The 259776-nt window shown below is 33.0% G+C and overlaps 6 protein-coding genes and 3 long non-coding RNA genes across 22 annotated transcripts; 5 read left to right on the forward strand and 4 right to left on the reverse strand.

Moving 5' to 3' along the window:
* The first annotated feature begins 7744 nt into the window (after positions 1 to 7744).
* LOC139518619 (putative nuclease HARBI1) lies at positions 7745 to 8302 on the forward strand. The gene has a single exon (XM_071310094.1). The coding sequence runs from the start codon at positions 7745 to 7747 to the stop codon at positions 8300 to 8302; it is 558 nt and encodes a 185-aa protein (XP_071166195.1).
* Positions 8303 to 18317: 10015 nt separating this feature from the next.
* Positions 18318 to 20010, forward strand: LOC139518711 (putative nuclease HARBI1). Its single transcript, XM_071310185.1, has 2 exons — positions 18318 to 18685; positions 19414 to 20010. Exons 1-2 carry the CDS (start codon positions 18443 to 18445, stop codon positions 19615 to 19617), a joined length of 447 nt encoding a protein of 148 aa, XP_071166286.1. The 5' UTR covers positions 18318 to 18442; the 3' UTR covers positions 19618 to 20010.
* Positions 20011 to 20310: 300 nt separating this feature from the next.
* LOC139518620 (uncharacterized) lies at positions 20311 to 23341 on the reverse strand. Its single transcript, XM_071310095.1, has 3 exons — positions 22939 to 23341; positions 21345 to 21604; positions 20311 to 20783 (listed from the first exon to the last, which is right to left on the reverse strand). The coding sequence occupies exons 1-3, from the start codon at positions 23339 to 23341 to the stop codon at positions 20646 to 20648; spliced, it is 801 nt and encodes a 266-aa protein (XP_071166196.1). The 3' UTR covers positions 20311 to 20645.
* Positions 23342 to 23751: 410 nt separating this feature from the next.
* LOC139518717 (solute carrier family 23 member 1-like) lies at positions 23752 to 59184 on the reverse strand. Of its 3 annotated transcripts, XR_011663438.1 has the most exons (12): positions 59019 to 59184; positions 56200 to 56380; positions 46331 to 46488; positions 43766 to 43863; positions 42321 to 42412; positions 36807 to 36988; positions 35675 to 35795; positions 33888 to 34280; positions 28167 to 28443; positions 26598 to 26693; positions 24979 to 25611; positions 23752 to 24847 (listed from the first exon to the last, which is right to left on the reverse strand). XR_011663438.1 is itself a non-coding variant. In XM_071310203.1 (11 exons), the coding sequence occupies exons 1-11, from the start codon at positions 59117 to 59119 to the stop codon at positions 25373 to 25375; spliced, it is 1938 nt and encodes a 645-aa protein (XP_071166304.1). In that variant the 5' UTR covers positions 59120 to 59184; the 3' UTR covers positions 24167 to 25372. The 3 variants fall into 3 exon arrangements, 2 of the variants coding, with proteins under 2 accessions (XP_071166304.1, XP_071166303.1); XM_071310203.1 differs by having other exon boundaries at positions 24167 to 25611; XM_071310202.1 differs by lacking the exon at positions 59019 to 59184 and adding an exon at positions 56749 to 56958 and having other exon boundaries at positions 24167 to 25611.
* LOC139518730 (uncharacterized) lies at positions 38425 to 40230 on the forward strand. The gene is made up of 3 exons (XR_011663441.1): positions 38425 to 38530; positions 39279 to 39347; positions 40110 to 40230. It is a non-coding gene; the product is annotated as an uncharacterized lncRNA (long non-coding RNA).
* A 7940-nt stretch (positions 59185 to 67124) lies between the features above and the next one.
* On the reverse strand, positions 67125 to 136363 carry LOC139518718 (solute carrier family 23 member 2-like). 7 transcript variants are annotated; one of them, XM_071310208.1, is made up of 12 exons: positions 136308 to 136363; positions 111929 to 111966; positions 91339 to 91519; positions 86416 to 86573; positions 80776 to 80873; positions 79734 to 79825; positions 76895 to 77076; positions 75927 to 76047; positions 73912 to 74304; positions 70829 to 71105; positions 68876 to 68971; positions 67125 to 68013 (listed from the first exon to the last, which is right to left on the reverse strand). In XM_071310208.1, exons 2-12 carry the CDS (start codon positions 111946 to 111948, stop codon positions 67775 to 67777), a joined length of 1857 nt encoding a protein of 618 aa, XP_071166309.1. In that variant the 5' UTR covers positions 111949 to 111966; positions 136308 to 136363; the 3' UTR covers positions 67125 to 67774. The 7 variants fall into 7 exon arrangements, with proteins under 7 accessions (XP_071166309.1, XP_071166305.1, XP_071166308.1 ...); XM_071310204.1 differs by lacking the exon at positions 136308 to 136363 and adding an exon at positions 123932 to 123979; XM_071310207.1 differs by lacking the exon at positions 136308 to 136363 and adding an exon at positions 119882 to 120165.
* LOC139518715 (N-alpha-acetyltransferase 35, NatC auxiliary subunit-like) lies at positions 105458 to 234893 on the forward strand. 5 transcript variants are annotated; one of them, XM_071310199.1, is made up of 19 exons: positions 105458 to 105540; positions 171121 to 171243; positions 171956 to 172070; positions 172555 to 172629; positions 173568 to 173735; positions 176037 to 176147; positions 179919 to 180053; positions 182120 to 182237; positions 183575 to 183753; positions 187794 to 187853; positions 189615 to 189721; positions 197583 to 197748; positions 200614 to 200792; positions 207511 to 207596; positions 221196 to 221314; positions 222510 to 222650; positions 226933 to 227055; positions 232170 to 232250; positions 234772 to 234893. In XM_071310199.1, exons 2-19 carry the CDS (start codon positions 171134 to 171136, stop codon positions 234829 to 234831), a joined length of 2133 nt encoding a protein of 710 aa, XP_071166300.1. In that variant the 5' UTR covers positions 105458 to 105540; positions 171121 to 171133; the 3' UTR covers positions 234832 to 234893. The 5 variants fall into 5 exon arrangements, with proteins under 5 accessions (XP_071166300.1, XP_071166296.1, XP_071166295.1 ...); XM_071310195.1 differs by lacking the exon at positions 105458 to 105540 and adding an exon at positions 141837 to 141951; XM_071310194.1 differs by lacking the exon at positions 105458 to 105540 and adding an exon at positions 167626 to 167759.
* Positions 146558 to 151920, reverse strand: LOC139518681 (uncharacterized). Of its 2 annotated transcripts, XR_011663427.1 has the most exons (3): positions 151712 to 151920; positions 147913 to 148000; positions 146558 to 147041 (listed from the first exon to the last, which is right to left on the reverse strand). It is a non-coding gene; the product is annotated as an uncharacterized lncRNA (long non-coding RNA). The 2 variants fall into 2 exon arrangements; XR_011663426.1 differs by lacking the exon at positions 151712 to 151920 and having other exon boundaries at positions 147913 to 149101.
* On the forward strand, positions 157904 to 161793 carry LOC139518682 (uncharacterized). Its single transcript, XR_011663428.1, has 3 exons — positions 157904 to 158016; positions 160002 to 160200; positions 161630 to 161793. It is a non-coding gene; the product is annotated as an uncharacterized lncRNA (long non-coding RNA).
* Positions 234894 to 259776: the final 24883 nt, after the last annotated feature.

The following is a 259776-nucleotide window of genomic DNA, read 5'->3' on the forward strand; positions in this document are numbered from 1 at the left end:
AAATTTGTTGTTCATGTTGTTATTGTATTGCAATATAGCTGTCCATTGTATTATACATTGAATCCTGACATAAAAAAATATGGCTGATTTACTATGCTGGCATATAGATTTACAAATTAGAGTGCACATATGGTCAGTTTTGGTCTTGGTCAATGGGGTCAAATTATTTCATTGTACAAGTCAGCATGAGGTATCAAAACTATTGAAATTTTGTTACGTATCAATATTTTGAATATAAGGAGGACATGCTGGCACCCTAAAATTATGCGAAACAAAAATTTGTTGTTATCAGCTGGTTATTGTATTTCAATATTGCAATCCATTGTATTATACATTGAATCCTGACATAAAAAATATGGCTGAATTACTATGCGGGTACAGATTTACAAATTTAACCCTAAGTGCACATATGGTCAGTTTTGGTGGAAGCGCTCAAAATATTTTGTTGTACAAGTCAGCATAAGGTATCAAAACACTGTAATTTTGATACGTATCAATATTTTGAATAAAAGGAGGACATTCTAGCACCCTAAATGTATGCGAACACAATTTTGTTGTTATTGTATTGAAATATTGCTGTCCATTGTATTGTACATTGAATCCTAACACAAAAAATATGGCTGATTTACTATACAGGTATATAACTTTACAAATTAAAGTGTACATATGGTCAGTTTTAGTTGATGCGGTCAAATAATTTTGTTGTACAAGTCAGCATGGTCAGCATGAGGTATCAAAACTACTGAAATTTTGTTACGTATCAATATTTTGATTTAAAGGAGGACATGCTGGCACCCTAAATTTATGCGAACAAAAATTTGTTGTTCATGTTGTTATTGTATTGCAATATAGCTGTCCATTGTATTATACATTGAATCCTGACATAAAAAAATATGGCTAATTTACTATGCTGGCATATAGATTTACAAATTAGAGTGCACATATGGTCAGTTTTGGTCTTGGTCAATGCGGTCAAATTATTTCATTGTACAAGTCAGCATGAGGTATCAAAACTATTGAAATTTTGTTACGTATCAATATTTTGAATATAAGGAGGACATGCTTGCACCCTAAATTTATGTTGTTATCAGCTGGTTATTGTATTGCAATATTGCAATCCATTATATTATACATTGAATCCTGACATACAAAATATGGATGAATTACTTTGCGGGTATATATGGTATATAGATTTACAAATTTAAGTGCACATATGGTCAGTTTTGGTGGAAACGCTCAAAATATTTTGTTGTACAAGGCAGCATGAGGTATCAAAACTACTGAAATTTTGTTACGTATCAATATTTTGAATTAAAGGAGGACATGCTGGCACCCTAAATTTATGCGAACACAAATTTTTTGTTATTGTATTGCAATATTGCTGTCCATTGTATTATACATTGAATCCTGACATAAAAAATATGGCTGAATAACTATGCTGGTATATAGATTTAGAAATTAAAGTGCACAAATTGTCAGTTTTAGTTGATGCAGTAAAATAATTTTGTTGTACATGTCAGCATGAGGTATAAAACTACTAAAATTTTGTTACGTATCAAAATTTTGAATAAAAGGAGGAAATGAAGGCACCCTAAATTTATGCGAACAAAAATTTGAAAAAATTTGCTAATTTAGTATGCTGGTATATAGATTTATGAATAAAAGTGCTCACAGGGTCAGTTTTGGTCAACACGGTCAAATAATTTTGTTGCACAAGTCAGCAAGTGGTATCAAAACTACTGAAATTTTGTTACGTATCAATATTTTGAATAAAAGGAGGACATATGCTGTCACCCTAAATTTATGCAAACAAAAAATTGTTGTTATTGTATAGCAATATTGCTGTCCATTGTAATATACATTGAATCCTGACATTACAAATATGGCTGATTTACTATGCTGGTATATAGATTTACAAATTAAAGTGCACATATGGTCAGTTTTAGTTGATGCAGTCAAATAATTTTGTTGTACAAGTCAGTATGAGGTATCAAAACTACTGAAATTTTGTTACGTATCAAAATTTTGAATAAAAGGCGGATATGCTGGAACCCTAAATTTATGCGAACAAAAATTTGAAAAAATATGGCTGATTTACTATGCAGGTATATAGATTTATAAAAAAAAAGTGCACACATGGTCAGTTTTGGTCAACACGGTCAAATAATTTTGTTGCACAAGTCAGCAAGAGGTATCAAAACTACTGAAATTTTGTTACGTATCAATATTTTGAATAAAAGGAGGACATATACTGGCACCCTAAATTGATGCAAACAAAAAATTGTTGTTATTGTATAGCAATATTGCTGTCCATTGTAATATACATTGAATCCTGACATAAAAAATATGGCTGAATAACTATGCTGGTATATAGATTTAGAAATTAAAGTGCACAAATTGTCAGTTTTAGTTGATGCAGTAAAATAATTTTGTTGTACATGTCAGCATGAGGTATAAAACTACTAAAATTTTGTTACGTATCAAAATTTTGAATAAAAGGAGGAAATGAAGGCACCCTAAATTTATGCGAACAAAAATTTGAAAAAATTTGCTAATTTAGTATGCTGGTATATAGATTTATGAATAAAAGTGCTCACAGGGTCAGTTTTGGTCAACACGGTCAAATAATTTTGTTGCACAAGTCAGCAAGTGGTATCAAAACTACTGAAATTTTGTTACGTATCAATATTTTGGATAAAAGGAGGACATATGCTGGCACTCTAAATTTATGCAAACAAAAAATTGTTGTTATTGTATAGCAATATTGTTGTCCATTGTAATATACAATGTACATTGAATCCTGACATAACAAATATGGCTGATTTACTATGATGGTATATAGATTTACAAATCAAAGTGCACATATGGTCAGTTTTAGTTGATGCAGTCAAATAATTTTGTTGTACAAGTCAATATGAGGTATCAAAACTACTGAAATTTTGTTACGTATCAAAATTTTGAATAAAAGGAGGACATGCTGGCACCCTAAATTTATGCGAACAAAAATTTGAAAAAATATGGCTGATTAACTATGCAGGTATATAGATTTATAAAAAAAAGTGCACACATGGTCAGTTTTGGTCAACACGGTCAAATAATTTTGTTGCACAAGTCAGCAAGAGGTATCAAAACTACTGAAATTTTGTTACGTATCAATATTTTGAATAAAAGGAGGACATATGCTGTCACCCTAAATTTATGCAAACAAAAAATTGTTGTTATTGTATAGCAATATTGCTGTCCATTGTAATATACATTGAATCCTGACATTACAAATATGGCTGATTTACTATGCTGGTATATAGATTTACAAATTAAAGTGCACATATGGTCAGTTTTAGTTGATGCAGTCAAATAATTTTGTTGTACAAGTCAGTATGAGGTATCAAAACTACTGAAATTTTGTTACGTATCAAAATTTTGAATAAAAGGCGGATATGCTGGAACCCTAAATTTATGCGAACAAAAATTTGAAAAAATATGGCTGATTTACTATGCAGGTATATAGATTTATAAAAAAAAAGTGCACACATGGTCAGTTTTGGTCAACACGGTCAAATAATTTTGTTGCACAAGTCAGCAAGAGGTATCAAAACTACTGAAATGTTGTTACGTATCAATATTTTGAATAAAAGGAGGACATATGCTGGCACCCTAAATTGATGCAAACAAAAAATTGTTGTTATTGTATAGCAATATTGCTGTCCATTGTAATATACATTGAATCCTGACATAACAAATATGGCTGATTTACTATGCTGATATATAAATTTACAAATTAAAGTGCACATATGGTCAGTTTTAGTTGATGCAGTCAAATAATTTTGTTGTTCAAGTCAGTATGAGGTATCAAAACTACTGAAATTTTGTTACGTATCAATACGTGGCACACTAAATTTATGCGAACAAAAATTTGTAGTCATGTGTTAAAATGATGCTTTCCTCTAAAATACGTCCTTTCATAGATATACATATAAATAAAGTGCAAATATGGTTGAATTTGATAGGTATTGGAATATATATTCAGTGCCCGTTATCATTGTAACCAAGATCGTTTTTTATTTATAGATTGGCAGATTACAGATAAATTTGTGTTTCAAGCAACGTTTTATGCGAACTTTATTTTCAAATATTTGTATTAAATCCTGTTTATATAACGGAAGTATTAGTTTTAATTTATTTTCGATGTTTATACTACGAAACAAAGATATTAAAAAATATTTTTAAAAAATCGATGTAGAGCAGTCCTGGTTACAAGTTAACTTAGTGTTGAGCAGACCAGTCAAAAGTTAACTTGGGAACAGGTCTGGTTTCGATCGGATTTGTCAAAGCAAAAGTTAACTTTGTGGCAGGACTGGTCTCGAAGTTAACTTATGTTAACTTTATGGCAGGACTGGTTTCGAAGTTAACTTATGTTAACTTTACGGCAGGACTGTTCGAAGTTAACTTATATCAATAGCGGACCTGTTTCGAAGTTAACTTTTTGGCAGACATAAAAACAGTCCTAGGACCAAGTCCGCTTTTCAAGTTAACTAGATTTTGGTCCTAGGACTGGTCAGAGCAGTCCTAAATTTGGTCACAGGTTAACTTTGACCAGTCCAAATGACTGGTTATCAAGTTAACTTGCTGTACAGGTTAGGACTGCACTCATCTGTACGTTTCATTTTCATTAATTATTTTATAAATGACAAAATCTAAAATGCATATTTAATTTCATATCTCAAACACAATAAATTTGTAAAATTTGTAAAAACTAACATAATTGACATATATATATAACTATGACTTACAAATATAGAGTACTAATAATAAGACATGATTTATAATTCTACAAAACGGAGTACCAATATTAAATATGATCTATTAATCTACAAAAATGGAGCAATGAATCGGATTAAAGCCTCGTGTCAAAAAAGACTAACACTGCACCGTTTTAAGAAGGAAGATCATTAAGATGATTTAAATTGCTTTCATCAACATTGAAAAAAGTCTAGTTAGTAGAAAATGGTGTATAATGTTGTAGATAGATTAATAGGTTATTATGAATAAAAAAGTATGTTTTAGGTCAATGAAACATCCTGTACGAAGTGTGACGCCCGTATATGACACGGAAACCAGAGGTTAAAATCATACTTTATCCTGGCGTCATTGCAGTGTTTACAAAATGCATGTCCAGGCGTCAACCAGGCGTAAACTGGGCGTAAATCAGGCGTAACTGAGGCGTAAACCAGGCGTAAAGTTAGGCGTAATATTTAAATGAGTACGCCTGGTTCACAAAAAACTTAGGCGTAATATGCAAATGAGTACGCCTGGTCAATAAATAGACCAGGCGTAATATCCTTACATAATACTACACTTATTTTATATCAGTGTATTACCCTAGCTGTGTACTTTTGTGTAATTGAAACAAACTTCTGTACTGTTGCTTTTATTTCTTACTGTTGGACAAAAAACTTGAAATATTAACCATTGAAGAAGCTAATATAGAAATGAATACATTTTAGACAGACACTGGCTCAAATAAGTTTAAGTTTAAATAAGAATTGTGACAATTAAATATTTTTTGAAATAAAAGTAGCATTTTAACTAAGTTGTTTTTGAAAATTATTGTCTTTTGAACTAAAATTAAAAGATTTTAATGGTATTATCCATGGATAAAGGTTTTGGGATTTCAAAATTTCTGATAGAACATAATACTTAATAACTTAGTTATACTCACATTATTATTATTTACCATGTATTACTACTTTCCTTTTATTTTACAATTTTCATTATTTATTTGATTCAGTATTTCCAATTTCAAATTCTTCCCAAAATCACAAAACAAGCTAATCATCCCTGAATATATGAAGCTGCCATAAGTCCAACTCTTGCAAACTAAAACCAAAGAGCCAAATTTTAAAAAAATCCCATGATCCTTTAAACAAAGCATTATGGATATTTCTATTTACGCCATATCAATAGTTTAGAAAATTTACGCCTTGCTTATTTTAATTTTCGCCAGGTTGACTGCTTTTTTCTACGCCCGTAAGGACTACAAATTTACATTTCCTGCTCCCTTACGCCTGAATCTAGACACGTAACTACCACTTACGCCTGGTTTACGCCTATTTCCCGGCGTATTACGACTTATAATTTCGTACGGGAGCAGCCATATCAAATTAACCAAAAAATAATTCTTCAGTGACAGATGCCTTTACAATATGACAGGCTCTAAATTGTCAAAGAAAATTGTGAATAAATTCAACAGGAACAATCCAATATCTACCATAAAATATTTGTAGTTGTTTGCTTAATGTCAGGAGGCAAATAGTGTATGCACATTCAGGACTAGATCAAATTAAAAATGAATCTGTTGGATAATTTTTGAAAGATAAGTGGACAAGGATGAATGAACCATAACCATCAGCTGCAATGACCCATTATTTTAGCATGTGTTTTGCTGTTGGATGGAAGAAGTTCAGTATATGTCTTTACTCCAAAACAATCATTGGGCACATGCATTTAGGTTACTGCATAAAATGTTGTATAAAATGAATGTAAATTTGTAAACGACCAATGTTTAATAATTATAATGTTTTGTCTATGCTCATAAATATCTCACATATCATAACTATACATATTTAACTTATCAATGCATTTGGATTTGTAGAATAACAAACTGTTTTGTATGATATTTGCTTCTAATTATGTCCAACCATTGAAGTATTAACGTCAATATAATACTTCCAAGGTCCAACATATTTTGAATAATGTTATATCCTGTACGAAATGCGACGCCTGTATCACACGGAAACACTGGGTCATAACTAAACCAGGCTTCGTTATTATCTACCAGGTGTAAAACAATCGTAAATGAGACAGACACCATAACCAAACCAGGCTTCGTTGTTATCTACCGGGTGTAAAACAAGCGTAAAGGAGACAGACACCATAACCAAACCAGGTTTTGTTGTTATCTACCAGGTGTAAAACAAGCGTAAATAAGACAGACACCATAACCAAACCAGGCTTCGTTGTTATCTACCAGGTGTAAAACAAGCGTAAAGGAGACAGACACCATAACCAAACCAGGTTTCGTTGTTATCTACCAGGTGTAAAACAAGCGTAAAGGAGACAGACACCATAACCAAACCAGGCTTCGTTGTTATCTACCAGTTGTTAAACAAGCGTAAATGAGACAGACACCATAACCAAATCAGGTTTCGTTGTTATCTACCAGGTGTAAAACAATCGTAAATGAGACAGACACCATAACCAAACCAGGCTTCGTTGTTATCTACCAGGTGTAAAACAAGCGTAAATAAGACAGACACCATAACCAAACCAGGCTTCGTTGTTATCTACCAGGTGTAAAACAATCGTAAATGAGACAGACACCATAACCAAACCAGGTTTCGTTGTTATCTACCAGGTGTAAAACAATCGTAAATGAGACAGACACCATAACCAAACCAGGCTTCGTTGTTATCTACCAGGTGTAAAACAAGCGTAAATAAGACAGACACCATAACCAAACCAGGCTTCGTTGTTATCTACCAGGGGCCGGTTGTTCAACTTGTCGTTAAGTCTAACGCTGTCGTTAAAATATGCTAACGCTTCGTTAAAATTTAACGTATGGTTAATCCTGTTGTTCAACTCTACGTTAGATTTAACGCAACGTTAAACTGTCGATAACTTCTATAAAATCTAACGCTGCTATAGACCTTCGTTAAATACTTAACGAAGCATTTTAATTGATAAAATGGCTGCTCTGTTAATGGTACCTAGGCAAAGAAAAGAGAGAATCTTCAGAGGAATGGTTTCACATCTAAACAATTTGACTGACAATGAAATGAGGATAAGATATAGGTTTGGAAGAGACTCTATAGCCTACATATGTAATATTGTGGGAGATAAATTGAGAAGATCTACAGCAAAGGAAACTGCTCTAACAGTGGAGCAACAAGTATGCATAGCCTTGAGGTTTTATGCCTCTGGGTCATTTTTACAAGTAATTGGAGATACAATGGGCTACGACAAAGCAACTGTATCTAGAGCAGTGAATGATGTTACCAATGCTTTACTTGATGTGAAAGACAACTTCATCCAGTGGCCAAAAGACATCAATTCTAAAAACAGGATGAAGTGTGGTTTCCACAGACAAATGAACTTCCCAAATGTTTTGGGATGCATTGATTGCACACACATCAAGATACAAGGGCCATCAGAGGACGAGGCAGCTTTTGTCAACAGAAAGGGGTTCCATAGTGTGAACGTGCAGGCTGTGTGTGATTACGAAGGTACTTATTTAATTTGTTAATCTTATGTGTCTGATCTCCTCTTCGTCTGTTTATTTGTTTACCTTTGTTATTATCTCCCTTAACGAGTTCTGTGCCATAGGGCCAATTTATTGGCCTCGGTAATATCTGAAAAATGCCACAAGGCCAATATTTTGGCCCTTAATTGGTAAAAATATCTATCATTATTTTTTAACAAATACGACGTTTTGTCTTTAAAAAATGTAAAAAATACGTTGATTTAATAATTACAGTTAAATTTAAATAATTTAACGGTTTTATTTCGTATACTGTGAACAGTAGTTTGACGTTGACGTTTATTACGTCACTTTCACAACAACAACAACAACAGGTACCCGCGCTGAAACAAACAAAACGTTAGAACTTAGAGTACTGTCACATCTTGACAATTGTAGTCATATGAAACTTCAAATTTAAAAGAAAAGTTGATAACAGACTTAAATACTATAGGTTTTATTGTAAAACAAGTGTAAGAAAAATTAATCCGTAATACTATCATAATCTTCGTACGTGTACTGCTATCAAATAATTATCTATATGTTATAAAATCATGAAACGAAAAGTAGGGATTATCGGGCAAAAATTGAAAAATGAAGAGTAACGAATTACTACTTGTTAGGACTGCGCACATTGCAAGTGCAAGGGAGAATCCGTGACGAACGAATGTAAACAAACGTATACATACGTAAATAATAAAAAGATTTTGAAGGAACAAATTAAATACACCAAATCATTTAGCAATATGTTAAAAGGAAAAAAGTTTGATAGAAAATGTTTTAAAAAAATATGGCTTTATCAATTCATTTATTTTTCATATGCTCCACGTGGTATGTGTTGATTGTTTATCAATGCCATAAACCAGTAAACTTCGGCAACACACCCGAAAGTAACTTGCAATCAACAAGCAATGAATGAAATATTATTTGTCGACAATACGCTATAGATTTGTAATGAATGTCGTTCATACTTGAATTATTTCTTTATATACATGTAGCATTCATTAGTTCAATAATTTTAATAACCTGTTATTGCAATACACTCGTTTCATGTAAAATTCAACATCAAGTCTAAAAAATACACTGATACGATTTATAGCATTATTTTTTTTTTCAATTGGAATGTTTATTGCATACTTATAAAAATGTCTGACCAGCATTTACAATTGCAAGTAATTCTATTAGCATTTTCTGTGCATTTGCAAAATTGACATTTTCCCAAATACCATTAACATTGTGAAATAGGAAAACTACGGAAAAATGCACGAATATGAAAGTCGACCAAGAATTTATGACGTCAAATGGAGAGTTGCGTAATACTGCAAATATGGCAAATATGGCAACTCATTGGTTCCGTTTTTTTTTCCGCCGGAAGAAATTCAAAGTGCTGAAGACCCCGAATTTACTGTCGAAAGTGGTGTAAAGAATATGCCTGCAATAGCATATTTTATGCTCATGTTTACAACTTATCTTATGAAGAAGGTAGTTCTTGAAACAAACAAGTAAAAATATTCGCTCTTTTTGCAGTTCTGTTTTCATGAAACTGATACAATGTTATTGATAGAGTGTATCTATTTTGTCATACTAAAAAAATGGAGGTAATTGAGTTGGCTCATGGCTTTGATTATCCTATATATATATATGTAGATATCAGTATAAATTGAATAGAAACAGTTTAGTAAAGCTTCCGTCTGCATGTGAATTTCCTAAAATCTTATCTAATGATTCTTTCACCTCAACTTCACAAATTCCAACCAAAAAAATAATAAAGAAATATAAGCTCAATTTCCCGATGATCAAAAGAACTAATGTAGTCAATGTACAACCTTTAGAAGAAGTGGAGTGAAAAGTCTAGAGGAACTATCATAGTAAATACAACCAAAGGCATTATTGAAAAATGTTTCAGTATGTCAATATGATAAGTTAATGAAGTGAGGTTTACTTTTTTTTTTTTTATCATGAACGTTAACTGTAAGTGTATGATAAAGATCGTGTGTTTCTACTCTTTGTTTGCGACTGAACACAATTAAGGATCGTTGAAGTCCAATTCTTATCTTGCTGCCGAAAATGATGTTATACTATAAACATCTCAGAAATTCAATATTTCTTTTTGAATAAACAAAAGCCATTTATTTGAATGCAACAACATATTCCCGTTTTTTTTTCATTTCTTAATTGGATTAGTGAGAAACTCCTTTATATTTTAAAACATTAAGTATGAATTATTTATAGATACCTACGAATCCCGCTCCAAGTAGAATAAAACAACACAAAAACACCAAACACATATTTACCAAAAAATCATCAAAATCTTGGCAAAATGTTTTTAATTTCATGAACATAACATTAACGGACCGGAATGTTAACAGACAATTGCAAATTATGATGCGGTTAGCAGAATTATTACCTCTGAATATCTAACTTCGGATATTTTTTTTCTCGCGGTATTACAAAACGTACCACTTATGACCCATCGGTAAAGTTTAAGCCGATTCTTGATTCGTTTAACATGCGATCTAAATATCTGTATACACCTGAAAGAAACCTAACGATTGATTGACCAGTCTTTGGTTGGAACACGTGCACGCTCAGTAATGACACAATATATACCATCAAAAAGCCTCAAATTTGGCATTAAATTTTGGATGCTGGTTGAATATATTTCCGGTTATCTCATTTATAGTACTGTTTACAGAGGCCGTAACTTTGATCATGTGCCTGATGGGGAACTTCAAAGAAGTTAAAAGTCTTCTGATTGCTAGTTGTTTATTTAATAAAAGATACCAAGTGCTTTGCGATAGTTTTTTTTTCTTCTAGTCTATCACTAGCATTAAAACTGCTTGTAAGAAGGACATTTATGACTGGAACTTTGAGAAGTAACATGCTCCAAAGAATTAAAAAAAAAACATGAATAACGTCCGGATGACTCTGTATTTATGAGAAGACGAGAAACATTGCTTTCAATGTACATACAGACAAAACGAACGGAAACAAGTTTGCTTAGTGTCCAAATTTGCAAACCAGGAGTTTCACCACATGGCAAACCAACCGCTATAGAAAGTTTTAGCAAAACTATGGGAGAATTCGATCGGAATGATATGTTCACAGCCTTCTACAAAGATGAAAAGATGTGGAAGAAATTTATTGTTAACCTAGTAATCTTTTTCTAAGATTTATGATAAATTTGTACATGTTTTATAAAAAAAAAATCAATTAACCCTCGTCCACTATGACGCCTCCAGTTTGTTCATGAGCTAGTTAAATGTGTTATTAGTTGTCGAGAAACTGGCCCCCTAAAAAATGCAATTAACTTTATCAAATAACACTTTTTTTAAATTTAATGTAAGATTTCCCGCGGAAGGTCGGTGGTTCTATAAATTAGGCACTCTGACTTTCCTCCAACCAAAAAAAAATAAATTGCAAGACGAAGAATGAATAGAACGAAACTATGCAATGTCTTATAATCGGGGAACGAAATTCTAATTTACGGCGAATTCAAAGCATTATATTAATTTTACATCTATATAAGTGCGTTTTATCAGCTGTTGCATAATGTAATTATATCACGAGTGAAAATGAAGACCACAGTTAAGAAAAAAGTACAAAACAAGAAATTAAAAATAAACTAAAGAAGACAAGATAGTTCATAGTTCATAATTATCTCATTCTAGTAGAATTTTACATTTCTTTGAATTTCAACCGGATTTTTCATAAATTTACTACGTGTATATCCTTTTTTTCTTGTGTTTTTTATTAGCTTACAATCATGTAAAAAAAAAAACACGTAAGCATTGATATATAAACCAACTAATAAAAAATAAAACGAGATGTGGTAAACATGTCAAAGATGAATAAAAGTAGATGTGGTAAATACGTCAATGATAAATAAAAGGAGATGTGGTAAATACGTCAGTGATGAATAGAAGGAGATGTGGTAAATACGTCAATGATGAATAAAAGGAGATGTGGTAAATACTTCAATGTTGAATAAAAGCAGATGTGGTAAACACGTCAAAGATGAATAAAAGGAGATGTGGTAAATGCGTTAATGATGAGTAAAAGGGGATGTGGTAAACACGTCAAAGATGACATAAAGGAGATGTGGTAAATACGTAAATGGTGAATAGAAGGAGATGTGGTAAATACGTCAATGAATAAAAGGAGATGTGGTAAATAAGTTAAATTGAATGATGAATAAAAGGAGATCTAGTAAATTTATACTCCAATGATGAATAAAAGGAGATTTGGTTAATACGTCAATGATGAATAGAAGGAGATGTGGTAAATACGTCAATGATAAATAAAAGGAGATGTGGTAAATACGTCAGTGATAAATAAAAGGAGATGTGGTAAATACGTCAGTGATGACTAGACGGAGATGTGGAAAATAAGTCAATGATGAATAAAAGAAGATGTGGTAAATAAGTCAATGATAAATAAAATGAGATGTGGTAAATACGTCAATGATGAAGAAAAGGAGATGTGGTAAATACGTCAATGATGAATAAAAGAAGATGTGGTAAATTTATACGTCAATGATGAATAAAAGTAGATGTTGTAAATACGTCCATGAAAGGACAATCAAATGGTTAGACACCTTGCCCATTATTCTGTCATATTTTTTTTTGAAACTATCAACTTTTCTAACTTGCATTGTTTTGTTAGTTTACTGTTGTTTTTTGCAATATTTTCTTTTTCTTTTTATGCTCCAATATTCAACTAATTTCTATATTACTAATGATTATTGCTCCTCCCTCTAAAGATACGCAACGATCCACAATCGCCACAGCGTGCAATGAATAAATAGTATGTGTCCTATTTAGCAAAGGTGCGCATCCAACATGACCAACAATCAATGAATAAGATGCAAGACATTGAAGCAGAAATTCAAAATGTTAATAAAAATTTGGAAAAAAAAGTTAACATGTTACAAGGAAAAACACAAAGCATCAGTGATAAAATAAAACTGTATGAAGTGGAAACAATTAAATTACAAAAAAGCTTTATGCCGGAGGAAAATCTAGGTAACCAATGTACCCCAATGTTAGATGAAGATCAAACAATTCCAAAAACAATCTGTGAAACAATATTACAAGAACATTCACATGAAATAGAACAGTCAATAAATGCTGATATAAATGAAGAACCACAAAATCCTGTTTATGATACCCAACCAAAACTGCCATTATCAGGAAGTAGGGTTTTAATTGCCGGAAGTTCAGTCCTAAAAGGAATTGACCCATCTAAATTAAAAGATTATATAGATGTCCATGTTCACAGAGGAGCAAATGTACTAGATTTATACGAAGACATAAGAAATATGGATCTGAGTACATACAATACAATTATAATTCATGTAGGTGGCAATGATGCAAGTAGCAAAATGAATGTACAACAATTTGTGGACATTTTTCAAGAAATCATTAACTTTGTAAGATGTCAAAACTGTCGAGCAATTGTATCTGGAATATTACCAAGGATACAATGTGATGTCACTGAGTATAACACAATCCTAAAACAAATGTGCCATTATAATGATGTCAAATTCATATCAAATTATGAATCTTTTGTCTACAAAGATGATCATATAGCTAAATCATTTTACACCACAGATGGCATTCATCTAAATAGATATGGAACAATAAAGTTGTTGGCAAATGTTAATAAAGTAATTAAAGTATTCAAGGGAAAACAAATACAGCATCATTTGAACCAACAAAACAGAAATAGATATCAAAGTTCCAGTCACCAATATTACGCAAACAACTTCAGAAGGAGCCCTACAAAACAAAGATATCAACCTAGGAGCAACATGATTACAACAGACAGAAGAAATTTCAACCATTCAGGAATCAACCCCAGAAACGTAAAGGACAGGAATGATCTCAATATGAACTCTCGTGACTCGTGGGAAAACAATAATGAGCTAAATAGACAAAATGTAGACAGAGCACCATTTTTTAACTATCATTCACCAAACTCTGTACGTAAGTCAGATTATGTTCATAGGTAGCATTTAGCTTGTTCTAGTTTTTCAAACAGATATAATATTTTAAATCTGTTATGTGATAAATGTAGTAGTATACAATGTTCATGTAATATAAAAGACATTAATAATACAAACAACAGTAATAATAATAATTGGAGAAAATCTCAAAAGAGACATAGAAAGAGTCAAAATAAAACACCTAGTTCTGTAAATAAAAGTAGAAATAATGAAGCAAGTTGGTTGTTTAAAAAAGGGTTTAAACTAGGTTGTTTAAATATTCAACATTTACAACCAAAAATTGAAGAAATAAAATTTCTATTAAAATATGAACAATTATTTGATATATTTGGTATGGTAGAAACATTTTTAAATGATGAAATTGGTACCGAAACATTACAAATTGAAGGTTACAAAATAGAAAGAAAAGATAGAAACGCTATTAATTATGGCGGATGTGTGATTGCGTACATACGAAATAGTGTATGTCATCAGAGAAGAATCGATTTAGAAATAAGTAGTATTGAATCTTTATGGATTGAAATTAAATTTCCAAACACAAACTCTATTTTAATAGGCATTTTTTATCGTCCACCGAGTTCATTTCAATCTTGGATTGATTCAGCTGAAAAAGAAATAGATAAAGCGTCTGCAGAAAATAAAGAAATTATACTCTTAGGAGATTTTAATATAAACTTTTCACATATAAATCATACAGTTGTCGGAAATCAAAAATGGAAGGACTGTATTAATTTGTATGGTTTACAACAAATTGTACATAAACCGACACGAGTAACAGATAAATGTGCAACTACCATAGACCATATATATACGACCGATGTAGACCATATTATAGAAGTAAAGGTGCCTAGTTATGCTGTCAGTGATCATTATCCTGTTTGCGTAACAAGAAAACTTAACCCCAAAATAACAAAAATGGAGCATTTGTCCATAGAATATAGATCATTCAAACAATTTGATAAAAATAAATTTATTGAAAATTTAACAAATACTCCTTTTTATCTCATTGAATCGATTGGAGATGTTGATGAAGCAGCTAATTATTGGTATAATGTATTTCTGAGCACCCTAGACAAACATGCTCCTAAGAAAATTAAAAGGGTGAAAAATACCCAACAACCAGAGTGGTGGACTTCTGATATAAATAGCGCTAGACACCAAAGAGATTATTTTCAAAGAATTGGTGATATATATAATTATAAAATTTGGCGTAATAAGGTTACATTTTTAATAGAACAGGCAAAGAAAAAATATTTCCAAAATGCTATTTCAAATTGTAAAGATAGTAAAACTATTTGGAAGTATGTCAAAAGTCTAAATCCTAAAAAAGTACATAATAATATCACGCATTTAGAATATAAAAATAGTGTAATTCAAAATGATGTTGATATAGCAAATACATTTAATGTGCATTTCACAAATATTGCTGAAAGTATAGTTGATGACAAGTTATGTAATAATGATGATGGTGCCAGATTTGATGCACTCAATAAATTTGTAAAATCAAAGTTACAAACGGGTAGTGAAAAATTCATTATACCAGAAATGAGTATTTTAGATGTAAACATGTATTTAAAAAAACTTGACAAGTCTAAAGCAACTGGTTTAGATGATGTCGGACCAAATATTTTAAGTATGTGCAGCGATGTCATTGCACCAGCCTTGACATATATATTTAATCTAAGCATCAAAAGTGGTAAATTTCCAAGTATTTTTAAAACTGCAAGAGTTTGCCCAATTTTTAAAAGTGGCGATGCCTGTAATCCTGATAATTATAGACCAATAGCAGTTTTGCCTTGTCTCTCAAAAATCATAGAACGACATATAGCTAATAGTTTGTATATATTTTTAAATAGTAATGACCTTCTTAATACTACACAGTCAGGTTTCAGACCTAAACATTCGTGTACTACTGCACTTACTAAATTAGTAGATGAATGGTTGGCAAATATAGATAATGGAGAGATAAACGGAGTTATATTTTTAGATTTAAAGAAAGCTTTTGATCTGGTTAATCATATAATTTTATTGAAAAAACTTGAATATTATAATGTTTCAAATTGTACACTAGACTGGTTTAAGTCATACTTGTTTGAACGAAGCCAACAAGTTAAGGTCAATAACGTCATGTCTAATACTAAATGCATAAAAACTGGGGTACCACAAGGTTCTATCCTGGGCCCTTTGTTATTTATTTTATATATCAATGATTTACCACTTAATATAGAACATTCATTAATAGATTTATATGCAGATGATTCTACATTACATTGTAAAGGTAATAATTTACCTCAGTTAACTTCTAACCTTCAAAATGATATTCATGTAATTGAAAACTGGTGTGCGCAAAATTGTATGAAATTAAATGCCAAAAAGTGTAAATCAATGATTGTTGGTTCAAAACAAAGACTTTGTTCAACTGGAAACAGTTTAGATATCAATATTTCAAATGAACAAATAGAAAATGTAGATTGTGAAAAACTTCTTGGTTTATATATTGACAAAAACCTAAATTGGAATCAGCAGATAGATAAAATGTCATGTACTATATCAAACAGAATCAATTTATTACAAAAGATAAGAAAATATTTACCTATGAATATACGTATTATCTATTTTAATGCTTATATTCTGCCATTATTTGATTATTGTTGCAATATATGGGGAAGCTGTTGTGAAAGTGGAATAAATAAACTTAATAAGTTATTAAAGAAATCTGCTAGGGTTATAGTAGAAGCTGACATAATGACATCATCCAGTTTATTGTTTAATAGTTTACGCTGGTTAAATGTGGAAAAACGCATTCAATACCAAAAGGCAATACTTGTATTTAAATCATTAAATGGTATGGTTCCTAACTATTTACAAGAAAATTTTCATTTTACTGATAATCAAAATTATAACTTACGTTCAGCTGATGAAAAAGTATTAAATCTTCCAAAACCAAAAACAAATTTTTTAAAGAAAACATTTACATATTCAGGTTCTCAAATATGGAACAGTTTACCAAATGAAATAAAAATGAGTAATACACTTGTATCTTTTAAAACAAAATGTTACAAATTTTTCATCAATTGTGCAAATTAATATGCTTTTTCATTATTATTTAAATACAATTGTATATTGTGTATAATATAACTTTATAATACTCTATGTACTTATAAATATGTTATTATTATTTTGAGGACTCTCAGGAAGATTAGTTTTAACTAATGGGATCATCCTCTTGAAATAAAGATTATTTATTTATTTATTTATTTATTTATGCATTGAAAAAGAGTAGCAATAGGAACGTCAACGTTGGAAATCGGAAACTATCGATGACGTCGTAATATTGTTACGTTTGTAACGTCTTGGCAATTTTGAATTTAGGTCTTGGCAGTAAGCCAACAATTCGGCCCTCGATCTTATACGACCCAAATATTACAAGTGATTGATCGACGATCGGGTCATTGTGTGCTATCTTTTCCAATAAGACCGCGCACCTGTGACTCCATACAGTGTGGTTATACGTGCCATTTATTTATATGTGCTATTTCTAATCTTTACAATGTGGATGAAGGAAAGCATAAATATTACTGTTGTATTTTTCTGTACGGGATCGGGTGTTTTTAAGCTCGAGATTTCAGGAATGACACCCTTTCGGGATTTCGGGAATGACCCTTTCAGGATCCGGGAATTCCTTTTTCGAATTTCTGGATCTCGGGATTTTGTGTTTTTAAGCCCAGGATTTCTGGATCCGGACCCCCCCCCCTTATACTGAAGGAAACACATATTTTTTTCACTGAAAACGATTTTGAACATTCATAAATAATAAAATTATTGATATATACTAATAGTTTCAATCATCTGTATGCATTTTTTAGGGCCTCAATGAGCCTCAATGAAAATAAGACTAGTTCTAATTGAGTTACACTTTTTAATTGAAAAAAAAAATATGATTATTAACTGGAGTCCCGATAAAGTTCCTATGCCCCCTCTTATTTGTCACAAGCACCAATAGACTGAGTGACCTTTATTCAACAGTTCAAGCTGCAGTTAACTGTAACATTATTTAGTACTCTTCATAGAATTAAATTAGTTTAATATTTTTTCAGGGAAATTTACCAATATATCTGCTAACTGGCCAGGGTCAACCCATGATTCCCACATCTTCAACACATCAAACCTATGTCACTACCTGGAGACAAACAACAGGACTTGCAGACGGTTTGATACTAGGAGACAGCGGGTATGCATGTCGCCCTTTTCTCATGACACCCTATCTAAATCCCAGAGAAAGACACCAGCAAAGATTTAATAGAGCACACTCCAGTACAAGATCTATTATTGAAAGGGCTTTTGGAATCTTAAAGAGAAGATTTCATGTTTTACACTCTGAGGTAAAAATAATTATAGAATACTTTAAAATATGATAACAAAAAAGTAGTGTGATTGCCAATGAGAATACTCCAAACTAGAGACCAAATTTCTTGGAAGTTAACATCGATAGGTAACTGTACAGCCTTCAACAATGAGATAATCCTATATAGTGATGCATAGCTTAAATGGTTAATTAACCTCAGCAGTTTCATACAAAAAATGACAAAAAAACTTCCGCCATGAAGAAAAAAATATATTGAGTAAAAAGGGACACAAAAAAAGAAACTAATTATTAAAAGGATACTAATTAGGGAGCTATCATTTATTGTTTGAGGGGGGGGGGGGTGGCTAGTATGAAAAATACCTTTTTATTTTTCACACTTTCATACATAAATTGTCATCCTGCCTCTTTTTTACTCAAACTCTTGTCCTGACTTTTTAAATTTCATACAAGCGACACTATCCCCATAAAAATTAAATGGAAGCTCTGAAAAACTAGAGACAATTGTTACAGAAAGAGCCGCAGTTAATAGGGATTATAGTGAACCTGTTATTTAAGTAGCTATCGGTATTGGTTTTTTTAGAATGCCGTGCAAATAATCATTAACATGGTATTTTTTGTTAAAGTGGATATCTGCATGGGTAATTTTCCAGGAGACAATATTGTAGATAGGTATACACTTCTGAAACAGTTTTTTTTTAAATTGAAAGATATTTTCCTGACCATAATTATGAAATTAAATTTCAGGTCAGAATGAAACCAGAAAAAGTCTGTCGAGTGTTTGGTGCTTGTGCTGTTCTACATAACATAGCTTTAACAAGGAATGAACCTTTGGAAGATGTTTGTGGTGTACATGTTCAGCAAGACCAGCCAGTGCAAGTTCCGAATTTTGAAGGAGAACAGGATGGTAGACACATTAGAGAGCATATCGCAAGAGTTTTCTTCAACTGAAATACATGTTTAATACACAAGAGTCTTTATTTTTTCATCCAATATAAAATTGTGATAAATAATACAGGTTATTTTTTCTCAAAACACATGCATTCGACATGTCAGTGAATTGAAGGCTTAGCAAATAATGAGTTCATAAATACATGCACTTGCGGTAATATGAGTTATTGGCACTACGAAGTGTCGGTTGTCACGCTATTTTAAACATCATCTCATTGTTAATTGTACACTGAATGACATTTTACCCCAAGTCTTGATTAAGGTATACATTTAAGGTCATCCTTTGGAATTTGTTCGTCCAATCAGTGAAACCCTTGTCGCAAAGTGGGTCTTCCATATACTGTTGGGTGTGTAAATACGCCGGCACATCCGGTTGGAAAGGGGATGTATAATCTGATTGCGTTGTATGGACAAGTGTAACGCCATGCATATTACAAAATCGTGTGAGGGGTCTGATCATACATATTGTACTCTTTGTTAATTTGTTCTCATCATGAACATGCATGAAATATTTGCCACTGGATGTAAAGCAAACGATATGAACGAATATAAACATACCAAATAAATGCATAGCCAGAATTAAAACAAGAGTACACACGCTAAAATATCTAGCCTTCTTTATTAATCATTGATGTTATGTGGATAGTCCTTAATATAGAAAAGAAAAGAATAGAATATTTTTATTTCCAAAATTACAGGGCCCATAAAGGGCATAAAATCAGATACGATTGATTTACATAATAAAGCTATATTACAACTGTCACATAAACTTAACATTAACCAAGAAGACTAAACATCGACCAATGAACCATGAAAATGAGGACAAAGTCAAATGACACCTGCCAGTTGTACATGAACACCTTACAGTCCTTCCATACACCCAATATACTAGACCTATTGCTGATAGTATCTGAGATATGGACTTGACCACCAAAACTTAACCTTGTTCACTGATCCATTAAATGAGGTCGAGGTCAAGTGAAAACTATCTGGCAAAGAATTGTTAATTGATAAGAAAAATAAATATTTTAATTCATTAAAAGTTGAGAAAATGTTAGTGGAGTATTCTCTTTGTCTTGTTTCATTAATTCTAGCAAGTCTATCTGAAGGTCTAATTTCTTCATCTCTTTTGTCTGCTTTTCCATTTCACCCTTCAAATACAGTACCTGAAATAAAAATGATACATGTAGATCCATATGATTATTTTAACATATATCTTTATATGTGTCTGTTTACCTTACAACTCTTGTGGAATTTACAGAAATATTGCATGAAACTGAGATTTCCAGATAAAGTGTATGACCTGTTGGACCTATGCTTTGGCCAGCAGCTGGAAGACCATAAATTTTAAATATTTATATTAGAAGATTTTCATAAAGATGTTGATTTTGTGTAATTTAAGATCGATACACGGTCTCACATCATTGCCTATACCAGTGGTAGATCCAGAACTTTTTGTAAGCGGGTACTGACTGACCACAAAGGGGAGGGCATCGACCGGGCCCCTAGCCCCCTGGATCTGTATCTGTATGATACAAACTAATCGATGGGGACCCAAAAAGTCAACTTTTCTTAGTGTTGATAATTGAATTTTACCTTTTTATTTTCCTGAGTATAATGACAGTCTTGAAACTAACACCGAGCCATTCATTATAAGACAATAATATGTTAATCGATTTTTATTATTTTGGATTATTTCTAAAATAAATGCAAATGTGAAATTTTACCTGAAGCCCATAAACATCATCAGCAGTTGCTTTCCTTTTCTTTGGATTTTCTGCTTTCTGTGCTGTTAGAGTCCCCAGCTCAACTACTGCAGCTACTGGGCGTGGCACTTGGATATTTACAGCCGGTAGAAGCGATATTAGTGGTAATGGCTGAAGAATGGATTCAGATCCAGATTGGGAAAGTGGTTGGCTTGGAGGGGTATCAAACAGGTCCTGGGAATTACTTGCACTCTCCTCTGGCAATGCTGCTGAGTTGTCATCTAGAAAATATAATAAGGAGCTTGTTATTTTTATAATTATCATGATGATGAATAGACGTGTGTCTATTGTTAAATTTTCTTACTTAAAGAGAGTTTTTTTTGTCAGACATTCTTTCTTTGCTTTCATTGACCTAGCCTGACAAACCATATGCATCAATGACAACCAAAACGAGACGGTCAGTAACAAAACTATATATCATAAGACAACTTCTGTTCAATTGGAAGGCAGTATTGCACAATTTTAAATAATTTTCTAGCAAATCTATTGGTTTTGATGACTGATAATGAACATTGGTGTTTAACGCTGCTTTCAGCACAATCGTGCTATTTTGTTGAAGTCAGTTTTTATTGATAAGCTGGAGTAAACACCCGACATTAGGTAGGGTATCCAATCCTTAGTCAATTATCATCAAGGATTAGAGGGCACCTGCCCATGCTTTATTTAAACTCGCAATCTCACACGCTGTCAAAAAAAATAATCTTTACATTGCTTATTGTTAAATGAAAATTGCTGGCCCATCTACATTTTACAGTGTTGATATTGCGTCCCCTTCGGTATATTTGACAAAATAAAAAGGACCTATTCCAGTGGCACTTCTGTGCATACATTTCTAACTGTATAGCCCTCCCCCTTTTTATCCACATTTTTTTCACTCATATCCCACAAAGTTTAACACCATCTATATATATTTATTTTTCAAATCTTGAACGATCAACAAAAGATGATTATTAAAATTGTTAAAATCTTGGCCTTTACGAGCGTATGCCACGATCGAATTTAAGGTACGGGTTAGCCAGGGTACGAGAAACATCGTCCTGTCGGCTACAAATCAAAGGGAAATAACAGCAAGGAGGTTCTTTCGTGGATAAACAAAAAAATTGAACTGAACATGTATTGTTCCAAACTATCACTACAATATTGTCAAAAGACAATATTTGAAATCATCCATCGCTAGAAAAATGTGTGTCATGAGGTTATAAGGCTCAAAAACAAATATGTTCATTAGCATGCTGAGCGTCTTTCAAGGTTAATATTTAGGACGTAAATACTAGAATGCAGACGACATAAATATTTAATGACCAAATGAATTGAAATACTTATATTCACTGAGTAAAACTGAATATAGCCGAATGCCATTTAAATACTAAGCTTACACATTATTAAACATTAATAAATCAGCTAAATACCTGTCAAATTTTTATGACATGGTATAAATAATCGGCGATTTTTTTAACACAAAGTTGCATGAAATCGAGAGAATAATTAATAGCATTTAAAGATTTATTATTTTTACATATTCACAAAAGAGTATAAATTAGTTACTGATACATACCAAGTACACTTTCAACTCCTTCAAGACCTTTGAAAGAAGCTGAGTCTTTACAAAGGTCTATTGTTCTTTCAATGGCCAGACTCAGTTTTTTTGGCTGTGGACCACCACCAGTAGCCCTCTGCTCCTTGTTACGGTTGTTAAAAACCTTCTTAGCCACCTTCTTGGTGTTAGCCCACTTGTCTTTACAGTCTTTGGGAGACCTGTTGGCAACACCCAGAGCACTGACCAAGATGGAAATCCTGCTCCAGGCAGCAATCTTTCTGGAATTGGTTATACCATCCCCAAACTTTTCATTAATCACTTTGTTATTCTTTTGCACTTGATCTTGAATTACATTTACTTCTTCTTGTGTAAAGCTAGGTTTTCTGTCCCTTTGTGTTTTAGCAGAAGACTTGTCAGCCATGTTGAAGTAAATATTAACAAACCAAGGCATTGTGGGTAAAGAGAATAATCTCTAAACTTTAGTTAAATATTTAACGAGTGGTTAAATTATTTAACGTCATCGTTAACTAACGACGGCGTTAAACCAAGTTGAACAACACCATTTTAACCATGGGTTAAGTAACGATACGTTAGAGTATTTAACGACACGTTAAATTTAACGCTTACGTTAAGTTAACGACAAGTTGAACAACTGGGCCCTGGCGTAAAACAATCGTAAATGAGACAGACACCATAACCAAACCAGGTTTCGTTGTTATCTACCAGGTGTAAAACAAGCGTAAAGGAGACAGACACCATAACCAAACCAGGCTTCGTTGTTATCTACCAGGTGTAAAACAAGCGTAAAGGAGACAGACACCATAACCAAACCAGGTTTCGTTGTTATCTACCAGGTGTAAAACAAGCGTAAAGGAGACAGACACCAGGATTTATACTTAAATAATGTCATCAATGACACCAGGATAAAAATTGTATACACCGATCGTGGGTTTCATCTACAAAGTCTCAATTATGACGCTCGAATCAAACGAGTTAAAAGGCCAAAAAAATATTAAGTTGGTTAGGCTTAAGAACCCAAAAGACGTAAAATGTATGCCAAATATACCCAAGACAATCCATTACTTGGGTAGAAAATCCTTAGTATTTAAAAAAATAGTTGAGTACATCGGTCAACAGAAACCGACAGAGTAATACATGAATGCTGCTTACAATTTTGACTTGTCTGACATAAACATTGCAATAAATACCATTAGACAAACTACAATAGATATAATTTAGCCAGACACAGTGGTTTATATCAGTTAAAAGTTTAAATGAAAATTGATAATAACTTGTTGAGTAACATTTGTTATTTAGTTGTCCTTTGGACTGAAAAATCACCGATTTAACACTGCACTGTTATTTATCTTGAATACAAGGTTGGACTTAAATAATTATTACAGTAAGTTAAAATGACAAGCATTTCTAAAATTAAACTGTTAAAAACAGTAGGACATAATGACTGTGTTATTTCTAACAAAACAATGTCCACGTTATTTTACCTTTAATCTAAGATTTAAATTTATTGATCAATATACTTTTCTTAGTCCAATTTCAAATAATTCCAATGAACACAAAATATATACAGCACATGAATAAGAGACAAATTTTAAAAAGACATCCAATGATCCATGAAACACTATTTTCAACGCCTTTGCTGATATGAATTAACGTTTCCTCTCCTGTATGACTGTACCTTGACATGTAAATACCACTAACGCCTGAGTTATCTGGTGTTTGACGCATCAAAACTTCATACAGGATAGTTGTAAAAGATACCAATTTAACTTAAATAATTGTGCTTTTATATATTTTATGTTTTATTTTAATTTTGCTTAAGGAAAAATATATTACAAGAAAATACAGCACCTAATACAATGTTAAAAAGGTGATATAGATTAAAAGCACTTAAATTGTTAGTCAAAAACTCATCATAGATACCAGGATTAAAACTTAATATTTACGCCCGACGGGCGTTTCGTCTACAAAAGACTCATCAGTGACGCTCGAAAAAAAATATTTAAAAGGCTAAATAAAGTACAAAGTTGAAGAGCATACCAGCTGCTATTTGGGGTATATTTTAGTAGGAGTATATTTTAGTAGGATTCTAGTTGTGGTTCCAAGGGTAGAGGTGCGTAGAGAATGTTCACAAAATATCATTTTTTGGCATAAAATAGACGAAACAATTTCTACTCCCTCAATAACACTTATTATGACCATTATTATAAATTATAGCATTTTTTGAAAATACCGGAATTGCTTATGACTACTTTAACCTAATTTCATCAAGTATATTTACAACCTGACATGCATTGATATATGTTAAAATTTACACAAACAAATATTAAAATAGTACAAACAAACTCCATGAAAAACACTCGTACATCCGCACATCCTCAACATTCACAGCACTTTCATTATATGAAGAGTCTCAACAATGACAACTAGTTCATCAAACTCGGGTGTTTTCCTCATAATTAACGCTTGAAACAGTTTCCAGAGCTGGCTTCTTCTTAGGATCTGGTAAAAATGGAATGTACTTTAAAATTTTGCTGTTTCTCCATTTCTGTGGGAAAAGTGGTTCATATACCTCTATTCCTTCCTTAAAATCTTCTGTCACAAGACTTTCTGACTCTTGTGTTTTTGATGGAATGTTCTGCCATGAGGTGATACCTCGTTCATCGAGAGTGCCTACAAAACACAAAACAAGGAAAAAACTAAGGTTGGGGTATTCATAAACCTCCTTCACAGTAACTTTAATATACTCGGAGTAAGACCGGTTTTCATATAATAGTTGGTTGGGGTTTTGATAAACCTATACAGAATTCTAATGCCCCAAGTTGAACAGGTCATTGTAATTCTATTGATTAAGGGTATGGATTAACCTATACAGAATTCTAATGCCCCAGGTTGGACAGGTCATTGTAATTCTATTGATTAAGGGTATGTATTAACACAGGTCATTGCTATTCTATTGATTAAAGGTATGGATTAACCTTTTAAACAACAATCTAATGCTCTAAGTTGGACCCGTAATAATTAATCAATCATTTAAGGGTATTTATAAATCTTTTAAACAGCATTTTATGCTCTAAATTGGACAGGTCTCCAGCTTGTTGAAGTTATTATAAACCCCCTAAACACCAACGCAATGTTCTAAGATGGTCCCGTCATTGTTCAACAGTTGGTTAAGGGTATTTATAGACCTCCTAAACACCAACTTATTGCTCTAATTTGGACAGACCTTTGTTCATCAATTAGTGTGGGGCATTTATTAACCTATCACACAACAAAGTAATGCTCTCAGTTGGATCCGTCATTGTTCTTCAATTGGTTGGAGGGTATGTATAAACCTATTACACAACAAGTCAATGCTCTAAGTGGACCCCTTCAAAGTTCTTCATTCGTTTGACGTTATTTATAATCCTCCTACACATGAACCTTAAGCTCTAAATCAGACAGGTCACTGTCCTTTGTTTATGAATCGTTATATCAATCATACCACATGCTTTTATCTTTTCAGTTTACTATTGGGTTTATGTAAATGATGTATTTTCAATCAATAAAATAATACTTACAAGTATATACAATTAATTACTTGTAATTTTTTGTAAAATTATTTATGAAAACTTGATAGTTTTTTTCTGGTATGATGGTTTCCTATTAATAATACCTACCTGGAATGGTGTTGTCAAGGAAACAGGCTAGTAAAGCACCAGATAGATTTGCATTGCCCAAAAGTGTCTTTAAAATATTATCTACACGGAAATTTCCTAAAACATAAATATATACAGGTTTAAAAAATGAAGAAATACAGCACATATAAAAACAAGCATTTTTTGTGAAATTGCATGGCAATACATAAACTTGTACTTTGTACTAGAACAAACTGCTAACTAAATCTATGACTTGTATTGTTGCAAACTATGTAACAAGTATCAAGGCACTATCTTCAAGGACCATAACTCTGAATAAAATCTGCACTATAGAACAAAACTCGTACTTGATCTGTAGCTTGTCACAATAAAAATATATACCAACAGGAATGTGTCCATAGTACACGGATGCCCCAATCGTACTATCATTTTTTATGTTCAGTGCCCCATGCAATTGGGTACAAAACTCGAATTTGGCATTAAAATTAGAAAGATCTTATCATAGGAAACATGTGTACTAAGTTTCAAGTTGATTGGACTTCAACTTCATCAAAATCTACCTCGACTAAAAATGTTAACCTAAAGCGAAACAGACGGACGGACATACAAACGAACGAACGGACAAACGGACGTACGGAATAACGTACAGACAGACACTGGTGAAACTAAATCCCCCTCCGCAACGGAGGAGGTATAAAAAGAATAGTGCATTGAAAAACAAAAATCAAAATTTATGTTGGTCCAAAAATGTTTTGACAATGCATTGCAGGGTTAATTTCCTATCAATGTCATATTCAAGGCATTATTTTTTTCGACACTTTTTCAATCAATACTGGATGTGACGTACACTTATTTGGTGGTATTACACGAAGGTGTATCATGTGACACATAGATGCCATATGTGTTTAGAAGTATCACGAGACACAAGATAGGTGCCATTATAATGTAGATGTATCCTTAAAAAAGTGTAGATGTATCACTGGACATCTGTTATGTGCTATACATGTTTAGATGTATCACGTTACACATGACAGGTGCTATATCTGTGAATATACATGTATATATCATAAGACACATTGTAGGTGTCAGGTGAAAAATATATTATAATACACATGATAAGTGCCATACGTCTTAAGATTTATCCTGAGATACATGAATATTGCGACATATTTGCACATGTATCAAACGAAACATCATATCACATGTGTATTGCTGTATCTTGGGACATAAGCTTTAGATTGGTGGCACATGTGTATTGCTGTATCTTGGGACATAAGCTTTAGATTGGTGGCATATGTGTGTTTAGATGCATCATGATTGACTTTTCAGTTGATTTCTTGTGTTTTTTTTATATTGAGTTAAGTTTCGATAACATCTATTGGGGTTTTAGTAATAATCTGCGTTTTGTTGTCCATGTTTATGTATAAAGCTTTGTATAATGTTATAGAAAGTATAGTAATAGTAAAATAATTATCACACAATTTAAAAAATCATCAACAGTTTTGTATGTTTGTTTCATTTGTCTACTATATGTTTACTTTTTATTTTAAGATGTACTTTATTTATAAAAAGAATATATAATTTTCTCACCCGTTAAAACCAGATCTTTTCCTTGAAGTTCCGTCCAATAAGGAACCATGAGACCAATGAGGATGGAGGTACCAATAATTGCTATGTTCCTTGTGGATGATAGACACACATACCGCAGATTAGACAGGACAACTCCAATGAACATACCAAACATGGTAATTAGAGCACCACCAAGTACTGGATGAGGTATAGTTATAAAAACGGCGCAAAACTTTCCTATCAGTCCAAACGCTATATAGATTATAGCTAAAACTAAAAATACTAGTCGACTGCCAACCTATAATATAAATTATCATATAAATCTCAGCTTACACAAAAAATAATAGTCGACTACCCGTCTATAAAATAAACTGTATTATATATCACAGCTAACAATAATAAACTGTCTCGCCGAGTGAAGCTGGATACGACTGCAGAGGTTTAAACCTGAGCAGTTGGGGCAAAAATGATCACAATATTCTAGCTTGACACAAGTCTGACTTTGGATTATAAATAAAATATTTGACACATCACAGATTTATTACACAGAATAAATGTAGTCAAAGAACTTAAAATTGGTAATGTGATTTGAATTTATATTCAATTGACCCCTCTTTCTCCCCGAGAATATAAAATTATCTCACCGAAAACATTTTTTTTATCCCCCACCCTTCATTCTTTTAACTTCCCTCCTTTTTCCACAAAAAAAAAGTATTTGAAGAAAACTTTAATAGAACACAAATTATTGTCTGAAAACTAGAAACATGCTTAGTGTGAATGGGGCTTCATTTCTTATGGACACATTCTTCTTGTAGGACAGATATCTTAAGACATCTTGGTTTCAGTGATAATACTATTTGATTTTGCCTCCTTTCTCATCTGAGTTATCGTCATCATTAGGTGTTGGTTTTGTTGACTTGCATCATTGTAAACTTCTACAAAAAACTTCTCCACATCAATTCACTAGACCAATTTGAACTTTGATTGAATGATCTTTAAGGTAAAGCAGTAAAACCATTATCAGCTTATAGATAAGTCATATAAATCTTATCTTGAACTTCATCTAAATTCTGTCTTAATTTTGAGAACTCGTTTTAGAAATTTAAATGTGACGTGACTTTGAGCGTAAAACTGGTTATTGCTAATCATGCTGTGCATTTTTGTTATAATCGGTTTTAGCGTCGCTGGTTAGTCTTGTGAGGACGTGGCGCACGTCTGGCATATTAAATTTCTAACAAAGTACCCTTTGTTGGCTATTAATCGTTTGTTTCTTTGTCCTTTATTTTCTCCCATTTATTTGTATTGTAGTCCTGTCATGAAATGTTGTCATTTTAATGTTATAATTAACATTGACATTAAAGCGGGAGGTTTTGCATTCCACAAAACCAGGTTCAACCCACCATTTTCATCTTAAAATGCCCTGTAACAAGTCGGGGAAATGGCCATTGTTATATTATATTTCGTTTCTGTGTGTGTTATATTTTAATGTTGTGTTTCTGTTGTGTCGTATTTCTCTAATATGTGATGCCTTTCCCTCAGTTTTAGTTTATAACTCGGATTTATTTTTTCTCTATCGATTTAGGAATTTCAAACAACGGTATACTACTGTTGCCTTTATTTATACCTTTTGTGGCCCCTTATTCCTGAACGGTTTTGTCAAATACTCCAAAAAAGTGAAGATCGCGCTCACATACACTACAAACCATTAAAGTCTAAAATGGCCTATATCTGTACTCGACTGGACTGATTTTTACTAGACCACTCTGAATTGGTCTGACATTACTCGACGCCAGTCTGAACCATACTCGACTGTACTGAATCGTACTTGACCCTAATCTTTGCCGTTAAAAATAGTCTGAACTATTATTCGACCAGTCTGAAACAGTCTTAACCCATTCTTGACCTGTACTCGACCTACTTTTCCAGTCTAAACAATACTTAACCAAAGGTCTGAACAATACTCGACCAGTCTGAACCATACTAGACCAAATAACCTCTACTTTTTAACTGTCAAAATAAATTTCTTTTTCACTGACATATATAACAATTAAAAATATAACTATTATTATATTTAGGATAAAAAATATTATAGATAGTTTATATCAAAATGGGATAAAATTGATAAAATAAATAAAATTGTTTTTTCTGATTAGTGGTGAAAAATAAAGTATTACTTCTGCTTGGGGCAAACTCATAACTAAGATCACACCTGGTCAGAGGTATTAAATTCTAAATAACATTTATTAAAAATTGCAACATCCTGTTTAACTTTAATAACAAGGCCTTCCGAATATACTAGATAAGTAATACACGAATTTAAGAAAATAGGGATTTCTTTTTACCTGTAAAACACACATGTTCTGAGGTATTAAACCATATAATTGCTTTAAGTATGCCATGTCTTTAATTTAACAAAAAATATTTGAAATAATTGAAATAGATTTTTACTGTTACTTTAGAACACATTTCCTTTTCTGAAAAGGTTATCAAGAATTGCTATGGAAATTCTATTATCATGATTATATCAAATTCTTGGTTTAATTAAAAACAAAACAATTGAGGTCTCATTTTTTAAAATTTATTCAGTTGTTTTATATACTATTTTATATATATATATATGTATATATATTAATATAAAAAAAAACATTCACTGCATTATCAATTAAACTCAACTAAATTTCAAGTTGTTGTTTAAATTTCATTTTCATTAAAAAAATGTTTCTAAGTTGATTAAATTCAGTTGATAGAAACAAAGAATAGGTTTAGGTTGGTTAAAACTTGTTCAAGTATTGTTCAGACTAGGTCGAGTACGGTTTAGACTAGGTCGAGTATGGTTCAGACTCGTATAAAATGGTACAAAAGTACAAATCCAGACTGTTAAGTATGGTTCAGACTACAAACGAGTATTATCAAGTAAATTTCAGACCAATTCAGACTGGTCAAGTACAGAGCAGTACAGTCGAGTACAAATATAGGCCATTTAAGACTTTTGCTGGTTTGTAGTGATACCCCACACCCCCAAATAATTCTAAGAAAGAAAAAAATGAATCATAATTTCCTGTAGATATTCACATCTACATAGTGTGTCCTTGTTATCTACAAAGTTTCATGAAATTCTGTTGTGTAGTTTCAGAGGAGTTGCGATGACAAGAACAGGACTGACTGACTGACAGACTAACAGACTAACAAACTAACAGACTCACAAACTAACAGACTGACAAACTAACAGACTAACAGACTGACGAACAGACGGACAAATGGACGTGTCAAAAACAGTATACCCTTGTTGAGTGGGGTATAATAAGTCCAAACCGTCGACTTGTGATATTGAACCTTGTGGTACAACATCACAGCAATCAAAATACTAATACACAAGTTAATGTCCTGAAACTAGATAAATTAAGAGATAACTGTATTGTATTTGAAGCTTTAAGGACGTCCATCGGTAGTTTTACTGTCGCAAATTTAGTTTACCTGGCGACGCGGAGCGGAGACAGGTAAACGGGTATTTGCGACAGTAAAACTACCGATGGACGTCCGCAAAGCTTCAAATACAATACAGTTATCTCTATTCTAATGCAAAACAAGTTCATAATTAAATTTCACTCATAATTTCAGTGTAAAATCTTCATTAAAAAAAATTCCGCGAAAAAATGTTATCGTCTTTGGTCCCTACACTACGTGACGTCATAGGTATGCTTCCGGCGTAAAACATAAACAACGGGCGTTTTCTGGCTTCTGTGCCGCTTCAGAATGTAACAAAATTTGATAAAAAGAAGATTTTTAGGCGCAAGAAGTGAGTTTATTGTTTATTATTGTAGAAATAACATGTCAGTACATTCCGAAATTCAAAATGTCGGCTTCCTTAGTTACAGACAAGGAGATAGAGAATTTTACGCTTGCTGTCATCCAATCAGAACAATTGTTACAAAATAATTGCATTAGAATGCTTGTTTTGTGTTTCTTTTTGTCTTTAATTCCAAAACGGTTGGGACCATCACCCCAAAACAATCTTAACATTCCTTTGATGGTATTGAACCTTTTTCCAAGAGATCCATAGACTTAAACTTAGTTATTGTCCAGAAACCAAATTTCTTCGTACGCCGATTCAGACTTCGTCGACATAATAGCAATATACGATCCGCAAATTTGTTTTGCGTTGTATAAAAATACAAGTGGGTTTCAAAATAAAAGAATCATTTTTTTTCAATGTCAGTTGTTGTCTTATTGTTGAAACACAGCAGCTATAATCTTTTTTTTTATCAGTGTAAATGTTCACACATTAGTCATTTGTCTTTATGGATAGTAGTGTCATAGCCAGTCACATTTTATGATACAATAAAGTTTTTGTCAAAGAAAGTTAAAAGGGTTCAATAAAATGTGCAAATCAACATTTTTAAACGTAATTCACATGTTCGTTCCACATAAAATGTCATCAACCTTCCATTCCTGATATTAATATCATAGCAGTACCGGACATATATATAATATAGTTAATTGCTATTAATTAGTATTGCAATGTGCATTGTGTTTAAATGTAGTATCAGTATTTAGTTCTATTATAATCTTAAATCAATCCTATTTCTATCCTATTTTTTAAATATAATTTTTCAAATATGACGTCATTTTTGTGCTGTTTCAGAAATTCAAATGTCTGCGTGACGTAATATTGTGCCTTTTCACCACTTAGTATGTGACGTCATTGTTATGACTTTTTTACTGATTCGGGTGTGTCTATTTTTTGTGTTGGTCTTCAATGTATTATGTATTCGGGTTCTGTTTTCTGTAATTAGTTAAGACGTCAGTTTTATCATGTAAATCTTTTATATTCATTTGATAAAATTTATTGTTTGCAATAGCATAAACTGTTCTATATAATAAGGATGTTCTCATCACAAGCAGAAAACTCTAGCCGTATTTGGCACAACCTTCTTCAGCTTTTGATCCTCAGAGCTGTACAACTTTGTACCCCCTTTTTTTGACTTTCAAACTTTTATATCTGGGCGTCACTGGTAAGTCTTGTGTGGAAGAGGTGTGTTTTTGACGTATTGAATTTTAAACCTGATGCCTTTTGTTATCTATTATTCATGTTTTTCTTTGCCTAATACGTTCTCTTTGTATTTGTATTGTAGTCCTGCACTATTATGTTGTCATTTTAATGTTATATTTAACAATGCCATCAAAGTGCGAGGTTTTGCATGCCACAAAACCAGGTTTAATCCACCATTTTTTTCTTTAAAAATGTCCTGTACCAAGTCAGGAAAATGGCCATTGTTATATCATAGTTCGTTTCTGTGTGTGCAACATTTTTTACGTTGTGTTTCCGTTGTGTCGTTTGTTTTTTCCTATTTTTGAGTGTGAATTCACATTACTATATGACGTGTCACGGTACTTTTCTATCCCAAATTCATGTATTTGGTTTTGATGTTATATTGGTTATTCTCATCGGATGCTGTCTAATGCGTAGTCCGTTGATGTGTGTGTTACATTTCAATGTTGTGTCGTTGTTCTCCTCTAATATTTAATGCGTTTACCTCAGTTTTAGTTTGTTACCCCGAATTTGTTTTTGTCCATAGATTTATGAGTTTTGAACAGCGGTATACTACTGTTGCCTTTATTTTTAACCTACAATGGTTTACTTTTATTAGTGGTGACTTGGATGGTGAGTTGTCTCATTGGCACTCATACCACATCTTCTTATATCTATGTCATTGTTTGTCTTCTTTTAGTTTAAAATGTTACCTTTGTTATACCGATAGATCCAATATTTCCACCATATGTCGATGTTGCATGTCCTGCCCCCATTATACCAGAAACAGTTGTACATAACCCTTCAATTGCAATACCTCTATTGACTGCATGCGATGGTGGTGGAGGCACATGACAGGTTTTAGCACAGGCATAGTAATCTCCTATAGAGTCCAACACAGAGATAATTGTAGCAATAAAAAATCCCACAAAAATGCTAAAATCAAAACTAGGTGGACCAAACTGAGTTGGGTGTGGAACATAGAACCAACTGGCATTGTTTACAATATCTATTCCAACATCAGTCCTGGCTTTTTCGTGGGATAAAACTCCTGCAGCTGTACATATACCACTTACTCCCCAACCCACCATAATAGCTATTAATATCTAAAACAAAATATAATCAGATTAGCCAATCATTGGATATATACTACTTTCTCCCCAACCCACTATAATAGCTATTAATATCTAAACAAAATATAATCACATTAGCCTATTATTTGATAAATATTAGTAAATCCCAACCCAGCATTACAGGTGTTAATATCTAAAAAATAAAATCGCAATACAATATATCATTGTAAATATACTATTTACTTCACAACTGTAAATATGCCACTTTTATACTCCTCAGTCAACCATCCATTTTCTAACAAAATGGCTACAACGCAACATTATGGCTCATTTCGCAGATAAAATGATGAGTGAAATAAAGTGTCAGATTTTAATGTAGAACTTTTGTAAAAAAATCACTTCTTCAAAAACGGCCAAACAAAATTGTATGCTCAACTACATAATCATGGCAAACAATCCTACAAAGTATAAAAACTGTTTGTCAAGTTTTGTCAGATAAGTTTGCTTTACAAAGTGTGATACAAAAGTAATAAAAACCTCAATAATTCACATTTATACTTCTCTATATTGGTCAAATTAATATCAAGATAGAAAATAATCAATTTCTTAAGGTGGCAAAGAATAAAGGAAACAGTATAACATCTCTGTTCAAAAGTCGTAACACGATTGAGAGGAAACAAATCTGAGTTACAAACTAAATCCGTGGGAAACACATCAACTTTAAGAGTCCTGCAACGCTTTTAATGTATAATCAACTAGATAAGATTGCAATTACAAGGTTTCATTTTTGTACTGTACCAAGTCAGGAATATAACGGTTGTTATTCATTCGTGTGATGTGTTTGAGCTTTTGATATTTTATTTTTATTATGGACGTTCTGTTTTGAATTTTTCTTGGAGTTCAGTATTTCTTTGATTTTACTTGTTTGTACTCTTTTTAAACAAATGAAAAATATGTCAACGGGACACAGATGCCACTGCTTGTAAATATATGACAAATTCTGCTATTTTTTCAATTCACAAAAAGACATAACTCAAAAAAGAAAACGCCATCAAAGTTCACACTATATTTGAATTGGTAATAATAAACATTGTGTATAATTTTCATAATTATTTTATTCTAAGCAATTTTACTTAGTGGGCCGACACTTATTTTTAGACTTGCGGACATACAAACAGACGCATGTACGTGCAGAAAGGGGTAAAACGTAATGCCCACAATGGACAAAAAGAATGCCAGAATAAGGAACAGAATTAAATAGTCTCTGAATCTACTTTAGCCGTTTGACACGCAGGTAAAATTCTTTTATTTCCTCTGTAACACCACTTTCAATACTGATAGGTCTGGGTTGCTATCAGAGCAGTTATTACCTTCCTATATTCATATATTTATTATATATAACTAGAGTTAATGTACATTTTACTTACAGAAAATACTTGATGTAATGGATATCTTATAGTATGACAACCACGTTTTCTTGTCCACACTGGAATTGGCAGAAGATATTTTCCCAGGTACAAAGATAAAATAATAGAAATTGCTGCAGTCCTGAAAAATCAACAACTTAAATTATAACTGATTAAATTATAACGTGATGTCACCAAATACATAGGTCCATTGGTTAAGGAAATAAAAAAAGACTGGAATGGGTATAACAAAGATAAGTTAATTATAACGTGATGTCATCAAATACATAGGTCCATGGGTTAAGGAAATAAAAAAGACTGGAATGGGTATAACAAAGATAAGTTAATTATAACATGATGTCATCAAATACATAGGTCCAGGGGTTAAGGAAATAAAAAAGACTGGAATGGGTATAACAAAGATAAGATCATTTACCTGCAAGATAGGATGATTATTAAGCATCTTTCCAACAACAAATGCAAGAGTATGCAGGAATTAGAAAAAGAGAAAATAAAATGCATTCAAAACAAATCAGCTTAACTATCAAAAAATTTAAATTCATCTGGGAAAACCTCTCCAGTAATTTGAATAGTCTATTTGAATATTGTCCACAATGGACAAGAAGATCTCCAATACTTGATCTATATTGACTTAATCGACTTATTATATGAGTTATTATTATTATCACTACCATTCCTTGAATAGCTTCCGTAAGCCTATGGTCAAGACTTACATACTTAAGAGACAGTACCAAACAAAACAAGCAAGAACATCTAAGTTAAATTAAGATAAGAGATATGAATGCACTATATGTAAAATGTGTCATTGTCTGGTACTAAGTGGATAATTGACAGCTTTTTAGCATATATTTCTTTAATTCAACATTGCGAAACTAATTTGAAATTCAGACTGATGGGCAGGCGAAAATAAAGCCATTGATTCTTTAAGCAAACTTATTCTTTAATGGTATCTGTTTCTCTTTTATTGTTCAGGAGTTATGGTCCTTGGTGGATTGGGAAATAATACTTTAGATAATTTCCATGCAATTACCTATGTTAAACGCCACATTATAAAGGTACCTGTCCTAAGTTTTTTCTTGTAAAATTTTCATGTGGGACTATCAAGATTATCGTAGACAAAGTGGTTACTTACATAAGACCTATACCCCAATGATATGATATAAATTTGACAGCCGTCCTTGTCATGTACAGTCCTATCAGTAATATAGTTGGCACAATGGTTACGGGTCCTATGAATCTCAACAATACTCCAACTAATCCTGTTGCTCCAATCAGGAAATGTAAGAAACCTGCTAACATTAAGCTGCCTTCTAACTGAAATATAATCGAAACATTCACTGATTAAAAATCTAAAGGACAGTGTGGAGTACTTTTATGATGGTTGGTTTTTCAGAATCATAATATTTCTGGTTAAGATACCAAACGTATTATTTGGAACAGCCACGGCTTTGTATTCCGCTAAAACATGATTGTAATGAAGAACAAAAGCGACTTTCAGAGAATAGGGGCAAGCAATAGGAGATTCGTATAGACTTGTTTATCCTTCCAACCCCACAATTGTTCAAATATTTTTTTATACTTGTGAATATTTTAGTGTGCTCAGGCATCTTATTGAAAAGAAGTTAATAAGAAGTCAACATTATTTACAGATTATTTTTTTTTAATTACAGAGGTGACTTATCAGACATCGAGCTAAATTATGTGGTATTCTTAAAAAGGTAAATGCAAAAGTCGTTATTGTTGTTGACGGTCAGCTTGGAGGATCTTCAATCACATAAATAAAGTGACCAGAACTAGAGGAACATTGTTAAAATACTTCTTCCTTTGAGAGAAATTGCAAGAACAAATCATTTCAGGAAAAAGTAAAATCACAAAAATACTGAACTCAGAGGAAAATCAATTCGGAAAGTCTATAATCACATGGCAAAATCAAATAACAAAACGCATCAAAAACGAATAGACAAGAACTGTCATATTCCTGACTAAAACAGTGTAGACACTAGATCAGTAATTGCTGTAGATACATTAATGAGAACTGCTACAAAACGAAGTCGTAGTAAAATAAGGACTGGCAGGAACGTTCACTGATATTTCATAGAGAAGTTTTAGTGTTCACTGAAAATTAACGGGAATATCGCTAACAACCATTTTTATGCATGCATATGAGGGATTAATTAGTACCAGATTGTACAGAAAGCACATTGTTAAAACATATAGCTTTATTATTCAAGTTATGAATATCGGTGAAAATTTTAAGGTAGCGACTGATAATGTTGAAATGTGTGTCACATTGACGAGAAAATATAAAGACTTCACGGCATAGTTGGGTCAGGATCCCTAATAGACCTTGAGGTGAGGAACTCAGATGACGTAATTAAAAAAAAATATTAGTCCGCCATACAATTGTGGATGCTGTGATTTTAAAAATGGTTATAAATGAACAATAAGAACTGTTTTATAGAGCTGATGTGATGAGAAAAGAAAGATGTAGATTTGACCTGAAATAAATTATTAGAAAGGACAATTTTTTTATTGAATTTTATGATCAGAATTTTGGGATTATTTCATGAGGAGAGTGACATTTTTCACCATCTTCCGGGGTCCAGCAATTTGCGAAAAAAGTAATCTCACTTGCCACCCCGAAAATTTAACCAGACATGTATAAATGTATCAGCTTCGATATGAGCCATCATACATGTTCAAGTAAACGATATGGACTGAGCAACGGAGGAAAACGTTACCATTACGGTCTATGGAGAATTAATTGTAAATGTATACCCAAATTAGAAGCTTAATTCCAGAAGTTTTCAGGCTGATTTATGGATGATTTCACCTTGTACACCACCGAAAATGATGGTTAGTAGTTTTTTATTTATACCTAGTTATCATAAATGGTTTAAGATAAATATTATTGATAAAGATCAGCAAAAACTCAATGAAATTTTCGCTTTTAAAATGCATTACTGGCACGGGGCTGAAAACTTTTTTTAGGCACAATCATAACTTTGTTTACTTCTGAGATATCCGAAAGGAATTTGTTTACTATATTGAAAAAGGCAAGAAATAACTTTTAAATATTATTAAATTGTAAGTAAACATGACACAATATAGTCTTTGTTATGTAATTATCACTTCGGTCTACAGGAATACCTGATAATCATGGGAGATAACACACTTCATACGAGTAAAGTGAGATCCATCATCGCATGTGCTTTTATCCAATGATTTGACCCCTGGTCAGTAGATATCATATGCAAAAAAAACAGAAAACACATGTACATGTTTTAAGAAAATCATGAATTATTATTTTTAATGCACTTGAGCAAAACAAAAGATATTGTCATTTCTCAGTGAAAAAGGGGGAGGGTCAAACCTTTTTGAAAACAATATTTCTGCACCGATTCAACTATTAAGCTAGTTAGCTACTACCCATTGCTTCTAATATAAAAGGTTTAAATGAAGGTTACTAAGCCACAAGGGAGAAGCATTTGTCTTTCTTTGTAATTAAACTTTCAAGAAATAGATTTTTCTCTCTCAATAATACTTATGTATTTAAATTAAATGATAACACAGCCTGAGTAATTTTTTTTGTGTCTTATTTCAGTTCCAGACATATCATTACTTTTTAACCTGAGATGGCAAACTAGAGGTTTTAAAAAGTCCTGAATAACTGGTAAGCATTTTGTTTTGTTAGGCAAGCTCTAAATTGTTTATTTATGGTATTTATGCAATTGAAATTACAGTCGGTATGTTAAAAATATGCAAATATGAAAACTGTTGCTATGGTCTTGATATTGAATGGAAAGGCTTAGTTACAGATCGTTTCGACTCAATATTTCGAGTTAAATCTTGCGGCAACTGTTTCTCACGTAACACTGCAAACTATATTTTGCACTATTTTGATCTGTCGTTATTCAATGACGCCATAATACATGTGATGTCACAATGTTTCCTTTAAAACCTCATGTGGATTTCTCACTGATAAAAGGTTTTCACTGAAGTACATGTTAAAAACATTTTTTCTCAAATAGAATTATGTGAAAGGACAAGTTTTGAAAATTTGCACTATATTGCACTCTAATTATATGATAAGGATGACTTTCCCAGTAGTTTAGAGTGCTTTCCACAGTTTTAAATACCAGATTTCCACTAGTAAGAATAATTATTTTGGTGTTGGTTTTTTTATAAAATCTTCATTTTTGCATAATTTCTCTGCCAAAATGCACTTTAAGACACAAGAAAATTTTATAGAATGCTTTAACAGGGTCTGTGTATTGTAATTAAAGGTTATAATCAGAAGTTTTGTCCTTGTTTTGACTAGTGAATGTATTCTGGAAGAAATTAATTATACATACACATTGTATTCAAAATAAATGAATATAGCGACGAAAGTGTCATTGCCTTATAGTGCTAAAACAACTTTATTTTTTTTCAGAAATGGACAGAAATACACAGATTTATTCAGAATGTTATACCGATGAAGATCACATAAAAATATTTGGAAAAATCAGAAGTATTGATTTCAATATGGGTCAGGATCCCTAATAGACCTTGAGGTGAGGAACTCAGATGACGTAATTAAAAAAAAATATTAGTCCGCCATACAATTGTGGATGCTGTGATTTTAAAAATGGTTATAAATGAACAATAAGAACTGTTTTATAGAGCTGATGTGATGAGAAAAGAAAGATGTAGATTTGACCTGAAATAAATTATTAGAAAGGACAATTTTTTTATTGAATTTTATGATCAGAATTTTGGGATTATTTCATGAGGAGAGTGACATTTTTCACCATCTTCCGGGGTCCAGCAATTTGCGAAAAAAGTGATCTCACCTCCCACCCCGAAAATTTAACCAGACATGTATAAATGTATCAGCTTCGATATGAGCCATCATACATGTTCAAGTAAACGATATGGACTGAGCAACGGAGGAAAACGTTACCATTACGGTCTATGGAGAATTAATTGTAAATGTATACCCAGTTATCTCACTATAAGGACAATATGTTAATTGATGAACAAACTATTATTAACATATTTAAAGATGAGATTGATCAATTTTATCAGGTGTTTAAACAATACGAATAGTTATTTGCAAATCCTAACGAAAAGACTGGACAAACAATATTGTGAGGCATTCTATAACATTGCATGATGAAACACCTATTAAAGTAGAGAATCACTGATCAGCAGGCATGTTTTGGAATGAGAAATAAAAATTTTAAAGAAAAAAATGTATCATTGTCTTAGTAAATAAAAAGTCATATCATGGCGGCTAAGTGTTGATTACTGGAAAATGAATGAACAGACTATCTAAGATGCATAGCCGATCCCGTTGATTAAAGAAAACTTGAATGCTTTGTGTGGATCACGTCAATTCTCTTAACTGGACTTGGATATGCTTGAAATTGTCATATACTCAGCCTAAAGCCACAGAAAGCTAAATCACCAAACAGCAATGTCACTCGAATTATGTCATGAGGCATCACATTTCAGAAAATAATTGAAGAAGTAGTTAGCGGACGTCACTTGCATTTAGCAGTGTTATAGCTGAACAATACTTTTTTATTGTAAATCGTGTGATGGCCATCTTGTATGCGTTTAAGAAGAAACTTTAATTGTCATCGCAATCAGTTACATTTTAAATACTAATGTCATGAGCTGTACGAGGGAATTGATGCATTTCATTACAGTCCTCATGACTGTTACGATACCGCCTGGTGTCTATTGAGAGAACCGTACATTTTGTCCACTTTTCGGAACCACAATGGCACTGACCATGCAGGACCTCCACGGTAAGTCAAAGTCATTAAAACCACCCTCGTCGTTGAGATAAATGTATGTTAAGTTTAGTTTGTGTCAATAAGGAGATGTATTTAATTTCAAACTTAATTACATAATCAAAACACAAGCATGGAACATGTGGAATAGCCACTAGCCAAACTCTATATTACAATGGTCTTTGTTTTATTGTATGAATATAACGTAACATCATTTAATGAATTTACTATTGTTTTGAATTGTTTTAAAATATTCCAACGTTTATGTGTAGGTTTTTTTAAAGAATTATCTTTAATATAATACGTTCCGAAACATGGAATTCATGCTTCATGTTGATGATTCTTAAAAAATAAGAATATTTTTTGGGGTGTATGCTAGATTTTAGTCATATACTTCATAATTCAAGAAAACAATAGATTCTGACATGAGATGAACTTCCTTTATATTAAGAAGCTGACTATAACCTTATACTAATGAAAATTCACTTAAAGTTTATATATTTTCTCTACGTATTCCTCTAAATTGCAATCTTAAACTATAATAATGTGTATCACACTAAAATAATAGCCAGCAGATATATGCAGCATACAAAGGTACAATTAAATAATTAAATATTTGTGTTTAATAATTTGCATATTAAGTTGCTTTTTTCTACGGCTTGGGAATGAAATTATTAAAAGTCGATTATTTATTACAGGGTCAATTGCGGAAATTGAAAATTGATATCCAACGAAAATAATGAATCCATTGATTTTTCTCCACAAATCCACGAACAAAATTGTACCCCACAGCCATATATCTTTTCTATATTTCTTTTTCTTTTTAAATTTGACTAGGAGTTCAGTATACAATGAGTACTTACCTTTTGAACTTGTCCATATAAAATATCATCTGCACTTGTTGTTCTATTAACTAATATTGATATGTTTAACGTTGAATTGTAAAAAGAGCTTTCTGCAATGAAATAAGAAGTTCTGTTTAATGTTCACACAATTCTTAACTTCAAATTAGTCCTAGTAGTGAATTGAGGTAATTCAATGTAAAGCATTGTTAAAGTAAATCATTCACCCACCTAATCACACAAACTAATACATTGTTGACGCCGACGTAGCCGTTGACGCCGGAAACAGCATACCTATGTGTCGCTTTATGCCTCCGTCAAGCGAGACAAAAAAGGATATTTTATTTTAAGTCAGCATATATACATAGTAACAGCTAGAAATGTCATCAAAGTGAGAGGGTTAGCGATGTAAAACCAGGTTTAATCCATCATTTTCTACATTTGAAAATGCCTATATCAAGTCAGGAATATGAAAGTTCTTGTCCATTCGTTTTTGATGTGTTTTGTCTTTCAATTTTGCCTTGTGATTATGGACTTTCCGATTAGATTTACCTCTGAGTTCAGTATTTTTGTGATTTTACTTTTTTTTCTAGAACATGAGATCTTTAAAAGGCTGTGTGCCACTTTTTTATATTGTGCCTCTCATTTCATAATTCGTAAAGCCAAAAAATCCCTATTGTGTCTATTGGCTTTGTTCACACAACGTAGTCGATATAATGGAAATGTATACGACTGTCATACAAGTAAAATGTTTGGCTAGCTAGGTTTAATCTACCATTATCTTCATACGAAAATACCTGTACCAATTCATGAACCATTTGATTCGGGACTTTCGTTTTGAATTTTTCTTGGTATTTTTGTGATTTTACTTCCCACAATACTAAAAAGGGAATGAAGACAAAACGTAAACAATGTACATGCACTGACAACAAATATGTACAGCATGTTAATATGTGTAAAAGAGGAGATACAACTTCATTGGTCACATAACTTCTGATTGTTCTTCCATTGTTACATTACCGACTTTCAAATGTTAAGGTTTAGGAAAGTAAATTTAGAAAAGGACTTCATACACACAACATTTGTCTATTTGTCATTTATCAAGTGATTGTGTTATAATGTGATTCAGTATCTACTGGCAATATGTATGGATGTAATGTGAAGTTGTAATCATTAGCATTGCAGGAAGGACATACTCCTATTAGAGTTCTTTAAAACTGCCATTGTAGAAATACAATTAAAATGGGTCGATGGGATTCGGCTTGACAAATGTTTTTCTAAAGACCTTGATATGCTACTAAACTGGAGATTCAGACACACAGACATCCAGACTTGGTGTACATACTTGCAGAAATTGATTATTATGGAACATCTTAATGTACAAAGTAATTTTTAAAAAAAACTTCACAATGCCAATTGAATATTGAGATAGAATTCGTTATGTGTTACTGGCACGGTAAACATACCCGTTATTATTTGTGGGTCGCATCGTTCAGGATCAAGTGTCTGAAGTGCAAGTAACGGCACTGTGTACTCAAAAGCTGCACCTTGGAATAATGGTAACCTGTTAAGGGAAGAAGAAACATATTATTAACAGATACATTGCAGATTGAAAAATTGCTTATATACGACCGCAGAAGTCCAACACTGAACAGTTGGGGCAAAAATGAACACAATATTCGCGCTTGATACAGGTCTAGATCTGAATTTGGATTGTAATTAGATATTTGACACATAATAGGTTTCTGATACAGAATAACTGTAGTCAAGGAACTTAGAATTGGTTATATGATTGAATTTATATTCAATTGTTTTGCTTTTGTGCATTACACTTTGCTGTTTCGAATAGATCCCCCCTTTTTTGCAATAAGAATAATATTTGAAGAAATTGTCTTTTTAATTTCTGTAATGTTGAGAAGAAAAACATTGCCCCCCCCCCTTTTCCACACAAAAAAAATTCTTTCCCTCAAGACAAGGTCATAATCTCAGTTTAATTTTCCAATGGAGTGTGAAACCATAACTACCCATTCAAATACAGGCATTTTCTAAAGTAGAAAATTGGCTATAAAAAAAGAATCAAAACAATAGGATAATTTAATATATATCTTCATCAAATTTTCTCAATATTGGGGCAGTCAAATTTGGCAGATATTTAGGGCCAAATTCATACTTTTGACCGAACTAACTCCTTTATTTGAGAGTTTAACATCGTTGATTAACACCAAGTAAACTCTTAGACTGACCTTAAGCCTTGTCAACTATGTTTAACCATACTTCAGTATTCTCATTTTAGAAAGACTCAATCATATGTTCTAAGTAGATATAAATACTAAATTACATTTAATTTATATTTTCTTAAACCTTATTTTTTCCAACATTTTTTCTTTCTTGTCAAATGAACAAACATTTTAAAGTAAACAAAAGGCTAATATATGAATGCTTACAACATAATGAACAAATATGTAATTTCATACTATATTTGTAAAAATATAAATTCATTCAAATGTATTCAGCCTTTTAAACAATTTTTCAAATGGATGGATTTCAATATCAATAAAACATCCCAAATTTACAATTTTCGGTGACTAAATTGTTAATATTTTTGATAAAAATCCATTAAAATATTTGTAAAATAACCAACAGACAAATAAAAATTCAAGGTATTCATAATACAAATGCACAATTAACCTACAGTATGAAATGTAGGGTGTTTAATTTAGATGTCTTTTGTGACACGTAATCAGAATTTACATCATTTGTAAATGTTTTGCTAGTAAAAGAGATATTGGTCTTTTTTACTTGTCAAGACGGGGATACTTAATGCTTATATAATGTGTATAATAAAACCTCTAGTCTCACAACATAATGATATTTATGTGTTCTTTTCTTTCATCAATCAGTTCACAAATATGAAACTACTCTGTTTCATATAACTCAGTAAAAACACAACTTTCATTGATATAATCATATAACATTATTGTTCAATACACAGTAAACTAACAATGTTAAAACTGTTACTAACTTCGTCCTTTATTTGGCGTTTTGCTTTTACATTTTCTTATTCCAGCGTCACCGACGAGTCTTTTGAAGACAAAACGCGCGTCTGGTACAAATACAAAATTTCAATTCTGGTACCTATGATAAATTTATCAGATATTTCACAAAAAATGGTAAAATTTACCTATCAATTATAATAACTACGAAAGGAGTCAACTTGCGATAGGTTAGCGTTTCAGCCTTGTTCACGTATATAATATTGCCCTGGTCGTCATTTTGCTGTTAAAAAGTATTTCTCTTTCTACTATAGTTCCCATAAACATCACGAAAAATTATTAATATTGATCTTTTAAGATGTATATCTCCCATTAGGAGTTGACTGACAACTTATAACATTTGACCTGTTTGTGGAAACTGTTTTCTGCTGAACTTTTAAAAACAATTAACTCAGAATCATGGATACACTTGCAAATGAGTGGATTATAGACCGATGTTAGTGTGTTGTCTTTTTATATTGGCAATGCGTTCAATTTAAAAAGAGAAAATCCTTAAGAATCGATTGATGATGTCTTTATATATAATTTTATTTTAAAAATGGAATAGAAATTTATTTCAATTCGGGAAACATGAGCATATTTGTTCTCTCTTTGTTCGGGGTTCAAAAGTCAAAAATCGATTAAGAGAAAACAAATCCAGATTACAAATTAAAAGAGGGAAACATAACAACTATAAGACAAATGTAAGATGAAACCAACGAAACAACAGACTAATTCATTCCAATATTTACTGTTCAGTTAAGTTTAAGGTATCATATGACTTTAAAGATAAAACCTGTGAGGAGTTTTCGGACACTTTCCATCATAATGAGTAACTATCACAGTACGTAGCTTTGATACCTTCACCTCCTTTGCCTGATTTTATCAGCATCCAGTAATTATATTTATCTTAATATCCTTGCCTGATTGTCTTAATTTTTTATGTGTGATACTTTCTACTCAACTCAATGGTAGTCTTTCGTCTTTTTTTATTCTTACCTCACTCCAAACAAAATCATCATCAGTGTGGTAATACCATCCATAAATAGAGTGGTACTGAGCAGCCTCGTTTTAAACATGCCATTTGTTTCTCCACACACAGCTTCCGCTACCATTATAGACAATGCTAGTTGATTTGCCAGAGAGAGGAGTGCTTGCTGAAAGTAAAATATTAACTTATTCAGGGGTTTGTTAGGATAATAGACAATGCCACTAGGCTTGCCAGATGTATAACTGTGACAATAAAGTAAACTTAGTTAGGGGTTTGTTGGAATTCAAGACAATGCCAACTGGTGCAAACTAAAACCGAGGGAAACACATCAACTAAGACGTATATAAGACTAGCGTTTTGTCTTCAAAAGTCTTATCAGTAACGCTTGTATAAAGTAGTTAAACATGTCAAATAGTTATCAAAGGATCCAGGGTAATAGTTTAGTACGCCAGACGCGCGTTTCGTATAAATAAGACTCACCAGTGACGCTCTTATAAAACTAGAGGCTCTTAAGAGCCTGTGTCGCTCACCTTGGTCTATGTGCATATTAAACAAAGGACACAGATGGATTCATGACAAAATTGTGTTTCGGTGATGGTGATGTGTTTGTAGATCTTACTTTACTGAAATTCTTGCTACTTGCAATTTTCTCCATCTACAATGAACTTGACCCTTTAATTGCAGAGGAAAATATATTGAAAAAATTTACAAAAATTTACCAATTTAAAGAAAATTGTTAAAAATTAACTATAAAGGGCAATAACTCCTTAAGGGGTCAACTGACCATTTTGGTCATGTTGACTTATTTGTAGATCTTTCTTTGCCGTTTACAGTTAATCTCTATCTATAATAATATTCAAAATAATAACCCAAAACAGCAAAATTCCTTACAAATTACCAATTAGGGGCAGCAACCCAACAACCAGTTATCCAATGCATCTAAAAATTTCAGGGCAGATAGATATTGACTTGATAAACAATTTAACCCAGTCAGATTTACTCTAAATACTTTGGTTTCAGAGTTAAAAGCCAAAATCTACATTTTACCCCTATGTTCTATTTTTAGCCATGGCGGCCATCTTGGTTGGTTTCCCGGGTCACCGGACACATTTTTCAAAGTAGATACCCTAGTAATGATTGTGGCCAAGTCTGGTTAAATTTGGTCTAGTAGTTTCAGAGGAGAATATTTTTGTAAAAGTTAACGACGACAGATGACGGACGACACACGACGACGGACGACGGACCGGACGACAAGTGAGGAGAAAAGCTCACTTGGCCTTTAAGGCAAGGTGAGTTAAAAAGTAAAAAAGGCAATCAAGTATAAAGTTGAAGAGCATTGGGGACCCAACATTCCAAAAAGTTGTGCCAAATACGACTAAGGTAATCTATCACTAGGATAAAGTATTTCGAAAAATTCATATATTTTGCAAACAGTAAATTTATAAAAATGACCATATAATCAATATACATGTCATTACCAAAGTGCTTACTACTGTCCTGTACGCGACACCGCACGAAGATGAAGAGCTTTCAGATCCGAAATGTCTTAATGATTGGTAATACATCTAAGTTATTGGAATTATAGACAATGCTAACGGGTTTGCCAGGGTATGGGATGCGTGCTGAAGGCATATATATATATAACATATTTAGGGGGATCGTAGAATTATAGCAAAGTCTTCATGTTTTGGTGCATTGAATGATAAGGGCTACTATATTTGGTGCATTGAATGATAAGGGCTACTATATTTGGTGCATTGGATGATAAGGGCTACTATATTTGGTGTATTGAATGATAAGGGCTACTATATTTGGTGTATTGAATGATAAGGGCTAATATATTTGGTGTATCAAATGATAAGGGCTACTATATTTGGTATATTGAATGATTAGGGCTACTATATTTGGTGCATTGAATGATAAGGGCTACTATATTTGGTGCATTGAATGATAAGGGCTACTATATTTGGTGCATTGAATGATAAGGGCTACTATATTTGATGTATTGAATGATAAGGGGTACTGTATTTGGTGTATTGAATGATTAGGGCTACTATATTTGGTGTATTAAATGATAAGGGCTACTATATTTAGTGTATTGAATGATTAGGGCTACTATATTTGGTGTATTAAATGATAAGGGCTACTATATTTGGTGCATTGAATGATAAGGGGTACAATATTTGGTGCATTGAATGATAAGGGCTACTATATTTGGTGTATTGAATGATAAGGGCTAATATATTTGGTGTATCAAATGATAAGGGCTACTATATTTGGTATATTGAATGATTAGGGCTACTATATTTGGTGCATTGAATGATAAGGGCTACTATATTTGGTGCATTGAATGATAAGGACTACTATATTTGGTGCATTGAATGATAAGGGCTACTATATTTGATGTATTGAATGATAAGGGGTACTGTATTTGGTGTATTGAATGATTAGGGCTACTATATTTGGTGTATTAAATGATAAGGGCTACTATATTTGGTGTATTAAATGATAAGGGCTACTATATTTGGTGTATTGAATGATAAGGGCTGCTATATTTGGTGTAGTGAATGATAAGGGCTACTAGATTTGGTGTATTGAATGATAATGGGTACTATATTTGGTGTATTGAATGATAAGGGGTACTATATTTGGTGTATTGAATGATAAGGGCTACTATATTTGGTGTATTGAATGATAAGGGCTACTATATTTGGTGTATTGAATGATAAGGGCTACTATATTTGGTGTATTGAATGATTAGGGCTACTATATTTGGTGCATTGAATGATAAGGGCTACTATATTTGGTGTATTGAATGATAAGGGGTACTATATTTGGTGTATTGAATGATAAGGGCTACTAGATTTGGTGTATTGAATGATAAGGGCTACTATATTTGGTGTATTAAATGATAAGGGCTACTAGATTTGGTGTATTGAATGATAAGGGCTACTATATTGGGTGTATTGAATGATAAGGGCTACTATATTTGGTGTATTGAATGATAAGGGCTACTATATTGGGTGTATTGAATGGTTACGGCTACTATATTTGGTGTATTGAATGATAAGGGGTACTATATTTGGTGCATTGAATGATAAGGGCTACTATATTTGGTATATTGAATGATGTTATTGTGAGTTTTGTTTGGCATGTTTCATCCCAATGTGACTTTAAACTTGTTGGGTTCACTGTTTTGTTTTTGTTGTTTTGTCTCTTTCTTGTATATTACATTTGGTGTATTAAATGAGGTAGGAATACATCCTTGACTTTTTTCATGGTTCATTGGTCAATGATAATTTTTCACTGATTTGTCAGTTTATCAGATACTGTTTAACTATATTTGGTGTATGGAATGATTTACAGCTCTGGAGTTATGTGATGAAATGCATTTTGATGAGGTGTTAATTACAAAAAAACATGCATTTGTTCAATTTTTAATTAAGTTTAGCCCCTCCTACCAAATTCTTATTTCAAATAACTTTTGACTAATGAAATATTTATAATAAAAGTACAAAACAAATCATTTTACAGGGAAAATTTAACTTTTGTGTCCGCTTCTTAACACCTTGCAAAGGAAAAGATTAGGTCATCTTTAAATGATTTTAAGTAAATTCATTTTTAAAACCCCTTTCAAATTATAATAGGTAAAGGTCATTTCACTTTCCATAAATAATCCAACAGATTAAAAGAAAGACATCCCTGAATTTGAGTTTATTTTTTTTCTTATATAAATTAAGTTATCTAATTTTCTTTATTATTTTTAAGATATCTGTTTAAATCTTTTTATTTTCGTTTTAAAGTTACTTGAGAAATACATGAAATATGGGTTGGTTAATCTAGAAGAAAAATTATTAGTAATTTTTTTACTATTTAAAAGTAAATCTCTTTAAACTGCCATACAACTTCATGGAGGGTGGTAGATCATTGTCTACAATGTTTTTCATGTTATTGGGAACAGTTTAAAAACATTTCATTTTGTTGTTATGTTAGATTTTTTTTTGCTAATTTAATAATTATAATTAGCTATTTATGGGTTATTTGAAACTTATGACTGACGAACATTTGAAGAAATATATGGAATAGATGGAACTTTGTTGTTATTAAATGTAGTGAAATGAAAAGGAACTTGAAATAATAGGTATCGTCCTGAACATGAATGAAATATTTGCCACTGAACGTAAGGTATCGTCCTGAAAATGCATGAAATACTTGCCACTGGACGTAAGGCATCGTCCTGAACATGCATGAAATATTTGCAACTGGACGTAAGGTATCGTCCTGAACATGCATGAAATACTTGCCACTGGACGTAAAGCAAACAAAATCAATTATTAAATAAAATGGAGAGTGGTAGATCATTGTCTACAATGTTTTTCATGTTGTTGGTAAAACATTTGAATTTCGTTGAAGCTAAAATATTCTGTCCGTCATTAACTTTTTTTGTGTGTAATCTCAATAATTTTAGGGCATACGAAACAGTTACAGGGGTGGTAATGTAATCGCTTAAAAAAAAAAAATTGGCAACATTTGGAAAAGAATTATTTTAAGAAATTTTGAGAATAGAAGATGTTAAAATTTATTTTATATTATTTTGTAATTTTCTTTTAAAACAAGAAGTGTTGTTATGTTAGCAAAGGTTAGAAATGTCCAAGAAACCAGAAATTCTAGTCATGTGCAAAATTAATACTCTCTCCAAAAATTGGCACAAGAAGCTTTATTTTTTTCATTTCAAATTTGACTTGACTGAAGGGGAAAAGGGTTGCATTCAATCTTTCATCAAAATATCAGTGTGGGATTTAAACTGTATTGTATGCCCTTTAAGTTTTTCTGTACCAATTTAAGCTAAATATATATTGGAAGATCAAACTCTTAATGTCTTAATTTAGGAATAACAATTGACCATTTTAGTGGATTTAAAGATGTTAATAAAATTCAAGCACAATTTAAAAATTCATATTGCTCTTTCATAGCTTTTTTAAATGTTTTGGAAAGTTCTTTTGCTTAAATTTTTTTGGGAAAGAGTGTTGCTAATCATTTTGCTGAAGGAAAGACAAATCCAGTAAAGAACTTATTTTTAAGAGATTTGTTAATTGTAATTTTACTCCTTAATTCCAGTCAATTTATCAAAAGTACAATGTTTTTCTCCTTTTTGCAATGTCTGTATTATGCTCATTTGATAAAACGTTGTTATTTTTTTGCTATGGAGGGGGTTGTAGATTAATAGTTATTGTATTTGAAGATTGAGTGTTAAAAATATTGCAGATCTATGAAATCATTATTTTACATTAATTCTCAACTAAAATTGCCATTCGAATATCCCTCTTCATGAATGAACAGTAACCTAATGATGATTTCATTTACAATTCTTTAATTTATGTATCAGAGAAGTGGCAATGAAATCACATTTGGTTATTTCAATCACTTTTGAAGTTGTTTTTTTTTTTGTCTCAAAGTGTTGAAGTGTTAAAGTTTGGGTAATGTCAGTTTTAAGGAATTAAATGATATGCGCTATACCCCATTTTCATATGGATCTTATTTTTACTTTTTGTCTGAGTTGTGGTCTGTTGATTTTGGAAAAAAAGGACAAAAGAAACTCGAGGAACATTAGAACTCATAAGTCATTGTAAGTCAAAATAAACCGTTGAATATAGATAAAAAGTAAAGGACCTTAACCAACAAAGCAAAGCCCAACATAGAAAACAATACACTATGAACCCACATGAACTCCTCCAAAATATTGCGGTGATCTCCGGTGTTCTGGAAGGATAATCAGGCAGATCTTGCTCTACATGATTATAGCTTTGTTAAAAAAAGACAATGATATTGTTTGCAGGTGCCCAGCACATTCAGTTTTTCAGTGAAGATATTTTGGCCTTGTCCTCACATTCCTGGTCTGTTTACTTGTCAACATTTGCTGAATTTATGTTTTTAAGTTCATGATAATGTCTGGTTTTAAATGGTAAAAATTGGTAATTGATATTTGGATCTTTGAATATTAGTTTGATGAATAGTATGTTTAAATTTCAACATTTGTATGTTACTATAAAAAGAATAGGCGAGACATTTCTGTAGATACGTCAACAGCTTATGTATTGTTAATTGGTAGTCTTTACAAGTCACTTCAGTCAAATCAAATATGCAAGGTACATAGTCTTAAATTAGATACAATGTATGAATAAAGATGGAGAAATAGTTTATTTAAATAAGGATAAGTGGTATGATTGTGATTATGACTATAGACCAATGTTTAAATGGGGATGTACAATGTAAGCAACTATAGGTCACCTACAATTATGAGTGAAACCCATACTGAGAGTTTGACATACAAAGAAATAACATCAATTTATTTACCAATTCAAACAATCTCCCATGTCCTTACTTGGAACAGACACACTCTGGCCTTCGTAAGTCTTGTATGATTTTTAACTTTAGTTTCTTGTGTACAATTCATAGTTTAGTATGACGTCCAGCATCACTGTACTAGTATACATATTTTTTAAGGGGCCAGCTGAAGACCTCCTCCGGGTGCGGGAGTTTCTCGCTACATTGAAGACCCATTGGTGGTCTTTGGCTGTTGTCTGCTCTATGGTCGGGTTGTAGTTGCTCTGACACACTCCCCATTTCCTTTCTCAATTTTACATAAAAAGTATGGCAAGTAAAATGTTTGTAAACCCTTAACACCTGGAGAGTTTTGATTTGGTGAACTTTACAGTTTGCCTGATTGGTACCAAGCACAAAAACAAGCTAAAAAAACAGAGTCATTCATGGACATTACGCATAAAATAGATATAAGAAGATGTGGTATGATTATTGCCAATGAGACAAATCTCAATTCAAGTCATAATTTGTAAAAGTAAGCCATTATATGTCAAACAGGTAACTGATTTTAATAACCAAAGTTTGAACATTGACACATTTTCAGGTTATAATATTTAGTAAGTCTCATTTAAGTTTTCTTTTGAGCTGATTGTGCTTACTAATTGTATCCTGATGAATACAGGGTATTTCTAATATAGTGTAGATTAGCATTAGTTTTTTCTTGGCTGAAGCAATATAACATAGAGTTCTTGTAGTATTCCTCTTACCTGTAGATTTAATATTATTATAGTACTTGTTTATTTTGTTGTGTTGCCAGTAAACCACACACCATAGTATTGCTTATGCTATTTTCCTATTACTCTTTTAACAGAATAGTTGCTTATTCAAATTGCATGTAAATTATATAGCAAAGTGTTATTCCTGTTGCATACTAATTTTGTAACTGAGTTCTTGTCTATTAACATACAGAATTGCTTTTGCATGCAATTATATTAGAAAATAAATATCACATAATTTAACCCTTTCCGCTACAGATTTTTTTTTAAATAATTTGATTTGCATAGGATTTTTTCAATTAAAAGAATTATTAGGTTTAAAGTAGTAAATGCAGTGTGAAAACAGATATTTCATCAATGAAATTCCAGACATATATTCGTGATATCCTTTTTATATTAGATATAACTTTTATTTAGTCTGATACAGATTTTTCCTATTTAAGACGTTTCAAATTAGGCACTACACAGGCGTCAAAAGGCGTCATTATGGATCAAAGGGGTGGCGTCAAAAGGCATCACTATGGAGGAAAGGGTTAAGTGAAGTACTTGGTAAGTGACTATGAGTAATCATTAGTTGATAATATCCCCTGTTGTGACAGGATATATTTCTTCTGGTTAATGACTGGATGTGTATTTAGTTGCAATCAAATACATGTACATGTACAAGTTGTTCCCTTTTTATTTCTTCATCTTTTTTTTCTTATTAATTTATTGAAACATATTTCATTTCATGTATACTGCGAGGATGCTGGAGAGGTGTAAGGAAAACAAATATTTATCAGTTTATTTTTTACTTATTTGTTACATCAGTTAACTTTTAATTATTTCTTGATTTACTGCTTTGCTTTGTTTTTTTTTTTTGTTTTTTTTTCCTTGAAGAACAGTATTGAAAAACAATATAATTTGGTTCAAATTTAAAATTGCAGTACACATGGTACAGTTCATTTATATTAGTACCTTATATTTAGTTATAATGCAATAACATTTATATTTAATTCCCCAAAACCATAAACGCATAGGATAAACTTTTAACATACCACTTATTTCTATATTCATAATTCAATTAAAAACTAAAAGCAATCTGTTTTGCTTCAACTTTTTAGAACTTTTAAATATTAATTTAAGAAAAAATATCACAAACTCCTTTTGCCATAAATGTGAATTGTTTAATACCATATTTCATTTCAGATTTTTCTTTAGTTTTATTGTTACTTTATTCTTCATTTTTTTTTAAATCTATTTCTGGCTTTTGGATGTTTGAATGTCTCTTAATTAAAAGCCAGCAGTAGAACTTGTACATCTGATATGGTTTCTAATCTAAAAAGATGATATAATAAAATTGTTAATTTTCTGTTCACATCAAATGATGTTTTTTTGCTTAAATATCAATATTTACCAACTGTCTACATTTTCAATTTGTAATGTTCATAGATGGGATAAAATTGTAAAAAAAAGTTCTTTTCTAAATGTAACACGAGTTCTGCTGATGAATCAACAACCGAATTGGATCTATATCCTTTCTATTGTTGGATCGCTAGAGGTCGCTGCAAGGGTACTGCAGTGTATCCACCAATAAAACCGATGGGTGTGTTTCTTTCTATTTTTTTTTTATTTTATTTTAACTGAAATACATACTCTCAGTCTGACTCTGATTAGTTTTTTGTATATCAATATTTTGGTTTGAAATCATTTATTCATTGTTGGCTAAAATTCAACAATTATTAATTTTAAGGCTGCTGTTTTCATCAGATTGTTTTTTACTGAAATTGTTACCTTAGAAAAAATGGCTATCATGTCATAAAATGTAACCTTTTCTTCGCAGGTCATTTAAAAAACCCTGATAGTTTACTATTTACATACTGTCTAGAAATAATTTTATAAGCAGCATTCAACCACAGAATATCTAACATATTTGTTAATTTTCCCGTCTTAACAATTTAAATTTATGAATATATTATGTTCATGTTTGAAAATTTAATTGTCTGGAGCTTATTTAGGGAAGTCCCTCTCTCTTATAAGATTTATAAATTTTGAAGTTTTTATAAACCTGGAAGAACATGCATGAACAAATGCAATATTCAATCATTTCATATCTATTTTTGTGTAATCAAAATTTATTAAAGTTAACTTGATATTTATTATTTAATAACGATTTAAGGAACCCCAAAATATTTTAAACTGTCACTGTAATCATGCATCAAATTTTACAGTTTTACTGTAATACTGAACTTGCACTTCCCTGTACGTTACGTGGACCTAGTTATCTCCCTTTGGTCTTCGCTTCGCCACGAATAATCTGACACAATTTCGTATCCGAGGATGATATGATCTATAATTAATAAATAAGATCCAGAAAATGGTTTTACTTCATATTTTATACCCCTCCATACGTTACCAAACCTATTTAAGAAATGATTTGGGATTTTTCGTAGACCTACGTAAATTTTCCAAAAATTATTTCAACTTCCATCGTTGTTTTAGCATATTTTTATAACACTTTTCATAAATAAGTACATATAATAATGAAGCTTATTCATTCAAGATTTGGATCCAACAAGTTTAATTTAAGTACGAGTTGCAATAAGACTATACGAGGTAAAAAAAAAACCACGAGGTGTGCACGTTCACAAAAAAACGGTTAACTCTGACCTTTTATCACGTGACCAATGTCTTGAACTTAGACGCCATTAAATCTTTTGCCGGTCAACTGTTAAACGTGTTAATTTGTGTTTACAAAATGAAAGGACTAATAGAACAATTGAGGAGATGTAAATAAATACCTGGAAAGCAAATAGTATAGTGAGATGTATTGGAGGGTTGTCAGTAACACCATAGATTAGGGCATCATCGGTGACGTGAACTTCGTCCTCTATTGTAATATCACCCTCAGTTTCTGGGTGAGGGGTAAAACCATTCTGATCCTTCTCCTCCATTAATGTCATGGTGGCTGAATTATCAGACCTGAAAAATAGAATATCTTCTTTAACAAGATGTATGCGGTATATAAATGTGACTGTGAATAACATGTGTACAGTCTTGGAAAATAATGATGTCTTCTTTAACAAGATGTATGCTGTATATGTGAGGCTATATGTAAAATTTATACAGTTTTTACTAGGAATAAAACATGTTGTATCTTCACAAAGAAAAAATAAATGTGCATCCATTAATGAAGCGATAAACTTCAAAGATAACTGAACGTGTTACTTAAGAGAAGAAATAAATAAGAAGAGAAATGGACATATGCGCATCCATCACGAGTATACACGTTCGAGCATCTAGTTCACTTATATCCATATGTAAATAGGGAAGTAAAGTAAGTAACTGACCTCGAGTACATCTTTGCACCGGACGTCAACACCAAAAGATTTTCTAATCCATTTCTTATTAAACAATCATCAAAATACTCTGACCGGCCACAACACGTCCTGATGTACAAGTACAACCAAAAGGAGTGCAGCATGTTAGAAACTGATGAAGAATTAATAAGTATATTTATCTTACGCCCTCATCTTATTGATTCTTGATTATCAACATCAAAAAGAAAACATTGTTAGAACTTAGTATTTTTAATGTCATAGCGATTTTCCCGTTTTACATTTATTAATGAACATGATGTAACTGCAATCAAAAATACAATATTTACCAACTGTCTACATTTTCAATTTATAATGTACATAGATGGGATAAAATTGTAAAAAAAAGTTCTTTTCTAAATGTAACACGAGTTCTGCTGATAAATCAACAACCGAATTGGATCTATATCCTTTCTATTGTTGGATCGCTAGAGGGCGCTGCAAGGGTACTGCAGTGTATCAACCATTAAAACCGGTGGGCGTGTTTATTTCTATCTTTTTTAATTTTATTTTAAGTGAAATACATACTCTCAGTCTGACTCTGATTAGTTTTTTGTATATCAACTTTTTGGTTTGAAATCATTTATTCATTATTGGCCAAAGTTCAACAATTATTAATTTTAAGGCTGCTGTTTTCATCAGATTTGTTTTACTGAAATTGTACCCTTAAAAAAAAGGCTATCATGTCATAAAATGTAACCTTTTCTTCGCAGGTCATTTAAAAAACCCTGATAGTTTACTATTTACATACTGTCTAGAAATAATTTTATAAGCAGCATTCAACCACAGAACCTCTAACATATTTGTTAATTTTCCCCTCTTAACAATTAAATTTAATAAATATATTATGTTCATGTTTGAAAATTTAATTGTCTGGAGTTTATTTAGGGAAGTCCCTCTATCTTATAAGATTTATAAATTTTTAAGTTTTTAAAAACCTGGAAGAACATGCATGAACAAATGCAATATTCAATCATTTCATATCTATTTTTGTGTAATCAAAATTTATCAAAGTTAACTTGATATTTATTATTTACTAACGATTTAAGGAAACCCCAAAATATTTTAAACTGTCACTGATATCATGCATCAAATTTTACAGTTTTACTGTAATAATGAACTTGCACTTCCCTGTACGTTACGTGGACCTAGTTATCTCGCTTTGGTCTTCGCTTCGCCACGAATAATCTGACACAATTTCGTATCCGAGGATGATATGATCTATCATTAATAAATAAGATCCAGAAATGGTTTTACTTCATATTTTATACCCCTCCATACGTTACCAAACCTATTTAAGAAATGATTTGGGATTTTCTGTAGACCTACGTAAATTTTCCAAAAAATATTTCATCTTCCATCGTTGTTTTAGCATATTTTTATAACACTTTTCATAAATAAGTATATATAATAATGAAGCTTATTTATTCAAGATATGGATCCTACAAGTTTTATTTAAGTACAAGTTGCAATAAGACTATACGAGGTAAAAAAAAACCACGAGGTGTGCACGTTCACAAAAAAACGGTAAACTCTGACCTTTTATCACGTGACCAATGTCTTGAACTTAGACGCCATTAAATCTTTTGCCGGTCAACTGTTAAACGTGTTAATTTGTGTTTACAAAATGAAAGGACTAATAGAACAATTGAGGAGATGTAAATAAATACCTGGAAAGCAAATAGTATAGTGAGATGTATTGGAGGGTTGTCAGTAACACCATAGATTAGGGCATCATCGGTGACGTGAACTTCGTCCTCTATTGTAATATCACCCTCAGGTTCTGGGTGAGGGGTAAAACCATTCTGATCCTTCTCCTCCATTAATGTCATGGTGGCTGAATTATCAGACCGGAAAAATAGAGATATCTTCTTTAACAAGATATATAGTGTATATATGTGTGACTGTAAATAACATGTGTACAGTCCTGGAAAATAATGATGTCTTCTTTAACAAGATGTATGCTGTATATGTGAGACTATATGTAAAATTTATACAGCTTTTACTAGGAATAAAACATGTTGTATCTTCACAAAGAAAAAATTAATGTGCATCTATTAATGAAGCGATAAACTTCAAGGATCACTGAACGTTTTACTTAAGAGAAGAAATAAATAAGAGAAATGGACATATGCGCATCCATCACGAGTATATACATTCGAGCATCTAGTTCACTTATATCCATATGTTGTATGTAGTTTCTAAATACGGAACAAAATAGGGAAGTAAAGTAAGTAACTGACCTTGAGTACATCTTTGCACCGGACATCAACACCAAAATATTTTCTAATCCATTTCTTATTAAACAATCATCAAAATACTCTGACCGGCCAAAACACGTCATGATGTACAATTACAACCAAAAGGAGTGCAGCATGATAGAAACTGATGAAGAATCAATAAGTATATTTATCTTACGCTTATGAATATGTAAGGTAAGCAGGAAGTTGATGTGTTTATGAATATGTAAGTATAAGGTAAGCAGGAAGTTGATGTGTTTATAAATATGTAAGTATGAGGTAAGCAGGAAGTTGATGTGTTTATGAATATGTAAGTATAAGGTAAGCAGGAAGTTGATGTAATTATGAATATGTAAGTATGAGGTCAGCAGGAAGTTGATGTGTTTATGAATATGTAAGTATAAGGTAAGCAGGAAGTTGATGTGTTTATGAATATGTTAGTATAAGGTAAGCAGGTAAGCAGGAAGTTGATGTTTTCTGTGGTAGAGAAATTCGAAGAACCTTGGTTGTATCATATCGGAAAGTTTTCTATGGTAGAGAAAGACGAAGAACCTTGGTTGTATACTATTGGACAGTTTTCTTTTGTATAGAAAGTCAGAAAACATTGGTTGTTTCATATCAGGCAGTTTTGAATGGTAGTGAAAGTTGAATAACCTCGGTTGTATAATACAAGACAGTTTTCTGTGGTAGAGTAAATCGAAGAACCTTGGTTGTATCATATCGCAGTTTTCTGTGGTAGAGAAAGTCGGAGAATCTTGGTTGTATCATATCAGACAGTTTTCTTTCGTAGAGAAAGTCGAAGAACCTTGGTTGTATCAAAACAGACAGTTTTCTTTTGTAGAGAAAGTCGGAGAACATTGGTTGTGTCATATCAGGCAGTTTTGAATGGTAGTGAAAGTTGAAGAACCTTGGTTGTATCATATCGCAGTTTTCTGTGGTAGAGAAAGTCGAAGAACCTTGGTTGTATCATAACAGGCAGGTATTTTTTTAGAGAAAGTCGGAGAACATTGGTTGTGTCATATCAGGCAGTTTTGAATGATAGTGAAAGTCGGAGAACCTTGGTTGTATCATATCGCAGTTTTTTTGTGGTAGAGAAAGTCGAAGAACCTTGGTTGTATCATAACAGACAGTTTTTATTTAGAGAAAGTCGGAGAACATTGTTTGTGTCATATCAGGCAGTTTTGAATGGTAGTGAAAGTTGAAGAACCTTGGTTGTATCATATCGCAGTTTTCTGTGGTAGAGAAAGTCGAAGAGCCTTGGTTTTATCTTTCGGACAGTTTTCTATAGTAGTGAAAGTCGGAGAAACTTGGTTGTATCATATTGGACTGGTAGAGTAAATCGAAGAACCTTGGTTGTATCATATCGTAGTTTTCTGTGGTAGAGAAAGTCGTAGAACCTTGGTTGTATAATTTCAGACAGTTTTCTATGGTAGAGAAAGTCGGAGAACCTTGGTTGTAAAATTTCAGACAGTTTTCTATGGTATAGAAAGTCGGAGAACCTTGGTTGCATCATGTCGGACAGTTTTCTATGGTAGAGAAAGTCGAAGAACCTTGTTTGTATCATGTCGGACAGTTTTCTATGGTAGTGAAAGTCAGAGAACCTTGGTTGTATCATGTCGGACAGTTTTCTATGCTAGAGAAAGTCGGAGAACCTTGGTTGTATCATGTCGGACAGTTTTCTATGGTAGAAAAAGTCGGAGAAGCTTGGTTGTATCATGTCGGACAGTTTTCTATGGTAGAGAAAGTGGGAGAATCTTTGTTGCATCATGTCAGACAGTTTTCTTGGTTGTATCATGTCGGACAGTTTTCTACGGTAGAGAAAGTCGAAGAACCTTGTTTGCATCATGCCGAACAGTTTTCTATGGTAGAGAAAGTCGGAGAACCTGGTTTGCATCATGTCGGACAGATTTCTATGGTAGAGAAAGTCGTAGAAGCTTGGTTGTATCATTTCGGACAGTTTTCTATGGTAGAGAAAGTCGGAGAACCTTGTTTGCATCATGTCGGACAGTTTTCTATGGTAGAGAAAGTCGGCGAAGCTTTGTTGTAATATAAATTGTATGCTCTTTTACATGCACGAGAAGATAAAAAGTCATCAATTTATTTTCAAATTTGGGAAGCGTGAATTTGTGATTTGTTATTTTTCTGCATTAAGATTCATATAGATCTATAGAAATTAAAGGGGAAAATAAAATTGTTGTGCCTTAAGAGTGGTTATATGCTTCTCTATATCAAAAAAAGCCTTTAAACATATTGGATACATATAATTTTTGTATTTGTCATTTTTTCTTTTTCTTTATTTCAATGTACCGTTATTGAAAAAATAAAGTGTACTTTATAAGTAAGACCAGTTTAACTTGTTATTACCCACAAACTTTTTTAATTAAAGCAAAATGGATATCTTCTTCCTTTTCCGATTTAAAAGAGGAAACATTGTCTGTGTTATATGGTCTCTGGTATAGAATTGTTTCATTGATACTGATTATGTTTCTCAAATTCATATTATTGTGTTGTTTGTAGCTTACGTAATTCCAGTGGGAAATATTTCATGTATAATTTCAGTATAACCAGTCATTAAAAAGTATCCATATAAATGTGAAAAAAAAATGCCAACGAAAAACGAAAAAAAATTTGAGACGCAATATCGTGTATAATGTCAGAACTATATTTTTAAATTTATAAGAAAAAAAAATCATGAAGGTCTAGCAAACGTCCTTCACAGTTTAACCTGTATATCAAAAAGAAAATGTGGTATGATAGCCTAGGAGACAACGCATTGTTATCTATAGAAGGCTCTGAAATGACAAAAGTAAAACCATTTAAACAAAAAACAAATATGCCATACAGTAACTTACCATACAACAACCACTTAACTACAGGCTCTTAAAGTCTATTAAATTAATCCAGACTTATTATTTCTAAAATTATCTTTTAACATAAGTTTGTCTTCCCTAAGGTACGAGTACACATCAACATACGACAACCATTAAATTACAGGCTCTTAAAGTCTATAAAATAAATCCAGACTTATTTTTCTAAAATTATCCTTTGAGATAAGTTTGTCCTCCCTATGGTACGAGTACACATCAACCTACGACAACCACTAAATCACAGGCTCTTAAATTCTATTAAATAAATCCAGACTTATTTATTTGTGTTTGTTTAATTTTTGTAAAGCGAGATCAAATTTAAAAACAAAACGTACCTTGTTTTAAAAGTACATCGTTGATAACACTGGTATACAACTTTAAGTTATAGTTATTGACCAAGCAAGGTACTCTTACGTTGGAGTCAGGATCCGTTCCTAAAGGTAAAAGTACCTTTGAACTGTAAAGTATATCCGAGGTAGTTGAGGCATACTTCATCTGTGCATTATCCAGATTAAAGCAAAGTTAGAACAAAGAGATTTTACCTACGTCATGTTTGAATTAAATCTAATTTGATTTTGAAATGCATTGTTATCCAAAAGTGTTAGCAGCTTTTGCAGATTTTTTTTCAAGTCCAAACCTTCAGAAATCTTTCTCTTGGTACTGTTAATGTTAGACTGCGTAATGCTGTCGGTCTCGAGATTTTCACAATTATCTGTATTTCATTTTAATAAGCATTGTGTATACATTTCATAAAATTGGGTCGAAGCCAACTAAGTTAGAGAACGGAAACGAAAAAAATCAGCAATTTATATGTTTATAAAAGAGCATAATTCAAGTACGGTAAAAGTGACTTTTATTATATGGTAATACGAATTGTGTATAAGTTTCATAACATTTGGTTGAGGCAAACTAAAGTTAGAGAACAGAAAAGAACAATTCCGCATTTTTTAATGTTTCGAAAGTAGCATAACTCTTGAACTCTTATATTGACGCCACCAAAAATTCAAACTTGATCTGTGTTTTGTAGTAATACGCATTGTGTATATAAGTAACATAATATTTGGGTGAGGCAAACTAACGTTAGAGAACAGAAACCAACTTTGGGACGTACGTATGTACAGAAGGACAAGGATAAAACACAATGCCCCCTCCCCTACGATGGGGGATATTGAAATACAGTTACTAAATTTGGAAAACTACTATTAATAGAAAAGAAAGGAAAGAAATAAAAATACTTTATGTGTTCAAATCATCGTTTACTTTTTACTTAGAAATAAAAGGAGATGATTTAAATTTGTACTAAAACGTACAAAACTATATTGCTATGTACAAATACATTATTGGTTAGAACAGAAGCCAAAATCAATAGTAATCTCAGTCTACTTACTATATTAAACATTCTAAAACAGTTTTACATACTTGTAGTACGTATCATAGTTAAACATATATAACTTTTTATTTCATAATCAGAGAAAATTCTATATAGTAATAGATATTTCCAAAACCAAACATATACAAATAATCTAAATGTCTAAATTCTGAAACATTATTGCAAAATAATACAATCAATGAGTTAATATAGTTGGTACAAGAAGTGTTATGTACATTAAAGTAAAAATTCCTCCCTCCTCAGATTCCAACAGATCTATTATCATACAAATGTCATACATACATTGGAATTATTTGCATTGGTGAAGGTAATAACAATAACATTAGGCAGTATTGACAAAGTCTGTGAGCAATACCTACTATTACTCTAAAGTAGGAAAATATATTGAAACATAATTTTTCACTATGTTTACAAATTAAAATAAATACATGAAAAGGATTACATTGAAAAGACCCCACATATTAAATGGTCTCAAATGATGTGTGCTACATTTGCAAAATGACTGTACCAAGTCAGGAATATGACAGTTCTTGTCCATTCGTTTTTGATGCGTTTTGTTATTTGATTTTGCTATGTGATTATGGACTTTTCGAATTGATTTTCCTCTGAGTTCATTATTTTTGTGATTTTACTTTTTATATCCCCCCTCCCCATAAATATAAATTATGGTGTAGGGTATAGCTATGAGAACACCTTGTGATATTATGGATTCTTGTTTACTGATAACGTTTCATTTTCATTAATTATTTTATAAATGACGAAATCTAAAATGCATATTTAATTTCATATCTCAAACACAATAAATTTGTAAAATTTGTAAAAACTAACATTATTGACATATATATAACTATGACTTACAAATATAGAGTACTAATAATAAGACATGATTTATAATTCTACAAAACGGAGTACCAATATTAAATATGATCTATTAATCTACAAAAACGGAGCAATGAATCGGATTTAAGCCTCGTGTCAAAAAGACTAACACTGCACCGTTTTAAGAAGGAAGATCATTAAGATGATTTAAATTACTTTAATCAACATTGAAAAAAGTCTAGTTAGTAGAAAATGGTGTATAATGTTGTAGATAGATTAATAGGTTATTATGAATAAAAAAATATGTTTTAGGTCAATGAAACATCGTGACGAAGTGTGATGCCCGTATATGACACAGAAACCAGAGGTTAAAATCATACTTTATCCTGGCGTCATTGCAGTGTTTACAAAATGCATGTCCAGGCGTCAACAAGGCGTAAACTGGGCGTAAATCAGGCGTAACTGAGGCGTAAACCAGGCGTAAAGTTAGGCGTAATATTTAAATGAGTACGCCTGGTTCACAAAAAATTAGGCGTAATATGCAAATGAGTACGACTGGTCAATAAATAAATCAGGCGTAATATCCTTACATAATACTACACTTATTTTATGTCAGTGTATTACCCTAGCTGTGTACTTTTGTGTATTTGAAACAAACTTCTGTACTGTTGCTTTTATTTCTTATTGTTGGACAAAAAACTTGAAATATTAACCATTGAAGAAGCTAATATAGAAATAAATACATTTTAGACAGACACTGGCTCAAATAAGTTTAAGTTTAAATCAGAATTATGACAATTAAATATTTTTTGAAATAAAAGTAGCATTTTAACTAAGTTGTTTTTGAAAGTTATTGTCTTTTGAACTAAAATTAAAAGATTTTAATGGTATTATCCATGGATAAAGGTTTTGGGATTTCAAAATTTCTGATAGAACACAATACTTAATAACTTAGTTATACTCACATTATTATTATTTACCATGTATTACTACTTTCCTTTTATTTCACAATTTTCATTATTTATTTGATTCAGTATTTCCAATTTCAAATTCTTCCCAAAATCACAAAACAAGCTAATCATCCCTGAATATATGAAGCTGCCATAAGTCCAACTCTTGCAAACTAAAACCAAAGAGCCAAAGGAGTAGGTCCGGTAAGGACCGATTTTGGCCTCAAATATCAGGTTCATCTGACGAAAGATTTTGACCACTTTTTAAACACTTAAGTGTCTATTATTTGAATTAATTAGTTTATGTGAAAGATTTTAACAGATATAGTCATTAAAAACGATCCGATTCAAGCTCAAATATGAAAAATCTACCTAATATGCCGAAAAATGTCACTTTTCAGATGGGTTTTGGTAAAAATGAAAGTGGCCGCATCCGTGTTCATCCTCAACCTTTATATATGCTATGTATTATCATCAAATACAACTGACATTTCAATATTAAGGATGAACACGAATGCGGCCACTTTCGTTTTACACGAAAACCGTCTAAAATTTAACTAAAATGCTAGAATTATGAGGATTTCAGTAATTTAGCATGACTTAATGGTGCTAGTACCGGATATATGTGCATTGTATTGTCAAAAACAGCCCATATTTATGTAGTAGAAGCATTCTACTGTCCAATAAATAACTAAAGGTTTACATTTTAACAATTTTGTAAAACTGCTATATTTTGGGGCCAAAAAGGGGTCTTACTGAACCTACTCCTTTTGAAAAAAAACTTCATGATCCTTTAAACAAAGCATTATGGATATTTCTATTTACGCCCGTAAGAAAATTTACGCCTTGCTTATTTAAATTTCCGCCAGGTTTACTGCTTTTTTCTACGCCCGTAAAGATTACAAATTAAATTTTCCTGCTCCCTTACGCCTGTATCTAGACACGTAACTTCCACTTACGCCTGGTTTACGCCTATTTAACGCCTGTTAATCACACGGAAACCCTGGGTCATAACCAAACCAGGCTTCGTTGTTATCTACCAGGTGTAAAACAATCGTAAATGAGACATACACCAGGATTAATACTTAAATAATGGCATCAAAAATACCAGGATAAAAATTGTATACACCGGTCGCGGGTTTCATCTACAAAGTCTCATTTGTGACGCTCGAATCAAACGAGTTAAAAGGCCAAATAAAATATTAAGTTGGATAGGCTTAAGAACCCAAAAGTCTAAAATGTTTGCCAAATATACCCAAGACAATCTATTCCTTGGGTAAAAAATCCTGAGTTTTTAAAAAAATAGTTGAGTACATCGGTCAACAGAAACCCACAGAGTAATACATGAGTACAGCTTGTTAAAAGAAATCAAGTCATTAAATCCTTACCTTATACTACACTTATTGTTACTGTGCCTGAAGGTTTTTTTATACAAAATAAGGAATGCTGCTTACAATTTTGAATTGTCTGACATAAAAATTGCAATAAATACCATTAGAAAAACTACAATAGATATAATTTATCCAGACACAGTGGTTTATATCAGCATAAAGTTTAAATGAAAATTGATAATAACTCGTTGAGTAACATTTGTTATTTAGTTGTCCTTTGGACTGAAAAATCACCGATTTAACACTGCACTGTTATTTATCTTGAATACAAGGTTGGACTTAAATAATTATTACAGTAAGTTAAAATAACAAGCATTTCTAAAGTTAAACTGTTAAAAACAATAGGACATAATGACTGTGTTATTTCTAACGAAAAAATGTCCACGTTATTTTACCTTGAATTTAAGATTTAAATTTATTGATCAATATACTTTTGTTAGTCCAATTTCAAATAATTCCAATGAACACAAAATATATACAGCACATGAATAAGAGACAAATTTTGAAAAGACATCCCATGATCCATGAAACACTATTTTCAACGCCTTGCTGATATGTATTAACGTTTCCTGCTCCTGTATGACTATACCTTGACTTATAAATACCACAAACGCCTGGGTTATCTGGTGTTTGACGCATCAAAACTTCATACAGGATAGTTGTAAAAGATACCAATTTAACTAAAATAATTGTGCTTTTCTATATTTTCTGTTTTTATTTTTATTTTGCTTGAGGAAAAATATAAGAAAATACAGCACATAATACAATGTTAAAAATGTGATATCAATTTAAAGCACTTAAATTGTTAGTCATAAACTCATCATAGCTACCAGGATTAAAATTCAATATTTACGCCAGACACACGTTTCGTCTACAAAACACTCATCAGTGACGCTCGAATTAAAAAATGTTTTAAAGGCCAAATAAAGTACAAAGTTGAAGAGCATACCAGCTGCTATTTGGGGTATATTTTAGTAGGAGTATATGTTAGTAGGCTTCTAGTTGCGGTTCCAAGGGTAGAGGTGCGTAGAGAATGTTCATAAAATATCATTTTTGGCATAAAATCGACCAAACAATTTCTCCTCCCTCAATAACACTTATTATGACCATTATTATAAATTATAGCATTTTTTGAAAATACCGGAATTGCTTATGACTACTTTAACCTAATTTCATCAAGTATATTTACTACCTAAAATGCATTGATATATGTTAAAATTGACACAAACAAATATTAAAATAGTACTAACAAACTCCATGAAAAACACTCGTACATCCGCACATCCTCAACATTCACATCACTATCATTATATGAAGAGTCTCAACAATGATAACTAGTACATCAAACTCGGGTGTTTTCCTCGTAATTAACGCTTGAAACAGTTTCCAGAACTGGCTTCTTCTTTGGATCTGGTAAAAATGGAATGTACTTTAAAATTTTGCTGTTTCTCCATTTCTGTGGAAAAAGTGGTTCATATACCTCTATTCCTTCCTTAAAATCTTCTGTCACAAGATTTTCTGACTCTTGTGTTTTTGATGGAATGTTCTGCCATGAGGTGATACCTCGTTCATCAAGAGTGCCTACAAAACAAGGAAAAAACTAAGGTTGGGGTATTTATAAACCTCCTTCACAGTAACTTTATGCTCGGAGTAAGACAGATTTTCATATAACAGTTGGTTGGGGTTTAAATAAACCTATACAGAATTATAATGCCCAAAGTTGGACAGGTAATTGTTATTCTATTGATTAAGGGTATGTATTAACCTTTTAAACAACAACCTAATGCTCTTAGTTGGGCCCGTAATAATTAATCAATCATTTAAGGGTATTTATAAATCTTTTAAACAGCACTTCATGCTCTAAATTGGACAGGTCTCCAGCTTGTTGAGGTTATTGTAGACCCCTAAACACCAACGCAATGCTCCAAGTTGGTCCCGTCATTGTTCATCAGTTGGTTAAGGGTATTTATAGACTCCTTATTGTTCTAAGTTAAACAGAACTTTGTTCATCAATTAGTGTGGGGTATTTATTAACCTATTACACAACAAAGTAATGCTCTCAGTTGGATCCGTCATTGTTCTTCAATTGGTTGGAGGGTATGTTTAAACCTATTACACAACAAGTCAATGCTCTAAGTGGACCCCTTCAAAGTTCTTCGGTTGTTTGAGGTTATTTATAATCCTCCTACACATTAACTTTAAGCTCTAAATCAGATAGGTCACTGTCATTTGTTTATGAATCGTTATATCATCAGCAATCATAACACAAGTCTTTTATCTTTACAGTTTACTTTTGGGTTCGTGTAAATGATGTATTTTCAATCTATAAAATAATACTAACAGGTTTATACAATTAAGTACGTGTGCATAAGTTTTGTAAAGTTATTTGTAAAATACTTGATAGTTTTTTCTGGTATGATGCTTTCCTATTTTAAATACCTACCTGGAATGGTGTTGTCAAGGAAACAGGCTAGTAAAGCACCAGATAGATTTGCATTGCCCAAAAGTGTCTTTAAAATATTATCTACACGGAAATTTCCTAAAACACAAATATATACAGGTTTAAAAAATGATGAAATACAGCACATATAAAAACAAGCATTTTTTGTGAAATTGCATGGCAATACATAAACTTCAACTTTGTACTGGAACAAAATGCTAACTAAATCTATGACTTGTATTGTGGTAAACTATGTAACAAATATCAATGCACTATCTTCAAGGACCATAACTCTGAATAAAATCTTCACTATAGAACAAAACTCGTACTCGGTCTGTAGCTTGTCACAATAAAAATATAAACCAACAGGAATGTGTCCATAGTACACGGATGCCCCAATCGTACTATCATTTTCTATGTTTAGTGCACCATGCAATTGGGTACAAAACTCGAATTTGGCATTAAAATTAGAAAGATCATATCATAGGGAACATGTGTACTAAGTTTCAAGTTGATTGGACTTCAACTTCATCAAAATCTACCTCGACTAAAAATGTTAACCTTAAGCGAAACAGACGGACGGACAAACAAACGAACGAACGGACAAACGGACGTACGGAATAAGGTACAGACAGACAATGGTAAAACTATATCCCCTCCGCTACGGCAGGGGGTAAAAAGAATAGTGCATTGAAAAACAAAAAACAAAATTTATGTTGGTCCAAAAATGTTTTGGCAATGCATTGCAGGGTTAATTTCCTACAAATGTCAAATAAATTATTTTTTTCGACACTTTTTCAATCAATACTGGATGTGACGTACACTAAATTGATGGTTTTACAAAAAGGTGTATCATGGGACACATAGATACCATATGTGCTTAGAAGTATCACGAGACACAAGATAGGTGCCATTATAATGTAGATGTATCCTAAAAAAAGTGTAGATGTATCACTGGACATCTGTTATGTGCTATACATGTTTAGATGTATCACTAGACATCTGTTATGTGCTATACATGTTTAGATGTATCACTGGACATCTGTTATGTGCTTTACATGTTTAGATGTATCACTGGACATCTGTTATGTGCTATACATGTTTAAATGTATCACTAGACATCTGTTATGTGCTATACATGTTTAGATGTATCACGTGACACTTGACAGGTGCTATTACTGTGAATATGCATGTAAATATCATAAGACACATGATAAGTGTCATACGTCTTAAGATTTATCCTGAGATACATGAATATTGCTACATGTTTGCACATGTATCAAACGAAACATCATATCACATGTGTATTGCTGTATCTTGGGACATAAGCTTTAGATTGGTGGCACATGTGTATTGCTGTATCTTGGGACATAAGCTTTAGATTGGTGGCATATGTGTATTGCTGTATCTTGGGACATAAGCTTTAGATTGGTGGCATATGTGTATTGCTGTATCTTGGAATATAAGCTTTAGATTGGCGGCACATGTGTATTGCTGTATCTTAGGACATAAACTTAAGATTGGTGGCACATGTGTATTGCTGTATCTTATGACATAAGCTTTAGATTGGTGGCATATATGTATTGCTGTATCTTGGGACATAAGCTTTAGATTGGTGGCATATGTGTGTTTAGATGCATCATGACTGACTTTTCAGTTGATTTCTTGTGGGTTTTTTATATATTGAGTTAAGTTTCGATAACATGTATTTGGGTTTTAGTAGTAAAAGAGGGACGAAAGATACCAAAGGGACAGTCAGTAATCTGCGTTTTGTTGTCCATTTTTATGTATAAAGCTTTGTCTAATGTTATGGAAAGAAGAGTAATAGTAAAATAATTATCACACAATTTAAAAAATCATCAACAATTTTGTATGTTTGTTTCATCTATCTACTATATGTTTACTTTTTATTTTAAGATGTACTTTATTTATAAAAAGAATATACAATTTTCTCACCCGTTAAAACCAGATCTTTTCCTTGAAGTTCCGCCCAATAAGGAACCATGAGACCAATGAGGATGGAAGTACCAATAATTGCTATGTTCCTTGTGGATGATAGACACACATACCGTAGGTTAGACAGGACAACTCCAATGAACATACCAAACATGGTAATTAGAGCACCACCAAGTACTGGATGAGGTATAGTTATAAAAACGGCGGAAAACTTTCCTATCAGTCCAAAGGCTATATAGATTATAGCTAAAACTAAAAATACTAGTCGACTGCCAACCTATAATATAAATTACGATATAAATCTCAGCTTACACCAAAAGTAATAGTCGACTACCCGTCTATTAAATAAAATAAACTGTATTATATATCACAGCTAACAATAATAAACTGCCTCGCCGAGTGGAGCTGGATACGACCGCAAAGGTTCAAACCTGAACAGTTGGGGAAAAAATTGTCACAATATTCTAGCTTGACACAAGTCTGACTTTGGATTACAAATAACACATCTTAGATTTCTTACACAGAATAAATGTAGTCAAAGAACTTAAAATTGGTAATGTGATTTGAATAAATATTTAATTGACCCCTCTTTTCCCCCGAGGATATAAAATTATCTCACCCAAAACATTTTTTTTATCCCCCCTTTTCCACAAAAAAAAAGCATTTGAAGAAAACTTTAATAGAACACGAATTATTGTCTGAAAACTAGAAAAAATGCTCGTTTTATAATTAAAAAAAAACGTTAGATAAGTCATACAAATCTCATCTTGAACTTTATCTAAATTCTTGCTTAATTTTGAGAACTCGTTTTAAAAATTCAAATGTGACGTAACTTTGAGCGTAAAACTGGTTATTGGTAACAAGGCTGTGCATTTTTGTTATAATCTGTTTTTGTTCTGTAGCTAGTCACCACTTCAGTTTAATCATGTAAATCTATGATATAGTCATTTTATCAAATTTACTATTTGCAAAAGTATGTATTATTCTAAATTCTAAATGAAATTAAAGATGTTCTTGTCCCAGGTGGATAACCCTGGGCGTATTGGTCACGACTTTTTGATACTTTTGGTCCTCAGTGCTTTTCAGTTTTGTACTTGTTTTGGCTTTCAAACTTTTTTCATCTGGGCGTCGCTGGTTAGTCTTGTGTGGACGTGGCGCACGTCTTAAATATTAAATTTTAAACAAAGTACCCTTTGTTTGCTATTAATCGTTTGTTTCTCTGTCCTATATTTTCTCCCATGTATTTGTATTGTAGTCCTGTCATGTAATGTTGTCATTTTAATGTTATAATTAACATTGCCATTAAAGCGGGAGGTTTGGCATGCCACAGAACCAGGTTCAACCCACCATTTTTATTTAAAAAGCCCTGTACCAAGTCGGGGAAATGGCCATTGATATATTATATTTCGTTTCTGTGTGTGTTATATTTTAATGTTGTGTTTCTGATGTGTCGTAGTTCTCTAATATTTGATGCCTTTCCCTCAGTTTTAGTTTATAACTCGGATTTTTTTTTCTCTATCGATTTATGAATTTCGAACAACGGTATTCTACTGTTGCCTTTATTTATACCCTTTGTGGCCCTTAATTCCTGAACGGTTTTGGCAAATACTCCCAAAATTAAAGATCGCGCTCACAAACCCCATGCCCCCACATAAATAACTCTAAGAAAGAAAAAAATGAATCACAATTTCCTGCCGATATTCACATCTACATAGTGTGTCCTTGTTATCTACAAAGTTTCATTAAATGCTGTTGTGTAGTTTCAGAGGAGTTGCGATGACAGGACTGACTGACTGACAGACTAACAGACTAACAGACTGACGGACAGACGGACGTGTCAAAAACAGTATACCCTTGTTGAGTGGGGTATAATAAGTCCAAACCGTCGACTTGTGGTATTGAACCTTGTGGTACAATATCACAGCAATCAAAATACTAATACACAAGTTAATGTCCTGAAACTAGATAAATGCTTGATTTGTGTCCCTTTTTTGCCTTTAATTCCTAAACGGTTGGACCATCACCCCAAAATAATCTTAACATTCCTTTAATGGTATATTGAACCTTTTTCCAAGAGATCCATAGACTTAAACTTAAGTTATTGTCCAAAACCAAATGTCTTCATACGACGATTCAGACGACTTCGACGACAAAATAGCATTATACGATCCGAAAATTTGTTTTGCGTCTTATAAAAATACAAGTTGGTTTCAAAATAAAAGAATCATTTTTTTTCAATGTAAGTTGTTGTCTTATTGTTGAAACGCAGCAGCTATAATCTTCTTTTTTTTATATTGATCACAGTCAGTGTAAATGTTCACACATTAGTCATTTGTCTTTATGGATAGTAGTGTCATAGCCAGTCACATTTTATGATACAATAAAGTTTTTGTCAAAGAAAGTTAAAAGGGTTCAATAAAATGTTCAAATCAACATTTTTAAACGTAATTCACATGTTCGTTCCACATAAAATGTCATCAGCCATCCATACCTGATATTAATATCATAGTAGTACTATTTTACACTCTTATTTTCTCAGTCAATAGTTACTCAATGTTTGGTTTATGCCGAAGTCTTTGCAGACCATTTGAAATAGAACGTTTGTTATTTGTTAATTTATTATTTCTATAAAATAGAATGATATTAGTAATACATGAAGTGAAAAAGAAAACCACATGTTTGTTTTGTTCATGCATCGTTGACAATGTAATGGAATTTGATGCGACTGTCATACAAGTGAGAGATTTAGCTAGCTATAAAACCAGGTTCAATCCACCATTTTCTACATTAGAAAATGCCTGTACCAAGTCAGGAATATGACAGTTGTTATCCATTCGTTTGATGTGTTTGGACTTTTGATTTTGCCTTTTGATTTTTGATTTTCCTTTTTGAATTTTCCTCGGAGTTCAGTATTTTTGTGTTTTTACTTTTTACAATATCATGAGAATTATGAGGCATTACTTTAACCTACAATGGTTTGCTTTTATTCATTGTGACTTGGATGGTGAGTTGTATCATTGGCACTCATACCACATCTTCTTACATCTATGTCATTTTTGTCTCCTTTTAGTTTAAAATGTTACCTTTGTTATACCGATAGCACCAATATTTCCACCATATGTCGATGTTGCATGTCCTGCCCCCATTATACCAGAAAGAGTTGTACATAACCCTTCAATTGCAATACCTCTATTGACTGCATGCGATGGTGGTGGAGGCACATGACAGGTTTTAGCACAGGCATAGTAATCTCCTATAGAGTCCAACACAGAGATAATTGTAGCAATAAAAAATCCCACAAAAATGCTGACATCAAAATTAGGTGGACCAAACTGAGTTGGGTGTGGAACATAGAACCAGCTGGCATTGTTTACAATATCTATTCCAACATCAGTCCTGGCTTTTTCGTGGGATAAAACTCCTGCAGCTGTACATATACCACTTACTCCCCAACCCACCATAATAGCTATTAATATCTAAAACAAAATATAATCGCATTAGCCAATCATTGGATATATACCACTTTCTCCCCAACCCACCAAAATAGCTATTAATATCTAAACAAAATATAATCACATTAGCCAATCATGGGATAAATACCACTTTCTCCCCAACCCACTATAATAGCTATCGATATCTAAAAAAATATATAATCACATTAGCCTATCATTTGATAAATATTACTAAATCCCCACCCACCATTACCAATAATTACAGGTGTTAATATCTAAAAAAAAAATTGCATTACAATATATCATTGTAAATATACTATTTACTTCACAACTGTAAATATGTCACTTTTATACTCCTCAGTCAACCATCTTTTTTCTAACAAAATGGCTACAACGCAACTTTATGGCTCATTTCGCAGATAAAATGATGAGTGAAATAAAGTGTCAGATTTAAATGTAAAATTTTTGTTAAAAAAAATTACTCCTTCAAAAAAGACCAAACAAAATTGTATGGTCAACTACATAATCATGGCAAACAATCCTACAAAGTATGGAAATTGTTTGTCAAATTTTGTCAGATAAGTTTGCTTAAAAAAGTGTGGTACAAAAGTAATAAAAAGCGCAATAATTCACATTTATACTTCTGTATATTGGTCAAATAAATATTAAGATAGAACATAATCAATTTATTAAGGTGGCAAAGATTGGAGGAAACAGTAAAACATTTCTGTTCAAAAGTCATAATAAGATTGAGAGCAAAACAAACCTGAGTTGCAAACTAAAACCGAGAGAAACACATAAAGTTTAAGAGTCCTGCAACGCTTTTAATGTATAATCAGCTAAATAAGATTGCAATTACAAGGTTTCATTTTTGTACTGTACCAATTCAGGAATATAACGGTTGTTATTCATTCGTGTGATATGTTTGAGCTTTTGATATTTTATTTTTATAATGGACGTTCTGTTTTGAATTTTCCTCGGAGTTCAGTATTTCTTTGATTTTACTTTTTTGTACTCTTATTAAACAAATGAAGAATATGTCAACGGGACACAGATGCCACTGCTTGTAAATATATGACAAATTCTGCAATTTTTGCAATTCACAAAGGGACATAACTCAAAAAAGAAAACAGTGACGCCACCAAAATTCAAACTAGATTTGAATCGGTAGTAATAAACATTGTGTATAATTTTTATGATTATTTTATTCTAAGCAATTTTACTTAGTGGGCTGAAACTTATTTTTAGACTTGCAGACGTACAATGTACAAACAGACGTATGTACGTGCAGACAGGGGTAAAACTTAATGCCCCCAATGGACAAAAAGAATGCCAGAATAAGAAACAGAATTAACTAGTCTCTGAATCTACTTTATCCGTTTGACACGCAGGTAAAACGCATTTATTTTGCCTTTTTAACTTTTTTGGATTCGAGCGTCACTGGTGAGTCTTTTGTAGAGGAAACGCACGTCTGGCGTATATACAAAATTTAGTCCTGGTATCTATGATGAGTTTATTTATTTCCCCTGTAACATCACTTTCAATACTGACAGGTCTGAGTTGCTATCTCATTAATGTATAAGAGCAGTCATTACCTTCCTATATTCATATAAATAAATACCAGAGTTAATGTCCATTTTACTTACAGAAAATACTTGATGTAATGGATATCTTATAGTATGACAACCACGTTTTCTTGTCCACACTGGAATTGGCAGAAGATATTTTCCCAGGTACAACGATAAAATAATAGAAATTGCTGCAGTCCTGAAAAATCAACAACTAAAATTATAACTGATTAAATTATAATTTGATGTCCACAAATACATAGGTCCAGGGGTTAAAGAAATAAAAAAGAATGGAACGGGTATAACAAAGATAAGTTAATTTAACTGCAAGGGAGAATGATTATTAAGCATCTTTCCAACGAAAAATGCAAGAGTATGCAGGAATTAGAAAAAAAGAAAATAAATTGCATTCAAAACAAATAAGCTTAACTATCAAAAAATTAAAATTCATCTGGGAAAACCCCTCCTGCAATTTGAATGGTCTATTTGAATATTGTCCACAATGGACAAGAAGATCTTCAAATAAGTCTTCTTTATCTATATTGACAATCGAAATATTATATGAGTTATTATTAGTATTACTACCATTCATTGAATAGCCTCCGTAAGCATATGGTCAAGACTTACATATTTAAGAGACAGAACCAAACAAAACAACCAAAAACATCTGAGTTAAATTAAGATAAGAGATCTGAATGCACTATATGTAAAATGTGTCATTGTCTGGTACTAGGTGGATAAGCGACAGCTTTTTAGCATATATTTCTTTAATTCAACATTGCGAAACTAATTTGAAATTCAAACTGATGGGCAGGCAAAAATAAAGCCATTGATTCTTTAAACAAACTTATTCTTTAATGATATCTTTTTTTCTTTTATTGTTCAGGAGTTATGGTCCTTGATGGATTAGGAATTAACACTTTAGATAATTTCCATGCAATTACCTATGTTAAACGCCACATTATAAAGGTACCTGTCCTAAGTCTTTTCTTGTAAAATTGTCATGTGGGACTATCAATTATATCGTAGACAAAGTGATTACTTACATAAGACCTATACCCCAATGATATGATATAAATTTGACAGCCGTCCTTGTCATGTACAGTCCTATCAGTAATATAGTAGGCACAATGGTTACGGGTCCTATAAATCTCAACAATACTCCAACCAATCCTGTTGCTCCAATTAGGAAATGTAAGAAACCTGCTAACATTAAGCTGCCTTCTAACTGAAAAATAATCCAAACATTCACTGATTAAAAATCTAAAGGACAGTGTGTAGTACTTTTATGATGGTTGGTTTTTCAGAAAAATGATATGTATGGTTAAGATACCAAACGTATTATTTGGAACAGCCACGACTCTGGTTGGTCTTGAGAATGATGAACAAAAAAATTGGGATCGTTTAAATACAATTGTGACATTCTAACATAAATAAAGTATTCCGCTAAAGCAAGGTTGTAATGAAAAACAAAAGCGACGTTCAGAGATTAAGGGCAAGCAATAGAAGATTCGTATAGATATGTATATCCTTCCAACCCTACAATTGTTCAAATATTTTTTTATACTTGTGAAGATTTGAGTGTGCTCAGGCATCTTATTAAAAAGAAGTTAATAAGAAGGCAACATTGTTTACAGAATTATTTTTTTTAAATTACAGAGACAACGGTGACTCATCAGACATCGAGCTGAATGATGTGGTATTCTTAAAAAGGTAAATTCAAAAGTCGTTATTGTTGTTGACGGTCAGCTTGGAGGATCTTCAACCACATAAAAATAGTGACCGGGACTAGAGGAACATTGTTAAAGTACTTCTTCCTTTGAGAGAAATTACAAGAACAAATCATTTCAGGAAAACAGTGTAGACACTAGATCAGTAATTGCTGTAGATACATTAATAGGAACTGCTACAAAACGAAGTCGTAGTAAAATAAGGACTGACAGGAAAGTTTGCTGATATTTCATAGAGACGTTTTAGTGTTCTGTGAAAATTAACGGGACTATCACTAACAACCATTTTTATGAATGCATATGATGAGGGAGTAATTATTACCAGATTGTTTAATACAACCACTACAGAAAGCACATTGTTAAAACATATAGCTTTATTATTCAAGTTATGAATACCGGTGAAAATTTTAAGGTAGCGACTGATTATGTTGAAATGTGTGTCACATTGACGAGTAAATATACAAGACTGAGGCATAGTTATCTCACTATAAGGACAATATGTTAATTGATGAAAAAATTATTATTAACATATTTAAAGATGAGATTAATCAATTTTATCAGGTATTTAAACAATACCAAGAGGTGTTTGCAAATCCTAATGAAAAGACTGGACAAACAATGTTGTTAGGCATTCTATTACATTGCGTTATGAAACACCTATTAAAGAAGGGCATCACTGATCAACAGGCACGTTTTGGAAAGTGAAATAGAAAGTTTAAAGAAAACATAGTATTATTGTCTTAGTAAAAAAAAAAGTCATATCATGGCGGCTAAGTGTTGATTACTGGAAAATAAATGATCAGACTATCTAAGATGCATATCCGATCCCGCTGATTAAAGAAAACTTGAATGCTTTGTGTGGATTACGTCAATTCTCTTAACTGGACTTGGATATGCTTGAAATTGTCATATACTTAGCCTAAAGACACAGAAAGCTAAATCAACAAATAGCAATGCCACTCGAATTATGTCATGAGGCATCACATTTCAGAAAATAATTGAAGCAGCAGTTAGTGGACGTCACTTGCATTTAGCAGTGTTATAGCTGAACAATACTTTTTTTATTGGAAATCGTGTGAGGGCCATCTTGTATGCGTTTATAAAGAAACTTTAATTGTCATCGTTATCAGTTACATTTTAAATACTAATGTCATTAGCTGTACGAGGGAATTGATGCATTTCATTACAGTCCCCATGACTGTTACGATACCGACCGGTGTCTATTGAGAGAACCGTACATATTTCTACTTTTCGGAACCACAATGGCACCGACCATGCAGGACCATCACGGTAAGTCAATGTCATTAAAAACCATCCTCGTCGTTGAGATAAATGTATGTTAAGTTTAGTTTGTGTCAATAAGGAGATGCATTTAATTTCAAACTTAATTACATAATCAAATAACAAGCATGGAACATGTGGAATGGCCACTAGCCAAACTCTATAACGTAAATAAATACTACAATGGTCTTTGTTTTATTGTATGAAAAAAACGTTACATCATTTAATGAATTTTCTATTGTTTTGAATGATTTTAAATTATTCCAAGGTTTATGTGTAGGTTTTTAAAAGAATTATCTTTAATATAATACGTTCCGAAACATGGAATTCATGCTTCATGTTGATGATTCTTAAAAAATAAGATTATTGTATGCTAGATTTTAGTCATATACTTCATTATTCAAGAAAGCAATAGATTCTGACATGAGATGATCTTCCTTTATATTTAGAAGCTGAATATAACCTTATACTCATGAAAATTCACTTAAGGTTTATATATTTTCTCTACGTATTCCTCTATTTTTGATTTAAATGCAATCTTAAACTATAATAATGTGTATCACACTAAAGTAATAGCCAGCAGACATATGCAGCTTATCAAAGGTACAATTAAATAAAGAAGTATATTTGTGTTTAATAATTTGCATATTAAATTGCTTTTTCCTACGTCTTGGGAACGAAATTATTAAAAGTCGATAATTTATTACAGGGTCAATTGCGGAAATTGACAATTGATATCCAACGAAAATAATGAATCCATTGATTTTTCTCCAAAAATCCACGAACAAAATTGTACCCCACAGCCATATATCTTTTATATATTTATTTTTCTTTTTAAATTTGACTAGGAGTTCAGTATACAATGAGTACTTACCTTTTGAACTTGTCCATATAAAATATCATCTGCACTTGTTGTTCTATTAACTAATATTGATATGTTTAATGTTGAATTGTAAAAAGAGCTTTCTGCAATGAAATAAGGATTTCTGTTTAATGTTCACACAATTCTTAACTTCAAATTAGTCCTAGTAGTGAATTGATGTAATTCAATGTAAAGCATTGTAAAAGAAAAAACCTTCACCCTTCTAATTACAAACTAATACATTGTTGACGCCGACGTTGCCGTTGACGCCGGAAACAGCATACCTATGTGTCGCTTTATGACTCAATGGAAATGTATACGACTGTCATACAAGTGAGAGGTTTGGCTAGCTATAAAAGCAGGTATAATCCACCATTATCTTCATAAGAAAATACCTGTACCTAGTCAGGAACCATTTCATATGGGACTTTCGTTTTGAATTTTTCTCGGTATTTTTGTGATTTTACTTCCCACAATACTTAAATAGGGAATGAAGACAAAACGTAAACAATCTGCATGCACTGACAGCAGCATGTTAATATGTGTAAAAGAGGAGATACAAATTCATTGGTCACATAACTTCTGATTGTTCTTCCATTGTTACATCACTGACTTTCAAATGTTAAGGTTGAGGAAAGTAAATTTATAAAAGGACTTCGTACACAAAAAATTTGTCTATTTGTCGTTTATCAATTGATAGTGTTATAATGTGACTCTACATCTACTGGCAATATGTATGGATGTAATGTGAAGTTGTAATCATTAGCATTGCAGGAAGGACATACTCCTATTAGAGTTCTTTAAAACTGCCATTGTAGAAATACAATTAGAATGGGTTGATGGGATTCGGCTTGACAAATGTTTTTCTAAAGACTTTGATATGCTACTAAACTGGAGATTCAGACACACAGACTTACAGACTTTGTGTACATACTTGCAGAAATTGATTATTATGGAACATCTTAATGTACAAAGTAATTTTTAAAAAAACTTCACAATGCCAATTGAATATTGAGATAGAATTCGTTATGTGTTACTGGCACGGTAAACATACCCGTTATTATTTGTGGGTCACATCGTTCAGGATCAAGTGTCTGAAGTGCAAGTAACGGCACTGTGTACTCAAAAGCTGCACCTTGGAATAATGGTAACCTGTTAAGGGAAGAAGAATCATATTTTAACAGATACATTGTAGATTGAATAAATTGCTTATATACGACCGCAGAAGTCCAACACTGAACAGTTGGGGCAAAAATGAACACAATATTCGGGCTTGATACAGGTCTTGATCTGAATTTGGATTGTAATTAGATATTTGATACATAGTAGGTTTCTGATACAGAATAACTGTAGTCAAAGAACTTAGAATTGGTTATATGATTTGAATTTATATTCAATTGTTTTGCTTTTGTGCATTACACTATGCTGTTTCGAATGGACCCCCCCCCCTTTTTTTTTGCAATAAGAATAATATTTGAAGAAATTGTCTTTTTAATTTCTGTAATTTTGAGGAGAAAAAACATTGTCCCCCATCACTTTTTCCACATAAAAAAATATTCTTTCCCTCAAGATAAGGTCATAATCTCAGTTCAATTTTCCAATGGAGTGTGAAACCATAACAACCCATTCAAATACATCATAAAAGTCTTAAAATAGAAAATGACATATATAATCATGGCTTAAACTAATATACATTAATCAGCATTTTTTAAATTTTAACTTCTAAAAATAAATTAACAGCTAATCACCTCAAGATAATAAAACATTTCTGTATACATAATTTAAAACCAGTGTAAGGAAGGTTATTCAAACATAACATTGTAATTGTCTATTAACCAGAAAACCCTTGTTCCCCCCTTTTTTGCCCCTAATTCCTAAACGGCTTGAGCCACAAACCCTCCTAGCATTCCTTTGTGCTATAGAACATTGTGGTATAATTTCAGAGATCCATACGCCGTTCCACAAGTTAATGTCTGTAAACTTGAAAAATGCTTATTTAGGCACGTTTTTTACCCTAATTCCTAAACGGTTTGGACCATAACCCCCAAAAATAATCATAACCTTTCTTTTGTGGTAACAGGTTATAAACCTTGTGTTTAAATTTTATAGATTTGTATTTACTTATACTTAAGTTATTTTCCGGAAACCAAATGTCTTTGGAGGACGCTGACGACGACGACGACGACGACGACGACATGATACCAATATACAACTGCAAAATATTTTGCTGTCGTATAAAAATAATGTCAAAACTGTGCTTACTGTAAATGAAGCATAACATTTATGCGAGCATAATGAAATAAAAGCCGTTTGATAATCCAAACCATTATTTCACCATGCGTTATGTCATTTTAGTTATAATTTTCATTTTAAATATTTCTTTGATCATAAAAGGAAAAGAAATCAAAGAGGAAGAAAATGGCTTCTAAACCCTACAAGCAAAGAAATTATTGATTGTTCTAAGACAATAACAATCAAAACCAAGGAGTAAACAAAGACTCACAAAACCAACAGACATTTACATCAACAGTTATAAATAATAATTAAGAAACAACACGAACTCCACTAAAAACCGGGAGTGAAATCAGGTGCTCCGCAAGGGTAAGCATTTCCTGCACCGTATACGGCACCCGTCGTGTTATTTTTTTGTTCAGTTCGGTAATGATGGAAGGTTATTATGAGTGAGGAAGAATATCAGATATGATTTCTGACACACTTTTGTCATAATGGCCAATCAGATCATGATGGCGACCGTAAAATGTCTTGAGTGATGACCTTAACTTGATTGATTCATAGCCCTGTCTTAGCAACTTTTGAGAAAGCAGTATTCCTCGTTCAACAAAATCAACGTACTTTGAGCTAGCTCTAGGGTAACGTATCAATTGAGACACATATACTCCATATGCTGGTTCCGCTGGGATGTTGCTACACAGAAATGGAAAGTTGACTATAGGAAAATTAAAATCATCGCGTTTGTCATAAATTTTGGTATTCAACCTACCATCAGTAGTCATTTCGAGAAAAAGGTCTAAATATGAAACAGATTTATCTGTGTCGGTAGTATCTTTAATTTCAAGTTCACTTGGATATATTAAATGTACGTGATCACTAAATCTATTATTATTAAGAGACAGTACATCATCAATATACCGAAAGATGATATTAAAAGACTGGGCTAATTTCTTTTCTCCTTTCTGTACAAGCCCTTGAATAAATTCTGCTTCATAGGAATATAAAAAACAAATCTGCAAGTAGAGGAGCGCAATTGGTACCCATTTGGATTCCAAAAGTCTGTTGGAAGACCAAACCTCCAAATTCAACAAATATGTTGTCAATTAAAGAGTCCAGCATGGCAGTGATATCCTCGTCGGTACATTTTCTCCTGGATTTTTCACAAAGTAAGCTGAATTCCAGCCCAAAACCAGATATGTAAAACGTCTAGTGCCCTTTTTGTTAAAGAAACATAAACTGACGACTTCTTTCAGTCGAGCTTTAAGTTTAGTATGTGGAATAGTGGTATAAAGAGTTGAAAAATCAAAGGTTTTAATGTTGGTACAATGTTTTAATGATTGAGATTGTAAATTCACCAATAACTCTTTTGAATTTTTGAGTATCCACATCTGATTAACACCACTTCTTGAATATATCGTTTCGGAATATTTCTGAAGTCCTTCTTTGACTGCAGTGAGTATGGTAGTAAGAACTTTAGAAAGGGGTTTAGTGGAACACTCGGAAGAACCTGCAATATACCTTTCCTTATAAGGATTCTTGTGTAGCTTAGGAATCCAATCTAAGGATGGAATATCATATCACTGCCAGGTGGCTTATAAGTATAATCATGCAAGCCCACTAAGTATTTAATGATTTTGTTAAAGGTCATGTAGTTTAAAATGCTGACAACATAACTTAAAATAAATGAAACTAGATTCAAACGCCAAATCATGAACAATAAAGAGGCATATGTCCCTTGATAATGCAACAAAAATAAAATCACAAAAATACTGAATTCCGAGGAAAATTAACAAAGGAAAGTACCTTATCATTCGAGCGTCACTGATGAGTCTTTTGTAGACGAAACGCGCGTCTGGCGTATATACTAAATTTAGTCCTGATATCTATGATGAGTTTATTTATTAATCACATGGCAAAATCAAAAGCTCAAAAACATCAAACGAATTGATAACAATGTCATATTTCTGACTTGGTACAGGCATTTTCTTAAGTAGAAAATTGGCTATAAAAAAATGAATCGAAACAATAGGATAATTTAATATATATCTTCATCCAACTTTCTCAACATTAGTGCCGTCACATTTTGCAGATATCTAGGGCCAAATTTATACGTTTAAGCGAATTAACTCCTTTATTTGAGAGTTTAACATCGTTGTTAAAAAGTTTCAGGAAAATGGAATTGATTACCACCAAGTAACCTCTTACCAAGTCAGGAATATGACAGTTCTTGTCCATTCGTTTTTGATGCGTTTTGTTATTTGATTTTGCCATGTGATTATGGACTTTCCGAATTAATTTTCCTCTAAGTTCAGTATTTTTGTGATTTTACTTTTTAGACTGACCTTAAGCCTTGTAAACTAAGTTTCACCATACTTCAGTATTCTAATTTTATAAAGACACTATCAAATGTTCTAAGTAGATATATATACTAAATTACATTTAATTTATATTTTCGTAAACCTTATTTTTTCCCACATTTTTTCTTTCTCGTCTAATGAACAAACATTTTAAAGTAAACAAAAGGCTAATATATGAATCCTTACAACATAATGAACATATATGTAATTTCATACTATATTTGTAAAAATATAAATTCATTCAAATTTATTCAGCCTTTTAGACAATTTTTCAAATGGATGGATTTCAAGATCAATAAAACATTCCAAATTTACAATTTTCCGTGACTAAATTGTTAATATTTTTTATAATAATCCATTTAAATATTTGTAAAATAACCAACAGACAAATAAAAATTCAAGGTATTTATAATACAAATACACAATTAACCTACAGAATGAAATGTAGGGTGTTCAATTTAGATGTCTTTTGTGACACCTAATCAGAATTTACATCATTTGTAAATGTGTTGCTAGTAAAAGAGATATTGGTCTTTTCAACTTTTCAAGACGGGTATACTTCATGCTTATATAATGTGTATAATAAAACCTCTAGTCTCACAACATAATGATATGTACAGTATGTGTTCTTTTCTAACATAAATCAGTTCACAAATATGAAACTACTCTGTTTCATATAACACAGTATAAACACAACTTTCATTGATATAATCATATAATATTATTGTTCAATACACAGTAAACTAACCATGTTAAAACTGTTTAGTTTAAACATATTTATTTATAGTGAATTGGGAAACAAGTTTTGCAACTTATATTAATCCCTTTCCAATTTGCGGGTGCGAATGCTGCCTTGTAGCGGCCTTAGCCTGCTCTTTTTCGAAATCTACAAGGGTTGTCTCTAACGTGCAAGAGATATGTCTCTCTCTTAACACGGGTCAGCCATTTATCGTCCCCTTCCGACGGACTATCATCGTTTCCTCGAGACCATACTCGCAAATGGTGTCAAGGGAGAGCCGAAAATTCAGTCCCTGAAATTTTCTTCCCGAACGGGAATCGAATCAGGAACCTTTGTGTTAGTAGTCCGATGCACTAACCACTACACCATGGTTAAAATTGTTACTAACTTCGTACTTTATTTGGCGTTTTGCTTTTACATTTTTTATTCCAGCGTCACCGATGAGTCTTTTGAAGACAAAACTAGTATCTATGACAAATTTAATCACAAATTTCCCTAAAATTGGTAAAATTTACCTTTAAATTATAATAACTACAAAAGGAGTCAACTTGCGGTAGGTTAGCGTTTCAGCCTTGTTCACGTATATAATATTGCCCTGGTCATCATTGTGCTGTTAAAAAGTATTTCTCTTTCTACTATAGTTCACAGAAACATCACGAAAAATTAATAATATTGATCTTTTAAGGTGTATATCTCCAATAAGGAGTTGACTGACAACTTATAACATTTGACCTGTTTGTGGAAAGTGTTTTCTGCTGATCATTTTAAAAACAATTAACCCAGAATCATGGATACACTTCCAAATGAGAGGATTATAGACCGATGTTAGTGTATTGTCTTTTTATATTGGCAATGCGTTCAATTTAAAAAAGAAAATCCTTAAGAATCGATTGATGATAGCTTTATATATAATTTTACTTTAAGAATGGAATAGAAATTTTATTTTAATTCAGGTAACATGAGCATTATTTGTTCCCTTTTTGTTCGGTGTTCAAAAGTCAAAAATCGATTAAGAGAAAACAAATCCAGGTTACAAATTAAAACAGAGGGAAACATAACAACTATAAGACAAATGTAAGAGGAAACCAACGAAACAACAGATTAAGCCATTACAATATTTACTGTTCAGTTAAATTTGAGGTATCATATGACTTTAAAGATAAAACCTGTGAAGAGTTTTCGGACACTTTCCATCATAATGAGTAACTATCACAGTACGTATCTTTGATAACTTCACCTCCTTTGCCTGATTTTATCAGCAGCCAGTAATTATATTTATCTTATCCTTGCCTGATTGTCTTCATTTTTAATGTGTGATACTTTCTACTCAACTCAAAGGTAGTCTTTCGTCTTTTTTTATTCTTACCTCACTCCAAACAAAATCATCATCAGTGTGGTAATACCATCCATAAATAGAGTGGTACTGAGCAGCCTCGTTTTAAACATGCCATTTGTTTCTCCACACACAGCTTCCGCTACCATAATAGACAATGCTAGTTGATTTGCCAGAGAGAGGAGTGCTTGCTGAAAGTAAAATATTAACTTATTCAGGGGTTTGTTAGAATAATAGACAATGCCACTAGGCTTGCCAGATGTATAACTGGCTGACAATAAAGATAAATTAATTAGGGGTTTGTTGGAATTAAAGACAATGCCAACTGGTTTGCTAGAATGAGAGAACTGGCTGTCAGAAAGAAAGTATTTTTTAATCTTATTTTAGGTATATGGTATAATTATAACTTATCATAGATACCTGGCTAAAAAACGTGTACATAAAAAAAGGCAACAGTAGTATACCGCTGTTTGAAAGTCATTTATCAATTGAGAGAAAACAAATCCGGGTTACAAACTAAAACCGAGGGAAACACATCAACTAAGACGTACACACGACTAGCGTTTTGTCTACAAAAGACTTGTCAGTGACGCTTGCATAAAGTAGTTAAAAATGTCAAATAGTTATCAAAGGATCCAGGGTAATAGTTTGGTACGCCAGACGCGCGTTTCGTATAAATAAGACTCACCAGTGATGCTCTAATAAAACTAGAGGCTCTTAAGAGTATGTGTCGCTCACCTTGGTCTATGTGCATATTAAACAAAGGACACAGATGGATTCATGACAAAATTGTGTTTTGGTGATGCTGATGTGTTTGTAAATCTTACTTTACTGAAGTTCTTGCTACTTGCAATTTTTTCTATCTACAATGGACTTGACCCTTTAATTGCAGAGGAAAATATTTTGTAAAAATTTACAAAAATTTACCAAATTAAAGAAAATTGTTAAAAATTTACTATAAAGGGCGATAATTCCTTAAGGGGTCAACTGACCATTTTAGTCATTTGACTTATTTGTAGATCTTTCTTTGCTGAACATTATTGCCGTTTACAGTTAATCTCTATCTTTAATAATATTCAAAATAATAACCAAAAACAGCAAAAATTCCATACAAATTACCAATTAGGGGCAGCAACCCAACAACCATTTATCCAATACATCTGAAAATTTCAGGGCAGATAGATATTGACTTGATAAACAATTTAACCAAAGTCAGATTTACTCTAAATACTTCGGTTTCAGAGTTGTAAGCTAAAATCTACATTTTACCCCTATATTCTGTTTCTAGTCATGGCCGCCATCTTAATTGGTTGGCTGGGTCATCGGACACATTTTTCAAATACATACCCCAATAATGACTGTGGCTATGTTTGGTTAAATTTGGCCCAGTTGTTTCAGGGGAGAAGATTTTTGTAAAAGATTACAAACATTTACAAATAAATTGGTAAAAAAATGACTATAAAGGACAATAACTCATTAATGGGTCAAATAACCATTTTAGTCATGTTGACTTATTTGTAGATCTTACTTTGCTGAACATTTAGCTGATTACAGTTTATCTCTATCTATAATAATATTCAAGATAATAACCAAAAACTGCAAAATGTTCTTAAAATTACCAATTCAGAGGCAGCAACCCAACAAGCGGTTGTTCGATTCATCTGAAAATTTCAAGGCAGATAGATCTTGTCCTAATAAACAATTTAACCCATGTCATATTTACTTTAATACTTTGGTTTCAGAGTCGTAAGCCAAAATCTACATTTTACCCCTATGTTCTATTTTTAGCCATGACGGCCATCTTGGTTGGTTTGTCGGGTCACCGGACACATTTTTCATACAAGATACCCTAGTGATGATTGTGGCAAGGTTTGGTTGAATTTAGCTTAGCAGTTTCAGAGGAGAAGATTTTTGTAAAAGTTAACGACGACGGACGACGGACGCCAAGTGATGAGAAATGCTAACTTGGCCTTTTAGGACAGGTGAGCTAAAAAGTAAGAAAGCCAATTAAGTATAAAGTTGAAGAGCATTGGGGACCCTAAATTCCAAAAGGTTGTGCCAAATACGACTAAGGTAATCTATCCCTAGGATAAGAAAATCCTTAGTATTTCGAAAAATTCATAAATTTTGCAAACAGTAAATTTATAAAAATGACCATATAATCAATATACATGTCATTACCAAAGTGGTGACTACTGTCCTGTACGCGATAACGCACGAAGATGAAGAGCTTTCAGGTCCTAAATGTCTTAATGGTTGGTAATACATCTAAGGTATTGGAATTATAGACAATGCGAACTGGTTTTCCAGTATATGGGATGCGTGCTGTAGGCATATATATAACATATTTAAGGGGGTCGTAGAATTATAGCAAAGTCTTCATTTTTTATTATTATAGGCTCAATTTTCAACACAGAAATCAAAGAATGTATTATGGAGTTATAATACATTGTTAAGTGTCTATTTTGAAGCTTAAGGCTGCCTGTTTGATCTATTTTATACGATGACGTTGCATAAATGTAGCTAAATTTTACCTTTAGAATAAGTCATATAGGTGTAAAACTGAAGATTAAATGAAATTATTTTTAAATTTTTAAATGTAAATTATTTTGTCACTGAAATACCTGGGAGACGGTATCAAGCACCTGACTGATTTGATCTACTGTTAATATGCATTACTGCATTTGAGACTTACATGTCTATTAAGTTAATATAGTCGAGTTGTTGCATTGTCAGAGATTCAAAATCGTAAAAAACTTCTGATTTTTTATCAACGTCTATTGGCAACTATTATATGTGCAATTTAAGGTCTAGGAAGTTATCTATGTAGAGATATGAAAGAATGATTGAGTTTTAACTTCCACAAGAAAAGGGGTGTTTTTCATACTTTAAGGGTAGACATTAAATCTTTTCAAAAAAACAGGCTATCCATGGATCCCTCAGGTAGTTGTTGTAAGGCTTCCCTTATCTGATTGTTGTTCTCTCAGTACACGAGAATCGTAACTTGTCTATTCGGACCGGGTATACCATGTTTATGTCTCTGCAGATACTAAATAGTGTAGACCTATGACAGACTGAAACAAGCTTGGTACTAACATGAGCAGATACTAAATAGTGTAGACCTATGACAGACTGAAACAAGCTTAGTACTAACATGAGCAGATACTAAATAGTGTAGACCTATGACAGACTTTATTCTGAAACAAGCTTAGTACTAAAATGAGCAGATACTAAATAGTGTAGACCTATGACAGGCTTTATTCTGAAACAAGCTTAGAACTAACATAAGCAGATACTAAATAGTGTAGACCTATGATAGACTTTATTCTGAAACAAGCTTAGTACTAACATGAGCAGATACTAAATAGTGTAGACCTATGACAGACTTTATTCTGAAACAAGCTTAGTACTAACATGAGCAGATACTAAATAGTGTAGACCTATGATAGACTTTATTCTGTAACAAGCTTAGTACTAACATGAGCAGATACTAAATAGTGTAGACCTATGACAGACTTTATTCTGAAACAAGCTTAGTACTAACATGAGCAGATACTAAATAGTGTAGACCTATGACAGACTTTATTCTGAAACAAGCTTTACTAAATAGTGTAGACCTATGACAGACTTTATTCTGAAACAAGCTTTACTAAATAGTGTAGACCTATGACAGACTTTATTCTGAAACAAGCTTAGTACTAACATGAGCAGCAACACGACGGGTGTCACATATAGAACAGGATATGCTTACCCTCACAGAGCACATGACGGGTGTCACATGTAGAACAGGATCTGCTTACCTTCCCAGAGCACATGACGGGTGTCACATGTAGAACAGGATCTGCTTACCCTCCCAGAGCACATGTAGAACAGGATCTGCTTACCCTCCCAGAGCACATGTAGAACAGGATCTGCTTACCCTCCCAGAGCACATGACGGGTGTCGCATGTAGAACAGGATCTGCTTACCCTCCCAGAGCACATGCAGAACAGGATCTGCTTACCCTCCCAGAGCACATGTAGAACAGGATCTGCTTACCCTCCCAGAGCACATGACGGGTGTCACATGTAGAACAGGATCTGCTTACCCTCCCAGGGCACATGTAGAACAGGATCTGCTTACCCTCCCAGAGCACATGTAGAACAGGATCTGCTTACCCTCCCAGAGCACATGACGGGTGTCACATGTAGAACAGGATCTGCTTACCCTCCCAGAGCACATGTAGAACAGGATCTGCTTACCCTCCCCGAGCACATGACGGGTGTCACATGTAGAACAGGATCTGCTTACCCTATCAGAGCACATCACCCCTAGTTATTTCTAGGGTTTGTGTTGCTTAGTCTTTATGTTTCTATGTTAATCCATAGTTCTCTTTTAGTACATGTCCAACACTTACATTTATGCATGACCCTTTGTTATGTCGAGTAACAGTTACTGGTCATCTAGCTTCTAGGTGGATATTTGACCTCTGGGAATCAGTATTATAATACTGGCTGTTTGCAGACGCTGGGCCCTGGGAAGCGGTAGAAAATTACTGCTTTTGGGTGGACGGAAGGCCCTTGATATCAGTAGAAAACTACTGGCCATTGGCTAGACGGTAAACCCTGGGAGTCGGTATTCAAAAATTACTAGCTGCTGGATGGACAGTTGACCCCGGGTAGGATTTCCCACACAAAAAAAGTTAGAGCAAAGCACAATACCAATCCACATAATTCATTCTCTTTAATTTATCTTTTAATGTAATTTCTTATTAAAAAAACTTTAAAATTTGTTCTTATATGTCATCTTATTCATGTTATTTGTCACCACATGCCGTTGATGTTACCATTATCTATAAACGGAATAGCAATGGCAACAATTATTAAGGGTATATAATTTTCTACGGAACTTAAGGACTAGTTTATGTTTACAAAATGAAAGGACTAATAGAACACTTGAGGAGATGTAAATAAATACCTGGAAGGCAAATAGTATAGTGAGATGTATAGGAGGGTTGTCAGTAACACCATAGATTAGGGCATCATCGGTGACGTGAACTTCGTCCTCTATTGTAATATCACCCTCAGGTTCTGGGTGAGGGGTAAAACCATTCTGATCCTTCTCCTCCATTAATGTCATGGTGGCTGAATTATCAGACCTGCAAAATAGAGATATTGTCTTGATGTATGTTGTATATATGTGTGACTGTGTATAACATATGTACAGTCCTGGGAAATAATGATGTCTTCTTTAACAAGATGTATGTTGTATATGTGAGGCTGTATATAAAATTTATACAGGTTTTACTAGGAATAAAACATGTTGTATCTTCACAAAGCAAAAATAAATGTACATCCATTAATGAAGCGATAAACATCAAAATAAATGTGCATCCATTAATGAAGCGATAAACTTCAAGGATAACTAAACGCGTTACTTAAGAGAAGAAATAAATAAGAAGAAATATGGACATATGCGCATCTATCACGAGTATACACGTTCCAGCATCTACTTCACTCATAACCATATGTTGTATGTAGTTTCTAAATACGGAACAAAATAGGGAAGTAAAGTAAGTAACTGACCTTGAGTACATCTTTGCACCGGACATCAACACCAAAATATTTTCTTATCATGCATTTCTTATTAAAAATTCATCAAAATACTCTGACCAAAACACGTCATGATGTACAATTACAACCAAAAGGAGTGCAGCATGTTAGAAGCTGATGAAGAATCAATAAGTATATTTATCTTACGCCCTCATCTTATTGATTCTTGATTATCAACATCAGAAAGAAAACAATTATTAGAACTTAGTATTTTTAATGTCATTGAGATTTTCCCGTTTCACATTTATTAATGAACATGATGTAACTACAATCAAAAATACAATAGTTTTTAATGGATTTATTTTTAGAGCAGCAGTAACAATAGACGGATCAATCAATACCACCATTTAACAGGTTTATATCACATTACACTTATAGCCTAATCTTGATCACACATTACACATGATTTCCGTATACAACCAAGGGTAAGAAGTTCACGGAGAACAAATAAGACAATATTCATCCAAAAACCCTTCATCTTCTCATTTATAACTGAGAAACAAGAAAAACATCTCATAACATAAATAAAATGTATTCAGCTTAAATGGAGAGCACTCAAAATATATTTCTACACCTCATGTGGAGTGACAGTCAAAATGCATATCTACATCCCATTTGGAGTGGCGCTCAAAAGGCAAGATTCCTTTATCTTATGTAGAGTGGCTGTCAAAAGTTAAGATTTCTAAACATCATGTAGGGTGACAGTCAAACGGCAACATTTCTGTAACTTATGGGGCGTGACAGTCAACAGATTTGTATCCATATTGTAAAGTGACTGTCAACAACGCAATATTTCCATACCCCATGTGCCGTGATAAACAAAAGGCATGATTTCTATACCTAACTTGAATGTAGCGTGACAGTCAAAAAGATTTCTATATCTTAAGTTGAGTCACAGTCGAAAAGCATGATTTTTTACATAATGTAGAGTGACTGTCAACAAGCAAGATTTATATACCCCATGTGGCGTGACAATCAAAAGGCATAATGTCTAGACCTAATGAAGCGCGAGAGTAAAAAAAGCAAGATTTTTATATCTTAAGTGCATCACAGTCGAAAAGCATGATTCTCTACATAATGTAGAGTGACTGTCAAAGGGCATGCTTTCTATATCTTATGTAGAGTTACAACTAAAAGACATGTCTATAATACATAATGTAGAGTGACAGTCAAAAAGCAAGATTTATATACCCCATGTTGCGTGACAATCAAAAGGCATAATGTCTAGACCTAATGAAGCGCGACAGTAAAAAAACAAGATTTCTATATCTTAAGTAGAATCACAGTCGAAAAGCATGATTCCTTACATAATGTAGAGTGACTGTCAACAAGCAAGATTTCTATACCCCATGTGGCGTGACAATCAAACGGCATGATTTCTATATAATGTACATTGACCGTCAAAAGGCCTGATCCCAAACTCATGAAGAGTGACAGTCAAAAGGCATCAGCCCTAAGCTATAGCTTATGTAGAGTGACTCAAAAGACATGGTTCCTATACTTTATGTAGAGCGACTTTGATTTTTGTTTACAGAGTTTGTCTTTAGTGCCGTGTAGAGACAGTAGAGTGCCTCCCCGTGCTTCAGGTTTTTACAGAGTTTGTCTTTAGTGCCGTGTGGAGACAGTAGAGTGCCTCCCCGTGCTTCAGGTTTTTACAGAGTTTGTCTTTAGTGCCGTGTGGAGACAGTAGAGTGCCTCCCCGTGCTTCAGGTTTTTACAATTTGTCTTTAGTGCCGTGTGGAGACAGTAGAGTGCCTCCCCGTGCTTCAGGTTTTTACAGTTTGTCTTTAGTGCCGTGTGGAGACAGTAGAGTGCCTCCCCGTGCTTCAGGTTTTTACAGTTTGTCTTTAGTGCCGTGTGGAGACAGTAGAGTGCCTCCCCGTGCTTCAGGTTTTTACAGTTTGTCTTTAGTGCCGTGTGGAGACAGTAGAGTGCCTCCCCGTGCTTCAGATTTTTACAGTTTGTCTTTAGTACCGCGTGGAGACAGTAGAGTGCCTCCCCGTGCTTCAGGTTTTTACAGTTTGTCTTTAGTGCCGTATGGAGACAGTAGAGTGCCTCCCCGTGCTTCAGGTTTTTACAGTTTGTCTTTAGTGCCGTGTGGAGACAGTAGAGTGCCTCCCCGTGCTTCAGGTTTTTACAGTTTGTCTTTAGTACCGCGTGGAGACAGTAGAGTGCCTCCCCGTGCTTCAGGTTTTTACAGTTTGTCTTTAGTGCCGTGTGGAGACAGTAGAGTGCCTCCCCGTGCTTCAGGTTTTTACAGTTTGTCTTTAGTGCCGTGTGGAGACAGTAGAATGCCTCCCCGTGCTTCAGGTTTTTACAGTTTGTCTTTAGTGCCGTGTGGAGACAGTAGAGTGCCTCCCCGTACTTCAGGTTTTTACAGTTTGTCTTTAGTACCGCGTGGAGACAGTAGAGTGCCTCCCCGTGCTTCAGGTTTTTACAGTTTGTCTTTAGTACCGCGTGGAGACAGTAGAGTGCCTCCCCGTGCTTCAGGTTTTTACAGTTTGTCTTTAGTACCGCGTGGAGACAGTAGAGTGCCTCCCCGTGCTTCAGGTTTTTACAGTTTGTCTTTAGTACCGCGTGGAGACAGTAGAGTGCCTCCCCGTGCTTCAGGTTTTTACAGTTTGTCTTTAGTGCCGTGTGGAGACAGTAGAGTGCCTCCCCGTGCTTCAGGTTTTTACAGTTTGTCTTTAGTGCCGTGTGGAGACAGTAGAGTGCCTCCCCGTGCTTCAGGTTTATGCTCTCTTATAATATTATAGATTATGGAGTGTGTGTTCGAGAGAGAGTTTGTAAAAGACAAGAGCCCTATACCTCATGTAGAGTTACGTGTACCCCCAATAATATTTGATGTTTATAATGTTTATAATGTACATCTCCCCGTTTACCATATCTAACCAAGTACCACCCACCCCCTTATCGTAATTCGTGTTTAAAATCGTATTAGCAATCGTAGACCCCACCACTTGTTACACATCGTCTATCCAATTGCACCCCCGTCACATATTCTTTATTAAGCACTAAATAACTTTGTGGTACCACCTCCTCATAATGTTTATGAAATTGGTATGATATATATATGTTTGTATGTTTGTGTATAACAAATTTGTATTGTCTTGGTATCAATCCTGTAATTGTGGATTTTAAACCAATAAAAATTACTTACTTACTTACTTACTAACATATTGCCTATTTAAAATCGTCTCTTCAAGCTATGAACAACAACAACCCTTTTTTTCCTTTTCCACTTTGTCACACATTTCTCAAATGTTTTTCAAAGTTTGATCGCACACCTTTAATTAATAATTAAAATTATAAATGATTGACCAAATAAATTATAGCTAGAATTGTTGACATATTTGTTGTTTTAAATCGTCTTCTGATTGTACCCCCCCCCCCCCCCCCCCTCCTTTTAAAAATATTTATGGTTTAAAATCGTCTTACCAATTGTTGTTAAATCAAATCCCTGTAAAAATGTTTCACACGTTATAAGGAAAGTGGACGGTAATTAAGATGATGACCGGTTAGGTGTTGACACTGACAATTTATTTTACCACCAGGTGAACAGCATGAAGACAAACACTTGTCAAAATGACAGTTGGGGAACATAAAAAATGTTTTATTAAATACTGTGATCTAATTAAATGGTAATTCCTTCCAGTAGTGAACAAATGTAAGTTAATGATTGATATACATTGTGTAGTAACAGTTTGGTTACATTATGGTCAGACTTTGGTAATGGAGTTGTGAGGGGCAGACCTATATCCTGTTACACCAAAGTTGAGCGCGCACACACATTTCACCCAAATCAATTTGTGTGTATTCCAGTATTATGTAAGTAGGAAGTTGATATGTTAATGAATATGTAAGTATAAAGTAAGCAGGAAGTTGGTGTGTTTATAAATATGTAAGTATAAGGTAAGCAGGAAGTTGGTGTGTTTATAAATATGTAAGTATAAGGTAAGCAGGAAGTTGGTGTGTTTATGAATATGTAAGTATAAGGTAAGTAGGAAGTTGGTGTGTTTATGAATATGTAAGTATAAAGTAAGCAGGAAGTTGATGCAAATATGAATATGTAAGTATAAAGTAAACAGGAAGTTGATGTGTTTATGAATATGTTAGTATAAGGTAAGCAGGAAGTTGATGTGTTTATGAATATGTAAGTATAAGGTAAGCAGGAAGTTGGTGTGTTTATGAATATGTAAGTATAAAGTAAGCAGGAAGTTGATGTGTGTATAAATATGTAAGTATAAAGTAAACAGGAAGTTGATGTGTTTATGAATATGTTAGTATAAGGTAAGCAGGAAGTTGATGTGTTTATGAATATGTAAGTATAAGGTAAGCAGGAAGTTGGTGTGTTTATGAATATGTAAGTATAAGGTAAGCAGGAAGTTGATGCAAATATGAATATGTAAGTATAAAGTAAACAGGAAGTTGATGTGTTTATGAATATGTAAGTATAAGGTAAGCAGGAAGTTGGTGTGTTTATGAATATGTAAGTATAAAGTAAGCAGGAAGTTGATGTGTGTATAAATATGTAAGTATAAGGTAAGCAGGTAGCTGATGTGTTTATGAATATGTAAGTATAAAGTAAACAGGAAGTTGATGTGTTTATAAATATGTAAGTATAAGGTAAGCAGAAAGTTGGTGTGTTTATGAATATGTAAGTATAAGGTAAGCATGAAGTTGGTGTGTTTATGAATATGTAAGTATAAGGTAAGCAGGAAGTTGATGTGTTTATGAATATGTTAGTATAAGGTAAGCAGGAAGTTGGTGTGTTTATGAATATGTAAGTATAAGGTTATCAGGAAGTTGGTGTGTTTATGAATATGTAAGTATAAGGTAAGCAGGAAGTTGATGTGTATATGAATATGTAAGTATAAAGTAAACAGGAAGTTGATGTGTTTATGAATATGTAAGTATAAGGTAAGCAGGAAGTTGATGTGTTTATGAATATGTAAGTATAAAGTTAGCAGGAAGTTGGTGTGTTTATGAATATGTAAGTATAAGGTAAGCAGGAAGTTGATGTGTTTATGAATATGTAAGTATAAGGTAAGCAGGAAGTTGATGCAATTATGAATATGTAAGTATAAAGTAAACAGGAAGTTGATGTGTTTATGAATATGTAAGTATAAAGTAAGCAGGAAGTTGATGTGTGTATAAATATGTAAGTATAAAGTTAGCAGGAAGTTGGTGTGTTTATGAATATGTAAGTATAAGGTAAGCAGGAAGTTGATGTGTTTATGAATATGTAAGTATAAGGTAAGCAGGAAGTTGATGCAATTATGAATATGTAAGTATAAAGTAAACAGGAAGTTGATGTGTTTATGAATATGTTAGTATAAGGTAAGCAGGAAGTTGATGTGTTTATGAATATGTAAGTATAAAGTAAGCAGGAAGTTGGTGTGTTTATGAATATGTAAGTATAAGGTAAGCAGGAAGTTGATGTGTTTATGAATATGTTAGTATAAGGTAAGCAGGAAGTTGATGTGTTTATGAATATGTAAGTATAAGGTAAGCAGGAAGTTGGTGTGTGTATGAATATGTAAGTATAAAGTGAGCAGGAAGTTGGTGTGTTTATGAATATGTAAGTATAAGGTAAGCAGAAAGTTGGTGTGTTTATGAATATGTAAGTATAAGGTAATCAGCAAGTTGGTGTGTTTATGAATATGTAAGTATAAAGTAAGCAGGAAGTTGATGTGTTTATGAATATGTAAGTATAAGGTAAGCAGGAAGTTGGTGTGTTTATGAATATGTAAGTATAAAGTAAGCAGGAAGTTGATGTGTTTATGAATATGTAAGTACAAAGTAAACAGGAAGTTGATGAATATGAAAACGCATCACACAGCATACTTATATTAATAGATATTCCAAATATATATATGTATATGCCTCTATTGTTGTTGTTACCAATTATGTAAATCAATTGTATCTGATTTTATGCCCTTTATGGGCCCTGTAATTTGGGAAATAAAAATATTCTATTCTATTCTATTCTATAAGATGTGATATGAGTGCAAATGAAACAACTCTCAATCCAAGTCAAAAGTTTTAAAAGTAAACCATTATTTAAAGTACGGTCTTCAACACGAAGCCTTGTCTGACACCGAACAGCAAGCTCTGATTTGCAGTTTCCTGAAAATAACGAGACGACTAGTTTATGGGACGAAAACGTGAACGAATGAAAGAAGGGAGATACATAAACCAGAACAACTCCTTCTTTCGGACTGAAGGGGAGGGGGAATTTATACCGGATAATAGGGGAATTATTATCGGACCGGATGGGGATCAATATCAGACTAGAGGGGGGATTAATATGAGTTTTGTCTTCATTTCTTTCTGAAAATGGATGAACAACTTATGTTACTTTATATAAAACTCATATCACCATGTTGTACATCAATGAAATATTAAGGTATCCTCGTCTGGTACAGTAAATAACACAAAGTTATTATTTACTAATGTGCGAAACAAAAAATGAAAAAGGCCCAGTTATATAACAACTGTGTTTTGTCTACATAACATTTGATCAAGTGTCTGGTGTTTTTAAATGGATTATTTTGACTTCGCCTTTCAAGTTTTGTGCAAAAACGTTAACACCAAGATGTATTTCATTCTTAAACTTAAAACTGATTAGATCACTTGAATTCACATGTACTTTGATTTATCATAGTTTAATTCAAGAAATACGTGTTGATTGTCAAACATTATAAACTCTAAAAAGCTGGATTTTGATAAGATGTTGATAATGAATTATAAAGCAATCCGACAAAACAGGAATAGTAGATATACTGTAATGTCTCGCTCCGCCAATGACTGGATATTATAGGATCAAGACCTTACTTCGACAAAACAGGAATAGTAGATATACTGTAATATCTCGCTCCTCCATAACTGGATATTATAGGATCAAGACCTTACTTCGACAAAACAGGAATAGTAGATATACTGGAATATCTCGCTCCTCCAATGACTGGATATTATAGGATCAAGACCTTACTTCGATATACTACTTATTAATCTACTCGCTCCTCCAATGACTGGATATTATAGGATTAAGACCTTACTTCGATATACTACTTATTAATCTACGTCGTCTCGCTCCTCCAATGACTGGATATTACAGGATTAAGACCTTACTTCGATACACTACTTATTAATCTACTCGCTCCTCCAATGACTGGATATTACAGGATTAAGACCTTACTTCGATATACTACTTATTAATCTACTCGCTCCTCCAATGACTGGATATTACAGGATCAATACCTTACTTCGATATACTACTTATTAATCTACTCGCTCCTCCAATGACTGGATATTATAGGATTAAGACCTTACTTCGATATACTACTTATTAATCTACTCGCTCCTCCAATGACTGGATATTATAGGATTAAGACCTTACTTCGATATACTACTTATTAATCTACTCGCTCCTCCAATGACTGGATATTATAGGATCAATACCTTACTTCGATATACTACTTATTAATCTACTCGCTCCTCCAATGACTGGATATTACAGGATCAATACCTTACTTCGATATACTACTTATTAATCTACTCGCTCCTCCAATGACTGGATATTATAGGATTAAGACCTTACTTCGATATACTACTTATTAATCTACTCGCTCCTCCAATGACTGGATATTATAGGATCAATACCTTACTTCGATATACTACTTATTAATCTACTCGCTCCTCCAATGACTGGATATTACAGGATTAAGACCTTACTTCGATATACTACTTATTAATCTACTCGCTCCTCCAATGACTGGATATTACAGGATCAATACCTTACTTCGATATACTACTTATTAATCTACTCGCTCCTCCAATGACTGGATATTATAGGATTAAGACCTTACTTCGATATACTACTTATTAATCTACTCGCTCCTCCAATGACTGGATATTATAGGATTAAGACCTTACTTCGATATACTACTTATTAATCTACTCGCTCCTCCAATGACTGGATATGACAGGATTAAGACCTTACTTCGATATACTACTTATTAATCTACTCGCTCCTCCAATGACTGGATATTATAGGATTAAGACCTTACTTCGATATACTACTTATTAATCTACTCGCTCCTCCAATGACTGGATATTATAGGATTAAGACCTTACTTCGATATACTACTTATTAATCTACTCGCTCCTCCAATGACTGGATATTACAGGATTAAGACCTTACTTCGATATACTACTTATTAATCTACTCGCTCCTCCAATGACTGGATATTATAGGATCAATACCTTACTTCGATATACTACTTATTAATCTACTCGCTCCTCCAATGACTGGATATTACAGGATCAAGACCTTACTTCGATATACTACTTATTAATCTACTCGCTCCTCCAATGACTGGATATTATAGGATTAAGACCTTACTTCGATATACTACTTATTAATCTACTCGCTCCTCCAATGACTGGATATTATAGGATTAAGACCTTACTTCGATATACTACTTATTAATCTACTCGCTCCTCCAATGACTGGATATTACAGGATTAAGACCTTACTTCGATATACTACTTATTAATCTACTCGCTCCTCCAATGACTGGATATTATAGGATCAATACCTTACTTCGATATACTACTTATTAATCTACTCGCTCCTCCAATGACTGGATATTATAGGATTAAGACCTTACTTCGATATACTACTTATTAATCTACTCGCTCCTCCAATGACTGGATATTATAGGATTAAGACCTTACTTCGATATACTACTTATTAATCTACTCGCTCCTCCAATGACTGGATATTATAGGATTAAGACCTTACTTCGATATACTACTTATTAATCTACTCGCTCCTCCAATGACTGGATATTATAGGATTAAGACCTTACTTCGATATACTACTTATTAATCTACTCGCTCCTCCAATGACTGGATATTACAGGATTAAGACCTTACTTCGATATACTACTTATTAATCTACTCGCTCCTCCAATGACTGGATATTACAGGATTAAGACCTTACTTCGATATACTACTTATTAATCTACTCGCTCCTCCAATGACTGGATATTACAGGATCAATACCTTACTTCGATATACTACTTATTAATCTACTCGCTCCTCCAATGACTGGATATTACAGGATCAATACCTTACTTCGATATACTACTTATTAATCTACTCGCTCCTCCAATGACTGGATATTATAGGATTAAGACCTTACTTCGATATACTACTTATTAATCTACTCGCTCCTCCAATGACTGGATATTACAGGATCAATACCTTACTTCGATATACTACTTATTAATCTACTCGCTCCTCCAATGACTGGATATTATAGGATTAAGACCTTACTTCGATATACTACTTATTAATCTACTCGCTCCTCCAATGACTGGATATTATAGGATCAATACCTTACTTCGATATACTACTTATTAATCTACTCGCTCCTCCAATGACTGGATATTATAGGATTAAGACCTTACTTCGATATACTACTTATTAATCTACTCGCTCCTCCAATGACTGGATATTACAGGATTAATACCTTACTTCGATATACTACTTATTAATCTACTCGCTCCTCCAATGACTGGATATTATAGGATTAAGACCTTACTTCGATATACTACTTATTAATCTACTCGCTCCTCCAATGACTGGATATTACAGGATCAATACCTTACTTCGATATACTACTTATTAATCTACTCGCTCCTCCAATGACTGGATATTACAGGATTAAGACCTTACTTCGATATACTACTTATTAATCTACTCGCTCCTCCAATGACTGGATATTACAGGATTAAGACCTTACTTCGATATACTACTTATTAATCTACTCGCTCCTCCAATGACTGGATATTATAGGATTAAGACCTTACTTCGATATACTACTTATTAATCTATTCGCTCCTCCAATGACTGGATATTACAGGATCAATACCTTACTTCGATATACTACTTATTAATCTACCTCCAATGACTGGATATTACAGGATCAATACCTTACTTCGATATACTACTTATTAATCTACCTCCAATGACTGGATATTACAGGATCAAGACCTTACTTCGATATACTACTTATTAATCTACGTCTCACCTCACAAGTACAAAACACGTGTATTATAAGAATGGTAATGTATAAAATCCTTTAATATAAAAACACGAGAGGCTATTATGTAAATATTATGTTAAACTATAGGTTAACTTTCGGTCTTCAACAGTAAACAAAAAAGTGTCAGTCAACTTTGTAAAGTTTTGTTATCGCCTCGAGTAAATATACCACCTTTGATAGATTACAATCAAGTGGGTTGCGTTCAATATCGTAGCAGCTACATAGGGCTACGTAGATTTTTGACTATTGAACGTGTAGCTAGCCTAGCTGCTACATAGATATTGATAGCAGCTAGGCTAGCTACTCGTTCAAGAGTCATAAATCTACGTAGCCCTATGTAGCCGCTACGATATTGAACGCAACCCTAATTTTTATGCTAAAGTTTATTTGGTCCAATACCAAAACAGTAGCTGAAGATAGAGTTATCCCGTATAACAGTAATAGACGCACATACGTCTGGGGGATTGATTATTACACCATAAAGACTGCGATCAAAGATCTGAACATAAAACCTTTGAGTGAATAACTCACATCTATATTTAAAGAACATGTATAAAGTTTTTCGAAACAATTGATTAATTCTTGTAAAACATGTTCCCAAATGGGCACATAGTACAATACAGATCGTGACTTAATAGTCTTCAATAAATAATCTTTATTATTGAATAATTATAATCTGCACCACTCCATGCATAAACAGTCCGACATGTTGTAGCTTTCAGGAATGTAAGTTGACAATTAACATATATTACTAAAACATTAACAACAATATATGTTTTAAATTACTTTGATGAATTCTTTCAAAATAAACTTTTTTTTTCTAAATAACTGTTTCGAATTATTTCATATGTGTATTTCTATTTTCTCCTATATTTAAACTTGATTTAAACAGATAGAGGTGTGTATATCAAATTCAAGGTTCTTTTAACGATATAAAAGTTGTAAATAATAAACAAAAATCGTTTATGTAAATCTTTTATGAAAAACTGCGCAAAAAAGTCATCTTCGCTTAGTAAACAAGCTACCTTAAATATATTCAATATTATCGCTATCACCGATCTACATTTGTTAGGTAAGAGGACAATGTTGTACCTTGTACAGTGATTCTCTTATTCGTGCCAAACAACAAGCTCGACGAATTGTAGGAGCTTGTGTCGCTCCTTTGGAATATATATTTCTTTAAAACTGATTGATACTATATTTTGGCAATTGACAATGACATAATTTGTATGTAAAAATCAGACAGAAAATTTACAATGGCATTTCATCTCAAGGATTAAAACATAAACACAATAAATAAAGACAACAGTAGTATACCGGTGTTAAAAGTCATAAGTCGGTAGAGAGAAAACAAATCCGGGTTACAAACTAAAACCGAGGGAAACATTTATTTTGCTAAATACGGGTTGATTTTAAGTAATGGCGACTACGTTATTTGATAGACCGGAATATGATTTTCAACGAAAATAACGCTTAAATATAAATGACCGCTGACCTTGTAAAGTTTCAAATCTATTGTATGACCCCTGACCTTGTAAAGGTTTAAATTTATAGTCTGATCCCTGACCTTGAACAGGTTTAAATCTATAGTCTGACCCTCTATAAAGCCATAAATACGAATTCTGACCCCTGACCTTGTAAAGGTTTAAATCTTTAGTCTGACCCTCTATAAAGGAATAAATACGAATTCTGACCGCTGATCTTTTAAAGGTTTAAATATTTAGTCTGACCCTCTATAAAGGCATAAATACGAAATCTGACCCCTGACCTTGTAAAGGTTTAAGTATATAGGTGGGCCCTCTATAAAGGAATAAATACGAAATCTGACCCCTGACCTTGTAAAGGTTTAATATTTAGTCTGACCCTCTATAAAGAAAGAAATACGAAGTCTGACCCCTGACCTTTTTAAGGTTTAAATCTATAGCCTGATCCTCTATGAAGGCATAAATACGAAGTTTGTCCCTGACCTTGTAAAGGTTTAAATCTTTAGTCTGACCCTCTATCCTGATTAAATACGAAGTCTGACCCCTGACCTTGTAAAGATTTAAATCTATAGGCTGACCCCTGACCATGGGAAGATTTAAATTAAATTGTAGCGGATAAAGTATGATAACTAAAAAATTATTAATCAAATTGTAGAGTTTATTCTTATTCCCACAAAAGACCAAATCTAACAGAACATTTTATAATCTGGTCAATATAAAAGACTAAATCTAACTGTAATCTATACATGTATAGTGAGATCTCTATGAAAGCTTGATGTATATTTAAATCTACACCCGGCTGTACAGTTTATAGTCTGATCTCCTCAAAGACTAAATCTAGCTGTACATGTACAGTTCATAACTAGGTGTAGATTTAAGTCTACACCCGGCTGTACAGTTTATAGTCTGATCTCCTCAAAAGACTAAATCTAGCTGTACAGTTTATAGCTTGATGTATATCAAAGCTTAAGTCTAACTGTACATTTTATAGTCTGGTCTATATAAAAGACGAAATCTAACTGTACTTTTTATAGCCTGATAAAGGCATATATCTGTGTATAATATAAGTAATGAAGTCATACTTACATCTTAACTTAACACCAAAGTATCGTATAAACATGAAAATATTCCTTTCCTTACAGTGTAAATAATGTAAGTAAAAACATGTATATACTTACAAATATGATCAATAAAACCAGATGTTCGCACTTGCAATTAATTTCACACTAGTATACTAATACACCTTGTAACCGACAACAGATTGTAAAATGTCAGTCATGTTTTACTATTGGACATATGCAGGTGAAAACTTTAACAATCAGACCATTGTATGACCAAAAATAAAAATAAATTTAAACCGGGCAAAAATGCAAAACAATTTTCAAATGCGGGGTCCAGTATACTTCTGAAATCTCAAAAATGTACTTTTCTGGCTTTAGTTAGTTTAAAAATGTACTTTGCTGGCTTAGTTTTAAATAACAATGAATGCTTTACAGCATGCATGTCAAATTTTACAGATACCCAACAAAGAGGTATGTTTCATTCTTATTCTGTGAGTTACAGTATACAAAGCAGACAGACCCTTCTATAGTGGCAACCGCAAGACCCTTCTATAGTGGCCACCGCAAGACCCTTCTACAGTGGCCATCGCAAGGGCTGTCTCTGATATGTTCATCGTCTCTGGATACATTATATATCAACATTTTCTGTCTTAAATTGATATAATTTCTATCAATAAGTTAAGAAAAAACTATCTTACCTTTTACGTGTTTCTCTAGGTAAATATCAGTTGCTATTCTGTTGTTAGTATTTGAGAAATGTGATTTAAATATTTATAAGATATGCGTGATAATATAAAGCTACGACGCATCACGTAGATTTTTAAACATTTGTAACATTAAAGGGTCCTGAACGTGCATATAACAAACGTATTAAAGATGTAGTGTCTACATAGAGAATTTTACAGGTAAATAATAATTCGACATCAAATTTGGTAATTATAATTATTCATATTGATAAACTTTTGATCTAATAACGTCCTATGTTTTTTATACTTGTGTCATTCATGAGGTTAATTGTTGAAATAATTATTACTAAACCGTCATCAATGAATATTGTATCACTGAATTGAGCATGTACGATTGAAAGAAAACAGTGTTACTGTATGACAAAATAAAATCTCCTGCTGATCGCTTTTGCTTCCCTATCCATTATAGTTTTCAAGATAATAAGGATATATAAAATATTGGGTTTCATTTGTGATTCACGGACAACAACTCTTGTTAAAAGAAGATTGCCGTTTTGACTTAGTACTTTGTACAAGTAGATATTTTTTGCTGTTGAAAAATCAGTATATCGAATTTTCATGATTTTAGAGTAAAAAAATAAATTAAAAAACCCATTAAAGTGGGTTAAAATAATGTCAGTAAAGCGCAATAACTTCACAGAAGCAGACAGACAATTCGACCATATTATTGTAGATATTTTGTTTATGTGTATTCATGTCCTCTACGGGTTATCTCTGTCCACTATAGTGTGCCAAAATAAATGTAAGCTAGTTCAAATAGTTGGTCAAGGGAAATAACTCCTTTAATTGGGTCGACTGCTGTTTTCCGTCATGTTTACTTATAATTAAATCATTTTTTGTGATCAATCGTTTATACAAAACAGGTCGTACAATCTTAAAAGACTAAACGGGTCATATAATATAAAGTGACTAAAACAGCCTGTCAGGTCGTCAATAATTTGCGTTGTTTTAAACGTGTATCGTCAGTTTTATTCATATTCAAATATACCAAACTACCGTTCGCCAAAATAAATTCATCCTAGCAATACTCTTATACAGTAACAAACAGTTGTTATTTATAATTTGTACGTTCAGACCATATAATGTTACTTAAACAAGGATTGTCTCTTAGTTGTACATCAATGAGTTCATTGTTATGTGATGTAACATTATAATGATATTCATATAATTGCTGGAAATAATCCGTGTGGTTTCAACATGTATAATACACGCAAGTTTGATGTAATGCATTTATTTGTCACGTATTACTTGATGATTATTTTTCTTGTGGCCTTTGCCGGTTAAAATATTTAAAATTAATATCAATACAGTCAAGTGTGAACAGTTAAAATATTTAAAATTAATATCAATACAGTCAAATGTGAAATTGAAATGTATATATGTAAAAGTCAAGATATCTATAGGATCTTCACTACCTTTTAAGGGAGCTCAAGAAATCAGTTTTTATAAGACTTCATGGCTTTGCGGTGTTAGAGGATACAAACATACGGTAAAACGTGTTAAAAAGCAATGGGAAAAAAATAATTGTTTTGTGTCGATCTTATTCAAGAAGTTATAAAGAATCGTATTATATTAATATTTCCCAGCAAACATTCGTATTAAACATATGATAATTAACAAAATTGTAGAATCTATACAGGACCATTTCTACAGGCTTTATATATATAAAAAGAAGATGTGGTATGATAGCCAATGAGACAACTGTCCACAAGAGACAAAAAATGACACAGACATTAACAACTTCTTATGTTGCACTGTTACACCACTGTCACAGGTTAGGCGGTAGGGATCCCGCTAACATGTTCAAACCCGCCACATTCTGTATGTATGTGTCTGTTCCAAGTACGGAGCCTATCAGGGTATAATCTCTATTTTGGCATTAAAATTAGAAAGATCATATCATAGGGAACATGTTTACTAAGTTTCAAGTTGATTTGACTTCAACTTCATCAAAAACTACCTCGACCAAACATTTTAACATGAAGCAGGACAGACGGACGGACGGACGGACGAACGAACGAACGAACGAACGGAGGTAAAGACCAGAAAATATAATGCATATAAATGGGGCATACAAAAAAAGTAATGTATAAAATACTTGTATGTAATCTCAAAATTATCAATCCCAGTATTTATTATGTTTCCATCAAAGTCTCAAAGCTTCAAATGGAGTCTGTAATTCAGTGGTTGTCGTTTGTTGATATGTTACATATTTGTTTTTCGTTCATTTTTGAACATAAATTAGGCTGTTAGTTTTCTCGTTTGAATTGTTTTACATTGTCATTTCGGGGCCTTTTATAGCTGACTATGCGGTATGGGCTTTGCTCATTGTTGAAGGCCGTACGATGACCTATAGTTGTTAATTTCTGTGTCACTTGGTCTCATGTGGAGAGTTGTCCCATTGGCAATCATACCATATATTTTTATAGACGAAGAAATTGTGAAAAATTGTCTTTAAAGGGCAATAATTCCTTAAGGACAATTAAAGGGCAACAATTCCTTAAGGACAATTTGTGTTATATAAATCTTATTTGTAGATCTTTCTTTGCTGAACATTTTTGCTGTTTACAGTTTATCTTTATTATTAATAACATTCAAGATAATAACCAAAAACTGCAAAATTTCCTTAAAATTACCAATTTAGTGGAAGCAACCCAACAATGGGTTGTAAGATTCATCTGAGCTAAAACACTTGGTGTAATCAAACTGTACTAGAACACACCCGTGATATCGCGGGTCCGTGACTGATATATAACTATGCGTATGTCTTATTTTAGTATTGGTATTGTCATCTGATAAAGTCATGCCAATTATAACATGTATAATTTTAGTATTATAGATACATAATTAACCATTTATGTTTAAAGGGAAATAACTCAATTACATAATCAGTACCACTTTTGGATACTGAAACAAGAGGCTCACAAGAGCCTGAGCCGCCCACCTGGCTTTCAGAGGAGAAGATTCATAAATGTTAGCAAATTAGAACAAATTGTGAACCAGGTGCTCCGCAGGGCGCAGCTTTATACGACCGCAGAGGTCGAACCCTGAACAGTTGGGGCAAGTATGGACAAAACATTCAAGCGTGATACAGCTCTGAATTTGGATTGTGATCACATTTTTGACATTACATGGTTTTTTTTACACAAAACAAATGTCAAGATTTTACAAATCAATTAAAGATTTCTTCTTCAAACTTTTTAAATCTAAAATTAAATAGTTGACACAGCATAGGTTTCTGACACAGAATGAATGTGGTCTAATGAACTTAAAAGTTGTTTTTTTGCCTTTGAGCAATTCACTATGCTGTTGAATATTAATCCTCTCAAAAAAATGTTTGAAGAAATTTTCTTTTTATTTATGAAATCTGAAATGAGAAAAATTTAAACCCCCCCCCCCTTTTTTTCACATCCCCGTTTCCCTTTTTCCAAAACTGATATCAATTCAAATTTCTAATGGAGTTTGCAACAATAACTACTCTTTTAAATACATCATAAAATATTAAAATGTAAAATAAAGTGCTTGTTATCACTGAATGGTAAAGATTGGTTGGTAGTAAAAGTGAATATACATTGTTTATTGTATAAAACAATAAAAAAAAACTTCATCAGCAACATTTTATATTGGCAAATTTCCACTGAAGTTATTTACATAAAGTTATTGGCAAATAAAAATAGAAAATGACATCATAGTCATGTCTGGCAAATGTCCAACATACATTATCTAAAAACATTTTAGATAAGATAAGGAAAAAAAGCTTCATCAGCAACATTTTATATTGGCAAATTTCCAATGAAGTTATTTACATAAAGTTATTGGCAAATAAAAATAGAAAATGACATCATAGTCATGTCTGGCAAATTTCCAACATATATTATCAACTACTATTCTATACAAAGAAAGATAACTCCAATTGAAAATTAGTTGCTATTGCACAATATTGTGCAATTAGATATTTCTTGCTATTGTGCAATACTGTGCAATTGAAAATTTCTTGCTATTGCACAATACTTGATATGGAATCCTGATTTGGACCAACTTGAAAACTGGGCCCATAATCAAAAATCAAAGTACATATTTAGATAAAGCATATCAAATAAGCCCAAGAATTTAATTTTTGTTAAAATCAAACTTAGTTTAATTTTGGACCCTTTGGACCTTAATATAGACCAATTTGAAAACTGGACCAAAAATTAAGAATCTACATACACAGTTAGATTTGGCATATCAAAGAACCCATTTATTCAATTTTTGATGAAATCAAACAAAGTTTAATTTTGGACCCCCATTTGGACCAACTTAAAGAAACTAGGCCAATAATTAAAAATCTAAGTACATTTTTAAATTCAGCATATCAAAGAACCCCAAGGATTCAATTTTTGTTAAATTCAAACTAAGTTTTATTTTGGACCCTTTGGACCTTTATGTAGACCAATTTGAAAACGGGACCAAAAATTAAGAATTTACATACATAGTTAGATTCGGCATATCAAAGAACTCCAATTATTCAATTTTTGATGAAATCACACAAAGTTCAATTTTGGACCCTTTGGGCCCCTAATTCATAAACTGTTGTGACCTCAACTCCAAAAATCAATCCCAACCTTCCTTTAGTGGTCATAAACCTTGTGTTAAAATTTCATTGATTTCTATTGACTTATACCAAAGTTATTGTGCGAAAACCAAGAATAATGCTTATTTGGGCCCTTTTTTGGCCCTTAATTCCTAAATTGTTGGAACCAAAATTCCCAAAATCAATCCCAACCTTCCTTTTGTGGTCATAAACCTTGTGTCAAAATTTCATAGATTTCTATTCACTTAAACTAAAGTTATAGTGCGAAAACCAAGAAAATGCTTATTTGGGCCCTTTTTGGCCCCTAATTCCTAAAATGTTGGGACCAAAACTCCCAAAATCAATCCCAACCTTCCTTTTGTGGTCATAAACCTTGTGTCAAAATTTCATTGATTTCTATTCACTTTTACTAAAGTTAGAGTGCGAAAACTAAAAGTATTCGGACGACGACGACGACGACGACGCAGACGACGACGCCAACGTGATAGCAATATACGACCAAAAAATTAAAATTTTTGCGGTCGTATAAAAATGTTTAAAGCTTTAGTTTGGAGATATAAGCCAAAACTGCATTTGGCCCCTATGTTCTATTTTTTGCCATGGCAGCCATGTTTGTCGATCGATCAAAACTTCGGATACAATTTATACACTAGATACTCTAGAGAACATTAATTTAAAGTTTGAAGGTATTTGTCCACGTTTTTTCAGAGGAGAAGATTGTTAAATGTTAGAAAACTTGATGAACAAATTGTGTAAAATTGTCTTTAAAGGGCAATAACTCCTTAAGGGGTCAATTGACAATTTTGGTCATATAACGTTTTTTGTAGATCTTACTTTGCTGAACATTATTGCTTTGTACAGTTTATATCTATCTATAATAATATTCAAGATAATAACAAAAAACTGCAAAATTTCCATAAAATTTACAATTTAGTGGCAGGAACCGAACAATGGGTTGTTGGATTCGTCTGAAAATTTCAGGGCTGATAGATCTTGACCAATTGAACAATTTCACCCCAGTCAGATCAGCTCTAAAAGATTTAGTTTTTGAGATATAAGCCAAAAACTGCATTTGACCCCTATGTTCTATTTTTAGCCGTGGCGGCCATGTTTGTCGATGGATCAAAATTTCGGATACAATTTATCTGTATCTGCATCTGTTTGTCTAATTTAAGTTTGAAAGTATTTGGCCTAGTGATTTCAGAGGAGAAGATTTTTTAAATAGTTTACGACGACAGACGACGACAGACGACCCAAGCCAAGTGATGGTGGGGCCCTTCGGGCCCAGGTGAGCTAAAAAGGGCGACAACTCAACTACGAGAAAGCTTAAATCGTGAAAATTGAACTTGCCCTTAATTAAGTCACAGGAAACGCATATCTCAAATTGTCAATCGTCAAAGCGTTTTCATGTCAATTTAACGGACATTGTTTGGAAGCCGTCCGCCATACATCCCCAAAACAATAACCGATGTTTTCGCTCGAAAATCTGGTAGAAAATTTAAGAAGATCGTGTGGATTCTAATCCACCTTGTTAAAAAACGAATAGAGATTCACTCATGCAACCGTCGAAGATTCTTGTACTATAAAAAGAAACGGATTCTTCCTTGAAAGTATATTTAATAAGCTTGCTCGGAAGTATGTATGTTATTACATGTACATGTATTGTATTGTATTTCATACATATTTATTTAAATCAACACATAGTGCTGGCACACATTTATAAACAAACAAGCACATCTAATTCATAAAATTATGGTGTTAAACTGAAACTTAAAACACGTTTTAAACTGACACGAAGAACAGTAAACATGGTAAATTATATGATTAATGATGATTATGAATACATTTTATGTTCATTAAGTTTTAGAATCTGAGAGCCAATCAATGCAATTCTACTTAAAAATCTTCAAAAAATTAAAGTTTACATTTTATGATGGGTCTAAGTAAAGCAATTCATTCATATTCTGTACTTACATATCGTCTTCTGGGAACATTTTTCTCTCTATGTCGTCCTGAAAACATTAAAACAAAAATTAAACAATGTACTAAAATAGAGTTTATTGTTGTCATTTCATCATAAATTACCTGTATTTAGTACAACAGTTACACAACTACATGTATCATACTTTATATACAGATTTCTCCCTGCGTTTGCTTCATTCATAGGGACGAAATCTTAAAGTTGTCAAATTCGATTGGAAATTGATAATTAAGACGTCTATATATTAATATACTCTGTCGAACTGATGAGAGAGGTATAAACATGCGGCAACGTCTAGTCGGAATGGGAACGTTAATCTGGTGCACAAAGAAGTATAAAAGTAGATAACAATGAAGGGGGGTATAAAAAGTAGAAATCAAGGTAGGGGGATAAAACAGAAGATGTCAAAGAAGGGGGATATAAAAGTAGATATCAAGGAAGGGGGATATAACAGAAGATGTCAAAGAAGGGGGATATAAAAGTATATATCAAGGTAGGGGATATAACAGAAGATGTCAAAGAAGGGGGATATAAAAGTAGATATCAAGGAAGGGGGATATAAAAATAAATACCTAGAAAGAGGGGATATAAAAGTAGATATCAAGAAAAGGGGATATACTATTAGATATTAAGGAAGGAGGATATAAAATTAGATACCAAGGAAGTGGGATACAAAAGTAGAAATCAAGGGCGCAGTTAAAATATAGGTAACAAATAGTCAGTAATTGTAAATTAATAATCGTTTAGGAGGCGCTATAAACAAAGATAGCAAATGCTCAATATAAATGTAGATACCAAGAGGCAATATGAAATGTGAAGTTTTAATTGACTTTCATGGTTTGAGATACATAATTTCCAATATATATATATGGATAGTGCCATGCTTGAACGGACCAAAATCCCTGAACTAACACGAATACTTTGGGAGTGTGAGCAATTCATTTTTGTGTAGCCTCAGTTGTGATGTAAATCAAAATCGTGTCAGGATACGTCGAATGTAAAAGTGTTATCAACAATTAAGATTAGTGGTCTTAATATATAAACGGAAATTTTTAGTGGTTAGCTTATCATTAATATTTCATATTTAACATTTTTGTTTACTGTTGTAACGACACACGAATAAGATGTGTAAGTCATCATCATGATCATAGTTATTTTGAACATCTATTTTAGAGCCTAGATGGCCCAGTAGTCTAGTGCGTCAGACACAATGCAAGGATATTTAGTATCACGATATATCAGTAGCATGAGTTCCAAGGATATTTTGTGTCACGATATATCAGTAGCATGAGTTCCAAGGATATTTAGTATCACGATATATCAGTAGCATGAGTTCCAAGGATATTTAGTGTCACGATATATCAGTAGCATGAGTTCGAATCACTGCAAGGATATTTAGTGTCACGATATATCAGTAGCATGAGTTCCAAGGATATTTAGTGTCACGATATATCAGTAGCATGAGTTCGAATCACGGCAAGGGACATGAGGGAAGAACTAAACATCTGTAAATTTGCGTCAATTTACAGATCTAGCATTGTTGGGCTGTTATTTATACGAATTGTATATATTCTATTGTATCAGATATCCTTGTTTAATTCCTACGAGAAGGTAACACCTTCTGAAACGAAAGCTTATTTATATAAGATTTAGTTAGAGGAGGGGATAAGGTGTCTGCGCAACGCTTGGCGGTGCTTTGGTAGAAGTTAGAAATAACCAGATGCTCCGCAGGGCGCAGCTTTATACGACCGCAGAGGTTGAACCCTGAACGGTTGGGGCAAGTATGGACACAACAGTCAAGCTGGATTCAGCTCTCAATTTGGATTGTGATTAAATAGTTGACAGAGCATAGGTTTCGGACACAGAATGAATGTGGTCTAATGAACTTAAAATATTTTTTTTGCCTTTAAGCAATTCACTATGCTGTTGAATATTAATCCTCTCAAAAAAATGTTTGAAGAAATTTTCTTTTTATTTATGAAATCTGAAATGAGAAAAATTTAACCACCCCTCCCCCCCCCCTAATTTTTTTCACATCCCCCTTTCCCTTTTTCCAAAACTGATCTCAATTCAAATTTCTAATGGAGTTTGCAACAATAACTACTCATTTAAATACATCATAAAATGTTAAAATGTAAAAAAAGTGCTTGTTATCACTGAATGGTAAAGATTGTTTTAATTTATCAGTTGGTAGTAAAAGTGAATATATATTGTATATTGTATAAAACAATGATTTAAGTTGATTCAACTACTATTCTGGACAAAGAAAGATAACTCCAATCAATTGAAAATTTCTTGCTATTGCACAATATTGTGCAATTAGATATTTTTTGCTATTGCGCAATACTGTGGAATTGAAAATATTTGCTATTGCACAATACTGCGCCAGTAAGCAGAGAAAACATAACACATGTGATCGTTAGAAAGGCACATTTAATAATGATCGTGAGGCGGTAAACAGTAAAGGGAAATAACCCATCAATCATACATGTATAATCATGACACATGGAATAAGGGAGATAATACAGATTAATACATGTGACAACCAATACAATACATTGGCGCAACTTCTTTTCTCCTTTAAAGTCTCTCTCTCTCTCTCTTTACAATTGTCAACTAATAATCTCTGTTATTATAAGAACATGAATAAAAATAAATGTTATCAATATGCATCAATAAGAAACAAAATAATTCTGACATTTTTTTTTTCATCTCCTTTCAAGTCTCTATATCTTCATCAAATTCATATTACTATATAAGACGTTAAGCAAAAAATACTGTGCATATACATTGTAGTAAACATAAAATAAGCAGTAAATGAAATACGACGTACATTTTGTTGTATCTGATTCTCTAAGTAAACAATTAACCCAAGGTGACGAGTGAGCATCAAGTTTAAAAGGAAATGAAATCTTTAAACCGCGCTGGCGTTTTCAATTCGGAGCGCTTACGGAGAACGCGCTTATTATCTTGTTCAGTGCTCGAGTTACTAAGTGTCAAGTCATGTTCGAGACTATTATCATGTTGCGCAGTCGGCTCGTCCAGATTTTCAACATCGTCGATATTTTCGCAAATAAGAATAGGCGGGGGCTCCGCGCGTTCTGGTGGTAGGTCACGGATAGGCCCAGGAAGGCTATCTTCGTCATGGCCATCTGACTCAGACTCATTGAGGCGTGGGTTCGTATCCCACCGCTGCCACCACGCCAGTAAGCAGAGAAAACATAACACATGTGATCGTTAGAAAGGCACATTTAATAATGATCGTGAGGCGGTAATCAGTAAAGGGAAATAACCCATCAATCATACATGTATAATCATGACACATGGAATAAGGGAGATAATACAGATTAATACATGTGACAACCAATACAATACATTGGCGCTGTGCAATTGAAAATTTCTTGCTATTGTGCAATACTGTGCAATTGAAAATTTCTTGCTTTTGCACAATACTGTGCAATTGAAGATTTCTTGCTATTGCTGAATACTGTGCAATTGAAAATTTCTTGCTATTGCACAATACTTAATATAATAATTTTGGATCCTCATTTGAACCAACTTGAAAACTGGGCCCATAATCAAAAATCTAAGTACATGTTTAGATTCAGCATATCAAAAAAGCCCAAGAATTCAATTTTTGTTAAAATCAAACTTAGTTTAATTTTGGACCCTTTGGACTTTAATGTAGACCAATTTGAAAACGGGACTAAAAATTAAGAATCTACATACACAGTTAGATTTGGTATATCAAAGAACCCCAATTATTCAATTTTTGATGAAATCAAACAAAGTTTAATTTTGGACTCCGATTTGGACCAACTTGAAAACTGGGCCAATAATCAAAAATCTAAGTACATTTTTAGATTCAGCATATCAAAGAACCCCAAGGATTCAATTTTTGTTAAAATCAAACTAAGTTTAATTTTGGACCCTTTGGACCTTAATGTAGACCAATTTGAAAACGGGACCAAAAATTAAATTCTACATACACAGTTAGATTCGGCATATCAAAGAACCCCAATTATTCAATTTTTGATGAAATCAAACAAAGTTCAATTTTGGAACCTTTGGGCCCCTTATTCCTAAACTGTTGGGACCAAAACTCCCAAAATCAAACCCAACCTATCTTTAGTGGTCATAAATCATGTGTTTAAATTTCATAGATTTCTATTTACTTATACTAAAGTTATTGTGCGAAAACCAAGAATAATGCTTATTTGGGCCCTTTTTTGGCCCCTAATTCCTGAACTGTTTGAACTAAAACTCCCAAAATCAATCCCAACCTTCCTTTTGTGGTCATAAACCTTGTGTCAAAATTTACTTAAACTAAAGTTATAGTGCGAAAACCAAGAAAATGCTTATTTGGGCCCTTTTTTGCCCCTAATTCCTTAAATGTTGAGACCAAAACTCCCAAAATCAATCCCAACCTTCCTTTTGTGGTCATAAACTTTGTGTTAAAATTTCATAGATTTCTATTCACTTTTACTAACGTTAGAGTGCGAATACTAAAAGTATTCGGACGACGACGACGACGCAGACGACGACGCCAACGTCATACCAATATACGACCAAAAAAATTTAATTTTTGCGGTCGTATAAAAAGTACAGGTGGCAGCCCCGAATGGAGAGGAAGTGACAAATAAGATCTACTCTAACATCGTTAGGTTGATTTGCTAGGCACTTTATATATATAAAAACTTGTCTACTATTACAAAAAGTTCACATGAAAAATTTATAGATTTGAATTCATATAAGTTTTAGTCCAAGTTTTTTGTTTACACAGTGTGACTTGTGAAATAAGGAAACAGAAGATTCAAATGTTGTGTCGTAAGTAAAGTTAAATAAAATATCTCATTGAGAAGAATCACAGATCTTTATTATTACAATCTTTCTGGCATAGTCGATTACAATAACCTTACGACACAACATATGCATCTTCTGTTTCCAACATTAAATTTCACAAGTCACACTGTGTAAACAAAAACTTGGACTAAAAATGATGATCAGCCTCTCTTTAACTTCCCAATCTATTACCTGAACAGCCTCTCTTTTAAACTACACAATCTATAATTACCTGAGCAGCCTCTCTTTTAAACTACACAATCTATTACCTGAACTCTAACCTACGAAATTATCAAAATTTCCTTTTTCACAATAAAATCGAAATCTATTTAATTTGATCTTTATCTTCTTTTTTATATGTTTTAAAAACAATTACATCACTAAATAGTAATTTTTAAAAGTAAAACTTATTTCAATAACTGTATAAAGGGAAATAATTCAATATAAAAAAATATCAAAATTTCAATCTCTCATGTTCCACTATTATGACTATGTTCAGAGTGCATTTCTTTCTAACCAAAGTTTTGTAAACGTTGTGTGTCGTTTGCTATAGTTTGTCTAACGTTACAAACGTAGAAACAAATGCATCGTTTAATCATTGCTTACTAACCCTGTATGAACTGTCAAAAATGCATTGACATGTTGTTTGTATTTAAACTTAAAACGCTGGAAAATAGCTTCTATCATTCTATAGAAGATGTTTTAGGGACACAGAACATCGCTCATCTGTTCATATATATCGTTATTGTCAGTTCATCGTCTTCATCAAATGAATGTATGAAAAGTGATGTGAAAACTTTTTAATTAAAATAGCAGCAATGAAAGAAAGGAGGGCAATTCCTATATTTGAGTAATTTGTGACATTGTTTTTAGTTATGACAATCAGGATTATACCTCTTTTTCTTTCGTCGAAATCAATCTTTTCTAGTGGAAAAAATATGTGTAAATGATTGATTCAATGTAGAAAGAAATGCAACATTTGAACTAACAAACGACGAATGTAGACGCATTTGCAGTGAGTGTATATAGTTTGTCAAAGTCTATACAAACGTATGTAAGAAACAAATGATCTCAGCGTGCGCTCGCTGAACCGTTTGTATCGTTTGTTTTAGAATTAACTGTACTCTTAAAGATCCATTATAAGCTTTCAAATGCATGCATTATGATTTATAGTAGTATTAACTTGCCAAATCGGCCGCATTAGTTCCTTTTCTAAAAGGACGCCCGTTAAATCGTATTTCTATAGTAGACCCTGCATAAGTGACACCTGTCATCTAATGATACCCTAGTAGACCCTGCATGAGTGACACCTGTCATCTTATGATACCCTAGTAGACCCTGCATGAGTGACACCTATCATCTTATGATAACCCTGTAGACCCTGCATGAGTGACACCGGTCATCTTATGATATTCTAGTAGACGTACCCTGCATGAGTGACACCGGTCATTAAAACCTAGTAGACCCTGCACGAGTGACACCTGTCATCTTATGATACCCTAGAAGACCATGCATGAGTGACACCTGCTGTCATCTTATGATACCCTAGTAGACCCTGCATGAGTGACACTTGTCATCTTATGATACCCTAGAAGACCATGCATGAGTGACACCTGCTGTCATCTTATGATACCCTAGTAGACCCTGCATGAGTGACACCTGTCATCTTATGATACCCCTGTAGACCCTGCATGAGTGACATCGGTCATCTTATGATACCCTAGTAGACCCTGCATGAGTGACACCGGTCATCAAAACTTAGTAAACCCTGCATGAGTGACACCTATCATCTTAGGATACCCTAGTAGACCCTGCATGAGTGACACCGGTCATCAAAACCTAATAGACCCTGCATGAGCGACATCTTAATATGATACCCTAATAGACCCTGTATGAGTTACCCCCTGTCATCATATGATTACCTAGTAGACCCTGAAGAAACTGAGTCAATTACAGAAATGCTGCCGGGCCTGATGAAGAAACTGGGTCAATAACAGATAGCTTTGCTGCCGGGTCTGATGAAGAAACTGAGTCAATAACAGATAGATTTGCTGCCGGGCCTGATGAAGAAACTAAGTCAATCACAGATTTGCTGCCGGGCCTGCATGGCCTGATGAAGAAACTAAGTCAATTACAGACATGCTGCCGGGTCTGATGAAGAAACAGAGTCATTAATGGTCATAACAGACATACTGCCGGGCTTGATGAAGAAACTGAGTCATTATAGTTATTCTGTCGGGCCTGATGAAGAAACGGAGTCCATTTCAGACATGCTGCCGGGCCTCATGAAGAAACTGAGTCAATTACAGATTTGCTGCATCTATACTAAACCTACAAAATGCCAGTAAGTGGGATCTACTGTAATGTAAGAAAACCAAACTAATTGCAATAAAAGAAAAAAAATGACGTATTTTTACCAGGTAAGAAGGATAAGCGATTCAGTTTATTGAAAGCACATTGTTTTCAAGCTACAGGTTTTTTTTTTTTAAGTTGTCTGAATTCGTATAGAATATATATATATATGGACAATGTCGATCTTGTTCGAACCAGCTTGATATACCTATCATCTAGTTGTCTTGTTCTCGTCCTTACATCTGTATATTACTGAACTATATGCCACTGGACGTTACACCCCATATCTATCTTGTTCTCGTCCTTACATCTGTATATTACTGAACTATATGCCACTGGACGTTACACCCCATATCTATCTTGTTAATTATTTTGACTATCGTATCAGCCTTGATTTTCTTTAAACATGTTAAATAAAATATTATATTAATATGCTGCTGTAGAAATGATAACAAATGGCAAATAAGTTCCGAAACAAATTTATTTTAAGGATCGAACAATAAAAAAAAAAAAAAAAAAATTAAATAAATAAACAGGAATCAGCATAGATTTGTTGTGGTACATTCTTATTATTCCTGATATTTACTAAAAATGACCTGTGGATATATTGACCATCTCGGTGTTATATAAGGCTTAAACGATGACAAGTGTATCAGCACTCCGTTAATATGTGTGGAGAAGAAATAGTTATAGTAGATAGAAACAATTAATCAATCAGTGGTTTAAAAAAATCTTTATTTCTAGTGACTTACCTTGACGGATATTATTCCAGACCGATAAGAATTTTAATAATTCACCGGAAGACAATGTGAACACAATGCGATCGGAAGTTACACAACCTCACATCGCGTTTCTCAGAATAAAAGGTTAAATGTTGCTAAAATGCCTAGTAGTTCGTATTGATTTTCTATTATTAGTTATTTATTTTTATTCAGTGTCGTTAACACTATATTTTCACATGAATTGTCAATAAATGAAAAGTAGCTCGATTAGTCGGTGAACAACAAAAAATACACAAGAAAAACATATCCGCGTACAAATCACGTGTAGTAGTTTCCACGTGTTCCATTTATTTATATAAACCATGCCGGGACAACATTGATCAACCGTGTGACCGTGACTTTTCTTTCAAGCAGAGTCGACATGCTTCACTAAATGCGTTACAACCTGAGTTAATAATAGAATACTAGTCAGACTAGAAGTGCGTACGGACAACTGTGAAAATTATTTCATGTAATTAAAAGTCTAAAAATAGGCTGATTGTGGGGACCTGGGAGAAAATATGGAATTTCTCTTAATTTTATTGAAGCCCCCACTTTGAAAAAAGAAACTAAATTTCGCCCCTACCCCAAAATTTCTCAAAACTCATATTTTGTCATAACGTTTACAACAAAAAAGAAATGGTATTTCTACATAAAATTATTGAATAGGATGTTGCAGTATGGGAACTTTCAGTGGCGGATCCAGAAATTTTCAAAAGTGGGGGCCCACTAACTGACCTAAGAGGGGGCCCGCTCCAGTCACGCTTCAGTGATTCCCTATATAAGCAACCAAATTTTTTCCCAAAAAGGCCCCCCCCCCCCCCCCGCTAAATCCGCCTCTGACTTTAGTCCGGATCAGCGATACCGTGATGGGGACAAGGCAATTGTTTCTGCCCTACCCAGATTTTTCTCAATATCCGTTTTTTTGTTGTTGGTTTCGGGTTGGGCTTTTTTCTTTTTATTTCTGCAACTAATTATGGCTTACGACAATTTCCTTTGGGAATTTTTTTTAAGTGTATGAATAAATATAGAAACTAAGGATTCGGTTTATATGACCCCCCCCCCCCCCCCCTTTTTTTTTTTACACATGCATACATGAATGAGTGATCAAATTTTGTGCTCTGGATTAGAAATTAACATACTCAATTTTTACTGCAAGACTATCAAATGATTGTAGTATTCCTTTGTATATACAATAGAATACTTGCAAAGTTGCTCCTGTGTCAATATTTAGAGGAGGGGGGGGGGGGTCTCAACATAAAGAAGCAAAAATACCTAGGTGATACATAATGAGCCCACGACAACCAGGGTCGAGTTCAATATCGTAGCAGCAACGTAGCTGCTTACAATATTTATGTTACAACTAGTTTATAGCTACACGTTCAATAGTCAAAATCTACGTAGCACTACGTAGCTGCTACGATATTGAACGCAGCCCTGGTGTGTCAGATTAAGCTTTAAGTTCTACACGGTATAACTTAATCTTATTGCTAAACGAATGTCGTTATGGAAAGGTCTTGTCCTTCACGTTTTGGGAAAGTTCAATAAGGCTACAACTAATAAACCGAATGTCGTTAGAGAAAGGTTCAATACGGCTACAACTAGCATGTCCTGAGAGCATGTCGTACCTTTATTTGAGTATTCATACTAAAATACATGCAAACATAAACAAACATGTACAGAAATTTGTTTCTTGCGGAAAAAAAAGTATTCAAATTATTTTTCAACAGGAAAAAATATTACGTGTGTCATCGTTTCAATGGTATATTCATTGACAAATTTATACACAATACAATTCCTTATTTACAGAATCGATGGTCTTATGAGGGCATTTAAAACCCAGATTATATTTCAAATGTACACCGCAAAACATTCACTAATTCTTGTAAACCAATGATTATACTTGACTTTTATAAAAACCCAGATTTAACGAAAAGTGAGCTAATCAACCGGAGAAAGGGAAGTTATTCAATGTGAAAAAATTAACTGTAAGTGTAAATGAGGGGCGAAAGATATTAGAGGGACACTCTAAGTCATAGATAGAAAATAAACTGACAACACCATGACTAAAAAAGAAAACGACAAACAGACAAACAATAGTACATAAGACAAAATATGGAAAACTAAATACTAAAAAACACGAGCCCCGCCAACATTTGGGTAGATCTCATGTGCTCCGGAAGGGCAAGAAGATCCTGCTCCTCATGTGGAACTCATCGTGTTACTCATTTATTACAAACCCGGTAAATAGTCTAATTCGGTAGGTCATAAAAGAGGGACGAAAGATACAACAGAGAGAGTCAAACTCATAGATAGAAAATAAACTGACAACGCCACGTCCAAGCCTTGCCTTGCTTAAGGAAGGATCTGTGTTTAATCGCATTGTACATATTATTGTTGTTCTAGAAAAACAAGTATATGTACATCACGCCACTATGTTGGTAAGATGTAACAGTTTACTGTGAATTGATTACACCTTAGTTTGAGTTGTTTGATATTATCAGTTCTGACTTATTCATAAGGAACATAAAAGTTAAAAAAAAATATATATATAGTTATGAGGAGCAATATACAAGCCTTCATCCTCCTATCAGCAAACTTTTGTCACAAGTCACTAACAGGTAAATTAATAAATGTTTGATTTATTAGAACGTGTATAGATAAAGTCTCGTAATACCCCGCTTCCGTGTCGAACAAGCTGTATTGTAAACAATCTGTTATTTTTTTTGCGTGATAGATCATTATGGGGTCCTCTTGGCAGTACGCGTTTAAACTATGTCGATTTCTTTGGAACATCAGAAAGACAACTATTTGATTTTAAACAAATGAAGCTTCAAGTGCAGGGTGTAAATTGATGGATAGATACAATAGATGTATAAACGTATTTTTACTCGCAAGGAAAAAGAAAAAAAAACTCATGGCATATAAATATTTTTTTAACTAAATTTATATGTACGTGCTATGTGAGGGTACCATAACATATAATGGGGAGGGTAACAACATAACATATAATGGGGAGGGTAACATAATCTATAATGGGCAGGGTAACATTACTTATAATGGAGAGGGTAATATATCATATAAAGGGGAGAGTAACATAACACATAATGGGGATAGTAATATAAAATATAATGAAGAGGGTAACATAAAATATTGTGTGGAGGATTGGGAGGGTAACATAGCGGAGGATTGGGAGGGTAACATAGCGGAGGATTGGGAGGGTAACATAGCGGACGATTGGGAGGGTAACATATCGGAAGATTGGGAGGGTAACATAAAATATTATGTGGAGGATTTGGAGGGTAACATAGCGGAAGATTTGGAGGGTAACATAGCGGAGGATTGGGAGGGTAACATAGCGGAGGATTGGGAGGGTAACATAGCGGAAGATTGGGAAGGTAACATAGCGGAGGATTGGGAGGGTAACATAAAATATTATGTGGAGGATTTGGAAGGTAACATAGCGGAGGATTGGGAGGGTAACATAAAATATTATGTGGAGGATTGGGATGGTAACATAGCGGAGGATTTGGAGGGTAACATAGCGGAGGATTGGGAGGGTAACATAGCGGAAGATTGGGAGGGTAACATAGCGGAGGATTGGGAGGGTAACTTAGCGGAGGATTGGGAGGGTAACATAGCGGATGATTGGGAGGGTAACATAGCGGAGGATTGGGAGGGTAACATAGCGGAGGATTGGGAGGGTAACATAGCGGAAGATTGGGAGGGTAACATAGCGGAGGATTGGGAGGGTAACATAGCGGAAGATTTGGAGGGTAACATAGCGGAGGATTGGGAGGGTAACATAGCGGAAGATTGGGAGGTTAACATAGCGGAGGATTGGGAGGTTAACATAGCGGAGGATTTGAAGGGTAACATAACGGAGGATTGGGAGGATATCATAGCGAAGGATATGGGAAAGTACATTTAACACAACATATAATGGGGAGGGATAAATAAGGTATAATTAGGAGGGTAACATAACGGATGATGGGGAGGATGACATAACAAATAATGTTTGAGGAGCGGGTAATAACTTACCGCTATTACTTTTATCCCTTCGATGGCAAACATATCACACTGGTGCTATACCCACTGGGTATCTGTTAAATATAAATGATAACATGTTTAACCTCTCTACTCAAATCTATGATGAAACAAAGGGAACCAGACCGATATAAGATGTTTTATTTAGACTTTCCCTTAACATAACGATCAACAAAACAGAACCTAACAGACTACATGTATAACATGACGATCAACAGATATAAAACAGAACCTAACAGACTACATGTATAACAAAACAATCAACAGATATAAAACAGAACCTAACAGACTACATGTTGACATGACGATCAACAGATATAAAACAGAACCAAACTGACTACATGTATAACATGACGATCAACAGATATAAAACAGAACCTAACTGACTTCATGTATAACATAACGATCAACAGATATAAAACAGAACCTAACAGACTACATGTTGACATGACGATCAACAGACATAAAACAGAACCTAACAGACTACATGTATAACATAACGATCAATAGACATAAAACAGAACCTAACAGACTACATGTATAACATAACGATCAATAGACATAAAACAGAACCTAACAGACTACATGTATAACATTACGATCAACAGACATAAAACAGAACCTAACAGACTACATGTATAACATAACGATCAACAGACATAAAACAGAACCTAACAGACTACATGTATAACATAACGATCAATAGGCATAAAACAAAACCTAACAGACTACATGTATAACATAACGATCAATAAACATAAAACAGAACCTAACAGACTACATGTATAACATAACGATCAATAGACATAAAACAGAACCTAACAGACTACATGTATAACATAACGATCAATAGACATAAAACAGAACCTAACAGACTACATGTATAACATAACGATCAATAGACATAAAACAGAACCTAACAGACTTCATGTATAACATGACGATCAACAGATATAAAACAGAACCTAACAGACTTCATGTTTAACATGACGATCAATAGACATAACACAGAACATAACAGACTACATGTATAACATAACGATCAACAGATATAAAACAGAACCTAACAGACTTCATGTTTAACATGACGATCAATAGACATAAAACAGAACCTAACAGACTACATGTATAACATAACGATCAATAGACATAAAACAAAACCTAACAGACTACATGTATAACATAACGATCAATAGACATAAAACAGAACCTAACAGACTTCATGTATAACATGACGATCAACAGATATAAAACAGAACCTAACAGACTTCATGTTTAACATGACGATCAATAGACATAACACAGAACATAACAGACTACATGTATAACATAACGATCAACAGACATAAAACAGAACATAACAGACTACATGTATAACATAACGATCAATAAACATAAAACAGAACCTAACAGACTACATGTATAACATAACGATCAATAGACATAAAACAGAACCTAACAGACTACATGTATAACATAACGATCAATAGACATAAAACAGAACCTAACAGACTACATGTATAACATAACGATCAACAGATATAAAACAGAACCTAACAGACTACATGTATAACATAACGATCAACAGACATAAAACAGAACCTAACAGACTACATGTATAACATAACGATCAACAGATATAAAACAGAACCTAACTGACTACATGTATAACATAACGATCAACAGATATAAAACAGAACCTAACAGACTACATGTATAACATAACGATCAACAGACATAAAACAGAACCTAACAGACTACATGTATAACATAACGATCAACAGATATAAAACAGAACCTAACTGAATACATGTATAACATAACGATCAACAGACATAAAACAGAACCTAACAGACTAAATGTATAACATAACGATCAACAGATATAAAACAGAACCTAACAGACTACATGTATAACATAACGATCATAAAAATAAAATTGAGAATGGAAATGGTGAATATGCCAAAGAGACAACAACCCGACCATAGAAAAAAACAACAGCAGAAGGTCACCAACAGGTCTTCAGGAGGAACAGACATAACACATAACCTAAATGACCCCATGTATAACATAAAAATCTATAGACATAACACAGAACCTAACTGACTCCATGTACAACACAAACAGAAATCTGAACATAACAGTGTGTTCGCAACAGAAGCAGGATACCAGGAGACAATAAATGTTTCGTATAATTATGTTTACGTTTCGTGTTATATGTGCTGCACCAGTATATTAGTATAGTAGAAAGGTAGATTGCAGGATATAAAGTAGTTAATCCGCCACAAACAGATAAATAGACCTAATGGTAGCGAATCAAAGTAAAACATACCCCTATATCTTTCTTCAGCATAAAAGTTACTCTCACTGTTAATTGTGTAGAAGATATAATGGGAATTATCTAAAGAGACTTTTTATAAGACTAGTGTATGCTTTTAGGAAATTTCTAGTAGCATTGGAAATCGTCTAGAATATTATTATTTACCGTTTCTAAACCTTTGATTGATCATTGTATGTTTCTGTAATGCTGTGTTTATTTTTTGTGATCACTACCATAACAGTAGAATGTCAATTTCTGGAACAACTCGAAATAGATAGCACTTATCAGAGCTAACAATAAAAAGTAAGTCGATTTAAACTCCCACACATAACAATATAGAACGGAAATTACAATATATTTACCCCATTCATTTATTTAACAGTTTAAATTATTGTTATGTGTAACAGGGTAACTCAATCTGTTAACCCATTTTCTTTCGCCATTTGATAAGGGGTCATATTTCTTCACAGTCTGTTTACAATAACAATGATCGTTTTGAAAATATCAATTTAGTGTATTGATTTTATTTAAATGTCTGACCAAAGGTCAATACAGGTCATGAATTTCTGTTTCTTTTAGAGACATCAATATGCTCAACATTTCTATCTTGTTTCAAACTAGAAATTTTACATTTTGAGACAGCGTAAGGTTATTCCCTTTATAATGCACATCTGAAAATGTTCTAAATGAAATATTTTGATGATGTAAAGTTGATATTCACCGGTACCTAGTACCAGATTTCTTTATATTACTTTTATTTCATCTCAAACACCTTAATGTTCTTTGGTGTTATGACACATTACTTGACATATATAGCATGCAGTTGGTCCCTGTGAATTAGTCACTGAATAACCTGGGGAATTACCCACTGAGTTCATTTATAAGAAGTCAGTTGGTTTTACAACTCATAGTTAATGTAGAAACGTAACACACAAGACTAATACGGTCAAAGAGTCATATATAAGGCTCATGCATGTACATAAATGCGACCGAAGTAGAGTCGCACATAAGGTTTATATATACAAAACGGTCAGTGCAACGTCCCACTAAAGTCTTATACACGTGTTTATATGTCAGTGTAGAGTCACCCATAAGGTTAAATATTCATCAATAAAGTCAACTTGTAGTAACCCATTAGGCTTAAACATTAATACGGTCAATGTAGAGTCATCTATCAGGCTTATACATTAATACGGTCCGTAAAGAGTCTTCTATAAGGCTTATACATTAATGAGGTCCGTATAGAGTCATCTATAAGGCTTATACATTAATACGGTCTATATAGAGTCTTCTATAAGGCTTATACATTAATACGGTCCGTATAGAGTCATCTATAAGGCTTATACATTAATACGGTCCGTATAGAGTCATCTATAAGGCTTATACATTAATACGGTCTGTATAGAGTCATCTATAAGGCTTATACATTAATACGGTCCGTATAGAGTCATCTATAAGGCTTATACATTAATACGGTCCGTATAGAGTCATCTATAAGTTGTATATTTTAATACTGTCAATGTATACGTACAGTATTCGGGGTACGGTCATACACAGGTTTTCTTGTACATTAATATGGTCATTGTAGAGTCACCAATCAGGCTTATACAATGTATATATATTTATATAATAGTTCTTGAAAAACTGGTCATTATCGTGATATATGGATTGCCCACAGGACAGTGGTATTGACTAAGATAGTGATAATGACTGAGCCGAAGGCGAGTTCATTATCGCTGTCGCAGTCAATACCATTTGTTCTGTTAATGACCGATTGAATTTATTACTGAAGAATAATGAATGTCATGTGGCCCCTTTTTATCCAATAATAGAAGCTTAATATTCTTAACCACCGATATGAAATAAATATATATATCACTGACTCAGACGTACTTATTAATATAATTATTTTCTGTGACTGTATCTTGCATTAATTTGTAGGATCCTTTACTATAGATAATTGAGCTGATCTGTAACAATTACATCTCCATGCCTTATATAGCATGTACTGTAGTACGCTGCTAGATTAAAACTGACGAGGAAAGGTAACACACGGCCACCGAAAGCTTTATTATTGTGAAGCCCAGGTGGTCGTGTGGTCTAGCGGGACGGCTACAGTGCAGGCAATTTGGTGTCACGATATCTCAGTAGCATGGGTTCGAATCCCGGCGAGGGAAGAACAAAAAATTTGCGAAAGCAAATTTACAGATCTAACATTGTTGGGTTGATGTTTAGACGAGTTGTATATACATTATGTACACAGCCATGTTGTAGAGTTGTCACTGACTCAGACGTACTTATAAATATAATTGTTTTCTGTGACTGTATCTCGCATTAATTTATAGGATCCTTTACTATAGATAATTAAGCTGATCTGTAACAATAACATCTTCATGCCTTATATATCATGTACTGTAGTACGACGCTAGATTAAAACTGACGAGGAAAGGTAACACACGGCCACCGAAAGCTTTATTATTGTGAAGCCCAGGTGGTCGTGTGGTCTAGAACAAAAAATTTGCGAAAGCAAATTTACAGATCTAACATTGTTGAGTTGATGTTTAGACGAGTTATATATACAATACGGTCATATTAGGCTTCATGATACGTCTCATTTCTTAAGACGTATCATTAATACAGTAAACGTTGATCGAGTACGTCACACACAAAGGTCACATATTTCAAAATACAGCAAGTGTCAAGTAGAGTCACACATAAGGATTAAACATAAATAAGAACAGTTAAAATTCACATAAGGCAGCAACCATTTGATTTTCTGGGGGGGGCTATGTTTTTTTTTGGAAAAAAAAGTTTGTTTCCAGTTTTTGGAGAAAAAATAATTTGTTATTTGATTCTGAGTAAAAAAAAAATTTGTTTCACCCTCAGTTGCCTCTATATGTATTGCTAAAATTGAAAGAAAAAAATTGTTTTCGACTTGTCGCGAAAAAAAATAGATTGTTTTTCGCCACAGGCGAAAAAAAAAGTTTGTACAGAAAAAAAACCATAGCCCCCCCCCCCCCCCCCCAGAAAATCAAATGGTTGCTGCCTAAGAAGATTAAACATGAACACGGCCACTGTTAAGTCACCCATTAGCAGTAATACGTTCAGTGTAGAGAATCACACGTCTGGATAATACATCAACACAGTCAGTGTTAAGTCATCCATTACCGGTAATACGTTCAGTGTAGAGAATCACACGTCTGGATAATACATCAACACGGTCAGTGTTAAGTCATCCATTACCGGTAATACGTTCAGTGTAAATAATCACACATCTGGATAATACATCAACACGGTCAGTGTAAAGTCACCCATTACCGGTAATACGTTCAGTGTAAATAATCACACATCTGGATAATACATCAACACGGTCAGTGTAAAGTCACCCATTACCGGTAATTAATACGTTCAGTGTAGAGAATCACACGTCTGGATAATACATCAACACGGTCAAGGTTAAATCACATATAAAGCTAACACATTCTTACGGTCAGAGTAGAATCACACAACAGTCTTATACATTAATACAGTCAGTGTAGAGTCACCTAAAAGTCTTATACATTAATACGGTCAGTGTAGAGTCACCTATAAGGCTTATACATTAATACGGTCAGTGTAGAGTCACACATAAGGCTTATACATTAACATGATTAATACGGTCAGTGTATAGTCACACATAAGGCTTATACATTATTACGGTCAGTGTAGATTCACACATTAGACTTATACATTAATACGGTCAGTGTGGAGTCACACATAAGGCTTATACATTAATACGGTCAGTGTAGAGTCACACATAAGGCTTATACATTAATACGGTCAGTGTAGAGTCACACATAAGGCTTATACATTAATACGGTCAGCGTAGAGTCACACATAAGGCTTATACATTAATACGGTCAGTGTAGAGTCACACATAAGGCTTATACATTAATACGGTCAGTGTGGAGTCACACATAAGGCTTATACATTAATACGGTCAGTGTAGAGTCACACATAAGGCTTATACATTAATATGGTCAGCGTAGAGTCACACATAAGGCTTATACATTAATATGGTCAGTGTAGAGTCACACATAAGGCTTATACATTAATACGGTCAGTGTGGAGTCACACATAAGGCTTATACATTAACATGATTAATACGGTCAGTGTAGAGTCACACATAAGGCTTATACATTATTACGGTCAGTGTAGAGTCACACATAAGGCTTATACATTAATACGGTCAGCGTAGAGTCACACATAAGGCTTATACATTAATACGGTCAGTGTGGAGTCACACATAAGGCTTATACATTAATACGGTCAGTGTAGAGTCACACATAATGCTTATACATTAATACGGTCAGTGTAGAGTCACACATAAGGCTTATACATTAATACGGTCAGTGTAGAGTCACACATAAGGTATATACACTAATACGGTCATTGTAGAGTCACACATATGGCTTATACATCAATACAGTCTCACATAAGGCTTTATAAGCACAGTCAAAATGACTGGTGTATTGTACGTTTTGCGTGCAGAATTAATTATAGTCTTTGGAATTTAAATTACCCGGTTATCTAATGCGATTCGGTTTAGAAGTACCGTCTCATGTAAGACAACAAATTGAGGTTTCAAGGCTGATATTTGGTAATATTGTTTTTACGTACGATGGCGGTTTTAATGATAATTAATGTAAGGTCATACCTTAGACGTTATCTTCGTAAATGACTTCTCATGGTTTGTTTACTACCAGATATATCTTATCTACAGGTTCATTGAACTATGTCTCTGGTCAAAGATTGTCATTTCATTTTAAGCAAGCAAATGTTTGCCTTTTTCACGAAATAGTTCAGCACACAGTCGTCCACTTGAGCTTATGTTGTCCATCTTTACTGTCTGAACGTTATCATTTTTTATAGAGTTGTTTGGTCACTTGAGATCTTATAAAACAAGTGTAAGGATATGGAAAAACAGAAGTAAAACGGCAATTCTTAAAGATTAATTCCCATATCCTCTGGGTAGTTTGAAGGAAACTAATACATCTTCATAACAAGCCTTAGTAATTGATTTTAATAAATTGACTCTGTAAACAGACACATTCATACTAGTATTCGAAATGATAGCGGATTTACTATCTACCAAAACCGACACATGTAACACAGGGACTCGGTTAGCCGATTAAAAAATAAAATTCATATTTTTTCAATCTTTTTTCGTATTTACTATCTATTGTATTACATTAAATCATTTGACGGACGGAGATGCAGTGGTATAATATTATATTTCCAGACGAGCCGATGTACAATAAAGTTTTACTTTATATGGTTTATTTATTTATTTATGGTCTGACGGACGGTGGTACAGTGATATAACTTTAAACTGACTGACTGACGGATGTACAATATAGTATAACTTTATATGATATGACGGACGGAGGTACAGTGGTATAACTTTAAATTGACTGACTGACGGATGTACAATATAGTATAACTTTATATGATATGCCGGACGGAGGTACAGTGATATAACTTTAAATTGACTGACTGACGGATGTACAATATAGTATAACTTTATATGATATGACGGATGGAGTAACAGTGATGTAACTTTTAATTGACGGCCGGAAATAAGTACAATATAGTATAACTTTATATGATATGCTGGACGGAGGAACAGTGATATAACTTTGAATTGACTGACTGACGGATGTACAATATATTATAACTTTATATGATATGACGGACGGAGGAACAGTGATATAACTTTAAATTGACTGACTGACGGATGTACAATATAGTATAACTTTATATGATATGACGGACGGAGGAACAGTGATATAACTTTAAATTGACTGACTGACAAATGTACAATATAGTTTAACTTTATATGATATGCCGGACGGAGATACAGTGGTAGAACTTTAAATTGACTGACTGACGGATGTACAATATAGTATAACTTTATATAATATGCCGGACGGAGGTACAGTAATATAACTTTAAATTGACTGAATGACGGATGTACAATATAGTATAACTTTATATGATATGCCGGACGGAGGTACAGTAATATAACTTTAAATTGACTGACTGACGGATGTACAATATAGTATAACTTTATATGGTCTGACGGACGGAGGTACAGTGGTATTATACAAATATAGCCTTTGTATGAGGTCGATACAAGGATATATTGACCTCAAAGAAGTATATTGACTGAGGACGAAGTCCGAGGTCGATATACTTATTTGGGTCGATATATCCTGTATTGACCTCATACAAAGGCTATATTTGTTATATTATTAATTCCAGACCATTATGTATATTTGTATCAAAATCGTCATTTGATTTTGTTTGAATTTTATACATCATATTGTCTCCTTGACAATAACAACATATTAGTTGTTATTTAATTATTTTGTTTGTTTGTTTGACATCTTAGGTATTTGAAGACTTTTTTCATCAAATAATCGATCACAGATATCATTTGTTTCAAAACGTTTAACGATATCATGAAATTCATTACATGACGTCACAAAGTAAATCGGTGTTTAGATATTCTAAAAATAACCGTGCAATATGCTCTGTGCAATATGCTTTTTGTTATCCGCCGTTTTCTCTCTACCTTCGAAAATATAGTTTAACATGTGACTATCCCTAAACGAATCAAATTTGTTAAAATATACGAATTAATAATATTACTTTATATTGTCTGACGGACGGAGGTACAGTTGTATTACTTTAAATTGACTAACTGACGGATGTACAATATAGTATAACTTTATATGATATGCCGGACGGAGATACAGTGGTAGAACTTTAAATTGACTGACTGACGGATGTACAATATAGTATAACTTTATATAATATGCCGGACGGAGGTACAGTAATATAACTTTAAATTGACTGAATGACGGATGTACAATATAGTATAACTTTATATGATATGCCGGACGGAGGTACAGTAATATAACTTTAAATTGACTGACTGACGGATGTACAATATAGTATAACTTTATATGATATGCCGGACGGAGGTACAGTGGTATAACTTTAAATTGACTGACGGGCGGATATACAATACAGTATAACTTTATATGATATGCCGGACGGAGGTACAGTGTAATACCTTTAAATTGACGGACGGAAAGAAGTACAAAAGTGTAACTTTAAATTGACAAACGGACGGAGGTACAATGTTATAACTTTAAATTGACAGACGAACGAAGGTAAAATGTTATAACTTTAAATTGATAGACGGACGAAGGTACAATATTATAACATTAAATCGTTTGACGGACGGAGGTACGGAGGTATTACTTTAAAATGAGTGAAAAATGGTGGTACAACAGTATATATTAACTTTAAATTGACTGACAGAAGGAAGTACAATAGTATAACTTTATATGGTCTGACGGACGGAGGTACAGTGGTATTATACAAATATAGCCTTTGTATGAGGTCGATACAAGGATATATTGACCTCAAAGAAGTATATTGACTGAGGACGAAGTCCGAGGTCGATATACTTATTTGGGTCGATATATCCTGTATTGACCTCATACAAAGGCTATATTTGTTATATTATTAATTCCAGACCATTATGTATATTTGTATCAAAATCGTCATTTGATTTTGTTTGAATTTTATACATCATATTGTCTCCTTGACAATAACAACATATTAGTTGTTATTTAATTATTTTGTTTGTTTGTTTGACATCTTAGGTATTTGAAGACTTTTTTCATCAAATAATCGATCACAGATATCATTTGTTTCAAAACGTTTAACGATATCATGAAATTCATTACATGACGTCACAAAGTAAATCGGTGTTTAGATATTCTAAAAATAACCGTGCAATATGCTCTGTGCAATATGCTTTTTGTTATCCGCTGTTTTCTCTCTACCTTCGAAAATATAGTTTAACATGTGACTATCCCTAAACGAATCAAATTTGTTAAAATATACGAATTAATAATATTACTTTATATTGTCTGACGGACGGAGGTACAGTTGTATTACTTTAAATTGACTAACTGACGGATGTACAATATAGTATAACTTTATATGATATGCCGGACGGAGATACAGTGGTAGAACTTTAAATTGACTGACTGACGGATGTACAATATAGTATAACTTTATATAATATGCCGGACGGAGGTACAGTAATATAACTTTAAATTGACTGAATGACGGATGTACAATATAGTATAACTTTATATGATATGCCGGACGGAGGTACAGTAATATAACTTTAAATTGACTGACTGACGGATGTACAATATAGTATAACTTTATATGATATGCCGGACGGAGGTACAGTGGTATAACTTTAAATTGACTGACGGGCGGATATACAATACAGTATAACTTTATATGATATGCCGGACGGAGGTACAGTGTAATACCTTTAAATTGACGGACGGAAAGAAGTACAAAAGTGTAACTTTAAATTGACAAACGGACGGAGGTACAATGTTATAACTTTAAATTGACAGACGAACGAAGGTAAAATGTTATAACTTTAAATTGATAGACGGACGAAGGTACAATATTATAACATTAAATCGTTTGACGGACGGAGGTACGGAGGTATTACTTTAAAATGAGTGAAAAATGGTGGTACAACAGTATATATTAACTTTAAATTGACTGACAGAAGGAAGTACAATAGTATAACTTTATATGGTCTGACGGACGGAGGTACAATGGTATTATACAAATATAGCCTTTGTATGAGGTCGATACAAGGATATATTGACCTCAAAGAAGTATATTGACTGAGGACGAAGTCCGAGGTCGATATACTTATTTGGGTCGATATATCCTGTATTGACCTCATACAAAGGCTATATTTGTTATATTATTAATTCCAGACCATTATGTATATTTGTATCAAAATCGTCATTTGATTTTGTTTGAATTTTATACATCATATTGTCTCCTTGACAATAACAACATATTAGTTGTTATTTAATTATTTTGTTTGTTTGTTTGACATCTTAGGTATTTGAAGACTTTTTTCATCAAATAATCGATCACAGATATCATTTGTTTCAAAACGTTTAACGATATCATGAAATTCATTACATGACGTCACAAAGTAAATCGGTGTTTAGATATTCTAAAAACAACCGTGCAATATGCTCTGTGCAATATGCTTTTTGTTATCCGCCGTTTTCTCTCTACCTTCGAAAATATAGTTTAACATGTGACTATCCCTAAACGAATCAAATTTGTTAAAATATACGAATTAATAATATTACTTTATATTGTCTGACGGACGGAGGTACAGTTGTATTACTTTAAATTGACTAACTGACGGATGTACAATATAGTATAACTTTATATGATATGACGGACGGAGGTACAATGGTATAACTTTATATGGTCTGACGGACGGAGGTACAATGGTATAACTTTATATGGTGGTACAATGGTATTACTTTATATGGTCTGACGGACGGAGGTACAGTTGTATTACTTTTAATTGACTGACGGACGAAGGTATAGTCCGTTTGATTTCTATAAATCTTCAAAAATTAATTCTTAAAAATTCATTTTTACTAATAAATATTTGTTTTCTTCATGTGTGTTAATGTATGATATATACCAACTCTGACTGTGAATATCATAATTTTGAACCAATAATAAAAAAAAGTCACTCGTTGGCTCTCTATGTGAGCGGTATTACATTTAAATGACTGACGGACTGAAAGTATAATGGTTTAACATTGATGGACTGAAAATTTATTAAATAAAAGTTTTTATAGTTAAAATCATTCTCAGGAACGATATATAGGGTTCCCTTGTTCTTCTGTGATTTTAAATTTTCATCTTCAAAATGTTAGTTTTGTATGATTTTAAAATCTAATACTTTATCTTTGAAATGCATCAAGTTTTAAAACTGTGAATTATTGATATATTATAGGTCGATGGTTATTTGTTTTTGTATATAGTGATATACAATGTATAAGGTAAACGTAGATGAGGAATCTACAAACAACAATTCATATATAGAGCAAATGCCAACTGAAATCTATTAATACATACAGTTAATGAAGACTATTCCTGAGACATGAGTTGTCGCCACACGTATCTTATTATGATTTAAAGGACGGTTCCTTTAATCTAGGCATTATTTAACATCGAAAGTGTTTTAACCATTTAAACAAGCTCAAATCATGTGTGACCACCTACTATTAAAAGAAAATAAAATTTTTGGTGCATAAAATGGTTACAGAAAAACAATGATCCGTCTTTGTATTACTTATGTAATATTGATTTCAAAAGTTTAATGTTCTTAAAGTTGTTATATGGATAGTCGAAAACTGGTTTTAAATGTTGATCTTTACTATTACATACCATAAACTATTAATATACCCCAAATGACTTTATAAATGACAAATGAAAATTCATTGCGGGCAAACGTTTTTATTTTTGTGTTTTGGTTTTTTTTTTATCTGAGAAGGAAACTTCTCTCGTGATTCTTTTAACCAGTTGATACATCGTACTCAATTTCAAATACTGAGAAAAAACAACGACTTTCTTCATAAAATGAACACTTCAAAGAAAATGGAAACAATCCATAAGAATAAGGGCTCAAGTTGTATGTTAACTTTGATGACAGCATGTTAACTTTGATGACAAAGTTGTTATCCACCTTTAAAAAAACTCAAGTTAACTTTGGTGACAGTATGTTAACTTTGATGACAGCATGTTAACTTTGATGACAGCAAGTTAACTTTGATGACAGCATGTTAACTTTGATGACAGCATGTTAACTTTGATGACAGTATGTTAACTTTGATGACAAAGTTGCTATCCGCCTTGTCTTATGTCGCTGATGCTGTGATTTGTTCCTATGAATACGTAAATGCATCTTTGTTTCTTCTTTTTGAAAGCCATACGATTGCTCAAAATTACTAACATCCACTTCATTTGAACATTAATGGATATATTGTAGTTTCTAAATTGCTATTGTACTAAATATCCATATTTTTTTTCATATCAATAGTTGAATAACGAAATATATCCATTATTCATTACGGAATTTTAAAAAAAATTGTTAAATAGACGTAACTCGGTACGGTTTAATAATGTATGTCAAATGATTTTCATATTATTGATAATGTGTACATGTAAATTGACATTCTGTTATTCTATTTCTTGTCACAATTTTTCATCTGTATACCCTCTATACTGCCATATGTCAGTTTCTTTATAAGTCATTACCCTCGAGTTTATAATTTTAATTGTTTGCTATTCACATTCAATGCTATGGTGTATGTAAACCTTAATCTTAAACAAATCATTGAAGCGTAATTATATACCATTCATTACACATTTATCAATACTTTTTTATACAGTGGGTGGATTATATGTGATTTTTTTTATATTTAAATACTTCTATACCCTTCAGTCTTTGTGATGCATGGTATTTCTTAAATTGGCATTCCTTAAGACTTGACTATTTTCTTCAATTTTCTTTGAGTGCCTTTCTGGTGGTTGGGTGTTTTATTACGTTCTCTAGTGTTATGATTCCATAGGCTTTAGATGTCTTCCACCTAGTAGCTAGTAACATAATAAGTGAAATTAAGAGTTTGTACAATAGAATCTGCACCATCGATGTCTTCATAACCATATAGAACATATAGATGGATGGTGTCGTTCTCTGTGTAAACTATGTTTTGTGCGTTCAACAATATCAGAGCTCAAAGTTACTTTGATTAGCATAATTTCATAGTCAAATACTGCTCATCATTTCACCCTTAAAAAATAGATCATTCAGTACATTAATTCCATATTAACTATTATTATTTCTTCTCTACTATTATTTAATTAGACATACACATTTTGCAATGGCAACATCTGTTGTTTAGCTTTTACCATATAGAAGTTGACAGAATAAGAATTACGTTACATCCACCGCTGTTGTTTGTTTTTTGAACTGAGTTCAATTGATTGACATCACGTTTTCCCCTTATTGTCTATTTTGATTTTATTGTTGGGGGGGGGGGGGGGGGGGGGTAATGGGTTATTGTTGGTTGTTTGATAATGTTTGATAAATTACAAGACAAATAAATAAGCTCATTTTTCTTATTTGTTATAAGCACAAATTAATAATTTTGGCGCTATATTTACCAAAGGAAACCAGCTGAAACCAAATATGAAATTGTTATATAATATGCGATACACTCGATTAACTTATTTTTTATGTTCTTTCTTTTTCTTTAGGTATTACTGTAATGTACTAAGAAAGACATTTAAATTAGATTCTGAATACTTATGCATGACTCTCCCATGCATACCTGTCACAGTTTAAATGACTTGCATTTAATACGGTCGGTTGTTTTGAATTGTTTAAGATTTTAAAAAAACCTTTGATTTCAATAATTGTACAACATGTTTTGTTACCATAATCTAAATCTATAGAGATGCACATACATGTCAATTCAACCGATAAAATCTCTTATTTGTACACGTAGTTAACTTTTGAGAGACCTTGAGACTGAATAGTGAACACAGTCTATGGAAGAAGCGATTCGATAAAAGCTTTTCTTATATCAACGAGCAATGTAACGCGTCTTCTGATTGACTGACGTTATTTTGTTATGAGCTCATAGACACAATTTAGTCATGTGACCGTGACGTCATCAACGTTTTTTCATGGTTTTCTACGGTTTAAAATGGAATTTAGAATTAAATTATAAGAAATGACTGTAATATTTTTTCTGTCTATTCGAAATAACATAAAAAATGTGGTTCACACTGTCAAATAACCCGCTACGCGCGTTATTCAGTGTGCACCAAATTTTTTATGTTATTTCTTCACAGACAGAAAAAATATTACAGTCATTCCTTAAATATCAACGAGTTGCATTGTGGGAAATTTCAGACGAATGTTAGCATTTGTACGAAGAAAGGCAGATTTCTCTGTATAAAGTAATGACTCTTTTCATAAAACAGGTCGACATTTACATGAGTTATTTTATGTAATAACAAGTAAGGTGTATTTAAACGAGAAAATTGAATTATTGAATAAATGAAACATAAATGCACGATTTATCATTTGTAGATGTACACATTCTATCAATATCATGTAGCAAATTCAGTGGAATGCAATTGGCCGTTTCAGAATCTAAAGCATCATGGGTAATTTCATTGTCCGTACCCCAAAGTGAAAATAACGTTACGTCATTGGTTTAATTTCCATTGTTCATAACGTTTTAAACCAATCAAAACGCTTTGGTGTACGCTTTTGAAAATATAACCAAGGATGCATTAGATTCTGAAACGGCGAATTGAGATGAATTCAATTGTTTGCTACGCCAAAATCACCTATAGGTCAACGATACTGCTATATTTTAAAATATCAATGCGATATTTGTCTAATATCATAGCGAGGATTTTTTAATATCAAAAATTTATGAATGCAATACTTTTCTAATATAACTGCTATAGTTTTCTAATATAAAATGAATACGATGACACGTCACAATGCATGTCAAAAAAACGGCAAACATAATTCACAAACTTAGATCATGACCGGTTTAATGTTTTAGGATCAATATCACTAAAATTTCGTAACTGTAACAAAGTTAACGCTTACATGAACTTATCATTTCAAAAATGTTTCTTGACCCTAATGATAGATGAAAGTGTTAATAATCTGTTCAGTCTATTGTTTTCAATCACATGGTTTAACCGACTAACTAACGTCGGGCGGGCGGCAATCAAATGTTGTCCGTGCATTAACTCATGAACCGTTCAACCAAAGCTTTTAAAATTTTAATATGTTATTACTGACAACTATACGAAGGTCAAGTTCAATAATGGCTTTTACTGTTCAGGAGTTATGGTTCTTGAAAGATTGAAAAATGGAGTTTCCAGTCGTGTCCGTGCATTTACGTATGAACTGTTCTACCAAAGCTTCCCAAATTTTAATATGTTGTAGTTACTGATGACAGAATGGAGGTCAAGTTCAATAATGACGATTTTGACTTTCACCATTCAGGAGTTATGGTTCTTGAAAGATTGAAAAATGGAGTGTCCAGTCGTGTCCGTGCATTTATGCATGAACTGTTCTACCAAAGCTTCCGAAATTTTAATATGCTCTTACTGATGACAAAATGGAGGTCAAGTTCAATAATGACGATTTTGACTTTTACCGTTCATGAGTTATGGTTCTTGAAAGATTCAAAAATGGTGTTTCCCGTCGTGTCCGTGCATTTTCTCATGAACCATTCAACCAAAGCTTTTGAAATTTTAATATGTTATTACTGATGACAAAATAGAGGTCAAGTTCAATAATGACGATTTTCACTTTCACCATTCATCAGTAATGGTTCTTGTGATATTGCCAGGACACAAATAAATGTTAATAAATCCGGTTTGCTGTCGTTGTGACAGCCTCTTGTTTTTATATATAAATAAGGCCGTTAGTTTTCTCGTTTAAATTGTTTTACATTGTCTTATCGGGCCTTTTATAGCTGACTATGCAGAATGGGCTTTGCTCATTGTTGAAGGCCGTACGGTGACCTATAGTTGTTAATGTCTGTGTTACTTTGGTCTCTTGTGGACAGTTGTCTCATTGGCAATCATACCACATCTGATTTTTTATAATTCTATTTGAAGTTATGATGCAATGACGGGATTTAAATGCGGTTGCAAATACATCTACCGACCTATTAGATTATAATCTACCGGTCACACTGCTATAGACTATCCACCTTGGTAATATCGAAATAGACAAAAAATATCATTACTTAAAAGAAACATTCATTCAAACAATCCAATCCAATACAGCTCCAAATTACAATAAATAGTCAAATGGTAAAATGATTATCAATAATCTAAACAAATTAAAATGTACAAATGCTGATGTCCCGAACTTTGAAGATACCAACTGAGTAGCCTCAGACTATAAATTGGACAAATTCAGATACAACGAAAATCAAAAATCTTGTCAAACAGAAAATGTATTTATTATTAACATAGAAAAAGATATTGAGAGGGAAAACAGTTCTTTTTGGATATCAAAGACTTTTCCTGTTGGCAAATCGATATCTCTATGAACATAATCAGCTCGCCGCGTGGACGCTCTTTTACATCGCGATGACCGTGAGGTTATTCCGATGTATTGTTGCCACAGAGATTTGACTTTCGTTTTTGGCTAGTAACCGATCGTATAAATACGCGAACTTTTGTTAGTGCAAAATAACAATCCGTATCGCTTGTCATAAATTAATTTCTTCGATGAGTAATAAAAAAAATGTTTAGAACACAAATAAATAAGATGTAAATGTCTTTTGATGTTAGAAATGTGTTATATCTTTTCTATATTCATACATTTAGATCGTTCAGTTGGAGGACTGGAAAGCAGTTATTTATAAGGGGAAATTTTAAAGATTTATAGATATAAGAAGATGGTGCATGAGTTTCAATGAGACAACTTTCCATCAAAGTAATAATTTGTTTAAAGTAAACATTATAGATCAAAGTATGTCCTTAAACACGGAGCCTTGGCTCACAGCGAACACCACGCTATATAGGAACAAGAACATTACTAGTGTTAAACAATTCAAACAGGAAAACCAACGGTCTAGTTTGTAAAAAAAAAAGGAAATTCAAAAGTACAGGTCAGATTTTGTCGAATCAATCTGAACGAGGACAGTATGATTCATCTTTATCACAAGTTAGTTTTATTGTTATCAAATGAAAGTCTTCCATGCGTGCGTTGCAAGCATATCGGATATATATTTTTTCGGTGCATCCATTATGAAATTTGCTAAATGTTATATATGTGAACGATCATTTTGATACTTAACGATTTGATTACGGCATTGTTTATTAAACCCTTATTTGATTAGTTTTGCTTCCAAAACTAATTGAGAAACTTGTAAGATGTTACCAAAAACAATTTGAATTTAAGCAATGGTCTTAAAACTGCTTTTTTACATACAATACTACTAAGAAGTAAAATCACAAAAATACTGAACTCCGAGGAAAATTCAAAACAGAAAGTCCCTTATCAAATGGTAAAATCAAATGATAAAACACACCAAACGAATAGATAACAACTGTCATATTTCTGACTCAGTACTGGCATTTTCAAGTTTTGAAAATGGTGGCTTGAAGCTGGTTTTATAGCGCTTAACCTCTCAAGTGTATGACAGTCTCATCAAATTCTGTCATATTTACGACGATGCGTGAACAAAACAGACATAATAGGTAAAATTGTCAAAATATGGGTACAACAGTCTAAATTAATGTTAATACTAACCGGTACTAATTTTGATATAAGAAAAACACTGCTATGATATTTTAAAAGTATCGCATTGTTTATTTATGTATATAAGAAAAACATAGCATTTCAAATTTTACACGGACATAAACTTTAGCTTCTAACTAATTTCTCAATGTATATCTAGACTCTATTGTTGTTTATATCTGAAGTTTTGAAGTTAGTATTTTCTTAATTTTTCGTTGCCGAAAACAACATTTTCCGCATGGAATGTCTGCATATTTACAATTGATATTAATTTAGACAATATCGCTTTGTGATATAAGAACAGTTTTTATCGATACGCTTCTTCCATAGACTGACACGTCGGCTAAGAAACAGACCAAACATGTTTAATGATGTGGAAGGCATAACGTATTTTCCTCGCTCAATAAATCTTACTGAAGATGGTGCAACATGGTTCTTATTGATAATCATATTTTACTATGCAAAAACAAGTTTATACAAAATCGGTCTACCAAAACAATATATTAAAACATAGCAAACTAATCTACATGCAAAATTTGCAGTTGTTCGCGTCTATAGGTTTTTTTTTAAAATGTTATCTAAAGCGCTATCAAGGTTGATATTTTAGACTTTAAAACATGTTAATGAAGTCTTTACACTAAATCCAATGAATGTTAAAAGTGTACTGATTACTATTTCGTAATGTTACACCACTGCCCTAAGTTAGGGGTAGAGTTGATACATGTCCTTAATCATGAGCCTGTAACTCAGTGGTTGTTGTGTGTTGTTGTGTGTTGTTGTTTGTCATTTTTTTAATTCATTATTTTGCACTTTAATCAGGCCGCTAGTTTTCTTGTTTGACATTTGACCTTTGTCAAGAACTCGAACTCTTGTTTACGAATGATTTCCTTGAATCGATGATAAAAATTTAGGAAAGGAGAAGGGCACTGAGTTTTCATTGTTAGTATTATCTTTATTTAAAGTTAGTTCAGCAGGATACATCTCTTTTGTGTACACGGTGTCCTGTAGTAGTCTCAGACATAATGAAGTTGTGCCTTAATTCCAGCCTATTTATTTCGAGTTAAGATTAAACATATTGTGTCTGAATAAACGCAAATTGGATGAGACATAAGTCAAATTGACTTATGAAGTTTTTTCCATAGAACATATTTAACAATACAATATTACATAAGATAATATTGACGGAATGGAAACGGGGAATGTGACGAAGAGACAACAACCCGATCAAAGAGCAGAAAACACTGATTTCGATGGACAATAGGAAATGCATACATACCACAATATTTCAATATTTGTATAGATTGGACAGAAAAATAAATGATACAAAAGAAGATGAAAAAAAACCCACAATAAGTGACACAAAATAAACACACAAACAAATCCAACTGAAACTTAGATGATCCTGTATGTGTGGTCCGTGTTTTACTATCTAAACAATAAAGCAATTATTCGACCCTCTTAGTAATATTATCGAACTTGGGTAAGAACAATGCTGAGTTCATATTATGAAAGAGCATAAATTAAAGTTGCTTAAAATAAATGTATGAAACATGTTAAATTTATTAAGCCTAGAAATATTTGGTCCTAACTTGAAGCGTTTTAAAACACTGAGTTCCAATTTCTCTTTGAAATAGGGGTCCCTTTTCACTATAACAATGAGTCAATGAGACAACTCTCAACAAGAGACCAAATGCCACAGAAATTCACAAGTATAAGTCACCGTACAGCCATCTACAATTAGAAAGGTCCATACCGCATACCGAAATGACCCTAGGATCGTGGGTTTTCGAGTGATTTGATCGGGCTTTTTCGAGTGTGACCACTTTTTTTCGAGTGAATATGAACAAAAATGTAAACAAACAGACTTCATCTCTAACAAAACGTGATATAGACGCTTGTGTTTAATATACAAAGTTATATTATGTATAATAGTATTTGACATAGAAAGATATTACTAACCCGACATTATTTTTCGTTAAAAAAAGTTAAAATAACTAAGCCTTAAAATGCTTTCATTCCAAAATACAGAATAAAGCCATTTTTATACACATTATATATTGTACCACATAACACTGATAATGTTGAAGAAAATGCATCAGACTCGTACTTCTCTTGAACTGAATTTCAATGTGCGTATTGTTATGCGTTTACTTTTCTACATTGGCTAGAGGTATAGGGGGAGTTGAGATCTCACAAACATGTTTAACCCCGCCGCATTTTTGCGCCTGTCCCAAGTCAGGAGCCTCTGACCTTTGTTAGTCTTGTATTATTTTAATTTTAGTTTCTTGTGTACAATTTGGAAATTAGTATGGCGTTCATTATCACTGAACTAGTATATATTTGTTTATGGGCCAGCTGAAGGACGCCTCCGGGTGGGGGAATTTCTCGCTACATTGAAGACCTGTTGGTGACCTTCTGCTGTTGTTTTTTTTTTCTATGGTCGGGTTGTTGTCTCTTTGGCAAATTCCCCATTTCCATTCTCAATTTTATACATGGAATCTATATATCCTAAGAAATACAGACACTTTACAAAAATTCTTTTTCTTGCATTGAAAACGACATTTTGAGACTAAATTCATTTATTTATGTTCGGGTTTTTTTCGAGAGCAGTCCGGGCTTTTTCGAGTGTGTCCATTTTTTTTCGAGTGATTATACAAATTGCCTATAGTTTAAAATGCTTTTTGTCAGTGTATTTATGATTTAAAATAATAAACAAAGTTTTAAATTAAGTACTTTTCCAAGCATGATGCAATGCATTTGTCACATTGATAATGGTGTTCTAACACTTCCATGTTATAAACATTCGTTCATTTGTATATATTTTTGCTGTTAGCCATGTTTTATAACTTTCATGTACAGTACATATTCTTGATGTCAACAATATAATGTACGCATACATAATTTGGATTGAGACGTACATACAGATGTTTGTATTCCTGATGAGCTATTCATTTCATTGTTTATCATGTATAAAATTTAATTCAAATGTTTTTGTATATTTTGTGTATTGGAATAAAAATCGAGCGAATTAATTGTGTCTGTGTTTTATTTTTTTTAATTTTTCATTCATGTTTTTTTTTATGTTGGGGTGGAGGTCAGGCCTCCATAAGAAGAATGTGTTTTATTACATTTTTAACACTGGACACTTTTAATTTGCAAAACACTCATTTGCAAATCCGCCGCCGCCTCAAACAAGAGCTACAATATCATGTATATAACCAAAATGTGCGGAATTACATGGGATTCAATAATTTCATTGGTTTTATACTGTTACTTTCATATTTATTTTGCAATTTGTATTATAAAAACATGGGATTTTCAATATCCCATGGGACAGGGCAAAATCCCATGGGATTTACCATTATCCCATGGGATTTTGGTTAAATCCCATGGGATTTTTTTTGGTCCCATGGGATTATTGTAGTCCCATGGGATATTTGTTGTCCCATGGGACAAAAAAAATCCCATGGGACTATAATTATCCCATGGGATTTTTAATATCCCATGGGACAAAATAAAATCCTATGGGATTAAAATTATAAATATATATATATAAATATAAAGTTATGTGTATGTTACAATGAATGCTGTTTGGTAGTAAAATGTTTTAAATGTATACGAGTTTTTTTTATATTTTTTATATATACATATATATAATTTTTTTTAAATTTTGTCACAAACATGTTTTTTATTTGTTTATATGACAATAAATATTATTCTTATTTTGGAATGTATAATAATAATATTTTACAGTCAAAGAATAAAGTCCTTTCACTGAAACAAAATGATGAAATTTCTAAATAAATGAAAAAATATTGTTTTGAAATCTTTGTCTTGTTTATTCTATTATGAAAAATAGAACTGAAAAAATATTTCATAGGTGACTGAATAGTTCACTCTTTTCATGAGGTAAGATTTTCTTTGTTATAGGTTCATTGCAATACTTGTATAGGCAAACAATTTGAATTATATATAACTTTGTGGTGTATATAATAGTATGCTTATAATTGCAAATTTATAATATAAACACTTTTTGTTAAAGTTTTTGCTTTCTTTATTCACAGCTTGCTATGTACAATTATTCAGTCCACTATATAAGAGTGAAGTCAATAAATAATTTCATTCACTAGAATATTCCTGCATTTTTTCAATCTGTTCTTCAAAGATCTTCCTCTGTACATCTTTATTGAATGGAGAGATTCAAATGAGAAGACAAAGCAAGTTTATTTGGACAACAACATTCTAATATCTTGTTCATTCGTTCCATCTTTCAATTGATAATTACATTGTTGTATTTATATGATCAAGTTCTTGTGCATCAATGATTGTGATGATATGACTCCTTTTTGTTTATAGTCATCATGTTGAAATTTCCTCTTTCAAATAAATGTAGGAAAAAACATGTTCCATTTCAAATTAATAAAAAAGTCGCACTATGGAGAAAAATATCAGCTTTAAGTTTTCCGTTCAGTATTGATCTGTGAATGATGACCATGAAAATCCAGATTTCTGACCTACAAATACACAAACTCAAAAATTATCAGTGAAGAGATCAATAATATGGCTATTTTATCATGTTTATGATTAATATGATAAACTTTCATTTAAATATTCAAGTACTAAATTACAGAAATCGCTTAAATTTTATAATAGTTTAGTTAAAGTACAGCTTATTTAAAATTATAATAAAAAATATAGGCCACCGATGAGTTAAATAAGATATTACATTTTTAATGCCAAAAAATGGCTTTTTTGCACCAAAGGGAGATAATTTGGAGCTTTTTCAATGATATATGCATTTTAAAAGTCATCTGGGGCCAAACCGAATTGATTGTTTTGAATGATTTGGTGTACCATATGATAAAGATATAAATAAATTGAGTTATGATAAAAAATATTAAAACATTTTTCTGAAATTGTTATACCCTAGAGCCTCCTTAAATGTCATTTGATCTCTATTGGAGAAATGTCTCATTGGAAATCAGACTGCTAAGTGTTTCTTATTTTTATATCAACCCAGCCATATTATACCTGTCTAATATCAGGAGCTTGTACATAGTTCAGTGGTTGATGTTGGTTCATACCCGTCATTTTTATTTTTCATAATGTTTTGTTTTTATAAATTAGTCTGGTATATTTGACGTTTGAATTGATGCTCTGTTTCAAATTTGGTTAGTGTTGACTTTTATAGATTACTATAACATGTATAGGGTATGGTTTGTCATTACTTACAGGTCATCAATGGCCTCTAATAAGTAATTACAATGCTTACATCCACTAAATTGAACTCTGATGGATAGTTTTCTCTTTCATCATACCACATCTTATTTTAATAAATATTTAATTATTATTCAAGGACAAAATTTTTTATAACAGTGGACTTACCATTTAGGCTTTGTTGACCTCTGTAAATCTTATTTTGTTGATAATTTCTTCTGTTTATAGTTTCCCCTTTATCTTTCATGTTCTTGCCCTACACATAAAAGGGTAAACATCATTTAATGACAAAAATAACTACTACATGTATTACATAATTAGTAGGCAACTGAAAATTTTGTCTTATTTGTATATAACATCAACTTACTCATCATTCTTGCTGTTCAATATCATGAATATTATCATTATTCTATGAATATGAGGTCACAGTAAAATTAACCTTGGCAGGCAGACATCTTTTTTTATATGATACCTTGTAGTCATTCCATACAACAAGTAGACCTATGCTTAAAAAATCTAAGGCCCAAATTAAAAATATGTTTGTTTCCCCTCCCCCCACACGGGTCAAAAATAAGCGCCCGGGTCAAAAAATTATTTTCCACAAAAAAATCGAAATTATTTTTTTCCTGAAAATAATTTGTTTCCATTTTTGGAAAGTGCTTGAAAGCAGAAGGATTGATAATCTAAATAAATACACTCAAATTGAGCACAAAAAACTGATAAGTGGCCTGGACTGGACAAGTCAAACCATTCATGTGACCATGCTATGACAATCACATCCAGTTAAAAAAAACTAGAGGCTCTCAAGAGCCTGTGTCGCTCACCTGTTAATGTGTTTACTGATGTCGGCCATCTTCGTTGCTAGGCGGGGTCATTAGACACTTTTTTTTTAAATAGATACCCTAGTATTATGATTGTGGCCAAGTTTGGTTAAATTTGGCCAAGTAGTTTTAGAAATGATTTTTATACAAGTTACAAAAATGACGAAAAGTTGTTCAATATTGACTATAAAGGGCAATAACTCCTTAAGGGGTCCTCTAACAATTTTGATCATGCTGACTTATTTGTAGATCTTACTTTGCTGAACATTATTGCTGTCTACAGTTTATCTCTATCTATAATAGTATTCAAGATAATAACCAAAAACTGCAAAATTACCTTAAAATCACCAATTTTAGGGCAGCAACCCAACAACAGGTTGTCCAATTCAACTGAAAATTTGTGAGGGGATAAATCTTATTCTGATGGACATTTAAATCTTGAAAGATTTGCCCTAAATGTCTTAGTTTTAAAGATATAAAGCAAAACCTGCATTTTACCACTATGTTCTAATTTTAGCCATGTCGGCCATTTTGTTTGGTAGGATGAGTCATCGGACACATTTTTTAAACTACAAACCACAATGATAATTGTGGCCAAGTTTGGTTAAATTTGGCAAAGTAGTTTCAGAGAAGAAGATTTTTAAAAAAGTTACAAAAAATTATGAAAAGTTGTTAAAAATTGACTATAAAGGGCAATAACTCCTTAAGGGGTCGACTGACAATTTTGATCATGTTGACTTATTTGTAGGTCTTACTTTGCTGAACATTATTGCTTTTACAGTTTATCTCTATCTATAATAGTATTCAAGATAATAACCAAAAACTGCAAAATTTCCTTAAAATAACCATTTCACAGGCAGCAACCCATCAACAGGTTGTTCGATTCGTCTGAAAATTTCAGGGCAGATAGATCTTGACCTGATCAACAATTTTACCCCATGTCAGATTTGCTCTAAATGCTTTGGTTTTTGAGTTATAAGCCAAAAACTGCATTTTACCCCTATGTTCTATTTTTAGCCATGGCGGCTATCTTGGTTGGTTTGACAGGTCACGCCACACATTTTTTAAACTAGATACCCCAAGGATGATTGTGGCCAAGTTTGGTAGAATTTGGCCAAGTAGTTTCAGAGGAGAAGATTTTTGTAAAAGTTTACAGACGACGGACGCAGGACGACAGACGACGAACGCCAAGTGATGAGAAAAGCTCACTTGACCTTTCAGGTCAGGTGAGCTAAAAAAAACCTGCCTTCCTGGTCTGTTTACAAAGGGTAGACCCGGGGAGGGGAAACAGACATTCTTTTAAATGTGGCCTGATAAAATGACAAAACCAAGAAAACTTATCATTGACCAAAGAACAATAAAATGCGGTCATGGTTTATATATGAATCTGCCATTCAGACATGCACACCTTACAATTGTTTCATATCTACCAAATATAATCTACCTGTAACTTTAAACATATAATAAACTGACAAAACAATGCAGTGTTTCATTGACCAATGAACCATGCATGAAAATGAGGTCAAGTTCATATAAAATATGACAGACAGCTAAGTGCATCTTACAATTATTTCATTCACTAAATAAAGGGGCCTTATTGCTTACAGTATCCGAAAAATTGACCAAACCACAAAAACTAAATATTTTCAAAGTTCCTTATACCCTGCCAATTTGTTATGGTTGTGCCTGTTCCAAGTCAGGATCCGATAATTCAGTGATTGTCGTTTGTTTATGTGTAACATATCTGTTTTTCAATTTTTTTGTACATAAATTAGGTTGTTAGTTTTCAACTTTCAACTTGGCTATCATGTGTAAAATCATACAAGTGTTGGGAAAACAGGAAGTTGTCGAGTGATGAATCTGAAAATGCATCACACGGTATAGCTGACTTATTTAACCCTGAAACCAAATTTCAGAAATCCTTCTATTGTAGTTCCTACGGAAAATGGGACGAAAAATATTCATCGGACGGACTGACTGACGCAAGGATGGATGGACAGACAGGGGTAAAACAGTATACCCCCCCCCTTTTTTAAAGTGGGGGCATAATTTTAATACGGGGCTATAAACACCCATGCAAGGTGTCAAAACAAAAAGAAGTAACCTAATTCTTACTTGTTAGGGGCTATTTATTTATTGTCGGTTATATAACAATACAACATATTAAAGGTCTGTAGAGCTTTTATCCGACATACATATATATGACAAGCACAATACATTTGTACATGAAACATAAAGCTCATCACTGAGATAGTAGTCTCAGATAGAGGGAGGCGGGGTCAACCAAACTCCCCTATTCAATCTGAATGCAGGACAGAAAGTCACAGTCAAAAAGTCACACACTGTCACAGGACAAAAAGTCACAATTTAGTTTTGAGATTATTTTTCTTTGAACAAGAAAACACTCTTTTTGTATTTTTCTTGAAGTTTTATACATGAACATGATGTAGCAACTTTAAATTAAAATTTATTAAAAACAAATAAATCAGTGCATTAGGTTTGCGCACATTACCATTACATTTGCGCACAAAAATCATTATGTTTGTGTGCAGCTTTTGATTACATTTGCACGCATTTTTTAACATGTAAATATAAAAAAAAAGATATAGTATGATTGCCTTTTACAGCTGACTATGCGGTATGGGCTTTACCTCGGGCTTTGCTCATTGTTGAAGGCTGTTTGGTGACCTATGGTTGTTAATGTCTGTGTCATTTTGGTCTCTTGTGGACAGTTGTCTCATTGGCAATCATACCATACCTTCTTTATATTGGCTTATGGTTGAAGGCCGTAAAGACCTCTAGTTGTTAATGTCTGTGTCATTTTGGTCTCTTGTGGACAGTTGTCTCATTGGCAATCATACCACATCTTCTTTTTTATATTATGAACAATTTCCTAAAATTAAAAATGAATATATGTAATAAAAAGATGATATTTCAAAATCTTTTTTCATTTATATTCAATCAATTGTCAACAAATTGTTTGTGACTTTTTGTCCTATTAACTTTGTTACTTTATGCCTGAGTTTGACATGTGTTTGACTTTTTGTCCTATGACTTTTTGTCGGAATGTCCTGTGACTTTCTGTTTTTGAAGAAGTCCAGGGAGTGTTAAAAAATCACATGTGCAAGTTGAGAGTCAACACTTACACAGGGACTACACAATACTTTTTCAGAATGTCAGCAAAAAAGAATCACTGGTGACAGGGGAGTGTAACCGATGAATTGATCCTGAATCAGATAAGATTTTCCCGGTACGTCTAAACACCGCTCAGGAGGACCTCCTGGGTGCACACATGCAGGGCATACAAAGTGCACTCATGGCAGACCCTATATAGTCGCCGTCGTATCTGCACACATGATGGATGTATTCGTTATAGATCGTCACACACTTCTCATTTTAGAGTTAAATTTGCAAGCAACCTCTTAAGATTCTAAAATAATAATGCTACTAAAAATATATTATTTCCCCCAATTTTCGCAATTTTTTCGCCATATAAAATATTTAGGCGACTGTGCTTTTAGTGAATATAAACGATGACGAGGCCTCACGAATAAATATAAATATGAAATATACTGGAACATCGATTAGCATAGATCGAGCAGCAGAGTAAACTTCCACATAAATCTCGAAGTTATTTACGCCGGATAATATAGACTGTGCTCTTGAATAAAGTTGTCAAATACATTAATTTGTGTTTTTTACTTCTACAAGAAATTTGATTCAAATGCTAATTACGCACCATTTGCTGAGCAGAGAATCATTCTAAGCCAGGAACCGTCTATACTAACTGATAACAGTAAGAATAGAAAGTCTCTGTAAAAAGGCAGTCAATACTAACAGAACTGTATTAACTTAATGATACATGAACATCAAGTTCCAGCACCTCACCAAGCACCCTTGCCTTGCATACTGAGATGGCAAACTGGTGTGTGTCAGCATTTTAATATAAAACGATTCAACGTTTGTTTGGTTATTTTTTAAGGATCGTCGTAAAATTATATCTAAATCTTTGTTAAAATACGATTTTAAATTTTTCAATTCTTTCTATTTCATAATTTTGTCAAAGTCTACTTTTTAAAGTTTTAAATTTTACAGAAAAAATGAATATTCCAATTTGATTTGACTGAGAAAATCTTTTTGAACTGTCATGACATGGTGTTGCAAAGCTGATTACAGGTAACTATAACATACAGTAATTTTCCATTACGACAATGCGTGTATTCTCGGGTGTGTATAACGTATAGTTTTCTAGAGAACATCCTGTCTACGTGTAATACAGATTGATGACATTATACAACATTTCTTTGGTTAAATGTGATAAGGTATGATCTGTGTCCATTCCCTATTTCAACACCACTAATTTTTCGAAGAAAAAAAATCAAAAAAAAAATTATATGAAATTAAGAAGAAAAGTAGCAAATATAAACTTCAGTAATTGCGCATTGAGTAAACATAATTCCAATATTGCATGAACAAATCCGTGAGAAAACGTATATATACATGTATGAATAAAGATGTGTTTTAAAAGACCTATTGGCATTATTTCACACTAGGACCTAAGATAACTAGAACTAAGCAATGGTTGATCCAGAAATTTTCATAAGTGGGGACTCATTGACTGCCTTAGAGGGGTCACGTCCAGTCATGCTTCCGTGATTCCCTATATAATCTACCATTTGTTTCCCAAGATTTAGGAGGGGGTGGTACACACATATATATATAAATATACCTCTGCAGCGGAGCCAGCCATTTGAAAAGAAGGGGGTCTCAACCCAGGACAAAAGGGGGAGGGGGTGGTTCCAACCATATGTCCCCATTCAAATACATTGATCGTTCAAAAAAAGGGGTGGTTCCAACCCCCGAAACCCTCCCCCTGGATCCGCCACTGATACCTAGTATGCATATAATTAAGAACAGCTTTGAATATATGCATATATAAAATAATGGTACGTTTAAAAACCGTTCAGGATCTCCTGGTTGCACACAGGACATTAAGTAACTTAGGACATGTATATATAATAGTAAGAGTTCAGGGTATACATTCGATAACTAACATATTTATAATTTTGTAATTTTTGTTTTGATAAAATCAGAGACATATAATACATGTATTGAGACATATATATAATACATGTGTCTCTGAAAAAATCAAACCATCTTTAAAGAAGTTATTTCAGTTTGAATCGACTGTCTTTTGCATTAGAATTCCAAAACGTTAATGTTATTTACAAATGCCAAAACCTGCAAGAAAGAAACATTTATATTCGGTGATTTTTACACTAAACGTTTTCGTAATTTGTTTTAAAAATATTAAAAAGTACATGTACATCGTTTTTTCAAGATTTGTATAGTAACTGGTTTAATTAAGTCCCCTTGATGAAATTTAAATTGCGAGACGCTAATTAATAAACTATGATCTATCTATCGGCATGCGTCGTTATTTGGGATACGTCACGGATGACCGATGGTCATATTCAATACGATATACCAATCATCATTGGAATTTGGGCAATTGATCTTTAATAATTAGTACTAATTGGTGATGGCAGAGAATAAGTCGCTGGTGATGGTTAAAAACATATAGAAGTAAACTTTGCAAAAAAAAAGGTTTCCTCGGAAAAAATTATGAAAATATATGAATATGCTAAATAATTTTTTTTTCCGAAATAATAATTAAAGACGTTTAGAAATAACAAATTTTCACAGTTGGGAAATTTTCAATTCAAGTTATTTCATTTTGAAAACGTTGAAAAATATAGATCTTATTATATGTTAAATGTGGGCCGCTTTGAGATCAACTTGTGAAACCCTGCATAATTAGGGTTTGTCTACTTTCGTCTTTTTATTTTACCAAACATTCTATAATCAAGGATTTGTACAAGGCCTTGTTATAATGAATATTATCGCCAATATCACCATAATTAAATAAAGAACAGATACAATATTCGCCTAAAGAGTTTGCCATCTAACAATTCAAAATGAAATGTTGAGTCGAAACTGAGTTACCAAATCTATAAAAAGAATCACTATTTTAGTCGAAATTAAACTGTATATAATATTCTTTTTTTCAAAACTCCTGAAATAATTTAACATTAACTATAGAGAGCTTACATATGCAAATCTGTTTAAAAGTATGTGAGCGTAAAAAAAATTTGTTTATTACCCCCCCTTTTTTCCTTCTATAAAATTTAATTGTAAACGATTTTCGTTCTTAATTTGTGTTTGCTCATTAACTGGGGTTCATGCTGTAAAAAAAAATGTCTCCTTGTGTAAAAGTTATTGATAAGAAAAAATTGAAGCTTCCAGAAGAATAACGGTACGTCTAAACACCGCTTGAAGGACCTCCTGATAGCACTCATGACATACGAAGTGCACTCAGGACCCTTTATAGTCATCGCACACAGGATGGATGCATATATTCTTTATACGCTTCTTATTTTAGAGTTAAATTTGGTAGAATTTGTAATTCTTAGAAAATAATAAGGGCACGTGTCACTGATTACACAACTACTGAGCCATGAATTATCCAATCAACAAAATTAATTGGATTATCTTTATTGTTGTTTTATACATTGTGTTGTTAGTACAGTGTGACCATGCGGGAAGTAATATTGTGACGTCTAGAATGAATATCACGATGTTTTAAGATTTTCGTCTTTTATTAAAATTTCGTTCCATAAATTTTTAAGTTTTATTCTTAATTTTATTATCATGTCCTGGACCAGTAATTAATTCTTTGCACGAGTTTGAAAAGGGAAATAATTATAAATGTTCACACTTTAAAAGAATTTATATTAATTAAAGTTTTGTATATGTAATCCGTTCTAAACGGTAAAAGCCGTACTTTTCAAACAATCAAACTCATATACATGTAGTTAGATGTTATTTCTCATTTTTATCGAACTTGTCAAGGAATTTTATTTTTGAGTTTTCTCTAATTAAAGTCGTTTTGTCCAGTTTCACAAGCCTGAAACGAATTTCAATGCGAAAATAAATTCTGAAAATGAACTTGTCTCCGTTTTCGTCTCCGTTTTTTGAAAATTATGATATTTTGGGTATAATTATTTCTAAAAAATATGTAAGTTAGATTGTAGTAGCGAGAAATTTTAAAAAGAAGATGTGGTATGATTGCTAATGAGACAACTATCCACAAAAGACCAAAATGACACAAACATTAACAAAGAAAGACTATTTCGAAGACAGTTTATTGACACGAAATCCGTTCAAACCACGACTAAGTCTTCGTGCACAGATTTCCGTTAAGGTTAAACTGAATATTGTACATAATTGTCTTCTCTTGTATAATGGTTTGTTGAGAATAAAGATATACAAATGTAATAAAATTTGATATTCAGTCAACATTGTGTTTGTTTAAAAACTTGATTTAGAGAGAGAGATAGAGGAAAGAATCACACTGAAAAACAAAAATCGAACTTGTTACAGAAAAAAAAACGCAACTATAAAATAATTTTCTTTATTCGTGAACTGCAAAACACAACAAATTAATTTACCCGTCATCATGAAAAATAAACTGAAAAAGCACATCGAATGAGATATATGTTTTATTTTTTCTATATGCAAATTCATGTTAAAGGTAAAACTGAACTAAACAATACAACTCCTAAAAAACAATAAAGATAATCCAATCAATTTTGTTGATTGGATAATTCATGGCTCAGTAGTTGTGTAATCAGTGACACGTGCCCTCATTATTTTATAAGAATTAACATATCTATCTAAGTTCGATTCAGGCGCGGATCCAGAGGGGGAGGGGGGTTCCGGGGGGGGGGGGGGGTGGAACCCCCCCTTTTTTGGCCGATCAATGCATTTGAATGGGGACATGTAGTTGAACCCCCCCCCTTTTTTTTGCCCTGGGTCAGGACCCCCCCTTTTTAAAATGGCTGGATCCGCCCCTGCGATTTCAACTTCTACCAAAATTTAACTCTAAAATAAGAAGCGTATAACGAATATAAACATCCATCATGTGTGCAGATATGATTACGGTAATGGGTCCTGAGTGCACTTTGTATGTCCTGAGTGCACTCAGAAAGTCCTGAGCGGTTGTTTAGACGTACCCGAAGAATAAATCATTTCCTGAACCTAAAATACATTTATCTGTAATTAAAGAAAATTCGCCTAAAACATTCTCTCATATATTTAAACAATTAATTGTAAAATAATTAATTCAACGTCGGACTTTCTGTCTGTTTACTAATACTTTTCTTGTTCAGTTTAGTTTATACCCATAATAGATGAACGGAAATAAGTACTTTTTTTAGGAAAATTTACAATTAGATGAACGGAATTAAGTACTTTTTAGGAAAATTTACAACTCAAATTTTCAAAAACAAAATTCTACACTTTTTACCTGGATGTTTTTCTCTGTCTCGAAGCCGCAACCTTTGACCCCGTATCAAACGTAGCGACCAACACCTCACATGACGTATTCTCGATGTTGAGGTATTGACAATATACAATCACATTTATCAATATACAGCAAGTAAGTAATTTGGTGTTGAATGCCAGTAGATCAGAATTTGTTAATTGAACTTCACCTGTTTAAGGGGCACTAGCTGCCAAATTCATGTTCTTCATCGATTTTAATAAAATTCACATAACGTGTATATAGTGTTGAATTGTTTATTAAAATGTTGCGCACAATCTTGGCTGATATGCATAAAACCATTATATTTCATGACACTGCATGAAAAAGAAATTGACTTATCGCATAATACCAGAACCAGAGACATATATATTGTATCTAATATCTCTGCCAGAACTAAAAAATAAACTACAGTAAGTCCACATACACATAAGAGGGTATGGATGTGAATTAACAGAATAGAGAACAAAGGACAAAGAAAAAAAAGGAATAAAGAATAGTGAAAGAAAGAGAATAATGGAAAAAAGTGTAAGTTATTAAAAATATAACTAAAACAAGAATGTGTCCCCAGTACACGGATGCCCCACTCGCACTATCATTTTCTATGTTCAGTGGACCGTGAAATTGGGGGTAAGAACTCTAATTTGACATTAAAATTAGAAAGATGATACCATAAGGAACATATATACTAAGTTTCAGGTTGATTGGACTTCAACTTCATCAAAATCTACCTCGACCAAAAACTTTAACCTGAAACAGGACGAACGAACGGACGAACGAACGGAGGCACAGACCAGAAAACATAATGCCCCTCTACTATCGTAGGTGGGGCATAAAAAGAAGACAGAAAAAAAGACACCCCTCCGAGACGAGCCTTACATGCACTGTTATTACCCAAGGTTAATTTTACGGCGGCTCATTTTATTTTAGCTTACAAATAAACATTATTGACAAGTTTCCTTCCCCTGCATTCTCGATCCCACATGTAAATAGCACGGTGATTTCAAAAAGACATTGATACATCATTACAACACTTGCCGTCAGTATTTGAATATATTGATTAAGAAGGTATAGAAGATTAATGCACGCACACTATTATCCACCACTGGCCTAAATAGTTAGTCCGCAAACAACGAGGGTCATAAAAACCCAGCACTTTGAACACAGCCACCGGCATGGTGTGAATCTGAAAGCTTCCCACTATCCATTTCTACCCATAGAAAACTTTTGCCTTTCATTTATCAAAAATGAAATATGTTGATATTAATGGTATATAAGAATTATTGGGGAATTCAAACCATTCCTATTGTAAGTGATAAAACTAAATTTATATCAGGGTGATTGAAATGAGGAAAAAAAAGGAGTTCAGGGCCCCCTGTTTGGGAAAAGAATTGGTTGATTATATATGGAATCACTGAGTCATGGCAGGAGCAGGCCCCTCTTAGGCAGTCGGTGGGCCCCACTTATGAAAAATTCTGGATCCACCACTGTGGTCGTGGTGGTCTTCAGTTGTATTATCTTTTAAAAAAAAAATTACACCTGTATAGTGTATATTCTTTAGTGTAAATCAAGGGAAAATACTGTGAACTCTCTGTGCATTGGGGCTTATTAAAAGGTATTTCGGGGGGAAGAAAGAAGGGAGGGTGAGTCCATGGGAGGTAATCCCCACCCCTTTCAATTTGAGAATATGCTATTATCTTGTAAACGGTCCAGATCCCCATCCCTAAACCATATATATTCTTGAATGGGACGATAAAACAAATCAAATGAAATTAAAAGGAGGTCTTTGGGGGTTACCCCACTCTGTTCAATTTGAGAATGTGCTATTATCTTGTGAAGGATCCAGATCCCCACCCCTAAACCATATATATTCTTGTCGGGGACAATAAAATTAATAATGAAATAAAATAAAAGTGAAGTCCCACCCCCTCTAGTTTGAAAACTTGTAAACGGTCAAGATCCCCACCCCTAAACCATATTTATATATTCTTGTATAGAACAATAAAACAAATCAAAGGAAATATAGGGAGAGTCCATGGGGTTCACCCCCACCCCCACATGTTTGAGAAACTTTTAAATGGTTGAGATCCCCTGTCATCCAGTGGTTAGGTGAAAAAATTTCAGGATCCCTGATCCCCACCGTCAAACCATATATATTCTTGTATGAGACAATAAAACAAATCAAATGAATATAGGATCATTCCCTTTGTCTTGGGTTGGGAACCCCCCTTTTTAAAATGGCTGGATCCGCCCCGGCATACCATCTAGCTAGCTATAAAGGCTTTAAAAATATAAATCAAACAAGGAAATTAACAGTGTAGGCAACTGTTTTGAATTTAAAAAAAAGTCTTTTACATATATATAACAATGTTAAATTTTTTGTGCATTTATTTTTGCTTATCGTATTTTCAATAATAGACAAAATTGCATGATTGAATATTGTAATTTAAGAAAAATCAGCATACATGATATAAAATGGGAAGTGGAAACTGGGAATTTGACAAAGAGACAACAACCCAATCAAAGAGCAGACAACGGCCGAAGGTCACCTATGGGTCTTCAATGCAGTGAGAAAAATTCGGCACTGGTCTTCAGCTCATAAATATGTATCAGAAATGAAAACGAGATACAGCTTTCAGTTGTATTAATAAAAACCTCACAATAAGTTCTGAATATCAGAATATACAGTATTGCAAGATTCTCTCAAAATGTACACATAGAGCTGAAAAACTGTCAGTGACTGTAAAATTAATCATGCTTACATTAAAGTCCATGGAGTCCATCTTAATATGCATACTCTCGTACAAAGGAATATAAGTATGCAATAGACATCAAGTTTTCAAAAATAAGAGTATCTATGCCATTAATTTACGACAAGATCTTAATCAAGTAATAATTTCGGTTTGTTTAAATATTTCGGAGGTTAGTATGACCTCCTCTTTGGTGATGATGTTTTCGTTTTAAAGTTGGGAAAATTGTTTGTACATGTACCAACAAAAATAAAAACACAAATTCAATCTAGAATTATGTTTTTATCATTTTTTTATGTTTAGGTTGTCAGCAAGATGAAAAGGACAAGTATGCAGTTCAAAATTCAAAATGTGGATAAGTTGAGGTTCTAGGTCTTACCTTTGCAGATTTTCATATTTTGCATGAATGAATTCAAAGGTTATATGATGGACAGCAGAGAAAGAAAAAAACAACTTTTCAATTATCCTGCTCCTGGATAAATGTAAAACATCTTGTTTTTCGGTAAGTTTTATGCTCTGTTTTAATAGTGTTAGTGCATTCATCTTTCCAGTCTTTCCTCTAAATTGTAAGTTTTTGATGAGTGTTCACCATGAATTTCAGTAAGTAACTTGTGGATTTACATGTATATACTCAAAATTTAGTACTAATATTAATGGGATTTTAGCATGACATCCTGCCAAATGCTTGTTAATCATGTTTATGTTCCAGAACAAACAAGTATTTGGACTGTACGCATACAGTCTGCCCAATTTTAAGAAGTTGGTCAAGTTTATTACAAACAAATGTACAGTACAGATCAACATAACTGAAATCTTTAATAGATTAATACAAAAAGTTTAATTGCAGTTAAAATAAAAACACAGGTTTGGTTGAGCTGGTACCAGACAGTACAAGTATACTTAAATGGTCTGACTGTACACATATGGTGGGACTGTAAGTTCTGGACCATAAAAGTAAGATCCGAATACTGATATGGTCTGGAACATTTATACATGTCTTAAAATTAATATCAAACACATTTGTGTTTTTGAACTTGGTAATAAGTTATGTGATAGAACTATAATGATATCCCATTTTTACTTTTAATAAAGAAGAAGATTATTGATGTATGTTTAAATGTATATTAAAATGAGACAGCAAGCCAACAACACAAAAAAAAAAGGATAAAACATACATATTTTGTTTGTATCAATGTTATAATTTCCAATATGTTCAAGGTATTTTTTCATTGAAATAAAACACAAATTGAAATCTGTCTGAACTTCAAAAGCTTAAAGAAATATTGTTTCTGTTGTCTGCATTTTGTATAATATATTGCAAATTCTTGTGAATAATGGAATGTTAATTAAAAGTTAAAACTTTAGACAACTATAATAACTGTTATTATAGTTGTCTAAAGTTTTAACTTTTAACATTGATCTTTATACTGTAAAATTCATAAATTATTGCGTGCATTTATTATTGCGCTTCTGTCATTTTAGACTTAAATGCGATTTTAAATTTTACGATTTTGAAAAATCCTGTTTAAATCCATATAAAATATTTCATAATACGAGTTTAAATTATTGCGTTTACAACTCCGTTGCATTTTTCGCAATAAATAAAAATTTGCATTAATTCCGAATTTACAGTATATATATATATATTATGTATATAACTTGGGAAAATACCCAAATTTTATAAAGAAGAATAAATTAATTGATTGTTATATGGTATTAGAATAGGAAGATGTGGTATATTGCTAATTTGACAACCCTCCATCAGAGACCAAAGGATGTAGGCCGTTAGCAACTGATGACACTGGACAACCTTTAACAATCAGTAAAATCCATACCGCATAGCTATTTTTATTGAAAATCATATTATTGCTACATGTATGAAAACAATTTTGTATAATCCATTACTTTAGATTTTATTGGTTCTTTTTCAGAAGGATTGAAATTCACCACCTAAAATAAATGGAGAAAACATAGAAACAAGACCAGAATAAATTCAAAGAAAAAAGTTGGATCAGTTATTATTTTCATCACTCAGTCAATGATTTGAAGTTCTTTTAAATTCAAAAAAATATTGAAACCACAATAATGTCAAAGTTCTGTGCTGAATGTCCAAAAAGTGGACTATACCATCAAACAATGCTGGATGATAAGAAACTATTAATGTTTTGTGTTGAGGGATATTGTGAAAAAAATAGATTTACTTAAATAGCTACTAGTATGTTAAGCCTACCAATAGAGTTTTTATTGATTTCAAATGGCAAATAATTGTGTTTCAAGAAAGTATTCTATAATTCATGAATAAACATATATTGATACTTACATTATCTGCTTTGTTGTTTAAAAGTTTAGTTTTGAACAGTTAAAGAACAATATGCTAAATTAACATTTCCTAAGAAAAAAAGATATTCAATTAAAAAGATTCATCTTATAATAATTTACTACCAAATAGAATACATTGTAACATACACATTACTGTTTATTTATATCTATATATTTACAATTAGAATCCCATAGGATTTTAATTTGTCCCATGGGATATTAAAAATCCCATGGGATAATAAAAATCCCATGGGACAACAAATATCCCATGGGACTACAATAATCCCATGGGACAAAAAAAAATCCCATGGGATTTAACCAAAATCCCATGGGATAATGGTAAATCCCATGGGATTTTGCCCTGTCCCATGGGATATTGAAAATCCCATGTTTTTATAATTCAAATTGCAAAATAAATATGAAAGTAACTGTAGAAAACTAATGAAATTATTGAATCCCATGAAATTCTGCACATTTTGGTTACATACATGATATTGTAGCTCTTGTTTGAGGCGGCGGCGGATTTGCAAATGAGTGTTTTGCAAATTAAAAGTGTCCAGTGTTTTTTTTAAATTCGTCTTTGCTGTCCAGTACTGAGGTTTCTTACTCCGTTTTTTTTAATACACAGCAGCGCCATGGTCGCATAATACACCTGTCACGTTTTCAAAGTTCATTTCTCTTATGCATGGTTGTTTGATAATGTTTGATAAATTACAAGACAAATAAATAAGCTCATTTTTCTTATTTGTTATAAGCACAAATTAATAATTTTGGCGCTATATTTACCCGAGATAACCAGCTGAAACCAAATATGAAATTGTTATATAATATGCGATATACTCGATTAACTTATGTTTTCTCTTCTTTTTTTTCTTTAGGTGTTAATGTACTAAGAAAGACATTTAAACTAGATTCTGAATACTGATGCATGACTCTCCCATGCATGCATACCTGTCACAGTTTATAGGTAGCAATGACTTGCATGTAATACGGTCGGTTGTTTTAAATTGTTTAATATTTAGAAAAAAACTTAGATTTCAATAATTGTACAACATGTTTTGCTACCATAATCTAAATCTATAGAGATGCACATACATGTCAATTCAATCGATAAAATGTCTTATTTGTAATTAGGAGACCTTGAGACTGAATAGTGAACAAGTCGGCCAAGAAACAGACCAAACATGTTTAATGATGTGGAAGCCGGGCATGACGTATTTTCCTCGCTCTGTAAATCTTACTGCAGATGATACAACATGGTTCTTATTGATAATCATATTTAACAATGCAAAAATGAATTTATACTTAATCGGTCTGCCAAAACATTATTCAAACATAGCAAACTAATTTATATGCAAAATTTGCAGTTGTTCGCGTCTAGGTTTTTTTTTAAATGATAACTAAAGCGCTATCAAGGTTGATATTTTAGACTTTAAAACATGTTAATGAAGTCTTTACACTAAATCCAATGGATGTTAAAAGTGTACTGATTGATATTTCGTAATGTTACACCACTGCCCTATGTTAGGAGTAGAGTTGATGCATGTTCGAAATCATGAGCCTGTAACTCAGTGGTTGTTATGTGTTGTTGTGTGTTGTTGTGTGTCATTTTTATTCATTATTTTGCACTTTAGTCAGGCCGCTAGTTTTCTTGTTTGACATATTTGACCTTTGTCAAGAACTCGAACCCTTGTTTACGAATGATTTCCTTGTACCGATGATAACATTTTACAAATGTTTTGACTAGTTTGCTATTTCGAAAACCCTAATGTAACGATTTTTCAGAAATACATAGATTTATATCGTTAAAATCAAATACGTTGCTTTATACCGTGACGGGCGAATTGAACAAGTTGGGATATATATATAAACAAACGGGACGTCACCATCTAAACATGAATTATTAACAATAGGAAAGTAGAAGGGCACCAAGTTTTCATTGTTAGTATTATCTTTATTTAAAGTTAGTTCAGCAGGATACATCTCTTTTATGTACACGGTGTATCGTAGTAGTCTCAGACATAATGAAGTTGTGTCTTAATTCCAGCCTATTTATTTCGAGTTAAGATTAAACATATTGTATCTGAATAAACGCAAATTGGATGAGACATAAATCAAACTGATCACTTATGAAGTTTTTTTCCATAGAACATATTTAACATTACAATACCACATAAGATAATATTGACGGAATGGAAACGGGGAATGTGACGAAGAGACAAAGCGTTTTAAAATACTGAGTTCCAATTTCTCTTTGAAATAGGGGTCCTTCTTCACGGTAACAATGAGCATTGAGACAACTCTCAACAAGAGACCAAATGCCACAAAAATTCACAAGTATAAGTCACCGTACAGCCATCTACAATGAGAAAAGCCCATACGTATAGTCAGCTTAAAGGCCCTGAAATGACCCTAGGGTCGTGGTTTTTCGAGTGATTTGATCGGGCTTTTTCGAGTGTGACCACTTTTTTCGAGTGAATATGAACAAAAATGTAAACAAACAGACTTCATCTCTAACAAAACGTGATATAGACGCTTGTGTTTAATATACAAAGTTATATTATGTATAATAGTATTTGATATAGAAAGATTTTACTAACCCGACATTATTTTTCGTTAAAAAAAGTTAAAATAAGCCTTGAAATGCTTTAATTCCAAAATACAGAATTAAGCCATTTTTATACACATAACACTGATAATGTTGAAGGAAATGCATACAAGGAATCTATATATCCTAAGAAATACAGACACTTTACAAAAATTCTTTTTCTTGCATTGAAAACGACATTTTGAGACTAAATTCATTTATTTATGTTCTGGGTTTTTTCGAGAGCAGTCCGGGCTTTTTCGAGTGTGTCCATTTTTTTTCGAGTGATTATACAAATTGCCTATAGTTTAAAATGCTTTTTGTCAGTGTATTTATGATTAAAAATAATAAACAAAGTTTCAAGTTAAGTACTTTTCCAAGCATGAAGCAATGCATTTGTAACATTGATAATGGTGTTCTAACACTTCCATGTTATAAACATTCGTTCATTTGTATATATTTTGCTGTTAGTCATATTTTATAACTTTCATGTACAGTACATATTCTTGATGTCAACAATATAATGTACGCATACATAATTTGGATTGAGACGTACATACAGATGTTTGTATTCCTGATGAGCTATTCGTTTCATTGTTTATTATGTATAAAATCTAATTCAAATGTTTTTGTGTATTGGAATAAAAATCGAGCGAATTAATTGTGTCTGTGTTTTATTTTTTTTATTTTTCATTCATTTTTTTTTTATGTTGGGGTGGGGGTCAGGCCTCCATTAGCAGAATGTGTTTTATTACATAGAATGTTGATTCGTCTTTGCTGTCCAGTACTGGGGTTTCTTACTCCGTTTTTTTTTTTAATAAACAGCTGCGCCATGGTCGCATGATACACCTGTCACTTTTTCAAAGTTCATTTCTCTTATGCATGGTTGTGTTTTATTATCTATTTCTTGCATGGATAGAAAGTTCTCGTATCATCACTACACAGAGTGTGATATGAAAATACGAAATCTGCGTTAATTTGATCTGCTGGTGTCACACCTCCAATTACTCCCTCCTATGTAGATAGAACCTATGTAAAAGTAGCTCTACTCTGACATAAAATAGGGATTTAGATGTCCTTGCTTACTTAAACTAACCAACAAATTTTCAAAAATCAAACTGTTGGTGAAATAGAAATATATTTAGACCATTTTGAGCCAAAATTTACTTGTCTATAAGTATGATTGCGCTCCACGGTATACTAATTGAAGATTTCGAGAAAACCAAGGGTTATTTTAGGAGTACCTCTTTTCGAAGGTCAGTTTTTTTCTCAGAAGGCTTTAAGGGTATTGGCATGTAGAAAGATGATACATGTACATGGTGTCTAGGAAGTTAAACTTAGGGTAAGATATTCAGAAAGCTGTGAAAATTGCAAAATTTGGTAGAACAGATAGGGAATTTTAATTGGTGGTCTGACACCTTATACATCATCACAAGACGATATTACGGCATTTCCACTGGCTATTCGTCAGGTCATTGATGACCTTCAAAGGTTACGACGATGTGCAAATTGCTAGAACAACGATTCTCGGAATTTTTAGTTTTTATTTACGCTATGAGAGTGTTAACCGTATTAAAGGCTCTATTGAAATTAAATAACTCGAGTTGATAAAAAGCGATCTATCCTCACTCGTTATGACGCCTATAAATAATTTCTCAATTTCAAAAACTTAACTTTTACAACACAGGCGCTTGATAGTGGGTCTTCCAATGGATAGAAACAAGTGCCTGTGTTTTACAATAATCGTCTCGTCTGAAACTACTTGACCAAGTTCATTATAGATAGAGATAACTATAAACAGCAAGAATGTTTAGTAAAATCAGATCTACAAACAAGTCACCATCACCAAAACAGATAATTTTGCCATGAATTCTATTCTTGTCTTTAATGTTGAAGAGTGCCCCTTGTTTGACATGCACTGCAGCAAATAGACTAAGGTGAGTGGCACAGGCTCTTAAGAAACTTTATAATGTTTAATAAAATCCCATAACTCGGAAACGTAAAATCAATAATTTCTAAAAAAAAAACTGAAAGGGATGATAACTCAATAGACAATTCACCAAAGTTTCATGTAAATTGTCACAACGTTTTTGAGTTTTTGTCCGACATGCTGACGATGGACGAATGGACAACGGGGTACCATAATACGTCCCGTATAAAAATTCCATGATTCACCACGAAATTTTTATTTACTTCGACAACAAAAGTACAAAAGTGGAAAGGGATTAATATAAGATGCAATAACTTGTTTCCCAATCAACTATCAATAACTATGTTTAAACTAACAAAAGCACCATGAAATGAAGTTAAAAAGAATATGAGTCTCCTGCACTTTTTTTCTAAATACCTTTTATAAAGGATCTAATAATTTCTAATTTAATACTGGAAAGTTGTGGTACGGAACGATTTCCGAACAGAAAACTTGCATTAAATTAAAAAAGGTTAGTTTTGATCAATGTAGCATTATGTTTTTGAGAATAAATAATATTTTCATTCATTAAATTACAGGCATAAACTAGAGGTGAATACTGACATTTTTGTGCTTTGCAAAGAATATTACCATAAACGATTGGAGGTAAAATACCTGAACGTATAAGATGTCTGCATGTTGAGTTATATTTACGAACTATTTCCTTATACCGATGATAAAATTTAGTAAATGTTTTGACTAGTTTGTGATATCGAAAACCCTGGTGTAATATTTTTTCAGTAGAACAGGGATGTCCTGCTTTCCATTGTATAAAGCACCCTATATTTTTAGATTTTAGTTGTGTACAGTAAATCTTATAATGAAATATTGCCATGATAAGGCCTAAATATTTTTACCTTTTAATTGCGTAAATTATTTATCAGTCGGCTTAAATATTTTAGTTTTTATCCGTGTCCAGTAAATCTAAATTTTTAAAGTTATCAAGTTGTGGAAAACTTTTAGTGCATAGCCACTATATAAGTTTTAATTAACTTCCGTCTGGATTATACCGTTGAGGAGGTGTTCCATTATTGGAAGGATATACATATAGAAGAAGAAGAAGAAGATACGGATTCCCTGTATCTGTCCGAGATTGTATCAACTTTTACATAATCAACATGTCGACTATCGACGAGAAAAACAATTTTGATTCACCTAATTTAAATGAAGATAATTCTTGCAATGAGTAAGCAATAAACGCAAATAACACGCACGACTAATGGTTTATCATGGAAATGCTCATCTGTCCTATATAGAGCTCAAACCATAAAATGAAAAGAATAACAGGAATTCCTAAACCGGCTAAAATTTCATCATAACAAATGGACAAAAATGTCTGTAATGTATGTAAACTCAAAAACTACTCTGAGTACATACCAACCTGTGCATTTGGAAATATCAAAAAGTGGATATTTGCCCACCCAAAATAGATGCGCTGCTTCGTCGCTTCTGGTGCCGACTGACGGCCTTGGAATTATATAAATCGGGCATCAATCTGTGAAAACTGTTAAAATATGGAAAAATAAAAGTTGGCAGGTAGGTGAAACTTACATAAATTAAAAGATAAATGAAAAATGAACAGATTGATGCCCGATTTATATAATTCCAAGGCCGTCAGTCGGCACCAGAAGCGACGAAGCAGCGCATCTATTTTGGGTGGGCAAATATCCACTTTTGATATGGGACGAGCTCTGACGTCTCACGGACCCAGCTTGTCTGGCAAAACAGCCGTTGGATGTCAGAGTAATCTCGGACTAGTTACACACAAACCTAATCCCATTTCAGAATTTCTGTATAGAGATTTTCCGATAATCAACCCCCACAGAATCCCTTATCAAGGTAATTTATTCTTATTATTTTGATATCATTTTCTTCACTACCTTATTATGACTCAATGACCTTTCTCTTACTTAAGAGATGTATGCTGACTGTATTACTGAATCCTGAATCTTTTGTTTACTGACCTCCCACTTTTATTGAAGGAGACCAGAATGTAAATTTTTTATTTTTTTATTTTCAGGAAAAAACACTACATGTCTTCATGTCTTGTGACTATATACATGATATATATACAGTACGGGTAGGGACTTATTTTTATGGATGTCTTAATCCGTCTAGATGTCAGACTGGTCGGACAGTTGTCCCAGTGTAATAAACACCTGCTGTGCAATATCCAAGTGGAAGGTCGTAAATCAATCTGTACCAGCTTGATTAGAATTAAATTTTACCTGTACAGATATATAAGTATTTATGGGGGATAGATCAATGTAAAATATTGTTTTGTATTCAAAGAGAAAGAATAAAAATTAAAATTAAATATAAGAATAAAAATTAAAATTAAATATAATTTTTTTTTTTTTATAATTTGAAAATGAAATAAAGACGATTTTTAACAATATATTGTGTTGCCAATTATTTCAATAGTTTTGTGCCAATACACACCTGTCAATCATTTCTCGCAAGTGAAACATTTTGGTCAGACAGATCACTCGTGCTTTCTATTTTGACATATTTCCCGTTAATCTCTTTGAAAGTCAAACAATTGGTTTCCTTTAATACAATATTTATAACGCCGACATCATATTTCGATTCCTATTTTTTTTAATTTTATTTAAAATTGTTGACACTCGAGATAATATGCCTTTCTATTTTCATGTCTGATGGAAATGGCCGGTGTTATAAATATATTTTACAAGTTGTATCAAATCGATACACGAAAATCAAAGTTTAACCTTATATAGTTTATTGAATAAATGCACATTTATACCCCAATGGGGTTGAAGGCTTGTCGTACTAGTCATGATCAGCTGTCTTTACTTTTTCGTCGTACTTCTAGTCATTCTAAAGCTCGCGCACTCAGTATGATTTTTTAGATCGATGTTGTATTATTTCCGAAGTTTAAAGGAGGTCTCCAAATAGATTATTTAAATGGGAATCCGGGAAATAACTAATAAAAATAAAACAAAAAATAGTTAAAGAAGACTAAATCGTGTTTTGATTATACATGTATGTAAATCGATTAAATTTCTATTCTGGTAAATCGATCAAGAGCCTCAAAACTAAAGCACAATACTGTCAATCATTCCACATCAAATTTAATCATGAATGAATTTTCCCACGGTCAGTAAGGTCACCTGTGTTTACTGTTACGACATTTCCCGCCATATAAAAATCTCGTGCAGTGGACAAAATCGATCTTTAAAGTATCTTTTATTAGCATTCAATATTATTGTGAGTGGAATCAAGTTTAACTTAAAGTTCAACCACCTGCACATGCTGTTGATCACTAATATGTGTATGATGGAATTGTCTTTTCACGGCAATTTTTTCTTTTAGATTGCTATAAAAAATATAACATACAAGTTTCCTCACAAGTTTCCTTTTTTACATGGATTGTGCGTAAATTATATTATGCAACTAAGTTCGGGATTTCGGGATTAACCCTTCGGGAACTGGGAATTTTTTTTCTCGCGATGTCGGGATTTAAATTTATTTAAATTCGGGACCTTCCGACTTCGTGTTTTTAAGCCCGGGATTTCGAGATCCGGACCCCTTTTACCCCCTACCCCCAAATGCAGATCAATTATATTAATTTAGCATAATGAACAAACACGGAAATCTTAAAATAAACTTATGGCCGGGAAGAATCAATATTTTCTTCTAGTGTTATTATTTGCGTTCTATTTTAGTTATACATCTCCAACTTTCGGACAATATTTGTTTACAGTAAAAAGTAAAAACTACAAAGAATCATCAAGCTACTAATAATATACAAGTATTGCTCACTGTAATTATTTTTATCTCGGAACTGACACAACACAGAGTGAGACTGAATATTAAATAAAAATTATAGAAATATTTTGCATGTGACCGGCGGGTCCGCGTCAAACTAAAACGTATGCAGCAGCACTTGAGACAGCATTCTGCTAATCAATGGATTTACGTGGAAAATAAATCGGCAAAATAAAAATAACCGTAAGCTTCAAGAAATAGAATACATGTAAAAATATATATATTTAAAAAATTTATGCAAACAAATAAAAAAAAGATACATAAAAAAAACAAAAACGAAAAGGAACATAAAATAAAAATTATTTTTAGGAACAAAGAAAATAAATAACAGTTGAAATATCAAAACCATAATTAACAAAAATAGGCTATTTTTATTAAACAAAGTTTTCTCCAGTACTTCACCTGTAAAAATATTTTATGTCAAATACGATGTGCAACTAATATATAATCAATAAAGTGACTGAGAGGACAGGTTAAAATTACAGGTAACCTGATTCTGAAATCAGTGAACCGTAATTCTAGCAACACGGATTAAGATGAAAGGACCATTCACACCTGGATCTGTTGATTAATGACCATACTACCTACCATAAAAATGTCCGATTATTCATATCCGACTAGACGGATTAAGACATCCATAAAAATAAGTCCCTACCCGTACTGTAGCTACACTACAAAAGACAACAGACCTTTTACTTACATGACATATCACATGTTTTATTTGCATGTATAAACATTAACTTTTATACTTTAAGAAATAAACAAGAAATGACAATACAACCAGATAATAAAGCAGTTTACCATTGGAGAGATGTCACTTCAGAATTTATTGAAGCAGCAGGAGAACTAGAATTAGGAGAATTGTTACACGATGCCTCGTAAGTAACATTTATCCATTATGTATACATGTGTATTTTTAGACTTGTTTTGTAGCTTTAGTGTTATTTTTTTAACTTAAATTCTTTTTATTTTCACCAAGGTATCTTCTTTTCTGGCTTTTCTTGTAAAGTTAAAATAAGCTTGAAACTTCTTCTCAATAACTGGCAAACTGGCAGCCCTGTTGGTATATGTACTGACCACCAAAAAGTTTGGTAGGGAGCCAGTTTTGAATAGTGGTGGTCTAGATCTTGATGTCTAACTAAAAATGTGTGATTGTTTTATTCTTGTTTAGGCCCTCAGGTATAAGGTATATTGATCGCAGTGTATATCAATATCCTCATGACCACCATGCTAAATATGGTTTCAAGAACTCTGAAAAGAATAGCTTTTAAAATCAATTTGAGTTTATGTTATATAAATATTTATCCTGCTTTGTACTAGACCTACAACACTGTACAATGTACACGCTGAGCTGAGCAAATAACAATTTTAAAGTCTGATTTGAACCTGCTGAAGTTTAAACCCAGAACCTCCTGCACTCTAGTCAAACATGTTACCATCGGACCATGAGGCAGTTGGCTAAATATGAATAAAGGTTAAGTTGAAAGTATTGAAGTCTGTTTCTACATTGTACAGACATTATACTGTTGCATACATGACTTGTATTGAAGTGACAATATAAAGTATTTTCGTACCATTTAATTATTATAGGTTTGGACTTTTTGAGGCAATGTCTGCCATAGAAATGATGGACCCCAAGATGGACGCTGGGATGATGTGTAATCAAATTCAAAGAAAAGTTCTTAACTTTGAACAAGCTGTCAGTGTGAGTATGTTAAATAATATTAAGCAAGACTGTCAGAAAGATTTTTGTTGGTTGATTGCTGGTTGCTTAACATAAATCAGCATATAATCAGCATATATTTTGTATATTTAAGACAGGAACAAGTTATGGAGTCAAATAGAAGCTGTTACAAAATTTTAAAATGCTAAAAGAATGCATATGACACTTCTTAATACAGGGTTTCTAAGCAATCTAAGGCTGAATTAATGTCTAGTCATTTACAGACTGACTAGGCATAACTGCTATAATTTCATAAATTATAAATCTGTTTTTCCTGATTCTACATGTACATTGTACATGCTAAATATTAGGTTTCTTATTTTAATACTGTTGGATATCAGTTAACAAACGATTCCATATAATACTGTGACAAAAAAGGGGAAATCAGCTGCCTTGGAAATCCCAAATCTTAGTCAGATAGTTTCCACTAGCAGCAGTTAAACTATTATGTATGTGATTATTTCAGGCTGACACATGTAAGATAAAGGAGTTATCCATTCCACAACTGATAGGAATAATTGATGCTTCAATGGCATGCTTGGTAAGTTATATTGATATATAATGTACAGATAACAGAACAAAGTTGTGTAAACAATTTAGGAGTATGGTTACATACAAAGTTAAAACATCACACATCAAGCCTTAAACAAACAAAGTCATTGAACATTGAGGTGATGGTGATTTACTATAATATCCATAGTAAAACTAATATAAAGAAGATGGAACAACATTTTTTTTATTGTACGATGGAAGAAGTCTGAAGTAAAACTGAGATTTGTAACAGAAATATATACAAAAATTACTGTAAACCAACTAAATTGTCAAGTGATTTATTTTCGCTAGTAGAAAAATAACATGAATATAAACCATGACGAATATGTAAAAATTTTTTTATCCTTATTTATCTGCATGAAGTAAAATTTACAATCAAGAAATTAAATAGCCAGGAAATGGGTTTGAAATGAATAAATTAAAAAATAATTCTTTCATGCCATGCTCTATGCTCATAATATAATATACCCATGTTAAAATGAGCATAGAGCATGGCATGATCAAATTATTTCGATTCTAATAGGAATATTTTGAACTTTTGTACCTCGAAGTAGACCTATAGTAGAAGCTCGAAATGTCACCATTTTGATTTGATGAACCAAAAACGTTATAGAAAATCAACAGCTTATCAATAAAAAAGAATAAAAACATTTAATTTCCTAGCGAGCAACAACAACAAAAATGTCCATTTTGATCTTTGGCGTTGTTTAAAATTCATCTGATGTTTTAATTTCAATTGTGACGTCAATCACGTTTGTATCCAAAGCTAAAGAAGAACGTCATATTAGAATGTGAAATAAAGTATCCGCTAAAACAAGTTAGGTTTACAGTATACCATCTAAAGTTTGACTTTTACAAAGTTTCATGAGAATATGATGTTTTATATAAAAAACTATTTGTATGAACTTAAGCTGTTTAATTTTTCAGGTAACCTGGTTAGAAGGTCATTCATTAGCTCAAACTGTGTTTACAAATCTTTATTTACATGACCCTTACATCATTGAAGACAGATGTTTAAAGGCATTTAGTATAGGCATGCTGAAGATTATAGACCATATCAGAGATCGTGTCAACAGAGCTAGTGTGTTTGAAGAGGTAACATTGATACAAGCTATAACTTATCTTTCTCATTATGTTAAAGTCATAAGAAACGAGTGACCAGTGAAAAATAATGTTTTTCCAATTCTTGAACCAATGCATACAAACATCATAAACTTAGTCTTCTGTGCACGAATTTATCATTTTTTTCGTGTAAATTTCGTATAATCTTTATTTTTTTTTCTCGGTCAGTGTTGTTGTGAAAATATGGCAGGTACATGTAATTAAAGTTCGTGTTTTGAAGCCGAAGTTTAACGATTGTCACCTGTTTGTCAACAATCGACAAAAAATCAACAAAAAAGCATGGAATTGAGCACGTGTTTAACATGTAAATTTAGATAATAGTTTATTTTAAGGACATCCATGCGTATTGTGATCACCGGATTTTTACGAGATGGGTCACACTGAGGTCACTTTGCATACGGAAAATATGTCGGGGAAATTGCTTCCTGGAAGGAAGCAATTAAAATAGAGTAAACTTTTTCTAAATATGAATAAATTAAAGAATTTTTTTCAGAAAAAAGTATATGTACATAAGTTTTACAATAAAAACTATCCATTGAGTTATAAAAAAATGTATGCATTATTTTTTTTGATTTGAGGTTTCTTATGACTTTAAAGTCACTTTAAACTTGCTAAATCTCAAATCCAAAAATTAAACAAATTACAACATTTCTTGATTTTTAACCGGATTTTTGTAACAAAAATGTCGGTTATTGATTTGGGGATGTACGGCGGGCGGCCGGGCTGTCGGGCGGGCGGCAATCAAATGTTGTCCGTGCATTAACTCATGAACCGTTCAACCAAAGCTTTTAAAATTTTAATATGTAATTACTGACAACTATACGAAGGTCAAGTTCAATAATGGCGATTTTGACTTTTACCGTTCAGGAGTTATGGTTCTTAAAAGATTGAAAAATGAAGTTTCCAGTCGTGTCCGTGCATTTACGCATGAACTGTTCTACCAAAGCTTCCCAAATTTTAATATGTTGTTACTGATGACAGAATGGAGGTCACGTTCAATAATGCCGATTTTGACTTTTACCGTTCAGGAGTTATGGTTCTTGAAAGATTAAAAAATAGAGTTTCCAGTCGTGTCCGTGCATTTTTGCATGAACTGTTCTACCAAAGCTTCCGAAATTTTAATATGCTGTTACTGATGACAAAATGGAGGTCAAGTTCAATAACGACAATTTTTTACTTTTAACGTTCAGGAGTAATGGTTCTTGAAAGATTGAAAAATGGTGTTTCCCGTCGTGTCCGTGCATTTTCTCATGAACCATTCAACAAAAGCTTTTGAAATTTTAATATGTTGTTACTGATGACAAAATAGAGGTCAAGTACAATAATGATGATTTTGACATTTACCGTTCAGGAGTTATGGTTCTTGAAAGATCGTAAAATGGCGTTTCCATTCACGTTGTTGCATTTACTCATGAACCATTCAATCTAAGCTTTTCAAATTTTAATATGTTGATACTGATGACAAAATGGAGGTCAAATTCGATATTGATGATTTTCACTTACACCATTCATCAGTAATGGTTCTTGTGATATTGCCAGGACACAAATAAATGTTAATAAATCCGGTTTGCTGTCGTTGTGACAGCCTCTTGTTCAATTCTGATGGGTAAAATCTATGTATTTATGGGATGGGATATTTTTGAACTTAAAGTGAAATGATCTTTATCTATTGCTTTTTAGGATGGTAACTTGTTTGTCCAACTGATCTGACCATTGTCCTTGGAGTTATTAGTTTTTGACCACTTTTGATTTTTAACTTTCGTACAATAAAGACACCTTGTGAATGCAACTTCTCTAAGACCATTTGACACTTGGAAGGATGGTTTGCCACCATATTTTTATGATACTTTTCAATTTGATATGACTATTTTCATGGGAGTTATGGGAACTTTTAACTTTTTTGGGATACTCTACCAGCAAATTCCACGAGACGGTTCTATTGGTCTTCAACTCTGAATGTCTTAAGGACAATATGCAAAACTTAAATCTAGACTAGCTCAGTAACAGCTATGTCTTTAACCTTTTACTAAATCATTCTAACTCTTCTAGTTGATTTATAAATTTAAATTGTACATGTGCATAAAACAATCACAGATCAGTCTGCACCTTTGAAGAACAATTAAAACCCATAACATATACTGGTAGTAAGCTGTAAAAAGACAGAGGCATGAAAACATAAACAAAAATAACATGCATGATTAACTCATTCTTTATACAGGTTTCTGTTTCTTGGATATTTTTGTATAATTACTTCCCTTTGTAATAATTTTTAAGGAAGATTTTCAGACAATGACTTATGGGTTTAAAATGGCAGCTGATATAACTGATGTGAGAGCAACAGGAATGATGAAAGAAGTAGAAGATGATATCAATAGAATACTCAAGGTAAAAGTTTCTGGTTGTAATAAATGATTGAAACTCCTTCTAAAGGTGGTTCATAACACTACAGGGAGATAACTCAAAGGTGGTTCATAACACTACAGGGAGATAACTCTGTAAAACTCCCTCTAATAGGAAGTACACCACTAATTAATGGCCCCATTGCTTTCTATGTTAAATTCCTCAATTTCCTGTGGTCACAGCTCTTTTATCTTAAGTTCAAATAAAGTGACAATCATTGCATGTCAAAGCAACACCTTCTGGTATCCTGTACTGAAAAAATCAACATACCTTACATTGCATATAAGAAAGAACTGGTTCCCGGAACTTCGGATGTACCAAAACAGGTACTTCCGATCTGACAAAAAGGCAAAATCTACCCTCCTTTTTAAATTTCATGCCATTTTTTTATTATTCAAATTTATCAGTCAAAAATTGTTCTGCAATGATCACCAGTCATGCAGCTTTCATTTGATACCAAAATTAATAACATATTCTAAATATATTGAAAGTTATGTCCATGCGTAGGAACTATTTTGTGTTAAATATGTACTACTTTCTGGTATGTGCTTTCTGGCCGGGCCTGAATTAGTGGTGTTACACCTATAACAGAACCAAACTTGCTATATTGACTTGAGCATTACTTTATTTCATTCTATGATCTATTTCAAGCAATAAAAAACATATAAAACTTTAGTCCAAATACTATTTTATTAATTTTAAGCTCAAATTGGACTGGTAGTAACATATGGGTTATTCAAAGAAAACTGCATATGGATATTACCATTGGCCAATATACCTTTTTTATTCTAAATATTATTGTTTTATTAATTAATTTCTATTAGGAAAGCTATGTGCTTACTAATAGTCATATTTTTATCAGAGGTTCTTCATTAAATAAAAATATATCAGTTTAAACTTAAGACATAAATGAGAAATTATCCCCCCTTTTTTCTTGAAACTGGAAAAGGGCTTTTTTTTTGTATATACCATAATTCTGTGGTAAAACATAGATTAATAAGAGCAATTTATATATCCCTCAGCTAGATAACTTGCTAAACTGGTTCAAAATTGCATGTACAGTGAGATTTTAGAATTCTTATATGAGTATGTACCATTTGCCTAGATTGTAAAAGGCTACCATAAGAAAAACAAAAAAAACTTGAAAAATCATAAGATTATTTTGACCAAGAGCTATTTTGTTCCATATACAAGTCATAAAATACTTGTTTTATTGATTTCAATCAGAAAAAATGCAAAAATAAGAACTTGGAGTCAAGTCTTAACTGCATGCATGCTGTATGACCATAAAAGGCTAACATACTTGAGTATGCCAATTTAAGAGATTAAATTTCCCATAAGCAGGACGGTTGACCAAAAAAAGATGATTAAACATGATTACTAACATCAAATTGGACTTATTTTCATTGGAATAGGTACAACTTCTAAAAATTGGATTTCTGGTGATTCTCTGTAATAGGAAGTACACCACTAATTAATGGCCCCATTGCTTTCTATGTTAAATTCCTCAATTTCCTGTGGTCACAGCTCTTTTATCTTAAGTTCAAATAAAGTGACAATCATTGCATGTCAAAGCAACACCTTCTGGTATCCTGTACTGAAAAAATCAACATACCTTACATTGCATATAAGAAAGAACTGGTTCCCGGAACTTCGGATGTACCAAAACAGGTACTTCCGATCTGACAAAAAGGCAAAATCTACCCTCCTTTTTAAATTTCATGCCATTTTTTTATTATTCAAATTTATCAGTCAAAAATTGTTCTGCAATGATCACCAGTCATGCAGCTTTCATTTGATACCAAAATTAATAACATATTCTAAATATATTGAAAGTTATGTCCATGCGTAGGAACTATTTTGTGTTAAATATGTACTACTTTCTGGTATGTGCTTTCTGGCCGGGCCTGAATTAGTGGTGTTACACCTAAAGGTGCTTCATAACACTACAGGGAGATAACTCTGTAAAATTCCCTCTAAAGGTGCTTCATAACACTACAGGGAGATAACTCTGTAAAACTCCCTCTAAAGGTGCTTCATAACACTACAGGGAGATAACTCTGTAAAAATCAGCTGAATATTTTAAACACTTGTAATTGTTAAGGAAATATAAAGTTTACATTTGTGGCATATCCTTTTTATCAGTTTTTTCCCCCTTTTTTATTGCAGAAAAATCATTATAAAGTGTTTTTGTTATATGGCATTTTGTTACATGAACAAAAATATAAATTCGAATATGATGCGCTTTGTAAAAACTCTGTGATAAAATTCTAGATCTATCTATACTTAGCGCAGACTCAGAGGTATATATAAAAATGGATGTAAATCCACATGTATTGAAACCTATTTGTAAACTCTTTGTCAATTTTATTGTTTTAAAAATGCAATTAAAAAAAGACAAAAGAACTCTTATTCTTATTTAGATACATAACAAAAAGAATTAATGCACAAGAGCTCGGAGAAATCAACATATTTAAAATAAGATAAAATTCTGTGAAAAGTCTATTAATGCTTATGGCGCATTTAAGTCATTATAAAACATGACATAATACAAATGAAAACGCTAGAGTTGAAGGTTTTCATTACGTTAACCATTGAAATTCGTACAATATTTTATTAAAATGGATTTATGAGGTAGGTTTGGATTTATTTTGTATTCTATTGCATTATTTACATATTTATTGATTTCAGCAAGTCAACATGGCAGCTCCTTAGTTAGGAAATGTCAACTATGGATATGAAGTAGTGTACAAGAAACACATGTAAATTAAAAATGGCAAATGTTGGGTTTCAGAAATAAAAGATTTTTACAACAGTTATTCACGAAATAATCTATGCAAGCTACAGATTTATTAGAATTTCTAGCTTTATCTAACAGGTAGTAAAAAAGAACAGCCACACAAACAGCATTGAATTTCCCACCCTTGCTTCAGATTTTTAATGACCATATTTGTCCTATTAAAATCGAAATAATTCAAGGAAGCCATAGATTTGTTGTAAATTTACACATGGTCTGGGCTGTGATATTCATTAATTTTATCCCTTGCTAATGCTTAGGATAAAATTCGAATATCACGGCCCAGGCCATGTGTAAATTTCCAACAAAAATATGGCTTCCATGAATTATTTCTTAAATAGACATTTTAAAAATTCAACTTGAAATGTTAGGAAAAACCCATGAAACTCTCATTTATAACTCCAATCAAGTTAAAGGTATAAACTGTAACGAAAACCAAGTGACCTAAGTGTTAAACTATAATTGTGTAATCCTTAGTGCGTTGCTATATATATATATACGAATGTGTTTTGTAATAATGTATAAGTATATATTAGAAATAAAGTAGTGACCCTTCTTTGGTAGTGTGGTACTCTGGTTATGATTTCATTACAGACCAATCTGTATATGGATACATGTTATAAACTATTTATAATTTTTTTAAAAATCAATTAGGTTTCCTTTGAAATGCAGAAACAGTTTTAGCTTAGCTTTGATTTGATTTGATTATTGTAGTTAATTTAGCCAGCACCTGAAATTTTTCCAGGTAGCAGATACATATATATTTAAAAGTCCTTGAAGAACTTGATATTTTGTGTGCAAATGTATATGTTTCCATGTAGCTTAGTTTCTAAATCAAAAGAAGATTTCTCAATCCGACCTTTGATCTTTGCACATATTGATTTATTTTATTTACATTCCAGTAAGTGAAAGTATACAAAATAAATGATAACTTTAACAAGATAATTGTGTAATTACAGACAACCCGAAGTAAACCTGGTGAAGACAGACAGCCAGACATAGAACAAGAACATCAACTCAACATGGCCCTGTATGCCAGAATTAAATTCAGCAGATTGTTACTTACATTACTACTGTCCTTAAATAAAGAGAAGGTAAATGTTGTTAATCATAACTTAGTTCATATTAGACCCTAGGTCTGTCATGTCAGTGTTGTCATACATAACTTAGTTCCTTCAGTCATATTAGACCCTAGGTCTGTCATGTCAGTGTTGTCATTCATAACTTAGTTCCTTAAGTCATATTAGACCCTAGGTCTGTCATGTCAGTGTTGTCATTCATAACTTAGTTCCTTAAGTCATATTAGACCCTAGGTCTGTCATGTCAGTGTTGTCATTCATAACTTAGTTCCTTAAGTCATATTAGACCCTAGGTCTGTCATGTCAGTGTTGTCATTCATAACTTAGTTCCTTAAGTCATATTAGACCCTAGGTCTGTCATGTCAGTGTTCAATATCTTGTTACATGAGTTGCCTCTAATAATTTTTCATCACAACCAGATATTTAGGTATAGATCCACTAATTCAGGCCCAGTAGGAAAGAATATACGAGAAAGTAGTACATATATGCATACCTTTAAAAGAGGGGCAAAAGATATCAAAGACACATTTAAACTCATATCAAAGGCATCAACTAGTTGAAAACAAATTAGTCTAAATTGGAGGGGCACATTAAGAAAAAATAATACAGGATTGTTGGTATGACAATAGGAACATGTCCATTGTCATCTGTGAAACAGATATTCCATAACAGTCAACAAACTTGTGATGGTGTTTCGACTTTACCACTTGGGACTTTTGGTTTCAAAGCTTAACCATGTTATCAATCAAACTTGTCGAAAATGAAAATCTCCTAGTAATTTTCTTATCAAACATGTTAAATGAAAGTTGAAGGACTTAATCACTGTAGAAGCCCTGTTGAAAGATTCTTTTGAATGATAAGAAAATAAAAGAAATAAAATGGGAGGACATGTATACACAATTGCTCTGACCAGAACTACCTGCTTCTTTACTACAAAACTTCCTGGAACCAGTGCCATTTACTATGCACTTTATTTGGGTAAAGATTGCATGAAATGTAAACCCTTATGAAAGTAACTTGCTTTAGCTTCTAAGGTCAACTCCTTTGATACTGCAGTGTAGGTACTATATTATCCAAAGTCAGCCATATTATTGATGGTATGTTATTCTTGGATATTTAAACTACAAAATAATATGCATTAGAATAAACATTCTTGTCAAGTAAATGTTTTTAATACTTGGTGTATGAATTTGTAATAAAAACATGTTAAACTACAAATGAAAAATGATGAACAAAGAAAGATAACTCAAACTAAAATCTATTACTTGCCTAGCTAAATATTTTATATTCACAAAATTGCAAAACAAACATGACAAAAGCAATCTTTACCATCCAGTGCTCTCAAGCACTATAATTTAAACCTAAGTAAGAAAGCTGCTTTAAATTGCAGAACGTAGACATAGGAAGCAATGAAGTTATGTATTAGTACTTTTATTCCTTTGCAAATCAAATTGGATTTCAAACAGGATTTCCTCCAAAATTATTTCAAATTTTGACTTCTACGTATTAAATAAAAGAGAAAAAAAAACATTACCTTTCTAGATCATGTACCAATATAAAGAAATACCTTTCATAAATAAAATTGAGAATGGAAATGGGGAATGTGTCAAAGAGACACTATTTATCAAAGAAAAATATGAATGATTTTTTTTTGATAAATAAATAAAATTTTATGTGTTTTACAGAATTACTTTTTTTAAATACCAGCAGGTAAAGATTGATTTTGAAATTTTAATGGTTATTTGTTAGTTACAAATCTAAAAATACTTCAACATGAAATTGACCTGAATAACTGCAGCATATTCTGATTAGTCAATTCTCCATAAAAGTACACAAGTTTCTTAGTTAACTCTTATTGATAATGTACATGAATACACTGGATTACTGCTTTGATATAAGCTTGCATTGGGGATAAACATAGGGAATCAAAACACCAACAATCAATAGAAAGATACCTTTAATAATGATCATAAGACATCAGGTAAAGGGAGATAATACAATGTTCTGGCTTATAGTTAATCATTTTCATATTTTTAAAATGAAAAATAAAACACAAAATAAGAAATATTGATACGTTTCAGTGTGAAGGTGTTCCACATGTGAAGAAGTTGGTCACACAGATGGAAGAAGTCCTTCCTGTCATCAAAACAACATTGTCATGTGGAATACAACCTGAAACCAAAGAAGTCAGTAAAAATGGTAAGGACATATAATACTACCTAAAACCAAAGAATTCAGTAAACTGGTAAGGAAATATACACTGGGAATAGAAAGGAGGAACACATATTGAGGAATAAAATGTTATGAAGAAAGAAAAGAAATATTTGATATAACCATGATAACTGAAAACAACAATAGTCAGGCCAGTACATGATCATGTTATGTTACTTTGATTAAGTGAAGTTGTTTCTATGGACATGAAATTAACAGGAATTAAAAGGGAGGGACTTGAAAGTGGATTTTAATTCCAAACAGGAAATATTTATAGTTGAGTTGAGCCATAACATTCTGACTGAATTAATAATACTAAATGAGTGTTTTTAAGAGCACAACATTTTCCCAAAGCAGGTTGCATGATTGATACACCATTCATATTTGACAAAAATCCAACATATTGTTTTAGTAGATTTATTATTATTCATTGGATATCAATTTTTTGTGGATTTCATGGGCTCAGCATCTTCGCTAGCCAAGAATTATGATCCACTCCCCTTCTCTCCACCCTTGGCGGATTGAGAGAGAATTTCGCATCCACGAGGTAATGATTTTCATTGGTTGCAGTGGCAACTGGCTGCATCCATTAAAAAAGCAGCGATTACATGATCATATGTAAATTTAGAAAATGTAGGTTAACAATTGCCACATACTGACTGTGCAACAAGATTTTAACCCCCCCCACCCCCCACCCCAAAAAAAAACAACCAAACCCTAACATATGACTGTATTTAGGGACATTTTAAATGTTCTCAATTAACTAATAGAAGTTCCTGTGTATGTTTTTTGCACAAATGTTGGAATGTAAAAATGTATTTTCGTGCTTCACCAAGTTTATAGACTCTATCAGCTACGGTGTCTTCACCTCTAAACTAAAGAGAGTTCAAGTGCTACTATTGGTCAAGAATAAAGTATTTGGAATGGGCCTGACTTTAATCAACCGATAGATGGCCCAACATTGTTATCACAAATGTTGGCTTAATCTGCCAAGAACAGAGAGGAGGGGAATGGATTGTAACATTTGACTAGTGAAGATATGGGCACAGATGAACCACAGATTGAATGTTCAAAGAACGACAAATTTCATATATGCTGACTTCTGTGAAACCACGAAATTGAACATTCACAAACTTGTAAGTTTCCCTCAATATATGAAAATTTGTACCCATTAAAAATAAATGAATCAACAGTTATTCATTTTGGTAGTACAATAGGTCATTAAGAATATAATTATTTGTATTGCAGATTATTCTACCATCATGGAATTTGAACCATTAGTTAATCAGCGACTTTTACCTCCAATGTAATTATTTGTATTGTAGACTATCCAACCATCATGGGATTTGAACCATTAGTTAATCAGCGACTTTTACCTCCAACGTTCCCTCGTTACACAGTCATCAAGAGTAGGGAAGAGTGTGTCAGTTACATGGAAACATTGATGAATCAGTTACACATATTACCAGAGATTACACAAATGGTGTCACTACACACGATATTGGTTTGTACTGAACTTATATTTATATAAAAGGAAATTTTGAGATTTTTTGGTGGATACTTTCAGTGGTAGTCATACAACATCTTTTTGTTTCTAAATTGAACCCTGCGATTTATATCCCTGTAATAGCTCTAATCAGGTACACTTGTTCACATGGCTTAATATGATGAGTTAGAATAAATAACATAAACTTCTGGTGACATCAATAGGAAAGCTCATAATCTTTATTTTAGTAGCATCAATAGAACTGCACATATTATTCTTCTTTTTTTTTTGTGGCATCAATATGACAGTAGACAATCTTTATTTCTGATGGCATCAATAGGACAACACACAGTCTTATTTTCTGGTGGCATCAATGAGAAAATCAATTGAGTATTAGTTTGAATCTCTCTGAAATAGAACAAGGTTCCATACCAAAAAAGGAAGGTTTGGATATTGAGGAACTGTTTTGGAATGTGGACCAAAAAATACTTTTCTCCTACTTTGTATTAATTATTTATTTTTTGACCATTTTCAATGGTGTTTGGTCAAAGCTTTGAATATTTAAAAAAGTGTTCTTTAATATGCTGAATCTAATGGTGTATTTAGATTATTTTAGCCTAATTTTCAAATTGGTCCAATAGGTCCATAGTAAGGTAAAAAAAAGGTCAAAATCATACTTAGTTTGATTTTAATAAGAATGAATTTTTGGGTTTCACGGCTGGTAATCTACACACGCAGAACATATGGTTCTGCAATGAAAACCGTGAGAGGATTTTCCGGTTGTGCTTGAGGAGAGTAATTGTCACCGCTTCGAAAGGTATATACATTTCTAAATCGCAATTTTCTTATTCGTCTGATCAAAATATTGAAAATCGGAGAATGCTATGCTGTGGTGAATACTTGAACAAAAAGATACATGTATCATTTACTGTTGTACGTGGAGTTAAACTCCTACAAAATCAGTTGCCGCACGAGAATTTGCCTAAAAAAGTGACATTTAAATTTTAAAATGGTTCTAATTACAGACCCTCAAGTTTAAATTTACTTTTTATTCGGTCAATGGGTATGAATATCGTTTTGGGCGGCGTGTACGCTGTCCAGTGTTGATCGACATCTTAATAAATATGAAAACCTCATATTTTCATTATGACATGCGTGAGGGGATCGGTTCTGATTGAGGACATCGTGAATGCGTGAGGGGACGTGAAATCATAATATTATATCCAAACTATGAGTATTTGAAAGTTGCCTTAATGTGGTCAGATTGTTCATGAAAAAAACCACATTTGTGTGCATAAACAAAATTAATGAGATAGAATTTTGAAATACATTGTGGGAAGATAGGTTTTACGAACAATAAAAGGAAAAATTTTGTCAACGATTTGTTTCTAGCTACAAATAAAAGTGGAAACATTTCATATCAGCCCAGTATTGCGTATTTTAAAAAAAATGGATCGCGAAAACACAAATTTTGATATTTAGTTGAATATTTTGATTTATACAATACATCACAAAGTGTTTCTGTTTATGAATAAACAGTCCTACCAATAAATTGCAAATATGTCTCCAATAAAGGCAACAGTAGTAAACCATTGTCGAAATTCATAAGTTGATTGAGAAAAAACTAATTCGGACTACAAACTAAAACTGAGGGAAACACATCAAATATAAGAGGAAAACTACGACACAATGTCAGCAACACAAAATTAAACTTTAACACACACAGAAACGAATTACAATTTAACAATGACCATTTTCCGGACTTGGCACAGGACATTTTAAGAAAAAAATGGTAAGATGAACCCGGTTTTGTGGCATGCCAAACCTCCCGCTTCTACGGCAAGGTAAATATATCAGTCAAAGACAACATTACATGACAGGACAAATAAATGATAGAACATATAGGACAGAGAAACACTCCAATTATAGCTTACAAAAGGTACCAGGTTTAAAAACACTTATACGTCAGACGCGTCTTTCGTCAACACAAGGCTTACCAGTGACGCTCAGATGAAAAAACTTCGAAAGCCAAGACAAGTTCATTGAGGAGCAAAAGTTTCAAAAAGTTGTGTCTACTACGGTTAGGGTTTCTGCCTGGAATAAGAACATCCTTGTTATTTCGAATAATTTATAATTTTGTGATGTTTTATAAAATTACTATATAATAGATATACATGATAAAATCGAAGTGGTGACTAACTACACAATAAAAACGGATACATAAAATTACCTAAACCAGCACATAAAAATTCATAGCCGAGTTAGCAAAAACCATAAATGCACAAAGTGACGTAATATATGAATTTCTTAAAGGGGCACTAGCTACGATATATAAAAAAAAATAAAGTATGATTTTTTTTAGATCAATCATTAATCAAATTGGAATAATGAAATAATAATTTGCTTTTAGCAATCAATTTCCTTTAATTTTGTTGAAATAAGCGATTAAACATAATTTTTGACTGATTCACTTGCAAGTGAAAACGTCATCATCATTCTAACCGGTATTCATGTGAACTTCAAGTTAACCCCTAGCTAGAGATTGACAACGCATGCATTGTACGTGTACTGGTTATTTAAAGAAAAAGAATGTCAACAATGAAAGTGAAACTACGGTAAATCATTTGATTACTAATTCGATGCACATAAAATCATTCTTATATGGTTAAAAACAATGAGAAACATCTTTTTTTAATCTATAAAATAAAATCAAACAGACCTATAAAAATGCAATTGCACGTGTTGGTTTAATCTATTCGTATCTTTATTTTTGTTTACATCGCTTATATGGTCATCTGAGGTCAAATCGATAGTTAATTAGATGGCGTCTGGACTAAAATACACACGAAACGAACCTATATATTATCTACCCCATGCTCTGTAAACTGTTTATTTTAGACTTTTGATAGTTTGGATAAATGTTTTACATTGTTATAAACCAAATATGAGAATTTGAGTCAAATCGGTTACAATGAATTTGGCAGCTAGTGCCCCTTTAAACAATATCCCCAAAATAGGATAGACAGAATTCAGGATTAGATTTGCAATACTGATATAACATTTATCAATAACGATGAAAATTACAATATTTATTAATATCAAATTGTGGTAGTAAACTATACCGATTTTTTGCATAAATCCACGAATTTGGACACATATTTGAAATTAATTGGTTAGACTTTTTTTTCATTTAATTGATTAGACTTTTATTCATAAATAGAAAACATGGCCATTTATTGTTATTTCAAAATTCTATCTCATAATTTCTGTTTATGCACACAAATGGTTTTTTTTCATGAACAATCTGACCACATTAAGGCAACTTTCAAATACTCATAGTTTGGATATAATATTATGATTTCACGTCCCCTCACGCATTCATGATGTCCTCAATCAGAAGCGATCCCCTCACGCATGTCATAATGAAAATATGAGGTTTTCATATTTATTAAGATGTCGATCAACACTGGACAGCGTACACGCCGCCCAAAACGACATTCATACCCATTGACCGAATAAAAAGTAAATTTAAACTTGAGGGTCTGTAATTAGAACCATTTTAAAATTTAAATGTCACTTTTTTAGGCAAATTCTCTTGGGGCAACTGATTTTGTAGGAGTTTAACTCCACGTACAGCAGTAAATGATACATGTCTCTCTTCGTTAAAGTATTCACCACAGCATAGCATTCTCCGATTTTCAATATTTTGATCAGTCGAATAAGAAAATTGCAATTTAGAAATGTACATACCTTTTGAAGCGGTGACAATTACTCCACTCAAGCACAACCGGAAAATCCTCTCACGGTTTTCATTGCAGAACCAAATGTTCTGCGTGTGTAGATTTCCAGCCGTGGGTTTGTTTGATGATATGTTGAATCTAATTATGTATTTAGATTTTGAATATTGGGCTATTTTCCATAATAGGTAAATCTCCAATTACAATTTTTTCGAACTATTATTCCTTGCATTACTAGCTGCGAGCTGTACACCATTTTTTTTACATTTTAACTGTGATTCTAGTTTAAATATTTTATTCCAATCTTTTTATATTATACAGGATACGTTTAAAGAATTTAGTAAATCATCTCCCTGTGTGTTATCCAGGTCATTAATACAGGTTAGTAAACATGACATTGTTAATGGTATGTAGGTCATTAATACAGGTCAGTACATATGGCATTATTTATTAAATGTGTGTCATTAATACAGGTGAGTACAGATGACATTGAGTATTATATGTGAGTCATCTATGCAGGTGAGTACACAATGCATTTTGTATTATATGCAGGTCACTATTATTGCTGAGTACACACTGCATTGTGTATTATCCAGGTCATTAATACAGGTTCATACAAATGACATTGTGCATTGTATGTGAGCCAATGATACAGGTGATTACACATATCATTGAATATTATAAATAAGCCATCAATATATTTGAGTACACGTAGCATTGTGTATTATATGTGAGTCATCAATACAGGTGAGTACACATATCATTGAGTATTATATGTGAGTCATCAATACAGGTGAGTACACATATCATTGAGTATTAAATGTAAGTCATTAATACAGGTGAGTACACATATCATTGAGTATTAAATGTAAGTCATTAATACAGGTAGGTACACATATCATTGAGTATTAAATGTGAGTCATTAATACAGGTGAGTACACATATCATTGAGTATTAAATGTGAGTCATTAATACAGGTGAGTACACATATCATTGAGTATTAAATGGGAGTCATTTATACAGGTGAGTACACATGGCACTGTGTAATATAAGTAAGTCATCAATACAGGTGAGTATACACAGCATTGAGTATTATATGTGAGTCATTAATACAGGTGAGTACACATAGCATTGAGTATTAAATGTAAGTCATCAATATAGTTGAGTACACATATCATTGAGTATTATATATGAGTCATTAATACAGGTGAATATACAATGCATTGAGTATTAAATGTGAGTCATTAATACAGGTGAGTACACATGGCACTGTGTAATATAAGTAGGTCATCAACACAGGTGAGTATAAACAGCATTGAGCATTATTTAAGAGTCATCAATACAGGTGAGTACACATATGGCTGAATATCTTTAATTGTTTTTCCATAGGCGGTAATGGTAACGTTTTTTCCTGTAGCTCAGTCCATATCGTAAACTTGGATATGTATGATAGCTCGTTTCGAAGCTGTGACATTTTCACATATGTGGTTAAATTTTCGGGGTACGAAGTGAAATTATTTTTTCCGTAAATTAGCAAACCCAGAACATCCTTTTGTGATGCGGCTCCTTGTGGTAAAATATCCCCTTTTTAACACAATAAGTTCTTTGAAAATTTAATACTTTGAACACATACAATAGCTCCATAGTTTTTACACATTTATTCTATGTTCCTCTACTTTCCTAATCACCACAAATAATTAAGTTCAGTCATTTGTTAAAAATAGAAACATGTCCAATATCACTACACAGAGATTTTTTCTTTACACATGACTTTTGAGTTCCTCATTTCGAGGCGCATTAGGGATGTTGTCCCATATCATTGAGTATTATATAAGAGTCATCAATACAGGTGAGTACACATATGATTGAATATTATATATGAGTCATCAATACAGGTGAGTACACACAGTTTTGAGTATTATATATTAGTCTTCAATACAGGTGAGTACACACAGCTTTGAGTATTATATTGATTCATAAATACAGGTGAGTATATATACAAGGCTTTGTGTATTATACAGTTTTCTATTAATACGCGGCTCATATTATTATACAAACAATGTTTTAGCCTGTACAATATGTGATTATACCAGTGTTTTGAAGGCTATATGTGTTCTTATTCATTTTAAATTTTCTTTTCAGTTGACCTTCCTTCCAGTCAATAAACGAGTATTTGGAACAATACCCATGGTAGATTATCTAAAGGATACAATCAGGAACTTTATAGCACCTCCTTGTCTTAGTCAGAAGTAAGTTTATAGCACCTCCTTGTCTTAGTCAGAAGTAATTGTATAGCACCTCCTTGTCTTAGTCAGAAGTAAGTTTATAGCACCTACTTGTCTTAGTCAGAAGTAAGATTATTGCAACTCCTTGTCTTAGTCAGAAGTAAGTTTATAGCACCTCCTTGTTTTAGTCAGAAGTAAGTTTATAGCACCTCCTTGTCTTAGTCAGAAGTAAGTTTATAGCACCTTCTTGTCTTAGTCAGAAGTAAGTTTATAGCACCTCCTTGTCTTAGTCATGAGTAAGTTTATAGCACCTCCATGTCTTAGTCAGAAGTAAGTTTATAGCACCTCCTTGTATTAGTAAGAAGTAAGATTATTGCCCCTGCTTGTCTTAGTCAGAAGTAAGTTTATAGCACCTCTTTGTCTTAGTCAGAAGTAAGTTTATAGCACCTCCTTGTCTTAGTCATGAGTAAGTTTATAGCACCTCCATGTCTTAGTCAGAAGTAAGTTTATAGCACCTCCTTGTATTAGTAAGAAGTAAGATTATTGCCCCTGCTTGTCTTAGTCAGAAGTAAGTTTATAGCACCTCTTTGTCTTAGTCAGAAGTTAGTTTATAGCACCTCCTTGTCTTAGTCAGAAGTAAGTTTATAGCACCTCCATGTCTTAGTCAGAAGTTAGTTTATAGCACCTCCTTGTCTTAGTCAGAAGTAAGTTTATAGCACCTCCATGTCTTAGTCAGAAGTTAGTTTATAGCACCTCCTTGTCTTAGTCAGAAGTAAGTTTATAGCACCTTCTTGTATTAGTAAGAAGTAAGATTATTGCCCCTGCTTGTCTTAGTCAGAAGTAAGTTTATAGCACCTCTTTGTCTTAGTCAGAAGTTAGTTTATAGCACCTCCTTGTCTTAGTCAGAAGTTAGTTTATAGCAACTCCTTGTCTTAGTCAGAAGTAAGTTTATAGCACCTCCATGTCTTAGTCAGAAGTTAGTTTATAGCACCTCCTTGTCTTAGTCAGAAGTAAGTTTATAGCACCTCCATGTCTTAGTCAGAAGTTAGTTTATAGCACCTCCTTGTCTTAGTCAGAAGTAAGTTTATAGCACCTTCTTGTATTAGTAAGAAGTAAGATTATTGCCCCTGCTTGTCTTAGTCAGAAGTAAGTTTATAGCACCTCTTTGTCTTAGTCAGAAGTTAGTTTATAGCACCTCCTTGTCTTAGTCAGAAGTAAGTTTATAGCACCTCCATGTCTTAGTCAGAAGTTAGTTTATAGCACCTCCTTGTCTTAGTCAGAAGTAAGTTTATAGCACCTCCTTGTCTTAGTCAGAAGTAAGTTTATAGCACCTCCATGTCTTAGTCAGAAGTAAGTTTATAGCACCTCCTTGTTTTAGTCAGAAGTAAGTTTATAGCACCTCTTTGTCTTAGTCAGAAGTAAGTTTATAGCACCTCCTTGTCTTAGTCAGAAGTAAGTTTATAGCACCTCCTTGTTTTAGTCAGAAGTAAGTTTATAGCACCTCCATGTCTTAGTCAGAAGTAAGTTTATAGCACCTCCATGTCTTAGTCAGAAGTAAGTTTATAGCACCTCCTTGTTTTAGTCAGAAGTAAGTTTATAGCACCTCTTTGTCTTAGTCAGAAGTTAGTTTATAGCACCTCCATGTCTTAGTCAGAAGTAAGTTTATAGCACCTCCTTGTTTTAGTCAGAAGTAAGTTTATAGCACCTCTTTGTCTTAGTCAGAAGTTAGTTTATAGCACCTCCTTGTCTTAGTCAGAAGTAAGTTTATAGCACCTCCTTGTTTTAGTCAGAAGTAAGTTTATAGCACCTCCTTGTCTTAGTCAGTAGTAATTATAGCACCTTCTTGTATTAGTAAGAAGTAAGATTATTGCCCCTGCTTGTCTTAGTCATGAGTAAGTTTTATAGTACCTCCTCGTCTTAGTCAGAAGTAAGATTATAGCAACTCCTTGTCTTAGTCAGTAGTAATTATAGCACCTCCATGTCTTAGTCAGAAGTAAGTTTATAGCACCTCCATGTCTTAGTCAGAAGTAAGTTTATAGCACCTCCTTGTTTTAGTCATGAGTAAGTTTATAGCACCTCCTTGTCTTAGTCAGAAGTAAGTTTATAGCACCTCCATGTCTTAGTCAGAAGTAAGTTTATAGCACCTCCTTGTTTTAGTCAGAAGTAAGTTTATAGCACCTCTTTGTCTTAGTCAGAAGTTAGTTTATAGCACCTCCTTGTCTTAGTCAGAAGTAAGTTTATAGCACCTCCTTGTCTTAGTCAGAAGTAAGTTTATAGCACCTCTTTGTCTTAGTCAGAAGTAAGTTTATAGCACCTCTTTGTCTTAGTCAGAAGTAAGTTTATAGCACCTGCTTGTCTTAGTCAGAAGTAATTGTATAGCACCTCCTTGTCTTAGTCATGAGTAAGTTTATAGCACCTCCTTGTCTTAGTCATGAGTAAGTTTTATAGTACCTCCTCGTCTTAGTCAGAAGTAAGATTATAGCAACTCCTTGTCTTAGTCAGTAGTAATTATAGCACCTCCTTGTCTTAGTCAGAAGTAAGTTTATAGCACCTCCTTGTCTTAGTCAGAAGTAAGTTTATAGCACCTCCTTGTTTTAGTCAGAAGTAAGTTTATAGCACCTCCTTGTCTTAGTCAGTAGTAATTATAGCACCTTCTTGTATTAGTAAGAAGTAAGATTATTGCCCCTGCTTGTCTTAGTCATGAGTAAGTTTTATAGTACCTCCTCGTCTTAGTCAGAAGTAAGATTATAGCAACTCCTTGTCTTAGTCAGTAGTAATTATAGCACCTCCTTGTCTTAGTCTGAAGTTAGTTTATAGCAATTCCTTGTCTTAGTCAGAAGTAAGATTATTGCAACTCCGTGTCTTAGTCAGAAGTAAGTTTATAGCACCTCCATGTCCTAGTCAGAAGTAAGTTTATAGCACCTCTTTGTCTTAGTCAGAAGTAAGTTTATAGCACCTCCTTGTCTTAGTCAGAAGTAAGTTTATGGCACCTCCTTGTCTTAGTCAGAAGTAAGTTTTATAGTACCTCCTCGTCTTAGTCAGAAGTAAGATTATAGCAACTCCTTGTCTTAGTCAGTAGTAATTATAGCACCTCCATGTCTTAGTCAGAAGTAAGTTTATAGCACCTCCATGTCTTAGTCAGAAGTAAGTTTATAGCACCTCCTTGTCTTAGTCAGAAGTAAGTTTATAGCACCTCTTTGTCTTAGTCAGAAGTAAGTTTATAGCACCTCCTTGTCTTAGTCAGAAGTAAGTTTATAGCACCTCCTTGTCTTAGTCAGAAGTTAGTTTATAGCACCTCTTTGTCTTAGTCAGAAGTAAGTTTATAGCACCTCTTTGTCTTAGTCAGAAGTAAGTTTATAGCACCTCATTGTCTTAGTCAGAAGTAAGTTTATAGCACCTCCTTGTCTTAGTCAGTAGTAATTATAGCACCTTCTTGTTTTAGTCAGAAGTAAGTTTATAGCACCTCCTTGTCTTAGTCAGAAGTAAGATTATTGCCCCTGCTTGTCTTAGTCAGAAGTAAGTTTATAGCACCTCCTTGTCTTAGTCATGAGTAAGTTTATAGCACCTCCTTGTCTTAGTCATGAGTAAGTTTTATAGTACCTCCTCGTCTTAGTCAGAAGTAAGATTATAGCAACTCCTTGTCTTAGTCAGTAGTAATTATAGCACCTCCTTGTCTTAGTCAGAAGTAAGTTTATAGCACCTCCTTGTCTTAGTCAGAAGTAAGTTTATAGCACCTCCTTGTTTTAGTCAGAAGTAAGTTTATAGCACCTCCTTGTCTTAGTCAGTAGTAATTATAGCACCTTCTTGTATTAGTAAGAAGTAAGATTATTGCCCCTGCTTGTCTTAGTCATGAGTAAGTTTTATAGTACCTCCTCGTCTTAGTCAGAAGTAAGATTATAGCAACTCCTTGTCTTAGTCAGTAGTAATTATAGCACCTCCTTGTCTTAGTCTGAAGTTAGTTTATAGCAATTCCTTGTCTTAGTCAGAAGTAAGATTATTGCAACTCCGTGTCTTAGTCAGAAGTAAGTTTATAGCACCTCCATGTCCTAGTCAGAAGTAAGTTTATAGCACCTCTTTGTCTTAGTCAGAAGTAAGTTTATAGCACCTCCTTGTCTTAGTCAGAAGTAAGTTTATGGCACCTCCTTGTCTTAGTCAGAAGTAAGTTTATAGCACCTCTTTGTCTTAGTCAGAAGTAAGTTTATAGCACCTCCTTGTCTTAGTCAGAAGTAAGTTTATAGCACCTCTTTGTCTTAGTCAGAAGTTTGTCTTAGTCAGAAGTTAGTTTATAGCACCTCCTTGTCTTAGTCAGAAGTTAGTTTATAGCACCTCCTTGTCTTAGTCAGAAGTAAGATTATTGCCCCTGCTTGTCTTAGTCAGAAGTAAGTTTATAGCACCTCTTTGTCTTAGTCAGAAGTAAGTTTATAGCAACTCCTTGTCTTAGTCAGAAGTTAGTTTATAGCACCTCCATGTCTTAGTCAGAAGTAAGTTTATGGCACCTCTTTGTCTTAGTCAGAAGTAAGTTTATAGCAACTCCTCGTCTTAGTCAGAAGTAATTGTATAGCACCTCCTTGTCTTAGTCAGAAGTAAGTTTATAGCAACTCCTTGTCTTAGTCAGAAGTAAGTTTATAGCACCTCCTTGTCTTAGTCAGAAGGAAGTTTATAGCACCTCCTTGTCTTAGTCAGAAGTAAGTTTATAACCCTTCCTTGTCTTAGTCAGAAGTAAGTTTATAGCCCTTCCTTGTCTTAGTCATGAGTAAGTTTTATAGCACCTCCTTGTCTTAGTCAGAAGTAAGTTTTATAGCCCCTCCTTGTCTTAGTCAGAAGTTAGTTTATAGCACCTCCTTGTCTTAGTCAGAAGTAAGTTTATAGCACCTCCATGTCTTAGTCAGAAGTAAGTTTATAGCACCTCCTTGTCTTAGTCATGAGTAAGTTTTATAGCACCTCCTTGTCTTAGTCAGAAGTAAGATTATTGCAACTCCTTGTCTAAGTCAGAAGTTAGTTTATAGCAACTCCTCGTCTAAGTCAGAAGTAAGTTTATAGCACCTCCTTGTCTTAGTCAGAAGTAAGATTATTGCAACTCCTTGTCTTAGTCAGAAGTAAGTTTATAGCACCTCCATGTCCTAGTCAGAAGTAAGTTTATAGCACCTCCATGTCTTAGTCAGAAGTAAGTTTATAGCACCTCCATGTCCTAGTCAGAAGTAAGTTTATTGCCCCTCCTTGTCTTAGTCAGAAGTAAGTTTCATAGCACCTCCTTGTCTTAGTCAGAAGTAAGATTATTGCCACTCCTTGTCTTAGTGGATAGTTAGTTTACAGCATCTCCTCGTCTTAGTCAGAAGTAAGTTTATAGCACCTCCTTGTCTTAGTCAGAAGTAAGTTTATAGCACCTCCTTGTCTTAGTCAGAAGTAAGTTTATAGCACCTCCTTGTCTTAGTCAGAAGTAAGATTATTGCAACTCCTTGTCTAAGTCAGAAGTAAGTTTCATAGCACCTCCTTGTCTTAGTCAGAAGTAAGTTTCATAGCACCTCCTTGTCTTAGTCAGAAGTAAGTTTATAGCACCTCCTTGTCTTAGTCAGAAGTAAGTTTATAGCACCTCCATGTCTTAGTCAGAAGTAAGTTTATAGCACCTCCTTGTCTTAGTCAGAAGTAAGTTTATAGCCCCTCCCTGTCTTAGTCAGAAGTAAGTTTCATAGCCCCTCCTTGTCTTAGTCAGAAGTAAGTTTATAGCCCCTCCTTGTCTTAGTCAGAAGTAAGTTTATAGCCCCTCCTTGTCTTAGTCAGAAGTAAGTTTATAGCCCCTCCTTGTCTTAGTCAGAAGTAAGTTTATAGCCCCTCCTTGTCTTAGTCAGAAGGAAGTTTTATAGCCCCTCCTTGTCTTAGTCAGAAGTTAGTTTATAGCACCTCCTTGTCTTAGTCAGAAGGAAGTTTATAGCACCTCCTTGTCTTAGTCAGAAGTAAGTTTATAGCACCTCCTTGTCTTAGTCAGAAGTAAGTTTATAGCACCTCCTTGTCTTAGTCAGAAGTAAGTTTATAGCACCTCCATGTCTTAGTCAGAAGTAAGTTTATAGCACCTCCTTGTCTTAGTCAGAAGTAAGTTTATAGCACCTCCTTGTCTTAGTCAGAAGTAAGTTTATAGCACCTCCATGTCTTAGTCAGAAGTAAGTTTATAGCACCTCCTTGTCTTAGTCAGAAGTAAGTTTATAGCACCTCCTTGTCTTAGTCAGAAGTAAGTTTATAGCACCTCCATGTCTTAGTCAGAAGTAAGTTTATAGCACCTCCTTGTCTTAGTCAGAAGTAAGTTTATAGCACCTCCATGTCTTAGTCAGAAGTAAGTTTATAGCACCTCCTTGTCTTAGTCAGAAGTAAGTTTTATAGCCCCTCCTTGTCTTAGTCAGAAGTAAGTTTCCTTGTCTTAGTCAGAAGTAAGTTTATAGCACCTCCTTGTCTTAGTCAGAAGTAAGTTTATAGCACCTCCTTGTCTTAGTCAGAAGTAAGTTTTATAGCCCCTCCTTGTCTTAGTCAGAAGTTAGTTTATAGCACCTCCTTGTCTTAGTCAGAAGTAAGTTTATAGCACCTCCTTGTCTTAGTCAGAAGTAAGTTTATAGCACCTCAATGTCCTAGTCAGAAGTAAGTTTATAGCACCTCCATGTCTTAGTCAGAAGTAAGTTTATAGCCCCTCCTTGTCTTAGTCAGACGTAAGTTTCATAGCACCTCCTTGTCTTAGTCAGAAGTAAGATTATTGCAACTCCTTGTCTTAGTCAGAAGTAAATTTAGGGCACCTCCTTGTCTTAATCATGAGTAAGTTTATAGCACCTCCTTGTCTTAGTCAGAAGTAAGTTTATAGCACCTCCTTGTCTTAGTCAGAAGTAAGATTATTGCACCTCCTTGTCTTAGTCAGTAGTAAGTTTATAGCACCTCAATGTCCTATTCAGAAGTAAGTTTATAGCACCTCCTTGTCTTAGTCAGAAGTAAGTTTATAGCACCTCAATGTCCTATTCAGAAGTAAGTTTATAGCCCCTCCTTGTCTTAGTCAGAAGTAAGTTTATAGCACCTCCTTGTCTTAGTCAGAAGTAAGTTTATAGCACCTCCATGTCTTAGTCAGAAGTAAGTTTATAGCACCTCCTCGTCTTAGTCAGAAGTAAATTTATAGCACCTCCTTGTCTTAGTCAGAAGTAAGTTTATAGCACCTCCTCGTCTTAGTCAGAAGTAAATTTATAGCACCTCCATGTCTTAGTCAGAAGTAAGTTTATAGCACCTCCTCGTCTTAGTCAGAAGTTAGTTTATAGCACCTCCTTGTCTTAGTCAGAAGTAAGTTTATAGCACCTCCTTGTCTTAGTCAGAAGTAAGTTTATAGCACCTCCTTGTCTTAGTCAGAAGTAAGTTTCATAGCACCTCTTTGTCTTAGTCAGAAGTAAGTTTCATAGCACCTCCTTGTCTTAGTCAGAAGTAAATTCATGGCACCTCTTTGTCTTAGTCATGAGTAAGTTTTATAGCACCTCATTGTTTTAGACAGCAGTAAGTTTTATAAGCCCTATCGTCAATGTCAGAAGTAAGTTTTATTAGCTCTCCCCGTCTTAGTCAGAAATAAGATTTATTAGCTCTCCCTGTCTGAGTCAGAAATAAGATTTATTAGCTATCCTTGTTTTACAGGTAACAGGTGAAATTCTGAATAGGAAGGGAAACATTTATTGTTCAAGTGATATGCCATTAACTCTTAAGAAATTTTATTGTTACATAGAAAAGACATTATTTAACAAGATAATCACTAAGTTCTAAGATTTGGAAAATTCATTACTGAAAAACGTGAATTAAAAAAGCATTGATGAAAAGTAGCAAGGAGTTATACTTTTAAATGGAACAACTCCAATACTGATTGTTTTATTTCCAGATCTCAGCTCTACAACAATGCTCAGGCCAAAACTTTTGTAGATGCTTGGTTCATGCAGGCAGTCCGTCCTGTTTGTACACTGATGCAAATCCCTGGCCATAATCGGGCCAGACAGAGAGACAAGTGGGGACATATACTAGAAGAGTTATCTGCCCTTCAGGAAGAGGTTTGTATCACAGTTACCTCAGTTAATCTTCTTTTTATGCTCCACCTTGGATCATTATGTTTTCTGGTCTGTACATCTGTTCGTTCTTCCGTCTGTCCCACTTCAGCTTTAAGTTTTTGGTCAAGGTAGCTTTTGATGAAATTGAAGTCCAATCAACTTGAAAGTTAGTACACATGTTCCCTTTAATATGAACTTTCTTATTTTAATGTCAAATTAGAGTTTTGACCCCAATTACACGGTCCACTGAACAAAGAAAATGATAGTGTGAATGGGGCATCCATGTATTATGGACGCATTCTTGTTATTTGTCTATTTGTTAACTTGTTCTTACTTTGTCTTAAAAGTAAGCCCCTTTTTATGCCCCACCTATGATAGTAGAGGGCCATTATGTTTTCTGGTCTGTGCGTCCGTTCGTCCGTTCGTCTGTTCGTCCGTTTGTCCGTCCGTCCGTCTGTCCCGCTTCAGGTTAAAGTTTTTGTCAAGGTAGTTTTTGAAGAAGTTGAAGTCCAATCAACTTGAAACTTAGTATACATGTTCCCTATGATATGATCTTTCTAATTTTAATGCCAAATTAGAGTTTTGACCCCAATTTTACGGTTCACTGAACATAGAAAATGATAGTGCAAATTTCAGGTTAAAGTTTTTGGTCAAGTTAGTTTTTGTTAATGTAGAAGTCCAATCAACTTGAAACTTAGTATACATGTTCCCTTTGATAAGATCATTCTAATTTTAATGCCAAATTAGAGAATTTATTCCAATTTCACGGTCCACTAAACATAGAAAATGATAGTGCGAGTGGGGCATCCGTGTACTGTGGACACATTCTTGTTTAGAACATATTTTCTAGGCCCCATCTACGGAAATCATTTTTTTTTTGTCTGTGCGTGTGTTCATCTGTATCTATTTGTCCATCTATCTTTTTGTCCATCTATCTGTCCTGCTTCAAGTTACAGTTTTTGGTCAAGGTAGTTTTTGATGAAATTGAAGTCCAATCAACTTGAAACTTAGAACACATGTTCCCTGTGATATGATCTTTTTAATTTTAATGCCATTGATAATTGAAGATCGACGTACGGCCTTCAACAATGAGCATAATCCAGTTTGATTTGAAAGAAAACAAAGCCATCAGTACCTCTATGCATTTTGACCCTAACTTCACACTCCACTGAACAAAGAAAAGGATAGTGCTCATATCAGGTTAAAGTTTTTGGTCAAGGTAGTTTTTGATGCAGTTGAAGTCCAATCAACTTTAAACTTAGTACACGTATAAAAAAGAAGATGTGGTATGATTGCCAATGAAACAACTATCCACAAAAGACCAAAATGACACAGACATTAACAACTATAGGTCACCGTACGGCCTTCAACAATGAGCAAAACCCATACCACATAGTCAGCTATAAAAGGCCCCGATAAGACAATATAAAACAATTCAAACGAGAAAACTAACGTCCTTATTTATGTAATAAAAATGAACGAAAAACAAATATGTAACACATAAACAAACGAAAACCACTGAATTACAGGCTCCTGACTTGGGACAGGCACATACATAAATAATGTGGCGGGGTTAAACATGTTAGCGGGATCCCAACCCTCTCCCTAGCCTGGGACAGTAATATAACAGTAAAACATAAGAACATGTTCTTCGTGATATGATCTTTCTAATTTTAATGCCAATTGGAGTTTTGATCCCAATTTTCCAGTCATAGAACATAAAAAATGATATTGCCAATGGGACATATACATCCATGTACTATGGACACATTCTTGTTTTTTTTATGAGTTATCCTAGTACAAATTTCTTCTCCAAAAATTAGAATTATTTTAAAAAAACTACAGGTACAGAACATGACAAAGCAGATATATGTACATCAAAAACAAAGGCTATAGAACAATGAAAGAAAAGAAGGCATTTTCTATTAGATAATGACAATAAACATTGTGAGGTATGCTTTATTCAGAAATAATATATTACTGTGAAAGTACTTTTATTCGTGGGGTACCAATTTTCGTGGTTTTCGTGGATGACTCTATCCACGAATTTAAGTGTCCAACGAAATAAAACAACCATTGTCCAAATCGAGACATGGAAAGATCCCCATCGGTAGGTTTGACTACTGATATGATCTAGATAATATATTAAATAACGCAAAATCTTAGAATACTTTAATAGCAGTCACAGAACTACAATTGCATGCAGGATTATACCCATTTCATCTTTTATAACCTAAATTGTACAACTTTTGATCTTTTTATTCTCATAAAAAATATTTTTGATCGATGAAAGTCAGATTTCCAGTATTGATATGCTAGTATGATAAAGTGTTCATTTTAATTCTCATAATTCTCGTACATATGGGAAATAATAATTTCATGCTGGGCTTGATTTTGGTAAGAATTATTTGACAACTCAAGATACGTTTATAGCATTTGTTTATGTTACTGTTTTCTTTAGGTGCCATGTTTATGGCCCAATTAACACCTTTGATGGTCTCACTTTACCATGGGTTAATTAGTGTTATCACTACGATTTACACGGGTCTATGTTTACTTTGCAATTACCCTCAATCCAGACTATTTTTAACCTTCTTTCTAAAAGCTTTAATTTTTCAATATTTTTTTTTTTAGAAAACTAAAATCCACGAATTTAAAAACCCACGAACATGTAAATATTGCTCAAACCACGAAAATTGATACCCACGAATTAAAGTACTTTCACAGTACTGATAATCAATAGACACAAATGTTTTATATGTTGCTATGCAATAGAAAGATCCTAGAGCCCAGCAGGCAACTCATTGCCTGTTTTCTAGTGGTATTGGCAACCCAGTTCTGTATTTAATGGCGCCTATTATATTTCAGGCAGATAAAGTAGATGCCTATCTCCATCAGCTGTTGTCTAAAACAGAGCCCAGTAGGCAACATATTGCCTGTTTAGGTAACTGGGTTTTGTACCTGATTCTACAGGCCATGGTGTCTTATCTGTTGGCGGGATTTGAATTAGAACTGTATGCTACATATGAATACCATTATGTTTATTGGTAAGTAGAAAATATATAATAATGCAGTGATTTTGCTAGGGCTCGTCACTTTCATAATTTATGAAAGGGTTTTCGCATTGACAAAAGTATTTCAAATCAATTTCGTCACTTAAATTTTGAAAGTGGAAAAAAAATTTTGCATTAAAATACTATAAATCTACCTGTCTTTATGTTTTTGATAATTTTATGACCCCCAGGTAATTAACATTTTCAGCAGGTGTTACAAGTTGTGATTACAACTAATCTGCTTTTCGCCATCCAATGGGTCACTAATCCATTAATTATTAATAAATCTCATAATTGACCATTATAATTATTTCCCCAGGAAAATCAGTCAGTTAGCAATTCAACAACCAGGAGTATAGTTTCGTCATTTGATCGAAATAATTTGTTACCATCGGACAGTTCGCATTTGAATTTCATTATTTCTCCAACGATCAAGATTTGAAGATCATTTGTCGTAGATTCGTCATTCGAACGAATTTTCGTCATAATTGATATAAATTGCCATCAAAAACTTTCGACAATTTCCATTTAAAAAAATATTATATAGAACTTTATTCAAAACATTCAAATTGTCTTCACGAGTTAAACAGGTGCTTCCTGTACTGTGTGCTACGCATGCGTGAATGTAGTCCTATGACTATTTATAGACCCTGATAAAAAAATATATATCTCTTACTAAAGGAATTAAAACCGAAAAATGATAATTTCCTGATGAATCCAGACTCATTTTGAATTTATTATCCACGTGTCACTTCCTGTTTTTGTTTCATTTTAAAACCGAAAGTAGTAAACGTTATCTATTCTTGATTTGTTTACAACCTCCTTTCAGTCGTTATACTCGTTCCAAAAAGGATTTTATACAGTTCCAACTTAATAGAAATGATTTCCAAATATCGATTTAGACGTTTTATAAGGATAATGATTATGCAGTGATATAATCATTGCAAGTTAATTTCTGCTTTCATAATAAGGGCCAATACAGTCAAATCATACAATACTGACTGCCAATCATGCCTACAAGTCCTTTAAAATCTGACAAAGTCAAAGATGAAGCTAGTAACATACATCCTTGGTCCCTTGCTGTTACACAAAAAAAGGTTGATTTTCATAGCGCACAAAAGTGACTAAATCCCTCAAAATCCTAGCTTAAACCCTGATAATGTATATGTCGTGTACAAGTTGTGATTTTGTACAGGTTATAACATGTACAAATTTTTATGCCCCACCTACGATAGAAGAGGGGCATTATGTTTTCTGGTCTGTGCCTCCGTTCGTCCGTCTGTGCATTCGTCTGTTCGCTTCAGGTTAAAGTTTTTGGTCAAGGTAGTTTTTGATGAAGTTGAAGTCCAATCAACTTGAAACTTAGTACACATGTTCCCCATGATATGATCTTTCTTATTTTAATGCCAAATTATAGTTTTGACCCCAATTTCATGGTCCACTGAACATAGAAAATGATAGTGCGAAGTTCAGGTTAAAGTTTTTGGTCAAGGTAGTTTTTGATGAAGTTAAAGTTACATCAACTTGAAACTTGGTACACATGTTCCCTATGATATGATCTTTCTAATTATAATTCCGAATTATAATTTTGACCCCAATTTCACGGTCCACTGAACATAGAAAATGATAGTGCGAGTGGGGCATCCGTGTACTATGGACACATTCTTGTTTGTACATGTAATAATTTGTACAATGCAAAAATACTAGTTATAACATGTAAGAAATTACCTCATACATGTTATAACATGTACAAAATATTGCTTAAAAATGGTTTTAACTTTTACAAAATTTGAAAATAAATATATGTTTCTATTATTAAAACATATGCCATTAACCTAATTATATTTTCATCATTTTTATGCCCCACCTACTATAGTAGAGGGGCATTATGTTTTCTTGTCTGTACGTCTGTTTGTCTGTCTGTCTGTTCGACCGTCCGTATGTACGTCCGTTTGTCCTGCTTCAGGTTAGCGTCATACCTTTTTGATGCAGTTAATGACCAGATAAATAGTTTTGATTTGAATGGTCATTATTCAGCAGACAACAATGAACAAACTATTGAGTTAGAAACAGAAACAATGGTAATTGAATGAAGTGATGCTAACATTGGTTGGTTAGGAAGTATCAGCATGCATGACATCTACTGGTACATACTTCCTTCAAAATGGACGCTTTCTGGTTGTGAAATTCCTGTTGTTGATACTAGTGAGGTTTTGTCTGAAATTTCAAATATTGACTTCAAGGGTGCACGAAAGAGGGTCGTTTCTGGCCAGCAGGTACAAGCTGATGCCTTGACAAAAACTCAAAAACTAGATTAACTGTTAACGTTATCATTCCTATTTGGTCCATTGATATGGGCTCTGCGGATGAGAAAAACAAAACAGGCGTGGTGATGAATGTGAATGAACATGGTGGCTATAAAATTGTAACTAAAGACTTAGTTGGACAAATAAAGGGATACTTCAGTAGAAACCTGGACAAATAAAGGGATACTTCAGTAGAAACCAGGTTCAATTTCTTACAAATGCAACTTTAAATGTATCTGAAGTCTCAATGAGTGATATGAATGTGAGAGAGATGGTGCGTAAGATGTCATAAAGTGGAGGCAAAGTTTTGTGCATTGTCAGTGTAAGAAAGGCAGTTGTAAGTCTGGTAATTGTAAATGTAGAAGAATGAAAGTTTTGTGCAACTCAAAGGTATCACATGTCTCTGTCTTGTAGCAACAAATAAAAAACTTGTTTCTAAAATGTATGAAAATGTAGTTTTTATGCCCCACCTACGATAGTAGAGGGGCATTATGTTTTCTGGTCTGTGCGTCCGTCCGTCCATTCGTTCGTCCGTCCGTCTGTTCGTTCGTTCGTCCGTCCGTCTGTCCCGCTTCAGGTTAAAGTTTTTGGTCAAGGTAGTTTTTGATGAAGTTTAAGTCCAATCGACTTCAAACTTAGTACACATGTCCCCTATGATATGATCTTTCTAATTTTAATGCCAAATTAGAGTTTTTACCCCAATTTCACGGTCCACTGAACATGGAAAATGATAGTGCGAGTGGGGCATTCGTGTACTGAGGACACATTCTTGTTATGCATGCTGTAAATAATGCCCCTTCTTTTGCACTTGATTATTGTTTTTTTATTATTTGATAAATTTCAATTGTGAATGTATATTCTGCTTTATTATTATTTCTAAATTTTGTACAGGTTAAAACCATTTTTAACCGGATTTTTGTGACAAAAATGTCGGTTATTGATTTGGGGATGTACGGTGGGCGGGCGGATGGGCGGCCGGGCGGCAATCAAATGTTGTCCGTGCATTAACTCACGAACAATTCAACCAAAGCTTTTAAAATTTTAATATGTTTTTACTGACAACTAAATGAAGGTCAAGTTCAATAATGGCGATTTTGACTTTTACCGTTCAGGAGTTATGGTTCTTGAAAGATCGTAAAATGGCGTTTCCATTCACGTTGTTACAATTTCTCATAAACCATTCAATCTAAACTTTTCAAATTTTAATATGTTGATACTGATGACAAAATGGACGTCAAATTTGATATTGACGATTTTCACTTTCATCATTCATCAGTAATGGTTCTTGTGATATTGCCAGGACACAAATAAATGTTAATAAATCCGGTTTGCTGTCGTTGTGACAGCCTCTTGTTAAGCAATATTTTGTATGTGTTATAACATGTATGAGGTACTTTTGTACATGCTATAACTTGTATTTTGGCGTTGTACAAATTATAACGTGTACAATAGTTTTGTACATGTTATAACCTGTACAAAATTGCAACTTGTACACGACATATACATTGTAAAAATAAAAAAAAGATATGATTACTAATGAGACAACTTGGTTTGACTCATCAGATCAACACAGCTTACTAAACAACTAAAGACAAAGTACCAGTCGTACATCATTTGCTGTCACTGAAACCTAAGACACAAAGTACCAGTTTTACATCATCTGCTGTTACTAAATAAAATTGAGAATGGAAATGGGGAATGTGTCAAAGAGACAACAACCCTACCAAAGGGCAGACAACAGCCGAAGGCCACCAATTGGACTTCAATGCACAAGAAACTCCAGCACCCGGAGGCGTTTTTCAGCTGGCCCCAAAACAAATATGTATACTAGCTCAGTGATAATGGACGTCATATTAAACTCCAAATTATACACAAGAAACTAAAATTTAAAATGATACAAGACTAACAAAGGCCAGAGGATCCTGACTTGGGATAGGGGCAAAAATGCGGCAGGGTTAAACTTGTTTTTTAAGATGTCAACCCTCCCTATATACCTCTAGCCAATGTAGAAAAAACAAACGCACAACAGTATGCACAGTAAAACTCAGTTTAAGAGAAGTCTGAGTCCAATGTCAGAATAAGAAACAAAAGAAAATAAATTAAATGACAATAGTACATAAACAACAACAGACTAATAGCAGTGACTGACATGCCAGCTCCAGACCTCAATAAAACTTATTGAAAGATTATGTCTTAATCATATGACTATCAGGCACAATCCCTCCTGTTAGGGGTGAAACCTAGTTCAAAGCCAATAACAGCTAAAATACACAAATAATTTATCCAAGACTCAAACCTCAATACACAACCAGAAAAACATTATCTTGTGCTAGTTCAATATATAAGTACTGACAGATGTAGAACAGAAAATGTTTATATGGGGACGAAGTCCCCAATAACAGTAGAAAATTCAATAAAAAAAAAAATACGGGAAAATTTCCCCGAATTTTTCATTGTACTAATGAACTCAAAATCGTTCAATTTTTTTTTTGTCGTGTTTTGAAATCCGGGACCTGCGCAGAAATGTACAATGTACTTCCTTTTTCCGGTCTCGTTTGTATGAAACTTTGAGTAAAATATATATTTATCAGTCTAGTATAAAATAGGAAGGAACGCGCAATACCAATTTCATTTTTAATAATTCCTTGATATGAAAAAACGTTACCTGATGATAGCGTTTCTTTGTTTACATTGCATATGACGTCATAATTTAAATAACGTCACAACTAAATCCCTAACAACAGAACCAAAATCGGAAATGTTACGGTATTTCCGTTTCTTTTTTTTTTAAACAAATATTTAAGTTACAAAAAAATAATTCATACAGACTTCGTCCCCATTTACAGGTAATGCCTGCCTCATATTAGCTATATATACAGCAATGATGTGTAATGATAACCTTTTAGAATATATATACAGCAATGATGTGTAATGATAACCTTTTAGAATATATATACAGCAATCATGTGTAATGATAACCTTTTAGAATATATATACAGCAATGATGTGTAATGATAACCTTTTAGAATATATATACAGCAATCATGTGTAATGATAACCTTTTAGAATATATATACAGCAATGATGTGTAATGATAACCTTTTAGAATATATATACAGCAATCATGTGTAATGATAACCTTTTAGAATATATATACAGCAATCATGTGTAATGATAACCTTTTAGAATATATATACAGCAATGATGTGTAATGATAACCTTTTAGAATATATATACAGCAATGATGTGTAATGATAACCTTTTAGAATATATATACAGCAATGATGTGTAATGATAACCTTTTAGAATATATATACAGCAATGATGTGTAATGATAACCTTTTAGAATAAGTTTTTAAACATTTGATGGATAATTTTGGGTAATGATCGTATGAAATGCAATCGTAACATCGAAACCCTATGTTACTGACTTGATATCTAAATCTTCCAGGGTTTATCACTAACTTTTTGATAAACAAAATATACTGCATTTAGCATAATATTCTATAAACCCTATCCATGAACATTTCCAGAAATTTATCTATGTCATATATGCTCAGATATTTAAGTCACAAAATGATGTTACACTTGTCAAGAAAACAACTTAACTTTTGCAAAGTGGAGGAATCTAGTACTGTTCTAAAAATATAAACGATGTAATTTTTATTGTCATCTTAAATAATTGGAGTTATCTTCCTTTGTCAAGAATTATAGTGTAATCAACAACAACCAGTGCTTTATACAATGCAATATTTAATTTTACTTCCCAGTGATAAATTAAAGCAATCTTTAACCTTAAATGCTTACAAGCAGTATGATTACATGGATGGTATCTAAATTTAAATGCTCTTTAAAAACATTACTGTAAAAAATTAGAATTGCTATCTGTTCGTTATTACTTTCCTTCAGCCAAACTTCCAAACTGAGTAGTTATAACTATGAAAGATTTTAGTAAAGGCTTTAAGTGATTTGTAAAACAATATCCCTGACCTAATAATTAACCAGTGATACATTGATTACATTCATTAAGACACCACAACCTGTATATTGGCATGGGATGTATTAACGCTGTAAGATGGACCAATGAAACATCACTGTCTTTAAAAAAGAAAAATATACAATATTTACATCAAATCCTAAATGTTGTACAGAGTTTCTTTTGTGAAACTATAATATCTAAATGTAGGAAAGGACAGTTATTGCCGTTTACATTTGATTTATTTAAAGTTGATTTCTGAACTTTATTTAGAGAATTTCTTTATTTAAAACAGTTAAATATATAATCAAGCCAATGGAATGTGCTGTTGAATTTATTAATTAAAAGTAATTTTGTATTTTAAGCAGGTTTTTTCAGCACTGACAACCTCTTTAATGGGTTTAATCTTATATTTAATTTTATTTTACAGGTATTTATCAGAAATGTTATATTCCTGGATGATCAACACACTACATAGGGCTGATAACTTTTTACTGGAACATGAAACTGTCGCAGGTAAGGCCACATCAAATCTTCTTTCTGGAACATGAAACTGTTACAGGTAAGGCCACACTTAATCCGTTCTTTGTTCTTTGGACTCCTGTCAAAAAGGGGAACAAGCGCAGTGCAGTAATATTAACTATTTGTATAAAACTTAAGATTTTGTCTGTAATATGTCCATAGTCCTTGACCTAATTTTCATTGTTCTCTTTAAAAATAATTTATTGGTTGTTTTTTTTTGTCATGAATAATTATATTGATCATGAATAACAGCATAACATTTGGTGTATGGGTTTCTTTGCAACATCTGCATGCCTGTCATTTCAAGGATCAGTGATCAAGATTGGAGTTACATCATGTACATGGTTAGGTCCATTTCTCAGATATTATAAGAAGTAGGTCAACTATATGTTTGTTATGCTAATATGGTATATACAATATTATGTTATGATTGTAAGGGGTACCTGTCCAATGGTATATACAATATTATGTTAGGATTGTAAGGGGTACCTGTCCAATGGTATATACAATGTTATGTTATGATTGTAAGGGGTACCTGTCCAATGGTATATACAATATTATGTTATGATTGTAAGGGGTACCTGTCCAATGGTATATATACAATATTATGTTAGGATTGTAAGGGGTACCTGTCCAATGGTATATATACAATATTATGTTATGATTGTAAGGGGTACCTGTCCAATGGTATATACAATATTGTGTTATGATTGTAAGGGGTACCTGTCCAATGGTATATACAATATTATGTTATGATTGTAAGGGGTACTTGTAAGGGGTACCTGTCCAATGGTATATACAATATTATGTTAGGATTGTAAGGGGTACCTGTCCAATGGTATATACAATATTATGTTAGGATTGTAAGGGGTACCTGTCCAATGGTATATACAATATTATGTTAGGATTGTAAGGGGTACCTGTCCAATGGTATATACAATATTATGTTATGATTGTAAGGGGTACCTGTCCAATGGTATATACAATGTTATGTTATGATTGTAAGGGGTACCTGTCCAATGGTATATACAATATTATGCTATGATTGTAAGGGGTACCTGTCCAATGGTATATACAATGTTATGTTATGATTGTAAGGGGTACCTGTCCAACGGTATATACAATATTATGTTAGGATTGTAAGGGGTACCTGTCCAATGGTATATACAATGTTATGTTATGATTGTAAGGGGTACCTGTCCAATGGTATATACAATATTGTGTTATGATTGTAAGGGGTACCTGTCCAATGGTATATACAATATTGTGCTATGATTGTAAGGGGTACCTGTCCAATGGTATATACAATGTTATGTTATGATTGTAAGGGGTACCTGTCCAATGGTATATACAATGTTATGTTATGATTGTAAGGGGTACCTGTCCAATGGTATATACAATATTGTGTTATGATTGTAAGGGGTACCTGTCCAATGGTATATACAATATTGTGTTATGATTGTAAGGGGTACCTGTCCAATGGTATATACAATGTTATGTTATGATTGTAAGGGGTACCTGTCCAATGGTATATACAATGTTACGTTATGATTGTACGGGGTACCTGTCCAATGGTATATACAATGTTATGCTAGGATTGTAAGGGGTACCTGTCCAATGGTATATACAATATTATGTTATGATTGTAAGGGGTACCTGTCCAATGGTATATACAATATTATGTTAGGATTGTAAGGGGTACCTGTCCAATGGTATATACAATGTTATGTTATGATTGTAAGGGGTACCTGTCCAATGGTATATACAATATTATGTTAGGATTGTAAGGGGTACCTGTCCAATGGTATATACAATGTTATGTTATGATTGTAAGGGGTACCTGTCCAATGGTATATACAATGTTACGTTATGATTGTACGGGGTACCTGTCCAATGGTATATACAATGTTATGCTAGGATTGTAAGGGGTACCTGTCCAATGGTATATACAATATTATGTTATGATTTTAAGGGGTACCTGTCCAATGGTATATACAATATTATGTTATGATTGTAAGGGGTACCTGTCCAATGGTATATACAATGTTATGCTAGGATTGTAAGGGGTACCTGTCCAATGGTATATACAATATTATGTTATGATTGTAAGGGGTACCTGTCCAATGGTATATACAATGTTATGTTATGATTGTAAGGGGTACCTGTCCAATGGTATATACAATATTATGTTATGATTGTAAGGGGTACCTGTCCAATGGTATATACAATGTTATGTTATGATTGTAAGGGGTACCTGTCCAATGGTATATACAATATTATGTTATGATTGTAAGGGGTACCTGTCCAATGGTATATACAATGTTATGCTAGGATTGTAAGGGGTACCTGTCCAATGGTATATACTATGTTATGTTATGATTGTAAGGGGTACCTGTCCAATGGTATATACAATGTTATGCTAGGATTGTAAGGGGTACCTGTCCAATGGTATATACAATATTATGTTAGGATTGTAAGGGGTACCTGTCCAATGGTATATACAATATTATGTTATGATTGTAAGGGGTACCTGTCCAATGGTATATACAATATTATGTTATGATTGTAAGGGGTACCTGTCCAATGGTATATACAATATTATGTTATGATTGTAAGGGGTACCTGTCCAATGGTATATACAATATTATGTTAGGATTGTAAGGGGTACCTGTCCAATGGTATATACAATGTTATGTTATGATTGTAAGGGGTACCTGTCCAATGGTATATACAATGTTATGTTAGGATTGTAAGGGGTACCTGTCCAATGGTATATACAATGTTATGTTATGATTGACGGTATATACCATATTATGTTATGATTGTAAGGGGTACCTGTCCAACGGTATATACCATATTATGTTATGATTGTAAGGGGTACCTGTCCAACGGTATATACCATATTATGTTATGATTGTAAGGGGTACCTGTCCAACGGTATATACCATATTATGTTATGATTGTAAGGGGTACCTGTCCAACGGTATATACCATGTTATGTTATGATTGTAAGGGGTACCTGTCCAACGGTATATACAATGTTATGTTATGATTGTAAGGGGTACCTGTCCAACGGTATATACAATGTTATGTTATGATTGTAAGGGGTACCTGTCCAACGGTATATACAATGTTATGTTATGATTGTAAGGGGTACCTGTCCAACGGTATATACAATGTTATGTTATGATTGTAAGGGGTACCTGTCCAACGGTATATACAATGTTATGTTATGATTGTAAGGGGTACCTGTCCAACGGTATATACAATGTTATGTTATGATTGTAAGGGGTACCTGTCCAACGGTATATACAATATTATGTTATGATTGTAAGGGGTACCTGTCCAATGGTATATACAATGTTATGTTATGATTGTAAGGGGTACCTGTCCAACGGTATATACAATGTTATGTTATGATTGTAAGGGGTACCTGTCCAATGGTATATACAATATTATGTTATGATTGTAAGGGGTACCTGTCCAATGGTATATACAATATTATGTTATGATTGTAAGGGGTACCTGTCCAATGGTATATACAATATTATGTTATGATTGTAAGGGGTACCTGTCCAATGGTATATACCATATTATGTTATGATTGTAAGGGGTACCTGTCCAATGGTATATACAATATTGTGCTATGATTGTAAGGGGTACCTGTCCAATGGTATATACAATATTGTGTTATGATTGTACGGGGTACCTGTCCAATGGTATATACAATGTTATGTTAGGATTGTAAGGGGTACCTGTCCAATGGTATATACTATGTTATGTTATGATTGTAAGGGGTACCTGTCCAATGGTATATACAATGTTATGTTATGATTGTAAGGGGTACCTGTCCAATGGTATATACAATATTATGTTATGATTGTAAGGGGTACCTGTCCAATGGTATATACAATGTTATGTTATGATTGTAAGGGGTACCTGTCCAATGGTATATACAATGTTATGTTATGATTGTAAGGGGTACCTGTCCAACGGTATATACAATATTATGTTATGATTGTAAGGGGTACCTGTCCAACGGTATATACAATATTATGTTAGGATTGTAAGGGGTACCTGTCCAATGGTATATACTATGTTATGTTATGATTGTAAGGGGTACCTGTCCAATGGTATATACAATATTGTGTTATGATTGTACGGGGTACCTGTCCAATGGTATATACAATGTTATGTTAGGATTGTAAGGGGTACCTGTCCAATGGTATATACTATGTTATGTTATGATTGTAAAGGGTACCTGTCCAATGGTATATACAATGTTATGTTATGATTGTAAGGGGTACCTGTCCAATGGTATATACAATATTATGTTATGATTGTAAGGGGTACCTGTCCAATGGTATATACAATGTTATGTTATGATTGTAAGGGGTACCTGTCCAATGGTATATACAATATTATGTTATGATTGTAAGGGGTACCTGTCCAATGGTATATACAATATTATGTTAGGATTGTAAGGGGTACCTGTCCAATGGTATATACAATATTATGCTATGATTGTAAGGGGTACCTGTCCAATGGTATATACAATGTTATGTTATGATTGTAAGGGGTACCTGTCCAATGGTATATACAATGTTATGTTATGATTGTAAGGGGTACCTGTCCAACGGTATATACAATATTATGTTATGATTGTAAGGGGTACCTGTCCAACGGTATATACAATATTATGTTATGATTGTAAGGGGTACCTGTCCAACGGTATATACAATATTATGTTATGATTGTAAGGGGTACCTGTCCAACGGTATATACAATGTTATGTTATGAGTGTAAGGGTTACCTGTCCAACGGTATATACAATGTTATGTTATGAGTGTAAGGGGTACCTGTCCAACGGTATATACAATGTTATGTTATGAGTGTAAGGGGTACCTGTCCAACGGTATATACAATGTTACGTTATGAGTGTAAGGGGTACCTGTCCAACGGTATATACTATATTACGTTAGGATTGTAAGGGGTACCTGTCCAACGGTATATACAATATTACGTTAGGATTGTAAGGGGTACCTGTCCAACGGTATATACAATATTACGTTATGATTGTAAGGGGTACCTGTCCAATGGTATATACAATGTTATGTTAGGATTGTAAGGGGTACCTGTCCAATGGTATATACAATGTTATGTTATGATTGACGGTATATACCATATTATGTTATGATTGTAAGGGGTACCTGTCCAATGGTATATACAATATTATGTTATGATCGTAAGGGGTACCTGTCCAATGGTATATACAATATTATGTTAGGATTGTAAGGGGTACCTGTCCAATGGTATATACAATATTATGTTATGATTGTAAGGTGTACCTGTCCAATGGTATATACAATGTTATGCTAGGATTGTAAGGGGTACCTGTCCAATGGTATATACTATGTTATGTTATGATTGTAAGGGGTACCTGTCCAATGGTATATACAATGTTATGTTATGATTGTAAGGGGTACCTGTCCAATGGTATATACAATATTATGTTATGGTTGTAAGGGGTACCTGTCCAACGGTATATACCATATTATGTTATGATTGTAAGGGGTACCTGTCCAATGGTATATACAATATTATGTTATGATTGTAAGGGGTACCTGTCCAATGGTATATACAATATTATGTTATGATTGTAAGGGGTACCTGTCCAATGGTATATACAATATTGTTATGGTATATACAATATTATGTTATGATTGTAAGGGGTACCTGTCCAATGGTATATACAATATTATGTTATGATTGTAAGGGGTACCTGTCCAATGGTATATACAATATTATGTTATGGTTGTAAGGGGTACCTGTCCAACGGTATATACCATATTATGTTATGATTGTAAGGGGTACCTGTCCAATGGTATATACAATATTATGTTATGATTGTAAGGGGTACCTGTCCAATGGTATATACAATATTATGTTATGATTGTAAGGGGTACCTGTCCAATGGTATATACAATATTGTGTTATGATTGTAAGGGGTACCTGTCCAATGGTATATACAATATTGTGTTATGATTGTAAGGGGTACCTGTCCAATGGTATATACAATATTGTGTTATGATTGTAAGGGGTACCTGTCCAATGGTATATACAATGTTATGTTATGATTGTAAGGGGTACCTGTCCAATGGTATATACAATGTTATGTTATGATTGTAAGGGGTACCTGTCCAATGGTATATACAATGTTATGTTATGATTGTAAGGGGTACCTGTCCAATGGTATATACAATATTATGTTAGGATTGTAAGGGGTACCTGTCCAATGGTATATACAATGTTATGTTATGATTGTAAGGGGTACCTGTCCAATGGTATATACAATGTTATGTTATGATTGTAAGGGGTACCTGTCCAATGGTATATACAATATTATGTTAGGATTGTAAGGGGTACCTGTCCAATGGTATATACAATATTATGTTAGGATTGTAAGGGGTACCTGTCCAATGGTATATACAATATTATGTTATGATTGTAAGGGGTACCTGTCCAATGGTATATACAATGTTATGCTAGGATTGTAAGGGGTACCTGTCCAATGGTATATACAATGTTACGTTATGATTGTAAGGGGTACCTGTCCAATGGTATATACAATGTTGTGTTATGATTGTAAGGGGTACCTGTCCAATGGTATATACAATGTTACGTTAGGATTGTAAGGGGTACCTGTCCAATGGTATATACAATATTATGCTATGATTGTAAGGGGTACCTGTCCAATGGTATATACAATATTATGTTATGATTGTAAGGGGTACCTGTCCAATGGTATATACAATATTATGTTATGATTGTAAGGGGTACCTGTCCAATGGTATATACAATATTATGTTATGATTGTAAGGGGTACCTGTCCAATGGTATATACAATGTTATGTTATGATTGTAAGGGGTACCTGTCCAATGGTATATACAATGTTATGTTATGATTGTAAGGGGTACCTGTCCAATGGTATATACAATATTATGTTATGATTGTAAGGGGTACCTGTCCAATGGTATATACAATATTATGTTATGATTGTAAGGGGTACCTGTCCAATGGTATATACAATGTTATGTTATGATTGTAAGGGGTACCTGTCCAATGGTATATACAATGTTATGTTATGATTGTAAGGGGTACCTGTCCAATGGTATATACAATATTATGTTATGATTGTAAGGGGTACCTGTCCAATGGTATATACAATATTATGTTATGATTGTAAGGGGTACCTGTCCAATGGTATATACAATGTTATGTTAGGATTGTAAGGGGTACCTGTCCAATGGTATATACAATATTGTGTTATGAGTGTAAGGGGTACCTGTCCAATGGTATATACAATGTTATGTTATGATTGTAAGGGGTACCTGTCCAATGGTATATACAATATTATGTTATGATTGTAAGGGGTACCTGTCCAATGGTATATACAATATTATGTTATGATTGTAAGGGGTACCTGTCCAATGGTATATACAATGTTATGTTAGGATTGTAAGGGGTACCTGTCCAATGGTATATACAATATTGTGTTATGAGTGTAAGGGGTACCTGTCCAATGGTATATACAATGTTATGTTAGGATTGTAAGGGGTACCTGTCCAATGGTATATACAATATTATGTTATGATTGTAAGGGGTACCTGTCCAATGGTATATACAATGTTGTGTTATGATTGTAAGGGGTACCTGTCCAATGGTATATACAATATTATGTTATGAGTGTAAGGGGTACCTGTCCAATGGTATATACAATATTATGTTAGGATTGTAAGGGGTACCTGTCCAATGGTATACACAATGTTATGTTATGATTGTAAGGGGTACCTGTCCAATGGTATATACAATATTATGTTATGATTGTAAGGGGTACCTGTCCAATGGTATATACAATGTTATGTTATGATTGTAAGGGGTACCTGTCCAATGGTATATACAATATTATGTTATGATTGTAAGGGGTACCTGTCCAATGGTATATACAATGTTATGTTATGATTGTAAGGGGTACCTGTCCAATGGTATATACAATATTATGTTATGATTGTAAGGGGTACCTGTCCAATGGTATATACAATATTATGTTATGATTGTAAGGGGTACCTGTCCAATGGTATATACAATATTGTGCTATGATTGTAAGGGGTACCTGTCCAATGGTATATACAATGTTGTGTTATGATTGTAAGGGGTACCTGTCCAATGGTATATACAATGTTATGTTATGATTGTAAGGGGTACCTGTCCAATGGTATATACAATATTGTGCTATGATTGTAAGGGGTACCTGTCCAATGGTATATACAATATTATGTTATGATTGTAAGGGGTACCTGTCCAATGGTATATACAATGTTGTGTTATGATTGTAAGGGGTACCTGTCCAACGGTATATACAATATTGTGTTATGATTGTAAGGGGTACCTGTCCAACGGTATATACAATATTATGTTATGATTGTAAGGGGTACCTGTCCAATGGTATATACAATGTTATGTTATGATTGTAAGGGGTACCTGTCCAATGGTATATACAATATTGTGTTATGATTGTAAGGGGTACCTGTCCAATGGTATATACAATGTTATGTTATGATTGTAAGGGGTACCTGTCCAATGGTATATACAATGTTTTGTTATGATTGTAAGGGGTACCTGTCCAATGGTATATACAATATTATGTTATGATTGTAAGGGGTACCTGTCCAATGGTATATACAATGTTATGTTATGATTGTAAGGGGTACCTGTCCAATGGTATATACAATATTATGTTATGATTGTAAGGGGTACCTGTCCAATGGTATATACAATGTTATGTTATGGTTGTAAGGGGTACCTGTCCAATGGTATATACAATGTTATGTTAGGATTGTAAGGGATACCTGTCCAATGGTATATACAATGTTATGTTAGGATTGTAAGGGATACCTGTCCAATGGTATATACAATATTATGTTAGGATTGTAAGGGGTACCTGTCCAATGGTATATACTATATTATGTTATGATTGTAAGGGGTACCTGTCCAATGGTATATACAATATTATGTTATGATTGTAAGGGGTACCTGTCCAATGGTATATACAATATTATGTTAGGATTGTAAGGGGTACCTGTCCAATGGTATATACAATGTTATGTTATGGTTGTAAGGGGTACCTGTCCAATGGTATATACAATGTTATGTTAGGATTGTAAGGGGTACCTGTCCAATGGTATATATACAATATTATGTTAGGATTGTAAGGGGTACCTGTCCAATGGTATATATACAATATTATGTTATGATTGTAAGGGGTACCTGTCCAATGGTATATACAATATTATGTTATGGTTGTAAGGGGTACCTGTCCAATGGTATATACAATATTGTGTTATGATTGTAAGGGGTACCTGTCCAATGGTATATACAATGTTATGTTATGATTGTAAGGGGTACCTGTCCAATGGTATATACAATGTTGTGTTAGGATTGTAAGGGGTACCTGTCCAATGGTATATATACAATATTATGTTATGATTGTATGGGGTACCTGTCCAATGGTATATACAATATTATGTTATGATTGTAAGGGGTACCTGTCCAATGGTATATACAATATTATGCTATGATTGTAAGGGGTACCTGTCCAATGTTATATATACAATATTATGTTATGATTGTAAGGGGTACCTGTCCAATGGTATATACAATGTTATGTTATGATTGTAAGGGGTACCTGTCCAATGGTATATACAATGTTATGTTATGATTGTAAGGGGTACCTGTCCAATGGTATATACAATGTTATGTTATGATTGTAAGGGGTACCTGTCCAATGGTATATACAATGTTATGTTATGATTGTAAGGGGTACCTGTCCAATGGTATATACAATGTTATGTTATGATTGTAAGGGGTACCTGTCCAATGGTATATACAATATTATGTTATGGTTGTAAGGGGTACCTGTCCAACGGTATATACCATATTATGTTATGATTGTAAGGGGTACCTGTCCAACGGTATATACAATATTGTGTTATGATTGTAAGGGGTACCTGTCCAATGGTATATATACAATATTATGTTAGGATTGTACATGTTGTAAGGGGTACCTGTCCAATGGTATATACAATATTATGTTAGGATTGTAAGGGGTACCTGTCCAATGGTATATACAATATTATGTTAGGATTGTAAGGGGTACCTGTCCAACGGTATATACCATATTATGTTATGGTTGTAAGGGGTACCTGTCCAACGGTATATACAATATTGTGTTATGATTGTAAGGGGTACCTGTCCAATGGTATATATACAATATTATGTTAGGATTGTAAGGGGTACCTGTCCAATGGTATATACAATATTATGTTAGGATTGTAAGGGGTACCTGTCCAATGGTATATACTATGTTATGTTATGATTGTAAGGGGTACCTGTCCAATGGTATATACAATATTATGTTATGATTGTAAGGGGTACCTGTCCAATGGTATATACAATGTTATGTTATGATTGTAAGGGGTACCTGTCCAATGGTATATACAATATTATGTTATGATTGTAAGGGGTACCTGTCCAATGGTATATACAATGTTACGTTATGATTGTAAGGGGTACCTGTCCAATGGTATATACAATATTATGTTATGATTGTAAGGGGTACCTGTCCAATGGTATATACAATGTTACGTTATGATTGTAAGGGGTACCTGTCCAATGGTATATACAATATTACGTTATGATTGTAAGGGGTACCTGTCCAATGGTATATACAATGTTACGTTATGATTGTAAGGGGTACCTGTCCAATGGTATATACAATATTATGTTATGATTGTAAGGGGTACCTGTCCAATGGTATATACAATATTATGTTATGATTGTAAGGGGTACCTGTCCAATGGTATATACAATGTTACGTTATGATTGTAAGGGGTACCTGTCCAATGGTATATACAATATTACGTTATGATTGTAAGGGGTACGTGTCCAATGGTATATACAATATTACGTTATGATTGTAAGGGGTACCTGTCCAATGGTATATACCATATTATGTTAGGATTGTAAGGGGTACCTGTCCAATGGTATATACCATATTATGTTAGGATTGTAAGGGGTACCTGTCCAATGGTATATACAATATTATGTTATGGTTGTAAGGGGTACCTGTCCAATGGTATATACAATATTATGTTATGATTGTAAGGGGTACCTGTCCAATGGTATATACAATGTTATGTTATGATTGTAAGGGGTACCTGTCCAATGGTATATACAATGTTATGTTAGGATTGTAAGGGGTACCTGTCCAATGGTATATACAATGTTATGTTGTGATTGTAAGGGGTACCTGTCCAATGGTATATACAATGTTATGCTATGATTGTAAGGGGTACCTGTCCAATGGTATATACAATATTGTGTTATGATTGTAAGGGGTACCTGTCCAATGGTATATACAATATTATGTTATGATTGTAAGGGGTACCTGTCCAATGGTATATACAATATTATGTTATGATTGTAAGGGGTACCTGTCCAATGGTATATACAATGTTATGTTATGATTGTAAGGGGTACCTGTCCAATGGTATATACAATATTATGTTATGATTATAATATTGTATATAACAATATTATGTTATGATTGTAAGGGGTACCTGTCCAATGGTATATACAATATTATGTTATGATTGTAAGGGGTACCTGTCCAATGGTATATACAATATTGTGCTATGATTGTAAGGGGTACCTGTCCAATGGTATATACAATGTTGTGTTATGATTGTAAGGGGTACCTGTCCAATGGTATATACAATGTTATGTTATGATTGTAAGGGGTACCTGTCCAATGGTATATACAATATTGTGCTATGATTGTAAGGGGTACCTGTCCAATGGTATATACAATATTGTGCTATGATTGTAAGGGGTACCTGTCCAATGGTATATACAATGTTGTGTTATGATTGTAAGGGGTACCTGTCCAATGGTATATACAATATTATGTTATGATTGTAAGGGGTACCTGTCCAATGGTATATACAATATTATGTTATGATTGTAAGGGGTACCTGTCCAATGGTATATACAATGTTATGTTATGATTGTAAGGGGTACCTGTCCAATGGTATATACAATATTATGTTATGATTGTAAGGGGTACCTGTCCAATGGTATATACAATATTGTGTTATGATTGTAAGGGGTACCTGTCCTATGGTATATACAATATTATGTTACGATTGTAAGGGGTACCTGTCCAATGGTATATACAATGTTATGTTAGGATTGTAAGGGGTACCTGTCCAATGGTATATACAATATTATGTTATGATTGTAAGGGGTACCTGTCCAATGGTATATACAATATTATGTTATGATTGTAAGGGGTACCTGTCCAATGGTATATACAATGTTGTGTTATGATTGTAAGGGGTACCTGTCCAATGGTATATACAATGTTATGTTATGATTGTAAGGGGTACCTGTCCAATGGTATATACAATATTGTGCTATGATTGTAAGGGGTACCTGTCCAATGGTATATACAATATTATGTTATGATTGTAAGGGGTACCTGTCCAATGGTATATACAATGTTGTGTTATGATTGTAAGGGGTACCTGTCCAATGGTATATACAATATTATGTTATGATTGTAAGGGGTACCTGTCCAATGGTATATACAATATTATGTTATGATTGTAAGGGGTACCTGTCCAATGGTATATACAATGTTATGTTATGATTGTAAGGGGTACCTGTCCAATGGTATATACAATATTATGTTATGATTGTAAGGGGTACCTGTCCAATGGTATATACAATATTGTGTTATGATTGTAAGGGGTACCTGTCCTATGGTATATACAATATTATGTTATGATTGTAAGGGGTACCTGTCCAATGGTATATACAATATTATGTTAGGATTTTAAGGGGTACCTGTCCAGTGGTATATACAATGTTATGTTATGATTGTAAGGGGTACCTGTCCAATGGTATATACAATATTATGTTATGATTGTAAGGGGTACCTGTCCAATGGTATATACAATGTTATGCTAGGATTGTAAGGGGTACCTGTCCAATGGTATATACAAAATTGTGTTATGATTGTAAGGGGTACCTGTCCAATGGTATATACAATGTTATGTTATGATTGTAAGGGGTACCTGTCCAATGGTATATACAATGTTATGCTAGGATTGTAAGGGGTACCTGTCCAATGGTATATACAATATTATGCTATGATTGTAAGGGGTACCTGTCCAATGGTATATACAATGTTATGCTAGGATTGTAAGGGGTACCTGTCCAATGGTATATACAATATTGTGTTATGATTGTAAGGGGTACCTGTCCAATGGTATATACAATATTATGTTAGGATTGTAAGGGGTACCTGTCCAATGGTATATACAATATTATGTTATGATTGTAAGGGGTACCTGTCCAATGGTATATACAATATTGTACACCCCATACAAATGGTTATATACAAAATCGTAATATGGTACACCTTATATTTATCAAATACAATATAGTCTACCAATTTTAATCTTTATCAGATTCTCAGCAGAAAGGAAAAAGTAATAAGAAAAACAAGAAAAAGAAACGAACAAAGACATTAAATAAAGAAATAACTCAGGCACAGGCTGAACAGCAGTTGTTTAATGGGTACTATAAGGTATGGATCTTTTTCACAATAGTCTTGAATTTTCACTTTTGCCACTATGTATATTTAGCAATATTTTAAAAATTCTTTCTGTTCCTTTCAACATTCAGAAGTCTTTGATAACATACTCTCCTTTCATTCATTGGTATTATGATTAATTCTCTATGCAGCACATAAGGAAGTCAGAATTTTTTATGCCCCATCTATGGGCATTATGTTTTCTGGTCTGTGCTTCTGTCCCTCTGTTCATCCGTTCATCCATCCGTCTGTCCGTCTGTCCCGCTTTTTGGTTGAGGTAGTTTTTGATGAAGATGAAGTCAAATCAACTTGAAACTTAGTATACAGTACATGTTCCCTATTATAAAATTGTGATCTTTCCAATTTTAATGCCAAATTAGAGATTTCCCCCAATTTTCACGGTCCACTGAACATAGAAAATGAACGTGCGAATGGGGCATCTGTGTTCTGGGAACTCATTCTATTTTGTTTAACAGTCTGCAATATCAGAATTCTAGTCAGTCTGAAATACAAGTGAAAATGTACATGTTTTTGTCTAAGCTATCCAAGGTGTTACTCTTTTTTGAGAGAATAATGATGAATATGATTTCAATTTCATACAACTAACTAAAGTTTATATGTCTGTCCCTGTTTTCAAGTGTGTAGTCAAGTCAACAAAAAACATTTATCAGCACAAATTAGCATTTATAGGACAAAATTAGATTATTTGAAACAAACTGAGTTTTCAAACTGATAGCTGTTTTGTCTGAATGCCTTACAGCTAAAAAAGTTTCCACCAAACCACTTTACCATGTGACAAGTTTGTAAAATTTATAATTTTTCTACAAGTTTCAAAACGTTCATAGTCAAGATACTTTTATATAAATCTAAACAATTTGAAATTAATGTCATTAGAAAATAAGATCAGAAATATACAAGATGCATATGGTGTTTCAATTCTTTAGAAAACAAATACAAGGATAAATTGAATCTGTTATTTAAATGATTTCATTTAATTCACTTCTGAAATTTTCCCAACATTGCTGGATAAGAGCTGGTAGAAATTTTTTAAGAAGATGAGGTGTTTTCAGATTATTGATATATCATATTCACAAATCACACATGTAACAGGCTGTTTCATGTTTGGCATCAAAAAGCAAAAATTGACAACATGTATTAACTGATGAATAAAAGATGTGTTTATTTTCAGGCTGTTCTAGGTTTTAGACAAGATGGAAAATTAGTTCAACCAAACTTTGAGTTTGACAGTGAAGAAGTTCGATACTCCCATAGATTTCAACCATTTACAACTGTCTCAACACCTCCTTATATACATTATAATCAGTATAGGGTATGTATCTGTGTCCACACTTGTATACATTATAATCAGTAAAGGATATGTCTCTGTCTCAACACCTCCTTATAAACATTATATTCAGTATAGGGTATGTATCTGTGTCCACACTTGTAAACATTATAATCAGTTTAGGGTATGTATCTGTGTCCACACTTGTATACATTATAATCAGTAAAGGGTATGTCTCTGTCTCAACACCTATACATTATAATCAGTATAGGGTATGTATCTGTGTCCGCACTTGTATACATTATCAGTTTAGGGTATGTATCTGTGTCCACACTTATGTACCTTATAATCAGTAAAGGGTATGTATCTGTGTCCACACTTGTATACATTATAATCAGTAAAGGGTATTTTTATACGACCGCAAAAATTGAAAATTTTTTGGTCATATATTGGTATGATGTTGGCGTCGTCGTCATTGTCGTCGTCGTCCGAATACTTTTAGTTTTCACACTCTAACTTTAGTAAAAGTGAATAGAAATCTAATTTTAACAAAAGGTTTATGACCACTAAAGGAAGGTTGGGATTGATTTTGGGAGTTTTGGTCCCAAAATTTTAGGAATTAGGGGCCAAAAAGGGCCCAAATAAGCATTTTCTTGGTTTTCGCACTATAACTTTATTTTAAGTAAATAGAAATCTATAAAATTTTGACACAAGGTTTATGGCCACAAAAGGAATGTCAGGATTGATTTTGGGAGTTTTGGTACCAACAGTTTAGGAATTAGGGGTCAAAAAAGGGCCCAAATAAGCATTATTCTTGGTTTTTGCACCATAACTTAAGAATAAGTAAATAGAAATCTATGAAATTTAAACACAAGGTTTATTACCATTAAAGGAAGGTTGGGATTGATTTTCGGAGTTTTGGTCCCAACAGTTAAGGAATAAGGGGCCCAAAGGGTCCAAAATTAAACTTTGTTTGATTTCATCAAAAATTGAATAATCGGGGTTATTTGATATGCCGATTCTAACTGTGTATGAAGATTCCTAATTTTTGGTCCCGTTTTCAAATTGGTCTACATTAATTTATAAGGTCCAAAGGGTCCAAAATTAAACTTAGTTTGATTTTAACAAAAATTGAATCCTTGGGGTTCTTTGATATGCTGAATCTAAAAATGTACATAGATTTTTGATTATTGGCCCAGTTTTCAAGTTGGTCCAAATCGGAGTCCAAATTAAACTTTGTTTGATTTCATCAAAAATTGATTAATTGGGGTTCTGTTATATGCCAAATCTAACTGTGTATGTAGATTCTTAATTTTTGGTCCTGTTTTCAAATTGGTCTACATTAAAGTCCAAAGGGTCCAAAATTAAACTAAGTTTGATTTTAACAAAAATTGAATTCTTGGGGTTCTTTGATATGCTGAATCTAAACATGTACTTAGATTTTTTATTATGAGCCCAGTTTTAAAGTTGGTCCAAATCAGGATCCAAAATTATTATATGAAGTATTGTGCAATAGCAAGACATTTTCAATTGCACAGTATTCAGCAATAGCAAGAAATCTTCAATTGCACAGTATTGTGCAATAGCAAGAAATTTTCAATTGCACAGTATTGCGCTATAGCAAGAAATCTTCAATTGGCAAGTATTTTCCAATTGCACAGTATTGCGCAATAGCAAGAAATATCTAATTGCACAATATTGTGCAATAGCAAGAAATTTCAAAAATTGGAATTATCTTTCTTTGTCCAGAATAGTAGTTGAATCAACTTAAATCATTGTTTTATACAATATACAATGTATATTCACTTTTACTACCAACTGATAAATTAAAACAATCTTTACCAAGTTCAGTGATAACAAGCACCTTTTTTACATTTTAATATTTTATGATGTATTTAAATGAATAGTTAGTGTTAGTTAATGGGCCAATTTCGGCCTCAATTTTCAAGTTCATCTAACGAAAGATTGTAGACACTTTCTAAGCACTAAAGTGTCTATTTCAATTGATTCAATTAGTTAATGGGGAAGATTTTAACTTAATAAGTCATTTAAAACGCCCCGATTCAAGCTTAAATATGAAAAATCTATCAAATATGCCAAAAATCGTCACTTTTCAGATGGTTTTTGTCATCTGTGTTCATCCTCAACCTTTATATATATTATGTATTATCATCAAATACAACTTACATTTCAATATTATGAATGAACACGAATGCGGCCACTTTCATTTCAGACGGAAACCGTCTAAAATTTAACTAAATTGCTACAATTGTGAAGATTTCAGTAATTTAGCATGACTTAATGATGCTAGTACCCGATATATGTGCATTGTTTTGTCAAAAACAGCCCATATTTATGTAGCAGAAGCATTCTACTTTGCAATAAATATCTAAACGATTACATTTTCACAATTTTCTAAAACTGCTATATTTTGAGGCCAAAAAGGGGTCTTACTGAACCTACTCCTTTAAATTGAGATCAGTTTTGGAATAAGAGAAAGGGGGATGTGAAAAAAAAATTGGGGGGGGGGGGTTAAATTTTTCTCATTTCAGATTTCATAAATAAAAAAAAAATGTCTTCAAACATTTATTTGAGAGGATTAATATTCAACAGCATAGTGTATTGCTCAAAGGCAAAACAAAAATTTCAAGTTCATTAGACCACATTCATTTTGTGTCAGAAACCTATGCTGTGTCAACTATTTAATCACAATCCAAATTTGGAGCTGAATCCAGCTTGAATGTTGTGTCCATACTTGCCCCAACCGTTCAGGGTTCAACCTCTGCAGTTGTATAAAGCTGCACCCTGCGGACCATCTGGTTCTGTGTCTACACTTTTGTTTATTATAATCAGTATAAAGTATTTTTCTGTGTCCATACTTGTGTTCCTTATAATCAGTATAAAGTATTTGTGTCCACAATTGCATTCATTATAATCAGTATAGGGTATTTTTCTGTGTCCACACTTGTGTTCATTATAATCAGTATAGGGTATTTTTCTGTGTCCACACTTGTGTTCATTATAATCAGTATAGAGTATTTTTTTGTGTCCACACTTGTTATCATTATAATCAATATATGGTATGTTTATGTGCTTACACCTGAAAAAAAATCTAAAATCAAGTGAACATGGTCAAAATTGTCAACAGTTGCACTGACTCCTTTTTAAAGTTATTGGCCTTCAAGTATGTTTTTTTTTGCTATTTTAAAACAAACTAAAATAGATACATGATCATACATGTATTGAGAAACAGTAAAAAAAATCCCTGAAAAAAAACATTAATTATACAAGAAAAAGTTTCATCAAAGTTTTCTCTACTTCAATTGAAAGGAATGTTTTAATACTTGTTCTGAAGCTTGATAATGTTAAGTTGTTTTGAGTAATCAACATTTTACATCTGCCATTCATCCACTTTCTGTTAGAAATTTAAAACACTCATTTGTACAAGGAAAATTAATTTTCTTGGCATCAATGAAAGGGAATAATTGTGCTCCCCTTCCTTAAAGATATTATTACCTCAATCATTTGCATGCAGTGAGTCAGTTCCCGACCCAGTATTGGTCTTTGTATACTTATACAGACAATCATTGTCATGTAGGACTCAGACTGGTCGTTTTGGGCCCACTTATAGCTTGCTGTTCTGTGTGAGCCAAGGCTCCATGTTGAAGACCCTACTTTGACCTATAATGGTTTACTTTTACAATTTGTGACTTGGATGGAGAGTTATTAGATTGGTAGTCATATCATATCTTCTTATATCTATCGTATGTTTCTAGTTTACTAATTTTTTTTGTATATTTTTAGGAGATGTCAGACATCGGCCGGTACGACTCAGACTTTTCTGTTTCTAGTATATTTTTTTGTTTGTATATTTTTAGGAGATGTCAGACATCGGCTGGTACGACGCAGACTCGTCTGTTTCTAGTTTATTATTTTTGTTTGTATATTTTTAGGAGATGTCAGACATCGGCCGGTACGACTCAGACTCGTCTGTTTCTAGTTTATTATTTTTGTTTGTATATTTTTAGGAGATGTCAGACATCGGCCGGTACGACTCAGACTTTTCTGTTTCTAGTATATTTTTTTGTTTGTATATTTTTAGGAGATGTCAGACATCGGCCGTTACGACGCAGACTTTTCTGTTTCTAGTTTATTATTTTTGTTTGTATATTTTTAGGAGATGTCAGACATCGGCCGGTACGATGCAGACTCGTCTGTTTCTAGTTTATTATTTTTGTTTGTATATTTTTAGGAGATGTCAGACATCGGCAGGTATGACGCAGACTTGTCTGTTTCTAGTTTATTATTTTTGTTTGTATATTTTTAGGAGATGTCAGACATCGGCAGGTATGACTCAGACTCGTCTGTGACAAGTTTATACAGTGCTTCCTGTAACTGTTTCTTCAAAGCAAAATCCTTATTTGAAAGTCTTTCAAATCCATCAGAAGAGGTATATATCTTATAACTATTTTTCACAATAAGTTATCTATCAAAATAAACATTGAATCAAAGAAATTTTGGACTCTCATCTTTTGACCCAAGAGATTTTTTTATAACAATAACATTCTCCAGAATAAAACAGTTAAATCTTAAAGGGGCACTAGCTACGAGATTTATGAAAAATCTAAATTATGAATTTTTGGAAAGATTGGAACTTGCTTCAATTCTTTCCGATGGCACTGGCCTCCACACAGAAAGTGGAGAGATTAGCTACTAAATCAGTAATATAATCTAAACACACTGACATATAGTTCCCGATTGTCTTTATGTCTGTGTACACATGCACAAATGAACTTTAAAGAAATTGGTTACATCTATGTTTGGAACATTTTTTTCAAAAATAATAGTCATTACATTTTTCCAATTACTGGCTAGTTTTGTCTTTTTAGTTAAGCGTATTGATACATTAACAATATGATTGACAGCTGTCATGATCAAGGTACAAGTAACATTAAGGGTGGGACAATAATTGGAATTAATGCCTATCATAATGACAAAATGACATAACTTGAGTGACCACTCGATGCACATACTTTGACCAGTACAGATATAATTTGATCTATAAATGTCAGTCTCTGTCTTTATGTTTAATTAATATAAGGGATATTCAATATAAATGTATGTTGGAGGGAAGGAAGGAAAGTGAATGTATGTTGGAGGGAAGGGAGGAAAGTGAATGTATGTTGGAGGGAAGGAAGGAAAGTGAATGTATGTTGGAGGGAAGGAAGGAAAGTGAATGTATGTTGGAGGGAAGGGAGGAAAGTAAATGTATGTTGGAGGGAAGGAAGGAAAGTAAATGTATGTTGGAGGGAAGGGAGGAAAGTGAATGTATGTTGGAGGGAAGGGAGGAAAGTAAATGTATGTTGGAGGGAAGGAAGGAAAGTAAAATTAATGTGGATTCATTTATTTTCATGGATACCAATTTTCTTGGTTAAAGGAAAACTTGTATGTTCTTGGATATATAATTTTGTGGCTTTGCCAAGGTCAGTATACAAGCCTATAGAAAATTTGTCATTCATTGAATATTTAAGTTCTTGGTTTGTCTTTACCCACAAAATCCATGAAAATTGGTATCCAACAAATAATAATGAATCCACAGTATTGAATGTTGGTCATGGGTCTTTTTTCAGTATGTATACGTCTATTACCATTATAAAAAATTATCTAAAAAAATGGTTCTTCGTTATAGGAATATTTTGCAAGTCCCTTCCAACCCTCCCACATACATTAATATTATAATGGGAATTTCTTTATTAAAATTATATACAGATGATATATTTAAGCCTTTATCTTAATATAATTTTTGATAAACACTGCATTAAACAAAAGATCTGTAAATCTTGATTAAAAGATGATTAAGTAAGGATTGATACAAAATGTATTTTTTTGAGAAAAGACCAAAATGAAAACATGTATGAGTAAACAATTCAAATGGTGTCTGTTTTTCTTGCAAATTTAGTGACCCACTGACATACCTCTATAAAGGTATTTTATTCACTTAGAAATTGCTATCTTTCTAAAAATCTGCAGTAATAAAACTTATCAATATGCAATAGTGCTAGTGAATAATTCGACCTAATTGAATTCGTATTTATGTGAACTTCAATTTAAACCCTAAGTTAGAGATGGATAACCCATGAATGGTGTGTGTTAGATATAAGGTATTTAATGTCAACATTGAAAGTCAAACAAAGGTAAAAAAAATTCTTATGCATGTAAAAACAATGATAAACATAAACTATTAAGCTATAAAATTAAAATAAACCAACATAGAAAAATCCATGAGCAATTGCATGAGTTCCTATCTATTTATATCTATTTTTATGTTTATATTGCTTATATGACCATCAGAGGTCTTCTGAGGTCAACTGGATAGCTAAATAGATGGTGTCTAGACTGCAATACACATGAAACGAAGCTACATATTATCAAGCCCATGCCATGTAAATTGTTTATTTTAGACTTTTTAGCTCACCTGGCTCCTCTGAAACTACTGGGCCAAATGAATTCAAACTTAGCCACAATCATTATTGGGGTATCTAGTTTAAAAAATGTGTGGCTTGACCCGGCCAATCAACCAAGAAGGCCATCATGGCTAAAAATAGAACATAGGGGTAAAATGCAATTTTTGGCTTATAACTCAAAAACCAAAGCATTTAGAGCAAATCTGACATGGACTAAAGTTGTTTATCAGGTCAACATCTATCTGCCCTGAAATTTTCAGATGAATCGGACATTCCGTTGTTGGGTTGCTGCCCCTGAATTGGTAACTTAAGGAAAATTTTGCTGTTTTTGGTTAATACCTTGAATATTATTATAGATAGAGATAAACTGTAAACTTCAATAATGTTCAGCAAAGTAAGATTTACAAATAAGTCAACATGACCAAAATGGTCAGTTGACCCCTTTAGGAGTTATTGCCCTTTATAGTCAATTTTTAACAATTTTCATAAAATTTGTAAATTTTTACTAACATTTTCCACTGAAACTACTGGGCCAAGTTCAATATAGATAGAAATAATTGTTAGCAGCAAAAATGTTCAGTAGAGTAAGATGTACAAACACATCACCATCACCAAAACACAATTTTGTCATGAATCCATCTGTGTCCTTTGTTTAATATTCACATAGACCAAGGTGAGCGACATCCTCTAGTTATAATTTGGATAAATGTTTTACATTGTTATAAACCAAATATGAGAATTCGAGTCAAATCTGTGAACATGAATTTGACAGCTAGTGTCTCTAAGTGATTTTTTTATATGAATATATTGTACTATCTGAGTCTTTTGAAGGTTATAGTTATTTAGACAATTATACCATATTTCCTGATTTTATTTTTAGTAAAATTATCATTTTTTTCAAATGCTCTTACAAAGGAATTAAGCTGAAACTGAGAAGAAAGTCCTCAAATATAAAAAGGAAGATGTGGTATGATTGCCAATGAGACAACTCTCCACAAGACATCAAATGACACAGAAATTAACAGCTATAACAGACACCTGTATGGCCTTAAACCATGAACAAATTCTATACTGCATAATGTGAGGGTACCCAAATTGCACCTAAAGTGACAGTTTTTTTACCCACGTTTATGCTTCAGACAGAAGTTTTCATTATGTGTTTATTTTGTTGATGTATTATTATTTACTATATGGTTTCACCAATTTAATTTTAAATCCATATTGAATCATAGAAAAATTGGTCTGAACTGACCTCCAAACCATCAATGATTCTGTAATAAGGAGTACCCAAATTGCATCCATGCTTAAATTTGCATTGTCAAAAGTCGAATAACAGAGATTTTGTTTAATTTCTTCAAATATTTTGAACAATTGGATATTAGTCCATGCTTTCTCTTCATTTTTAAGAAATGGATACTTGTCACATATTGTATTAATTTTGCTAATTTTATAAAGATGATGTTTCCATTCATGTTGCTTTTTCATCTGTTGACAAATGCTGTGAATATTTTGTGTATATCTAAATATTTTTACCTATGTTGAAAGATGTGCATAGTATCAAATCATAAAAAGACAAATTGTTTAGTTTCTAGGAAGATTTCCGCAGTTTTTTTTTGCTAAATAGGTGCAAGTTGGGTACCGTTAAGTTAGTCAGCTATTAAAGGCCTCGAAATCAAAAATGTAAGACAACTCAAACATAAAACTAACGGCTTAATTAATTGAAAAACAAATATGTAACGCAGCAACAAACGACAACCACTGAATTACAGGCTTCTGACTTGGGACAGGCACATTCATACAGAATATGGCTGGTTAAACATGTTAGCAGGATCCCAATCTTCCCCCCTAACCTGGGGCAGTGGTGTAACAGTACAACATAAGAACGAACTATAAAAATCAGTTGAAAAAGGCTGACTTTATGATATAGTTCACCATAGTATTAAACTAATGCGGACAACTCTCCTCCAGTTAAAAAAATGACTTAAAAGTTAACAACTACAGACCTTAAACAATTAGAAAAACTCACAGGGCTTAGCTAAGCCAGAAAAAGCCCAAAATGACCAGCATAAAACAAGTCAAACAAGACAGCTAATGGTCTTACCTGAAATGACCAGCATAAAACAAGTCAAACAAGACAACAAATGGTCTGACCTGAAATGACCAGCATAAAACAAGTCAAACAAGACAACTAATGGTCTGACCTGAAATGACCAGCATAAAACAAGTCAAACAAGACAACTAATGATCTGACCTGAAATGACCAGCATAAATCAAGTCAAACAAGACAACTCATGGTCTGACCTGAAATGACCAGCATAAAACAAGTCAAACAAGACAACTCATGGTCTGACCTGAAATGACCAGCATAAAACAAGTCAAACAAGACACTTAATGGTCTGACCTGAAATGACCAGCATAAAACAAGTCAAACAAGACACTTAAAATGGTCTGACCTGAAATGACCAGCATAAAACAAGTCAAACAAGACAACTAATGGTCTGACCTGAAATGACCAGCATAAAACAAGTCAAACAAGACAACTAATGATCTGACCTGAAATGACCAGCATAAATCAAGTCAAACAAGACAACTCATGGTCTGACCTGAAATGACCAGCATAAATCAAGTCAAACAAGACAACTCATGGTCTGACCTGAAATGACCAGCATAAAACAAGTCAAACAAGACACTTAATGGTCTGACCTGAAATGACCAGCATAAAACAAGTCAAACAAGACACTTAATGGTCTGACCTGAAATGACCAGCATAAAACAAGTCAAACAAGACACTTAATGGTCTGACCTGAAATGACCAGCATAAAACAAGTCAAACAAGACACTTAATGGTCTGACCTGAAATGACCAGCATAAAACAAGTCAAACAAGACACTTAATGGTCTGATTTATGTACTAAACAATAAACAAACAAATAAATATGATGTAAAGCAACAACTGAATATTACTGATAACGTAAATGCTAATAGTAATATTAAAATCAGCACCAACAACATCTACAATAGAAGAGTGAGGCAGCTTGAGATTTTTTGCCTGAAGAAAGAGGTCACTTGATAATAATTTTTTGATAATATTTTTTTTTCAGATACAGATTCTAACAAAGATTTCCAAAACCAATTATGTAGTAATGAAATTATTAATGGGAGGTCACAAAAAAGATTCCAAGGTAACTATATTTAGTGTATGGAATAGAACTATGTTTAGTGTATGGAATAGAACTATATTTAGTGTATGGAATAGAACTATATTTAGTGTATGGAATAGAACTATATTTAGTGTATGGAATAGAACTATATTTAGTGTATGGAATAGAACTATATTTAGTGTATGGAATAGAACTATATTTAGTGTAAGGAATAGAACTATTTTTAGTGTATGGAATAGAATCAATCTATAATTAATAGTCAATAATCAATAGGTAATAGTTAATTGTCAATAGTAAAATTGAGAATGGAAATGGGGAATGTGTCAAAGAGACAACAACCTGACCATAAAACAGACAACAGCAGAAGATCACCAATAGGTCTTCAATGCAGTGAGTGTATATGCTTATTGACTAGGTATGAGTGGACTAGTACGTTTATTGTCCCCTGGGGTGCAACTATTGGGCATAGCCAAGGGTAATAGTTGTATCCAAGGGGACAATAAACTTACTATTTTAGGAGTATCCAGTCAGTAAGTGTTTTATTATATCGAAAAAGACAACAGACAATAAATGGCGGAGATAAATCAACTATCATAATATAAAAAGTGGAAACCCAACCTACTGTCATAAATATTCATAATTCTCATGTTATTTTTATACGACCGCAAAAATAAAAAAAAATTTGGTCGTATATTGGTATCACGTCGTCAGCGTCTTCTGTGTCGTAGTCATCAGCGCCATCCAAAGACGAATGGTTTCCGGAAAATAACTTTAGTATAAGTATATATAGAAATCTATAAAATTTTAACACAATGTTTGTAACCACAAAAAGAAGGTTGGGATTGATTTTTGGGGTTATGGTCTCAACGGTTTAGAAATTAAGGGGCCCAAAACAAGCATTTATCTAGTTTCAGGACAATAAATAGTGTATAAATTTTTTAATTGCTCTGATATTGTACCACAATGTTAATACCATTAAGTAGAAGGTTGCGATATATTTTAAGGGTTATGGGGCAAACAGTCTAGGAATTAAGGGCCAAAAACAAGCATTTTTAGCTCACCTGAGCTTTTCCATCACTTTGCGTCCGGCGTCTGGCGTCGTCCGTCACCGTTAACTTTTACAAAAATCTTCTCCTCTGAAACTACTGGGCCAAATTTAACCAAACTTGGCCACAATCATCATTGGGGTATCTTGTTTAAAAAATGTGTGGCTTGACCCGACCAACCAACCAAGATGGCCGCCATGGCTAAAAATAGAACATAGGGGTAAAATGCAGTTTTTGGCTTATAACTCAAAAACCAAAGCATTTAGATCAAATCTGACACAGGGGTAAAATTGTTTATCAGGTCAAGATCTATCTGCCTTGAAATTTTTAGACAAATCGGACAACCCGTTGTTGGGTTGATGCCCCTGAATTAGTAATTTTAAGGAAATTTTTTTGCTTATTATCTTGAATATTATTATAGATAGAGATAAACTGTAAACAGCAATAATGTTCAGCAAAGTAAGATTTACAAATAAATCAACATGACGGAAATGGTCAATTGACCCTTAAGGAGTTATTGTCCTTTATAGTCAATTTTTGACAATTTTCATAAAATTTGTAAATTTCTCATTTTCTTTGTAAAACATTTCTTGTTTCAGATTTTAGAAATTAAAAAGAATTTTTTTTCAAATGCTTTTGTTGTTGAGGGGATTGGTATTCATCAGCACAAAAGCAAAACAAAAATTTTAAGTTCATAAGACCATATTCATTCTGTGTCAGAAACCTTTGCTGTGTCAACTATTTAATCACAATCCAAATTCAGAGCTGTATCAAGCTTGAATTTTGTGTCCATACTTGCCCCAACTGTTCAGGGTTCAACCTCTGCGGTCGTATAAAGCTGTGCCCTGTGGAGCATCTGGTTAAAAATCCTCCAATCCCGCAGTTGTATTGGAGATAAAATGACGCTTGTAGTCAAATAGTTGGAAACTTTTGAACGGTTAAATAGTTCAACGCTTGCAAATTGAAAAATAGTCAAAATATTGTGTACTTATTATATATAGAAAATGATAACTGAAGTATAATAATAAATAATGTCATTTAAAGAATGTCCCAGGTTAGGGAAGGGTTGGTATCCCACAGGTTTAACGCCACCAATATTCTGCCTGTCCCAAGTCAGGAGCCTGTAATTCATTGGTTGTCCTTTGTTGATGTGTTACATATTTATTTTTCGTTCATTTTTAACCGGATTTTCAAAGGAAGTATGGAATATTGATTTGAAAATATCTGTAACATAATTAGAGTGACAGATTTATTTGAGTTATAATGTTGTGTACATACTTGCTCAACTGTTCAGGGTTTGACCTCTGCAGGAAAATTTACTGTCTCTCTGACAGCCTCTTGTTTGTAGCTGACTATAATTATTGGTTTTACTCATTGTTAAAGACCTTATGGTGACATACAGTGGTAAATTGCTGTGTCATTTGTTTTCATGTGGAAAGTTGTCTCGTTGGCTATCACACCGCATCTTCTTTTTTATATTTGTATTTTATTTGTAGATTGCACCAGAGTTTGACTACAGCCTGCACAAAGCTTTCCCAGTATTGAAGATTTTATAGTGGACATTTTGATTTAGTGTGAATCTAGGTGTTTTTTTAAGATTAAAGAATATTGATTTTCATTTAGTTATACCTTATGCATAAATTGACTTATTTACTTTTCCTAAGTAAAATCTTAATTCAAAAATAAGTTAAGAAAATTACTGTGATCTTTTGGTAAGGAATGCAGCCAAACTTTCTCGTACTGATTTCATTTTCTATCTCTTCAAAGGATTTGGTTCAAATAAAATAGTGCTGTGAAGAGTTCATTATTTAGAACTATCCAGTCAATGTCAGGCAATTTATTGATAATACTTTATACTGTGATATTTAATTTACACTACGATGTATATTTGAATTACCATATTGTCAAGAAAGCATTTTTAGTCCCCTACATACGAAGTTGAAGGGGACTTTAGGTAAGCACTCCTTCCGTCTGTCTCTCGGTCCTTCAGTCAGTTTTCCACACTTTTTGTCTTTGTTCTTGAAGATATTGATTGATAATTGGTATATAGTTTTATCATGCCAAGGTATATATCAACTTCAAATTTTGTTCTGGTCTGATGTCATAATTTTGATTTTTTAACCCTGTATGCCAATATTGCCCATGTGAAATTTTAAAATTGCTTGTATATACATTGAACGACAAATATATGTGACGTCAGACATGGGAATCAATGAATGTAAAATTGAGAATGGAAATGGGGAATGTGCCAAAGAGAAAACAACCCGACCATAGAGCAGACAACAGCAGAAGGTCACCAACATGTCTTTGTAGATAGATGTTTTTATGTTCTGTTAAATTGTTTAAAATTGTTACATAATGATGACTGATGTACCCATATTTTGACTATTTTATTTATTATGCCTGTTTAGTTCATGCATCATTGTAAATATAACAGAATTTAATAAGACTGTTATCAAAAGGAGAGGTTTAGTGCTATAAAACCAGGTTTAATCCACCATTTTCTACATTTGAAAATGCCTGTACCAAGTCAGGAATATGACAGTTCTTGTCCATTCGTTTTTGATGTGTTTTGTTGTTTGATTTTGCCATGTGATTATGGACTTTCCGATTGGATTTTCCTCTGAGTTCAGTATTTTTGTGATTTTACTTTTTAGTCTAGAGTTATGGTCAATAATTTTAGCGTACAATGTTACACCCTATTTCTGTACAAAGGGAGATAACTCATTTTTTCAAAAAATTTTGATAGACAATCTTTGGTAATAGAAAAATATTATGGCAGGTTTGTTTGTTTGTTATTTTTTATAACCTTATTTTCTGAATGCTATATATATAGAAAAAAATATGAAGTGAAATTCTTTAATTGGACAGTAATCTATTTTTAATACGACTGCAAAAACATTTTTGGGATCGTATAATGGTATGATGTCGTCCCCTTCTGCGTCATCCGAAGACACATTTAGTTGGATCTCTATGAAATTTAATTAGATGGTTCAATAGCAAAAAGGACAGGTTGTGATTGATTTTGGGGATGATGGTTTTAAACCGTTTAGGAATTAGGGAAAAGGGGCACTAAACAAGCAGTTTTCTACCTTTAGGATAATACTTGTGTATAAGTATTTCAATTGCTCTGAAAATATACCACAATGTTTAATACCACAAGTAGAAGGTTTGGATCCATTTTTGGGGTTATGGTGCTAACAGTTTAGGAATTAAGGGCCAAAAAGGACAAAAACAAGCATTTTTATACCACCACAAAATTTGAAAATTTGTTGGTCGTATATTGGTATGACGTTGGCGTCGTCGTTGTCTTCGTCGTCATCGTCTGAAGACATTTGGTTTTCACACTATAACCTTAGTATAAGTAAATAGAAATCTATGAAATTTATACACAAGGTTTATTACCATTACAGGAAGGTTGTGATTGATTTTGGGAGTTTTGGTCCCAACAGTTCAGGAGTTAGGAGCCAAAAAAAGGTCCCAAATAAGCATTTTTCTTGGTTTTTGTACAATAACTTTAGTATAAGTAAATAAAAATCCATGAAATTTAAACACAAGGTTTATGACCACAAAAGGAAGGTTGGGATTGATTTTGGGAGTTTTGGTCCCAACAGTTTAGGAATTAGGGTCTAAAAGGGTCCAAAATTAAACTTTGATTGATTTCATCAAAAAATGGATTATTGGGGTTCTTTGATATGCCAAATTTAACCGTGTGTTTAGATTCTTAATTTTTGGTCCTGTTTTCAAATTGGTCTACATTAAGGTCTAAAGGGTCTAAAATTGAACATTATTTGATTTCAGGAAAAATTGAATTCTTGGGGGTTCTATAATATGCTGAATCTAACCATGTATTTAGATTTTGGATATTGAACTATAATAGGTAAATGTCCAATTTAAATTTTTTAAGTTTAAGTTCTTAGACCACATTCATTCTGTGTCAGAAACATATGTTGTGTCAACTATTTAATCACAATCCAAATTCAGAGCTGTATCAAGCCAAAATGTTGTGTCCATACTTGCCCCAACTGTTCAGGGTGTTAAAGAGTATGGATCCCTCTGAAATTGCACTACACGTATCCATACTACAAAGGAAAGGCTTGGATTGAGTGTGGGGTAATTGCTCAAAGATTATTTTTTTTGGGGGTGGGGGGTACCAATTTTTGAAAAATTTCAAGAATCTTTAATTGCACAGTATTGCACAATAGATTTGTAAGATCTTGACAATTATTTTGTGTCAGAAACCTATACTATGTAAAAAATTTGATCACAATCCAAATTCAGACGGTACCAAGCTTGAATATTGTGTCCAAATTTGCCCCAGCTGTTCAGGGTTCAACCTCTGCAGTCGTATCAGGCTGCGCTTAGCAAAGCAATTTATTATTTAAGGAATGACTAATATTTTTTTTGTCTATGAAGACATAACATAAAAATGTGGTGCACACTAAATAATCCGTGTAGTTGGTTATTTTAAAGTGTGCACCATATTTATACAACCGTAAAAATTGAAAATTTTATGGTCTTATATTGATATGACGTTGTCGTCGTCGCCATCGTTATCCGAAGACTTTTGGTTTTCGCACTCTAACTTTAGTATAAGTAAATAGAAATCTATGAAATTTATACACAAGGTTTATGACTATAAAAGGAAGATGGGGATTGATTTTGGGAGTTTTGATCCCAACAGTTTAAGAATTAGGGGCCAAAAAAAGGTCCCAAATAAGCATTTTTGGGGAAGACGGCTTCAAGTTGTCAATCCACGATGGGGTTGACCAGAGTGACATTCCCTCACATCATTCATTTTGTTTTATAGTGTGGAAACCCCCCCCCCCCCCCCAACAAATCTTACTGAGATTGATGAGAAGGGGAGACACAAATGAATAGATTGACTGTAAACACTTTTTTACACATTTCCCTTCTGTTTCTCTTGAAATTATCGTATATTGAGCTCTCCTTTACACTATTTACGTTTCTTTTACAATCCGGAAAAATCAGTATGACGAGATATTCTAAATATATCCAACCTACATTATATTTTATAGTGACGTCATTGTTGGAATGCCACACTACGTTGAAGCAAGGATATCCTTCACTGGTCATTTAAATCATTGAATGATTACATGTGATTCTTCCGGCGGGAGTCAAAATCTCCCGCTTTTAAGACCCTCTTCCGTCTCTCCCGTTAAAATTTGAAATCTTCCGCTTTTTGAGAATGTCAACCTCGAAAAATCTTCAGTAGAAATGTTTGTTTACAAAATTGATACTGACAGGGAAAAAGTCCGAGAAACTCAAAATTCATATAGGAAAAGTCCGAGAAAAACGGAAGTTTCCTTTAACTGTTTTGGTGTCAAAAGGTAAATAGCCTCGAGTTATCTATGAAGGTGTTAAGGAATAGACTGTATAAACAGCAATAAAAGAGTATTGGCAATTACCTGGTGATCAACTAGCAAGTTTAGGACACATGTCTGGATAATTAAAAGCGAAATACTAACAATGGATTAATTAAAGTTGTATAAACAACGACTTTTTTGTGTACTGTTAAAAACATTGAACAGTTATATTACTTAACCTCAAGACAAATGTCTTAATGATCTCAAATATGATATGTATGCCTACTACACTTGTTGCAAAGCTTACTACGGTGACCCTAATGACTTGACCAAACATATGGATACAGCAAACCCACCAGAAAGCTCACAACTCTATCAAGTCAACACCACTGTTCAGTTAGTGGTACCAAAATTGACAATATAGCTTAAGCAGAGATACTGTTTACCAACTATATATGATGGCTAATCACTCTATCTTGAACTTTATATATAATAAATAAATATTTAAAAAACCCTTATCTTCTATTTCTATCAAGTAAAAATGGCTATGGAGTTATAGAATCATTAACAAAAAAGGAAAATATGCAGTTTAAACACCAAAAAACCATTGCGTACGTCGATAAAAATGTTGATAAAAAATCTCCAGTTATGAGGCACAAACTCCAGCTGAAAATTTCTAAATCTCCAGTTGTGACTTGACAACTCTGTCACATGTCTCAGACATGACAGACATTCTCAAAGATTGTGCACTAATTAAAAAATCGTATTTGTTTAATTTAAACATCATTATGTTTGCTGTAGATAATTCAAACATCAATATGCTATACTTTAATTTGTAGGTCATCAACTTTCAAGGTAAACAAATTCCTAGGGCTACATGAGATTGGGGAGAAAAACGATTTTTTTCATTTTTTTCTGCAAAACTTTGTTTTGAGAATCTTCCTCCAAATCAAGAACACAAGGTTTATGACCACAAAAGGAAGGTTGGGATTAATTTTGGGAGTTTTGGTCCCAACAGTTTAGGAATTAATGGCCAAAAGGATCCAAAATTAAACTTTGATTGATTTCATCAAAAAATGAATTATTGGGGTTCTTTGATATGTCAAATCTAACCGTGTATTTAAATTCTTATTTTTTGGTCCTGTTTTCAAATTGGTCTACATTAAGGTCCAAAGGGTCCAGAATTAAACTTCGTTTGATTTTAACAAAAATTGAATTCTTGGGGTTCTTTGATATGCTGAATGTAAACATGTACTTAGATTTTTTATTATGGGCCCAGTTTTCAAGTTAGTCCAAATCGGGGTCCAAAATTGAACATTATTTGATTTCAGCAAAAATTGAATTTTTGCGGTTCTATGATATGCTGAATCTAACCATGTATTTAGATTTTGGATATTGGACTATAATAGGTGATGGTCCAATTTAATTTTTTTAAGTTTAAGTTCTTAGACCACATTCATTTTGTGTCAGAAACCTATGTTGTGTCAACTATTTAATCACAATCCAAATTCAGAGCTGTATCAAGCTTAAATGTTGTGTCCATGCGTGCCCCAACTGTTCAGTGTTCGACCTCTGCGGTTGTATAAAAGTGGACCCTGCGGAGCATCTGGTTTTTATGTTATTTCGACAGAAAAATATTACAGTTATTTCTTATAATTTAAATCTAAATTCCATTATAAACCGGAGATAACCATGAAAAAGGTTGATGACGTCCCAGTCAGTCTACACCTAGATTTTTCTCATCGCTTATCTTGAGTCTGGGTATACTACTGGTCGACCATCGACAGAATCTGAACTGATAGTTTCATTGTGATACAAGAAAATTGAAAGAGCAATTGGAGCAATAATAATCCTTAAAGGAACCAACTGAGGACGTATTGTATCCAAATAAACTTTAAGATAATAAAGATTATGTACCATCAGGGGTAACTGTAAGATCAAAATATCGCTCTTCAGATACTAAGAGAAATAATGAAGACAGATAATAAAAATACTCGAGACAAAACAACTCTACATAAGTATGAATTAAACCTGCAACATATGAAGGTATCTCATCATGGTTAGGTTTTAAGTCCCATTTTAAATTTGAGGCTTTCTCAAGTATTAATTATTGGTCTGAACAGAATAGAGGACTGTAATTTGCATCGGCATTAAGAAGGCAAGCTCAAGGCATTTTGGGGTTTTACCGATTGAAAAACAACAAAATTATAAAGCGTTGGTAAATGCTCTGGAGCAAATATTTGCTTAGGTTTTCTCCTCCGAATCAAACAGAGCTTTTTGGAGTACAGCTAAGAGAGGAGACAAAAAGTATCAGAGAGCCTGCCAGAGCTAGGACAATCAATAAGACGATTAATTAATCAAGCTTATCCAACAGTACCAGAAGATGTACGATATACTCTTGCAAAACAATATTTTATTGAGGCTTTGGTAGTCTTAGTAATGAGAATCCCTATTAAACAGTCCAGGCCTGAAGAAAACGAGAGTCATATTGACAGAAATGAAAATTCTGATCACATGGCATTAACTGAGTTAATGTCAAAGATGGAACAAAGACTTCAAGAGCTGCAAAATGACATCCGTGATCTAAAGAATAACAATAATAGTCGTCAGATAACAGAACCTAGAACATAAAATAATAACGGAACATGAACGATTTAACAGAGGTGGATTTCGACAAGGACGAGGTCGTTATAATAATAAAAGGACGTGGATTTTCAGGTAACACACATGGGAATAGAGATTCTAATAACGGACAAAGTAGTTATAATTCTTTCAATGACAATAGAGGTAGAGGTAAAACACGCATGATCAGAAGTTCACAGAACCAGAAAGATGGCTTGCATGGTAACATTTGTCTCTACAACAGATCATGAAGCTGGCATGAATGTTGACACTGACTTATATGGATTATCGGCTGGTTTGCTGGTAGATACAGGAGCCACGGTAACTATTATTTCCAAGAAAACATATCATAGGATACATAGAGCAAGACAACCAGATTTGATGAGTTCAAATCAATAAGTGTTCTCTGCCAGTGGTGTTCAACTTAAAATTGTAGTTAAGTTTTTTTTTCAACTGGTTTTCAAACACGGGGAATCTGTTGTCGAGGTTAATGTGGCTCAAATCACAATTGATGGTATCCATGAACTTGATTTTATGAAGACAATCAAAGGTAAGATTGATTTCGAGAAGAATAGTTTTGAAATTGATGATACTCACGTTATGTCGGTTGTTTCAGAGTTATTGACAAAAAGAAAGTGGTCGTGTCCGCTAAAAGCCAGATGATTATCACGGGAGCTGTGAATATTCCAAACAAGGAATCTATTCTTGATTCAGACCTCATGGTTGAAGCTTCAGATAAGTTTTTGCAACGTGGAAAAGGTTTAGTGGAGCGCTCATTAGCTAAATCAGTTGGAGAAGTTTTTGTTCGTTTGATGAATACATCTGCAGATTCGCAGATCATATATCCCGGAACTGCTATTGCCCAGGTAAGTCTTATGCAAGAAGTAAAAATAAACAAACAGAATAAATTTGACCAGACATATCTATAAGATCATATTTGAAGAATTTGATAATATAAAAAAGAAGATGTGGTATGATTGCCAATGAGACAACTATCCACAAAATACCAAAATGACACAAACATTAACAACTATAGGTCACCGTACGGCCTCCAACAATGAGCAAAGCCCATACCGCATGGTCAGCTATAAAAGGCCCCGATAAGACAATGTAAAACAATTCAAACGAGAAAACTAACGGCCTTATTTATTTAAAAAAAAAAAAAAAAAATTGAACGAGAAACAAATATGTAACATATAAACAAACGACAACCACTGAATTACAGGTAAGTAGGTCACAAAAACACTTGAATTCAAAAGAGAATGCTGTAGTCGAAAATTTATTAAAAGAATACGAAACTTCCGCTTCAGATTCAGACTTGGATAAAGACTCCCGAATACTCCAGCGAAATAGGTGGATGATCAAGTTGACGAAATGTTGAAAAATAGATTGATCACTCCATCAATGAGTTTTCTTGCCTATGGCTATTGCCTGAAATTTGTCAGGGTTGGCCTTCATATGATTTAGACTGAACCAATTTATTAGCTCTAAGCTTTCTTTTTCTAAAATATTTACCACAGTGTCTATATCAGGAAAAAAGGACGGGACAATGCGCTTTTGTGTAGATTACAGGAAATTGAATGCTATCACAGTTCCTGACACATATCCTTTACCCCGGATAAATGACTCGTTTGAAAGAATTGTACATGTGAGAGCTCTTAAACGATACCATTTTCCAAAAAAAAATGATATTCTCAAGGGGCAAAATTCTTTTAAAAGATGCTGATCGACCACCATTATAGAACTTGTCCGAAGCATACCGCTACCTTGTTTTCAAATTGTGCAGAAAAAAGTGGAAGTACTTTTTCAAAAGAAAAAAAACATACCGGAGACTTTCCAGGTGTGAACAAGCAAGCCGTTATGGGTGTCACCACTCAGACAACTAAAAGCCTTCTCGTAATACATTCAACTCATCGTTTGATTCTTCTTTCTTCGGAATGCTTAAGTCAAAAACCGAGTCAAGCAAGTCCTAATAAAGGACCATAGTTTTAAATTCTTGTGAAAAAGAAGTGACTTATTTTAACTGTCGTTCTTGTCCATTATTTGTATCATTTTCAGGAGTCTCTCGTCGGCTTAAGTATGTGACATATATGTGTGTCGCTATTAGATATTTATACATCAGTATTCTTCTTTGACATACATGTGTAACATACCCGTATAAGAAATTAACACGTAAGTCTTCATTGACATATATGTGTAACATACCCGTATTAGAAATTAACACAGCAGTCTTCTTTGACATACATGTGTAACATACCCGTATTAGAAATTAACACAGCAGTCTTCATTGACATATATGTGTAACATACCCGTATTAGAAATTAACACAGCAGTCTTCTTTGACATACATGTGTAACATACCCGTATAAGAAATTAACACATAAGTCTTCATTGACATATATGTGTCACATACCCGTATTAAAAATTTACACAGCAGTCTTCTTTGACATACATGTGTAACATACCCGTATTAGAAATTAACACATAAGTCTTCATTGACATACATGTGTAACATACCCGTATTAAAAATTAACACGACATACATTTAAAACATACCCGTATTAAAAATTTACATATCATTCTTCATTGACACGCATTTGTAACATACTCGTATAAGAAATTTACGCTTTATTCTTCTTCGACATACATGTGTAACATACCCGTATTATAAATTTCATATCAGTCTTCTTTGACATACATATAGAACATACCCGTATTAGAAATTTGCATAATAATCTTATTCGACATACATGTGTACGATACTCGTATAAGAAATTTACACAATAGTCTTCTTCGACATACATGTGTAACATACCCGTATAAGAAATTTACACAGCAGTCTTCTTCGACATACATATGTAACATACCCGTACAAGAAATTTACACAATAATCTTCTTTTACAAACATGTGTACCATACCCTTATAAGAAATTTACACAAAAGTATTCTTTGACAAACATGTTTAACATACCTATAATAGAAATTTACAGTCTTCTATCACTAGCATATGTTACACATCCGTATTAGAAATTTAAATATCATTCTTCTTTGACAAACATGTGTAACACAACCGTACTAGAAATTTACATAATAATCTTATTCGACATACATGTGTACAATACCCGTATAAGAAATTTACACAATAGTCTTCTTCGACATACATGTGTAACATACCCGTATAAGAAATTTACACAGCAGTCTTCTTCGACATACATATGTAACATACCCGTACAAGAAATTTACACAATAATCTTCTTTTACAAACATGTGTACCATACCCTTATAAGAAATTTACACAAAAGTATTCTTTGACAAACATGTTTAACATACCTATAATAGAAATTTACAGTCTTCTATCACTAGCATATGTTACACATCCGTATTAGAAATATCATTCTTCTTTGACAAACATGTGTAACACAACCGTACTAGAAATTTACATAATAATCTTATTCGACATACATGTGTACAATACCCGTATAAGAAATTTACACAAAATAAAATTGAGAAAGGAAATGGTGAATATGTCAAAGCGACAACCACCCGACCATAGAGCAAACAACAGCCGAAGGCAACCAATGGGTCTTCAATGTAGCGAGAATTCCCGCACCCGTAGGTGTCCTTCAGCTGGCCCCTAAAATATGCATAATAGTACAGTGATAATGGACGTCATACTAAACTCCGAATTATACACAAGAAACTAAAATTTAAAATCATACAAGACTAACAAAAGCCAGAGGCTCCGGACTTGGGACAGGCGCAAAATTGCGGCGGGGTTAAACATGTTTATGAGATCTCAACCCTCCCCCTATACCTCTAGCCAATGTAGAAAAGTAAAAGAATAACAATACGCACATTAAAATTCAGTTCAAGAGAAGTCCGAGTCTGATGTCAAAAGATGTAACAAAAGAAAATAAATAAAATGACAATAATACATAAATAACAACAGACTACTAGCAGTTAACTGACATGCCAGCTCCAGACCTCAATTAAACTGATTGAAAGATTATGTCTTCATCATATGAATATCAGGTACAATCCCTCCCGTTAGGGGTTTAGTATCATACTATCATAAAATATATGAGAAGAACATAACCCGTGTCATGCCAACAACTGTTTTTTTAGAAATAAATGTGTTTAGTTCCGATGCAAAGACCCTATCAGTGAATCAATGTTAAAGCCAAAATATGCAATCTTTAATGACCTGACAACAGTATCGTAACTATATCCCCTTTTAATAAGTCTATTTAAAGGTTTTGTTAGTTTCTGAGGAGAATACTGACATTTTTGTGCTTTATAAAGAATATTTCCATAATATTTTGGATGTGAAATACCTGAACGTATAAGATGTCTGCATGTTGAGTTATATTTACGAATTATTTCCTTATACCGGTGATAAAATTTAGTAAATGTTTTGACCAGTTTGTGATATCGAAAACCCTGGTGTAATAATTTTTCAGTAATACATAAATTTCTCTCGCTAAAATCTAATACATTGTTACATACACGAGCGAATCGTACAAGTTGAGATATATAAACACCATAAGATGGTGACAAGGGAACGTCACCATCTAAAAATGGATAATTAACAATAGGAAATGAAAAATCATCTCTTTTATCATAAATTTTTGTATTAAGCTTCCCGTTTATGATATAGATATCAAGATCGAGGAAAGGGCAGTGGTCATTGTTATCATTAGCTTTATTTAAAGTAAGTTCTACAGGATAAATTTCTTTAGTATACATACTGAAGTCGTCATTATTTAGAGCCAATATATCATCCAAATATCTAAAAGTATTGTTAATTTTTTGTATCAAATGTTGTTTTGATGGGTCTTTGCTAATTTTAGTCATAAATTGTAACTCATAACAATACAAAAACAGGTCCGCAATAAGTGGTGCACAGTTAGTCCCCATTGGAATTCCAATAACTTGACGATATACGGAATCTCCAAAGCGAACAAAAATGTTATCAAGTAAAAATTCAAGTGCATAAATAGTATCAAAGCATGTCCAATTGACATAGTTCTTTTGTTTATTGCTACTAAAAAATGATCTAAAAGAGTTTGAACATATGTACTCGCATTCCGACTTTTTAAATGCCCAGTTAATTAGGGATGTGAATTTTTTTCTTAATAAGAATATGAGGCAAAGTGGTATATAGGGTAGAAAAATCAAAACTTTGAACAGATTCAAAATCACCAATATATGCATGCAATTTATCAAGTACTTCCAACGAGTTTTTGACACTCCAAAAGTAATTAATTCCACTATTTTCAAAGGCCTTATTTGAACAATTTATTATCAGGTTTTTAATTGTACCAAGTGTACTAGTAAGTAAAACAGACAATTTAGTAGTTGAACAATGGCTGGAAGATGAAATAAATCTATATTTGTAAGGTTTTTTGTGCAGCTTCGGAAGCCAGTACATAGTTGGGACTTTCATTGTGTTTGGTTCTGCTTGTAAAGAAGTAGCTAAAAGTTTATGTTTGTTACAGATGTCGTTTTCTGAAAATGAAGTCAGTTGGAATGTTGGTGAATTCGTGATTTCCTTTTGCAGAACCTCTATATAAAATTTACGTCAAACAATAATGATATTATTAGCAGCTTTATCAGCCGGGACAAAAACAAATTCCTTGGCTAGTTCTGTTAGTTTATTTTTGATACGCGAAATAGGGTTTTTATAGTTTTTGTTGAGGGTAAAATGTTCTTTAAAATGTTGTATTCGAATATCAACTATCTTCATTACTGAATTAAAAAAAGGAGTCCAAAGATTTTTTGTCAGCTTTTTCCCGTTTTACCCATTTCAAACAGTAGGCGCGGAGTGAGTCGTTGATGATATTACGACACTCATTCCAGTTAATAGTTGACGGGGGACGATATTTAGGTCCTTTACTGAGGAATGATTTTAACTCTCGGTCGCGAACGATGTTAAGGTCTCCTGTTATAACATGGGAAATTGGTCCATAGGTGTATTCTGAATTACTGCAATTACACGACATAGGTGTATTTTCAGTGATATTTACATCTTTACACAATTGGCTATAATTAAACACATATTTTCGGGTAGATTTCTTGTAAATATAACAAATGAGAGGGAGTTCAGTATTATCAAAATATCCAGGAATTTGGTCTTTAACAGAATGGTCGTTAAAAATACCGGCAATATTTACAAAATCAAAACCTTTATTGACATACTTTATTTTAATAAAATGTTTTTTATGATCTTCAGGGCGATCAATTTTTGGAAACAGTTTAGAATAACAATATGCCATTATAATTTGGACAATTTCATACTTAGGACTGTAATATGAAATTGTGTTGCAATCCTCTAAAATTTTATTTAATTTATTTATAGGTAAAGAACAAAGCTTGGTTAACAGATAATGTCTGCCGTTGTTTTTTGATATGGAAATTAGGTCCGAAATATTTGTATGGTTGGTCCGAAATTTTCTTTGATTGCGATTTTTTCTGCGTCCATGAGAACGATTTTTACGAACAGTTTTAGAAACTATATCCAAAATGTTAACAGAATCGGTTCTTGATATATTGCCAATTCCCATGATATTATCATTAAGACCGAGAGGGTAGACTGTCTGTAATTTTTTAATCCAATTTAATTCATTTATTTTTCGTGATCGTACAAACTTGGAATGAGATTCACCAGGCTGCTTATTTACTACTTCTAAAGGTTGAACTGTTAAATATTTAATAGGATGACTGTGCTTCTTAAGATGTTGATAAATGATACTTTTGAATTTATTGGGTCTTTTAAAACGATACAGGTGTTCTTGCGTGCGTTTAGATAAATATCGCCCAGTTTCACCTACGTACTGAATACCGCATCCCGGTTTGTTTCATGTGAGTAAATAAATAATACTGTTTGTTTTTCAAGTAATATCAGTTTCAAAATTTAGAGAAAATGTGCGACCATTAAATGTGGACCTTACTGTATTGTTGGTGGAAAGACGGGGACACGTAAGTCATTTTTTGGCATGACACTTATCGATAGAAGGGTAACCACGATTTTTATTGTTAAAAACGTTAGCTATGGTAGTATTTAGTCTTCTTCGACATACATTCTAAAATAGCGATAATAGAAAATACACATTAGTCTTCTTTGACATACGTGTGTAACATACCCGTATTTGAAATTTACACATTTGTCTTTTTTGAGATACATGTGTAATATATCCGTATTTGCAATTTACACAATAGTGTTCTTTGACATACATGTGTAACATACCCGTATAAGAAAGTTTCATTTTAGTCGTCTGAGCAATACATGTGCAACATACCCGATTTGAATATTTACATTTTAGACTTCTTTCACAAACATGTGAAACATACCCGTATTAGAAATTCACACATTAGTCTTCATTGATATATATGTGTTACATTCCCGTATAAGAAGTTTTTACAATAGTCTTCTTCATACATTTGCAACATACCCGTGTTAAAAATTTACATAGAAATATTCTTCTTTCAAATTCATGTGTAACACACTTGTATTAGAAATTAACACATTCGTTTTCTTTGACATACATGTGTAACATACCCGTATTAGAAATGTACATATCATTTTTCATTGACAAGAATGTGTAACATACCTGTATAAGAAATGTACATATCATTCTTCATTGACAAGCATGTGTAACATACCCGTATAAGAAATGTACATATCATTCTTCATTGACAAGCATGTGTAACATACCCGTATTAGAAATTTACATATCATTCTTCATTGACAAGCATGTGTAACATACCCGTATATGAAATTTACATATCATTCTTCATTGACAAGCATGTGGAACATACCCGTATATGAAATTTACATATTATTCTTCATTGACAAGCATGTGTAACATACCCGTATTAGAAATTTACATATCATTCTTCATTGACAAGCATTTGTAACATACCCATATATGAAATTGATACAGCAGTCTTTTTCGACATACATATGTAACATACCCGTATAAGAAATGTACATATCATTCTTCACTGACAAGCATGTGTAACATACCCGTATAAGAAATGTACATATCATTCTTCATTGACAAGCATGTGTAATATACCCGTATATGAAATTTACATATCATTCTTCATTGACAAGCATGTGTGTACCATACCCGTATAAGAAATGTACATATCATTCTTGACTTACAAGCAAGTGTAACATACCCGTATTAGAAATTTACATATCATTCTTCATTGACATACATATGTTACATACCCGTATTAGAAATTTACATATCGTTCTTCATTGACAAACATGTGTAACACAACCGTACTAGAAATTTACATAATAATCTTATTCGACATACATGTGTACAATACCCGTATAAGAAATTTACACAAAAGTCTTCTTCGACATACATTCTAAAATAGCGATAATAGAAAATACACATTAGTCTTCTTTGACATACGTGTGTAACATACCCGTATTTGAAATTTACACATTTGTCTTTTTTGAGATACATGTGTAATATATCCGTATTTGCAATTTACACAATAGTGTTCTTTGACATACATGTGTAACATACCCGTATAAGAAAGTTTCATTTTAGTCGTCTGAGCAATACATGTGCAACATACCCGATTTGAATATTTACATTTTAGACTTCTTTCACAAACATGTGAAACATACCCGTATTAGAAATTCACACATTAGTCTTCATTGATATATATGTGTTACATTCCCGTATAAGAAGTTTTTACAATAGTCTTCTTCATACATTTGCAAAATACCCGTGTTAAAAATTTACATAGAAATATTCTTCTTTCAAATTCATGTGTAACACACTTGTATTAGAAATTAACACATTCGTTTTCTTTGACATACATGTGTAACATACCCGTATTAGAAATGTACATATCATTTTTCATTGACAAGAATGTGTAACATACCTGTATAAGAAATGTACATATCATTCTTCATTGACAAGCATGTGTAACATACCCGTATAAGAAATGTACATATCATTCTTCATTGACAAGCATGTGTAACATACCCGTATTAAAAATTTACATATCATTCTTCATTGACAAGCATGTGTAACATACCCGTATATGAAATTTACATATCATTCGTCATTGACAAGCATGTGGACCCGTATATGAAATTTACATATTATTCTTCATTGACAAGCATGTGTAACATACCCGTATTAGAAATTTACATATCATTCTTCATTGACAAGCATTTGTAACATACCCATATATGAAATTGATACAGCAGTCTTTTTCGACATACATATGTAACATACCCGTATAAGAAATGTACATATCATTCTTCACTGACAAGCATGTGTAACATACCCGTATAAGAAATGTACATATCATTCTTCATTGACAAGCATGTGTAATATACCCGTATAAGAAATTTACATATCATTCTTCATTGACAAGCATGTGTGTACCATACCCGTATAAGAAATGTACATATCATTCTTGACTTACAAGCATGTGTAACATACCCGTATTAGAAATTTACATATCATTCTTCATTGACATACATATGTTACATACCCGTATTAGAAATTTACACATCGTTCTTCATTGACAGGCATCTGTAACATACCCGTATAAGAAATGTACATATCATTCTTCATTGACAAGAATGTGTAACATACCTGTATTAGAAATTTACATATCATTCTTCATTGACAAGCGTGTGTAACGTACCCGTATTAGAAATTTACATATTATTCTTCATTGACAAGCACGTGTAACATACCCGTATAAGATATTAACATATCATTCTTCATAGACAAGCATGTGTAACATACCCGTATATCAAATTTATACAGCAGTCTTTTTCGACATACATATGTAACATACCCGTATTAGAAATTTATATATCATTCTTTTTTGACATATATGTAACATACCCGTGTTAGAAATTTACATAATAATATTTTCGACATACATATGTTACATAACCGTATTAGAAATTTTACATATCATTCTTCATTGACAAGCATGTGAAACATACCCGTATTAGAAATTTACACATTGGTCTTTTTCGACATACATGTGTAACATACCGGTATAAGAAATTTACATATCATTCTTCTTTGACAAACATGTGTAACATACCCTGAAAAGAAATTAACACATCAGTCATTTTCGATATACATATATTACTTACCTGTAGTAGAAATATGCATATCATTCTTCTTTGACATACAAATGTTACATACCCGTATTAGACATTTACATATCATTCTTCATTGACATACAAATGTTACATACCCGTATAAGAAATTTACACATTATTCATTTTCAACATACGTGTATTGCTTACCCGTATTGGAAATATACACATTAGTCTTCTTGGACATACATGTGCAACATATCAGTATTCGAAATGTACACATTAGTCTTCTTTGACATACTTGTGGAACGTAACCGTATAAGAAATATACACATTAGTCTTCTTTGACAGATATGTGTAACATACCCGTATTTGAAATTTACACATTAGTCTTCTTTTTCGGACATACATATGTAACATACCCGTATTAGAAATGTACATTTAAGTCTTCTTTGAGATACATGTGCAACATACCCGTATTACAAATTTACATTTTAGTTATCTTAACAATACATGTGCAACATACCCGATTTAAAAATTTACACATTATTTTTCTTCTTTCACATACATGTGTAACATACCGGTATTAGAAATTAACACAAAATTCTACATTGATATACATGTGTAACATACCCGTATTCGAAATTAACACAACAGTCTTCATTGATATACATGTGTAACATACCCGTATTAGAAATTGACGCACCTGTCTTCATTGATATACATGTATACCCTGTTATGATATTGTAATTATTATATTTATTTATGTTGGCCTAAGTTGTGTTTAGTGTCCTGAACTGGGCAGTTTAGAAATCACTGGAACAATCACAGATACTGATGGAATGATTGGAACTTTCCATTTGACTTCCCTAACGATTCCAGAATTATCCTAATAAAATTTATTTAAACTTCTAGATTTTTCTGGAAACTTCCATTGTAGTTTTTTACGACTTTCTATTTCTGCAGTGTTCTAGAGATTTCCGTGACAACTATATATATTCAGACACTAAAGTTAAACTTTCAGACTTCAGGCCAAATATTAGGAATTTTTTGTCCTAAATGCTCTTCAACTTTGTACTCTATTTCGCCTTTTAAACATTTGTTTAATCGAGCGTCACTGATGAGTCTTTTTAAGACGAAACGCGCGTTTGGCGTAAACATAAAATTTTGATCCTGGTATCTATGATGAGTTTATTTATACCCATATTAAGGTATACAATTTAGTCTTCTTTGGCATACATGTGTAACATACCCGTGTTAGAAATTTACACATAAATCTTCTTTGACATACATGTGTAACTTACCTGTATTAGAAGATTACACAATAGTCTTCTTCGGCAAACATGTGTAATATACCCGTATTATAAATTTATACCAAGTCTTCGTTGACATACATAATATGTAACATACCCGAGTTAGAAATTTACTCATTGGTGTTCCTTTACATACATGTGTACCATATCCGTATTAGAAATTTAAAACAAATAGTCTTCTCTTAGATATACATCTATAGCATACCCGTATTAGAAATTTACATATCAGTCTTTTTTTACATACATGTGTAACATACCTCAGTGTATTTCATGCAGTAAACTACTGCTAACAGTTCTTTTCGTGTTACAGAATACTTCCTCTCTGTTTTGTTTAAATTTCAGCTTTCGCATCATATTACTCTTTTATGTCCATCGTGAATTTAAGACAAAACTGCTCCAATTTTAAAATGACTAGCCTCTGTATCAAATGTTAACTTTTCTCCGTCGATTTATGAACATTCAAGTACAGGAGAGCTTGAAAGATGTTTTTTAAGTAACCGGCAAGTTTGTTCACAATCACTTGCCATTACAGGGAGATTTTATCTGCAATAAATCAAAAAGACGTTTAGATATTTTCGAAAAATCCTTGATAAATCTTCTATAACAATAAACCAGTTCTGTGAGAAATCTTAATTCGGAAACGAAACATTTTGCGGGGACTCAATCATAACTATTGCCCGTACCTTAGAAGGATCAATCCGCACCCTTCTATTGAACCAATATGTCCGAGATACTCTACCTCGTGTTTTTAAAAAAAACTACATATAGCATAATAAGTTTTAATCAAGCATCTGATAACCTCTGAAAGACTTTCTGCAAATTAACCAAATGTTCTTCAAATTTTTCACCAAACACCATTATATCAACAAGGTACAAAATTAGACTGCACAATCCAAATGGCATCGTAACATATTGGTATAAACCACTTCTGTGTATAGAAAATGCAGTGTTTTCCTTATCTGCTGGATTCATAGACACTTGATGATAAGCCATACTCAGCTCCAAAACTGACACCCTCTTGGCTCCACTGAGTGCGTCTATATTATCTTCAATTCTAAGAATTGGATAAGATTCTTTGATCGTCTTATAGTTCATTTTTTGGTACGCAGCACACATCTGCCTCGAAAGATCTTTCCTTTTCACCAATACTAAGCTGAAGACAAGGGGATATTGGACTTCCTCCAATTTCTTAATTTCATCATCAATCGCTTGACGTTTATTAAGAGGTATTCGTCTTTGAGCTCGCGGTTCCGTTACTGGGAGTTCTTCTTTCAATTTGGTACTATGCATACCAATTGTCTTTCATGTCTCTTCTGCCGGATTATAGCAAGAATATCTTTATTCCAGCAGAATCTCTCTAAACCTCTCACCTTCACTCTCGTTGAGGTTTTCTCTTCCGACACTTTTCTTTTTCGTGATATACTGTGGAATTTGTTATATATCCGTGTCATTTCCCGAACATGACAAACAGTCCCTTCCTCCATCAATTCAATGTCACTTACAATTTTCAGAGTTGGAACAAACAATCCAATATTAGCTCCTTTGTAAATAAAAATATCGGTATCACAAGGGTTCAGGATACTCGAATAGATATGCGAACGTGATGCATCCACTCAATCTCTTCCAATACCTAATCCATACATCCTAATGATACTAAACCCCTAACGGGAAGGATTGTGCCTGATGTTCATATGATGAAATCATAATCTTTCAGTCAGTTTAATTGAAGTCTGAAGCTGGCATGTCAGTTAACTGCTAGTAATCTGTTGTTATTTATGTATTATTGTCATTTTGTTTATTTTCTTTGGTTACATCTTCTGACATCAGACTCAGAATTCTCTTGAACTGAATTTTAATGTGCGTATTGTTATGCGTTTACTTTACTACATTGGCTAGAGGTATAGGGGGAGGGTTGAGATCTCACAAACATGTTTAACCCCGCCGCATTTTTGCGCCTGTCCCAAGTCAGGAGCCTCTGGCCTTTGTTAGTCTTGTATTATTTTAATTTTAGTTTATTGTGTACAATTTGGAAATTAGTATGGCGTTCATTATCACTGAACTAGTACATATTTGTTTAGGGGCCAGTTGAAGGACGCCTCCGGGTGCGGGAATTTCTCGCTACATTGAAGACCTGTTGGTGACCTTCTGCTGTTGTTTTTTGTTATGGTCGGGTTGTTATCTCTTTGGCACATTCCCCATTTCCATTCTCAATTTTATTTTATCCTAATGAAATTGTCAAACACTTCTGAATTCTCTTCAGCATAAACTTTGCTAGAGAGCTTCGTTTTTACGATTATTTCATGTCTCACAGGAATGTCTATGGTTTCCATTGCTATAACACGATTAGATCATACATTGACAAATTCTTGCTCGAGAGGATTTTAAATCTGTTAACATCTAGTGATTCCGAGTCGAAATTCCGTTGACATCGATATACTGAAATAAGAACTTCGCCTAATAGATTTAGTTTTACACCTCCAACATAAATTGGAAATGCAGCACAAAATTCACCAAAACTAATGTTCATCACAGCTGTTCCTTAAATTTTCAGTGTACTTCCATTTGCAGTTTCAAATTGTGTATCTGCATTCCGGCATTATACAATAGTAGCTCTTTGCTGTGATAAATGTTCTCTAGGATCCGATATCGAATTTCCAAGTTAAAGCGGACACCTCAATCTCTCCATCTATCACCATCCTTTCACACTAGCTATCATGGCTACATTATCTTGCCTGTCGTTCGTTTATAAATCTTCATTGTTTGAGTTTTCCCTTTCAGGTTGGCTGTCATTGGATTCTTGAATGACTTTATTCTAGACTGTTTTTGTATTGCTATGAGCAGGAACATAATATTGAGTTACAATTTATGACAAAAATCAGCAAAGACCCATCGAAACAACATCTGATACACAAATTTGATAATACTTTTAGATATTTAGATGATAATTTGGCTCTCACTAATGACGACTTCAGCATGTATACTAAAGAAATTTATCCTGATGAACTTACTTTAAATAAAGCTAATACTATAATTATGACCACTGCCCTTTCCTCGATTTTGATATCTACTAGTATAGCATTAACGGAAAGCTTAATACTAAAATTTATGATAAAAGAGATGATTTTTCATTTCCTATCGTTAAATATCCATTTTTAGATGGTGACATTCCCTTGTCACCATCTTACGGTGTTTATATATCTCAACTTGTACGATTCGCTCGTGTATGTAACAACGTTTTAGATTTTAATGAGAGAAATTTGTGCAGTACTGAAAAATTATTACACCAGGGTTTTCGATATCATAAATTAGTCCATCATTAAAAACCAACCGTTCTTTCGTCTGCCCAGTCGTTCAGTGTAGCAATGGTCTCGTAATATCGTAAAAAGTCAGACCAAACATCTTTGGTAGTCCCATTAAATTTTCTTTTCACATGTATTACTGACTGTTTAGCTGAAAAATGTCCTTCCAGAAAAATTTAATGACTCGAATTTTTTTTTCACCTGATAAGTCCTTTCTGGGGGAGTAAGATTGCTTCCTTCGATTGGCTGCTACATGGTCCGTACGTCTCTTATTTCCCTCTGACATTTTTACAATCACTGTCAGCAAGAATAGAATACAAACAGTTGTACAAATTACTAGGCAATTTAACACACACAAACTCGTGCCACGGATACATATTTATCCCTTTACTTATCAATACACTAATTAACACAACTCCCAACACCCAACACCCATTTAAGGAAAAACCCTTTCCATTCAATTGAATCATTTACACCTGTTGAATCAACATTAGTGTCACTAATATGCTTTAACTGCTCAGTTACTGGTGAACTGGTCATAACCGGATTTGAATATGGTTTTTACTAGACGGAGTCGTCTGATCATGATCCTGTAAGAGAAATCTCACTGCCGTCTGCATGAATAAAGGGTTGAATATATGGATTTTGATAAAGAGTCCACCCTGGATTTGTAGGATTGAATATTCCCGATCGAGTACATTGCCGATTACTATCCCTATCAACACAAGTGAAATCCATAGGATAAATGCCATATTTCGTGATCTTTCATATATTCTCCGTTTAAATCTCCCATCAAAATTTAAACATGATACATCTCGCGCTGAAATTACGTATTCATTTATCTCCCGGAATCATCGATCACACAGGGCCTCAGTGGCCGAGAGGTCTAAGTAATTACTACTGTAATCACTGGCCAGTCAACACTGAGGTTGTGAGTTCGAACCCCGCTCGTGTGGGTGCACTCGACTTCAATCTGAATTGACTATAGCTAGAACTGTCAGTTTTCCTATCGGAGGTCGATGGTTTTCTCCAGGCATTCCGTCCTCTCCCACCAATAAACTCTGGTCGCCATGAAATAGCCCAAAAGCGTTGCTTAAAAGGTGATTTAAAACACCAACAATCAACAATCAATCATCGATCCCATTGCTTCTACCAACGTGAACGTCTATTTAAAGGGGAAGGTAGAATACAAACAAACAAAAAAATAGCTTAAATTTTCTATTTCAAATCAAATAAATCACAGTTTCATCAAATGATTTTAATGTTAATTAGGCACTTATTACCGACTAGAGTCAGTATCCATAAAAACTCTAAATAGAATAATCACAAACTGTGTTACTGCTTATAAATAAGCTCAATGGACTATCATAAAACTAATTCTTTTCTCCTCAATGTTCCGTTTTCCAGGCGTTACATATAAATCCTGGTCGGATACATTGACGGATCATTCGGCGGATTACTTTGGCTCCGATTGGATGGAATATAACAATAAAGTATGCCACATATCTATGAAAGTAAAAGTTTAAAGTAATTTATGTTCTTTATTATTTTTCTAATTAACGCCGCCACATTCTGTGTGTGCCGGTCTCAAGTCAAGAACCTGTAGTACAGTGGTTGTCATTGTTCAGGAATGTCATACTTTGTTCTTAGCCTTAGGTTTTCTCGTTTTCTCGTTTGAATTATTTTTCATTTTCTATGTCATGGCCTTTTATAGCCGACTATACGTATACATTATGTTTTTTTCTCTTTGTTGAAGTCCGTACACGGTTGCCTATAAATGTTTATTCAGTCCCAATTTATTTAAACTTAGATAGTTCTTTTTGAAAACCATACCACATCACCTGAGTGTGTCCTCCAATTTATATCAGAGACAGATATATATTTAGTATATGTAAAATTGAGAATGGAAATGGGGAATGTGTCAAAGAGACAACAACCCGACCAAATAAAAAACAACAGCAGAGGGTCACCAACAGGTCTTCAATGTAGCGAGAAATTCCCGCACCCGGAGGCGTCCTTCAGCTGGCCCCTAAACAAATATATACTAGTCCAGTGAAAATGAACGCCATACTAATTTCCAAATTGTACACAAGAAACTAAAATTAAAATAATACAAGACTAACAAAGACCAGAGGCTCCTGACTTGGGACAGGCGCAAAAATGCGGCGGGGTTAAACATGTTTGTGAGATCTCAACCCTCCCCCTATACCTCTAACCAATGTAGTAAAGTAAACGTATAACAATACGCACATTCAAATTCAGTTCAAGAGAAATCCGAGTCTGATGTCAGAAGATGTAACCAAAGAAAATAAACAAAATGACAATAATACATAAATAACAACAGACTACTAGCAGTTAACTGACATGCCAGCTCCAGACTTCAATTAAACTGGCTGAAAGATTATGATTTCATCATATGAACATCAGGCACAATCCTTCCCGTTAGGGGTTTAGTATCATACCATCATAACATATATGAGAAGAACATAACCCGTGTCATGCCAACAACTGTTTTTTAAAAAAATAATGTGTTTAGTTCCGATGCAAAGACCTTATCAGTGACTCAATATTAACGCCAAAATATGCAATCTTTAATGACTTGACAACAGTATCGTAATTATATCCCTTCTTGATAAGTCTATTCAAAGGTTTTGTAAGTTTCTGAGGTGAATACTGACACCTTTGTGCTTTATAAAGAATATTACCATAAAAAATTGGATGTGAAATACCTGAACGTATTAGAAGTCTGCATGTTGAGCTATATTTACGAATGATGTCTTTATACCGATGATAAAATTTAGTAAATGTTTTGACTAGTTTGTGATATCGAAAACCCTGATGTAATAATTTTTCAGTAATACATAAATTTCTCTCGTTAAAATCTAAAACATTGTTACATACACGAGCGAATCGTACAAGTTGAGATATATAAACACCGTAAGATGGTGACAAGGGAACGTCACCATCTAAAAACGGATAATTAACGATAGGAAATGAAAAATCATCCCTTTTATCATAAATTTTAGTATTCAGCTTTCCATTAGTGATATAGATATCAAGATCGAGAAAAGGGCAGTGGTCATTGTTAGTATTAGCTTTATTTAAAGTAAGTTCAACAGGATAAATTTCATTAATATACATACTGAAGTCGTCATTATTGAGAGCCAAAATATCATCCAAATATCTAAAAGTATTATTAAATTTGTTTATCAGATGTTGTTTCGATGGGTCTTTGCTTATTTTTGTCATAAATTGTAACTCATAACAATACAAAAACAGGTCTCTGTCTCTGTTTATATATATCCAAACAATGAAACTGGCCTTGAACACTTTGATGAAATTAAAGACCAATCTTATATAAAACAACTCCACCTAGCGAGCTCGTTTTATAAGCTTATATCAGGCTAACGAGATTAGAGATTTACATTTAAAGATAGAAAGGGTGTCTTCCTCCATCTTTGATTTTGAAATACCGGAAAACAATCGTTCTAGATCTTTAATAAAATTTGCAAACTTTGAGAATAGTAGCTAGGTAATTCATGTGTAAGAAGTTTCTTTTCAATAAAGAAAATGACATGTTTAAGCATATTCAATCTAATTAAAAACCGATCTCTCATCGCTCCTGTTTCTGATATGTCGCGTCATATCAGAAACAGGAGCGATGAGAGATCGGTTTTTAATTAGATTGAAGCATATTAGAGGTTGTATTTTACAACAACAAAAAACCGATTACTTTTGTTTGTTTCATTTTTTTCCCCAATTTTGCCGTATAAGGGGAGGCAACTCAAACGTGAGGGCAGATAATTCAGATAACGTATAACGAACAAGTTGCCGTTATGCA

The sequence above is a fragment of the Mytilus edulis genome, chromosome 4, assembly GCF_963676685.1.
Source record: "Mytilus edulis chromosome 4, xbMytEdul2.2, whole genome shotgun sequence".
Classification (NCBI taxonomy): Eukaryota; Metazoa; Mollusca; class Bivalvia; order Mytilida; family Mytilidae; genus Mytilus; species Mytilus edulis.

Coding starts and splice junctions, on each gene's coding strand:
- LOC139518619 (XM_071310094.1), top strand. CDS start 7,745: ATGGCTGCTCTGTTAATGGTACCTAGGCAAAGAAAAGAGAGAATCTTC.
- LOC139518711 (XM_071310185.1), top strand. CDS start 18,443: ATGATTCCCACATCTTCAACACATCAAACCTATGTCACTACCTGGAGA. Junction 18,686..19,413: donor TTCATGTTTTACACTCTGAG/GTAAAAATAATT, acceptor ATTAAATTTCAG/GTCAGAATGAAACCAGAAAA.
- LOC139518620 (XM_071310095.1), bottom strand. CDS start 23,341: ATGGCTGACAAGTCTTCTGCTAAAACACAAAGGGACAGAAAACCTAGC. Junction 21,605..22,938: donor AGGAGTTGAAAGTGTACTTG/GTATGTATCAGT, acceptor TATATTTTCTAG/ATGACAACTCAGCAGCATTG. Junction 20,784..21,344: donor ATGATGTTTATGGGCTTCAG/GTAAAATTTCAC, acceptor TTTTTATTTCAG/GTACTGTATTTGAAGGGTGA.
- LOC139518717 (XM_071310202.1), bottom strand. CDS start 56,882: ATGCTGCACTCCTTTTGGTTGTACTTGTACATCAGGACGTGTTGTGGC. Junction 36,989..42,320: donor TATATGGACAAGTTCAAAAG/GTAAGTACTCAT, acceptor ATTATATTTCAG/TTAGAAGGCAGCTTAATGTT. Junction 28,444..33,887: donor GATCTATCGGTATAACAAAG/GTAACATTTTAA, acceptor TTTATATTATAG/GTTGGCAGTCGACTAGTATT.
- LOC139518718 (XM_071310204.1), bottom strand. CDS start 123,964: ATGTTTGCCATCGAAGGGATAAAAGTAATAGCG. Junction 86,574..91,338: donor CTATACTATTTGCCTTCCAG/GTATTTATTTAC, acceptor TTTTACTTTCAG/CAAGCACTCCTCTCTCTGGC. Junction 80,874..86,415: donor ATGATTTTGTTTGGAGTGAG/GTAAGAATAAAA, acceptor TTCCCTTAACAG/GTTACCATTATTCCAAGGTG.
- LOC139518715 (XM_071310198.1), top strand. CDS start 168,615: ATGTCTTGTGACTATATACATGATATATATACA. Junction 172,630..173,567: donor ATGCTTCAATGGCATGCTTG/GTAAGTTATATT, acceptor TTAATTTTTCAG/GTAACCTGGTTAGAAGGTCA. Junction 182,238..183,574: donor CAAAGAAGTCAGTAAAAATG/GTAAGGACATAT, acceptor TTTGTATTGTAG/ACTATCCAACCATCATGGGA.